The sequence below is a fragment of the Zalophus californianus genome, chromosome 15 (genome assembly GCF_009762305.2).
Source record: "Zalophus californianus isolate mZalCal1 chromosome 15, mZalCal1.pri.v2, whole genome shotgun sequence".
NCBI lineage: Eukaryota > Metazoa > Chordata > Mammalia > Carnivora > Otariidae > Zalophus > Zalophus californianus.
The window spans coordinates 25,590,132-25,878,489 of NC_045609.1; the positions used below are offsets into that span (position 1 = coordinate 25,590,132).

At 38.1% G+C, this 288,358-nt stretch overlaps 1 long non-coding RNA gene, 1 other non-coding gene and 4 pseudogenes across 4 annotated transcripts; 1 reads left to right on the top strand and 5 right to left on the bottom strand.

Annotated features, from left to right (window-relative positions):
- Positions 1-39,163: 39,163 nt before the first annotated feature.
- LOC113923950 lies at positions 39,164-39,270 on the bottom strand. Its single transcript, XR_003520461.1, has one exon. It is a non-coding gene; the product is annotated as a U6 spliceosomal RNA (small nuclear RNA).
- A 3,480-nt stretch (positions 39,271-42,750) lies between these two features.
- LOC113920573 lies at positions 42,751-44,278 on the bottom strand (annotated as a pseudogene).
- Positions 44,279-67,789: 23,511 nt separating this feature from the next.
- LOC113918870 lies at positions 67,790-232,051 on the top strand. 3 transcript variants are annotated; one of them, XR_003518710.1, is made up of 5 exons: positions 67,790-67,898; positions 86,767-86,882; positions 90,194-90,331; positions 95,919-95,986; positions 231,922-232,051. It is a non-coding gene; the product is annotated as an uncharacterized LOC113918870 (long non-coding RNA). The 3 variants fall into 3 exon arrangements; XR_003518709.1 differs by lacking the exon at positions 231,922-232,051 and adding an exon at positions 68,342-68,444 and having other exon boundaries at positions 67,801-67,898; positions 95,919-96,643; XR_003518707.1 differs by lacking the exon at positions 231,922-232,051 and having other exon boundaries at positions 95,919-96,643.
- Positions 73,668-74,347, bottom strand: LOC113923439 (annotated as a pseudogene).
- LOC113923437 lies at positions 141,743-142,240 on the bottom strand (annotated as a pseudogene).
- LOC113923436 lies at positions 197,022-197,603 on the bottom strand (annotated as a pseudogene).
- Positions 232,052-288,358: the final 56,307 nt, after the last annotated feature.

Genomic DNA, 288,358 nt, shown 5'->3' on the forward strand with positions numbered 1-288,358 from the left:
ATCTAGTGTGTGGCACTGATCTATGCACTAGCCTGATCATATTCGGTTTTTTTGTATTGTTCTGTTTTTGTTTTTAATTTTTTTCTTTTTTTTTTTCTTTATTTTCTCTTTCTTTTTTCTTTCTTTGCCTTTCTTTTCCCCTGGTTTCAGGTCTTTTCTGATTTGTATACAGTATATTTGCTGGGGACATTGTTAAACTGTTAGCATTTTGTTCTCTCATTCATCTATTCTCCTCTGGACAAAATGACAAGACGAAAAAAATCACCTCAGCAAAAAGAACAAGAGATAGTACCGTCAGCCAGGGACCTACTCAATACGGACATTAGTACGAAGTCGGACCTAGAGTTCAGAATCATGACTTTAAAGGTACTAGCTGGGCTTGAAAAAAGCATGGAAGTTATTAGAGAAACCCTTTCTGGAGAAATAAAAGAACGAAAGTCTAACCAAGTCGAAATCAAAAAGGCTATTAATGAGGTGCAATCAAAAATGGGGGCACTAACTGCTAGGGTAAATGAGGCAGAAGAGAGAATCAGCGATATAGAAGACCAAATGATGGAAAATAAAGAGGCTGAGAAAAAGAGAGAGAAACAACTACAGGATCACGAGGGCAGAATTCGAGAGATAAGTGATACGATAAGATGAAACAACATTAGAATAATTGGGATCAAAGAAGAAGAAGAAAGAGAGAGAGGGGCAGAAGGTATATTGGAGCAAATAATAGCAGAGAACTTCCCTAATGTGAGGAAGGAAACAGGCATCAAAATCCAGGAGGCACAGAGAACCGCTCTCAAAATCAATAAAAATAGGTCAACACCCGACATCTAATAGTAAAACTTACAAGTCTCAGAGACAAAGAGAAAATCCTGAAAGCAGTTCGGGAGAAGAGATATGTAACCTACAATGGTAGAAATATTAGATTGGCAACAGACCTATCCACAGAGACCTGGTAGGCATGAGATCCTCAGAGCATTAAATTAGAAAAATATGCAGCCACGAATACTATATCCAGCTAGGCTCTCATTGAAAATTGAAGGAGAGATAAAAAGCTTCCAGGACAAACAAAAACTAAAGGAATTGGCAAACACGAAACCAGCCCTCCAAGAAATATTGAAAGGGGTCCTCTAAGCAAAGAGAGAGACTAAAAGCAGCACAGATCAGAAAGGAACAGAGACAATATACAGTAACAGTCACCTTACAGGCAATACAATGGCACTAAATTCATACCTTTCAATAATTACCCTGAATGTAAATGGGCTAAATGCCCCAATCAAAAGACACAGGCTATCAGATTGGATTAAAAAACAAGACCCATCCATATGCTGTCTGCAAGAGACTCATTTTAGACCCAAAGACACCCCCAGATTGAAAGTGAGGGGGTGGAAAACCATTTACCATGCTAATGGACACCAAAAGAAAGCTGGGGTGGCGATCCTTATATCAGACAAATTAGATTTTAAACCAAAGAGTATAATAAGAGATGAGGAAGGACACTATATCCTACTTAAATGGTCTATCCAACAAGAAGATCTAACAATTGTAAATATCTATGCCCCAAACATGGGAGCAGCCAATTATATAAGCCAATTAATAACAAAAGTGAAGAAACACATTGACAGCAATACAATAATAGTGGGGGATTTTAACACCCCCCTGACTGAAATGGACAGATCATCTAAGCAAAAGGTCAACAAGGAAATAAAGACTTGAAATGACACACTGGACCAAATGGACTTCACAGATATATTCAGAACATTCCATCCCAAGGCAACAGAAAACACATTCTTCTCTAGTGCCCATGGAACATTCTCCAGAATTGATCACATCCTAGGTCACAAATCAGGTCTCAATCAGTACCAAAAGATTGGGATTATTCCCTGCATATTTTCAGACCACAATGCTTTGAAACTAGAATTCAGTCATAAGAGGAAAGTTGGAAAGAACTCAAATACATGGAGGCTAAAGAGCATCCTCCTAAGGAAGGAATGGGTCAACAAGGAAATTAAAGAAGAAATAAAAAAATTCATGGAAACCAATGAAAATGAAAACACAACTCTTGAAAATCTTTGGGATAAAGCAAAAGTAGGCCTTAGAGGAAAGTATATAGCAATACAAGCCTTTCTCAAGAAACAAGAAAGGTCTCAAATACACAACCTAACCCTACACCTAAAGGAGCTAGAGAGAAAACAGCAAATAAAGCCTAAACCCAGCAGGAGAAGAGAAAAAATAAAGATCAGAGCAGAAATCAATGAACTAGAAACCAAAATAACAGTAGAACAGATCAATGAAACTAGGAGCTGGTTCTTTGAAAGAATTAACAAGATTGATAAACCCCTGGCCAGACTTATCAAAAAGAAAAGAGAAATGACCCAAATCAACAAAATCATGAATGAAAGAGGAGCGATCACAACCAACACCAAAGAAATACAAACAATTTTATGAACATATTATGAGCAACTCTGCCAGCAAATTAGATAACCTGGAAGAAATGGGTGCATTCCTAGAGATATATCAACTATCAAAATTGAACCAGGAAGACATAGAAAACCTGAAGAGACCTATAACCACCAAGGAAATTGAAGCAGTCATCAAAAATCTCCCAAAAAACAAAAGCCCAGGGCCAGATGGCTTCCCATGGGAATTCTATGAGACCTTTAAAGAAGAATTAATACCTATTCTCCTGAAACTGTTCCAAAAAATAGAAATGGAAGGAAAACTTCCAAATTCATTTTATGAGGCCACCATTACCTTGATCCCAAAACCAGACAAAGACCCCATCAAAAAGGAGAATTACAGACCAATATCCTTGATGAACATGGATGCAAAAATTCTCACCAAAATACTAGGCAATAGGATCCAACAGTACATTAAAAGGATTATTCACCATGACCAAGTAGGATTTATCCCTGGGCTGCAAGGCTGGTTCAACATCCGCAAATGAATCACCGTGATACAATACATGAACAAAAGAAAGAACAAGAATCATATGATCCTCTCAATAGATGCAGAAAAAGCATTTGACAAAGTACAGCATCCTTTCTTGATCAAAACTCTTCAGAGTATAGGGATAGAGGGTACATACCTCAATATCATAAAAGCCATCTATGAAAAACCTACAGCCAGTATCATTCTCAATGGGGAAAAGCTGAGAACTTTTCCCCTAAGGTCAGGAACATGGCAGGGATGTCCACTATCACCATTGCTATTCAACATAGTATTAGAAGTCCTAGCCACAGCAATCAGACAACAAAAAGAAATCAAAGGCATCCAAATCGGCAAAGAGGAAGTCAAACTCTCACTCTTTGAAGATGATATGATATTGTATGTGAAAAACCCAAAAGACTCCACCCCAAAACTGCTAGAACTCATACAGGAATTCAGTAAAGTAGCAGGCTATAAAATCAATGCACAGAAATCAGTGGCATTCCTATACACCAACAACAAGACAGAAGAGAGAGAAATTAAGGAGTCGATCCCATTTACAATTGCACCCAAAGCCATAAGATACCTAGGAATAAATTTAACCAAAGGGGCAGAGGATCTGTACTCAGAAAACTATAAAATATTCATGAAAGAAATTGAGGAAGACACAAAGAAATGGAAAAATGTTCCATGCTCATGGATTGGAAGAACAAACATTGTGAAGATGTCAATGCTACCTAGAGCAATCTACACATTCAAGGCAATCCCCATCAAAATACCATCCACTTTTTTCAAAGAAATGGAACAAATAATCCTAAAATTTGTATGGAAACAGAAGAGACCCCGAATAGCCAGAGGAATATTGAAAAAGAAAAGCAAAGCTGGCGGCATCACAGTTCCGGACTTCCAGCTCTATTACAAAGCTGTCATCATCAAGACAGTATGGTACTGGCACAAAAACAGACACATTGATCAATGGAACAGAATAGAGAGCCCAGAAATGGACCCTCAACTCTATGGTCAACTCATCTTTGACAAAGCAGGAAAGAAGGTCCAATGGTAAAAAGACAGTCTCTTCAACAAATGGTGTTGGGAAAGTTGGACAGCCACATGCAGAAGAATGAAACTGGACCATTTCCTTACACCCCACACAAAAATAGACTCCAAATGTTTGAAATACCTAAACGTGGAGACAGGAGTCCATCAGAATCCTAAAGGAGAACACAGGTAGCAACCTCTTCAACCTCAGCTGCAGCAACTTCTTCTTAGAAACATCGCCAAAGGCAAGGGAAGCAAGGGCAAAAATGAACTATTGGGATTTCATCAAGATAAAAAGCTTTTGCACAGCAAAAGGAACAGTCCCCAAAACCAAAAGACAACTGACAGAATGGGAGAAAATATTTGCAAATGATATATCAGATAAAGGGCTAGTATCCAAAATCTATAAAGAACTTATCAAACTCAACACCCAGAGAACATATAATCCAATCAAGAAATGGGCAGAAGACATGAACAGACATTTTTCCAAAGAAGACATCCAAATGGCCAACAGACACATGAAAAAGTGCTCAACATCGCTTGGCATCAGGGAAATCCAAATAAAAAACTCCATGAGATACCACCTCACACCAGTCAGAATGGCTAAAATTAACCATTCAGGAAATGACAAATGCTGGCAGGGATGTGGAGAAAGGGGATGTGGAGAAAGGGATTCCTACACTGTTGGTGGGAATGCAAGCTGGTGTAGCCACTCTGGAAAACAGTATGGAGGTTCTTCAAACAGTTGAAAATAGAGCTACCATACGATCCAGCAATTGCACTATTGGTTATTTACCACAAAGATAGAAATGTAGGGATCCGAAGGGGTACGTGCACCCCAATGTTTATAGCAGCAATGTCCACAATATCTAAACTGTGGAATGAGCCAAGATGTCCATCAACAGATGAATGGATAAAGAAGAAGTGGTATATATACACAATGGAATATTATGCAGCCATCAAAAGGAATGAGATCTTGCCACTTGCAACGACGTGGATGGAACTGGAGGGTGTTATGCTGAGTGAAATAAGTCAATCAGAGAAAGACATGTATCATATGACCTCACTGATATGAGGAATTCTTAATCTCAGGAAACAAACTGATTTTTGCTGAGTGGTGGGGGGTGGGAGGGATGGGGTGGCTGGGTGATAGACATTGGGGAGGGTATGTCCTATGGTGAGCGCTGTGAATTGTGCATGACTGTTGAATCTCAGATCTGTACCTCTGAAACAAATAATGCAACATATGTTAAGAAAAAAGAAAAGGAAGAAGATAGCAGGAGGGTTAAGTATGAAGGGGAGTAAGTCGGAGGGGGAGATGAACCATGAGAGATGATGGACTCTGAAGAACAAACTGAGGGTTCTAGAGGGTAGGGGGGTGGGAGATGGGTTAGCCTGGTGATGGGTATTAAGGAGGGTACGTTTTGTGTGGAGCACTGGGTGTTATGCACAAACAATGAATCATGGAACAGTACATCAAGAACTAATGATGTAATGTATGGTGATTAACATAACAATAAAAAATAAATAAAATGAATTGGCAATCTGTGTTTAGGGAACTGCCAGAAGTATGACCTGTACCCAAGACCGAAGTAGTTTCAAGTCATGTATTACTCAATTCATGATTCTGATTCTTTCAAGATAGAATCTGATATACATATCTTGGTTTCATGTGACTAAACAGAGCAAGGGGTGGTGGTGAGGGTCCTTGATTTACAGTAACAAAATAACAAAAAGAAAGTAGATGTTGACAGTAAAATATAGGGGAAGAAGTCCTAAGCAGGCCAAAACAATAGATGTTCACTTCAGCCATGTCCTAACCATATAAACACAAACAAGTGAACTCCTCTGGGGCTACTTTATTTTTTTCATTTGTCAAACAGAGCAAAAAACATTTGTTCTGCCTTCTTCATGAGGATATTAATGAGATCTTTAAGTGAGCTATTTTATAATTGAGATCATGAGATACCTTTAGATGGTATCTAAATGGGAAAGCACATTGAAAATTGTACAGAGTTCAGATATAGGAATATTTTAATTTCATGGTGTTCTTTATAGGACATCACAAAATGAATAAAATAATAAAAATCTAGCATTCTCACCAATATTTTATTTTCTGGCTCAAAATGTTATACTATGGGTATGCAGATTTCTTCACTTTTAAATGCCTATAGCATTTTAAAGATATTGTATTTCTAAATTTGAAAAACTGTGTATTGCATGTGCATACATTTTGTCATCTTTTAGTTTCTGTTAACAGGCAAAGGGTAGTAGATAAATGAGATTTCTTGTATGTAAGTAAATTATATTTCATTAAAACATTAATAGAGATAAGTGCATAAACCATAGGTGTATAACTTATTGTATTTTCCCAGCTGAATGCACCCATATTAAGAACTACAACTTATTAACATTTAGAAAACCCCCTTTCTTTAGCTTCTACTAAGTTGCTACTCTACCTAAAATAAAAACAAACCTGATTTTTATCACAACAGATTAATTTTGCCTATTCTTGAAGTTCATGTAAATGGAAATATGTAATATTGCACTTTTTTTTTGGTAAGTAGATTGTGTCTCAACATTATGTTTTTGAGGTTCATCCATAATATTGCGTGGACCAAATTCTTGTTACTATACAGTGTTACTTTATGGTACTCTGTTGGTGGGTATGGAAGTCCAATTTCAGTTATATGCACCATAAGGCTGCAAAAACTCTGTTTTTCAGCTATTTCTTGTTAGCTTCCTCACCTCTTGCCCCATGCAGCTTAAGTATTAGCAAATATACTGAGGGAAAAGCCATTGTTTCTTGGGCTTATTTCTTTGCATCTTCATTCTTTAGGTAATCTTGGCCTCTCCAGTCCTGCCTAAATCAGCAGCCAATCCATACTTTTTATCTCCTCAGCCTGTGAAAGGCTTCTGAGTTCCCTGATGATTTCATAGGAGCCCATTTCTCAGCCTCTTCCCATAACTGAGAAAACATATACACCACTGGGAGAAAAGTTAGACACAAATATTTGATACTTCTCATTGAATTTCCTTCCCTCTTGCATTTTGACCTCTGAAGTTTTCATTTTCTCAAAAATAATCCAATTTTGTTAGACAATTAAAAAATACTTTAACTAAATTTTCACGTTGTTCTTAAAGGAGTGTAGGTCTGTTACATCCAGTATAGTTGGAAGCGCAAAATCAGTGGCACTTTTTGTCCTTAGTTTTTATTTGTTATTTTGATTGATTTATAATTTGCATGCAATAAAATATACAATCTCAAGTGTATAGGCTGGCAGATTGATAGATCAACTTTTTACAATGTAGCAGGGCACCATTATTTATTTTGCTTTATTTTATTTTATATTTTATTTTATTTTATTTTATTTTTCTATTCTATTCTATTCTATTCTATTATTTTATTATATTCTATTCTATTGGTGGAATGCCTCAGTTTAGCTCCTGCAAACTCAATTTTTATGGAGGTACATTTTTTGGCTCATTAGGTTTATATAAAGGTAAAATATTATTTTCCCCAGAAGAGCATGAACTTTGTTGGCCCTTGTCTTAAGGAATTTCCACCCTGGATGGGGAATTGAGGTATATGCACAACCGTGAGGTTTGGGGAACTTGCTGTACTTTACACATTATGCTGCCCAGGTCCTGACTTTCTTCTGTGGACAGGTGGATAATATAGGGGAAAAAGCAAAGGTTCAGAATGTTAAATAGGCCTTGGATTTTGTCTGATGCCTGGAATTTTTTTTTTAAGATTGTATTTATTTATCTGACAGAGAGAGACACAGCGAGAGAGGGAACACAAGCAGGGGGAGTGGGAGAGGGAGAAGCAGGCCTCCCGCTGAGTGGAGAACCTGATGTGGGACTCGATCCCAGGACCCTGGGATCATGACCTGAGCCAAAGGCAGACGCTTTATGACTGAGCCACCCAGGCACCTCTGATGCCTGGAATTTTAAAATGTTTGTAGGGAAAGCCAATTAAACCCCAGTGACCCCCAGTTTTTCCATCTTACACTTTGAATGATATCTCGATTGTGGGAGCATTTTAAGGATGAGATAATGTATATAACGGTCTATCACAGCGTCTGCCATATGCTAGTGATGTGTTCATATTAGTCACGACTCATTTCTTCTCTACGCTGCATTTTTCTCCTCAGCTGGTATCTATTTATTCCCTTGCTTCCTCCACCTTCTCCTTCCCTTTACATGATTCTATTTTCCCAGGTTGTTTGTACTCCCTCACTGTGTCACCCACACTCACAAGCAGAGAAGACACTAGCATATCATTGATTACCAATATTAGCCATCAATATCCTCCTCTCAATTACTGGGAACTTCTTGGACACAATTTGCATTACTCACATAGACATGTGGACTGTGGAGGAGTGTGCTGAGGGCAGATGGGTGCCCTTTGATTGAAAAAATGGACACTAGTCAGCAAGAACGGAAGGACGGCATCCTATTTACAGAATGTTAATTCCCCATTTTCCTCCATTCTGAGCCTCAGAGGTTTTAAAGTAGGGCCTCTGGCATCATTACCCTTTTCTTTCTAGTTGAGGTTCTGATCAAATTTTCTATGTATGAGTTCACTCCTGGAGGGCTTGGGGGTTGTTGTAAGGCATGCGTTTTTAATTTGGTAAAATTAAATCTCTTCGGTTAAATCTACTGTGAAATTAAAACCTTGACTCAAACCTGACATTCAATAGAATCCCTTTGAAAGTGTCCTGATTTTACGTGAACTCAAATGGCCACAGTAGGCCTTAGGTCCCTTTCAAATTTTTCAGGCTTAGCTGCCTGATGAAAGATGCAAGATTGTTGTAAAAAGACAGAAGTACTTTTCCAGGTGTGGAAAGAGCAGGCTGCGGTAGACAGTCAGACTAATGTGGGGATATCCTCTCCTGGTGCCTTTAATTTAGAGCACTTTTTAAAGTATTCATGTATTATTTAGTGACCAAGTTATTGAACTATGTGTACAAAGATTCTGTTACCATTGGACCCTTATCTCTTTAATGGTATTACTGTTCTTTTGATAGAATTAATAGTCGTGGCACTGAGCTCCTTTTATTTTATCTTTTTTCCCAACCCTTTGGCTGCAAGACCATCCATCTATGGAGTGTGAAATGCTAGTTAATTACTCTTGGTCTGATGTTCTTGACTTTCTCTAGGTACAGAAGTTTAGTATGCTTAAGGAGACACTTAATTAGTATTGCCTCATTAAGATTGCATTTTCCGGGTAATTTGTTTAAATAAACAGACAGTTGTTTGATTTCCTACCTTCCTAAAATAAAGCAAGGTTAAATTTTTAATTTTTGGTAACTTTAAGAAAATGTGAATGTATTTTTTTAAAGGTATGTTTCTCTTAATTTCTTAAGTGGTAGATTATTTTTATGTGGAATAAAAGAACATACCTCAGTGGATCAAAACTTGTACCAGTATTTTGTCTGTAAGGGTCCTTATTTCAAATTCTTATTGAAGGTGGATCTGGAAGTCTTGGGTCTATGCTTTTAGGATTTTCCTTGGGACAAGTATCCTATAAGAAAATATTTTCTAGACTGTCGACTTTTAAAAAAATACACATTTTATTTTAGAACACTTTTAGATTTAAAGAAAAACTGTGAGGATAGCACAGAGTTCCCAAATTCTCTGCATCCAGGTTTCCCCAGTATTAACATCTTACATTAATATGGTACATTTTCACAGTTAATGAACAGTATTGATGCATTATTATTAACTAAAGTCCATACTTTATTCAGAATTCCTTAGTTGTTTTTTTTTTCCCTAATGCCCTTTTTCTATTCTGAATCTCATCTGGGATGCCACATTACATTTACTAGTCATTCTCCTTTGATTCCTTTTGGCTGTGCCAATTTTAGACCATTGACTATTAGAGATATGGCTGTCTGCTCCCACTTGCAAGATATGACCCCAAATTGTCTGTGGCTCCCATTTTTTGGCACTTGGATTTCAGCTTTCAGTCCCCCCCCATTTCTCTGTTCCTCTTGGTTCTTCTGATCCATTCACTTGATATCTTCTTCCCTCTTGTGGTTTCCAGATTTTTTTGTTTTCTCCTCAGCTATGACTTGTTTTAGTGTTCCCCTGCATTGAACTTTTTCTAAGATAAAGCCAAAGCTAAGGAACATCCATTAATATGTGTATTTCTTGGAGGAGCAAGATGGTGGAGGTGTAGGAGACCTAAATTTCATCTGGTCCCAGGAATTCAGCTGGATAGGGATCAAACCATTCTGAACACCTACAGCCTCAACAGGAGATCGAAGAAAAGAATAGCAACAACTCTCTGAACAGAAAAGCGACCACTTTCTGGAAGGTAGGATGTGTGGAGAAGTGAATCCGAGGCGATATTCAGGAAGATAGATGGCGGGGGAGGGGGCCTCAGCTGCTACTGGCAAGTGATAGAGCAGCAGAGCACAAAATCAGAACTTTTAAAAGTCGGCTTCACTGAGGGACGTCACTTCAGTGGCTAAGTGGGGGGTGGAAGCCTCACTGGGACAGAGTGGTCTCAAGACCTTCGGGGTCACAGAAAGACGGGGGGTGCCTTAGTGCAGCAGAGCTCCCAGGTATCAGAGCAGGGAAGCCGGCTGTAGAGATGGAGCTGAGGGTGGGCTCTCAGCACGGGGTTGCCATAAACCATGATCCGAGGCACAGTCGGGCCACTGCTCCTCCAGCAGGGACCCAACAAGCGGCAGATCCGGAGAGACTCCCCTTCATCCCCTGGGAGGAGTGGCATGGGAGTGCACTGCAGGGATCTGCTGGGTTTGGAGACTCCACACGGGGTTGTGTGCCAGAGATAGAAATGCTCAGTCACAGGCCGTGTGAGCATGGAGTGCGGCCAGAGACCAGGGAAATGGGAGTGATTGAATGCTTTTCTCTGGGGGCTCACTGAGGACCAGGTCCCCGATTCTCAGCTCCTCCAAGAAAGAGATTGGGAGGCCACCATTTTCACTCTCGTCCTCCAAAGCTGTACGGAGAGCTTGCAGGGAACAAAAGCTACTGGGAGCAAACCTGAGCAGATTACTTAGCCCGGACCTGCAAGGGTGGGGCAATTCCGCCTCCAGCAAAGACATTTGAGAACCACGGCAACAGACCCCTCCCCCAGAAGATCAGCACGAACAGCCAGCCGAGACCAAGTTTACAGATCAATGAGAATGGCAGAACTCCAGCCCTAGGGGAATACAGCACATAGAACTCCCGGCCTTTTTATCCATGATTCTTTGGTCTTTCAAAGTTAATGTTTTTAATTTTATTTTTTTCTTTATTTTTTTGAATTTTTCTTTTTCCCTTTTTCAACCAACATCTTATCAATTCCTTTTTTAAAATCTTTTTAAATTTTCTTTTTTTGAGTCATATTCTATCCCTTCATTGTAGTTAACCTTATTTTTTTTGTGTGTGTATATATATATATATGTTTTTCTCTCTTTAAAATTTAGGGATACAGTTTCTTCTAACAGACCAAAATATACCCTAAATTTCTAGTGTATGGCTTTGTTCTAGTCTCATGCCTGATCACATTCTCTCCTTTTTTTTTGTTTTGTTTTGTTTTTAAATTTTTTCTTCTTTCTTTTTTCAACTATTTTCTTATCTTATCAATTTTTTTAATAAAATCTTTTCTAATTTTGATCTGTACAGTCATATTCCTTCCCTTCATCATGTTTACGCTTATTTTTATACATATATAAGTTTTTCTTTCTTTAAAATTTTGGGGGGCAGATTCTTCTACCAGACCAAAATATGCCCAAAATCTAGTGTGTGGCTCTGATCTATTCACCAGCCTGATCAAATTCTCTTTTTTCCTTTCCCTTTCTTTTCCCCTGGTTTCGAGTCTCTTCTGATTTGTTTAGTGTATATTTTTCTTGAATCGTTGTTACACTGTTAGCCTTTTGTTCTCTCATTCATCTATTCTCCTCTGGACAAAATGACAAGAAAGAAAAACTCACCTCAAAAAAATGAACAAGAAGCGGTACTGATTGCCAGGGACCGAATCGATATGGACGTTAGTAAGATGTCAGAACTAGAGTTCAGAATCATGATTTTAAAGATACTAGCTAGACTTGAAAAAAGCATGGAAGATACTAGAGAATCCCTTTCTGGAGAAATAAAAGAACTAAAATCTAACCAAGTCGAAATCAAAAAGTCTATTAATGAGGTCAATAAAAAAATGGAGGCTCTAATTGCTAGGATAAATGAGGCAGAAGAGAGAATTAGTGATATAGAAGACCAAATGATGGAGACTAAAGAAGCTGAGAAAAAAAGAGATAAACAGCTATTGGATCACGAGGGCAGAATTTGAGACATAAGTGATACCATAGGACAAAACAATATTAGAATAATTGGGATTCCAGAAGAAGAAGAAAGAGAGAGATGAGCCGAAGGTATATTGGAGCAAATTATAGCAGAGAACTTCCCTAATTTGGGGAAGGAAACAGGCATCAAAATCCAGGAGGCACAGAGAAGCCTCCTAAAAATCAATAAAAAAGGGTCAACACCCCAACATCTAATATTAAAACTTACAAGTCTCAGAGACAAAGAGAAAATCCTGAAAGCAGCTTGCAACAAGAGGTCTGTAACCTACGATGGTAGAAACATTAGAATAGCAGCAGACTTATCCACAGAGATCTGGCAGGCCAGAAAGGACTGGCATGATCTATTCAGAGCACTAAATGAAAAAAATATGCAGTGAAGAATACTATATCCAGCTAGACTGTCATTGAAAATAGAAGGCGAGTTAAAACCTTCCAGAACAAACAAAAACTAAAGGAATTTGCAAACATGAAACCAGCCGTACAAGAAATATTGAAAGGGGTCCTCTAGCAAAGAGAGAGACTAGAAATAACACAGACCAGAAAGGAATAGGGACAATACACAGTAACAGTCACCTTACAGATAATACAATGGCACTAAAGTCATATCTTTCTTTTTTTTATGTTTTATTTCTTTATTCATGAGAGTCAGAGAGAGAGAGAGAGATAGAGGCAGAGGGAGAAGCAGGCTCCCCGCCTAGTAGGGCACCTGATGTGGGACTCGATCCCAGGACCCTGGGATCATGACCTGAGCCGAACACAGATGCTTAACCATCTGAACCACCCAGGCGCCCCAATTCATATCTTTCAATAGTTACCCTGAATGTAAGTGGCTAAATGCCCCAATCAAAAGACACATGGTATCAGATTGGATAAAAAAATAAGGCCCATTGATATATGCCTGCAAGACACTAATTTTAGAGGCAAAGACACCTCCAGATTGAACATGAGGGGGTGGAAAAACATTTACCATGCTAATGGACACCAAAAGAAAGCTGGGGCAGGGATCCTTATATCAGACAATTAGATTTTAAACCAAAGAGTATAATAAGAGATGAGGAAGAACACTATATCCTACTTAAAGGGTCTATCCAACAAGAAGATCTAACAATTGTAAATATCTATGCCCCTAACATAGGAGCAGCCAATTATATCAGCCAATTAATAACAAAAACAAAGAAACACATTACAACAATACAATATAGTAGGGGACTTTAACAGCCCCCTGACTGAAATGGACAGATCATCTAAGCAAAAGATCAACAAAGAAATAAAGACTTTAAATGACACACTGGACCAAATGGACTTCACAGATCTATTCAGAACATCCCATCACAAAGCAACAGAATACACATTCTTCTCTAGTGCCCATGGAACATTCTCCAGAATAGATGACATCCTAGGTCACAAATCAGGTCTCAACTGGTACCAAAAGATTGGGATCATTCCCTGCATATTTTCGGACCACAATGCTTTGAAACTAGAACTCAATCACAAGAGGAAAGTTGGAAAGAACTCAAATACATGGAGGCTAAAGAGCATCCTCTTAAAGAATGAATGGGTCAACAAGGAAATTAAAAATTCATGGAAAACAATGAAAATGAAAACACAACCATTCAAAATCTTTGGGATGCAGCAAAGACAGTGCTAAGAGGAAAGTATATAGCAATACAAGCCTTTCTCAAGAAACAAGAAAGGTCTCAAATACACAACCTAACCCTACACCTAAAGGAGCTGGAGAAAGAACAGTAAATAAAGCTTAAACCCAGCAGGAGAAGAGAAATAGTAAAGATCAGAGCAGAAATCAATGAAGTAGAAGCCAAAAGAACAGTAGAACAGATCAACGAAACTAGAGCTGGTTCTTTGAAAGAATTAACATGATTGATAAATCCCTTGGCAGACTTATCAAAAAGAAAAGAGAAATGACCCAAATAAATAAAATCATGAATGAAAGAGGTGAGATTACAACAAACACCAAAGAAATGCAAACAATTATAAGAACATATTATGAGCAACTATATGCCAGCGAATTAGACAATGTGGAAGAAATGGATGCATTCCTAGAGACCTATAAATTACCAAAACTGAACCAGAAGGAAATAGAAAACCTGAACAGACCTATAACCACTAAGGAAATTGAAGCAATCATCAAAAATCTCCCAAAAAACAAAAGCCCAGGGCCAGATGGCTTCCCAGGGAAATTCTACCAAACATTTAAGAAAGAATTAATACCTATTCTTCTGAAACTGTTCCCAAAAAATAGAGATGGAAGGAAAACTTCCAAACTCATTTTATGAGGCCACCATTACCTTGATCCCAAAACCAGACAAAGACCCCATCAAAAAGGAGAACTACAGACCAATATCCTTGATGAACATGGATGCAAAAATTCTCACCAAAATACTAGCCAGTAGGATCCAACAGTACATTAAAAGGATTATTCACCACGACCAAATGCGATTTATCCCTGGGCTGCAAGGTTGGTTCCACAGCTGCAAATCAATCAATGTGATACACTACATTAATAAAAGAAAGAACAAGAATCATATGATCCTCTCAATAGATGCAGAAAAAGCATTTGACAAAGTATAGCATCCTTTCTTGATTAAAACTCTTCGGAGTATAGGGATAGAGTGTACATACCTCAGTATCTAAAAAGCCATCTGTGAAAAATGCACAGCAAATATCATTCTCAGTGGGCAAAAACTGAGAGCTTTCCCCCTAAGGTCAGGCACACGGCAGGGATGTCCACTATCACCGCTGCTATTCAACATAGTACTAGAAGTCCTAGCCACAGCAATCCGACAACAAAAAGAAATAAAAGGTATCCGAATCAGCAAAGAAGAAGTCAAACTCTCACTCTTTGCAGATGATACGATACTTTATGTGGAAAACCCAAAAGACTTCACCCCAAAACTGCTAGAACTCATATAGGAATTTGGCAAAGTGGCAGGATATAAAATCAATGCACAGAAATCAGTGGCATTTCTATGTACCAACAACAAGACAGAAGAAAGAGAAATTAAGGAGTCGATCCCATTTACAACTGCACCCAAAACCATAAGATACCTAGGAATAAATCTAACCAAAGAGGCAAAGAATCTGTACTCAGAAAATTATTAAACACTCATGAAAGAAGTTGAGAAGACACAAAGAAATGGAAAAACTTTCCATGCTCATGGATTGGAAGAACAAATATTGTGAAAATGTCTAGCCACCTAGAGCAATCTACACATTTAATGCAATCCCTATCAAAATAGCATCCACTTTTTTCAAAGAATTGGAACAAATAATCCTAAAATTTGTATGGAACCAGAAAAGACCCCGAATAGCCAGAGGAATGTTGAAAAAGAAAAGCAAAACTCGTGGCATCACAATTCCAGACTTTAAGCTCTATTACAAAGCTGTCATCATCAAGACAGTATGGTACTGGCACAGAAACAGACACATAGATTGATGGAACAGAATAGAGAGCCCAGAAATGGACCCTGAACTCTGTGGTCAACTAATCTTCGACAAAGCAGGAAACAATGTCCAATGGAAAAACAGTCTCTTCAACAAATGGTGTTGGGAAAATTGGACAGCCACATGCAGAAGAATGACACTGGACTATTTCCTTACACTACACACAAAAATAGACTCAAAATGGATGAAAGACCTAAATGTGAGAGGAATCCATTAAAATCCTAGAGGAGAACATAGGCAGCAACCCCTTCGACCTCAGCCGCAGCAACTTCTTCCTATAAACATCACCAAAAGCAAGGGAAGAAAGGGCAAATTGAACTATTGGGACTTCATCAAGATAAAAAGGTTTTGCACAGCAAAAGAAACAGTCCACAAAACCAAAAGACAACTGACAGAATGGGAGAAGATATTTGCAAATGACATATCAGATAAAAGGCTAGTATCCAAAATCTATAAAGAACTTACAAACTCAATACCCAAAGAATAAATAATCCAATCAAGAAATGGACAGAAGACATGAACAGACATTTCTGCAAAGAAGACATCCAAATGGCCAACAGACACATTAAAATGTGCTCAACATCACTCGGCATCAGGGAAGTACAAATCAATACCTCAATGAGATACCACCTCACACCAGTCAGAATGGCCAGAATTAAAAAGTCAGGAAACAACAGATGTTGGCGAGGATGTGGAGAAAGGGGACCCCTCCTACACTGTTGGTGGGAATGCAAGCTGGTGCAGCCACTCTGGAAAACAGTGTGGAGGTTTCTCAAAAAGTTGAAAATAGAGCTACCCTATGACCCAATAATTGCACTACTGGTATTTACCCCAAAGATACAAATGTAGTGATCTGAAGGGTTACGTGCACCCCAGTGCTTATAGCAGCAATGTCCACAATAGCCAAACTATGGAAAGAGCCAAGATGTCCATCAACAGATGAATGGATAAAGAAGAAGTGGTATATATATATAATGGAATATTATGCAGCCATAAAAATATAAATTCTTGCCATTTGCAACAATGTGGATGGAACTAGAGGGTATCATGCTTAGTGAAATAAGTCAAGCAGAGTACAACAAGTATCATATGATCACACTGATATGTAGAATTCGAGAAACAAGACAGAGGATCATAGTGGAAGGGAGGAGAAAATGAAACAAGATGAAACCAGAGAGGGAGACAAACCATAAGAGACTCAATCTCAGGAAACAAATGAGGGTTGCTGGAGTGGTGTGGGGTGGGAGGAATGGGGGGACTGGTGATGGCCATTGGGGAGGGTATGTGCTATGGTGAGTGCTGTGAATTGTGTAAGACTGATGAATCACCGACCTGTACCTCTGAAACAAATAATACATTACATGTTAAAAAAAAAAAAAGAAGATGATAGTAGGAAGGAAAAAATGAAGGGGGGAATCGGAGGGGGAGACAAACCATGAGAGACTATGGACTCTGAGAAACAAACTGAGGGTTTTTAGAGGGGAGGTGGTTGGGGAGATGGGTTAGCCTGGTGATGGGTATTAAGGAGGGCACATATTGCATGGATCACTGGGTGTTATACATAAAGAATGAATCATGGAACAGTACATCAAAAACTAATCATGTATGGTGACTAACATAACATAATAAAATAAAATTGATAAAAAATATGTATATTTCTTGAGTAGACAGCAATTTTATGCCTTTTCCTATTTTTACTTTAGGACCAAGAACAGACATATTTGATGTGTGACTTTGAATAATTAATTTTTCTGAATGGACATTTTCTCCTAATAAGTATCTCTTAGGATCCCTGTGAGGAGTTTAAAAGATTGTGCTTTAAAGCATATGGCATAGTGCTTATTGGGGTGTTCCTTCCCCTCTCTACCCTCCTCCATCTCTTTCTCCTACTCTGTAAGTTTGACTAATTGAACTAAAAGAAATAATCACATGCTTGGAGTTAAGCCTTGCTTTTGATCATTGATTTATAAGCTTTCCACTGATGATGTGGAGTTTTGTTAGAACACAGGAAGTAAAATGTTCCTTCACATGTGGCAAAAAGGAAGTGGACTAATTTAGGAAATTAGGAAAACCACAGAAAGAAAATATCAATAGCATAATTTCACAAGGATAAATACCAGATGAATGCTGCCTATTGTTTACCTGAAGATCCTTCTAAAATTATTGCCTTAAAATGAATTCGTGGGTTAGCCTGGATCAGGAATTCAGACTCAGAAGAAACCAGATGACAGGAAACTGGACTTTAATTAAAATAGAGAAACAAATCATAGGGTATTGCAATGGCAGAACCAGATGTAGGAAGATTTAACTTGTTCTGAGGCACTGCGGTCCATGCATACAGTAGGACAAGGTCTATTTAAATGAGTTATATTAAATGGAACCAACAATATAATTTTGGTCCTATCTGTCAAAACCACTTCCAACTGAGACAGATTTGTGCTCTAAAAAATTAACAACTCATCTCTCCACATTTCATTTTGCATCCTCTGTGTCCATCCAATTGTGTCAATTCTACTCAAACCCTCCACTGGGCTGCCTAATCTCCTACATTGGACCACCTTCTCCCTCCTGGGAACTGGTGAAGAGGTTCATAATTTTTTGCCAACTTGATAATATGTATCTCAAATCCATTGAGAGATACTTTCTGGCCCATCTGCTCTTTGAGGACCAATGTGTATTGTTGCCCTTTAGGTAGCTCACTTGCTCATCTTGCTATAGGCCAGTGACTGACACACATGCTCTGATTCAATATAGCTTATGGCTGACCACCTCTTTCAACAAGAGCCACTTAATAATTTAAGTGCATCAATGTGGTACCATTACGAAGATGAGATGGGGACATGCTGATACTGCATATAAAGTCTGTGAAGGGAAAAAGAGAAAAAAGGTGAGTTTATCTATTACCCTTCCCTCTTGGAGAGTTCTTCCATATTTTGCTATTAGTATGCCCTCAACAACATCCTGTCCACTACCTGTGATATAAGTCACAGTTTGATTCCTCCTCTTGAAGTATCTACTCTCATTCTCCTTTCTTGGAAGAAAGACATTAACCTTCTGACCATACTCACAAATTGTCTTGTTTTTCAAGTATCCCAGTATCTCTGTAAGGGTATGAGACTCCCCCCTTTGGACAGTTTATTCAGAACCTAACTGAGCCCATCAGCAATTTCCTTATTCCCTGTTGTAACTGGGCTGAATCCTATTTTAATCAGACATGGAGATAATGAAGGAATTTTTTAATATAGTTTTTTTAAACTTATACTCATGGTATTTAGAAGTTTATTTTGGGTTTAATTTACTTTTTGTTTTTCCTAAAAGTGGCTGATTCTGCTAATAGCTGTAATAATGATTACCTTCCACTGATTGGGAACTTATTATAGGTTGTATTTTGCAACATCTAATTTAATCCTCCCAAAAATCCTGTGAAGCGAGTACTACTATGATCTTGATATGAATGAGAAAACCGAGGACCATGTAGGTTAAATATGTTACTCAGGATCCTACAGCAGTAAGCTTGAGAATTTGAACTTAAATCTAACTCTTAGCTTCTTATCTTACATATTTCAATCATCTCTACATCATGATTGGGCTCTAGCATTTATGAGAGTTACCCACCCGTAGAAGTGCCTTTGCTGTTCAATCCAGTTGAGGGGATGGAATTCAGATACCTTCTCTATCAGTGCCTTGTTGTCTCAAGGAGAAAACCAGAGGAAACTAAAAGGCCAATATTAAAGAGAACAGCAGACATTGATAACTTTGGGAAACAGGAGAATTAGGCCAGAGGAAGTAAGAGGAGCTGATTGAGGCTCTGAGCAACCAGCAAGGAAGTACTGATGTGGCATTTAACACTTGTATTACATGACAGATGACTCAAATTCAGAAGACTGAGTATAGCCAGCCAAGAAAATATTTAGAAACTGAACTTTACCACAGTTTTAAGTGACTGTACTGTTTGTATTTGGAAGATATATTTTGTTACTCATTCCTTTATATTTGCATGGTTTATATATTTTAAAAGAGAACCTATGTCATCCTTGGTCCTTTCTTTGTCCTTATGAATTAATGGTAAGTAGAACACTGCCTGTTTGTTTTGTTTCTTTCTCATAAGTTTTTGACTCTAAGGAGATTCTAACCTCTGTGATAGCATAGTAAGTTCTCTGGACAAGTTTGGATGTCATCCACCCATTTTTCCCCTTAATGAAATCCTGGTCTCTCTTTTGATACCTCTATGGATGGGACATTATAGGCAATCTAGACTCAAATGGATCCGGGCCTTCAACTCAGTTCCCTTATATGTACAATCTATGACCTTGGGAAAGTTAATACCTCATATATGACATGTGGATAATAATAATATCTACTACACAAAGATGTATGTGTGTGTGTTGGGATAAATTATCCAAGGCAACTCTCAAAACACTGCTAGCCATTTTCTATGTCAGCTCTTTTACCTTTAAGTTGTTCATTTGTATGGTGAGCTATAATCTTTCTTTATCTTTTGCCTACTGGTAAGCATTCCATCTGAGTTCACTTAAAATAAGCTACCTGCAAAATAAAAAAAAGAAAAGAAAAGAAAACATGATTTTCTTACTAGCTGTGCTTCCCTATGTTTGCTTCTGCCCAGGGTTCTGGCTTGTAAACACCATGATACTGTCATACTCTTGTTGATTGGCTTTACTAACCCTGGATATTAGAGCAGTAGAGTTGATTAGTGAACATGGTATATCTGTTTTGTTTAACAGTTTTGTTAGAATTTGCAGCAATCCACTTGTAATTTTTTCCAAGAGGGGAGAGTCATGCACATTTAATTCCTAGCCTGAGTTCCCATTTCTCTGACTGATCAATTAGATCCTATTAAGCAAAATTTGGGCATCTCTTGTGTACTGCCACTGAGCTAATGTTATGGAAATTATAAAAATAGATATGTGTGATCTATCCTTTTGAGTTACAATGTGGTAGTCATACAAAATAAGAAAACTCAATTCAGCATAAAGTTTAATATGAAAAGTTCTACAAAAGGACAAAACACTCACTACAAAGATTTCAGAGGAAAGAAAGTATCTAGGATGAGGGAATAAAAAAAGGATTCATAAAGGAGGTGGTGTTTCAGATGGGGTCTTAGAGAATGGGCATGTAATGCTAAACCTCAGAGATACCAATTTTCAGATAATAACTTGACTGAAATGACAAAAAGTTAACATATTATTATTAGAAAAGTTGTGGAGAAATAAATACTTCCCTTCATATACTGTTGGCATAAGAGTGCGTTATTACTTTTGGAAAGTAATCTAGCTATCCTTTATTAGAATTTAAATTGTGCATGCCATTTGACCCAGGAATCCATTTCTGGGAATGGATTTGAAAAAAAAAAAAGTAATAAGTTATAAAGGTTTACATACAAAAATATTTATTTAAGCCTCGTGTGTAATAGTTTTTAAAAGGGAAAAATTGAATGCTCATCTATGGGAATGGAAGAATAAATTAAGGACAATTTATATTATAGAATACAAGTGGTTATTAATATGAATGAAGCAGATCTCTATATATTGAGGTGAAATGACTCTATGTAAATCATATGAGAAAAGCTAGATGCAGAATAATATATATATGCATTATATATAATATGATTTATTTATAAACCAAATTATTCATCAAGTGTATATCTTTGTGCATCTATTTTGTCATATAAAATAATGTTGATTTAATCATGAAAATAATTATAAAATTCATCGAAACAGCCAGTAGTTATTCATAATGACTGAGTACATTATAGAAATATGGAATATTATGGTGTGATATTATGTTATAATTAAAAATAATGCCTTCTAATTAAATAAGTAAGTCATGACTATACAATGACTATATTTATTAACATCGTATTAAGTATTTGAAATTTGCGAAGAGGGAAATCTTAATGTTCTCATCACAAGAAAAAAAAGATTCTGTGGCTCTGTGTGGTGACAGATGTTGACTTGAACTTTATGGTGATCATTTTGCAGGGTGTACAAATGTCATGTGATTATATTGCACACCTGAAGTTAATAAAATGTTTTGTGTCAATTATATCTCAATAAAAAAACTAATGCCTCCACTATTGAACTTAAACTTATTTTAGGTGATTAAAGCTCCATTTTGTCAAAAAAAAAATAAATAGAAGAATACAAAAAAGTAGAGCTCTGTATATTTTTTTATATTTATACAAATTTGAGTTAAATTCAAATAGATATTTGCCAAATCAATAACACTGGTTAGTTAAGGATGGTTTTAGAAAAAGCTCAGAGATAGCCTTTTTTTTCACACATTTACATTTTCAGTTTAACCTGTTCAAAAATGCATTGTCTAACAAAAACAGAATAGAAACTTTGATTTTCAACTTAAAATAAAATTAAAAAATAATAAATAAATAAATAAAGTGGTTGAGGCTACTTATGCAACCTTTAAAAATACTAGTAATTAAAAGGGGTGGACATAGAATTTGCCTATAAAATTTATTTCACCAGTGGAATTCAAAATAGGAATCTATGATCATGTTTCATTTCTATAGATGCAGATAATCTGAAAATAATTGATATGGGGTGATGAGAACCATCAAGATTACATATAAGCAAGTGCTTTCTATTCAAATTGGCTAAGTTCATGTATTTTCCTTCTTTCCATCTTTAGGCCCGTAATTATATATTCTTCATATTTAAAAACACTTTAGGTACCCAGAACAATGAGCGATTATGGAGTCTGAGAAGTTCCACCCTCTGCGTCTGCAAGCTGGAGACCCCAGAAAGCCAGTGGTGTGATTCCAGTCTGAGTCTGACAGCCTGAGAACCAGGGGAGCTGGTGGTGGTAATCCCAGTCCAAGGGCAGAAGACTGACATCCTAGCTCAATCAGGCAGGCAGGAAGGGTGCATCTATTTTTATATAAGGTAAAGAACAGCTATGGAAGAGGGCATAATAAATTATCCCCTTTGGGTGATAGAATAGGGGAAAGGAAGGGGAATTTGTTGCAAAACAAATATAATACCTTGGTGATTCAAATCACTGTCAATGAAAATACATATGTCACTCAGTGAAGAGGAAAGGAATGAGTAGGTTGCCCATAATCAGGATGGTTTGGGCAACAGAAAGGAGAGACTGCTTATAGACATGACTCCTGGGAAGAGACTCAGAATTCAGCAATCCAGCAATGTAGGCCTGAGTGGAACAAAGTCTGTAGAGGCCGAAGAGACAGACTGATGGCAGCATGAACAGCTTGTATTTCGTTGGTAGCTCAAGGGCAGCAAGTGAAGCCATTTGAGCTGGGAATTATGTGACTCTGGCTGTATCTGGAGGCATCTTCTAGCCCTCGGTTCAGGGTGAATTGCACAGGGCAGAACCTGAGAGTCGAGAGAGCCCTTAAGAAGCTATTTGTAATAGTTTAGGCAACAGATAATAACCTGTACTAGAGGGGTGGCAGTGATTTGGAGAGAGATATGTGGCAGGAAGATTGCACAGAGTTGTCAACTTATTGATGTAGATAGCAAGGGAGGGGAGGAGGAGGAGTAGTCAGTGGTGATTGAGAGAATCATGATATTCTTGGCAGAAAGACAGGGTTCTGAAAGTGGTTTGGAAATTAAAGGTGACAAGTGTGATTTATGGTGGAGTGAAGGACTAGTTGGCAACTAAAAATTGACACTCAGACTGAGGCTAGAGTTAGGGTTTTGTGAGACTTTTGCACAGAATGGAAAGGAGCTTGCAAGAAATAGATACAATTTACTGAAAAGAGACTGTGTAGAGAGAAAAGAAAGGGACAGAAGATAGGTCTGTGGTGTTTGCATTTTGAGTCTGAAGAATTAGATGTCATTGAGAAGGTGTACCCAGAGTAACTGGGGGAAAACTCACACAGCTTGAGAGATGGAGTCCAACTCATGTTTTGCGAAAGTCTGTGTGTTTTTATCCTCGTTTATCTGAGGTTTTAAGGGATTGAGGCAACCACCACTAGTGCATGTTAAAACCATTAAAAAGGTGAGGGGAGCTTCAGAATGGGAGGACCATGCTGACCCCACTTACATTCCCAGATTAATCCCAACACCACTAAAAGTGCTCTGACTTGTTATTTCTCATGATGTTATCTAACAGGCTACAGTGAAAACATGAAATAATCCAAAAGGAAAAAATAATTGGAATCAGAATCAACGGAGCCTCTAGAGCTACCATTTTACAGGAAACCCAGTGGGTATAGGAAGAAGGTAAATAATAGCACAAGGAAATAATCAGTCAAATGCAGAATGTGAGACACTCCATATACTAAATGAGTTAGTTTATCAACACAGAAATGGCAGAAAAAAAAGTGTGGGGGGGGTGGGTTAGCCTGGTTATGGGTATTAAAGAGGGCACATTCTGCGTGGAGCACTGGGTGTTATGCACAAACAATGAATCATGGAACACTACATCAAAAACTAATGATGTAATGTATGGTGATTAACATAACAATAAAAAAATTACAAAGAAAAAAGTGTGTGTGGGGGGAACTGTTATGGAACAAAAGAAACTTAAAAGTCATGAGACTATTCTGTCCCTAAAAAGGAAAAGATAGGAGTGAGTATAAGTTGGTTCAGATATATCAGTGATCAACCTTTCCCTCACCTGCCACATCAAATCCATTACTGTGCCACTAGGAGGTGATGATTTTGTTCCTTCAATGTCTCTCCATCTGTCCACAGTACTCCAGGGCCACCACAGCATCGTGGTCCAGGTGCCATCATCTCTTGCCTGGAATTTCTACAACCGTGTTACAACCCATTTCCTTCCCTCTGCTTTGTGTCCTTTTATGTTCACATAGTGTAGCCTGCGTGAGTTTTAAAAATGCATACCTGGTCATCATGTGACTTTTCTGCTAGAGGTCACTGCAGTAGAGAAAGACCCAAATCCATCGCATGACCTACTAGGCTTTCTGGGATCTAGCCCTTGCTTCCCCCTCACTGGCTCTCTACCTTCCTGCCTTGGCTAGCACTTCTGTTTTCTTCAGTGGGCTATAGATTTCCCCTTTTGGTGCTTTTTTATATGTTGTTCTTGGTCTACGGTGTCCTTTTGCACACACACACACACACACACACGTTAATTCTGCTTCAGGAAGTTCTCCCCTGAGAGTGCTTTCTAGGTCATGGCCTCCTTGTGCTAGGCTTCCTACATTTTTTTCTTCGTAGTATTTATCACAGCTTATAATGATGTATTTATGTGTAGGCCTCTTTATGTTGGTCAGCCTCAGGAAGCTAGAAGCCCCCTGAGAATAGGGTCTATGTCAGTGTGTCGAGCACTGTACCTCTCATGCTGAGCACAATGGCTGCCACCTGAAAGTCTATAACGAATATTTGCTGAGTGAATGGTCATTAGTGAGTCTTCTGGACACCTTGGACTGTTAGTAGAGGGTCACATGACTGTCCTCTATTTACCTGGTTTTGTGTTTCTTTTTCCATTACCTACACCCCTTCTTGTTAGTTTAATTTGTGCTCAATCTCTCCAAATTTCAATTCTTGGGGTACTTTTTATATGGCATTGAGATTATTTAATGCATATAGTCAGATTTTATTTCCAGTCTTTCTTCATGAGTTATTCAATTGTCTTTGTGCATCGTCCAGTGAAGGCATCCAATTCTTCTTTTGCATTTTCGTATTTTTAAATTGGTGTTCCTAATGTTTCTGGCTTATGTCAAATTCTGCTTTAGTCTGTCTTTAGACCCTTCCATCACAGATTCCAGGATAACATAGTCAGTATGACTCAGGTGTCCTGCAGTTTCCACAGGTCCAATTAGTTTCCTTTTTCCTTCCCTTCCCTTCTGTCCCCTCCCCTCTCCTCCCCTCCTCTCCACTCTACTCCCCTCCCCACCCTGCCCCTTCCCTCCCATTCTCCCCCTTTCTTCCTCCCTTTCTTCCTTCCTTCTTTCCCTTCTTCCTCCCTTCCCTTCTTCCTTCCTTCCCTTCTCTTCCCTTCCCTTCCCCCTTATCTTCATAGTATTTATCCTTCCTTCTTTCCTTCCTCATTCCCTCCCGCCCTCCTTTCATCCCTCCCTCCCCTTCCTTCCTTTTATCAGAGTTAAGTCTAGAAGAGCTCCTCAATTAGTGCTTCCTCTGACTAGGTTAAAATATCTGCGAGGCAGGCAAAGTGTGGGAAAGTGTACATTCTTTCAGGGTGTATTGATCTAGAGATTCATGCATATGGTTTGGGATAATTTACTCAATTTCTTTGATTTTTTGGTTTCCTTATCTATTACCTATCATGTATAATTTATTTTGAATATTTAACAAAATAACATGTAAAATACAGCAGAGACTCAATAATTTGTTCATATTAAAAAAACTGTTATTAGTCTTTACCATTTGACAATATTTAAGAACATCTGCTTAATTATAAGTAATTTAAATAAGGTAAGGTCCTTTTGAAGGATAACTGCTTATATTTTGCCCAGAAGGCACAGGTAGGTGATTAGTTTTTCATGTAAGGTGGCTCTCTAGACTTGAGATCCTCTTTCTTTTCCCTTCATGCTTGTGTTATGCAGTCTAATAGCATTTCCATTTTTCTTCCTGAGTATAAAGGGTTTAACTTACTGAGAATGTCCGTCCTTGAATTTCCAGCTCAAAGAATTGGCCAAATCTTTGATCAATGTACACGTGGGATAGGGATCACATGGGTGTGTCCTTTGTCAAGTTCAGTAGTTCTCAATTCCACCTGTCTATTAAATCCCTGGGGAGATTTTAAAAAACACTCATGACCATTTAGGACCCCCAGATATTAATTAATTTAATTGATCTGGGGTGGAGTCTAGGCATGGGGGGTATTTTTTTTAAAGTTCTCCAAATGATTCTATTGGGCAGCTAGAGGAGGAAACCACATCAGTGACTCCAATGAATAGCCCTTGAGGATCAATTACTGGGCTGGCCGGTGGGTGGAATATGAGAGGAGGCAAGCCAAGCTTTTTAATAGTGCAGCTCTAATTCCAAACTAATAGCAGCATGGAGCATGATGAGTAGTACTTAAAATGGCCTAGGTAGTTTCATTCCTTCAGTATTTTGGCTTTGTCTAGATACTTATAAATGCTGGCTAGGCTTCAAACTCACATATAATTTAAAAAACTTTGAGAGGGGATTAAATGTAATTTTCCTTTTTTGCCTCAAAGTAAATATCACATTGAAGTTTTGGGAGGGCACTTCCAACTTGTAGAGGGATAGCAAGTCACTTTTGTCTCTGATCCTTCAACAGAAATTGAACCCTGAGGTTATTATCTTCCCCCGGGGATACAACAAGGGTGATTCTGCCTCCCCTTCTTGCCCTTATGTATACTTACATACTAGAGGAATCTTGAGAAACTGCCCAAAAACTTAACAGCTTTTGAACCCTTGATTTTTCTGAAAAAGAAAAAGTGAAATTTGATTGTTTTAACAGCTTTCATGCAATGTATTTCTAAAGACATATCTTCACTGAATTTTTATAAATAATAAATACATTTACAAAACTAATGTCAAATAGAGGGAATGAAGAGAGATGAGTTGGAGTAGGATGTTTTCACTGCAAATGAGGGTAAAAAATAATGGAGTATCGGATGTCAAGTGAAGGACCTATTTGGGAGAGCTCTGATGGAGATGGTTCTTTGACGAGCATTATCTGAAAGATTATTCAGAGGGAGGAAAGGCAGGCAATGCGTACTGAAGAAGCAAAATAGGTTGAGAAAGAAACAAACACATTTGAAGCAGATGGTTTTGAGAGCACAGCAAATTTATGAAGTGTATTAAAATTAGGAAGTGCCATTTGAAGCTTCCGCCTGAAATGAGTGGATTAACGAATTCGATCCATTATCCCACCTGGAGACAGCCTATAAAATTCCTTAGCCAGGGAAAATATAGTTTTAATCAGTCTCACAAAACAACTTTCCTCATGTACCCAGTAATAAAAAGCTTTATCAAGGTGATAGATGGGAAGAGTACAGTATGTGTAACACTTTAGAATATTGGAAAACTTTTACGTGCCATTTCCTAACTTGACTTATTTTTTATGGGTTCCCCATAGAAATTGAAATGTTTATGCTAAATTTCTAGATGAGAAAGATGCTACTTTCTCCCAAAAGAGAGTTTTGGGATGTGATGGATGTAGCCTAGCCATAGAATTGTCTTAACTTTGTAGAGGTCTATCTAGGAAGTTTTTCATGCTAAGCAAATTCCAAAGGTCTTGAGGTTTCCATCACTTATGTTTGATGTCGCAGATGGACTGTGTGGTCTCCTGCTCCCTAAGATGGAAAGGGGCAACAGAGGAGGCAATTGAGAACAGAGGTTCTGCAAAAGAATATCAAGTGAAATCAGTCCCTTCTCCTAGTATTTTCTAGTCTCCTACCCACCCCCTCCTTCTATGATATACATAGGAAAGGTAAAAGCAAACTCATAGAATGTTTGCTTTATCTGAATTTTTTTTCTATTTTGAAACTACTTCCACTGGGAAATTCTGTGTGCACAGCTGCTTTGTGGTATTTAGAGGAAATAATTCTTGACAGATAAACATCAACTATTTTGAGAAAAACCTGAAATTTAGGTTATTTTTCTGAACCAATGCCAACCTCATTTCATTCTATAGCCAGATGAAGTTGGCTTTTAATAAAATACATGATACATTTAATAAAATACATTTAGGTGCCAACCCAAGCTGATAGCTATGTACATTCATTGATATGACCAGCAAGCCTATTTTCCAGTTTTCCTTTAATACCCACAGATAAGTCTTATGGTCTGGTCTTCATTTATGAGCTGAATGAGCTTATTTCTCCAGTATTTAAATTTTTTAAAATAATCTCTATCATCAGTCCAAAATTTCTCTTTACTAGGAACCTTTTGTAATATAGCAGAAAATAATGAGTTTGAGACTGGGAGTCAAGCACACCAAGGTCCGAGTCTACTTAATTGTTATACCACACACAGCTGGTCAAGTGGTCTTGTCCAGACTATTTAATTTTGTTGAGCCTAGGTTTTCTCCTCTATACAATGGAATTATGATAATATTGTCTACTTGTTAGGATTATCAAAAGAATTAAATTAGGTAATGCACAAAGATGCTAACCATCATGCCTAGCCTATAGTGACCACCATACACGTGTTAGTTATCCATCACCGTTATTATCATCATTGTTGTTATTTCTTGACTAGTCAAATGCACTTTCAATATCTTTGGTATTGCAGCATTTTTGTTTGTAGAGTGGACCATTTTGTCATGGAAGTAAAATAACCCATTTGGCTGTTCATGAACCTTTCTCCCTCTCAATCAAGTAAGACAATCCAGTAGGACAGTTTGAGGAATTGGATCCATTTAGATTTTATCATTCCTGGTAAGGATGAGTCAGTGTGCTTCATTGCTCATCAGGCCACCCAAGGAACTGGCACCATCAGTAGTCACAATGACAGGTGCTTATTATGCTGGAGGCACTGTACTGAGGGCAGAGGTGAGGGAAATACACAGTTCAGTTACTGAAGGAGTGGGCATTGGCATTAGAGACCCTAGGTTTGTGTTCTGATGCTGACACTTATAGATGGTGTAATCTCAGACAAGTCATTAAACCTCTTTGATTTCAGTTTTGACATGTTAAGAGTGGAGATAATAATAGAACTTATCCCATGAGATTTTTGTGATGCTTTCAAAAGATAGTGTATACTAGGTGCTTAGTGTTTGTGCTTGATGCATGGTGCCTCAACTGAAGCAATAATAGCACCAACAATGGTTATGGCTCAGAGAAGGGAGATGTGATGTCAAAGGAGCTGGGTTTGGATTAAGCCTATAGGAATAGGTAGGATTGGAAGACATGGAAGAATAGAGAGGATGTCGTAAGCATGGTGGAGATTGAAGCCAGAATTTATAAAGTGAAAGAAAGGCCGGAGTAGAAGTTTCCAATAGAAGGTAATATCTTTATATTTAGGAGGACTTTGTATGTCAGACTTAAGAGGTAAACTTTAATCTTTAAATTCAGTTTAAAGTTTAAAAGTTTAAATTCATAAGGATCATCATTTTTGAACCACATATCCTGGTTTTCTGAATCAATAAATCTGAGATTGGGTATAGGGATCTGCAGTTTAAAAAATTTTATTTATTTATTTATTTATTTATTTATTTATTTATTTATTTATTTATGAGAAAGAGAGAGAGAGAACTCAGGGGAGAGGGGCAGAGGGAAAAAAGAATCTCAAGCAGACTCCACGCTGAGCACAGAGCCTGATGCAGGGCTCTATCTCACAACCTTGAGATCATGATCTGAGCTGAAATCAAGAGTCAGACGCTTAACCAGCTGAGCCACCCAGGTGCCCCTAGGTATCTGCATTTTTAATGAGGCCTCTAGAAGGTTCTGTTACAGATGATCTGCCTCACAGATCTTAAAACAGTGTCCTTGGCATGGGGGGCATATTAGAGATTAGATATGGTACTTAATTACAAAATATCCAAATAAGAACTATCCTGAAAAAAATGTGTATTTTCAGCAATAAGTACTAGCAAATAAGGTTTGAATGTCAGTATTAAAATTTCTGCTCAAATGTTGTTATCAAAGTACAATGATGCTTAATATGTGACTTCTAATTGCTCAAGTGATTTGAAGTTTAGTGGATTGGTTAAGGACATAAAATGTAAGCAGTGATATCTAGATCTCAAGTTAAAAGTTTTGGGGTTGAATTCCAATTGAACTGTTCACTAGCTCTAAGCTCAGATAACATCCTAATTCTCCATTTGCCTTAGCTTCCTCAGGTATAAGGATCTCTGCTTCATGCAGGGGCCTCACAGAGAAGTTCTGAAGAGGTGATGCTATACTAGAATGTGATTGTACAGCTCTACATACACCTAAAATAATGAAATTCCTTCAAGTCCTAAAGAAGGGGAATAAATGGGGTGGAGGCTTAAAAGAAAGAAAAAAGCAAATCTGGGAGTAGGGGCCAGAAATATAAGAACAACTTTGTGAAGATGGCAGGATTCGAGTAAGCCTGGAAGGATGGATTCCATGTGATAGCAATTGATGGGATGGTTGGTATGTGTGACGTTTCAGGTGGTGGGGGGAGCAGTGTGTTTGAAGGTCAGAAATGTGGGGGCATTGAGGGTTATTGGGGTGAAGGTAGTTTAGGTTGAATGAAATATTAGGTAAAAGTAGTTAGAGATTCGGGGGAAAGAGAGAAGGTGCCAAGATTCTGATTTTTTTTAGTGTATATTAGTATTTTTTTCTTTATTTTATTTAAATTCAACTTAGTTAGCATATAGTGTAGTATTGGTTTCAGGAGTAGAATTTACTGACTCATCACTTGCATGTAACATCCAGTGCTCATCCCAACACATGCCCCCTTTAATCCCCATCACCCATTTAGCCCATTTGCCCACCAACCTCCCCTCCAGCCACCCTCAGTTTGTTCTCTTAACTATAGAGTCTCTTACAGTTTGCCTCTCTCTCTGTTTTTATCTTATTTTATTTTTCCTTCCCTTTCTCTATGTTCATCTGTTTTGTTTCTTAAATTCCACATATGAGTGAAAACATATGATATTTGTCTTTCTCTGACTGATTTATTTTGCTTGCATAATACACTCTAGTTCCATCCATGCTGTTGCAAATGACAAGCTTTCTTTCCTTTTGATGGCTGCATAATATTCCGTTGTATATATATATACCACGTCTTCTTTATCCATTCATCTGTCAATGGACATTTGAATTCTTTTCATAATTTGGCTGTTGTTGATAGTGCTTTATAAACGTTGGGGAGCATGTACCCCTTTGAATCAGCATTTTTGAATCCCTTGGACAAATACCTAGTAGTGCAATTGCTGGGTCATAGGGTAGTTCTATTTTTTTTTTTTTAATTTTTTATTGTTATGTTAATCACCATATATTACATCATTAGTTTTTGGTACAGTGTTCCATGATTCATTGTTTGTTCATAACACCCAGTGCTCCATGCAGAACGTGCCCTCCTCAATACCCATCACCAGGCTAACCCATCCCCCCACCCCCCTCCCCTCTAGAACCCTCAGTTTGTTTTTCAGAGTCCATCATCTCTCATGGTTCGTTTCCCCCTCTGACATATTCCCCTTTTCTTCTTCTCCTGTTATCTTCTTTTTCTTTTTTCTTAAAATATGTTGCGTTATTTGTTTCAGAAGTACAGATCTGTGATTCAACAGTCTTGCACAATTCACAGTGCTCACCGTAGCACATACCCTCCCCAATGTCTATCACCCAGCCACCCCATCCCTCCCACCCCCAACCACTCCAGTAACACTCAGTTTCTTTCCTGAGATTAAGAATTCCTCATATCAGTAAGGTCATGTGATACATGTCTTTCTCTGATTGACTTATTTCACTCAGCATAACACCCTCCAGTTCCATCCACGTCGTTGCAAATGGCAAGATCTCATTCCTTTTGATGGCTGCATAATATTCCATTGTGTATATATACCACTTCTTCTGTATCCATTCATCAGTCGATGGGCATCTTGGCTCTTTCCACAGTTTGGCTATGGTGGACATTGCTGCTATAAACATTGGGGTACACGTACCCCTTCGGGTCCCTACATTTGTATCTTTGTGATAAATACCCAGTAATGCAATTGCTGGATCGAACGGTAGCTCTAATTTCAACTGTTTGAGGAACCTCCATACTGTTTTCCAGAGGGGTTGCACCAGCTTGCATTCCCACCAACAGTGTAGGAGGGTTCCCCTTTCTCCACATCCCCGCCAACATCTGTCGTTCCTTGACTTGTTAATTTTAGCCATTCTGACGGGTGTGAGGTGGTATCTCATTGAGGTTTTGATTTGGATTTCCCTGATGCCAAGCGATGTTGAGCACTTTTTCATGTGCCTGTTGGCCATTTGGATGTCTTCTTTGGAGAAATGTCTGTTCATGTCTTCTGCCCATTTCTTGATTGGATTATTTGTTCTTTGGGTGTTGAGTTTGATAAGTTCTTTATAGATTTTGGATATTAGCCCTTTATCTGATATGTCATTTGCAAATATTTTCTCCCATTCTGTCGGTTGTCTTTTGGTTTTGTGGACTGTTTCTTTTGCTGTGCAGAAGCTTTTTATCTTGATGAAATCCCAATAGTTCATTTTTGCCCTGGCTTCCCGTGCCTTTGGCGATGTTTCTAGGAAGAAGTTGCTGCGGCTAAGGTCGAAAAGGTTGCTACCTGTGTTCTCCTTTAGGATTTGGATAGACTCCTGTCTCACGTTTAGGTCTTTCAACCATTTGGAGTCTATTTTTGTGTGTGGTGTAAGGAAATGGTCCAGTTTCATTCTTCTGCATGTGGCTGTCCAATTTTCCCAACACCATTTGTTGAAGAGACTGTCTTTTTGCCAGTGGACATTCTTTCCTGCTTTGTCAAAAATAAGTTGACCATAGAGTTGAGGGTCCATTTCTGGGCTCTCGATTCTGTTCCATTGATCTATGTGTCTGTTTTTGTGCCAGTACCATACTGTCTTGATGATGACAGCTTTGTAATAGAGCTGGAAGTCCGGAATTGTGATGCCGCCAGCTTTGCTTTTCTTTTTCAGTATTCCTCTGGCTATTCTGGGTCTCTTCTGGTTCCATACAAATTTTAGGACTATTTGTTCCATTTCTTTGAAAAAAGTGGATGGTATTTTGATGGGGATTGCATTGAATGTGTAGATTGCTCTAGGTAGCATTGACATCTTCACAATGTTGATTCTCCCAATCCATGAGCATGGAACGTTTTTCCATTTCTTTGTGTCTTCTTCAATTTCTTTCCTGAGTATTTTATAGTTTTCTGTGTACAGATCCTTTGCCTCTTTGGTTAGATTTATTCCTAGGTATCTAATGGTTTTGGGTGCAATTGTAAATGGGATCGACTCCTTGATTTGTCTCTCTTCTGTCTTGTTGTTGGTGTATAGGAATGCCACTGATTTCTGTGCATTGATTTTATATCCTGCTACTTTACTGAATTCCTGTATGAGTTCTAGCAGTTTTGGGGTGGAGTCTTTTGGGTTTTCCACATACAGTATCATATCATCTGCAAAGAGTGAGAGTTTGACTTCCTCTTTGCCGATTTGGATGCCTTTGATTTCTTTTTGTTGTCTGATTGCTGTGGCTAGGACTTCTAATACTATGTTGAATAGCAGTGGTGAGAGTGGACATCCCTGCCGCGTTCCTGACCTTAGGGGAAAAGCTCTCAGCCTTTCCCCATTGAGAATGATATTCGCTGTAAGTTTTTCATAGATGGCTTTTATGATATTGAGGTATATACCCTCTATTCCTATACTCTGAAGAGTTTTGATCAAGAAAGGATGTTGTACTTTGTCAAATGCTTTTTCTGCATCTATTGAGAGGATCATATGATTCTTGTTCTTTCTTTTGTTAATGTATTGTATCACGTTGATTGATTTGCGGATGTTGAACCAGCCTTGCAGCCCAGGAATAAATCCCACTTGGTCGTGGTGAATAATCCTTTTAATGTACTGTTGGATCCTATTGGCTAGTATTTTGGTGAGAATTTTTGCATCCATGTTCATCAAGGATATTGGTCTGTAATTCTCTTTTTTGATGGGGTCTTTGTCTGGTTTTGGGATCAAGGTAATGCTGGCCTCATAAAATGAGTTTGGAAGTTTCCCTTCCATTTCTATTTTTCGGAACAGTTTCAGGAGAATAGGTATTAATTCTTCTTGAAATGTCTGATAGAATTCCCCTGGGAAGCCATCTGGCCCTGGGCTTTTGTTTCTTGGGAGATTTTTGATGACTGTTTCAATTTCCTTAGTGGTTATAGGTCTGTTCAGGTTTTCTATTTCTTCCTGGTTCAATTTTGGTAGTTGATACATCTCTAGGAATGCACCCATTTCTTCCAGGTTATCTAATTTGCTGGCATAGAGTTGCTCATAATATGTTCTTATAATTGTTTGTATTTCTTTGGTGTTGCTTGTGATCTCTCCTCTTTCATTCATGATTTTGTTGATTTGGGTCATTTCTCTTTTCTTTTTGATCAGTCTGGCCAGGGGTTTATCAATCTTGTTAATTCTTTCAAAGAACCAGCTCCTAGTTTCGTTGATCTGTTCTACTGTTCTTTTGGTTTCTAGTTCATTGATTTCTGCTCTGATCTTTATGATTTCTCTTCTCCTGCTGGGTTTAGGCTTTCTTTGCTGTTCTTTCTCCAGCTCCTTTAGGTGTAGTGTTAGGTTGTGTATTTGAGACCTTTCTTGTTTCTTGAGAAAGGCTTGTATTGCTATATACTTTCCTCTCAGGACTGCCTTTGCTGTATCCCAAAGATTTTGAACAGTTGTGTTTTCATTTTCATTGGTTTCCATGAATTTTTTTAATTCTTCTTTAATTTCTTGGTTGACCCATTCATTCTTTAGTAGGATGCTCTTTAGCCTCCATGTATTTGAGTTCTTTCCGACTTTCCTCTTGTGGTTGAGTTCTAGTTTCAAAGCATTGTGGTCTGAAAATATGCAGGGAATGATCCCAATCTTTTGGTACCGATTGAGACCTGATTTGTGACCTAGGATGTGATCAATTCTGGAGAATGTTCCATGGGCACTAGAGAAGAATGTGTATTCCGTTGCTTTGGGATGGAATGTTCTGAATATATCTGTGAAGTCCATTTGGTCCAGTGTGTCATTTAAAGTCTTTATTTCCTTGTTGATCTTTTGCTTAGATGATCTGTCCATTTCAGTCAGGGGGGCGTTAAAGTCCCCCACTATTATTGTATTGTTGTCAATGTGTTTCTTTTCTTTTGTTATTAATTGCCTTATATAATTGGCTGCTCCCATGTTCGGGGCATAGATATTTACAATTGTTAGATCTTCTTGTTGGATAGACCCTTTAAGTAGGATATAGTGTCCTTCCTCATCTCTTATAACAGTCTTTGTTTTAAAATCTAGTTTGTCTGATATAAGGATTGCCACCCCAGCTTTCTTTTGGTGTCCATTAGCATGGTAAATGGTTTTCCACCCCCTCACTTTCAATCTGGGGGTGTCTTTGGGTCTAAAATGAGTCTCTTGCAGACAGCATATGGATGGGTCTTGTGTTTTAATCCAATCTGATAGCCTGTGTCTTTTGATTGGGGCATTTAGCCCATTTACATTCAGGGTAACTATTGAAAGGTATGAATTTAGTGCCATTGTATTACCTGTAAGGTGACTGTTAACTGTCTGTTGTCTGTGTTCGTTTCTGCTCTTTGCTGCTTTTAGGCTCTCTCTTTGCTTAGAGGACCCCTCTCAATATTTCTTGGAGGGCTGGTTTCGTGTTTGCAAATTCCTTTAGTTTTTGTTTGTTCTGGAAGCTTTTTATCTCTCCTTCTATTTTCAATGATAGCCTAGCTGGATATAGTATTCTTGGCTGCATATTTCTCTCGTTTAGTGCTCTGAAGATATCTTGCCAGTCCTTTCTGGCCTGCCAGGTCTCTGTGGATAGGTCTGTTGCCAATCTAATGTTTCTACCATTGTAGGTTACATATCTCTTCTCCCGAGCTGCTTTCAGGATTTTCTCTTTGTCTCTGAGACTCGTAAGTTTTACTATTAGATGTCAGGGTGTTGACCTATTTTTATTGATTTTGAGAGGGGTTCTCTGTGCCTCCTGGATTTTAATGCCTGTTTCCTTCCTCACATTAGGGAAGTTCTCTGCTATAATTTGCTCCAATATACCTTCTGCCCCTCTCTCTCTCTCTTCTTCTTCTGGGATCCCAATTATTCTAATGTTGTTTCGTCTTATCGTATCACTTATCTCTCGAATTCTGCCCTCGTGATCCTGTAGTTGTTTCTCTCTCTTTTTCTCAGCCTCTTTATTTTCCATCATTTGGTCTTCTATATCGCTGATTCTCTCTTCTGCCTCATTTATCCTAGCATTTAGTGCCCCCATTTTTGATTGCACCTCATCAATAGCCTTTTTGATTTCGATTTGGTTAGATTTTAGTTCTTTTATTTCTCCAGAAAGGGTTTCTCTAATAACTTCCACGCTTTTTTCAAGCCCAGCTAGTATCTTTAAAGTCATGATTCTGAACTCTAGGTCCGACATCGTACTAATGTCCGTATTGAGTAGGTCCCTGGCTGACGGTACTACCTCTTGTTCTTTTTGCTGAGGTGATTTCTTTCGTCTTGTCATTTTGTCCAGAGGAGAATAGATGAATGAGAGAACAAAAGGCTAACAGGTTTACAACGTCCCCAGCAAATATACTGTATACAAATCAGAAAAGACCTGAAACCAGGGGAAAAGAAAGGGAAAGAAAGAAAAAAGAAAGAGAAAAAGAAAAAAAAAAGAAAAAAAAGATAAAAACAAAAACAAAACAATTCAAAAAAAGGCAGAATATGATCAAATATGATCAGGCTAGTGCATAGATCAGTGCTACACACTAGATTTTGGGCGTATTTTGGTCTGTTAGAAAAAGTGCCTCCTAAAATTTTAAAGGAAGAAAGACATATATGTACAAAATAAGGGTTGATACAATGAAGGGATGGAAGATGACTGTAAAGATGAAAATTATAAAAGATTTTATAAAAGGACTTGGTAAGATAAGTTGTTTGAAAAAAGAAAGAAGATTTAAGGAAAAAAAAAGGAAAAAGGGAGAGAATGTGATCAGGCAGGAGACTAGAACAAAGCCATACACTAGTGGTTTAGGGTATATTTTGATCTGTTAGAAGAAACTGTACCTCAAAATTTTAAAGAGAGAACAACTTATATATATATGCCAAAAACAAGGATAACTACTATGAAGGGATAAAATATGACTCTAAAAATGAAAAAAAAAAATGTTTTTTTTTTTTTAAAAAAGGGATTTATAAGATGTTGGTTGAAAAAGGGAAAAAGAAAAATAAAAAAAGTCAACAAAAATTAACTTTGATGAAATAATGAATCATGGTAAAAAAAAAAAAAAAAAAAGAAGCCATGAATCTATGTGCAGTATTCCCCTAGCGCTGGAGTTCTCCTATTCTCCTTGATCGATCAACTTGGTCTTGGCTTGCTGGCTGTTTGTGCTGATCTTCTGGGGGAGGGGCCTGTTGCTGTGGTTTCCAAATGTCTTTGCCGGAGGCGGAATTGCCCCGCCCTTGTCGGTCCGGGCTAAGGAAGCTGCTCCAGTTTGCTCTCAGGAGCTTTTGTTCCCTGCAAGCTCTCGGTACAGCTTTGGAGGACCAGGGCGAAAATGGCGGCCTCCCAGTCTCCGCCCGGAGGAGCCGAGAACTCGGGGCCCCACTCCTCAGTGCGCCCCCAGAGAAAAGCAGTCACTCCCGTGTCCCCGGTCTCTGGCCGCACTACGTGCTCACCCGGCCTGTGATCGAGCGTTGCTATCTCTGGCACCCGACCCCGCTCGGAGTCTCCAAACCCAGCAGATCCCTGCAGTGTGTTCCCGCACCGCTCCTCCCCGGGAAGGAAGGGGAGTCTCCCCGGATCTGCTGCTTGTTGGGTCCCTGCTGGGGGAGCCGTGCCCCGACTGGGCCGCAGATCACAGTTTGTGGCAACCCCGAGCTGAGAGCCTGCGACTCTGCTCCGTCTCTGCAGCCGGCTTCCCTGCTCCGATACCCGGGAGCTCTGCCGCACTCAGGCACCCCCGGTCTCTCTGTGACCCCAAGGGTCCTGAGACCACACTGTCCCGGGAGGATTCCACCCCCCGCTTAGCCACTGTAGCGACGTCCCTCCGCCGAGCCAATTTTTAAAAGGTCCGATTTTGTGCTCCGCGGCTCTAGCACTTGCCAGAAGCGGCCGGCGGAGGCCCCTCCCCCGCCGTCTATCCTCCCGAATATCGCCTCGGATTCACTTCTCCGCACGCCCTACCTTCCAGTAAGTGGTCGCTTCTCTGTTCAGAGAGTTGTTGCTACTCTCCTGTTCGATCTCCTGTTGAGTTCGTAGGTGTTCAGAATGGTTTGATCCCTATTCAGCTGAATTCCTGAGACCAGACAAAATCTAGGTCTCCTACTCCTCCGCCATCTTGCTCCGCCCCCAGGGTAGTTCTATTTTTAACTTTTTGAGGAAACTCCATACTATTTTCCAGAGTGGCTGCACCAGTTTGCATCCCCCCCGCAACAACAGTGCAAAAGGGTTGCCCTTTGCATCCTCGTCAACACCTGTTGTTTCCTGAGTTGTTAATTTTTTTTATTTACATTCAATTAATTAACATATAGTGTATTCTTAGTTTCAGAGGTAGAGTTCAGTGATTCATCAGTTATATATAACACCCAGTGCTCATTACATCACGTGCCCTCCTTAGTGCCCATTACCCAGCTATCCCATCCCCTACCTCCTCCCTTGTAGCAAGTCTCAGTTTGTTTCCTATGATTGAAAGTGTCTTATGGTTTGTCTCCCTCTCTGGTTTTGTCTTGTTTCATTTTTCCCCTCCCTTCTCCTATGCTCCTGTTTTGTTTCTTAAATTCCACATATGTGTGAAATCATGTGATGATTGTCTTTCTCTGATTGACTTATTTCGCTTAGTATATTACTCTCTAGTTCCATCCACATCATTACAAAAAAAATACGGAATGCTTCATGAATTTTCATGTTATCTTTGTGCAGGGGCCATGCTAATCTTCTCGGTTTCATTCCAATTTTAGTATATGTGCTGCTGAAGTGAGCACCTGAATTGTTAATTTTAGCCCTTTTGACAGATCTGAGACGGTATCTCATTGTCGTTTTGATTTGTATTTCCCTGTTGAGTGATGTTGAGCATTTTTTCATGTTAGGCACATTTGTATGTCTTCTTTGCAGAAATGTCTGTTCATGTGTTCTGCCCATTTGTTAACTGGGTTATTTTTTGGGTGTTGATTTTGTTGAGTTCTGGATACTAGCCCTTTATCTGATATGTCATTTGCAAATATATTCTCCCATTCTGTCAGTTGCCTTTTAGTTTTGTTTAGTGTTTTCTTTGCTATGCAGAAGCTTTTTATCTTGACGTGCTCCCAGTAGTCTATTTTTGCTTTTGTTTCTGGAGATGTGTCTAGTAAGAAGTTGCTGTGGCAGGGATCAAAGAGGTTGCTGCCTGTTTTCTACTCTAGGATTTTGATGGTTTCCTGTGTCACATTAGGTCTTTCACCCATTTTGAGTTTATTTTTGTGTGTGGTGTAAGAAAGTGGTCCCATTTCATTCTTCTGCATGTCACTGTTCAAATTTCCCAACACCATTTGTTGAAGAGACTGTTTTTTTCCTGTTGGATATTCTTTCCTGTTTTGTCGAAGATTAGTTGACCACAGAGTTCAGGGTCCATTTCTGGGCTCTCTATTCTGTTCCACTGATCTATGTGTCTGTTTTTGAGCCAGTACCATACTGTCTTGATGATTATAGCTTTGTAATAGAGCTTGAAGTCCAGAATTGTGATGCCTTCCACTTTGCTTTTCTTTTTCAACTTTGGCTATTTGAGGTCTTTTCTGGTTCTATACAAGTTTTAGGATTGTTTGTTTTAGTTCTGTGAAAAAATGCTGGTGTTATTTTGATCGGGATTGCATTGAATGTGTAGGTTGCTTTGAGAAATATAGACATTTTAACAATATTTGTTCTTCCAATCCATGAGCATGGAAATTTTTCCATTTCTTTGTGTCTTCTTCAATTTCTTTCATAAGTATTCTATACTTTTCAGCATACAGATCCTTTATCTCTTTGGTTAGGTTTATTCCTAGGCATCTTATGGGTTTTGGTGCAATTGTAAATGGGATCTATTCCTTGATTTCTCTTTCTGCTGCCTCATTATTGGTGTATAGAAATGCAACAAATTTCTGTATGTTGATTTTACATCCTGGGACTTTGCTGAATTCATGTATCAGTTTTTGGTGGAGTCTTTCAGGTTTTCTATATAGAGTATCATGTTGTCTGCAAAGAGTGAAAGTTTGACTTCCTCCTTACCAATTTGGATGCCTTTTATTTCTCTTTGTTTTCTGATTGCAGAGGCTAGGACTTCCAGTACTATGTTGAACAACAGTGGTGAGAGTGGACATCCTGTTGTGTTCCTGATCTTAGGGGAAAATTCTCAGTTTTTCCCATTGAAGATGATACTAGCTGTGGGTCTTTCATATATGGCCTTTATGATGTTGAGATATGTTCCTTCTATCCCTACTTTCTTGAGAATATTTATCAAGAAAGGATGCTGTATTTTGTTAAATGTTTTTTCTGCATCTGTTGAGAGGATCATAGGGTTCTTATCTTTTTTTTTTTTTGCAAAACAATCGGAAAACATTTATTATACTGAAATGTACGCATCCTACTATTAAAAAAACAAAGTAACAAATTTGCTGGTGCCATAATTTAACCTGCTTCACTGGGACAGACTAATGTTCAATGCTGCTTGGTACAATTTCAAGTCTGATGACTTTTAAGTGTTTTTAACCCCACTTCTAAAACCTGATGAGGAATTCAAAATAGCACACAGCCTTAAATGACATTTATTGTTCCATATACCCTGAGACTCAAAAAGGAATGCTAAACAGACAAGCAAAACTCTGAAACAAGAGATATGCTCACTTTTTTCCCAAGTGATTGGTAACAGAAAACGTGTTCATATGAAAGCAAAGGGGGATGACAGAAAGGAAAAGTTCCTCTGCTTTTAGGGCCTATAGGAGTTACAGATATTTTCAAACTGAAGATGAAAATATTTAGAGACTGGGCTTCTCTGTATCCAATAACCCTTTAAGAATAAAACACAGAAGGTCAAAGCTTTTACCCACTGAACTAGTCTGTCTTCTGGGAGATTTCAATGCCCAAATTACTCATTCCTATTTCTGCCAGAACAAAGATAAGATTCAAATAACACATTCCGAACCAAGACAGCTGCGTAACTGGTCAGAGATGCTATAGTTAAAGGGGAACTGAAGTTTAAAGAACTGGTCTGCTACACCACAGGCCTCACAGATGCTTGCTGGTGCACGTGGGGAAGGCTCTGGGAAGAGGGAAGTGAAAAGACAGGAAAATTGCAAAAGCAGTGGACTCCCTTTGAGAAGTGTACTGGCAGACAAGCATTTGGTTTTGTGGAAGAGGCACACTTTTTATAGAAAAAGAAGCAATTATGTGGTGTATAAGAAAGCCTCTCAATCACCAAAATATTTACCCATGATTATACTAAAGCTCCTATATTTCAGAAGTGTGAGAATTTTTATAGTACAATTTAGTGTTTCATTTATGACATCTCATTTGCCATGAATAATTTCAACTTGCTGATAACAAAGACCCCTTAAGCACATCAGAAATGACCCTACATTTCCCCCTACCTAGGTCACCTGTTTCCATTGTCTGGGACAGGGCTTTAAAAATGTTTAAGAATAGGATGGTGCCGGGTGGGGAGGGACAGAGAAAGGGAGGAATACCACATGAGTTTAAAAGGCAAGGGGATTCAAAAATGAAAATCAGAAACAAAATGCTAAAAATGGAAGCAGAAGCAAAAGGTTTTTCAATAAATCTGGGACAAAGCAAAATCACAAAAGTCTTGGTACCTATTAGGATTTACACTGATCCTCTCACCAAGGTACTCTTGATAATGCAGTTTGCTTCAAGCCTGCCTTCCTGGCTTGGATCTTCCCTGATCTGGCACAAGCCCGTCACACACACCCTTAGACATGATTTCTTCCGAGAAGGGGCCAAGCCTCTTACCTGACCCGGGATCACGATCTCGGCACATCGCACCTGCAGATAGATTCCGTGCGGCTCCATGACAGTACTGTCCCCCACCCCCGCTCTGGGGCAGCATAAGGTTCAGGCCATAAAAGCCAAGTTGGCACAGAAAGGTAAATGCCCACAGTACGTTTTTACATTCATTTCCAAACCGCATACAGTGTAAAAAGACAGCAAAGCCTGCTTCTAGGAACTGTATCTACTGGCCTCTGCCAGAGAAGCAGGCAGCCCTGCCAGCAAGTGACCCCCAGAGCCGCACGCGCTGTCCCGACGTGCTCACGCTCACGAGGATGCTTGGCTATGGCAGTCATAGTGAGGAGATTCGCCTCTCATACAGCTCATTAGAAAGGTCATCTTGTGTTTTCAATATGAAACATTTCATACGCTAAAATCCAATCCCAGGACTTCTTGGATTCAGTCTTCACACACTTTTAAGCGTGACTTTATTTGGTACTGAATATAGTTCAGACTAAGTACGACATCACTTCAAAACTATGTGCACCGTTCTCAGCTTTTACTGTGAAGAATAAAAAACAACTCTCATCTTGAAAGTTCTGAACCATCTGATCGCTAACAAGAATGTGAATACCAGTGGGCCCCTGTCTGTAGACCTGGTTAATCTGGTGGAAAGGAATATTAAACACCAATGCAAGTTTTCCAGCAACTTCTGAAGCAACCATTTCTTCCAAGTAGATTGCATGATACACGTAGGGCGTCCCACTGTCACTGTTGTCTCCGCCGCCGGCCGGCTGCTGGCCCTGCAGGGGTGGGCCGCTCTGCTGCTCCTGGCAGACGTAGATGGTTAACTGGGGCCTAACTGACCTGGACTTCAGGGAATTATAGAGCCTAATTCCTTCGGGTGCACCACAAATTTGTACTAAATCCTCCTTTATCAGTTTTAGTAAGTTGGCACCTGAAAAATTGGAAAACAGTCTCGTGTAGGAAGAGAATCTGTTTTTGAGCAGCCATTGTTGTGTTTCCTGGATCGTGGCTGAAGGTTGAAGTTGTTCACTGGAGGCCTATGAAACTCCATCTCCCTGATGGTCTGGGGAAGAATTGCTGTCGGGGACGCTGCAGGTGCCCTGCTGTGGGGACGTGAAGGCAGGCGCTGTGGAAGGGCTGCTATTCGTAGGCTGTGGGGGTATCGGGCCATGGAGAACACTCGGTGAGGATGGTGGTGTCGTAGGATGGCTGGTACTTTTCTTGTGAGCCGTTCTCTTCTCCATCTTCTCTCGGTCCGTTTTTTGTTTCCTGTCTGCACCTTTAGGCTTAAACACTTTGATTTGGCAGCTAGCTGAGTGGAGATGATCCGCGTACTCTCTGTTCTCATTCTGCTTAAAGGTGTCAACCTGAATCCTAAAAGGCATCCCCTTTTCACCTCCGTGCTTCCGGGGAGTAAACTGTGCTGATGCAGTGCACCTGAATGAAAGCAGATGTGAGCTTTGCAGGGTCCCACAGAAATTCAACTGCATTTAACTGGCATGGATTTGTCCTTGTGCCAATTATTCCCACAGACATTGGAATATCTAAATCGAGAAGTCTGTCTTCTGGATGATTCCACTTCCAGCCTTCAAGTTGCTGATGCTCTGTATATTGTAGCCGTCTGTCATGGAATACAACTCTTAAGATGCTCTTTACCAATTTTCCAGTGATCTTAGGCATATCTCCCATTTTCCAGTTATCCAGCATCCGCATTTCATAAGACTGACCTTGGTTCAAGTGAGAGTCTCATCGTGCAGTTTTACTGCTGGCGAGGTGGCAGCGTACATCACATATTGAAAGGGTGAGTGTTTAGTCTCACCGTCCAATGGAAGGCTGGAATCTTCCTGCTTAAAAATGGGCAATGCCAAGACATCGCTCATGCTGTAGGCGCTGGAACCCAGCTCCTGCCCGATGCCCGAGAGGCTGGCGTCGAAGTCGTGCACCACCCCGGACTCGATCACCTCGTCCATCTTGAGCACCCAGGCCATCTTCTGGCCTCGCCGCCGCCCGGCGCGGCCTCCGCGAGCAGGTGACCGGGCCGAAGCTCTGCGGGCGCGCCCTGGGGGAGGGCGCGGGTGAAGCCTCCGGCGGCGCGGCAGATGGTCACCAGGTGGCCCGGGCGGCGGCCGGGACGAGAGCGTGTGGGGCCCCGCAAGCATGGCACCGCGAGCCCGACGAGCAGCTGCAGCAGGAGCGGCCCGGCAGCCTGCAGCGCCTCCCTCCCGCGGGCGCTGGCCCCGCGTCTCATGCTGCCGCCGCCGCCCACCCTCTGCGCCGCTAGTGCTGCAGCCGCCGCCGCCCGCCCGGCCCCGGAGTCCCCGGCCACATCCTCCCTGGCACTGCGCGGAGGCGGGAGCTCAGCCCGGCCGTCACCCCATCCCCGGTCTCGATGGTCCTCGGCCCACCTGCCCAGGTACTAAGGCCCTGCCACCCTGGCCAACCCCGCCACCGCCGCTCCGCGGGCCTGGACGCAGGGTCCTATACGACTGCGGCCTGAGCTCTCCCGCAGCTTCCGCCTCCTCTGACCCCACCCCGGCTCCACCAGCACCCCGGCTTTTGCCCCCGGCCTGCCTGCCCCGCTACGACCGGCGCTTTGGGGAACTCCTATCCTTTTTCTTTTTTTTAATTAATATAGTGTATCAGGTTGATTGATTTGCAGGTATTGAACCACCCCTGCAGCCCCGGAATAAATCCTGCTTGATCATGGTGAGTAATCCTTTTAATGAACTGTTGGAATCCATTAGCTGGAATCTTGTTGAGAATTTTTGCATCCATGTTCATCACGGATATTGGTCTATAATAATCCTTTGTAGTGGGGGTCTTTGGTTTTATAATCAAGGTAATGCTGGCCTTGTAAAATGAGTTTGGAAGTTTTCCTTCCATTTCTATTTTTTGGAACAACTTCAGAAGAATAGGTATTAATTCTTCTTTAAATGTTTGGTAGATTTCCCTGGGAAGCCATTAGCCGTCCACTCTTGTTTGTTGGGAGATTTTTGATTACTGATTCAATTTCTATGCTGGTTATGGCTCTGCTCAAATTTTCTATTTCTTCCTCTTTCAGTTTTAGTAGTTTAAATGTTTCTAGGAATTTATCCATTTCTTCCAGATTGCCCAGTTTGTTGTCATATAATTACTTTTAATATTCTCTTATAATCATTAGTATTTCTGCAGTGTTGGTTGTGATCTCTCCCCTTTAATTCATGATTTTATTTATTTGGGTTCTTCTTTCTTTTTGGTAAGTCTGGTTAGGGGTTTATCAATTTTGTTAATTCTTTCAAAGAACCAGTTTCTAGTTTCATTGATTTGTTCTACTTTTTTTTTTAATTTCTGTATCATTTATTTCTGCTCCAATCTTAATTATTTCCCTTCTCTGCTGGTTTTAGGCTTTATTTCCTCTTCTTTTTCCAGCTCCTTTAGGTGTAAGGTTAGAGTGTGTATTTGAAATTTTTGCTTCTTGAGGAAGGCCTGTATTGTTATATGCTTCCCTCCTATTACTGTCTTGCTGAGTCCCAAATGTTTTGGACTGTCATGTTTTCATTTTCATTTGTTTCCATGTATTTTTTGAAATTTCTTCTCTAATTTTCTGGTTTGCCCATTCATTTTTAGTAGGATGTTTTTAACGTCCATGTATTTGTGGTCTCTGCAATTTTTTCTTGTGGCTAACTTCAAGGTTCATAGTGTTGTGGTCTGAAAATATGCATGGTATTATCTCAATCTTTTCGTATGGGTTGAGGCAGGATTTGTGACTGATTTGTGACTGGTATGTGATCTATTCTGGAGAATGTTCCATGTGCACTCAAAAAGAATGTATCTTTTGCTGCCTTAGGATGAAATGCTCTGAATATATCTATTAAATACATCTGGTCCAGTGTGTGATTTAAAGTCATTGGTTTCGGGGCGAGGAGCAAGATGGCGGAGGAGTAGGAGACCTAAATTTCGTCTGGTCCCAGGAATTCAGCTAGATAGCTCTCAAACCATTCTGAACACCTACAACCTCAATAGGAGATCAAAGAAAAGAATAGCAGCAACTCCCTGAACAGAAAAGCGACCACTTTCTGGAAAGTAGGATGGGCAGAGAAGTGAATCCGAGGCAATATTCGGGAAGATAGATGGCAAGGGAGGGGGCCTCCGTCAGCCGCTACTGGCAAGTGATAGAGAGCAGAGCACAAAATAGGAACTTTTAGACATCTGCTGCGCTGAGGGATGTCACTCCAGAGGCTAAGCAGGGTGTGGAACCCTCAATGCGACAGTGTGGTCTCGGGACCCTTGGGGTCACAGGAAGACCAGGGGTGCCTGAGTGTGACAGAGCTCCCAGGTATTGGAACAGGGAAGCCGGCTGCAGAGACAGAGCAGAAGAGTGGGCTCTCAGGTCAGGGTTGCCACAAACCATGATCCAGGGCACATTCGGGCCACTGCTCTTCCAGCAGGGACCCAATAAGTGGCAGACCCAGGAGACTCCCCTTCCTCCCCCGGGAGGAGCGGCATGGGAGCACACCACAGGGATCTGCTGGGTTTGGAGATGCCAGACGGGGTCAGGTGCAAGAGATAGAAATGCTTGGTCACAGGCTGGGTGAGCACGGTGAGCAGCCAGAGGCCAGGGAGAGGGTAGTGATTGACTGCTTTTCTCTGGAAGTGCACTGAGGAGTGGGGCCCCAAGTTCTCAGCTCCTCTGGGGCAGAGATCAGGAGGCCGCCATTTTCACTCTCGTCCTCCAAGCTGTACAGAAAGCATGCATGCAGGGAAGAAAAGCTCCAGAGAGCAAACCCGAGCAGATTACTTAGCCCGGCCCCAGCAAAGGTGGGGCAATTCCAAAGACATTTGAGAGCCATGCAATAGGCGCCTCCCCCAGAAGAACAGCAAGAAGAGCCAGCCAAGACCAAGTTTACCAATCAATGAGAATGGCAAAACTCCAGTGCTAGGGGAATATAGCATATAGAATTCATGGATTTCCCCCCCCCCCCGATTCTTTAGTCTTTCAAAGTTAATTTTTTAAATTTTCTTTCCTTTTCTTTTTCTTTTTTTTTTGAATTTTTCTTTTTCCCTTTTTGAACCAACATCTTATAAATCCCTTTTTTAAAAATCTTTTTTATTTTTCAAGTTTAAAGTCATATTCTATCCCTACATAGTAGTTAACTTTATTTTTGTTATATATATAAGTTGTTCTCTCTTTAAAATTTTGGGATACAGTTTCTTCTAACAGACCAAAATATACCCTAAATCTCTAGTGTATGGCTTTGTTCTCGTCTCCTGCCTGATCACAGTCTCTCCCCCTTTTTTTTTAATTCCTCTTCTTTCTTTTTACAATCAACTTTTTATCTTATCAATTCCTTTTCTAAAATCCTTTATAATTTTCATCTTTACAATCATATTCCATCACTTCATTGTATTTACCCTTATTTTTCTACATATATAAGTTTTACTTTCTTCAAAATTTTGGGAGGCACTTTCTTCTAACAGACTAAAATACACCCAAAATCTAGTGTGTGGTGCTGATTTATGCACCACCCTGATCATATTTGAACATATTCTTTTTTTTTTATCTTTTTATTTTTTCTTTCTTTCCCTTTCTTTTCTCCCAGTTTCAGGTCTCTTCAGATTTGTTAGTGTATATTTTTCAGGGGTTGTAATTACGCTGTTAGCATTTTGTTCTCTCATTCATCTATTGTCCTGTGGACAAAATGACAAGACAGAAAAAATAACCTCAAAAAAAAAAAAACAAGAGTCAGTACCGACTGCCAGGGACCTAATCAATATGGACATTAGTAAGATGTCTGAACTAGAATTCAGAATGATGATTTTAAAGATACTAGCTGGGATTGAAAAAAGCATGGAAGGTATTAGAGAAACCCTCTCTGGAGAAATAAAAGAACTAAAATCTAACCAAGTTGAAATCAAAAAGGCTATTAATGAGGTGCAATTAAAAATGGAGGCTCTATATGCTAGGATAAATGAGGCAGAAGAGAGAATTAGTGATATAGAAGACCAAATGATGGAAAATAAAGAAGCTGAGAAAAAGAGATAAACAACTACTGGATCATTAGGGCAGAATTCTAGAGATAAGTGATACCATAAGATGAAACAATATTAGAATAATTGGGATCCCAGAAGAAGAAGAAAGAGAGACAGGGGCAGAAGATATATAGGAGCAAATTATAGCAGAGAACTTCCCTAATTGGGGAAGGAAACAGGCATCAAAATCCAGGAGGCACAGAGAACCCCCCCCTCAAAATCAATAAAAATAGGTCAACACCCTGATATCTAATAGTAAAACTTACGAGTCTCAGAGACAAAGAGAAAATCCTGAAAGCAGCTTAGGACAAGAGATCTGTAACTTACAATGGTAGAAATATTTGATTGGCAAAGGACCTATCCACAGAGACCTTGCAGGACAGAAAGGACTGGCATGATCTATTCAGAGCACTAAATGAGAAAAATATGCACCCAAGAATACTATATCCAGCTAAGCTGTCATTGAAAATAGAAGGAAAGAGAAAAAGCTTCCAGGACAAACAAAAATAAAGGAACTTGCAAGCACGAAACCAGACCTACAAGAAATATTGAAAGGGATCCTCTAAGCCAAGAGGGAGCCTAAAAGTAACATCAACCAGAAAGAAACACAGACAATATACAGTAACAGTCACCTTACAGGCAATATAATGGCACTACATTCAAAACTTTCAAGAGTAACCCTGAATGTAAATGGGTTAAATGCCCCAATGAAAAGACACAGGCTATCAGATTGGATTAAAAAACAAGACCCATCCATATGCTGTCTGCAAGAGACTCATTTAAGACTCAAAGACACCCCGAGATTGAGTGAGTGGTGGAAAACCATTTTCCATGCTAATGTACAACAAAAGAAAGCTGGGGTGGCAATCCTTATATCAGACAAATCAGATTTTAAACCAAAGACTGTAATAAGAGATGAGGAGGGACACTATAACCTACTTAAAGGGTCTATCCAACAAGAAGATCTAACAATTGTAAATATCTATGTCCCTGATATGGGAGCAGCCAATTATATAAGCCAATTAATAACAAAAGCAAAGAAACACATCGACAACAATACAATAATAGTAGGGGACTTTAACAACCCACTGACTGAAATGGACAGACCATCTAAGCAAAAGATCAACAAGGAAATAAAGACTTTAAATGACACATTGGACCAAATGGGCTTCATAGATATATTCAGAACATTCCATCCCAAAGCAACAGAATACATATTCTTCTCTAATGCCCATGGAATATTCTCCAGCATAGATCACATCCTAGGTCACAAATCAGCTCTCAACTGGTACCAAAAGATTGGGATCATTCCCTGCATATTTTCAGACCACAGTGCTTGGAAACTAGAACTCAATCACAAGAGGAAAGTCGGAAAGAACTCAAATACATGGAGGCTAAGGAGCATCCTACTAAAGAATGAATAGGTCAACCAGGAAGTTAAAGAAGAATTTTAAAAAATCATGAAAACAAATGAAAATGAAAACACAACTGTTCAAAATTTTAGGGTTGCAGCCAAGGCAGTCCTAAGAGGAAACTATATAGCAATACAAGCCTTTCTCAAGAAATAAGAAAGGTCTCAAAGACACAACCTAACCCTACACCTAAAGGAGCTGGAGAAAGAACAGCAAATAAAGCCTAAAGCCAGCAGGAGAAGAGAAATAATAAAGATCAGAGCAGAAATCAATGAAATAGAAACCAAAAGAACAGTAGAACAGATCCATGAAACTAGGAGCTGGTTCTTTGAAAGAATTAACAAGATTGATAAACCCCTGGCCAGACTGATCAAAAAGAAAAGAGAAAGGACCCAAATCAACAAAATCATGAATGAAAGAGGAGAGATCACAGCCAACATAAAAGAAATGCAGACAATTATAAGAACATATTATGAGCAACGGTATGCCAGCAAATTAGAATATCTGAAAGAAATGAATGCATTCCTAGAGATGTATAAACTACCGAAACTGAACCAGGAAGAAACAGAAAACCTGAACAGACCTATAACCACTAAGGAAATTGAAGCAGTCATCAAAAATCTCCCAACAAACAAAAGCCCAGGGCCAGACGACTTCCCAGCGTAATTCTCCCAAACACTTAAAGAAGAACTAATACCTATTCTTCTGAAACTTCCAAAAAAATAGAAATGGAAGGAAAACTTCCAAACTTGTTTTAAGAGGCCACCATTACCTTCATTCCCCAAACCAGACAAAGACCACATCAAAAAGGAGAATTACAGACCAATATCCTTAATGAACATGGTTGCAAAAATTCTCACCAAAATACTAGCTAGTAGGATCCAACAGTACATTAAGGATTATTCACCATGACCAAGTGCGATTTATCCCTGGGCTGCAAGTTTAGTTCAACAACCGCAAATTAATCAATGTGATACAATACATAAATAAAAGAAAGAACAAGAACCATATGATCCTCTCAATAGATGCAGAAAAAGCACTTGACAAAGTATAGCATCCTTTATGATCAAAACTCTTCTGAGTATAGGGATAGAGGGTACATACCTCAATATCAAAAAGCCGTCTATGAAAAACCCACACTGAATATCATTCTCAATGGGGAAAAACTGAGAGCTTTCCCCCTAAGGTCAAGAACACGTCAGGAATGTCCACTCTCAGCACTGTTTTCATCATAGTATTACAAGTCCTAGCCACAGCAATCCAACAAAAAAAGAAATAATAGGCATCCGAATTGGCAAAGAAGAAGTCAAACTCTCACTCTTTGCAGATATGATACCTTATGTGGAAAACCCAAAAGACTCCACCCCAAAACTGCTAGAACTCATACAGGAATTTGGCAAAGTGACAGGATATAAAATCAGTCCACAGAAATCAGTGGCATTCCTATACACCAACAACAAGACAGAAGAAAGAGAAATTAAGGAGTTGATCCCATTTACAATTGCACCCAAAACCCTAAGATACCTAGGAATAAATCTAACCAAAGAGGCAAAGGATCTCTATTCAGAAAACTATAAAATACTAATGAAAGAAATTGAGGAAGACATGAGGAAATGGAAAAATGTTCCATGCTCATGGATTGGAAGAACAAATATTGTGAAGATGTCAATGCTACCTAGAGCAATCTACACATTTAATGCAATCCCTATCAAAATAGCATCCACTTTTTTCGAAGAAATGGAACAAATAATCCTAAAATTTGTATGGAACCAAAAAGAACCCGTATAGCCAGAGAAATGTTGAAAAAGAAAAGCAAAGCTGGTGGCATCACAATTCTGGACTTCCAGCTCTATTACAAAGCTGTCATCATCAAGACAGTGTGGTAGTGGCACAAAAACAGACACATAGATCAATGGAACAGAATAGAGAGCCCAGAAATGGACCCTCAACTCTATGGTCAACTCATCTTTGACAAAGCAGGAAAGAATGTCCAATGGAAAAAAGACAGTCTCTTCAACAAATGGTGTTGGGAAAATTGGACAGCCATATGCAAAAGAATGAAACTGGACCATTTTCTTACAGCACAGACAAAAATAGACTGAAAATGGTTGAAAGACCTCAATGTGAGATAGGAGTCCATCAAAATCCTCAAGGAGAACACAAGGAGGAACCTCTTTGACCTCAACCACAGCAACTTCTCAGAAACATTGCCAAAGGCAAGGGAAGCAAGGGCAAAAATGAACTACTGGGACTTCATCAAGATAAAAAGCTTTTGCACAGCAAAAGAAACAGTCAAGAAAACCAAAAGACAACCGAGAGAATGGGAGAAGATATTTGCAAATGACCTATCAGATAAAGGGCTAGTATCCAAAATCTATAAAGAACTTATCAAACTCAACACCCAAAAAACAAATGATCCAATCAAGAAATGGGAGGAATCCATGAACAGACATTTCTGCAAAGAAGACCTCCAAATGGCCAATAGACACATGAAAAAGTGCCCCACCTCACTTGGAATCAGGGAAATCCAAATCAAAACCTCAAGGAGATATCACCTCACATCCGTCAGAATGACTAAAATTAACAAGTCAGGAAACGACGGATGTTGGCGGGGATGCGGAGAAAGGGGAACCCTCCTACACTGTTGGTGGGAATGCAAGCTGGTGCAGCCACTCTGGAAAACAGTATGGAGGTTCCGCAAAAATTTGAAAATAGATCTGCCCTATTACCCAGCAATTGCACTCCTGGGTATTTACCCCAAAGATCCAAATGTAGTGATCCGAAGGGGTATGTGCACCCCGAATTTTATAGCAGCAATGTCCACAGTAGCCAAACTATGGAAAGAGTCAAGATGTCCATCGACAGATGATTGGGTAAATAATTGTGTATATATATATATATATATATATACATATATATATATATATATATATATATATATATACAATGGAATATTATGCAGCCATAAAAACGAATGAAATCTTGCCATTTGCAATGACGTGGATGGAACTGGAGGGTATTATGCTGAGCGGAATAATTCAATCAGGAAAGACATGTACCATATGATCTCACTGATATGAGGAATTCTTAATCTCAGGAAACATACTGAGGTTTGTCAGAGTGGTGGGGGGTGGGAGGGATGGGGTGGCTGGGTGATAAACACTGGGGAGGGTATGTGCTATGGTGAGTGCTGTGAATTGTGGAAGACTGATGAATCACAGACCTGTACCTCTGAAACAAATAATACATCATATGTTAAAAAAAAGGGGGGGAGAAATGAAGAGGGGGAGATCGGAGGGGGAGACAAACCATGACAGACTATGGACTCCGAGAAACAAACTGAAGGTTCTGGGGGGGTGTGGCGGGATGGGTTAGCCTGTTGATGGGTATTAAAGAGGGCATGTACTGAATGGAGCACTGGGGTTATACCAAACAATGAATCAATGAACACTACATCAAAAACTAGTGATGTAATGTATGGTGATTAACATATAATAATAAAATAATAAAAAAATAAAGTAAAAAAAGCAAACAAATAACAAAGTCATTGGTTCCTTGTTGATCTGTTTAAATGGTCTTTCCATTGCTATGAGTGGGGTGTTAAAGTCCCCTACTATTATTGTATCATTATCAATGAGTTTCTTATAAGTTTCTTATTATTTGATTTATATATTTGGCAGCTCCTAAGTTGGGGGCATAAATATTTACAATTGTTAGATCTTCCTGTTAGATAGACCCTTTTATTATGATATACTGCCCTTCTTCATCTCTTATTACAGTCTTTGGTTTAAAATCTAGTTTGTCTGTTTTAAGTATGGCTACTCCACCTTTCTTTTGATGTCCATTAGCATGGTAGATGGTTCTCCACCCCCTCACTTTCAATCTGGAAGTATTTTTGGATCTAAAATTAGTCTCTTATAAACAGCCTATCAAGAGGCCATTTTTTTAAATCTATTCTGATACCCTACGTCTTTTGATTGGAGCATTTAGTCCATTTACATTCAGAGTACTTATTAATAGATATGAATTTAGTGCCATTGTATTACCTGTAAAGTCTCTGTTCCTGTAGGTTTTCTCTGTTCCTTTCTAGTCTTTGTTGCTTTTGGTCTCTCTTTCACACTCAAATGGTCCCCTTTAATATTTCTTGCATAGCTGGTTTAGTGTTCACAAATTCCTTTGGTTTTTGTTTGTCTTGGAAACTCTATCTCTCCCATTCCAAATAAAAGCCTTGCTGGATACAGTATTCTTGGTTGCAAATTATTCCCATTTAGGACTTTGAATATATCATGCCACTGTCATCTGGCCTGCTAAGTTTCTGTGGACAGACCTGCTGCTAACTTTATGTGATGACCCTTGTAGTTTAAGGACCTTTTGTCCTTAGCTGCTTCCAGAATTCTCTCTTTATCTTTGTATTTTGCAGGGTTCTATGATATGTGTTGGTGTTGACCTGTTTTTGTTGATTTTGAGGGAAATTCTCTGTGTCTCTTCGACTTGAATGCCTGTTTCCTTTCCCAGATTAGGGAAGTTCCCAGCTATAATTTGTTAAAATAGACCTTCTGCCCCTTTTCCTGCTCTTCTTTTTCTGGGACTCCTATGATATGGATATTATTGTACTTTGTGTAATTGCTGAGTTCTGTAAGTCTATATTCATGATCTGATAGTCTTCTTTCCTTCTTCTTTTCAGCTTCATTATTTTCCATAATTTTATCTTCTATGTTACCTATTCGATCCTCTGATACTTCCATCCTCATTGTGATTACATCCAGTTAGTTGGGTTTTTAAAAATTTTTTTATTGTTATGTTAATCACCATACATTACATCATTAGTTTTGGATGTAGTATTCCATGATTCATTGTTTGTGCATAATACCCAGTGCTCCACGCAGAACGTGCCTTCTTTAATACCCATCACCAGGCAAACTCATCCCCCCACCCCCTACCCTCTAGAACCCTCAGTTTGTTTTTCAGAGTCCATCGTCTCTCATGGTTCATCTCCCCCTCCGATTTCCCCCCCTTCATTCTTCCCCTCCTGCTATCTTCTTCTTCTTTTTTTTCTTAATATATATTGCATTATTTGTTTCAGAGGTACAGATCTGTGATTCAACAGTCTTGCACAATTCACAGCACTCGCCATAACACATACCCTCCCCAATGACTATCACCCAACCCCCCATCCCTCCCACACGCTCACCACTCCAGCAACATTCAATTTGTTTCCTGAGATTAAGAATTCCTAATATCAGTGAGTTCATAGGATACATGTCTTTCTCTGATTGACATTTCACTCAGCATAACACCCTCCAGTTCCATTCGCGTCGCTGCAAATGGCAAGATCTCATTCCTATTCATGGCTGCATAATATTCCATTGTGTATATATAGCAGTGTTCTTTATCCATTCGTCTGTCGATGGACATCTTGGCTCTTTCCACAGTTTGACTATTGTGGACATTGCTGCTATAAACATTGGGATGCACGTACCCCTTTGGATTCCTACATTTGTATCTTTGGGGTAAATACCCAGTAGTGCAATTGCTGGATCGTATGGTAGCTCTATTTTCAACTGTTTGAGGAACCTCCATACTGTTTTCCAGAGGGGTTGCACCAACTTGCATTCCCACAAACAATGTAGGGGTGTTCCCCTTTCTCTGCATCCCCTCCAACATCGGTCGTTTCCTGACTTCTTAATTTTAGCCATTCTGACTGGTGTGAGGTGGTATTTCATTGAGGTTTTGATTTGGATTTCCCTGATGCCGAGCAATGTTGAGCACTTTTTCATGTGTCTGTTGGCCATTGGATGTCTTCTTTGGAAAATGTCTGTTCATGTCTTCTGCCCATTTCTTGATTGGATTATTTGTTCTTTGGGTGTTGAGTTTGGTAAGTTCTTTATAGATTTTGAATACTAGCCCTTTATCTGATATGTCATTTGCAAATATTCTCTTCCATTCTGTCAGTTGTCTTTTGGTTTTGTGGACTGTTTCTTTTGCTGTGCAAAAGCTTTTTATCTTGATGAAATCCCAAGAGTTCATTTTTGTCCTTGCTTCCCTTGCCTTTGGCAATGTTTCTAGGAAGAAGTTGCTGTAGGTGAGGTCGAAGAGGTTGCTGCCTGTGTTCTCCTTTAGGATTTTGATGACTCCTGTCTCACGTTTAGGTCTTTCAACCATTTGGAGTCTACTTTTGTGTGGGGTGTAAAGAAATTGCCAGTTTCATTCTTCTGCATGTGGCTGTCCAATTTTCCCAACACCATTTGTTGAAGAGACTGTGTTTTTTCCATTGGACATTCTTTCCTGCTTTGTCAAAGATGAGTTGACCATAGAGTTGAGGGTCCATTTCTGGGCTCTCTATTCTGTTCCATCGATCTATGTGTCCGTTTTTGTGCCAGTACCACACTGTCTTGATGATGACAGCTTTGTAATAGAGCTGGACTTCCGGAATTGTGATGCCTCCAGCTCTGCTTTGCTTTTTCAACATTCCTCTGGCTATTTGGGGTCGTTTCTGGTTCCATACAAATTTTAGGATTATTTGTTCCATTTCTTCGAAAAAAGTGGATGCTATTTTGACAGGGATTGCCCTGGATGTGTAGATTGCTCTAGGTAGCATTGACATCTTCACAATGTTTGTTCTTCCAATCTATGAGCATGGAACGTTTTTCCATTTCTTTGTGTCTTCCTCAATTTCTTTCATGAGTATTTTTTAGTTTTCTGAATACAGATCCTTTTCCTCTTTGCTGAGATTTATTCCTAGATATCTTAGGGTTTTGGGTGCAATTGTAAGTGGGATTGACTCCTTAATTTCTCTTTCTTCTCTCTTGTTGTTGGTGTATAGGAATGCCACTGATTTCTGTGCATTGATTTGATATCCTGCCACTTTACTGAATTCCTGTATGAATTCTAGCAGTTTTGGGGTGGAGTCTTTTGGGTTTTCCACATAAAGTGTCATATCATCTGCAAAGAGTGAGAGTTTGACTTCCTCTTTGCTGATTTGGATGCCTTTCATTTCGTTTTGTTGTCTGATTGCTGTGGCTAGGATTTATAGTACTATGTTGAATAGCAGTGGTGATAGTAGACATCCCTGCCACGTTCCTGACCTTAGGGGGAAAGCTCTCAGCTTTTCCCCATTGAGAATGATATTCGCTGTAGATTTTTCATAGATGGCTTTTATGATATTGATGTAGGTACCCTCTATCCCTATACTCTGAGGAGTTTTGATCAAGAAAGGATGCTATACTTTTTCAAATGCTTTTTCTGCATCTGTTGAGAGGATCATATGATTCTTGTTCTTTCTTTTGTTAAAGTATGGTATCACGTTGATTGATTTGTGGATGTTGAACCAACCTTGCATCCCAGGGATAAATCCCACTTGGTCATGGTGAATAATCCTTTTAATGTACTGTTGGATCCTATTGGCTAGTATTTTGTTGAAAATTTTTGCATCCATGTTCATTAAGGATATTGGTCTGTAATTCTCCTTTTTGATGGGGTCTTTGTCTGGTTTTGGGATCAAGGCAATGAGGCCTTATAAAATGAGTTTGGAAGTTTTCCTTCCATTTCTATTTTTTGGAACAGTTTCAGGAGAATAGGTATTAATTCTTCTTTAAATGTCTGATAGAATTTCCCTGGGAAGCCATCTGGCCCTGGTCTTTTGTTTGTTGGGAGATTTTTGATGACTGCTTCAATTTCCTTAGTGGTTATAGGTCTGTTCAGGTTTTCTATGTCTTCCTGGTTCAATTTTGGTAGTTGATACATCTCTAGGAATGCACCCATTTCTTCCAGGTTATCTAATTTGCTGGCATAGAATTGTTCATAATATGTTCTTGTAATTGTTTTATTTCTTTGGTTTTGGTTGTGATCTCTCCTCTTTCATTCATGATTTTGTTGATTTGGGTCATTTCTCTTTTCTTTTTGATCAGTCTGGCCAGGGGTTTATCAATCTCGTTAATTCTTTCAAAGAACCAGCTCCTAGTTTCGTGGATCTGTTCCACTGTTCTTTTGTTTTCTATTTCATTGATTTCTGCTCTGATCTTTATTATTTCTCTTCTCCTGCTGGGTTTAGGCTTTATTTGCTGTTTTTTCTCTAGCTCCTTTAGGTGTAGGGTTAGGTTGTGTATTTGAGACCTTTTTGTTTCTTGAGAAAGGCTTGTATTGCTATATACTTTCCTCTCAGGACTGCCTTTATTGTTTCTCAAAGATTTTGAATAGTTGTGTTTTCATTTTTATTGGTTTCCATGAATTTTTTTATTTCTTCTTTAATTTCCCAGTTGACCCATTCATTCTTTCGTAGGATGCTCTTTAGCCTCCATGTATTTGAGTTCTTTCCGACTTTCCTCTTGTGATTGAGTTCTAGTTTCAAATCACTGTGGCCTGAAAATATGCAGGGAATGATCCCAATCTTTTGGTACCGGTTGAGACCTGATTTGTGACCTAGGATGTGATCTATTCTGGAGAATGTTCCATGGGCACTAGAGAAGAATGTGTTTTCCGTTGCTTTGGGATGGAATGTTCTGAATATGTCTCTGAAGTCTATTTGGTCCTGTGTGTCATTTAAAGTCTTTATTTCCTTGTTGGTCTTTTACGTAGATGATCTGTCCATTTCAGTCAGGGGGGTGTTAAAGTCCCCCACTATTATTGTATTGTTGTCAATGTTTTTCTTTGCTTTGTTATTAATTGCCCTATGTAATTGGCTGCTCCCATATGCCCATAGGGGCATAGATATTTACAATTGTTAGATCTTCTTGTTTGATAGACCCTTTTACTAGGATATAGTGTCCTTCCTCATCTCTTATTACAGTCTTTGTTTTAAAATCTAATTTGTCTGATATAAGGATCACCACCCCAGCTTTCTTTTGGTGTCCATTAGCATGGTAAATGATTTTCCACCCCCTCACTTTCAATCTGGGGGTGTCTTAGGGTCTAAAATGAGTCTCTTTCAGACTGCATATTGATGGGTATTGTTTTTTTAATCCAATCTGATAGCCTGTGCCTTTTGATTGGGGCATTTAGCCCATGTACATTCAGGGTAACTATTGATAGATATGAATTTAGTGCCATTGTATTGCCTGTAAGGTGACTGTTACTGTATATTGTCTGTATTCCTTTCTGGGCTATGCTGCTTTTAGGTTCTCTTTTTCTTAGAGGACCCCTTTCAATATTTCTTGGAGGGCTGGTTTTGTGTTTGCAAATTCCTTAATTTTTGTTTGTTCTGGAAGATTTTTACCTTTCCTTCTATTTTCAATGACAGCCTAGCTGGATATAGTATTCTTGGCTGCATATTTTTCTCGTTTAGAGCTCTGAAGATATCATGCCATTCCTTTCTGGCCTGGCAGGTCTCTGTGGATAAGTTTGTTGCCAATCTAATATTTCTACCATTATAGGTTACATATCTCTTCTCCCGAGCTGCTTTCAGGATTTTCTCTTTGTCTCTGAGACTCGTAAGTTTTACTGTTAGATGTTGGGTTGTTGACCTATTTTTATTGATTTTGAGATGGGTTCTCTGTGCCTCCTGGATTTTGATGCCCGTTTCCTTCCCCACATTAGGGATGTTCTCTGCTATAATTTGCTCCAATATATCTTCTGCCCCTCTCTCTTTCTTCTTCTTTTGGGATCCCAATTATTCTAATGTTGTTTCGTCTTATTGTATTGCTTTTGTCTCGAATTCTGCCCTCGTGATCCAGTAGTTGTTTCTCTCTCTTTTTCTCAGCTTCCTTATTTTCCATCATTTGGTCTTCTATATCACTGATTCTGTCTTTTGCCTCATTTATCCTAGCAGTTAGTGCCCCCATTTTTATTGCACTTCATTAATAGTCTTTTTGATTTCGATTTGGTAGATTTTAGTTCTTTTATTTCTCCAAGAATGTTTTCTCTAATAACTTCCATGCCGTTTTCAAGCCCAGCTATTATCTTTAAGATCATGATTCTGAACTCTAGGTCTGATATCATACTAATGTCCGTATTGAGTAGGTCCATGGCAGATGGTACTACCTCTTGTACTTTTTGCTGATATCATTTTTTTTGTCTTTTCATTTTGTCCAGAGGAGAATAGATGAATGAGAGAATAAAATGCTAACAGGTTAACAACGTCCCCAGCAAATATACTCTAAACAAATCAGAAAAAACCTGAAACCAGGGGAAAAGAAAGGGAAAGAAAGAAAAAGGAAAGAGAAAAAAAAGAAAAAGATAAAAAGAAACAAAAACAAAAAAATCAGAATATGATAAAATATGATCAGGCTAGTGCATAGGTCCGTTGCACACACTAGATTTTGGGTGTATTTTGGTCTATTAGAAGAAAGTACCTCCTAAAATTTTAAAGAATGAAAGACTTATATATGTACAAAATAAGGGTTGATACAATGAACGGATGTAAGATGACTGTGAAGATGAAAATTATAAAAGATTGTATAAAAGGAATTGATACAATAAGAAGTTGTTTGAAAAAAGAAAGAAGAAGATTTTAAAAAAAAAGAAAGAAAAGAAAAGGGGAGAGAATGTGATCAGTCAGGAGACTAGAACAAAGCCATACACTAGTGATTTAGGGTATAGTTTGATCTGTTAGAAGAAACTGTATCTTAAAATAAAGAGAGAACAACTTATATATATATATGCCAAAAATAAGGGTATCTACTATGAAGGGATAGAATATGACTCTAAAAATGAAAAAGAAAAAAATTTTTTTTCCAAAAAGGGATTGATAAGATGTTGGTTGAAAAGGGAAAAATAAAAATAAAAATAAAAACATTTAAAAAAAATTCACTTTGAAAAACTATTGAATCGTGGTAAAAAAGCCATGAATTCTATGTGCTGTATTCCCCGAGTGCTGGAGTTCTCCCGTTCTCCTTCATCGGTAAACTTGGTCTTGGATGGCTCTTCCTGCTGATCTTCTGGGGGAGGGGCCTGTTGCCCTGGTTCCCAAATGTCTTTGCGGAGGCGGAATTGCCCCGCTCTTGTTGGTCCGGGCTAAGGAATCTGCTCGAGTTTACTCTTGGGAGCTTTTGTTCCCTGCAAGCTTTCCATACAACTTTGGAGGATGAGAGTGAAAATGTGGCCTCCCAATCTCGTCTGGAGGTGCGGGGAAGTTGTGGCCCCGCTCCTCAGTGCACCCCCAGAGAAAAGCAGTCAGTCACTCCCCTGGCCCCAGTCTCCGGCCATACTCCGTACTCACCCGGCCTGTGACCGAGCGTTTCTATCTCTGGCACCGGACTCGGTGTGGAGTCTCCAAACCCAGCAGATCCCTGCGGTGCACTCCCACACCACTCCTCCTGGGGGAGGAAGGGGAGTCTCCCCGGATCTGCCGCTTGTTGGGTCCCTGCTGGAGGAGCAGTGGCCCGACTATGTCGCCAATCACAGTTTATGGCAACCTCAAGCTGAGAGCCCGCGCCTCGGCTCCGTCTCTGCAGCCGGCTTCCCCGCTCCGACACCTGGGAGCTCCGCCGCATTCAGGCACCCCTGGTCTTTCTGTGACCCCAAGGGTCCTGAGACCACACTGTCCCGCGAGGGTTCCACCCCCACTTAGCCACTGGAGCAACGTCCCTCAGCGGAGCCGACTTCTAAAAGTTCCGATTTTGTGCTCCGCGTCTCTATCACTTGCCAGAAGCGGCCAACGGAGGCCCCTCCCCCGCCATCTATCCTCCCGAATATCTCCTCAGATTCACTTCTCCTCACATCCTACCTTCCAGTAAGTGGTCGCTTTTCTGTTCAGAGAGTTGTTACTATTCTTCTCTTCGATCTCCTGTTGAGTTATAGGTGTTCAGAATGGTTTGACCCTATTCAGCTGAATTCCTGATACCAGATGAAATCCAGGTCTCCTACTCCTCCGCCATCTTGCTCCGCCCCCCCTACATCCAGTTAGGTTTTTTTTTTAATAATTTTTTTATTGTTATGTTAATCACCATACTACATCCAGTTAGTTTTGCATCTGTTATAGCACTTCTTATTTCAGCCTGGCTAGTTTTTATGTTTTTTATCTCTGCAGTCAGGGTTTCTCTGGTGTCTTCTATGCTTCTTTCAAGCCAAGCTAGTATTCCTATGACTGTTATTCTACATTCTTGTTCAGATATATTGCTTATATCTGTTTTGAGCCAATCCTGGCTGTGATTTCTTCTGATCTTTCTTTTGGGGAGAATTCCTCCATCTTTTCATTATGTATAGGTTTTTGTCTTTTTTTAAAAGATTTTATTTATTTATTTGAGAGAGAGAGAATGAGAGAGAGAGAGAAGCAGGGAGCCTGATGCGGGACTCGATCCTGGGACTCCAGGATCATGACCTGAGCTGAAGGCAGTCGTTTAACCAACTGAGCCACCCAGGTGCCCTAGGTTTCTGTCTTCTGTGTGTGAAGTTTGTTATGTTTCCTGCTCCTGAGAGTAGTACTTTCTTAAGAAGGGGTCCTACACTGTCCACGGCCTGGTGCTTCAGGAAGGGTTTCTGAGCTATGTTGTTTACACTCTGCTGTTGTGTTTTGGCTGCTCTTTCCCACAGAACTCTGCAGAGTTCTTCCTTGCCTGCAGTGGACAGTGTTTGGACCTTTAACTACGTGTGCTTTGATTTATTTGTTAAGATAAGCCTTATTTAAAAAAAAAAAAAAGCCTGATCCAAAAGAAAAAAGGAAAAGGAACAAAAACAAACAGACCAAAAAAACAAAAAACAAAAAACCCACAAAAAACCAAAAAACCTGAAGTACAAGCCTGATTAAAAAAAAAAAAAAAAAAAAGCCTGGTCCGATTTCTACTAGAACTGAAGCTGATGCTTTGGAGCACTCTATGGTCAGTAGACTTGGTACATTCTGGGGGGCCCATGTTGGTCTTCTGAGGGAGAGGCCCATTGCACTGGCTCACAGTCAGACCTGCCTTTGTTAAGATGCCCCTGCCCGGTGCATGGGAGCGGGATTTGGTGTAAGTGACTCCAGACTCCACTGGAGGTGCTATGTTTCTTTCTGAAGTTCAGGGTGCTAGTGGGCAGGGGGTGGGCAGGAGAAGATGGTGTTACCCTGCCCTCTAGGCCCCAAAGAGGGGAACTTGGGGCCACTGCTGTTCAGGAGGCCCTCACAAAAAAGTGAACAATCTCCCCTCCTGTGTCCCAGGCTTTCCTCAGATCCCTGCCCTCAACCTTGTCTGTGCCCCACCCTCGGCACACCTGGTGCTATAGTTCTGTTGTGTTTTATCTCTAGCTGGTGGCTAGGATTCAAAACGCCAAATCCTAAAGGACCTAGCAAGACACAGACACACTCCCCTCCCCAAGAGGAGAGCCTTTCAGTGCTGCGCCTGTCACCATCTTGTCCCAGAAAAACAATAGCACACCTGCGAGAGTGCCTGAAGTCAAGGTGAAGCACAGTGAAAAGCTGCAACCACGTTATCTGCCCTCTGCATGAGTCTCTGTCCCCTACTGTTGAACAGGGGAGCTCAATGGTTCCCCACAGGTCTTTTGTCCTTGGAGAGTAATATACTGTCTTCCAAATGTTGCCAAGTGTACTCCAGGAAGGGGAACATTCTCTCCCCATGCAACCCAGGGGATCCCCACCATGACGTCTTGTGTGAACCCTACATACTGCTCTCTCTCCCTCTGTCCCTGACTGCTCTCTGTGAAGAGGGCTCCCTCCCCTCCATGGCACCGTGGCTTTTCTCTTCCTCCATTCATGTCTCTGAATCTCACATCTGCCATGTTTTGTCCCTCCATTTGTGCCGATTGTTTTCTCAATCCTCAGATCGATTTCCTACTTGTTCAAAATGATTTGATGTTGATCTAGTTGTGTTTGAGGGACAAGGCAAGTCCAGGGTCCCCCTACTACTCTGCCATCTTAACTCATCCTGCTAAGATTCTGATTTTAAAGAATAATAAGGTAACATGCTGCTTTCATAGTTCATAATTTATATGCATTCCCTCTACTTTCACTATTTGTTTTGGCACATAAAATTCCTTCTTTCAATTGCATGCCTTTCAAGATAGGACCATTAACTTATTTGAGCATAGATGTTTCTTGGTACTATGAAAAATAAATATACCTTAGCAATGTACACTGTCACACCTTGGGTGACCAACTGTCTTAGTTTGGGTTTCCTGGGACGTGGGGCTTTCAGTGCTAAAACTGGGACAGTCACTTATCAGCAAACTGGGATGGTTGGTCACCCTTAAACTCACTTATAACATATACCCCAAAGCTCTGTATTGGGTCCAGTAGGGGACTTGCTGTTGGAAAGATAATTCTGATTGTGTAAGGTGGTTTAATTTTGGAAGGCTTTTAATTTCAAGTCAAGGAGATTTTATTTATTTCTGTGGGAACTGTGGTACCACCAAATGTTTTTGAACTTGAGAGTGATATGAAAATTACCACTATGCAGTAAGCATTGATTTGGCAGCAGTGTCTATGGTAGAATTGTAGTAAGAGAAAGAGACCTCTTAGTACTTGGTGTGAGTCTCCTGGAGAAGCCCAGATGTGATAATTACTGCACTATTGATAAGTTCTGAGACAAGTAGAGTCATCTTTTTGAAGATGTCAAGAAAATGACTTCAATATGCTATTGTCCAATTTTCAAAGTTGGGTATTCAGTGTGAAAAGAGTTACACAGTGGAGAAGTAGGACAACAAATCAAGGAAGAGTGTTTTGGGAAAGAAAATAGAAGACAAGATAAATTTGACTTTTATGCTGGTAATAGAAATCATTCTTGTCCCTTATTAACTGTCTCTGCTACAAAATGGCTGTTACTTTGCAAAAATTCTTGCCACAAGTTAAAATAATTTTCCAATATCTTAGGCTGATTTTCCCCAGAAGCAGACCCTGAGATGATGGGAATGAAAGCACTTTATTTGGCATACAATTTTTAGAAGAGGAAGAATCCCAGAAGTACAACATCAAACAGGTTCTTGGTGTGGGCATATGGAGACCTGAACCCTGAACATCATTATACCACATGGCTTAGGGTTATTCCACATGAATGGCAAGGAAGCTAATGTGTTTATTTTCTAGTTCTCATTGGCTATGGGCTGATAGATGTTCCCAGAAGCATTAACTCCACCTAGTGCCTGTGATGCCCCAGCATTTCAGTGCACATTGGCCTGAAATCGAGCTGCTACCACTTGCTTCTCTTTGGCTGAGGTCTTCCTCAGCACATGTGATTCATTTGAAATCCTAAGGACTTAGAGACTTTGCTTCTCCCAGAAATAGGCCAGTTCCCTGGCTACTCTAGGATAGCTACAAAGCATATGTTCTACCTCATTTTCCAGAACTCTCCAGCAGAATTAAGTTCAAGTTACCTGGAGTGCTAATTTGCTTGATAATGCACCTTCCTAGACTCCCTTGCATCCCCTGCCTCACTCCTCAGCTTTTCTACCTGTGCTTGGTAGGATCATCTTCAACAGTAACGACCTGCATTGTAATCTTTGCTCCAAGATCTACTCCTGGGGAATCAGATACATTTTGAAATCCAAATGAAATATTTGCTTCTGAACCTGGTTATAGGAATATGACATTGCATCCATTTTTAGACAATTTTAAGGAGAGAAGCAACAATAATTTGTTAAGGATTGTTTTGGGTATAGTCTGACTGGAGAAAGTTGGAATGTACTGGACAACTTTACATGGCATTCCTAAGCCCAGACTCTACTATTTCATAGTGATGGCTAGATCCCATCTGGGAAGAGTAAAAGAAGGAATCACATACATCCAAATATAAAAATAATTTCACAGTTTGTAGCAGGTAATTGATAGCAAGGCATCCTAATTTATTCTTATTTTATACAAAAAAAAGTGGATCTTAAAACTAAAGATGAGGAATTTGTGCTTTAAAGAGAAATATGAAGCTCTGGAGGTTATGTAAGTGCCTCATCACTCACTTGCTTAATGCCTATGGTTATGATTCCAAAAAGGAAATATATATCCAATTATTTTACTGAATGTTAAAGAACACAGTAGACTACACAAGAGCTTGTTTTTGGTGGAGAAATGTCAATGTGCAATGGAAAATAACAGATTCTTGTCACAAAGCCCTCACTCTATGTTTTTATATTAATATGTTGCCATGTTTTTAGGACACATTGTTTCAGAAAATTAGTCTCAAGTTTCCATATTTTATGAGAAGATGATTTCATTAGCCATGAAATGTCTATTTTTGTTCCTGCTAAGGGGAGCTCGAGAACTTCAAAATCATAATTAAAATAGTCCATTGATGTGGTTGCTTAGCAACAAAATTTATATAAGCAGGCTAATTATTTTGTTTAAAATCTTGTTACTTTAAACTTTTTAGCTTGTTTCCAGTAGATAACCTTTCTGTAAAATGTGTTTTTTCCTTCATAGCTTTAAATGCATATTTGAATCTGAGATATATGTTTCAGAGATCATGCCCAAAATTTGGTTTCTCTGTGGACCAGCTTGGCCTGGGATTATTGGAATTAGTGAAAATTTTGTGATTAGCAAGATTTTAAACTTCACCACTCAAATGATGCTAAGATTGTTATGAGTAGGAATTAACTCTGATGTCAATCCGAAGTGACAGGCCCTGTATCTTACAGGTGATTTCTCTCTCAACCTCCTCCTCATGTCTGATATTTACCACTCCCAATCACTGTTTCTAACAGGAAAGTAACTCTCAAGTACTAAGGTACTAGCAATTGTTTCCTTTGTTAAGATTATAATAGCAAAGTTTTTCATTCCTTTTCCTTATCAATGTTTATTTTCCATTGTATGTTCACAAGGAGCGTTGGGTTTAGTGGACAGTGCATGAGGTCTGGAGTCATATGGCCTTTGATTAATGTCCTTGCTGCACTGTTTACTTTTTGGGTGACTTATTAGTTTATGTCCCTGAGCCTTAGCATCCTCATTTAATTTTATTTTTTACAAGATTTTATTTATTTATTTGTCATAGAAAGAGAGGGAGAGCAAGAGAGAGAGAGCACAAGCAGGAGGAGTGATGGGCAGAGGGAGAAGCAGGCTCCCCGCTGAGCAGGGAACCTGATGCAGGATTCCTTCTCAGGAGCCTGTGATCATGACCTGAACCAAAGGCAGACGCCTAACCAACTGAGCCACCCAGGCATCCCAGCATCCTCATTTTAAATAAGGGCCAGAGAAATACATCTTATAGGGCTGTTGTAAGAATTAGAGATGTTATATAAAGAGTACCATCTCTAGATGTAAGTGCTCAAGAGAAGCAGAAGTGAAAACATGGGGAAAAGTATTTCAGACACCATTTAGCTCAAGTCCATGGTAGATTGTTGTGCTATGAAGCAAATATGACAGATAGATAAACCCACTGTTATTTTGTTTGCATTTATTGGCCAATCTCCAACAAACAAATCTTTAGTTGTTCCTCTCTGTTGGTGACCATGGTGTGTTTGGGAGGATGCAATTTATTGTAAGACAATGGTCCTTGCTTTAAAGTCAGTGTCTAGTTAGTTTTGGAGTGGAGAGCGAGATTAATGAATAGAATTAGCTACAAATATGGTGTTGCATATAATGTGAAAAAATGAGAGATGAACATTTCTAGAAATCACTTTTATCTAGACAGCATAATTTTTTTTTTAATTTATAGCCACTTAGATGCCTGTAGTTGTATCCTTTAGGAGGTTTTTATTTGCACCAGATTCACAAATTCTACTCATTTTATTCAATCCATATCATTCATTTCTTACACTGCTCCATTCAGTTTCATGGAAGTAAAATAGTATGACCCCTGAGTAATCCCACTGAAGACCCCTTGCAAATATGCCTATTGTCTGTGGTTATGGTAGGAAAATCTGACCTAAACAGATTTGGCTTAATTCACTTTCCATCACTTAATATCTATGTGGACTCAGGAAAGTTAGTAATAATTTCCTTGGGCCTGATTTCCATCTCGACCAAATGGGAATGCTGGTACCTACAATGTTGACTGAGGGGGAGAGTAAATGAGATAATGCAACAAAAGTGTTTAGCACAGGGCTAGGTACAGTGATCAGTTATGTCCTCCATCCTATATCCATCACATAACAGACTTATATGAGAACTTAAAATACGCCAGGCATCATTTACCTGCAGAAATGATAAGGAGAACATATGTGCTGTCCTTGACAAGACTATACTTTAATAACGGAAGAACAATATGTAGAAAGACAACTCATAACAAAAATAAGCACTGTTTTCTTTGCAGAATCCCATGGGGACAGTAGGAAGAGAGCCACATACTCTTTGGCACAGTTCAGAAAGCTCAAGAAGGGAAAGACATTGATGGTGGATGTTAGAAACAGGAATTTGCCAGGTAAATAAAAAGATTTGAATTCTTGAACTCCAGAAGAGAAATGCCGGTATTTCATACCCCATATTCCAATTTTTGAGTGGAAATTGTACTTTATATGTTTAGTAGATTGTCCTTGTGAAGGGACAAATGAGAGATTTAGTGTCAGCTGATTAGTTCTAAAATCACACTCTTTTAGGCTTGGAACTCTAGTCCAAGCATTGCTCGGAATGAGGCATTTGATGGTATCATGTCAGAAGCATCATATTTATTTTTTATTTTTATTTTTTATTGTTATGTTAATCACCATACATTACATCATTAGTTCTTGTTGTAGTGTTCCATGATTCATTGTTTGTGCATAACACCCAGTGCTCCACGCAGAATGTGCCCTCTTTAATACCCATCACCAGGCTAACCCATCCCCCCACCCTCCTCCCCTCTAGAACCCTCAGTTTGTTTTTCAGAGTCCATCGTCTCTCATGGTTCATCTAGAAGCATCACATTTGTTATCACCAGGAAATTATAATGTCAGAGCTATGGACTTATTGCCTCTAATGTCTCCAGAAGGTAAGAAGTAATCAGCAAATGCATGAGTTAGGCACTTGTTTTTTATCTTTCAGTATTAATTTGTTTCAAGTCAGATACTCTGCCTTGTTTAAAGGCATTAATGCCCGTGAGCAAATTAAACTAGATTTAATTTTCTCTAAACAGATATGAATTTCAGACATCTTTATCTTATAGAGAGGCTCAAACACCACTCATACTCTTATGTGCTGACACAAGGCTTAACAATTATATTTAAGTTAACAGAAGGTTATCATCTACAATTATGTGTGGCTCTACCCCTGACTCATTAATTCATAAGGCCCTGTTTTCTAATATTTGCAGCTGATTGCTGATTTTGGTCCTTGTCTGGTATATGGAAGTAGCTGATTTGGGTACACCATGACAGTTTGATCATGCTTTTGTGTTTTAGATATTAATTTATCTTCTTCGTTAATGGCATCCCAATTCTTATGTCTGAACTAAATGTATTCATTACTTTTAGCACCCATGTATCAAGATACTACCCACATGATGGTTTTCATTGGGAAGCTTTGATTTAAAGTACAAATTTATCTTGTCCTAATAGATTGTTATGTAATGCAAATATTTAATTAAGATGGTTTTAAGTCTTTAAAAAGGGTGCATGTGTGGTCTTTGTGTCAAAGATGTTGCCATTATGAGTTGGTTTGTTGCAGAGGGGGGATTGGAAAGGAATAATACATTTCACTTTGGGGGACTTCTGGGGATCGTATGAAAATGAGCTATGTGGGTCAGCCCATTGATTTTCTACTTACCAGCAGTACTAAGACAGTAATTTAGAAAGTGGCTTTTTGGATGGAAATCATCAACGCATATTACTCCATGCAGCTCTGTGGTGCATAACATTCCATGATGACCAACTTTCCTAGAGTCCCCGATTGGTACCCCACCAGATCACCTTGGCACTGTGCTCTGATATGTGTTTTACTTCTAGAAACCCTCTGATTCGAGATCTTTTCCCAGTTCTTGGCTAGTTGGTCCTTTGGTATAATTTTTAAGTGGTTCTCTTCCTATGTCATCTGGAGAACTTAAATTTCTGCATGAAATCATCCTTAGTGTTTGCAAAGGAAATCTTTTTTTTTTTTTTTTTAGGGTTCTATTGCTGTCTACTCTTTTTAATATCTTTGCCATTCCAAAAATAGTGGGGGAAATAATTTTCATTCCTTTCTAGCCACTCCTTTTTCTCAATCTCAAATCATGGTCTTTTTCGCCTACCCCTGCCTACATTTCTACCTTAAGTAAAATTATTGCTTTCTGTAGCTATTCTTGGAGGATATATCCTGATGTAAGACCTGGAACAAGATTTTCATAAAGATGATAACTAATGTCAGAATGGTAAATTATAAATAATTTCCTCCAAATTCTTTAGCATTATTATTACTTCTAATTAAAAGACCCCCCACCAAAAAAAAAAGAAAAGAGGAAAAAGCCCAACAAAACTTATATCTTTTGCAATATGGTAGAGTGGTTAAAGGCAGGGGATTTAAAGTCTGGTTCAAGATGGAATCCCAAATCTGTCCACTTCTTTGCCCTGTGAACTTGGGAATGTTACCTAACCTCTGTAGCCTCCAATTTTATCATTTTCAAGGGCAGATGGGAGTATTAAATAAGATTAATACACTGAGTGGCACAAACTAAATCTCCAAATAGTAGATATTTTTATCATTATACTCCATACTCTCTTATCTGCAATTTTAAAACTCCTGAAGCTCTGAATACCAAAATACTTTTCTTAAGTTTGGTGCTAAGGCTTATTTGGAAAAAAACCATTGACCTAAACAGATTTGAGGCTACTTATAATTTATTTAGTGTTAATATTCATCCATTTTATGTGGAAGTATTATGATTGTTGATTTTGCGGTGCTGCAATAATGTACATATTACCTTTTTAAAATCCATGATCTGAATTCTGAAATATATATGATCTCCAGGATGTACAATGGCCCTTGGCTCCTTGAGTTACTTAAAGTGTGCCATGAAAATCACAATTCCTTTCTTTCTCTGGTTGCTGTTTTTTTTTTTTTTTTCTTCCTCCATCACCACCTCCTCTGGGGCTTTTCCTTTCATATGTTTTGTTTTTGGTCTTGCCTATGGTCAAAAGGTCATTGTCTCCATATATGTACCCCTAATAAGAAGTTTATTAGTTAAGTATTGCTGCATAACAAGTTACTCTAAAGTTTCATGGCTTAAAACAACAAACATTACACTGGGTGTTTCTGACTCAGACTCTCTCATGAGGTTGCAGTCAGGATGTCAAGTGGGTCTGCGGTCTTCTGAAGGCTCAACTGAGGCTGGAGCATCACTTCTAGGCTCACTCAAATGATTCTCGGTCAGAGGTTTTAGGTCCTCTTCGTACGGGCCTCTCTTTAAGCTCTCATCTGGGCTTCCTCACAGCTTGGCAGCTGTGTTTAAAGAGCAGGCTTTCTGAGAGATAGCTCCACAATATCCATATCATCTTTTATGAGCTATCATCAAAACCATGCAATGTATTTTCACCACATTTTTTTGATCAAATCAGTTAAGGGGATGGAAAATAGACTCCACCTTTTACTGGGGAGTGGGAACATTCTGGAAGAGAATGTTGAAAAATGGAAATATTGCTGTAGCAGAATTTTTAGAAAATATTATCTGCCACACTGTGGGTGCAGTAAAGTGTTCAAACCAGTCAAGATATATGGAATTCCATTTAGACCAGAACTGAGGGGTAGGAAGCAGGGGTAGAGTGGAGGGAAGACCACTGATTAGCCTTTACAATGTAAAGGTAAATAGCTGGGCTTTTTCTAGTTCCATTTTAGCTACCATCTTTCCTATTTGATTACCTGCCTCTTCAAAGACAAGATAATGTAAAGTTAAGAAATGCATCCTCCTACTTGGTTTTATTAGTTATAAATTCCCTACCTTATTTTATAGGGAGATAATTAGAAGTTAGGTGTTGAGATCATCATTCTTTATTACTCAGCTGGAAGGGCCTGAAATTTACCTTAAAAAGTGATTTTCGCTGGGTTAAGTGCTGATTAGAAATGACTGATATGAGATCACATCATATTCTTTTTTCAAAACTCTGATTTCTAAATATAAGTGAAATAGAAGCCCATTACAGAAATAATGTTAATGCATAAGAAAATGCCAGGGGAATAATATAGGACCCACATCATAGAATTTCTTAGGGGGTGAGGTATGCTATGTATATCTATGTACATAAGGATAGGCTTTGACTTAGAGTATGACTTAAATCTACCATAAATGTAGTTCTTTAAAAAAATTAGCTGAGAGAAATAGTCCCTCTCTAACCTCACTCCTTTCCTCTCAAATTGGAGCAAGGCACGAAGTCCATTTTAGTCAATTCTGTTCTAAGATGAAAGGCTCTTCCTGGAGCTCATTCGGGTTCTGTGTCTTAAGACTGCCTAATTAAGTGGAAAATTCTGTTTGAAGAGGTCTTACTGCTTACATGGAGGACAAGGCAACTGAAGGACTGACTGGGAAGAATCCTTATTTCTGACATATCAATCAAACTGTCTAGTTAGAATGTCCATATTGCTGCTGATTAATCCTGTCCTTGATTGGCAAAGCTGCACTAATACCTTTTAATATGTCCTCTGCTACCCTGCTACCCATCAAACACTTCACTGAAGGCTCTCACTAATTTCTTCTGTGCATTATGTAATTTGTGTCTATATAAAGCATCTCTGAGCAAGGTATGCAGCCAACATAGTAACTACTTGAATTTTAAGCTGTACAGGGAATTGTGTAAAAATATATGGTAGACTAGGAAACAAAATCAAATGGAAGGATGAAAGGGAAAATGTCCTCATACAGGAATATTGGAACGTTTGTTATTTAGAAGCTTGACAATTGTTTACTAAGGAAGGGCTAAAACTACCCCCGACAGCTTCATTACTTTGGGAGTGAGAACAGTCAGACATCAGCCTCTGTGGCCTTTATGTAATTGCTAAGGCTGTATGTTGGAACATTTCTCTGCTGCAGCCTGCTGCACAAAGTCCGTCTTCCTAGTCCTGTCTTCATAAGCTCCTAAAGACATGGGCCCACCATCAACTCTGTGACACCTGATTTCCATACACTTCCTATTATGCCCAGGCCTTTAGTCCTTCCCAGGATGGTTTTCTTGCTGTTTCATAGGCTATGCTCTGGGCTTTGGCCCATGCTGCTCCCTCTTTGTTCTTAGGAGCAAAATGACATTTATGGAGTATATGCTATGTACGTGACTGACAGATGAAAGAAACTCACTGGTTGGGATAATAAACATTCACTTTTGAAGATGCAAGTATCTCAGTTTAGGTTATCTAAGAGTCAGTTTTTAAATACTAATATACACTGTTTTAATCAGATTGCTTATTGTATAATAATAGTAATAGTAATAATTATTATAACCACACCTTATAGTTCAATATCACTTTTAGAATTTTAAAATAAGATATTCCTATTATCTCATTTAATTCTGTGGCAGCTTTTACTTCTATATTTTATTTTATGTATTGTGGATTAATAAATTAAAACTCATATAACATACAATAAATTTGTAACCTAGGAACTATATCCTAGAGATGGGACTAAAACACATATGCCCTGAAGGTTACTGTGTTCTCTTTCCACTGAACTGTACCTTTTCACTTACTGTTTGACTAAGGTCAGTATACTAAAGCAAAGGGAATTGGTACTTGGTGAAGGAGAAAATAATTTTTGGATAATGGCACAACAGTTCTGGGTGGAGGTCTCTGTGTCATCAATAACAGTGTGAAGACAATGGTATCTGGTGGTCCAGGGGTAGTTACTAAAGTTAACTGTATCTATTAAAAATCTTGCTTAGGGTCAGGCCTGTGTTTCAAAGATAGGAATGGAAGCTTTCTCTTTTCTACCTCCATTTATTTTGAAATTTAGCTATAACATTTCCTGCTCCTCAATCTCCACACTCAAAGCCAATCGTTAATTGTAATTCTAATTTTCTTTTACAGATGGGTTAAGGGAAACTTTGTGCATCAATACAGGGACACAACCACCATGTATAATCTTGGTTCTATGTAACAATTCATTTTTAGTTTCCAGTGATCCTTTCTCAAGTGAAATGTTCTCCCTCCCTTTCCTTTGTAAACAAATTCTGTTCTTAAATCAGGGCCTACCTTACATCATTCTTGAATCATCCTTGGTGAGCTTTTTTATTTTTTATTTATTTATTATTTTTTAAAAGTAGATTGAAGCAGTGATTTTTAAAACAAAGAAAGCAGAACTAGAACATCTTAAATTTTTAATCCTTTCTTTACAGGTTACCTAGACCGCTTTTGATTAAGAAAACTGTAGAAAGTTAGTAACTGCCACAAGCAAACGCCAGGCAGCCGCACGTGTCAATTTTCCACAGAGTCCTGCTTTGCGGGGTCTCCGCTCACACTCGCTGGAATCGGTCGCGGCAGAGTTTAGTCCACAGGTCGCTTCTCCCCGTATTTCTTTGTAAACTCTTCAGCATTCTTACAGAATTTTTTACGGTCCTTAGAATATTCTTCAACTAGGTCAGCCCGAAGTGGGTGCTCGGGCTGGGGGTCGTTCACCGGTGCTATGAGGGACTGGATTACTTGGTCGGTTTTGGTTGCTGGCTTCCAGTTTTCAGCACTGCCAGACAGACCTGCCCCTTTTCATCGATGTTCGGGTGATAGATCTTTGTTTTAAATGTGATCTTCGGTGGTTTGAATGGGTACTCTGCTGGAAAGTTGCTTTCGATTCTGAAGGCCCCCTTATCATATGGAGGGTTGTCAGGAACAATAAGCCCTTGCCAAGTCAATAAATTAGCTTCATCAACCGGGATGTTATGGAAGTTTTTTCATTCCACATTTGCGGATTTCTTCAAGCTCCTTCATCAGCCTCCTGCTGGCCGCCATCTTGGATCTGGTGCTGAGCTTTTATATTTTTTAAAATCTCTTTAGTTTGCTGATTGACTTGTTAACTTCAATATATTGTTATTGTCTTTCTGTCCGGTAACATAAAGATTTAGGGAAAAGAAATGATTGTGGTGAAGTTGCTGCTTTCTACCAAATGTTTCTGCTTCTCCCTTGGACACAGGGGGACTGTACTTCTCCAGTCCTTTGAAGTTAGCCACGGTCATGTGACTTGGTCAATGAAATAAGAAGTAATTAGGTCTGAGAAGAAGCCTGGAGATCTGGCCTTTGATTTGCCACAGGGTTTTCCTCTGTCAGGGTGACTGACAAGGCTCTAGATTGGTGGTTGCTCCATCAACAGTCTGCAGTGGATATGCAACATGAAGGAGAAATAAATTTAGTGCACTATACCCCTGGGATGTGGGGGTTATTTGTTACTGCAACATAACTCAGCTTATCTGTCTTGTATAAACTCTAAATTATCTAAATTCTAAAGCCAACTAAAGAAACGATCGTAAAACCTGATAGAAAGCAAAACAAAGCAAAAATCCTCCCTACAAAACAAACAACAGCAACAGCAACAGGCAGGAAATTCATCTTGTTAATCAGAACCATAAAACCTGTCAGGGTTCACTTCCTGGGGTTGGAAGTACTTCAATGCTCTATGGTCAGTGAAAGATACACAGATTCTTGACATTGATATTGACATTGGCATTTGACATTTTGTTGTTTATCAGTCATTTTGGCACAGATGTAGATGTTCCTTTAAAATAATAGTGTGAACTTGCTTTATTATGTTTTTTATTTAAAGATATTGGGTCAATTCACCAAAGAAGCTGCCCTTTCCAGAGTCTTTTCTTTTCTATTTCAAATCAACTTCTTAAAGGGTTCTAATCTCTGTACTGTCTATTCAAGGAGAACTATACCCAGGGATTTCTACAACCCTCAACTGCCCTTTTTTTTTTTTTTTTGCTCCTATTTTTTGACCATGCAAATAAAAAGGCAGTGATTAGAGGAAGGAAATGTTGATTAATCACCACAGTTAAAGATTCATGACTTCTACCTGAATATTAGCCACATCAAATTTCAGTGATTTAAAAGGAGAAAACTCTGTCATTGTCAATCATCAAATGTCAAATGTCTAAAATTACTTGATGTTATGAGTTTTTGAGTTTAATGGGAATCCTTCACCTTCTCTTTAACCTCTATTTTGGGGAATAGTGACAGAAGAAATTTCAAAATGAGGCCTAAAATTTACATTGTGGCTTTCCCATTTTCTAGTTTTTTACTTTGGGAAACATTATTTAAACTCTCTGAACTTCAGTTTTCTCATCTGTGCAGATAATACCCACTTCAAAAGGGATAAAACAGTCAACATACCAAACCTAATATTTGCCGCATAGCAGACATGAAGAGGTCCGTTTTCTTTCTGTTTTCCTCAGCCCCAAATTTATTGAGGTATTGTTTAGGTTACATTTTAGAGTAAAAAAATTTTAAAAATATAATGGCTGGATGCCAGGGTGGCTGAATCAGTTGAATGTCCAATTCTTGGTTTGCGCTCAGGTCAAGATCCCATGGGTCGTGGGATCCAGCCCTGCCTCAGGCTATGTGCTCAGCAGGGAGTCTCCTTGGGATTCTCTCCCTCTGCCCCTCTTCCCACTGTCCCTCTCTCTAAAATAAATAAGGAGGCAGAGCAAGATGGCGGAGGAGTAGGAGACCTGGATTTCGTCTGGTCTCAGGAATTCAGCTGAATGGGGCTCAAACCATTCTGAATACCTATGAACTCAACAGGAGATCGAAGAAGAGAGTAGCAACAACTCTCTGAACAGAGAAGCGACCACTTACTGGAAGATAGGACGTGAGGAGAAGTGAATCCGAGGCGATATTCGGGAGGATAGACGGCGGGGGAGGGAGCCTCCGCTGCTTCTGGCAAGTGATAGAGCCGCGGAGCACAAAATCAGAAATTTTAGAAGTCAGCTCCACTGAGGGACGTCACTCCAGTGGCTAAGCGGGAGGTGGAAAGTTCGTGGGACAGTGTGGTCTCAGGACCCTCGGGGTCACAGAAAGACCGGGGGAGCCTGAGTGCGGCAGAGCTCCCAGGTATCAGAGCGGGGAAGCTGGCTGCAGAGACGGAGCCGAGGCGCAGGCTCTCAGCTCGGGGTGGCCATAAACTGTGATCCGCGGCCCAGTCGGGCCACTGCTCCTTCAGCAGGGACCCAACAAGCAGCAGAGCAGGGGAGACTCCCCTTCCTCCCTCGGGAGGAGCGGCATGGGAGCGCACCACAGGGATCTGCTGGATTTGGAGATTCCACATGGGGTCGGGTGCCAGAGATAGAAACGCTCGGTCACAGGCCAGGTGAGCACAGAGTGCTGCCAGAGACCAGGGAGACGGGAGTGATTGACTGCTTTTCTCTGGGGGCGCACTGAGGACGGGGGCCCCAAGTTCTCGGCTCCTCCGGGCAGAGATTGGGAGGCCACCACTTTCACTCTCATCCTCCAAAGCTGTACCGAGAGCTTGCAGGGAACAAAAGGTCCTGAGAGCAAACCCGAGCAGATTGCTTAGCCCGGACTCACAAGGGCGGGGCAATTCCGCCTCCGGCAAAGCATTTGGAAACCACAGCAACAGGCCCCTCCCCCAGAAGATCAGCATGAACAGCCAGACAAGACCAAGTTTACCGATCAAGGAGAACGGGAGAACTCCAGCGCTAGGGGAATACTGCACATAGAATTCATGGCTTTTTTTTTTACCATGATTCATTAGTTTTTCAAAGTTAATTTTTTTAACTTTTTTTTTGGATTTTTCTTTTTCCCTTTTTCAACCAACATCTTATCAATCCCCTTTTTTAAAAAAATTTTTTTTCATTTTTAGAGTCATATTCTATCCCTTCATAGTAGTTAACCTTATTTTTAAGGTTAATTAATATATATATATATATATATATATATATGTTGTTCACTCTTTAAAATTTTGAGATACAGTTTCTTCTAAAAGATCAAAATATACCCTAAATCTCTAGTGTATGGCTTTGTTCTGGTCTCCTGCCTGATCACATTCTCTCCCCTTTTTTTTTTAATCTTCTTTCTTTTTTCAAACAACTTATCAATTCCTTTTATAAAATCTTTTATAATTTTCATCTTTACAGTCATCTTCCATCCCTTCATTGTATCAACCCTTATTTTGTACATATATAAGTCTTTCTTTCTTTACAATTTTAGGAGGCACTATCCTCTAACAGACCAAAATACTCCCAAAATCTATTGTGTGGCACTGATCTATGTACTAGCCTGATCATATTTGATCATATTCTGTTTTTTTTTTTGTTTTGTTTTGGTTTGTTTTTATCTTTTTCTTTTTCTTTTTCTTTTTCTTTCTTTTTTCTTTCTTTCCCTTTCTTTTCCCCTGGTTTCAGGTCTTCTCTGATTTGTTTAGAGTATATTTTCTGGGGACATTTTTAACCTGTTAGCATTTTGTTGTCTCATTCATCTATTCTCCTATGGACAAATGACAAGATGAAAGAAATCATCTCAGCAAAAAGAACAAGCGGTAGTACCGTCTGCCAAGGACATACTCAATATGGACATTAGTACAATGTCGGACCTAGAGTTCAAAATCATGATCTTAAAGATACTAGCTGGGCTTGAAAAAAGCATGGAAGTTATTAGAGACACCCTTCCTGGAGAAATAAAAGAACTAAAATCTACCAAATCGAAATCAAAAAGGCTATTAATGAGGTGCAATAAAAAATGGGGCACTAACTGCTAGGATAAATGAGGCAGAAGAGAGAATCAGTGATATAGAAGACCAAATGATGGAAAATAAAGAAGCTGAGAAAAAGAGAGATAAACAACTACTGGATCATGAGTGCAGAATTCGAGACATAAGTGATACGATAAGACAAAACAACATTAGAATAATTGGGATCCCAGAAGAAGAAGAAAGAGAGAGAGGGGCAGAAGGTATATTGGAGCAAATTATAGTAGAGAACTGCCCTAATGTGGGGAAGGAAACAGGCATCAAAATCCAGGAGGCACAGAGAACCCCTCTCAAAATCAATAAAAATAGGTCAACACCCCGACATCTAATAGTAAAACTTACGAGTCTCAGAGATAAAGAGAAAATCTTCAAAGCAGCTCAGGAGAAGAGATATGTAACCTATGAAGGTAGAAATATTAGATTGCAAACAGACCTATCCACAGAGACCTGGCAAGCCAGAAAGGACTGGCATGATATCTTCAGAGCTCTAAATGAGAAAAATATGCAGCCAAGAATACTATATCCAGCTAAGCAGTCACTGAAAATAGAAGGAGAGATAAAAACCTTTGAGGAAAAACAAACCTAAGGAATTTGCAAACACGAAACCAGCCCTTCAAGAAATATTGAAAGGGGTCCTCTAAGCAAAGAGAGAGCCTAAAAGCAGCATAGACCAGAAAGGAACACAGACAATGTACAGTTACAGTCACCTTACAGGCAATACAATGGCATTAAATTCATACCTTTCAATGTAAACGGGCTAAATACCCCAATCAAAAGACACAGGCTATCAGGTTGGATTAAAAAACAAGACCCATCGATATGCTGTCTGCAAGAGACTCATTTTAGACCCAAAGTAACCCCCAGATAGAAAGTGAGGGGGTGGAAAAACATTTACCATGCAAATATATACCAAAAGAAAGCTGGGGTGGTGATCCTTATATCAGAAAAATTAGATTTTAAAACAAAGACTGTAATAAGAGATGAGGAAGGGCACTATATCCTACTTAAAGGGTCTATGCAACAAGAAGATCTAGCAACTATAAATATCCATGCCCCTAACATTGGAGCAACCAATTATATAAGGCAATTAATAACAAAATCAAAGAAACACATTGACAACAATACAATAATAGTGGGGGACCCTAATACCCCCCTAACTGAAATGGACAGATCATCTAAGCAAAAGACCAACAAGGAAATAAAGATTTTAAATGACACACAGGACCAAATGGACTTCACAGACATATTCAGAACATTCCATCCCAAAGCAAAGGAAAACACATTCTTCTCTACTGCCCATGGAATATTCTCCAGAATAGATCACATCGTAGGTCACAAATCAGGTCTCAACCGGTACCAAATGATTGGGATGATTTTCTGCATATTTTCAGACCACAATGCTTTGAAACTAGAACTCAATCACAAGAGGAAAGTCGGAAAGAACTCAAATACATGGAGGCTAGGGAGCATCCTACTAAAGAATGAATGGGTCAACTGGGAAATTAAAGAAGAAATAAAAAAATTCATGGAAACCAATGAAAATGAAAACACAACTGTTCAAAATCTTTGGGATATGGCAAAGGCAGGCCTGAGAGGAAAGTATATAGCAATACAAGCCTTTCTCAAGGAACAAGAAAGGTCTCAAATACACAATCTAACCCTACACCTAAAGGAGCTGGAGAAAGAACAGCAAATAAAGCCTAAACCCAGCAGGAGAAGAGAAATCATAAAGATCAGAGCAGAAATCAATGAACTAGAAACCAAAAGAACAGTAGAACAGATCCACGAAACTAGGAGCTGGTTCTTTGAAAGAATTAACAAGATTGATAAACCCCTAGTCAGACTTATCAAAAAGAAAAGAGAAATGACCCAAATCAACAAACTCATGAATGAAAGAGGAGAGATCACAACCAACACCAAAGAAATACAAACAATTATAAGAACATATTATGAGCAAATGTATGCCAACAAATTAGATAACTTGGAAGAAATTGATGCATTCCCAGAGATGAATCAAGTACCAAAATTGAACCAGAAAGACATAGAAAACCTGAACAGACCTATAACCACTAAGGAAATTGAAGCAGTCATCAAAAATCTCCCAACAAACAAAGGCCCAGGGCCAGATGGCTTCCGAGGGGAATTCTACCAAACATTTCAAGAAGAATTAATACCTACTCTCCTGAAACTGTTCCAAAAAATAGAAATGGAAGGAAAACTTCCAAACTCATTTTATTAGGCCACCATTACCTTGATCCCAAAACCAGACAAAGACCCCATCAAAAAGGAAAATTACAGACCAATATCCTTAATGAACATGGATGCAAAAATTGTCAACAAAATACTAGCCAATAGGATCCAGCAGTACATTAAAAGGATTATTCACCATGACCAAGTGGGATTTATCCCTGGGCTGCAAGGTTGATTCAACATCCGTATATCAATCAACGTGATACCATACTTTAACAAAAGAAAGAACAAGAATCATATGATCCTCTCAATAGATGCAGAAAAAGCATTTGACAAAGTATAGCATCCTTTCTTGATCAAATCTCTTTAGAGTATAGGGATAGAGGGTACATACCTCAATATCATAAAAGCCATCTATGAAAAACCTATAGTAAGTATCATTCTCAATGGGGAAAAGCTGAGAGCTTTCCCCCTAAGGTCAGGAATGCGGCAGGGATGTCCACTATCACCACTGCTATTCAACATAATATTAGAAGTCCTAGCCATAGCAATCAGACAACAAAAAGAAATCAAAGGCATCCAAATCAGCAAAGAAGTCAAACTCTCACTCTTTGCAGATGATATGATACTTTATGTGGAAAACCCAAAAGACTCCACCCCAAAACGGCTAGAACTCATACAGGAATTCAGTAAAGTGGCAGGATATAAAATCAATGCACAGAAATCAGTGGCATTCCTATATACCAACAACAAGACAGAAGAGAGAGAAATTAAGGAGTCGATCCCATTTACAATTGCACCCAAAGCCATAAGATACCTAGGAATAAATTTAACCAAAGAGGCAAAGGATCTGTACTCAGAAAACTATAAAAGACTCATGAAAGAAATTGAAGAAGACACAAAGAAATGGAAGAAAGTTCCATGCTCATGGATTGGAACAAATATTGTGAAGATGTCAATGTTACCTAGAGCAATCTACACATTCAATGCAATCCCCATCAAAATACCATCCACTTTTTTCAAAGAAATGGAACAAATAATCCTAAAATTTGTATGGAACCAGAAGAGACCCCAAATAGCCAGAGGAATATTGAAAAAGAAAAGCAAAGCTGGCGGCATCACAGTTCCGGACTTCCAGCTCTATTACAAATCTGTCATCATCAAGACAGTATGGTACTGGCACAAAAACAGACACATTGATCAATGGAACAGAATCGAGAGCCCAGAAATGGACCCTCAACTCTATGGTCAACTCATCTTTGACAAAGCAGGAAAGAAGGTCCAATGGTAAAAAGACAGTCTCTTCAACAAATGGTGTTGGGAAATTGGACAGCCACATGCAGAAGAATGAAACTGGACCATTTCCTTACACCCCACACAAAAATAGACTCCAAATGTTTGAAATACCTAAACGTGGAGACAGGAGTCCATCAGAATCCTGAAAGAGAACACAGGTAGCAACCTCTTCAACCTCAGCTGCAGCAACTTCTTCTTAGAAACATCGCCAAAGGCAAGGGAAGCAAGGGCAAAAATGAACTATTGGGATTTCATCAAGATAAAAAGCTTTTGCACAGCAAAAGAAACAGTCAACAAAACCAAGAGACAACCGACAGAATGGGAGTAAATATTTGCAAATGATATATCAGATAAAGGGCTAGTATCCAAAATGTATAAAGAACTTATGAAACTCAACACCCAGAGAACAAATAATCCAATCAAGAAATGGGTAGACGACATGAGCAGGCATTTTTCCAAAGAAGACATCCAAATGGCCAACAGACACATGAAAAAGTGCTCAACATTGCTCGGCATCAGGGAAATCCAAATCAAAACTTCAATGAAATACCACCTCACACCAGTCAGAATGGCTAAAATTAACAATCAGGAAATGACAGGTGTTGGCAGGGATGCGGAGAAAGGGGACTCTCCTACACTGTTGGTGGGAATGCAAGCTGGTGCAGCCAGTCTGGAAAACATATGGAGGTTCCTCAAAAAGTTGAAAATAGAGCTACCATATGATCCAGCAATTGCACTACTGGGTATTTACCCCAAAGATACAAATGTAGGGATCTGAAGGGGTATGTGCACCCCAATGTTTATAACAGCAATGTCCACAATAGCCAAATTGTGGAAAGAGCCAAGATGTCCATTGAAAGTTGAATGGATAAAGAAGTGGTATATATACACAATGGAATATTATGCAGCCATCAAAAGAATGAGATCTTGCCATTTGCAAGGACGTGGATGGAACTGGAGGGTGTTATGCTGAGTGAAATAATTCAATCAGAGAAAGACATGTATCATATGACCTCACTGATATGAGGAATTCTTAATCTCAGGAAACAAACTGAGGGTTGCTGGAGTCGTGGATGTGTGGGAGGGATGGGTTGGCTGGGTGATAGACATTGGGGAGGGTATGTGCTACGGTGAGCGCTGTGAATTGTGCAAGACTGTTGAATCACAAATCTGTACCTCTGAAACAAATAATGCAATATATGTTAAGAAAAAAAAAGAAGAAAAGAAGATAGCAGGCGGGGAAGAATGACGGGGAGTAAGTCAGTAGGGGAGACGAACCGTGAGAGATGATGGACTCTGAAAAACAAACTGAGGGTTCTAGAGGGGAGGGGTGTGGGGGGATATGTTAGCCAGGTGATGGGTATTAATGAGGGCACGTTCTGCGTGGAGCAGTGGGTTTTATGCACAAACAATGAGTCATGGAATACTACATCAAAAACTAATGATGTAATGTATAGTGATTAACATAACAATAAAAACAAATTAAAAAAATAATTAAATTTTGAAAAAATATACAATGGCCCTTCATTATATATTGTTAATATAATATATACTAATATATTTTTTCAATTTCTTTAGCATTTCCAAATTTTAGACTGTGCCTGTTCTGAGCAGAAAGAAAATAGGAAACTTAATACCATACCAAATTAAACACTAGTGGCTACTTTGTTTTCAGTGCAAAAAATAATCTAAAAATAAATGCAAAAGCTTTCTTCGTATAAGACCTCTTTGTCTTATAACAATTATTCATAAAGCCCTATGCAATACTGGTAGAGTAATGAGCCCATTTCTGTGGAAATAGACTCATTTCTATTCAGCTTGCTGGTTCCCAGGAGAATTATGAATTGCTCTCCCAGTTTGAACATGTAGTTCATGAATCTCAAGGAAAAAAATATGTGTCAGGAGCCAATAACTGTTTACCTTTAGATATCTAGACAACTGTTCAAACGGTTTGGAAAAGAAGTAAAGAAATAAAAGAGAAAGAAATGAAAATTGATATCCTTGTTATTTGTGGATGTAACTGAAATTCCTACAGTCTCTTAGTAACGCATCCTTCCTAGCATGACGAGAAAAGTGCAGCTAGGGAGATGGCAGTGGGAATCTGGACAACCGTGGTGAAGCTGTTGTTAATTTTCAGATGCATAGCTTTTGTCTTCTGGCCTCTTTCATGTTTTTATGGGAAGTGGATAGTTCGAGTGATTCACAAAGACCAAAAGAGGAACATCACCGATTCTGGAGGGCTATGTGCAGCCCCAGGTTTATAAGTGGCTGGGCCATAGACAGGCCACACTTTGTAAAATCTCGTATATGAATCTGGTAGAAGCACATTTTCTCTCCAGCTCCCCACATGCCCAATCACTCCCTGCTGTGCTCCACATTAGTGCTGCCCTCATTTACATTATTAGGCTCTAGTACAGGGTGTTTCAATTGAGATCCATCCTGTCTTCTCTTCTGTTACGGTGCAGCAGACGTCTGTCTTGCTACTGATGACCTGCCCCTGCCTTTGTCTTCCTGACCCCTTCTCCTCTCTGCCACTTATGTGCTTTGCTCCTACAGCTACTCCCTCTTTCTCCTTCATCAATTTCTCATCCTCTATTGGATTTTTTCCAGTCAGCATAAAAACATGTTCTGTGTCCTCCCACTGCCGTAGAAACAGTATGCCCAATTTTCCCTTGACCTCACATTCTGCTTCAGTCTCTATTTTATATGGGTGCTGGATGCTAGGCAGCCTCTGCCAGGAAATTACACAGATGTTGGCATGAATGACACATGGGCACTAATATGAGATGAAATAACATTTATTATTCACAAAATAAAAAAACAAAAGGATTTCCCAAAGATACGGGCTCAGGTTTGGTCTAAGTGAAGCAAGTGCAAAGCATGGTGGGTAACTGGCTTTTATTGATTTTGTTAGGTCATGAGTGCTGGTTGGGGTTTGGGTGGGTTGAGTTGCCCCATCAGCACCAAGGGAGGGAGCTTGGGGGCTTTCTTATCCAGTGGCCCAGACGTGGAACAATAGGAAGAGGGGGAGAGTTGGGGCAAGAAAGCTGTCAGTGGTCAAACATCAGAAGGAGTCTTTCTCTTTAGCATACCCTCTTTCACTCTTCCCCTTTGATATGAAGCTTTTATTTATATATTTATTTATTTATTTATTTATTTATTTATAAAGATTTTATTTATTTGACAGAGAGAGACACAGCAAGAGAGGGAACACAGGGCGCCTGGGTGGCTCAGTTGGTTAAGCGACTGCCTTCGGCTCAGGTCATGATCCTGGAGTCCTGGGATCGAGTCCGACATCAGTCTCCCTGCTCAGCGGGGAGTCTGCTTCTCCCTCTGACCCTCCCCCCTCTCGTACTTTCTATCTCTCATTCTCTCTCTCTCAAATAAATAAAATCTTAAAAAAAAAAAGAGAGGGAACACAACATGGGGAGTGGGAGAGGGAGAAGCAGGCTTCCTGCTGAGCAGGGAGCCTGATGCAGGGCTCGATCCCAAGACCCTGGGACCATGACCTGAGCCAAAGGCAGACACTTAATGACTGAGCCACCCAGGCGCCCCCAATATGAAGCTTTTAATTAATGAATTTATTTGACAGAGCACACAGAAGTGGGGGGCTGGCCGAGGGAGAGAGAGAGAAGCAGATGCCCTGCTGAGCAGGGAGCCAGATATGGGGCTCGATCCCAGGATCCCGGGATCATGACCTGAGCAGAAGGCAGATGCTTCACCAACTGAGCCACCCAGGTGCCCCCACAACTGCCTTTCAGTTTCCAATACTTGACCAAAAAGATTCCTGCCGAAGTCATGTAGGATCTTCATGTCACCAAATCCAATACCAATTCTTTGTGCTCATCTTTCTAGATCACCCAGGAGTCTTTGACCCATATGACCACTTAACTGTCCTTCATACATTTTCCTGTCTTTATTTCTATTTCTTTCTATCGGTTTCTTCCTATTTATTCCTAGTTACTCTTCTCAGTTACCTTCATGTGATGCTTCCTTTTTCTGACCTGAAAATATTGGGGCCATTTAGAAATCTATCCTCCTCTCTCTTTTATGTGAACCCCAATGCCATAGCACATATCAGTTCTTTTTGTAGTTTTAAATATCTGCATACCAATGCAAGTTTATGTCTCCATGTAGATATTTCATATAATTTTTGGGCTTAAAATCTAGGCTATTTGAAAGTTTTATTTGGTTTTCTCATAGACATCTGAAACATAGAACTCCCCAAGGAAAGTCCAATTTCCCTTCCAAAATGTGTTTCTCCTCTAATTTTCTCTATTTCAATAAATGACATCACCAAGCCTCCATGACTAAAGCCAGAAATCTAGAATTATTACTGATTAAACCTTCCATTCCCTCATCTCTCACATGTGCTCTGTCAGCCCCTCTCATTTCTCTACCCTGCAACGTAGCTCATCCTGCCTATTCTGTCTATCTTTAGTGTAGTAGAGGAAGCTATCTCTTGCTCTAAGTCATCATCAATTCTTCCCAGGGCTACTGTGGGAGCCTCCCACCTCATTTCCATATTTCCACTCCTTTTCCTCCAATCCAGCTTCTCAGAGCAGTCAGAGTGACCTTTAAGAAATAATTTATATCACATCACTTCTCTGCTTAAATCCCTCCAATGGCTTACTGATCCACACAGAGTGAATTCCGGACTCCCTATCATGACACACAGTGCCCTTTGTGTAGCTGACATGGTTATGTGATCATTCTGCATGATACGTTATTGCAAGTGCTTTTTGGGCATTCATTTATCTAATCTTCACACCAGCCTGTCATCTAAATATTATTATTATCTTCATTTTTTTTTTTAGCACAGGAAATGAACCATGGAATGTTAAGTAACCTGCCTAAGGAGAAACAAATAGAAAATGGTGGAGTTGGGATTCAAATCCAGGTCATCTGGCTCCAGGGTTCACCCTATAACCACCACATATTACCACTTCTCATGGGCAAAGGCATGGACAAAGAAATGAGAGAGATTTCTTAGTGAGGCATGAAATGAATGGTCATTCAACCATTCCGAAATTCATCCAGAGAAGCAAAGCTCCTGCATCATAGGTCAGGAGTAAGAAGCTTTGGCAACTCTCCGCAGCATACTCCTTATGCCAGCAGTGGGTCTGGGTTTAGCTGAACAATCTTTTCTCCCCCCCCCCCTTTTTTTTGTTTCCCAATCCAGGCATGTTACCAACATGGCAACCCGTGGATTCCAGCTTGATAGTTTTGTGCTGCTTGCAAATGGCACGACCAGGGCGGCAATGACAAAATGAGACTGAGTGTGTTGCGGTGTGCTATGTAAGTTGTCATGGGCTCTAGCAGAATTGAATTCGCCTTTCTTGTCAAGATACATGGTGTCACCATTGCCCCCAGCAGCAATTTCTTGGCACACCTGCCAATCCCACTGACAAGTCCTAAAATGGTAGATCATCAGAGTCAGTAAAACGTTGACTTTGAGTTCTGCTCTGTGCAGGACAAAATGCAGGTTATATACTGAATGAGGCTCAGTTCCTGCTTTTAAGGCAAGAGGAAGAGACAGGATATTTTTACCAAATATAATGAAAATCAGTTTGTGGGAATGTTACAAAAATATACAACATGCTGTCAGAGCACAAAAGAGGGAAGGATTAATTCTCCCAGAGGAAATAGGGAGGCTTCATGGAGTAGATGATGGGCACTAATGAATTCAACAAATATTTATTGAATTTTTACTGTATTTTGGACTCTGGACTGGGTACATTATCTATTTAATGGAATTAATTTAAGTTAGATAAGGAAAAGAAAAATACAATCTCTCAACTTTTCTCCATATTTATTTCCTGAGACTGGGCAAATTTTGTCCAGTTTGGTAATTATACTTGTTTACAGCATATACCTATCTTGGTGGGGATGGGCAAAACTAGAAAGGGGGAATCCAGGGGCGTCTGGCTGACTCAGTCAATGGAGTATGCAACTCTTGATCTTGGGTTGTGAATTTGAGCCCCAAATAGGGCATAGGGATTACTTAAAAAAAAAAAAAGAAAGAAAGAAAGGGGGAAGCCAGTTGCTTCTGCTTTTGATTTGGAGAGAGTGTCCAGGTATAAACCATTCTTCATCATCAGGGGCTGAGACTGTTAATATACATGTAATATTCTGGAAATTCCTGCTGGAACATGGTATTGTAATTGTTTTTTTTTTTAAGATTTTATTTATTTATTTGGCAGAGAGATACAGAGAGAACAGGTAGGCAGAGAGGCAGGCAGAGGGAGAGGGAGAAGCAGGCTCCCCGCTGAGCAGGGAGCCCGATGTGGGGCTCAATCCCAGGACCCTGGGATTATGACCTGAGCCCAAGTCAGCCGCTTAACTGACTGAGCCACCCAGGCGCCCCTGGCATTGTGATTGTTAACAGGAAAATAATCCTGCACACAGGCTTGAAAACATTTTGAAAATTGTCTCTTTTGATTATTTCTGTTTAATTTTTTTTCTTATGAAATGATTATCTTGCTTTTCCTCCAAAGTTCTTCCAGTACATGCTGTAATTACATAGTAACTTGTGTAGTTGAGATGAGAAATATCTGCTCTGACATGCTTTTGAACTAGACATAGTAGTTATTCTGGGAAGGAGTCAGGAGACAAAAAAGGAAATAACTGCAAAGACAATAGGATAAATGAAAAAAGCAAACCAAAGCTGGTTTTGTGACATACTTAGAACCCCATTCAAATCAAGTTCCTGACCTCCACTGGATCTGCCGGGTAGTGGTGTGGGGGAGAGGACATGAAGGAAGAAAGCTTGAGGAAAGAGTCTTCTAATGCTATTTTTGGAGGAAATCCTATGGCCAGCACTGTTGCTTCAGTCCATCATTTCCAGGCCCACTCGTTCAGATGTTAGAGCCCCAGATCAATGATATCAATTCAGCTGCCTTGACTAGTATGGAGTCCTCTTCCTCCTTCATTGGCCTGGAAACGAACGGTGTGCTGGGGCACCTGATTTGGTATGGTTCAGTAACTTTTCAGGAACCTATACTCCCCGGATTATGCACTTGCTTTTCTGTATGTAAATAAAATTTATCACTTGCCCCCAAATATCGCTGGGATGGTCAGGAATAGAAACACAACCACCCCAACAAGATATGGTTTTGAATGCAATGGACTGGTTCTGAACACTTTGGACTCAGAAAATTCTAACTTTTAATCCCTGCTAGTGCCCTCCCTAAATAGTGCTCACTTGGGAAAGCTATTTAATGTTTATTTATTTTATTTTTTTCTTTATTTTTTTATTATTATGTTATGTTAATCACCATACATTACATCATTAGTTTTTGATGTAGTGTTCCACAATTCATTGTTTGCGGATAACACCCAGTGCTCCATGCAGAATGTGCCCTCCCCAATACCCCGTCACCAGGCTAACCCATCCCCCCACCCCCCTCCCCTCTAGAACCCTCAGTTTGTTTTTCAGAGTCCATAGTTTCTCATGGTTCTTCTCCCCCTCCGATTTACTCCCCTTCATTTTTCTCCTCCTGCTATCTTCTTCTTCTTCTTTTTTTTAAACATAATGTATTATTTGTTTCAGAGGTACAGATCTGTGATTCAACAGTCTTACACAATTCACAGCGCTCACCATAGCACATACCCTCCCCAATGTCTATCACCTAGCCACCCCATCCCTCCCACACCCCACCACTCCAGCAACCCTCAGTTTGTTTCCTGAGATTAAGAAATAGAGCTCCTTAAAGTTTCTAAGACAAAGCTTCTTTGTGTGCACATTGAGACCCATCAGACTTTACAGTGTTGCGAAGATAAAACAAGATAATCTATGTAGAGGAGTGATTGGCATGCATTAGCACTTTGTTCGGCAAAGGGTGAAATATAATGACAGCGAGTCCTAGGGTCAGAATCAGTCCCAATCATTTCTACTGATTGTGTTAGTGGGGTAGTGACACCAGGTCATGCCACCCAGATCCCCTTTTAGGAACTAGGCATTTATTCCTAAGTGGTTGGCAGTGTTGGCTTCTGATGGCTCAGGACTACGTCACTTTCTGAGAATTGCCCTTTGATGAAGGAGGCTGCCTTGGGCAGGATTGTGCTCCCTCCGCAGGAGCAGCCCACATCCAGTGACTGATGACTGTGGGCAGCACAAAGGCTCAGACTCTTGCCGCAAAAAGAACATCTCTGGAGGACTTCCAAGCCCAAGAGCTTTTTCAATGATTGGCGCGGCTGCAGTTAGAACCATATCTCACTTTGTCTTCTCTGTTCAATACTGCTTCCTCTGCTCCCCAACAGTTGTTCCTGAGAACACATTCCAGTAAGCCTCCTGCATGCACATCTCGACATCTGAGAGTCTCTTTTCTCAGGAGCCCAAGAAAGACAGGAGGCATCTCCATTTTCCCACACCACGCAGAAGTACCTTCCTGAAGGAAGGTACATGGTTCTTGAGGTAGAGCTTCCCAGAGGGCTGGTGTTAACAGTAGTATGCTGTCTAAAGAACAGAGGACTATTTTGTGGGTGCCATCAGAATGGTTCTTTCTTCTTTTTCCTAAAAATTCTAGGCTTCCCCAAGCTTTTCTGTATTTTCTGTCCACACAGTTTGGTTCACCCCAGACTAATTCAGTGCTTTTCTCTTGACCCAGGTGAGCAGGGCTATAAGTTGAAGAGAAGACAGATGCTCCTGACCTCAATTCCACACATTCCTTCATCCCACTGTTCTTTAAGAAGTGACAGAGACTTTACTGAGACAACATAAAGAGGACTGAATGAGGAAATAGAATGTGAGTCCCCCAAAGTCTTCCTGTCTGTTGGGTTGTGATTTTGAAGTGGCTTGAGTATTACCTGGCAAGACTACAATAAAACACAAGCAGGCTCACATTTGTTAAAGCTATAAGTAGCTTGAGTCAATGCTAGGCTGCTAAAGATCGACTAACTTTAGGTGATACCCAGGGCCTCTAGCTTTGGAAGGTTTCCCTGTTAGGTGAACAGTTTTAAATAAATCATAGAAACAAATCCTTCTTCAGTGCCTGCTCACCACATGCAGGGCACTGTTTTTGTCATTCTGAGGTTTGCAAAGGATTCTTTGAAGAAGCCTTTGAAAAGTCTAGGGTTTTAGCTGGAGTCAAAGCAGATAGGGCAAAAAATATTTCAACCACTTGACTTCAAATGTTCTGAAGACAATTCTAAAATCATGATAGCTTCAAATTATATACCAGCCAGGCCACCATTACCATCTTCTATAACTGTTTTGGTATACAGCCTTTAAAATGTGAGCAGATTTCTTAGTATTTTAGCTGGCTTAACTGAATATTCTCACCCACAAAAGTAGATGGTTGTTTTTTTGTTATTGTTTTTATTTTGACATTCTTAAATATCCAAATCTGTTCCTGAGACAGTTAAGAACAAAGTGACTGAAATGCTATAGCAAGTGTCTAGTTTGGTGGAAAAAAAAAAATGTCCAGCCATGAAGAACTTCAAAAGTCAGGGAAAAAACTCTACTTTCAGATAGCAGTATTTTCCTTTGGTATTCTGCCTTACAAACTCTATCAGCGACTATTGGACTCTTAAATCTTTCCAAGTGTTCTGTATTAAGGCAAATAAGAAAGTTATTAAACTTGTGCCTATAGGGAAATATGAATCATAAAAATACAATCAACTAGAATTAAAATCTTCAATTTTATATAATTTATGTTGAAAGGAAAACACTAAAAACAAAATTTATTAAAAGAAAAAGCAGTAAATGAAGTCATCCTCAGGCATTAGAAACTCTCTTTAGCTTTCAGTGTAGATAGTCTGCATTTGGGAGCATTCATAACAACACAGGAGTGGGTTATAAGTCTTGGTATGGAATTGAGGCCATGTTGATGAACCAAACAGAAAAATTTTCAAAAGAAAAATATTGGGTATTACAATGCTTTTAAAATTTGTTGTGGTTTGTTTTAAACAGAATTTCTTCTTATCAAATGAAATTTTATCTAAATTACCCATTTGCATATCAGGTAAAATTCATTTTTTTAGTAAAATACAGTTTCTAAAATGCATTTAGTAAAATATATTTAAATGTCCTAGTTAAAGCTTTTTTGATGAACACAAAAATTTAATTCGGCATCCAAATTTTTATTTTATGTTAGCTACATAATATGGAGAAAATTGCCATTCACACAGATAAGTAGCTGAACATGACAGTTTCTTTCTTTCTTCTTCTTCTTTTTTTTTTTTTACTAACACCATGTGATCATAGTATACTTTTCAAATAGATATGAGGAAAGACATTATGTTGGAGGTTTGCCACTAAACAATTTAACCTGACAACAACCATTAACATATTGGTTTTCTCTAATGTACTATAATTTGGGATTTGTGTGTATATGTTGTATATAATAGTTTTAAAAATTGGTTTTAAAAAGCAGAAAAATAAAATTTGAATGAAATATTTACAGATATCTGAAACACCTTTTCCAAGAATATGCCCATCTCTATTATAATACATAATAAAAACATCAAAACAGTGATGCTTATCTACCCCAGGGGATTAAATGAATGAACAGATATAATGTGTGAGGGTTAGATGTAAATTGGGCCTTTCATCAATAATTGTTTTTTTCTTTTCCTTTTTAAAAAATCTTGACTCTACTGCTGACTTTCAGTGTCACCTAGAACTGTTTATTTGAAATTCATTTTCCTCATCTGTAAAGTGGAAATAGTACCTATCTAATAGGCTATCATGAGAATAAAGTAAGGTGACAAATAATATAGTCTCTCTTTCTTTTTTTTAATTGTGTGTTGTTATTACTATCATTGTTTACCTGATTATAAACCCAGTTGGCTGGCTGTGCCATCATCCCTTCTGCTCTATAGAGTGAGCAAGGGGAAAGTTTATTTGCAACTGAAGTCTTTATAGAACCATCATCTCTAAGGGAAATCAGGATATATACCAGTGTGTTTCCTGCATTTTAGTCTGAACATTTGTATCTAAATCATTGAAATTTAGTTAACCCAATGAAATTTGATTAAAATGAAGGCTGGATGGTCTTGAAAGGGGTAGTGGAGGTTTATAAAAGGGTGACATGAAACTCAAAGGGTGTGTTTACAGCTGCCTGTAGCTCTTTCCTGCCTGTATGCCACATAGCTGTCTCTGAAAACACACCCTTTGCCTGAGACTCCCCAAGAGTTTTTAGGTCATTATGGAAGCTAGAAGCCTGGCAGTTGGATTTGACTTCCTTTTCTTACTACCATTATCAATCAGTTGCCAAGTCCTGCTGATATCCCTGCTTAACGATCCCAACTCCTGCTACCTAGTTTTGGACTTTAAATATGTTCTTCCAGAATTAAATCAATAGTCTCCAAATTCATGTTTTCTACCCTCTGCAAATCTGAGCAAGTTACTCTTTTCCTAACAACAACATAGATGTCTCAGTTACAGCCTATGGAATGAAGTCTAAGCTTTTAGGATCTGGTCCCTGCATCTCCCTCAAGTTAATTTTTCACTACTCTCTGTATCAAATTTACTCTTGCTCAACAGTGTAGTTCTGAGTACACATGGCATGGTTTCATTTCTATGTCCTTGGGTTTCTTCTTTCATCTGGATAACCCAGTTCATGTACAGATAAATTCCAGGAAGTCTTTTCTGAGTGCTCCATCTCTCTGTTCTCGGCCTCCTTTTGAATTAGTTTAGGTCCCTTCTCTGAGGCCGTGTAGGTCCCTATTCATCCCCTTCCCTTGTACTTATGATAGGACTTTGTGGTTCTTTATTTAGGTGTCTGTATCCTTCTGTGAACTCCTGGAAGAAAAGACACTGTATCTCATTGATTCAGTGTCTGGGATTCTTTCTGACTCCTAGGTGTCAGAGAAAAAAATGTATTTGTCACACATGAAATGAGTTAATGTATGGGTTGCAGACAGTCTCACTATCTCGGTGAAGTCACAAGTTAGTCAATAATGGATTACCTCCATTTGCACTTTGGGTTTCTTGATTTTAACAACAAACTTTTAACCACAAACTCTACAGTATTTCCTTTACCCCGAGGGTTGTTGTTATAAGATCCCACATCCATCCTCTATAGTAGTGGGAAATTTCTGTTTATTGGAACTAAATAATTATGGACAGCTGCATGGGGTCTGTGCCACAGTGGGCTGCCCAGTTAATGGGTAAAGCATAATGTTTAATTGATGGGGTTAGGCCATTGTATAATTTGACTTTCTCAGCCTGAATTTTCTTGGAAAGTTCAGAAGAATATCCAAGGCTGACTGTATCTTTATATTCCTGAGCATTTACCAAGCTCTTTGAAAGGGCAAAGAAGTGTACTAGTATAATTGTTAGAGTTGAGGAGATAGTGGTAGTGAGTTTATATGAAAGAGAGATTTTTTTTTTTCCCTAGAGAGAGAGAGGCACGGGGGAGGAGCAGAAGGAGAGGGAGAGAGAGAATCCAAAGCAGGCTCCATGCTGACATGGGGCTCCTTCTAAGGACCTGAGCTAAAATCAAGAATCAGATGCTTAACCTACTGAGCCACCCAGGTACCATGAAAGAAAGATTTGAAAACACTCTCTTACTCTCCTACCAAGCTTTGGTGAATCTGGATAATGTAAGCCCCCAATTAAGCCATAGTAGGAATGTAAATGGGCAGAAAAGGTCAAGAAATGACAGCTCAGATCAGCCCAGAAATGGAAAGGTTTAGAACAAAATCATTACACTATTAAGTAAACAAACAAACAAAACCCATGACTAAGAAGTGCTGCATTCTCCGTGGTTCAAGGAGGTAGCTGGGAATAAACATGTTATATTTCCTCTTTAGTACCATCACTCTCTAACATACTCTGTAACCTACTTTTTATGTTATTTATATCTGTCTCCCTCACTACAATGTAAACTCCATGGGGTAGGGGTTTTGGTCTGCATTGTTTGCTCCTGTATCCCCAATGCCCAACACCCCAAAAAAGAATAATCTAATCTATAATGGGCAGAAGACATGAACAGACATTTCCGCAAAGAAGATATACGAATGGCCAACAGACACATGAAGAGGTGCTCATCATTGCTTATCATCAGGGAAATGAAAATCAAAACTACAATGAGATATGACCTCACACCAGTCAGAATTGCTAAAACCAATAACACAAGAAACAACAGGTGTTGGTGAGGATGTGGAGAAAAGGAACCCTGTTGCACTGTTGGTGGGGATGCAAACTGGCACAGCCACCGGGGAAAACAGTATGGAGGGTCCTCAAAAAGTTAAAAATAATCCCATGTTCTTTGAAATGCCTTTGGTGATATCTCTATCAAGTTAATTAATTCATTTTCCATCTGGAGCTTATGGTAGGTATTAAATTTAGAATTTGATCAAAAATTTATTGAGGAGAAATACTGAACCATGCACTATTTATCATTGGACTTTTAGATTCTTTATTTCAAGATCACCATCAACTTAGAATTGTTCCATCATATATTATCATATCTCCATAGAGATAAACATTCCCATTTTATATATTGTAGGCAAGATTTGCATTAAACCATGAACTGGAAATGTAATGGTGACTACTAAAACTGAAATAAAAAAATTTTCTCAAGTTTCAAATAAATAGCCATCAAACTCACATACAAAAACACAAGAACACTCAGAAAATCAGCTTAACCTGCAACATTACAATATTCTTGATGAAGTTGATGTTTAAATTTTTGCAAGATTTTATTAAAGAAGAAACTTTTTTAGTCTGGTATCAGTATAAACTAACATCTTTTGAATTATTGATTTCCTTAAAATATATTTACAGTAGAACTTACAGTATATAATTATTGAACAGACCTGAATGTATATTGACTATCATGCTTTTTTTAGGACTTAACAATACTAAATAGATGATCTTAGCCAAGTGTTTTGTTTTTTCCACAAATAGTATCAGTATGCTGTTATATCCAAGTCATCTATTATCTTTAAATAAGTTAGAATTTTTTCCTGATAGTTTATTTCCAGTGATGCTCCATCTGTTAACACAATCTTTTAAATAGAGCATCTCTGTTATAATCCGAGCTTTAACAGTAATTAGCTCTATACCTTTAGATCAATTGCTTTCTAGACCTCAGATTTCTTATCTGTTAAATGGTCTTTATAATTTCTTCTTTCACTAAGATCTTACAGAAAATTTTATAGTTATCTGTGCAATTTAGAAAATAAGCAAGAATTATATTCAATTTACCTCAAAATTCTTCAATGCACATTAAATACATTGTAATACTTATTTTTTCCTGATTATTAATACTGACTGTAAGGTTTCATTCATTTGTAAAATATGAATAAATAGTAGTTTGAGTTTTTCAAAAAGAAAAAAACGAATCATATACTTGATTGTTTTTCTCTCCAATTTTTATTTAGGGAGAAGTACTTTTGAAAGAAGAAAATGTATGATTGAATAATAACTTGGTCCTGGGGCGAATGGTTTAGTAAGTTGCATGTAACTTCATAATCAGAATATCTGAATTATCTTGCTGTGTAGAGTATAACACAAATTTTCCATTATAAATTATGTCTACTTTCTTCTGCTTATTTTTATTTTTAAATTCATATATTCCTGTTGTGATAGAAGTTAATAGTCAACAATATTTGCATATGGGACGATAATTTTCCTTTATTTTCAAAAACAAAGGTAAATATATTCAGTTTTCCTTCCATTAAAGTTATGGAGGTAAATAAATTTCCCTTTGTTTTTTCTAAAATTCTCCTGGACAAATACATACCATAGTCCATAAAGGAGTTATTATTGAGATATATAAAACAACAATACAAATAAGTTATAGTAAGTATGATGACGGTGAGTGATGGCAATTTTATGAATCTGTATTCATTTCTTATATTTCTTCAAAATTGCATAATATAAGTATGTTTAATACATTATTTTAAAAACTTGGAATAAAACAGTCCTAGGCACAGTAAAAGCTGAAAGCTCTCCCCTTGTGCTTGTCCTTCTACACCTTCTACACCTTCTACACCTTCCCTTCCTTGGAAGAAATGCGCTATGACCTTAGGTTATAAGTTTTTGAAAATGTATCTTCAGACCATTTTCTTCTATTTATTAATAATACATACCTATATATTTAAAAGTTTTAAAAATATCTGGGAATTTTCTCTTTGTGTTGTTTTTATTCTTGGTTTTTTACTTGATAATGATATCTTGTAAATCCTTTTATAAGTCACTATTTATACATTTCCATGGTTCTTCTACTGGATGTACAGTAAATAGTTCATTAAATTGAATATATTTCATTTCTAAACATATTTTTTGGATTTTTAATTTCTTCTTTCTTGATTTCATGAAACAAAAAACAAATCTTCATGAATTTTATTTCCTTCCAGTGAACTCACTTTATGATATCTGTGTAGTAAGATTATTGATCTTAAGGCAGACTTTATAGGAGATACTGTGCATGAAACTGTTAGTTTTCATGAGTTGTGATTTTAGAAAGGTCTTATCTCTCAGTGAAGAAGAGTAACACTTTTTGTAGAGTTCATATTATCAGTAGCTGCTGAGTAGAGCACTGGCTTATTTGATAGCCCATCAAACCAGGTTAAAAATCTTATTAAGTGATTACTAGATTTGAAAGCCTATCAAATAATCATTGTATTTTATGATTATAGTTAATAAATACTCTAAAAATTTTGGAAAATATAAAAAGCATACTGTAATCTCATCACCCAGCTATAACTTTTGTTATTCTTTTGGTGCATTTTTTTTTAAGATTTTTTTTTTTCTCTTGGTATATAAGTCTGACTTCTGAAACCAGACTTCCTGGGTTCAAATCCTAGTTCTGGTATTTGTAAGCTATGTATTTTTGAATAAGTTCCATTAACTGTTCTAAGCCTGTTTCTTCATCTGTAAGATGGGAGGGCAATAGAACCTTCCTCCTACAGTTGTGAGAACCTAATGAAGTAAATACATGCAAAGCCTTAAGCCTGGCATATATAGTGTGTACTCAATACATTAATTATTATTTAAACCATTTGGAATGTTGTACCATAATTAGTTACTTTATTTACTCATTTACTATATTCTTATCATCTCCAGGTCATTCTGTAGTTTCTTTAATTATTAATTAATTTTAACAAGGAAATGGTATTCCATCATGTGATAATACGATGTATATTTCATATAGCAATCTATTAGTATTGGGCAGTTAAACTAGTTAAAGAAATTTATGTTGTTAAAAATAACAAACGTGTAGATACTTTTTGTATTCTTTTCCAATTTGAAAAAATAAGATGGCTAAAGTCAATAATATGTACCCAGTTTTAAGGCTTTTGATATCTGTTGCCAAATTGAACAATGGGGTCTGATGGATTTTTAAAATCCCTATTGTAAAGATTCTTTTGGTGATTTTAAATAAAACAATCATATCTGCTCCTGATTTATTTCCTTTTGGTTGAAAATCTTGGTTTAACAGTCACTTTCACATTGAAACAATAATGGTCATAGACTGAATATGTGGTACAAATGATATAACACAACAATTTATGCATCCAATCAATGTTGTCTTTCAAAATAATTACCTTGAAAGATAAGATACAAACTTGTTATACTCATGATTACATTTGTCAAAATGTCACATTTGTCAGAAGAAGTTATTCTTCAGCAATTACATAAAGACATGAACATTTTTTCATATATTTTGGTAGGTTATTATTTTTTATAACAAAGTATAATTGAACTTTATTTTGATTTTTTTTATCAGAGTTGACTTAAATTGTTTGCAGCATTTTCCTACTCAATAGCCAACTCTTCCTTCTTAACCAGAATATTATCATTTTTATTATTTTAGCTAATGTGGTTGCAGTGTATTTGGCCCTGGCAATAGGTTATGGCTGGTCCAAGCCAATTCTCAGGATGTCTTACAACATGATTTGGTCTTAAGAACCTGTTCTGTCAATAAGACCTGATCAGAAATCTACTCAGTACTTGCAATGGCTTTTGTTTTCCCGATTAAAGGAGATGGTTGTAGCTGTCCATCCTTTCTTGATTTCTCTCTTCTTCCTGCCTCAAATGAAGCCAAGATGGTTGGAACTGCAAAACCATCTTGTGACCAGAAGATCACCTCAACCTCACTGAGCTTCTGAGTCAACATCAACAACTTCCCACCTTCAGACTTATTATTGTTTGGAAGGAAAAAGTTCTCCTATTCATTTAAACTACTGATGGCTTTTCTCTTGTTTTGAAAGCATTTTTTTTTATAACTTTTTACTTTTGAAACTTACTTCTTTAGAGTTCCCCACAATTGACTGTTCTAGGAGAGTATATGATTTCATGAAAAAGAATAGATTGGTTTTAAATGAGTATTTCGAAGAAATTACAGACTATAGTGTTGGAAGGGAACTTAGAGATCATTTAACCATAAGTTCTTAATGGTGGATGTTCATCAAAATTACTATTGGAACTTTAAAGAAATATACATATCTGGGCTCCATGTCCAGTACATCTTAGGTAGGGCCCAGACATCTGTATTTTTTTTTAATATAGGCTGATTCTTTTTTTAAAAATTTTTTTATTGTTATGTTAATCACCATACATTACATCATTAGTTTTTGATGTAGTGTTCCATGATTCATTGTTTGTGCATAACACCCAGTGCTCCATGCAGAATGTGCCCTCCTCAATACCCATCACCAGGCTAACCCAACCCCCACCCCCCTCCCCTCTAGAAGCCTCAGTTTGTTTTTCAGAGTCCATCATCTCTCATGGTTTGTCTCCCCCTCTGACTTACTCCCCTTCATTCTTCCCCTCCTGCTATCTTCTTCTTTTTTTTTTTCTTAACATATATGGCATTATTTGTTTCAGAAGTACAGATCTGTGATTCAACAGTCTTGCACAATTCACAGTGCTCACCATAGCACATACCCTCCCCAATGTCTATCACCCAGCCACCCCATCCCTCCCATACCCCCACCATTCCAGCAACACTCAGTTTGTTTCCTGAGATTAAGAATTCCTCATATCAGTGAGGTCATATGATACATGTCTTTCTCTGATTGACTTATTTCACTCAGCATAACACCCTCCAGTTCCATCCACGTCGTTGCAAATGGCAAGATCTCATTCCCTTTGATGGCTGCATAATATTCCATTGTGTATATATACCACTTCTTCTTTATCCATTCATCTGTCGATGGACATCTTAGCTCTTTCCACAGTTTGGCTATTGTGGACATTGCTGCTATAAACACTGGGGTGCAAGTACCCCTTTGGATCCTTACATTTGTATCTTTGTGGTAAATACCCAGTAGTGCAATTGCTGGATCATATGGTAGCTCTATTTTCAACTTTTTGAGGAACCTCCATACTGTTTTCCAGAGGGGTTGCACCCGCTTGCATTCCCACCAACAGTGTAGGAGAGCTCCCCTTTCTCTGCATCCCTGCCAACATCTGTCATTTCCTGACTTGTTAATTTTAGCCATTCTGACTGTTGTGAGGTGGTATCTCATTGAGGTTTTGATTTGGATTTCCCTGATGAAAATATAGGCTGATTCTAATGGAAAGCCAGAAATAAAAGTTACTATACCTACCCTTCTAAAACAGTGATCTATGGACTAACCTGTGATGTGTGGACCTAGCAGCAGCCCACATAGGGGAAGTAACTTTATGAAATTTTATTACTAGCCAAACCCAAGATCCAGATAAACAGGAGAAGAAAACAGTCATTTAAATCCAAGCTAACTGGAGCCAATTTTCTTTATAGAAAAAAAAAATTATAAAAAATGGAATTTGATATCGTTCTTTCAACTCTCTCATAATTCCATGAGAACTTCACCTTTAGTTCCACTGCTCATAATTGTTCAGATATCCAGAGTCTGCTGAGGTTTATTCCAATGGTTCGGATTACCTTGTTTGAAATATTGGATCAAGATAATAAATGGAGGCAGGTTGGATGGAGCTGTTGGCTGGGCATAGTGTTAGCTGTCACTTTACCCTTCCCCAACCCTAACTTCTCTACCAAGAGCAAGTGAATTTTCTCGTAAAGATGATCCGGGCACTGTTTTGTTGGTTCTTATTTCAATTATATGTATCATTACTTAGAAATTCTTCCAGACCTCATCTGACAAATCATTTAGGTTTCTACTTAATGTGAAGTCTCAAATAATTTAGATAATTTATTATTAATAAATAGCCATTCTCCAAAATGAGCTCTGGCACATTTTTAGATATAAGGTAAAGATTAAGAAATAATTATTACTTCCAGGCCTGAAATAATAAGGAAATGTAGTAAATCTCAAATTATGTTTTTTTTTAATATAGGTTTCATACATTTTGAGCTCATTCAACTTGAATTTAGAATTTAGCTATTTTCCATTACAAATCAGGTTAATCTTATGTTCAAACACCCAAATACATATATAATAAATATATATATGGTTTGTATACATATATACACACATCATACGTATAAATGTATGTGTGTATATAAAGTGGGTAGCATTGTATGTGTGGATATACTTAATACATACATATATAGTATATAACAATATATATGAATATATCTGCATATATACCTATGTATACGCACAAAGACAAATACACACATACTTATATACACACATGTATGTATTCTAAAGTACATTACATGGTCTCCTAGATATGATAGTAAATATTTTGTGAAGATATTTTCATATTCCCCTACTCCATCTCCAAAAGCAGGATCCTGCTACTAGATTTTAAGGTATGCTTTAAGTAGTGCTAATTATAGACAGTGCATGTTATGTGGTTGGAATTTAAGAGCTGTGGTTACTCAGAGCCTTGGCTATGTTGTCCTCTCTTCCTATGGGGAGCCATCAGCAGAGAAGACCGAGGCTCCGAGGGGCCAGATTTCTTGCAGGGTCAGGAGACTCTTACTAACGTGCCAAACCGGAAGCCTGCCTGTGGAACCGAAGCTCGGGAACCCGCAAAAGAAAAAAAAAAAAAAAAAAGGTTCACAGAGAGGCTGGGGGTGCATTTCAGTTGACTATTCGCTCTGCGCCACGTGGGCGTGGTAAGAACTGTCTCTCCAATTGTTACAGTCTGTGGAACCCAGGACGGCAAGTGCCCTTGGTCTCCGGAGTCCAGGCAGTCAAGGCGTGTCCGCTGCGCGGCAGCCGGGTTTGGGGAAACGGCGACAAGCCGCCCTCTGCAGCAGGGCAGCCGGCAGAGCACAAAGATGGCAGCCGCGGCTGCCTCGAGTGTGTGAGTGGCACCGGCTCGGGAAAACAAAACAAAACGCTAGCACTAAAAAAGAGAGAGAGAGAGAGAGAGAGAGACATGGGGCCCGTGGGCTAGAGTGCTAAGACAAGACTGTCAGCTGGAACGAAGCAAGGGAGAGTGTATAGATGGTGCTCGCAGGGAAAAAGAAAAAAAGGTGGTGTCCACTGCCTGGAGCGAAGCAGAGGGAGAGCAGGAAGATGGTGCCTGACGTCAAGCAGGCCTCTGGGTGTGTGCTAAATTAGCTGCCTGTGCCTCAGCCCTTGCCTTAAGATTAGCAACAGGAAGTCTGGGTGCCTCTGGACAGGCGCCTCTCTGCTGGGCCCTGGGCTGGTGAGTCTAAGGCCTTTAAGAGCCGGTTCTCTGTTCATTATGGACTTGTGGGTCTGTGGATGCAGCCCTATTGGTTTTCAAAGCTACATGTTCTGGGGGCTTGTCTCACAGGTGCAGGTCTTAAAAGATGGGGGTGCCTGGTGTGGGGTTCAAACCCTTCACTCCTCATGGAGAAGCTCTAGTTTTGAGTTCCCTCCCGACTGTGGTTTGCTGCACTGGGGATGAGGTCTATGGTGAGATTGTGACCCAGCCTCTCCTACCCGCTTCCATGTGGGACTTCTCTCGTTCTCCTCCGCCCCCTGCCTAGGAGGTGCTTAGACAGTTCTTAGGTTTTTTTCAGAGGCCGTTGTTCCATGTTTAGCTTCACATTTGGTGTGTCTATGGGAGAAGGTGAGCCTAGGATCTCCTACTTAGACCTCTTCACTGGCTAAAAATCACGCATATTTAAAAGCATTACTTTGGTTGATGTCTTGGAGCCTAGACTGGAGGTGGCCAAGAATTGATGCAGAAAAGGTAATTTTGGCTTGGGCTTGGAGGTAGAGAGAAATGAACCAATCTGAAAACATTCAAGACCTGTGCCTGACAGGCTTTCCTCACAAACTGGATGTGGGAGAGGGAGGAATGAAGAATCTCTTCTAGATTTTTGGCCTGAGCATCTGGGGGTATGGTGATGCCATTTATTGAGATTTGGAGTATTAGAGGAAGATAAGTAGTCTTTCCCGACTTGGTCTTATCTCCTTTTAAAATTTTTTATAGTTATTTTTGTTTTCCTTTTATATCATCTATTACAGACTATTTTTGTGTGTTAATATTTGATTACTAACACTCTCCTTCAGTAGATTGTAAGCTTTAGTGTATCTCCTTGGCTTCAGTGTGTCTCCTTGCCATGTTCTAAGCCAAGGCACATGGTAGGCTCTTAATAATCATTGAGTGAATACATGCGTGTGTTGCCTTTGGGACATGAAGTCAAAGGATTTCTAACTGGTTGTTGAACACAGATGTGTTTGGAGGTAGGAAGAGAGAGTGGGCTGCAGATATTCACCTGCAAGATGATGAAATCACCAGCAGAGTGTAGAGTGAGACGAGAACAAAGTCAAGTAAAGGAGGCGGGACTGGTAAACAAGACTAAGATAAACTGAGGAAGGAAGGCATCTGACTGGAAAACTACTGAGTTAGTCTGCGACCTCATATCTAAAATAAGCAGCTTTCCTTGCATAAACTCGACACAGTCAAAGGTGATCACAATCTCCTGCTTCAGTCATCCTGACCAAAACCAAAAGCTTCCTTTAAAATTTTAATTCACCCTTCTGCAAAATGTATAAAGCAGAAAGAAATGGATTGTTCAGTAAATGCATGGAGAACTTCAAACCTCAAAAAACTTTTTTTTATTAATTTTATTTTATTATGTTAGTCACCACACATTACATTATTAGTTTTTGATGTAGTGTTCCATGATTCATTGTTTGTGTGTAACATCCAGTGCTCCATGCAATACGTGCCCTCCTTAATACCCATTACTGGGCTAACTTATCCCCCACTCACCCCCCTAAAACCCTCAGTTTGTTTTTCGGAGTCCATAGTCTCTCATGGTTCATCTTTGCCTCTGATTCATCCCCCCTTTAATTTTTCCCTTCCTACTATCTTCTTTTTTTTTAACATATAATGTATTATTTGTTTCAGAGGTACAGGTCTGTGATTCATCAGTCTCACACAATTCACAGTGCTCACCATAGCACATACCCTCCCCAATGTCCATCACCCAGCCACCCCATCCCTCCCACCCCCCATCACTCCAGCAACCCTGTTCGTTTCCTGAGATTGAGTCTCTTATGGTTTGTCTCCCTCTCTGGTTTCATCTTGTTTCATTTTTTCCTCCCCTCCCCTATGATCCTCTGTCTTGTTTCTCAAATTTCTCATATCAGTGAGATCACATGATACTTGTCTTTCTCTGATTGATTTATTTTGCTTAGCATAATACCCTCTAGTTCCATCCACGTCATTGCAAATGGCAAGATTTTGTTTTTTTTTTTGATGGCTGCATAATATTCTATTTCTTTATCCATTCTTTATCCATTCATCTGTTGATGGACATCTTGGCTCTTTCCATTGTTTGGCTATTGTGGACATTGCTGCTATAAACATTGGGGTGCACGTACCCCTTTGGATCACTACATTTGTATCTTTGTGGTAAATACCCAGTAGTGCAATTGCTGGGTCATAGGGTAGCTCTATTTGCAACTTTTTGAGGAACCTCCATACTGTTTTCCAGAGTGGCTGCACCAGCTTGCATTCCCACCAACAGTGTAGGAGGGTTCCCCTTTCTCTGCAACCTCATCAACATTTGTCATTTCCCGACTTGTTAATTTTAGCCATTCTGACTGGTGTGAGGTGGTATCCCATTGAGGTTTTGATTTGTATTTCCCTGATGCCGAGTGATGTTGAACACTCAAAAAACATCTTTAATCTAAAATTTGTGGACAGAATTAAAGTACATTCTCTGCTGAGGCTGAAGGTAACAGGAATCCACAATGTATTAGCCATCTGTGGAAATCTCTCCAGAAAATTGCCCCTGAAGGAACACACTATACTATAGCTGACTGAGTCTGGGTTGCCCCCTCAAGCCCATTTAAAACTGCAGTGAATTCCAAAAGTGAGATAAACTTGATCTAATTAATTGTAACATGTTCTACATGAAGTAATGATGTAATGATAGTTTTCATGACACATAAATCTGATAAAGAAGAGGAGGATAATTACCTGACCGTTTATCTATGGAAGAAAAAAATATGTATGTATTTTCCAGTTACTTCACCAAATATTCTTGTAGTGAAGATGGGTACACTAGGCTTCACAGTTTGAGTCCACAGATCTTTTTTTGTTTGTTTGTTTGTTTGTTTTAAGATTTTATTTATTTATCTGACAGAGACACAGCGAGAGAGGAACACAAGCAGGGGAAGTGGGAGAGGGAGAAGCAGGCTCCCCGCCGAGCAGGGAGCCCGATGCGGGGCTTGATCCCAGGACCCTGGGACCATGACCTGAGCTGAAGGCAGACGCTTAACGACTGAGCCACCCAGGAGCCCCAGAGTCCATAGCTCCTTTATTTTGTTTCTGTACCTACTACTTTTACTGCTGCCACCAAGAATGACAACAACAACAAAATGATTCTGACAAAATTGGCTCATTTTCTTTTTTATAGTTTAAAGGACGCTGCTAATCCCTTGAAAGTCATTATCTCATTTAATACAACAAAAAATAAAAGTTGGCATGATTATTTTTTCTGTCGTTCTTATGAGGAAATAGAGGATTTCAGAAGTTAGGTGAATTGCCCAAGGTTGTGCAGCTGATGAATGGTACAGATGAAACTCCAGCCCAGATCTGTTTGACTATGAAGTCCATGCTGATAACTGTCATCAGCCTTGCTGGTGGTTATTTTGTTTTCTTTGTTGTTTGTGTAACAATCAATCTAAAACTAAATCTGTAGAAATGTTGTATAGAGAGATTCAGGATTCAGACCTACCCAAAGCACAGACAGTACTTGAGGCCCACTCCAAAATTACCAGCTGCCCTTCCCCTCCCAGTTGTAACCACAGTAGTCATCCATCTACTAGCTCTAGTTTGTGTAAGGTAAGCACCAGAGAGCTCCTTAATGCTGCTTATGTGAATCTTTAAAATCCCATTATTGGTTTCTGAAGGCTTTCATCCATCACCCTCTCATGATAAATCTCTAACAAGGCTTTTGGTCCTCCTTTCACTTTCAGATTCCCTCATACTCAATAAATTTCCTAGTGAAGTCACAATTAATCTTGAGTAGCACATTAACCTTGTTCATATCAAAGTAACCCTGCAAGTTTTGCAGTTTTACATGTGATTAGAGACAGGTACCTCACACGCTGTAAGTCTCCTTTCACCATGGGTAGAAGAGTAGGATGAGGTTTCTGATCTCTGCTCTCATTCATCTCTGTTCCCTGGCCAGGCTTGGGTATCTGCAAGGCTCTGCTTGCTTCTCGGCTTTTAGATAACTCTGCTGATCTGTCAGCATTTTTCTCTCTTATCCACTTATCATCTGATAAAAGTCCCCTTGCATCATTCCATTTTCTTAAGTGCCATTGCTTGATAAATTAGTTTGAATTAAAAATTTAAGCCCCTCAAACTATATGGAAAATTTAAACCTTTTATTTAATTGATTTAAAAAAATGCTCTAATGTCTCAGTGGCTGGATTCCCCTTCAGAGAGCGACGTCTTTTTGCATTCAGAAATCAGCTAATAACTCATAATCATTATGCCTCCAAAGGTAAGAAGGTTGATTAGTCTATCAAGATTCCACCGGAAGTAATCTGTTCAGACTCAACAGTTATCTGGTTGTAGTCTGCTACTGTAAGCAGGGGGCAGCCATGCTCAGGCTCAAAGCAAAAACGTTTTACATAGTGTAGTTGGAAAGTGACATAAGGCACCACATCATCCATACATATTTCCCTTTGCGCATCTGCCATGAAACCTGAAATTCCCACCATTTTATAACATTTCAGGTTATGGCATCAGAAATCCTCTTAAAATGTAGTTTAGTCACCAGAAAAAGGTAACCTTTTAAGTCATTAATGGCTATTAACATCAAATTGAGATTTAGTTTTGAGTTACTTAATGGCTCAAGAAGGACAAGAAGAGAATAATAAGGGAATGATATGATAGGCTTTGATGGGATGGAGTGTCAGGAAGGTTGTAATTGGGTGGTTCTACATCTGGAGGGCACATTTGAAAGGGGGACCATGGTGGAATATTCAGGAGAGTCAGAATGAAGGATGAGATTTTTCACCATCAATGAGTTGGCGGTGGAGGACGTGGGCTAGAGTAGAGAATCTGGGAAGATACTGAGATAGAGATGTCTATTTCACAGTTTGTCAGAGGCTCAAGCTTATTTTAAAATGGATAATTTTAATTCAGTACTTGTTTCCTCTCATGATTAGGAAATCAGAGCAAAGATCAAGGTGAAAATGTTGCTAAATCTGATGAAACTGGACTGGCAGTGTATGTTGTGCATAGGATTTTCTGACTGAAGTCCAGATTTGATGGAACCAGAATGATGCTCATGTGTCAGATGGGAGTTTTCCATGTTTCCCTATAGAGAGTGGCATTGAGTGGATCCTCCTTCAGATGCAGTTAATTAGCATGTTTTGCTAGTCTCATAAAATATAGGTTAGATGAAGGGAAAACAGTATCATGTGTGGAATTCACAGTGTTGAGAAGTACTTTTTAAATACAACATTGGACATTTGAAGATGAAATTATCAAATAGAGGGTAATTATAAAGGAAAAAGGAAAAAACAGCTGATCTGCCTGTATTAACAATGGCAGATTAATCACCTCAAACTGCTTATTAGTCCATGAAAGGACAACCACTAAAAAGGTCAAATGGCCAAACATGGGAGCATAAAGCCACTACTGCAGAAAGGTCAGTTTTGAAAATTAGACAAAAAGGTGAAAGCTGTTATTATGGAAAAGATAAATCAGTAGAGCAGAGCAAAGATCACTAAGGATGACATACCTGGGAAAACCAACAGCACGGACAACTGCATTTTCTTCTGAGTGACAGACTCAAAGGGCTCCAGACCGAAGAAAGGGACAGGGAATCTGGTGGCCAATAAAAGCTAAGCAACTCAGGATAATTTAGGGGAAATCTCCATCAACAGAGAATCTTGAAAGTGTTGGGGGTCTAGAATTTTTTTTTTGAGGAAATCCTCAGAACCCCCACTATGAAATGAATGTTTGAAAAAGAACAAATCTCTGTCAGAACAAATATAGTGACAGTGCTAATTTTCACAAGGTGTTAGGATCACAGTCTTTGTGAACCTCTTGAACTGTCCCAGGCATTTCCTCAAGTTCTGGTGTCACAGGGGGTATATCCAAAGTGGTAGCCATGGGGAGCAGGGGTAGCCTTTTTTTTTTTTTTTTGAATCATCTTTAAGTGCTGTTTACTGGCTTCTGGTTACATATAACCTGGTCATATTTTTGAAAAGCAGAGCAGAATATTGACAGAGATAGAGATCTCCAGCTCAAATTGTAGTGTAGGCATCTTCCCATGTGATTAATATATATTTGGGGTTGGAATGGTAGGACTAGTATGGGGTTGGTAAAGTAGCAAACTAGGGGGATGACATAGATAGGACTCATGGATCTGAGTATGTTGATATTAGAATGGATGTTAGAGTTCATTTCCAATTTCCCTGGCCTTTTGCTCTCCCCAACTTTTAACATGAGAACATATAATTCTGGAGTGGTTGGCCATGAAATACCAAGTAGAATTAATATGGAATCAAGTCTCGGGTCTAGACTCAACATGCAGCACTCTGGCTATGGCAGTACATTATATATACTGTTGTTTAGATATTTCTGGCTCATTCAGTTCCCCAGGTTAATAGGACTGGTTTTTAACTGCTGTTTCTCATCTTGCAAATATTAGCGGGTCAATACTTGTCTCTTATGTAGTGAGTCAGTTTGAATACATTGAAGTAGTTAGGTTTGCCACATTTCCTAAATTCAAAGACTGGATTTCAGATAACACCCATACACAACCGCACATATACCCATAATGCAAAGGCAAGGTGTGGCATCACAGTAGATATGAAAGATGCTTTAGTGTTACAATTTGATTTTCTATACCAGATACCAAATAGAAATGTTTGGACAGGATCTAAAAGTTTATTTTCACACAGTAGCACTTATATGAGGTACACTTTGCCCCACCTGAACCATACTGCTTATCTAAAAGGTGCGATTAGTGGTGGTTGCTCCATAGTCTGCTGACCAAAGAGTTTGTGTGTCTCCCTTGCAGGTTTACTTAATGGTAAATGCCACAATGATGTCCCCCAGGAAAATGGCTATTTAGAGTGGATGTGAAACAAAGGGACAAAGAAAGAGTGTGGATGATAGAAATTTTTGTGATTCCACATGCCCCATTCTTACTCTATTCCATCATACCTTCATTTTGGACCAACCAACAATATTAATGCCAAACAGTCAGTTTCAGGGTAGGTAAGAACATTCTGACATTCTCCGAGGGGGCTTAATTTATACAGTACTTGAAGCTACTTTTGTTTGAACAGTTCTTGAACAATTTGATAATCATAAACTATTTTAAATGTAAACAAAAAAACAAAATCTCATTCAAAATACAATAACAGTTGGGTGACAACAACACACTTTGCAATGATTCTGCTCCCAAGTCTGCTAGAAATAAATGGAAGGTTATATCTTCTGACTTGAGAAAGTCTGCTATTTATAGAACATTTATTTATGTCTGAAGCACATTTAAATATAAATTGCAATACTTAATGCCTAGTTTTATAACATGTCATTCACAATCCATTAAGTATTTTATTGCATGAATAGTATAAGAAACAGATTTATAGCCCTCAATTACGGCATTAATAAGGGATGATGGAATCTCACTGAAGATGTATTTCCCTGCAGTTTTTACGGAACTTTATTGTTGTAGTATGATGTGAACTAGATTCTTAATGTTTTAGTATAAGAGGACTAGAAACAAGTACTCTGATAGGCAGAGAGTATAAGAAAAACATTGATATTCTCACTAAACATTATTGCTTTAAGATCAATGCAGAAAAATTACTGAAAGCATATACTGGGTTTTGTATAGGACATTTTAAATCAAGTTGGAAAATAAAGTTAGTTTTGGTCTTATGACATATAGTTGCAACCTGTTTCTAAAATGTTTCTCTTTCTACATAAGAGCTCCAAGTACTTGAATGTAATAGCTCACTTTTATTGTGTTGATTTGTTACAGGCTAAAGACATGCATCTCACATTTTGATTATATGAATTTTAAAGGAATTTCAAGATAATTTAGCATCTTCATCTTTTATTTGCAGAGGGTGTGGAGAACAGGTCACTGAGTAGAAAAGGGGCTGAACATGTGACTAATGAGGACATTGCATTCTAACCCCCTCCCCCGCCAAGTTAGTCAGAGATTTAATAATCAGAAATGAAGTAATGCAAAAAACAGAGGGATGAATGTTAAGAGAGTGTATGAGAGTGACCAAAAGTCAGTATAAAAAATTGAAACACAGTTGATCCTTGAACAGCACGGGTCCACTTATATGTGGACTTATATGTGAGGTTTCAGAAAAAATTCAGAGCTGAATAAAGTGGCACCTCACACAGAAGAACATATAAAGCATGTACCTGGGAGGGCAGCATAAGACCCAGGGAGTGGAACACAGGATTGGGTTAACATTCTAGAAGTCAGGGAATTAATCAGCTTGCTCAGGATGTGTGGTAGAAGAGGAGGCCCAGATGACCCTACTGACAAATGAAGTAGAAATGTGGAAATAGCCAAGGCTTTCTAAGTTAAAAAAGAATGTTTTTCTGGTAACAGTTATTAGTAATGTTAAATGTAGTGCTGCGTTCAGCACTGAGAAATTTTGTAATACATTTCCTGTTAATGTTTTTGCGAATCTTACCTGGCAGAATGGGAGATGCTAACTTGTCAGGGATATGATCTAGTTGGCATCCATATTTCCAAGGCAGAACTCATAAGTAGCTTTTAAAGCTTTTGAGGAGTCAATGAAGATTAGGTGTGACCAGGTACAAGCTCTTTCCCAGGAAACATGCAGGACAATGAAGTGGCTCTACAGTCGCTATTTCTACAGCAAGCACTGCACAGGGCTCTCAAAACCTTCTGGCTCTGTTCCTTGTATAGGAGCTGTGTGTGGGAGAGCTCAGAGGACCAATTTCACAGCTGACATGTAAGGATTTCAAGCCATTTAAAATGATTGAGTATAATTCCTAAACCGTGATTTGCAACTAGTGGTTAAGGAGTTGTCTCCATTCCCTATATTTGTAGATGGTGTGCATTAATTACAATCTTCTTTCTTTGTTTCAGAGAATCAGTCAGACTGACTTATGGTGATAAAATCACTTATATTTGCTTTGTACCACTTATTAAGAGAACAATGAATGTGTCTTTTACTGTTTTAAATGTCTCATTTTCTTTTGCTATGGACATTATCAGTTTTATTAGTCATTATTTTTCTGTTTCTAACACATTTCCAAGACATTGATGATAGTATTTCATTATCAATTAAGAAGTTTGCAATATTTACCTCTCTACTTGCAATGCACAGTACAACTTATCTGTATAATGAATGGAAATAGAGAGTCATGAATTTAGACTTGGAAGAAACTTTAGAAATCATCTATTTGAAATTGAAATCTCTATTTTAAATACTTGTACAGGGAAGCCCAAAGAAGTAAAATAACTTTGCCAATGTCATACAGTGCATTAACAGGAGTTTCTAGGACTAAAACCTAATGTCAGATATATTCGGCATATGTGATAGACATCATACTAAGGCTTTAAGTATATTAACTATTTATTTATTTATTTATTTATTTATTTATGATTTTATTTATTCATTTGAGAGAGAGAGAGCAGAGGGAGAGGGAGAAGCAGACTCCCTGCTGAGCTGGGAGCCTGATGTGGGGCTCAATTCCAGGACCTGGAGATCATGACCCTAGCCAAAGGCAGACAACCATCTGAGCCACCCAGGTGCCCCTGTATTCACTAGTTTAAGCCCCACAACTATTATATGAAGTAGGGCTACTATTATCCCTGTTTCACAAAAAAAAAAATAGAGTAATTTTCCCCAAATCACCCAGCTAATAAGCAATAGAGCAAAGATGAGGATCCAAATGGCCTGTCTCCAGGGTTTGCCAAACTCTAATTTCAAATATACTGACCTCAAGTCCAGGGTCTTTCCTACCACATTTCATGTATTTTCAAGCTCATTATTTAAAGTATATTTATGGTTCTTTTAATTTACAAAAACATGGAAAATATTCTTGTAACAATCTAAGGAAGTAGGGATTAAGTAATATTCCATTTTAGAGGTGAACAAATTAGAGACAGAAGTAAACATGTCTAGTTCAGCCAGTGAATCAACGGCAAGCAGGAACAAAACTCTTTCACCTACCACTTAAGTGTTACAAGAAATAACTGGCCTCTCAGGGTAATGCCAACCCCCATCTCATTTTCTGTGTTCTCTGCCTTCTTCGTTTCCCCCAGACCAGTATTCAACTTCCTGCACAGATACCCCAGCTCCCTCTACACTGCCCATAAGACAGTGGGGTGTAGTATTAAATCAAAGCAATGTTATACAGGAAGTGATTAAGTTTTGATTTTGTACTCGTTAAAAAGTGGTAAATATACTACATGAAATTACTATTTACAGATTAGTGACAAGGGCTGATGATAGGATCCAGCTGGGCCCTGATTTCTAGATGCCCTCAAACATATAGTGCTTCTAAACTCAAGTTCAGCCATATGCTATTTTGCTAACATGTCAGAGTAATCTGTATTTTTGTAGGTGATTTCTGCTTTTATAGACTTGTTTTACAATAAAACACGTTTTTATAAAAATGAAAAAAAAATCACTCCATTGAGTCACTCTTCTACTTACCAGGATCCTAATTTACAAATGAGCATTTTTGTTGCTCGTTGGACCCAGGGCAAAGCCAGTGTTTCTACTGTACTTCCACAATTTCCAGGATCTATATTTCATTCCCCTATGTTGGCCATGGGATATTCAAAATTTTGAACCCAAGTAATCACTTCTATCAGAACCATATAAATGGCCACCTGTCAGGGCTCCAATTCTGAAAGCTTCTTTGTAATCCACATAGAGTCTTAGTCCCTTTGCAAGCAAGGCAGTCCCTGTGTTGTTCCCTTTTCCTCTAACATTCTGCAATAAGAGGAGCATCAAATCATGTGTGCTATGTAAAGACTGTAGTACTGTAATTATAAGCTAATAATGTGATCACCATGGTTTTTTAGGTAGTGAAAACCACTCTAGAGGAGCAGAGCTGGCCCTAGACAGTCCTCTACGTCTTGCCTTCTAACTACAGAGGTACCTCACACACGTTCCATTATTTTTGTAGAAAAATTCCTTTCAGCGGCGCCTGGGTGGCTCAGTCGTTAAGCGTCTACCTTCGGCTCAGGTCATGATCCCAGAGTCCTGGGAAGAGCCTCACATGGGTCTCCCTGCTCGGCAGGAAGCCTGCTTCTCCCTCTCCCACTCCCCTTGCTTGTGTTCCCTATCTCTCTCTGTCAAATAAATAAAATCTTGAAAAAAAAATTCCTTTCAGATTTAAAATACTATAAAACTACTGTATACTAAGGTGAAGATGACTGATAAACAATTGTCCTAGTATATTCCTATATGTTAATGCAGGGCAATATTTTAATCAAAAGAAATTATCTTGGGGGGAGGGTAATAATATTGGAAGTTTGTATTTGAATGTGGAAGAAATTGTGTGGAAGTGAGATATTCCAAGATTCCATAATGCTACATTTAAATAGAAGTGACCATGTACTGATAAATAATTGTACTCCTGAGCAGTAGTAACCTCTGCATTTTTTTTCTCTCTTCCTTCCTATTCCTTTTGGTAAAGGCAAAGGGTATGACTTGAGAAAGAAGAATCATTCCTCTTCCTGTTTTACTCTCTGATCTAAATATATTATCTAGAAAAATTTTGACCTACACATCCAGGGTTGTGTGAGCCAATAGTAAACTTCACTAGTTTGTTCCACCTCATGACTGGGGGAAATAAAAGTGAAAGAGATGCCAACATTTTCACAGAAGTGGCAGCACCACAAAGAAGTATGAAATGTGGCTGGGGGAAGACATGAGCAAGCCACCAAAGTTATTGTAAATTTGCATTTTCCCTATCATCCCAATAGGAGCATCAGAGACCAGGGATGGAAAAGGGAGGTATGAGAAAATACTGGAGCAGTGTTAGACATAAAAGATGTTGAATATCATTTGAAAACTTGGGTAGGGCTACATGATGTTAATTGCCATTCCTTCATTGGGGTGGATTTCTAAGCATTATACATCCATTGTCTCCTTGGGTCTTGTCCACAGTCTTGGTAAGCATACAAGGATTATGCTATTAGTTGTTTTTGGCCACCAGATCTCCACCACTTACTAGCTTGAATAAATTTCTTATACTCCCCAAACCTCAAGTTTCCATATAAATAAAATGGGGATAATAATAGGATTACTCAAAGGGTAATTGTAAGGGATGGCATGAGATAACACATGTGAAATGCTTAGCACATGTATCATAGATGGTTTTTATTTTGTTATAATTTTGCTTATTAATGGAGATGCCAGAGGTTAAATAGTTTCCCTCTGGATACCCCTACTTAATAGTGGAATCAGAACTATAATCTTATCTTTTTTGCCTCCACAAGTCCTCTTTCTCCTCCTGGGAGTTGTGTTTCCAGAATGAAGAATTCTTTTTTTTTTCTTTTTTTACCAAAGCAGCAGACTACTCTCCTGTTTTAACTCAGGAGTCCTCCATTATCACCCTGTCAAGTGAAGAACTGCTGTTTCTATACTAATCAGTGGAACAGTTGCCTGTTGAGGTCGGTGGTATTGATAGCATCTGCTTCTACAGGGAATCAGTGGGCCATCCATCAGTATTAGTGCCTCTGACTCCCACTGGACCCTCATGGTGTTACAAGGTGGTGTCACAGGTTAAACAGATTCAGTGTTTCTGGACAAGCAGGGAGTGGTGCAGAGTGTATGAAGGTCAGAAGGGAGTGGAACTGAGCTGTGGGTTTTTTTTTTTAATTTTTTATTGTTATGTTAATCACCATATATTACATCATTTGTTTTGGTGTAGTGTTCCATGATTCATTGTTTGTTCATAACACCCAGTGCTCCATGCAGAATGTGCCCTCTTTAATACCCATCACCAGGCTAACCCATCCCCCTACCCTCCTCCCCTCTAGAACCCTCAGGTTGTTTTTCAGAGTCCATCATCTCTCCTGGTTTGTCTCCCCCTCTGACTTACTCCCCTTCATTCTTCCTCTCCTGCTATCTTCCTTTATGGTTGCCTACCATCTTTTTAATTAAAACTTTTTGGTATTTTTTTTAGAGCAGTTTTGGGTTTACAATAAAATTGAGAGGAAGGTACAAAGAATTCCCATTTGTCCTGTGCCCCCACACATGCATAGCCTCCCCCATAATCAACATCACTCACTAGAATGATATATATATATATAAAATTCTACATATGTGTGTGTGTGTATGTGTATATATATATTTTTTTCTTTTTACCAAGGTTGAACCTACAATGACACATCATGATCACCCAAAGTCCATTGCTTACCTCAGGGATCACTCTTGGTGTTGTATATTCTATGGGTTTGGACAAATGTATAGTGACATATTTCCATCATTGAAATATCATACAGAGTATTTTCACTACCCTAAAAATCCTTTGTGCTCTGCCTATTCATCTCTCTCTACCACCCCCATTCCCAGCCCTGTCACCCCTGCCAATCACTGATCTTTTTATTTTTTCCATAGGTTTACCTTTTCCAGAAAGTCATATAGTTAGAATCATACAGTATGTAGCCCTTTCAGTTTGGCTTCTTTCACTTAGTAATATACATTAAGTAATATCAATATACATTGATAGCTCATTTCTTTTTAGTGGTGAATTATATTTTGTTGTCTGGGTGTAGCACAGTTTATCCATTCACTTTACTGAAGGACATCTTGGTTGCTTCCAAGTTTTGGCAATTATAAATAAAGATGTTATAAAAGTTAATGTGAAGGTTTTTGTATGAACATAATTTTCAACTCATTTGAGTAAATATAAGGACCGTGATTGTTGAATCACATAGTAAGAGTATCTTTAGTTTTGTAAGAGACCACCAAACTATCTTCCAGAGTGGCTGTAACATTCTGTATTCCCACCAACACTGTATGAGTGTTCTTATTGCTCCACATTCTTGCCAGCATTGGTATTGTCAGTATTCTGGGTTTTGGCCATTCTGGTAGGTGCAGTGTGGTATCTCATTGTTTTAATTTGTATTTCCCCAATGGCATAAGATGGCTAGCATCTTTCCATGCAGTATTTTGTCATCTGTATATCTTCTTCGGTGAGGTATCTATTTGGCTGATTTTTTTTTATTTTTTACTTTTTTTTACTTTTTTATTTTTTTATTGTTATGTTAATCACCATATATTACATAATTTGTTTTGGTGTACTGTTCCATGATTCATTGTTTGTTCATAACACCCAGTGCTCCATGCAGAATGTGCCCTCCTCAATACCCATCACCAGGCTAACCCATCCCCCCACCCTCCTCCCCTCCAGAAACCTCAGTTTGCTTTTCAGAGTCCATCATCTCTCCTGGTTCGTCTCCCCCTCTGACTAACTCCCCTTCATTCTTCCTCTCCTGCTATCTTCTTCTTTTTCTTTTCTCTTAAAATATGTTGCGTTATTTGTTTCAGAAGTACAGATCTGTGATTCAACAGCCTTACACAATTCACAGCGCTCACCGTAGCACATATCTTCCCCAAGGTCCATCACCCAGCCACCCCATCCCTCCCACCCCCGACCACTCCAGCAACCCTGTTTGTTCCTGAGATTAAGAATTCCTCATATCAGTGAGGTCATATGATACATGTCTTACTCTGATTGACTTATTTCACTCAGCATAACACCCTCCAGTTCCATCCACGTCGTTGCAAATGGCAAGATCTCATTCCTTTTGATGGCTGCATAATATTCCATTGTGTGTGTATATATACCACTTCTTCTGTATCCATTCATCTGTCGATGGACATCTTGACTCTTTCCACAGTTTGGCTATTGTGGACATTGCTGCTATAAACATTGGGGTGCACGTACCCCTTCAGGTCCCTACATTTGTATCTTTGGGGTAAATACCCAGAAGTGCAATTGCTGGATCAAATGGTACCTCTAATTTCAACTGTTTGAGGAACCTCCATACTGTTTTCCAGAGGGGTTGCACCAGCTTGCATTCCCACCAACAGTGTAGGAGGGTTCCCCTTTCTCCACATCCCCGCCAACATCTGTGGTTCCCTGACTTGTTAATTTTAGCCATTCTGACGGGTGTGAGGTGGTATCTCATTGAGGTTTTGATTTGGATTTCCCTGATGCCGAGTGATGTTGAGCACTTTTTCATGTGCCTGTTGGCCATTTGGATGTCTTCTTTGGAAAAATGTCTGTTAATGTCTTCTGCCCATTTCTTGATTGGATTATTTGTTCTTTGGGTGTTGAGTTTGATAAGTTCTTTATAGATTTTGGATACTAGCCCTTTATCTGATATGTCATTTGCAAATATTTTCTCCCATTCTGTCGGTTGTCTTTTGGTTTTGTGGACTGTTTCTTTTGCTGTGCAAAAGCTTTTTATCTTGATGAAATCCCAATAGTTCATTTTTGCCCTGGCTTCCTGTGCCTTTGGTGATGTTTCTAGGAAGAAGTTGCTGCGGCTGAGGTCGAAGAGGTTGCTACCTGTGTTCTCCTTTAGGATTTGGATGGACTCCTGTCTCACGTTTAGGTCTTTCAACAATTTGGAGTCTATTTTTGTGTGTGGTGTAAGGAAATGGTCCAGTTTCATTCTTCCGGATGTGGCTGTCCAATTTTCCCAACACCATTTGTTGAAGAGACTGTCTTTTTTCCACTAGACATTCTTTCCTGCTTTGTCAAAGATAAGTTGACCATAGAGTTGAGGGTCCATTTCTGGGCTCTCGATTCTGTTCCATTGATCTATGTGTCTGTTTTTGTGCCAGTACCATACTTTCTTGATGATGACAGCTTTGTAATAGAGCTGGAAGTCCGGAATTGTGATACCGCCAGCTTTGCTTTTCTTTTTCAATATTCCTCTGGGTATTCGGGGTCTCTTCTGGTTCCATACAAATTTTAGGATTATTTGTTCCATTTCTTTGAAAAAAGTGGATGGTATTTTGATGGGGATTGCATTGAATGTGTAGATTGCTCTAGGTAGCATTGACATATTGACAATGTTGGTTCTTCCAATCCATGAGCATGGAACGTTTTTCCATTTCTTTGTGTCTTCTTCAATTTCTTTCATGAGTCTTTTATAGTTTTCTGAGTACAGATCCTTTGCCTCTTTGGTTAAATTTATTCCTAGGTATCTTATGGTTTTGGATGCAATTGTGAATGGGATCGACTCCTTGATTTGTCTCTCTTCTGTCTTGTTGTTGGTGTATAGGAATGCCACTGATTTCTGTGCATTGATTTTATCGCCTGCTACTTGACTGAATTCCTGTATGAGTTCTAGCAGTTTTGGGGTGGAGTCCTTTGGGTTTTCCACATAAAGTATCATATCATCTGCAAAGAGTGAGAGTTTGACTTCCTCTTTGCCGATTTGGATGCCTTTGATTTCTTTTTGTTGTCTGATTGCTGTGGCTAGGACTTCTAATACTATGTTGAATAGCAGTGGTGAGAGTGGACATCCCTGCCGCGTTCCTGACCTTAGGGGAAAAGCTCTCAGCTTTTCCCCATTGAGAATGATATTCGCTGTAGGTTTTTCGTAGATGGCTTTTATGATATTGAGGTATGTACCCTCTATCCCTACACTCTGAAGAGTTTTGATCAAGAAAGGATGCTGTACTTTGTCAAATGCTTTTTCTGCATCTATTGAGAGGATCATATGATTCTTGTTCTTTCTTTTGTTCATGTATTGTATCACGTTGATTGATTTGCGCATGTTGAACCAGCCTTGCAGCCCAGGGATAAATCCCACTTGGTCGTGGTGAATAACTCTTTTAATGTACTGTTGGATCCTATTGGCTAGTATTTTGGTGAGAATTTTTGCATCCATGTTCATCAAGGATATTGGTCTGTAATTCTCCTTTTTGATGGGAACTTTGTCTGGTTTTGGGATCAAGGTAATGGTGGCCTCATAAAATGAATTTGGAAGTTTTCCTTCCATTTCTATTTTTTGGAACAGTTTCAGGAGAATAGGTATTAATTCTTCTTTAAATGTCTGATAGAATTCCCCTGGGAAGCCATCTGGCCCTGGGCTTTTGTTTGTTGGGAGATTTTTGATGACTGCTTCAATTTCCTTAGTGGTTATAGGTCTGTTCAGGTTTTCTATTTCTTCCTGGTTCAGTTTTGGTAGTTGATACATCTCTAGGAAAGCGGCCATTTCTTCCAGGTTATCTAATTTGCTGGCGTAGAGTTGCTCATAATATGTTCTTATAATTGTTTGTATTTCTTTGGTGTTGCTTGTGATCTCTCCTCTTTCATTCATGATTTTGTTGATTTGGGTCATTTCTCTTTTCTTTTTGATCAGTCTGGCCAGGGGTTTATCAATCTCGTTAATTCTTTCAAAGAACCAACTCCTAGTTTCGTTGATCTGTTCTACTGTTCTTTTGGTTTCTATTCCATTGATTTCTGCTCTGATCTTTATGATTTCTCTTCTCCTGCTGGGTTTAGGCTTTATTTGCTGTTCTTTCTCCAGCTCCTTTAGGTGTAGGGTTAGATTGTGTCTTTGAGACCTTTCTTGTTTCTTGAGAAAGGCTTGTATTGCTATATACTTTCCTCTCAGGACTGCCTTTGTTGTATCCCAAAGATTTTGGACAGTTGTGTTTTCATTTTCATTGGTTTCCATGAATTTTTTTAATTCTTCTTTAATTTCTTGGTTGACCCATTCATTCTTTAGTAGGATGCTCTTTAGCCTCCATGTATTTGAGTTCTTTCCGACTTTCCTCTTGTAATTGAGTTCTAGTTTCAAAGCATTGTGGTCTGAAAATATGCAGGGAATGATCCCAATCTTTTGGTACCGGTTGAGACCTGATTTGTGACCTAGGATATGATCAATTCTGGAGAATGTTCCATGGGCACTAGAGAAGAATGTGTATTCCGTTGTTTTGGGATGGAATGTTCTGAATATGTCTGTGAAGTCCATTTGGTCCAGTGTGTCATTTAAAGTCTTTATTTCCTTGTTGATCTTTTGCTTAGATGATCTGTCCATTTCAGTCAGGGGGGTGTTAAAGGCCCCCACTATTATTGTATTGTTGTCAATGTGTTTCTTTGCTTTTGTTATTAATTGCCTTATATAATTGGCTGCTCCTATGTTCGGGGGATAGATATTTACAATTGTTAGATCTTCTTGTTGGATAGAACCTTTAAGTAGGATATAGTGTCCTTTCTCATCTCTTATTACAGTCTTTGTTTTAAAATCTAGTTTGTCTGATATAAGGATTGCCACCTCAATTTTCTTTTGGTGTCCATTAGCATGGTAAATCGTTTTCCACCCCCTCACTTTCAATCTGGGGGTGTCTTTGGGTCGAAAATGAGTCTCTTGCAGACAGCATATGGATGGGTCTTGTTTTTTAATCCAATCTGATAGCCTGTGTCTTTTGATTGGGCCATTGAGCCCATTTACATTCAGGGTAACTATTGAAAGGTATGCATTTAGTGCCATTGTATTGCCTGTAAGGTGACTGTTACTGTATGTTGTCTGTGTTCCTTTCTGCTCTTTGCTGCTTTTAGGCTCTCTCTTTGCTTAGAGGACCCCTTTCAATATTTCTTGGAGGGCTGGTTTCGTGTTTGCAAATTCCTTTAGTTTTTGTTTGTTCTGGAAGCTTTTTATCTCTCCTTCTATTTTCAATGACAGCCTAGCTGGATATAGTATTCTTGGCTGCAGATTTTTCTCATTTACTGCTCTGAAGATATCTTGCCAGTCCTTTCTGGCCTGCCAGGTCTCTGTGGATAGGTCCTTTGCCAATCTAATGTTTTTACCATTGTAGGTTACATATCTCTTCTCCCGAGCTGTTTTCAGGATTTTCTCTTTGTCTCTGAGACTCGTAAGTTTTACTATTAGATGTCAGGGTGTTGACCTATTTTTATTGATTTTGAGAGGGGTTCTCTGTGCTTCCTGGATTTTGATGCCTGTTTCCTTCCTCACATTAGGGAAGTTCTCTGCTATTATTTGCTCCAATATACCTTCTGCCCCTCTCTCTCTTTTTTCTTCTTCTGGGATCCCAATTATTCTAATGTTGTTTCGTCTTATCGAATCACTTATCTCTCGAATTCTGCCCTCGTGATCCTGTAGTTGTTTCTCCCTCTTTTTCTCAGCCTCTTTACTTTCCATCATTTGGTCTTCTATATCACTGATTCTCTCTTCTGCCTCATTTATCCTAGCTGTTAGTGCCCCCATTTTTGATTGCACCTCATCAATAGCCTTTTTGATTTCGACTTGGTTAGATTTTAGTTCTTTTATTTCTCCAGAAAGTTTCTCTAATAACTTCCACGGTTTTTTCAAGCCCAGCTAGTATCTTTAAAGTCATGATTCTGAACTCTAGGTCTGACATCGTACTAATGTCCGTATTGAGTAGGTCCCTGGCAGACGGTACTACCTCTTGTTCTTTTTGCTGAGGTGATTTTTTTTGTCTTGTCATTTTGTCCAGAGGAGAATAGATGAATGAGAGAACAAAATGCTAACAGGTTTACAACGTCCCCATCAAATATACTGTACACAAATCCGAAAAGACCTGAAACCAGGGGAAAAGAAAGGGAAAGAAAGAAAAAAGAAAGAGAAAAAAAAGATAAAAACAAAAACAGAACAATACAAAAAAAGCAGAATGTGATCAAATATGATCAGGCTAGTGCATAGATCAGTGCCACACACTAGATTTTGGACGTATTTTGGTCTGTTAGAAAAAAGTGCCTCCTAAAATTTTAAAGGAAGAAAGACATATATGTACAAAATAAGGGTTGATACAATTAAGGGATAGAAGATGACTGTAAAGATGAAAATTATAAAAAATTTTATAAAAGGACTTGATAAGTTGTTTGAAAAAAGAAAGATTTAAAAAAAAAAAAGAAAAAAGGGAGAGAATGTGATCAGGCAGGAGACTAGAACAGAGCCATACACTAGTGATTTAGGATATATTTTTATCTGTTAGAAGAAACTGTATCTCAAAATTTTAAAGAGAGAACAACTTATATATATATGCCAAAAATAAGGGTAACTAATATGAAGGGATAAAATATGACTCTAAAAATGAAGAATAAAAAATGTTTTGTTTTTTTTTAAAAAGAGATTGATAAGATGTTGGTTGAAAAGGGAAAAAGGAAAAGAAAAAAAAAACAGTTAACAAAAATTAACTTTGATGAACTAATGAATCATGGTAAAAAAAAGCCATGAATTCTATGTGCAGTATTCCCCTAGCGCTGGAGTTCTCCCGTTCTCCTTAATCGGTAAACTTGGTCTTGGCTTGCTGGCTGTTCGTTGCTGATCTTCTGGGGGAGGGGCCTGTTGCTGTGGTTTCCAAATGTCTTTGCCGGAGGCTGAATTGCCCCGCCCTTGTCGGTCCGGGCTAAGCAAGCTGCTCGGGTTTGATCTCAGGAGTTTTTGTTCCCTGCAAGCTCTCCGTACAGCCTTGGAGGACCAGGGCAAAAATGGTGGCCTCCCAATCTCCACCCGGAGGAGCTGAGAACCCGGGGCCCCACTCCTCAGTGCGCCCCCAGAGAAAAGCAGTCACTCCTTTGTCCCTGGTCTCCGGCCGCACTCCGTGCTCACCCGGCCTGTGACTGAGCGTTTGTATCTGTGGCACCTGACCCCGTGTGGAGTCTCCAAACCCAGCAGATCCCTGCGGTGCGTTCCCGCGCCGCTCCTCCCCGGGAAGGAAGGGGAGTCTCCTCGGATCTGCCGCCTGTTGGGTCCCTGCTGCAGGAGCAGTGGCCCGACTGGGCCGCGGATCACAGTTTATGGCAACCCCAAGCTGAGAGCCCGCGCCTCAGCTCCATCTTTGCAGCTGGTTTCCCCGCTCCGATACCTGGGAGCTCTGCTGCACTCAGGCACCCCCGGACTTTCTGTGACCCCAAGGGTCCTGAGACCCCACTGTCCCGCGAGGGTTCCACCCCCGCTTAGCCACTGGAGCGACGTCCCTCAGCGGAGCCGACTTCTAAAAGGTCCGATTTTGTGCTCTGCAGCTCTAGCACTTGCCAGAAGCAGCCGACGGAGGCCCCCTCCCCCGCCGTCTATCCTCCCGAATATCGCCTCGGATTCACTTCTCCGCACGTCCTACCTTCCAGAAAGTGGTCGCTTCTCTGTTCAGAGAGTTGTTGCTACCCTCCTCTTTGATCTCCTGTTGAGTTCATAGGTGTTCAGAATGGTTTGATCCCTATTCAGCTGAATTCCTGAGACCAGACGAAATCTAGGTCTCCTACTCCTCCGCCATCTTGCTCCCGGGCTATTTGGCTGATTTTTAAATTGGGTTGTTTTCTTATTGTTTAGTTTGAAGAATTCTTTCTATATTTTATTTTATTTTATTTTTATTTTTTTTCCTTGTTCTAAGTTTTTATTTTAATACCGACTTGTTAACATACAGTATAATACTAGTTTCGGGTGTACAATATAGTGATTCAACACTTCTATACATCACCTGGTGCTCATCAAAACAAGTGCACTCCTTAATCCCCATCACCTGTTTCCCTCTCCCCCATCCCCCTCCTCTCTGGTCACCATCAGTTTGTTCTCTGTAGTTAAGTGTCTGTTTCTTGGTTTGCCCTTCTCTCTCTTTTTTCCCTTTGTTTGTTTGTGTTGTTTCTTTTTTTTCCCCTTCTTTAAATTTTTTTATTGTTATTTTAATCACCATACATTACATCATTAGTTTTTGATATAGTGTTCCATGATTCATTGTTTGGGCATAATACCCAGTGCTCCACACAGAACGTGCCCTCTTTAATACCCATCACCAGGCTAACCCATCCCCCCACCCCCCTCCCCTCTAGAACCCTCAGTTTGTTTTTCAGAGTCCATCGTCTCTCATGGTTCGTCTCCCCCTCCGATTTACTCCCCTTCATTCTTCCCCTCCTGCTATTTTCTTCTTTTTTTTTTCTTAACATATATTGCATTATTAGTTTAAGAGGTACAGAACTGTGATGCAACAGTCTTGCACAAATCACAGCACTCACCATAGCACATACCCTCCCCACTGTCTATCACTCAGCCACTCCATCCCTCCCACCCCCCCGACCACTCCAGCAACCCTCAGTTTGTTTCCTGAGATTAAGAATTCCGTATATCAGTGAGGTGATATGATACATGTCTTTCTCTGATTGACTTATTTTACTCAGCATGACACCCTCCAGTCCCATCCACGTCATTGCAAATGGCAAGATCTGATTCCTTTTGATGGCTGCATAATATTCCATTGTGTATATATACCACCTCTTCTTTATCCATTCATCTGTCATCGCTTCTTGGCCTTTTGGCTAAGATCAAGTGTATCCATGCATCTGTCGTTGAACATCTTGGCTCTCTCCACAGATTGGCTATTGTGGACATTGCTGCTATAAACATTGGGGTGCAAGTGCCCCCTCGGATCCCTACATTTGTATCTTTGTGGTAAATACCCAGTAGTGCAATTGCTGGATCGTATGGTAGCTTTATTTTCAACTTTTTGAGGAACCTCCATACTGTTTTCCAGAGTGGCTGCACCAGCTTGCATTCCCAGCAACAGTGTAGGAGGGTTCCCCTTTCTCCACATCCCCGCCAACATCTGTTGTTTCCTGACGTGTTAATTTTAGCCATTCTGACTGGTGTGAGGTGGTATCTCATTGAGGTTTTGATTTGGATTTCCCTGATGCCGAGCAATGTGGAGCACTTTTTCATGTGTCTGTTGGCCATTTGGATGTCTTCTGCCCATTTCTTGATGGGATTATTTGTTCTCTGGGTGTTGAGTTTGATAAGTTCTTTATAGATTTTGGATACTAGCCCTTTATCTGATATGTCATTTGCAAATATTTTCTCCCATTCTGTCAGTTGTCTTTTGGTTTTGTTGACTGTTTCTTTGGCTGTGCAAAGGCTTTTTATCTTGATGAATTCCCAATAGTTCATTTTTGCCCTTGCTTCCCTTGCCATTGGCGATGTTTCTAGAAAGAAGTTGTTGTGGCTGAGGTCAAAGAGGTTGCTGCCTGTGTTCTTCTTTAGGATTTTGATGGACTCCTGTCTCACGTTTAGGTCTTTCAACCATTTGGAGTCTATTTTTGTGGTGGTGTAAGGAAATGGTCCAGTTTCATTCTTCTGCATGTGGCTGTCCAATGTTCCCAACACCATTTGTTGAAGAGACTGTCTTTTTTCCGTTGGATATTCTTTCCTGCTTTGTTGAAGATGAGTTGACCATAGAGTTGAGGGTCCATTTCTGGGCTCTCTATTCTGTTCCATTGATCTATGTGTCCGTTTTTGTGCCAGTACCATACTGTCTTGATGATGACAGCTTTGTAATAGAGCTGGAAGTCCGGAATTGTGATGCCGCCAGCTTTGCTTTTCTTTTTCAACACTCCTCTGGCTATTCGGGGTCTTTTCTGGTTCCATACAAATTTTAGGATTATTTGTTCCATTTCTTTGAAAAAAGTGGATGGTATTTTGATAGGTATTGCATTGAATGTGTAGATTCCTCTAGGTAGCATTGACATCTTCACAATGTTTGTTCTTCCAATCCATGAGCATGGAACGTTTTTCCATTTCGTTGTGTCTTCCTCAATTTCTTTCATGAGTATTTTATAGTTTTCTGAGTACAGATCCTTTGCCTATTAGGTTAGGCTTGTTCCTAGATATCTTAGGGATTTGGGTGCAATTGTAAATGTGATCAACTCCTTAATTTCTCTTTCTTCTGTCTTGTTGTTGGTGTATAGGAATGCCACTGATTTCTGTTCATTGATTTTATATCCTGCCACTTTACTGAATTCCTGTATGAGTTCTAGCAGTTTTGGGGTGGAGTCTTTTGGGTTTTCCACATAATCATATCATCTGCAAAGAGTGAGATTTTGACTTCCTCTTTGCCGATTTGGATGCCTTTGATTTCTTTTTGTTGTCTGATTGCTGTGGCTAGGACTTCTAATACTATGTTGAATAGCAGTGGTGAGAGTGGACATCCCTGCCGTGTTCCTGATCTTAGGGGCAAAGCTCTTCGCTTTTTCCCATTGAGATTGATATTCGCTGTAGGTTTTTCATAGAGGGCTTTTTTGATATTGAGTTATGTATCCTCTGTCCCTATACTCTGAAGAGTTTGATCAAGAAAGGATGCTATACTTTGTTAAATGCTTTTTCTGCATCTGTTGAGAAGATCATATGATTCTTGTTCTTTCTTTTGTTAACATATTGTATCACGTTGTTGATTGATTTGCGGATGTTGAACCAACCTTGCAGCCCAGGGATAAATCCCACTTGGTCACGGTGAATAATCCTTTTAATGTACTGTTGGATCCTATTGGCTAGTATTTTGGTGAGAATTTTTGCATCCATGTTCATCAAGGATATTGGTCTGTAATTCTCCTTTTTGATGGGGTCTTTGTCTGGTTTTGGGATCAAGGTAATGGTGGCTTCATAAAATGAGTTTGGAAGTTTTCCTTCCATTTCTATTTTTTGGAACAGTTTCAGGAGAATAGGTATTAATTCTTCTTGAAATATTTGGTAGAATTCCCCTGGGAAGCCATCTGGCCCTGGGCTTTTGTTTGTTGAGAGATTTTTGATGACTGCTTCAATTTCCTTAGTGGTTATAGGTCTGTTCAGGTTTTCTATGTCTTCCTGGTTCAATTTTGGTAGTTGATACATCTCTAGGAATGCATCCATTTCTTCCAGGTTATCTAATTTGCTGGCATAGAGTTGCTCATAATATGTTCTCATAATTGTTTCTTCTCATAATTTATTTCTTTGGTGTTGGTTGTGATCTCTCCTCTTTCATTCATGAGTTTGTTGATTTGGGTCATTTCTCTTTTGTTTTTGATATGTCTGGCCAGAGGTTTATCAATCTTGTTAATTCTTTCAAAGAACCAGCTCCAGATTTCGTTGATCTCTTCTACTGTTCTTTTGGTTTCTAGTTCATTGATTTCTGCTCTGATCTTTATTATTTCTCTTCTCCTGCTGGGTTTAGGCTCTATTTGCTGTTTTTTCTCTAGCTCCTTTAGGTGTAGGGTTAGGATGTGTATTTGAGATCTTTCTTGTTTCTTGAGAAAGGCTTGTATTGCTATATACTTTCCTTTAGGACTGCCTTTGCTGTATCCCAAAGATTTTGAACAGTTGTGTTTTCATTATCATTGGTTTCCATGAATTTTTTAAGTTCATCTTATATTCTTGGTTGACCCATTCATTTTTTAATAGGATGCTCTTTAGCCTCTATGTATCTGAGTTCTTTCCGACTTTCCTCTTGTGATTGAGTTCTAGTTTCAAAGTATTGTGGTCTGAAAATATGCAGGGAATGATCCCAATCTTTTGGTACTGGTTGAGACCTGATTTGTGACCTAGGATGTGATCTATTCTGGAGAATGTTCCATGGGCACTAGAGAAGAATGTGTATTCCGTTGCTCTGGGATGGAATGTTCTGAATTTGTCTGTGAAATCCATTAGGTCCAGTGTCTCATTTAAAGTCTTTATTTCCTTGTTGATCTTTTGCTTAGATGATCTGTCCATTTCAGTCAGGGGGGTGTTAAAGTCCCCCACTATTATTATATTGTTGTCAATGTGTTTCTTTGCTTTTGTTATTAATTGCCTATATAATTGGCTGCTCCCATGTTAGGGGCATAAATATTTACAATTGGTAGATCTTCTTGTTTGATAGACCCTTTAAGTAGGATATAGTGTCCTTCCTCTTCTCATTACAGTCTTTGGTTTAAAATTGAATTTGTCTGATATAAGGATTGCCACTCCAGCTTTCTTTTGGTGTCCATTAGCATGGTAAATGGTTTTCCACCCCCTCACTTTCAATCTCTGGGTGTCTTTGGGTCTAAAATGAGTCTCTTGCGGACAGCATATGGTTGGGTCTTGTTTTTTAATCCAATCTGATAGCCTGTGTCTTTTGATTGGGGCATTTAGCCCATTTACATTAAGGGTAACTTTTGAAAGGTATGAATTTAGTGCCATTGTATTGCCTGTAAGGTGACTGTTACTGCATATTATCTGTGTTCCTTTCTTGTCTATGCTGCTTTTAGGCTCTTTCTTTGCTTAGAGGACCGCTTTCAATATTTCTTGGAGGGCTGGTTTCGTGTTTGCAAATTCCTTTAGTTTTTGTTTGTCCTGGAAGCTTTTGATCTCTCCTTCTATTTTCAGTGACAGCCTAGCTGGATATGGTATTCTTGGCTGCATATTCTTCTCATTTAGTGCTCTGAAGATATCATGCCAGTCCTTTCTGGCCTGTGAGGTCTCTTTGGATAGATCTGTTGCCAATCTAATGTTTCTACCAGTATAGGTTACATATTTCTTCTCCCGAGCTGCTTTCAGGATTTTCTCTATGTCTCTGAGACTCATAAGTTTTACTATTAGAAGTCGGGATGTTGACCTATTTTTATTGATTTTGAGAGGGGTTTTCTGTGCCTCCTGGGTTTTGATGCCTGTTTCCTTCCCCAAATCAGGGAAGTTCTCTGCTATAATTTGCTCCAATATACCTTCTGCCCCTCTCTCTCTTTCTTCTTCTTCTGAATCCCAATTATTCTAATGTTGTTTCGTCTTATGGTATCGCTTATCTCTCAAATTCTGCCCTCATGATCCAGTAGTGTTTATCTCTCTTTTTCTCAGCTTCTTTATTTTCCATCATCTGGTCTTCTATATCACTAATTCTCTCTTTTGCCTCATTTATTCTAGCGGTTAGTGCCCCCATTTTTGATTGCATCTCATTAATAGCCTTTTTGATTTGGATTTGGTTAGATTTTAGTTCTTTTATTTCTCTAGGAAGGGTTTCTCTAATAACTTCCATGCTTTTTTCAAGCCCAGCTAGTATCTTTAAAATCATCATTTTGAAACCTAGGTCAGACATCATACTAAGTCTGTATTGAGGAGGTCCCTGGCAGACGGTACTACCTCTTGTTCTTTTTGTTGAGGTGATTTTTTTCGCCTTTTATTTTGTCCAGAGGAGACTTGATGAATGAGAGAACAAAGTGCTAATGGGTTAACAACGTCCCCAGAAAATATACTCTATACAAATCAGAAAAGACCTGAAACCAGGGGAAAAGAAAGGGAAAGAAAGAAAAAAGAAAGAGGAAAAAAGAAAAAAGCAAAAGATAAACAAAAACACAACACAACAAAACAATAAAAAACAGAATATGACCGAATATGATCAGGCTAGTGCATAGATCATTGGCACACACTAGATTTTGGGTGTATTTTGGTGTGTTAGAAGAAAGTGCTTCCTAAAATTTTAAAGAAAGAAAGACTTATATATGTACAAAATAAGGGTTGAAACAATGAAGGGATGGAATATGACTGTAAAAATGAAAATTATAAAAAAGTTTAAAAGGAATTGATAAGGTGCTTGAAAAAGAAAGAAGAGGATTTAAAAAAAGAAAGAAAGAAAAAAAAAGGGGAGATAATGTGATCAGGCAGGACACTAGAACAAAGCCATACACTAGAGATTTAGGGTATATTTTAATATGTTAGAAGAAACTGTATTTCAAAATTTTAAAGAGAGAACAACTTATATATATATGCCAAAAATAAGGGTATCTACTATGAAGGGATAGAATATGATTCTATAAATGAGAAATAAAAAAAATTTTTTTAAAGGGATTGATAAGATGTTGGTTGAAAAAGGGAAAAAGAAAAGTTCCAAAAAAAAAAAAAACAGTTAAAAAAATTAACTTTGAAAGACTAATGAATCATGGTAAAAAAGCCATGAATTCTATGTGCAATATTCCCCTAGCGCTGGAGTTCTGCCATTCTCATTGATCGGTAAACTTGGTCTTGGCTGGCTGTTCTAGCAGATCTTCAGGGGGAGCAGCCTGTTGCCGTGGTTTCCAAATGTCTTTGCTGGAGGCGGATTTGCCCCGCCCTTGCTGGTCTGGGCTAAGCAATCTGCTCGGGTTTGGTCTTGGTAGCTTTAGTTCCCTGCAAGCTTTCCGTATAGCTTTGGAGGACGGGAATGAATATGGCGGCCCCCAATCTCTGCCCCGGAGGAGCTGAGAACTTGAGGCTCCACTCCTCAGTGCGCCCCCAGAGAAAAGCAGTCAGTCATTCACATCTCCCTGGTCTCCGGCTGTACTCCGTGCTTACCCGGCCCATGACAGAGCGTTTCTGTCTCTGGCCCCTGACCCCGTGTGGAGTCTCCAAACCCAGCAGATCCCTGTGGTGCGCTCCCATGCCGCTCCTCCCTGGGGAGGAAGGGGAGTCTCCCCGGCTCTGCCGCTTGTTGGGTCCCTGCTGGAGGAGCAGTGGCCCGACTGTGTCGCGGATCATGGTTTATGGCCACCCTGAGCTGAGAGCCTGCGCCTCGGCTCCGTCTCTGCAGCCGGCTTCCCCGCTCCGATACCTGGGAGCTCTGCCGCACTCAGGCACCCCCGGTCTTTCTGTGACCCCGAGGGTCCTGAGACCACACTGTCCTGCGAGGGTTCCACCCCCACCATAGCCGCTGGAGCGATGTCCCTCAGCGGAGCCAACTTCTAAAAGTTCCAATTTTGTGCTCCGCGGCTCTATCACTTGCCAGAAGCGGCCGATGGAGGCCCCCTCCCCCGCCATCTGTCCTCCCGAATATCGCCTCGGATTCACTTCTCCGCACGTCCTACCTTCCAGAAAGTGGTCACTTTTCTGTTCAGAGAGTTGTTGCTATTCTTTTCTTCTATCGCCTGTTGAGTTTGTAGGTGTTCAGAATGGTTTGATCCCTATCCAGCTGAATTCCTGATACCAGATGAAATCCAGGTCTCCTACTCCTCCGCCATCTTGCTCCACCCTGTCAATTCTTTTTATATTTTAGATAAGAGTTCTTAATCAGATGTCTTTGCAAATGTTTTCTCCCAGTCTGTGGCTTGACCTATAATTTTCTTGACATTATCATATGCAGAGTGAAAATTGATAACTTTAATCAAATAAAGCTTATCAATTATTTCTTTCATGGATATTGTCTTTAGTGTTGCATCTGAAAAGGCATTACCGTTATCCAAAGTCATTTAGTTTTCTTCTTTGTTAACTTCTAGAAGTTTTATAATTTTGTCTTTTACCTTTAGGTTTATGATCTGTTTTGAGTTAATTTTTGTGAAGATTATTATAGATTCTTTTTTTCTTTTTTCCTTTTCTCTTTTTTCTTTTCTTTTCTTCTCTTTTCTTTTCTTTTCTTTCTTTCGTATGTGGGTGTCCATTTGTTTCAGCATCATCTGTTGAAAAGACTGTCTTTGCTCCAAGCATTGTACTGCTTTTGCTCCTTTGTCAAAGATCAGTTGAGTGTATTTGGGGGGTCTATTTCTGGGCTCTCTGTTCTGTTCCATTGATCTATTTGTCTATTCTTTCACCAGTGCCACACTGTCCTGATTACTGTAGCTTTATAAGAAGTCTTGAAATCAGGTAGCCTTAGTTCTCCAACTTTGTTCTCCTTCAGTACTGGTGTGTCTATCCTGAGTCTTTTGCCTTTTATATTAGCTTTAGAATAAGTTTGTTGATATTCATAAAATATGCTGGGATTTTTATTGGGATTGCACTGAATCTAACAGATCAAGTTGGGAAGAACTGATATCTAGACTATATTGAGTCTTCCTATCCATAGACATGGACTACTTTATATTTATTTAGTTCTCCTTTTATTTCATTCATTAGAGTTTTGTAGTTGTCCTCATATAGACCTTGTATATATTTTGCTAGATTTATAACTCATTTTTTGGGTTATAAATGGTATTATGTTTTTAATTTCAATGTTATTTATGTTTTTAATTTCGAATTCCCCTTGTTCATTGTTGACATAGGAAAGCAATTGACTTTTGTATATAACCCTTTTATCCTGCCTTCTCAGTGTAATTGCTTATTAGTTCTATGAATAATGCCTCCCTTCTCATATAACCTTCAAATGTCTGATTTTTGATTAGTCAAACCAGATATACAGAAATCCCGTCAAATAACTGAACTAAGTACCTAGAGAAAAATTACTTTTAAGCCTTTGTTGAATGCCTCTCTTAGTGACTGTTGAATGCATCTCTTAGTGACACTGTAGATTTGGGTGGAGGAGATCCTGTGGGCCACATGCCCTATATCACAATGACCTTGTAACCAATAATGTGATGTAATATTCCAAACATCCCATGGAAGAAAAACAATAATGATGGCAATATATACATATCAAGTTTCTGGTCAAAATGGAATATCACCATTTCAAGGAGTGAATAACCACTACTCATTTAGATTATGCTTTCATGGGGTTTTAAAAATTTAACTAAAAATGAGTCAAGTCTCTGGCTCCTATATATTCAGGACTGTTCCTGATACTTTGAAGGAAATAGACAAACTATAGGACATGAATCCTGAACTTAAAAGCTTGCAATTTTCTAAGGTTAATTATTTTGAAATAATAAAGAACCCCTAAAATATGTAATACTGACCATGAGGGTGTTTAAGAAATAAAAATAAATGATATGACTTCATGGTTGAACACTATTTGAAAAGGTCAAATATACATTTGTAATAATACCCAAATAAGCTCTTGTTATTGTAATTGTGAAGCATTGGAATATACTTAGAATATGTCTAGACTAAGGTAAACTTTGGGGAATGGTCTGTTTCCCAAAGGTGACTATGTAATGTTAATTTTTATAATTCGAAATGAGTTGAATTAACCAAAACCTTCATTTTCTGTGTATTTTAGGAGAGAAGTACACATTCTGAGATATAATAGCAGAGGTGACTGTGTATAGTAAATCTTATGAGTTTATCCTTCACTTCATGCACTAAAGGAGATGGCTTGACTGGCAACATTAGGATACATTCATAAAATTAAATCATGTGCCATTGGTCTATCCTTATCATTTGTCTTTTCGAACTTGAACCTCCTTTCTTAAACCTAACAGGCCCTAAATCCTTGACCTCTATTATATTTCTTTGATCATTATGTTAAGCAAACTTGTCTTACATTTCATACTGATTTTTCTCATAGCCAGGTTAAAAGTAAAAGTACTCTGTCAGTAGTACACACATTTCCAACTACCTGGGGATTTCATATTAGGAATGCAGAATAACTAAGGGCTTACAGCATTTTACAGTTTTCACTTTTTTTGTAATTTATTTTTTATTAGTTGCAGAGGTAGAATTTAGTGGTTCATCAGTTGCATATAACACCCAGTGCTCATTACATCAAGTGCCCTCCTTAATGTCTGTCATTCAACTACCCCTTCCCCCCACCCACTGCCCCTCCAGCAACCCCCAGTTTGTTCCTAGTGTTCAGTGTCTTTTATGGTTTTAAAGACACAACCCTGTTACATTCCCCAACTCTTCAAATAATTGCAATGATATAAAGATTTGTTTTACTTCATTGTATTTAAATTACTTTCTTGCTGTATCTCTTTTATCATGAAAAATATTCTGAAACAAATCAGGTGAGCAGTGTGAGTCCAACACTAATTAATTAAACAATTACACCAGAATTGTTGTCAACTAAAATCATGAGCATTAATATTACGAGATGCACCAGGCAATTCATCAGAATAGAAATTTGGAAGAGTGTCTGTGTCCTTTTAACTGCTAGAAGCCAGAGAGATCCAAGACTGGGGTTGCAAAAGGTGAATAGAAATGATTTGTTAGTGTAGATATAAACAGATGGTCCCCTAGACAGCCATGAGTTTCAGCCTTCTGCCTCCAAATTGAAGAGCCCTTTAATCATTTCAGGCAGGTGATTATATCCTTAAAAATTCCCATGGACTAAGATATCCCAGTTTCCCTTTATAGACTTAATGTTGCTATGAGAGAAAGTCTCTCAGGAATTAGGAGTTTTGCAAACTGGAAGTGGGGCTTTCTCTTCCTTGGTCATTGGGTTTAATTTAATTCTAATAAGTGCCAGGCACTGTTTTGGGTTTTTGGGATAAAGTAGAACAAAAAGAATAAGATACTTGCATTGTAAACTTCTACTCTAATGGGGTAAGATAGAAACTAAAAACAAACAAATAAAAGAATTTCAAATTGTGGTGATTGGTATGAAGTAAAAATATGTCAGTGGGGACAGATATGCTTTAGAGAAGCTGGTTAGGCATGACTCTGTGAAGAAGGGACATTGGACTTTACCTGAATGAAGAGAAAAATTAAAGGGACTTGATGACATGGTGTGTTGGAAAGAGTGCCAGAGGTGTGACCTTGGATAAGCTTGTTAACCTCCACAGACACCATTTCCTGGTTCTGTTGGCCAGCATATATTTTTGTTAAGTTCTAATCAAAATTTATTCTCATTGGGCAAAATTATCCTTATTTCCCAAGAGTTCCCAAACTCCCAGGTGTTTCTATACTGGACTGTTGTTTGACATCTCTAGAGGGATGTTGGAATCATGGTGAGTCCTCATTGGTAAAGATCTCAGAAAACAGCTTGGGAGAGCCGGTAGGCCTGGCTTCTCATCCATGCTCATTGTTTCCACCTACAGTAGTTAACACTCTCAAAATAAGGTAGCCTAATGCTTAAGGGGCATTTTTCAACCCAACCAGGTTGTGGTTGACAGTCTGATAGGTTACTTCCCTGTGCACCCATATAGAGATGGACTATCATACCCAGAGCCAGATGGGGACAGATGGCAAACCCATCTCTTCACTGAGGTTGGTGAAAGGGTGAAGATGACAGGTATTCACTAGGGGTATGAAACAGGCTTAATTCCTGGAACACGGGGCATCAGAGCCCTAAGATCAGGTTTCTGCATCTAGGGTGGTTGAGAAGCTGGTCATTAGGTAGAATCAGCTTGTGGAATAAAGCTTCAAGCAGCACATGTCTATAACACAGGTACATTTCACTCACTGAAGTGCACTATGCCTACCCTATAGTCTCTTTCTTATTGCTGTCTTTTAAAGATATTCTTCCTAAGTATGATTCATGGGAATTAAGTTTGAAAGATAAAAATAGTGTTCTGGGTAAAACAAAGGGAGGAGGGGCTTAACTGATGCTAAATGATGCCTCTTTTTGGAGGAGAGGCTAAATACTCAAGAGAAATCCTGTAATTAAATCTATTTAAGTTTGTTTTACCAGCCAGCCTCAAGCTTAGTCGACTATGTAAACTTATTTTTTTCCTCACAGAACATCTATTAGTATCTTGTTGAAAGCAGCCCGATTTAGAGACATTGCTGCAGAGAGAATATTTAAAAGGTTGCATGGCGAAAAGCCGACTGGTTGGCTGGGGATGATTGCCTGCGATGAGGCTTTTGTTTAGAAAAAGGCAGAGCAAGCACACTGATGTTGAAATGATTTTATCAAATGCTACCGTAAGATATTTTCTAAGACAGGAGTAGGACTGAGATTCTGAAGGAAACCTTATATGCAGCTCCCTGGTAAGGCCTTTTCAAAATGTTTGCTCAGTCTCAGAATGACCACGTAATCTTTAAGAACAAGGTGTGCAATTAGAAGCTTATAATTACTCTTTCTTAAGTTTCTTAATCTTTAGTGCCAGAATTTGATGACAGGAGGAGTTCTCAAAGCAGTAGGAAGTGGTTCTAGTTTGCTGCTGTTGTATTGGAAAATCAATTCATCCTTAATGGCTTGCAAGTGATTTTGACTTCTAAAATGCTTCAAATTTAGACTTCTAATTTGGAAATTCTGAAATCTTTATACCAGGTCATAATGCAGGAAATTGCTTTTCTTTAATTGCTAGGCTAACCCATTCCTTTTTTTTTTTTTCTTTTATTTTTTGGTTTGGTTTCCTAAATGAAAAAATGTGCTTCTGGGAAATAGATACTCAAATTACATAATTCAGATTCCTGCACACCCTAGTCTCTGTTGTTTTGTTTTTATCATTGCTTTCTTTATGCACTTTGAAACTTGGCTCTGAGATTGGTCTCCATCATTGCTCTTATCTCTGTGTTCTGGACAGTTACTCGTGATTGTTGCTTAGACACCATTGATCAAAGGACATCTGGCCTTCAACATGACTAAGATTGATATTAGCTCTAATGGAGAGTAGATCTTAGGGCCATGGGTAAGACCATTTCCTTTTCAGCCTTTTAGTTTTAAATATGATTCATGAATATATATTTTTTTTTTTTGCCAATAGGAAAAATCAGTTAATGGCTGAAGAAATTGGTAAAGCTAGAGTGACAGCAGAGGGACGAGGAAGTTAAAATGAATTGCTCTGCATTCATTCAGATTACAAAACTTCAAGTAGCAGTGTAAAATTATTTAGGTCCCCATTTTCCCAATTTTATCCTTGGCTCAGGTTTCTGCATTAACACCTAGGATTAGAGAAGAAGGAAGAGGTACGCAATGTCTGCACATCTTTATAAAGATCTGGTAATACCTTGGAGAGCTGATATGAGAAAGCAAATTGTAGTAGTCTGTTCACATACTGTCCCAACTCTGTTATTTTGATATTTACTAATATGAATTTTCTCACCTAGTATTGATGGTCTGTCATTATCTAGTTTTAAAGATTTTTGTAAACAGTAATCAAATTTCTATCCCCCTTTTCTGCTGTTGGCCTTCTCTTGCTTCTTTCTCCAACGTTCAAAATTGCCTTCAGCTTCAGAAAATGTTAGTTCTGTTTCCTTGGTCTTCCTTTCCTGTTAACTTAAAATCTCTCCTTCTATACTCTCTGGTTTAAGGATAATAGATAATTTGGTTTTTGTTAAATGATTCTGAGGCCCAACCTGGGAATTTTCCTTCAAAATGAGCAATCCTCTGTCCTGAGTTACAGACTGTAGGTTGTAAATGCCTCGTGAGGCTTTTATCCTCTGTCCCATCCCCAACCTGCTGCCAGACCCAAGTTTTATTTATTTATTTATTTATTTATTTATTTATTTATTTATTTATTTATTTATTTATTTTAGCATCTTAGGATAATTAGAAACATAGACAAAGATAGCTGGGCCCAAAGAAGTTGAATTTAGGCATTAGTTTACCATCAAACTATCAGGGTTTGTTTGTTTTCTTGTGTGTGTGTGTTTTGTTTTTGAGTTTTTGTTAACATTTCCTCTTACTGTTTCAAAAACCACTTGGTATCAGAGGTCTGCTTTTGAAAGGTCATAGAGAACTCTCTGAAGACCAGAAGGAAGTAGGGCAATGCAGCATCACATTGTGTTTAGACCGAGAATTTCTGAACACGTGAGGATTGTTGCTTTATTTTGCCACTCAGCACCCTCTGTAAACTATTTTTGCAAACTAAAGTGTACTTTTTCTAGTTGTCACACATTAGCTGAGGGACAAGGTAAGAGAGTTTTGTGAATCTCACATTTTATTTTGTGTAAGGGTGCTGTTTGGGATTTGAGTTGCATAGCCAACTCTACAAGGAATCTCTGGAGATAGTCCTGCTTGACATTATCAGCCAGAATCATCATGGGGCTCCTGAAAAATTGTACAGTTTCTATCAGATACTGGGAATTGTGGGACTGACCACAAAGTTTCCCTTTTAGAGTTGATTACTGAAAAGCTCAGTCAACCTTACCACTTCCTTTGGCAATTGTGTTGGTTTTATAGTATCTATTTTACAATTAAGCTTATTTCTAACTCAGATTTACACACTTATCCTTGTTTTACATTCCTTTTAATTTACTTTTTTCCCTTACATTATCTTTCCCAGTTCATGTGAGGAGTCTTAAATTCTTTATGGAATAATATAGAGAGTAAATAAGGAAATAACTAAGAGCTACTCCACATTTCAACTCTCCTCTAGTTTAGGATTCATTGTAGTAAAGAATGAATTTTGTCTGCCCAGTTACGTTTTTCTCCTTTTATCTTCCACTCCTTTAGCTGGCTTTCTTAGTGCCCAGCCTTTAATCTTTCTCTGCACTGTTTATCATTTTTGATGTTACAGCATTATTGTTGTTGTTGTTATTATTATTTTGAGAGTCCAGTACTGACAAGGACACATCATCTATTTCCACTTCAAAAACAGTTCCTGTTCAAAAAGACCACAGATAAATATAACTCTCAAGTAAGCTAATAGAAGAGTCTTGTAACTTTTAGAAAGAGCGAAAACCGCTGTGCATCCCATGCTTTCTCAGGCATATGGTGACAAATAAGAAGATAAGACAGACTGCATTTTGAAACTGAGCAGTGATGCTCCTGGTACTGATTAAGTATCAGTAATCCCGTTGGCTTTATTAACCCTATCTGAAAGTACACTTTGAAGTGCTGAAGCTAGGTTTATACAATTGCACTCTGAGTACCACTATGCCAAGCAGTTTATCACAGTGTGTCATGGTGTGCATCTTTACCTGAAGTTAAAAAAAAAAAAAAAAAAAAACTCTCAACTTCAAATTGGGATTGATTTTTTATGCCAACAATATTATTCTCTGGCTCTCAGCTGGCATTGGCCAGCTTGCATTGGCAGCAAGATGATAGATAGGGCTGATGTTGGAAGAATGCATTTGGAAACTGGGATCAGGGTATTTCTGACCCTAAGCAGGCCTGTGGGTAAAAATATTTTTAAGTATCATTCTCTCTACTTGACAGTCATTAGAGGTATTTCACCCCTTCAAAGAAGATATGTAGTTCAAAGAATATATGAACCATAGAAGATTCAGTAGCAAATGAACTCCAAGATGTAATGAGAGTTTAGTGGAGAGAAATAGCTTATTTCGTGATTACTTTACTCAACTAATTTTCCAAACTAGAAATCTTTGATTATCCTTAATTCTTCCCCCTCACTCCCAATCTACAACCATTGTTTAACACTGTTCATTTTGCCTCCTTATGTCTTTGAATCTATCCAGCTTCTTTGACTCAACTACCATTCTCTTCATCAGGAAATAGGTTTGTGCTTTGCTTACCCCCCTGACTCTAATCCAGCTTCTTCTCTTGAACAAAGCAGCTACTGGGGCTAGCAGTAATTGAGTCTTGGCCCCTAGAAGGGAATCCAGACAAGGATAGCTGGAATTGTTTTTCTCCTTTATGGGCCCAAAGCATTGAATTCCAGGAAGATCTGAATGTAGCAGATCTTGACTCTTGACCAATGTTAATATCAGCCCTATATGAACTTGCCTGATTTCTTTAGTCCTCAATAAATCTAGGAGGAGATGAATGGGTGAGCCAGGTTTTCCCATTCTTGAGGTGGGACTATGCAAGGAAACTGGGGAACAAGTTGACTCCCTCATGTTATCTACTGAGTGACTGGCAGCCATCTGCTACGCTACTGTTGGCCCAAGGCATATGGAAGATTTTACCTTTTGCTACTTACAGGCTTGTTTATAGTTAGGGTGCTCCAACTACCATACCTGCATACCAGCGAGCTGACAAAGAAGAAGATAACAAATTTAGGGGCTGAGCAGCCAGAGAGAGGAATATCAAATAGATCTGCTAAAAGAGACTATTAACAATTTAACAAGAAAAATCATAAACACACTTAAGGAGATTGGGGTATAGCAAAACCCCCCAATTCTTTACATTTAAAACACTGCTTTATTTTAGAATCAATTTTTAATTGTATCTCAAATTAATATCTTGGAAGATGAGGTAAAAGAAATATTTCAAAACCATGATGAAAGCAAAGGCCTAGATGATGCGTCTAGAACAAATGTGAATAACCACTGTTTCAGAAAAAGAAAAAGGATCATACGAAGGAGAGGCAGTTATTTAAACAAATATTAGTGGGGAAAGTCCTCATACTGGATAAATACTTGAATTGCAGATTGAGAGAATGTACCAATTTGGGCAGATTTGATAAGAACAGATATTTTTGGACAGAGGTTTGCAGAATTCTGAATTCTAAGAATACATAGAAACCTCTTAAGCATGCAACAAAGAATAAATACCTATGGGATGTAGAGAAAACATTTTTTATGTTTATGCACAGTTAGAGCTGTCTGAATAAACTTTTTTGAAATGTGGGACCTGCCCTAAAAAAACAAACCTAAATGTACTGCATGGAGCACTGGGTGTTATACGAAAACAATGAATCATGGATCACTACATCAAAAACTAATGGTGTAATGTATGGTGATTAGCATAACAATAAAAAATTTAAAAAACCTAATGATGTATGGTGACTAACATAACATAATAAAATAAAATTTAATTAAAAAAGAAAATTAAAAAAAGGTTAATTTATAACTAGTTAGATAGTAAGAACTCCAGAATATTTACCTCTGCAGAGGTAGGAGGCATGTACTTATATTTCAAGGGGAAATGACAGCAGGAGTCGGAAGAAACCCATAGGTTGCAAAGCTAGAGACTCTGGTCTTATCTTTTCCTTGGAGAAATTTATTTACATTCCAAAGGGTTAGAGTAAGAACTCGGAATCTTTCATTACTTTTCCAAGGAGACAATCTCAGAAGGAGAAAGTAGACATTTGCCTCTTTCTCCTGTGTAATGTAGAAATCCATATTTTCAATAGTCTTCACTACAATGGAGACACTGTATATATAGGTGACATTTAACTTTTATAGTATTGCCCCAGAAGAGGGAAATTGGAGCACATAGGAGCTGGCACATTATTTACTTTAAATAAATTAATAATCTATTCTACCCCCAGAAACCTCTTGTCTGCATTCAGGATAATATATATATGCATTAAAAAAATTAACAGTACCAACAAAAGAAGATAATTTAACTAGCTTCAGGTTTTCCATCTGAAATATTGGAAGCTACAAGATAATAGATTAACCATCTTCTAGTATCTTAAGAACCTGCAATGATACTTTCAGTTAACATACACATATATACATTTATAGTTAATAGTTATATCTAATTTGATAAAACCTAGACTTTTTGTGAATGGGTGATACAATGTTAAACAAGGATTCTTTAAACAGGAGAGACATACTTCAAGGGTAATTCTAGAAAAATAAGTGTATGTGTTGCATGGGGAAAGGTAAGAAACCTGTAAAAGGAATGTAATAGTAAAACAGAACTCCCCATTTACAGAGGACAAGCTAGAATAAATAGCTCTGGGATGAATAAAAACTTGGTCAACCAAAAGCAAACATAAAGAACAAGAAAGTAAAATAATATATTAACAGAAAGATGAAGAAAATGGAATTGAGTGTATTAGCCATTATACTAAATCTTAATGGGTTAAATTCTACCATTAAAAGACATTCTGTCAAATTAATTTTAAAAATAAAACTGGAATATGTAGCAATAAAAGTGAAAATCAGGTTGATCAAATCAAAAATAAAACAGACAAAACAAGCAAAATGTCTTAATGTAAAGATGGAAAGATCGGAATTTACTGCATCTGCCATTATACTAATATGATTGTATTAAATTCAGTGGTAAAACAACATTCTGTCAGATTGACTTGAAAAGTAAAACCAGAATAAAAATTAACGGGAGTGAATAGCAACTTGATCAAACCAAATTAAAAAGAGAAAATAACAAATGAAAATAAATAATAGACATAAAAATGGATAGAAAAGAATCAAATATATCAACATCAACAACTACACTAAATATGATGAACTGAATTTTGCCATTAAAAGATACAGTCTGACTTATTAAAAAAACCCAGCAATATGCTATTTACCAAAAATATTAAAGCAAAATAATAAAGGTATGAAATTAAAGAATAAACAGATAAATATAACTAAAAATGAAAAGAAGTAGCAATATAACTGCAAGATAGGGCTGAAATGTGTAAACGTGGTAAGGAGAAACATTATAATGATAAAAGGTACAGGTTATGAAAAGGTAGACTCAAGGTAAATCTGTTTGCACCAAGCAATATAAAAGCTAAATATGGAGGAAAAACCTTTAGAAACACAAGGATAGCTTGTTAAACATATCACAACAGAAGAACATATCAATATATCATTTTCAGAATTTAGAGGTTCTGTAGAAGGTTCCATAGAAATAAAAACGTAATGCCTTTAAGGACTTGCAAAAACAGTCAATAAACTGAATTTACTTTTCTCTCTCTCTCTCTCTCTCTTTTTTTTTTTTACAGTCTCAGGTCTTTTATTTTCTTTACATTATCATGCCATGAATTCACAGGGAATAGGTTCCAGCGGTTTGGGCTCCTTTCCATTGGTTCTCACAAAGTGTGCTTCTCTGTGGGGCAGGCTGGCACTTCAGTTGAACCCAAGTACTTTTCTCTGTGGCTTCCTTCTTTTTCTGATCGTTTTCCTTCACACGCTTCAAGAAGCTGTCTCGGTTCTTTGAGTGTTTAATATGCTCAATGTGTACATTAATTCTCTTGGCAAGACTCTTGCCCTTAACTTGATTGTTTACAGCAATGCCAGCAGCATGCTGAGTAACATTGTAGACTCTTCCAGTTCAGCCATAGTAACATTTGTGGGGCATTCCTTTTTGAACAGTGCCTATTCCCTTGATGTCCACAATATCACCTTTCTTATAGATTCTCATGTATGTGGCCAAAGGAACAACTCCATGTTTTCTAAAAGGCCTAGAGAACATATAGCGGGTACCTCTCCTCTTTTCCTTTGTGTTGGTCATTTTGGCGAATTACTGGAAGATGGTGGTTCTGTCTGAAAGAAAGGCCTGAATTTACTTATTATTAATTAATAATAACTGTATTATTTATTATTTATAGACATTGTATAGAATATTATTGTCTCTTAAAAGGAATCGGCTCAACAGACTTTAAAAGTAGAAATTTTATAGGCTATATTTTTTTAACACAATCCAATAAAATTGGAAATAAGTAATATAAAGGTGAATATAAATACCTTAACAACTTGGAAATTAAGAAGTACATTTCAATATGACTCTTGGTTCAAGGAGGAAATTAAAACTGAACTTACAAAATACCTAGAAAGAAAAAGAAGTCAAATCCTTCATAGTAAAATCTTTCAGATACAAAAGTTATTCTCTGAATAACACTTACAGTTTTAAATATCCCATTTTTAAAGAAGAAAGAAATAATAAAGGAACTTAGTTTTAAAGAAATTATAATAAAACCATTAGCAAGCTAAAAGAATAAGGGAGAAAGGAATTTTTAAACAAAAGTTAGCCTAAAGTTACCAAAATATGAAATAATTCTCTCAGAAGTGTTGAAAGGATGATCCTGGTGCTTTTTTTGGGGGGGGGGGGGGCTTGTTTTTGGAAAACCAATTAAAAAAAAATGCCCTTTGGGTATAGCTAAGAAAAAGGAGAGGGAGCAAAAATATATATAAGAATAGAAATAAAAAAGAGATGTAATTATCATTACTGCGAGAGATTAAAAGAATAACAAGCAAATATTATTACAACTCTCTGGCAGCAAATTTGAGAACCTAGAGGAAATATTTCTAGGGAAATTGGTTATTGGATTTGGTGAAAAATAGACCTTTACCACCCAAACAAAATCAGTCAACATCATACACACACCTCAAATTTATTTTATTTTATTTATTTTATTTTTTTAAAGATTTTATTTATTTATTTGAGAGAGAGAGAATGAGAGATAGCACGAGAGGGAAGAGGGCAGAGGGAGAAGCAGACTCCCCGCTGAGCAGGGAGCCCGATGCGGGACTCGATCCCAGGACTCCAGGATCATGACCTGAGCCGAAGGCAGTTGCTTAACAAACTGAGCCACCCAGGCACCCAACACACCTCAAATTTAAAATATTTAGAAGAAAATAATGAAAGAGTATTTTTACCACTTTGGGGGTAGCAAAAGATTTCTTAAACATGACAGAAAGAGCAAACTTTAAAGAAAATGACTATAAACTGAGTTATAATAAAATTTATAATTTTGGTTTCTCAAAGGATATGAAAAAGCATGCATATACAGGCCACAGACTGGGAGAGAGATTTGTGTTAATCATAAAGGATTAAGATCCACAATAAAGAGAGCCTAAAAATCAGTAAGCATTACATAAATGACACAGTAGAGAATCTAGAAGCAAATTGTGTGATCAAATTACAGAAGAAGTAACCTCTAGTGGCTAACATATGAAAAATGCTTGACCTCCTTAGAACTTAGGGAAACGTTAATGAAAACTGCTATTAAGTACCATTTCACACTCATCAAATTTTCCATAATATAAAAATTTAACCATAACAAGTGTTTGTGAAAATGTGAAGCAAGAGAAACTCTTAGATGGGAGTGCATATTGATAAACTATGTCATTTAGTAATTAAGCAATTTGTACAAACCCTAAAGTCTATTAGTTCTATGGCTAGGTATATAATTTTGAAAATTTCTTAAACATACTCAGAAGGAAATGAACACAAGAATGATCATTGCAACATTGCTTATAATTACAGAAATTTGGAAATGAGTATTTCTTAAAAAGAAAAGGGTCAGAGTATGCTAAATTATACTATATTGCAGATAAAATTAATAAATTAGAACTACGTAGTTAAAAATTGATGAATTGTCAAAAGCATAGCCGAGTGCAAAAAACTGAAGTTCAAGAAAAAGATATATGTAGTATTAATACATTTATACAAAATTTTAAAGTATGAAAAACAACACTATACATAGCCTAAAAATAGATGTAATGATGAAAATATAAGGAAATGCATAGAAATGATACATACCAAATATAGAATAATGGTTAATTCTGGGAGTGAGGAAGGAAGATGTGATTGGAGAGAAGTACACCTCAGGCTTTAACTATATTGTTTGTATTTTATTTTTTAAGGTAGATGGTATGAATTTTTACTTTATTTTTGTACATATATATGTGTTTGAAATATTTCATAATACAATTTTAAAAGAAAATTTTACCATATACATTTTTAATTGCTTTATATATAAGGCAAAGATAACATAAACAAAGTCAATAAACTAGCAATAGATTTATAAAAATATTTGCAACACAGATGACAAGGGATTAACACATATTATATAGAAAGAGCCCTTACAAATTGACAATGAAAAGAAAAATGACCCAACAGAAAGTTTGACAACAATAAATGAATAATCAATTAATAAAAAGCAATTCATCTAACTAACAAACATAAGGAAAGGTGATCATATTCAAAAGAAGTCAGGGAAATGTGCATTAAATAATAAATGTTGCTTTATTGTTATCAGATTGGAAAAAATTAAACAGAATAATGTTATTTGCTGGCAGGCATGCAGCAAAAAGAGTAGTTGTGTGTAATACTGGTGGAACTATTAATTATTATAGTCTTTTTAGAAAGCAATTTGACAATTTTGGAAGGGTCAAGCCAAGAAAAATGTTATAAAAGAAAAAAATTACATGTATGTGTTACACAAAAATTTATATATAATGCATCTATGTATCTATTTGTATATATGTCTATTATATATACAAATGTATACACAGATATATATATATATACACACACACATCATAAAACAAGCATGATATAATTACAACAAACCAATGGTAGCACAACCATACAACAATGAAACAAAACAAATTCCAGCTTCAGTACATATTTCCTCATTGACTTTGGATAGCCTCTCTGAGCCTCATTGTCCCTAGCTGAAAATTAGGATGGCAGTTGCTTTTCCACAGGATTATTGGGTAAGGCAGTTTAAGCTAATTTATGCCCTGGCTAAATAAACAAAACAAACCCTAAAATCTTAGTGGCTTAACAACACAGGTTTTTACCTTGTTCACAATTCATACCCTGCATTGGTTGGCAGAAAGCTCTGCATATCACAGTTACTTTGGGTCCAGGATGACTGAGGATCCTCTTACAAGGGGTGTTTCAACTGTCCATTATGTCTGGGAAAGAGTGCTTGGAAGGGGATTATTGACTGGTCATCTCATGCCGGCATTTAAATGCTTTGACTCAGAAGTGACATATTTTCTCCTATAACCCATTGGCCAGAACTAGTCATGCATAAAAAGACACAGAAGTGTAAGTACTCTCTTGGGGTTTAACCAAAAGGACAATTAGATGAGGATGAGCCTTGGAAGTCTCTACCAAAGTTTTCATGAGAATTAAATGCTCAGTAATTTTTAGTTCCTTATTACCCTTTGTTTTACAGGTTTTAATTATTGTATTGTCTGTATAATTGCATCTTCCTTTTATCCTCTCATGAATCCAATCCTGTCTTTTGCCAGAAATGATTTTTTACAAGATGGCTTTGATGATGTCATACCATTGCACTAAGCATATTAGTGAGTCCCAATCCTAACTGAGAAAGTTTCTACTACTTTGTGTGATATTCTAGACATTTCATAGTCTAATACTTAGGTAAATGTAGGGAATGCTATTTGTGACTACCTCAAATCTCTTGGTATCCACTGCACTCGTTAATAATTCATAGTGTGAATTCTGCCCTCCTAAAATGCAATCCCTAACAGCCTATACCTCCCAGTGTCCCTTCCAACCAGTATAAAGGCACACCCAACTGGGTTTCTGATTCTGATCACATATACTATGGATTCTGTGGATAGCAACTCAGAATCTTGATGAATGAGGTGCATTTTTGGCATTATCTCTTCACATTTTTCTTTGCATGTCTTGTGTTGAGAGGGGGTGATTACCAGTTTTATTCAAAAGAAAGTCATACGAAAAACAAGCTCGCTTATTTGTCCTCCTTTGGGAGACTGAAGGAGAGATCATAAGATTAAGGATTTCATTTTACATGATTGAGAATTCAGCAGGTCTTTCAGATTCCAGTTTTAAGATTATTTATGCAGTAATTTTTTGAATAAACATTACTGGAGCAATTGGGTGTGTAAAAGTGTAATGACTGGAAAAACACCATTGCGACAGATGTTCTGAATGCTGAGGAAGATAGATCAACCTGACTGTGGTTTGGGGTCCAGGGTCTGGATTGCATGTCCAGGGGATTTAGGCACATGATTGAGCTCAGACTGTGGATGATGGAAGAACATGAAGGGACAAGTCACCTGATGGAGAAAAACTGTGTCAATCTTGAGCAAAATCCCTACACTTGTTAATATGATTCAGTTCTTGTGGCAAATGTCCATAAAACTGAAGTTGGTGTGCAAATTAGGATGAACACTGGATAGAGACCACATGCACAGAGGTGAACCAGAAATTGAGGAACCATTGGTGGAAACAGAGCAGAAATTTACTGAAAAAGACAGCATGGTATCAGACAGCATAGGTTGTGAAATGAGATATTTTATTCAAGTTTGACTCAAGCTGGAAGGCTCTAACTACATCTGTGTTACAGTGTTGGCTTTGAGGACATCACAGTAGATTATGGAAACAGATGGTAAGCAGTTTACAGCACGGTATAAGTGCTGTAGTTGAGGGACGGGCAAAGTGCTTTCAAAGTAGAAAGGAGGGAGTGGAAGCCAGGGGAGATCTCTCTTAAGTGGTGACATGAGTTCATTCTGAAGGGACTGGGGATATGGAAAAGGGAAGATGAGTTTTGCAAGAGAAATTGAGTCATGTGCTTATTCTTGGGGAAATTTAATTGTCCATCATATTTGGAGAGTGAGTGATCAAAGGTACATAATAAATATTTATGGAAAATTAAAAACTATTTTGAGCAGGTAAGGAGCTATCTTTTCTTTATGGAACTTATAACCTGGATAATGGAAAAAATGAGGAATGATATAAAATGTGTATAACTACCTACAAATAAAATTTAAAGTACACTGCAGGGGAAAAAGGAGGGTTGAAAAATAGAATTACTATTTTTATATTACCAAGAGTACAGTTTCTAATTTCTGGGCTTCTCTTACAGTATCTTTTGAGCACTGGGTCTTTTCTGACTTCTTGACTTTTCCTCTGTGGATAAAACATTTTCCTTATGTCTTTTTTTTTTTAAGATTTTATTTATTTATTTGACAGAGAGACACAGAGAGAGCAGGAACACAAGCAGGGGGAGTGAGAGAGGGAGAAGCAGGCTTCCTGCTGAGCAGGGAGCCCGATGTGGGACTCGATCCCAGGACCCTGGGATCATGACCTGAGCCGAAGGCAGACGCTTAACGACTGAGCCACCCAGGTGCCCTCCTTCTGTCTTTCTTATCTGTGAGAATATTTGAAGCTCGAAGGCCTGGAAGGGAATGATTAATGCTTTTGTTGTTCTTTTTGGCTAGACTAGTTTGAATTTGCCTTTTGGAGCTGTGGAATACAGTCTCTGACCTTTTCTAAATTTTAGTATCTTCCTATGAAAAGAAATTCTTTCAGATATCTGTGTGTGTCTCAAGAATCATCTTTTCCACACTCAATTTTAAATTTCAGCTTTCAAAATATTCTAAAATGTAGTCTAACACATAAACCCAAGGTCTCCATCATATACTATAGGTTCAAGGTCAGTACTTTTCAAATTTTAATGGGCACATGGATTGCCTGATAAAACAGATTGAGTTTCAGTAGATCTGAAGTGAGGCTTCAGATTCTGTATTTCTTAAGTTTTCTGGTAACGTGGATGCTGCTGGTCTGTGAGCCACACCTACTGCAAGGCATTAGGTAACTCTATGGGTGAAATAGGCCAGACTCAGAGGCTGGGTCATGCCTTGAGATTTTAGGGCAGAATTCTTGTTCTTCAATTTTCCCTCTATTTAGCTTGATAAACTCTGAAATCAAACAATTTTTCAAAATTCTCTTTCACTAAAGGCAGAGAGGAAGTTCTTCATTTTAGAATCTCTGTTTTTAGTATTCAGTTACCTGATCACTGAAGTTTGGTCACTCCAAGCAAGACTTATATAAGAGAGAACTATTCCTTCATTCACTGCACAGATTCCAACCCTAATACATTATATGAGAATGTGGTATATTGTTAGAGATGGTAGACATTTTTATGAGAGAGAAAGGAAATCAACTTGTCCCCATGACTGCCATTAAGTGGAAAAATTTTTCTTGGAGTATCTTTTTCCATGTACTTGTTGGTACTCACCAAATTTTTATGCTCATTTTGTATAGGGGGTATTCCTCTATGTTAAGCATCAAATGGAAAAATGCCCACAGTTATATGGATTCTCAATGCCACTCATCCAGTAGGCCATCTAAGTATTTATTGGATCCCAATTATATTCCAGGCAACATGATAAGCAACTGATACAATGGTGAACAAAACAGATTCTACTCACTGGGTACTTAACAGTCCAGTTAGCGAGACAAAACTTTAAAAATCAGCATAAACATTTAACTACAATTGTAGTCAGTGCTTTATTTTCTCTCCTCTTATATTTATTACAATAAGCCATTAAGTCGGTTCCTTGTTGATAGTAAGAAGAAAAAGAAGTCTCTTTAGAAAGCTAACACAACTACTAGTAACTCAATCTGACTCACTAAATCTTTTTGGAAAATGAGCTCTTTGATCATTGAGCTTTGGGTTTTCCTTTCATGAAACATTGCCTCAGACAGAGTAGATGGGGCTTTGCAGATGATCTGACCAAGACAACATCAATAACTCTAAGGTGCATTCCCCATCTTTTATTTACAGCCCAAGTCCATTCTTTTGTCAGTTTGTGCTTTGTGCATTTGACAAACCCTTTCCAGATGCCCCTTCAGAGCTTCCCCCTAAGTAGAGGCGGCTGGTCCATCTGTTACTCTGCCCTTAGTTACTACTGGCTTCATTTATATGTTGCATCTTTTTTTTTTTTAAGATTTTATTTACTTATTTGAGAGAGAGAGAGAATGAGAGATAGAGAGCACGAGAGGGAAGAGTGTTAGAGGGAGAAGCAGACTCCCTGCCGAGCAGGGAGCCCGATGCGGGACTCCATCCCAGGACTCCAGGATCACGACCTGAGCCGAAGGCAGTCACTTAACCAACTGAGCCACCCAGGTGTCCCTATATGTTGCATCTTCTTAATCAATACTGCAGAGGGGGCCCTGGACAGAGATGGTGCCCTCACATTTAAGTCTTGGCTGAACTGTGCTCCATAGGCTATTTATCCTTGACCAAATTCTCGTTTAAGGTTTCAAAAATGTAAGAGAGTTCTTTTTAGCTTGTCTGTTTTTCTCGATGTCCACCCTATCTTCACTAAACTCATTCTTTTTTGTATTTACTAAGCCTAATACATTTAAATTTCCTAATCAGAATTTCCCATAACATCTTCCTATGAATCCTCTTCCCCCACTTACCAAAAGTTCAATGTGCTTTGAGAGTAACATTTCAATGGAGACTTGATAAATAACATAAGGTGGCCAAGGCAATGGTAGGAAAAGGAAGGTGATCACTTTCCTGAGACATTTCTTCTGAGACGAGAGGGTGAATGTTCCACTGAAGAACTCAAAAAAGGTGAGTGTGGCTGGAACACAGAGAATGAGGGCATTTGGGTTGAGATGAGCTGGAGGGGTCAGTAAGTTCATGAGATGTCATTAAGAATTTTAAATTTTGTACCATAAACAAAGGGAAGATATTGAAGGGCTTTAAGCAGTGATATAAGGGCATTGCGTGGGATATTTTTATGTGTATGCATTGTTGTGCAGTGTAGTGACATTGGATTTGCATTTCAAAACTGGAAAAAGCTGAAGTTTTCTGAGACAAAGGAAGAGCAAATTAAGGCCTATGGCTGTTTTGTCACCACTGTGATCGTTTTAACATTGTCTAATCACAGACAGGATTTTCTGTAGCCTAATCTTAGAGAGGCCCTCCAAATACTCATCTGATCTTATTGAAGCCATTCTGAAGAGGAATTGCACTAAGACTCAAGACCCTTACATCACATATTCTTTACTAAGGGGTAGTTTTGATCAGACAAGATGAGAAGTCAATTAAAGTGATAGCAGGAACCAAGTCAGAGAAAAGAAGGGGGCTCCATCCACTTCACAAATATTAATGAGAACTGGCTAATCTACCCCCTTATTTGAAAAATTACATGAAAGTAAAATCGTAATTTCCCAGAAGCACTCATTAAGCATCCACCATGTGCAAAGCACACACATTATATGGCTTGGCATCACAGAGCATTTACATTTAGTTCACTGCAGTTTGGTGGATGGGACACATAAAAAGAAACCCATTACTTACTGAGAATTTGCTCTATGGTGATGGTGGAGAGAGTGTCCATTTGTTGTTCCATCTCATGATTTATGGCTATTGGGTCTTGGCTATGTCCCAGAATCGAGACTAAGTGGTTGGCCCTTGATGATGTCCTTCATTTTTCATTCAAGTCACCTTATCCATTGGATTGCAAACCATAAATCTACTTCCTACTATAGGCATATATATATCAGCTATATATTATATTCATAGATTTGTTTCTTTTCTAAAATCAACCCTATACCTTTTGTATTTTGTAAGGCAAAAAAGGAGATTTTATTTTAGCCTGACATGCTTTATGTGCTTGTATCCTGAGGAATCAATTACTTTCTTACTAATATTCATTTATTAGATAAGCTGGTATAGGTCATAAGGTTTCTTGAAGAGCTCTCCCTCATTACCAGTGCTCTGATTGGGTCAGCAAGAAAGAACCCTATAGTTGTGGCTTATGCCCTTCAGATGCCCAAGGGATATACAATTAAGAAAAAGGTTCTAAATATCAAAGATAATCTTGAATGCCTTTTAAACTACTTTCTGATTACATAATGCTAAGCAGCTAGTAAAATTGCCACATTAAAAACAAAAAGGAGAGAAAAAATTGCTATCTTTCTGAGACCACTATGCGAATAGCCTTATTGATCTCTGATTTCAAGGAGGATAAGGCCTGGTTTATTTCTAAGGATGAAGACTATGCACTTTCAGTTAAGGCTGTCAGAGGCAGCCTCTCTAAGACTGCAGCTGAGGATTGAAGAATCTACTACCATAGTACTTTTGTTCCATGAGTTCAGCATTACCAAGGGGGTTTGTGAAGTCAGGCAGGTGAAGCCTGGGAATGATAAAATCAACAAGACACACTCATGCACATGTATGTGCACTCATGGCATTTGTCATACAGACTTCAATATAGGGCAGCAAGTCTGCTTTTCATCCCAGTACCAGCGTGTCTTATAACTAGGAAAAATGCTTCCATTTCTTAGGCTACAGAGAAATTGGACAGATGTCTTAGAGAAAGAGAGACAGTGTATTATTCCCTTGAAATCTTTTGGTTTTGATGATACTGCTGTCATCTTTGTCTGTGACTTCTGTCTTACTACCACTTGTGATAGTCATCACATTGCACTGGTTGTGGAGTATCAGAACTTCCCTGTTTCCTAAGGACTGACTGCACCACCCTTCTTTCCTTACCAGTGGTATAATAGTTACGTTACTTGAGCAATGAATAATAAATAGAAATGAAAGTACACCCCCCAAAAAAGAAAAACTCATTGAAATTATTGTTGTCAGGGACTGGAGACTCATTGCTTCTGATTTCCCATTTTTTTTTTATTTTACTTTAAAATTTTTATTTTTATGTTTATCACCATACATTACATCATTAGTTTTTCATGTAGTGTTCCATGATTCATTGTTCGTGCATAACACCCAGTGCTCCACGAAAATGTGCCCTCTTTAATATCCATCACCAGGCTAACCCATCCACCAATCCCTCTCCCCTCTAGAACCCTCAGTTTGTTTTTCAGAGTCCATCATCTCTCATGGTTGGTCTCCCCCTCTGATTTACTCCCCTTCATTCTTCCCCTCCTGCTATCTTCTTCTTCTTCTTCTTCTTTTTCTTAACACATACTGCTTTATTTGTTTCAGAGGTACAGATCTGTGATTCAACAGTCTTGCACAATTCACAGCGCTCACCATAGCACATACCCTCCCCAGTGTCTATCACCCAGCCACCCCATCCCTCCCACCCCACCACCACTCCAGCAACTCTCAGTTTGTTTCCTGAGATTAAGAATTCCTCGTATCAGTGAGGTCATATGATACATGTCTTTCTCTGATTGACTTATTTCACTCAGCATAACACCCTCCAGTTACATCCATGTCATTGCAAATGGCCAGATTTCATTCATTTGGATGGCTGCATAATATTCCATTGTGTATATATACCACTTCTACTTTATCCATTCATCTGTTGATGGACATCTTGGCTCGTTCCACATAGATTGGCTATTGTGGACATTGCTGCTATAAACATTGGGGTACACGTACCCCTTCGGATCCCTACATTTCTATCTTTGTGGTAAATACCCAGTAGTGCAATTGCTGGATTCTATGGTATCTCTGTTTTCAACTTTTTGAGGAACCTCCATGCTGTTTTCCAGAGTGGTTGCACCAGCTTGCATTCCCACCAACAGTGTAGGCGTTTTCCCCATTCTCCACATCCCCACCAACATCTGCCGTTTCCTGACTTGTTAATTTTAACCATTCTGACTGGTGTGAGGTGGAATCTCATTGAGGTTTTGATTTGGATTTCCCTGATGCCGAGCGATGTGGAGCACTTTTTCATGTGTCTGTTGGCCATTTGGATGTCTTCTTTGGAAAAATGTCTGTTCATGTCTTCTGCCCATTTCTTGATTGGATTATTTGTTCTCTGGGTGTTGAGTTTGATAAGTTCTTTATAGATTTTGGATACTAGCCCTTTATCTGATATGTCATTTGCAAATATTTTCTCCCATTCTGTCAGTTGTCTTTTGGTTTTGTGGACTGTTTCTTTTGCTGTGCAAAAGCTTTTTATCTTGATGAAATCCCAATAGTTCATTTTTGTCCTTGCTTCCCTTGCCTTTGGCAATGTTTCTAGGAAGAAGTTGTTGCAGCTGAGGTTGAAGAGGTTGCTGCCTGTGTTCTCCTTTAGGATTTTGATGGACTCCTGTCTCACATTGAGGTCTTTCAACCATTTGGAGTCTATTTTTGTGGTGGTGTAAGGAAATGGTCCAGTTTCATTCTTCTGCATGTGGCTGTCCAATGTTCCCAACACCATTTGTTGAAGAGACTGTCTTTTTTCCATTGGACATTCTTTCCTGCTTTATCGAAGATGAGTTGACCATAGAGTTGAGGGTCCATTTCTGGGCTCTCGATTCTGTTCCATTGATCTATGTGTCCGTTTTTGTGCCAGTACCATACTGTCTTGATGATGACAGCTTTGTAATAGAGCTGGAAGTCTGGAATTGTGATGCCGCCAGCTTTGCTTTTCTTTTTCAACATTCCTCTGGCTATTCGGGGTCTCTTCTGGTTCCACGCAAATTTTAGGATTATTTGTTCCATTTCTTTGAAAAAAGTGGATGGTATTTTGACAGGGATTGCATTGAATGTATAGATTGCTCTAGGTAGCATTGACATCTTCACAATGTTTATTCTTCCAATCCATGAGCATGGAACGCTTTTCCAATTTTTTGTGTCTTCGTCAATATTTTCATGAGTATTTTATAGTTTTCTGAGCACAGATCCTTTGCCTCTTTGGTTAAATTTATTCCTAGGTATCTTATGGTTTTGGGTGCAATTGTAAATGGGATCGACTCCTTAATTTGCCTCTCTTCTGTCTTGTTGTTAATGTATAGGAATGCCACTGATTTCTGTGCATTGATTTTATATCCTGCCACTTTACTGAATTCCTGTATGAGTTCTAGCCATTTTGGGGTGGAGTCCTTTGGGTTTTCCACATAAAGTATCCTATCATCTGCAAAGAGTGAGAGTTTGATTTCCACCTTGCCAATTTGGATGCCTTTGATATCTTTTTGTTGTATGATTGCTATGGCTAGGACTTCTAATACTATGTTGAATAGCAGTGGTGATAGTGGACATCCCTGTCGCGTTCCTCACCTTAGGGGGAAAGCTCTCAGCTTTTCCCCATTGAGAATGATATTCGCTGTAGGTTTTTCATAGATGGCTTTTATGATATTGAGGTAGGTACCCTCTATCCCTACACTCTGAAGAGTTTTGATCAAGAAAGGATGCTATACTTTGTCAAATGCTTTTTCTGCATCTATTGAGAGGATCATATGATTCTTGTTCTTTCTTTTGTTAATGTATGGTATCACGTTGATTGATTTGCGGAAGTTGAAACAACCTTGCAGCCCAGGGATAAATCCCACTTGGTCGTGGTGAATAATCCTTTTAATGTACTGTTGGATCCTATTGGCTAGTATTTTGGTGAGAATTTTTGCATCCATGTTCATCAAGGATATCGGTCTCTAATTCTCCTTTTTGATGGGATCTTTGTCTGGTTTTGGGATCAAGGTAATGGTGCCCTCTTAAAATGAGTTTGGAAGTTTTCCTTCCATTTCTATTTTTTGAAACAGTTTCAGGAGAATAGGTATTAATTCTTCTTGAAATGTTTGGTAGAATTCCCCTGGGAAGCCATCTGGCCCTGGGCTTTTGTTTGTTGGGAGATTTTGGATGACTGCTTCAATTTCCTTAGTGGTTATAGGTCTGTTCAGGTTTTCTATTTCTTCCTGGTTCAAATTTGGTAGTTGATACATATCTAGGAATGCATCCATTTCTTCCAGGTTATCTGAATTGCTGGCATAGAGTTGTTCATAATATGTTCTTCTAATTGTTTGTATGTCTTTGGTGTTGGTTGTGATCTCTCCTTCATTCCTGAGTTTGTTGATTTGGGTCATTTCTCTTTTCTTTTTGATAAGGCTGGCCAGGGGTTTAATAATCTTGTTAATTCTTTCAAAGAACCAGCTCCTAGTTTCGTGGATCTGTTTCACTGTTCTTTTGTTTTCTATTTCATTGATTTCTGCTCTGATCTTTATTATTTCTCTTCTCCTGCTGGGTTTAGGCTCTATTTGCTGTTTTTTCTCTAGCTCCTTTAGGTGTAGGGTTAGGATGTGTATTTGAGACCTTTCTTGTTTCTTGAGAAAGGCTTGTATTGCTATATACTTTCCTTTAGGACTGCCTTTGCTGTATCCCAAAGATTTTGAACAGTTGTGTTTTCATTTTCATTGGTTTCCATGAATATTTTAAGTTCATCTTCTATTCTTGGTTGACCCATTCATTTTTTAATAGGATGCTCTTTAGCCTCCATGTATTTGAGTTCTTTCCGACTTTCCTCTTGTGATTGAGTTCTAGTTTCAAAGTATTTTGGTCTGAGAATATGCAGGGAATAATCCCAATCTTTTGGTACTGGTTGAGACCTGATTTGTGACCTAGGATGTGATCTATTCTGGAGAATGTTCCATGGGCACTATAGAAGAATGTGTATTCCGTTGCTCTGGGATGGAATGTTCTGAATTTGTCTGTGAAGTCCATTAGGTCCAGTGTCTCATTTAAAGTCTTTATTTCCTTGTTGATCTTTTGCTTAGATGATCTGTCCATTTCAGTCAGGGGGGTCTTAAATCCCCCACTATTATTGTATTGTTGTCAATGTGTTTCTTTGCTTTTGTTATTAATTGCCTATATAATTGGCTGCTCTCATGTTAGGGGCATAAATATTTACAATTGATAGATCTTCTTGTTGGATAGACCCTTTAAGTAGGATATAGTGTCCTTCCTCTTCTCATTACAGTCTTTGGTTTAAAATTGAATTTGTCTGATATAAGGATTGCCACTCCAGCTTTCTTTTGGTGTCCATTAGCATGGTAAATAGTTTTCCACCCCCTCACTTTCAATCTCAGGGTGACTTTGGGTCTAAAATGAGTCTCTTGCAGACAGCATATCGATGGGTCTTGTTTTTAATCCAATCTGATAGCCCGTGTCTTTTGATTGGGGCATTTAGCCCATTTCATTCAGGGTAACTATTGAAAGATATGAATTTAGTGTCATTGTATTGCCTGTAAGGTGACTGTTCCTGTATATTGTCTGTGTTCCTTTCTGGTCTGTGCTGCTTTTAGGCTCTCTCTTTGCTTAGAGGACCCCTTTCAATATTTCTTGGAGGGCTGGTTTCGTGTTGCAAATTCCTTTAGAGTTTGTTTGTCCTGGAAGCTTTTTATCTCTCCTATTTTCAGTGACAGCCTAGCTGGATATAGTATTCTTGGCTGCATATTTTTCTCGTTTAGTGCTCTTAAGATACCATGCCAATCCTTTCTGGCCTGCCAGGTCTCTGTGGATAGGTCCTATGCCAATCTAATGTTTCTACCATTTAGGTTACATATCTCTTCTCCCGAGCTGCTTTCAAGATTTTCTCTTTGTCTCTGAGACTCGTAAGTTTTACTATTAGATGTCGGGGTATTGACCTATTTTTATTGATTTTGAGAGGGGTTCTCTGTGCCTCCTGGATTGATGCCTGTTTCCTTCCCCACATTAGGGAAGGTCTCTGCTATTATTTGCTTCAGTATACTTCTGCCCCCCTCTCTCTTTCTTCTTCTTCTGGGATCCCAATTATTTTAATGTTGTTTCATCTTATGTTATTGCTTATCTCTCGAATTCTGCCCTCGTGATCCAGTAGTTATCTCTCTTTTTCTCAGCTTCTTTATTTTCCATCGTTTGGTCTTCTACATCGCTGATTCTCTCTTCTGCCTCATTTATCCTAGCAGTTAGTGCCCCATTTTTGATTGCACCTCATTAATAGCCTTTTTGATTTTACTTTGGTTTGATTTTAGTTCTTTTATTTCTCCAGGAAGGGTGTCTCTAATAACTTCCATGCTTTTTTCAAGCCCAGCTAGTATCTTTAAAATCATGATTCTTTTTTTTAAAATTTTTATTGTTATGTTAATCACCATACATTACATCATTAGTTTTTGATGTATAAAATCATGATTCTGAACTATAGGTCCAACATCGTACTAATGTCCATATTGAGTAGGTCCCTGGCAGACGGTACTACCTCTTGTTCCTTTTGTTGAGGTGATTTTTGTCTTCTTGTCATTTTGTGCAGAGGAGAATAGATGAATGAGAGAACACAATGCTAACAGGTTAACAACGTCCCCAGCAAATATACTCTAAACAAATCAGAAAAGAACTGAAGCCAGGGGAAAAGAAAGGGAAAGAAAGAAAAAAGAAAGAGAAAAAGAAAAAAAGAAAAAGAAAAAGATAAAAACAAACAAAAACAGAACAAAACAAAAAAAACAGAATATGATCAAATATAATCAGGCTAGTGCATCGATCAGTGCCATACACAAGATTTTGGGTGTCTTTTGGTCTGAAGAAAGTGCCCCCTAAAATTTTAAAGAAACAAAGACTTATATATGTACAAAATAAGGGTTGATACAATGAAGGGATGGAAGATGACTGTAAAGATGAAATGTATAAAAGATTTTATAAAAGTAATTGATAAGTTGTTTGAAAAATGAAAGAGGAAGATTAAAAAAAAAGGGAGAGAATGTGATCAGGTAGGAGACTAGAACAAAGCCATACAGTGGTGATTTAGGGTATATTTTGATCTGTTAGAAGAAACTGTATCTCAAAATTTTAAAGAGAGAACAACTTATATGTATATATGCCAAAAATAAGAGTAACTACTATGAAGGGATAGAATATGACTCTAAAAATGAAAAATAAAAATGTTTTTTTAAAAAAGGGATTGATGAGTTGTTGGTTGAAAAAGGGAAAAAAATTCAAAGAAAAAAACAGTTAAAAAAATTAACTTTGTAAAACTAATGAATCATGGTAAAAAAGCCATGAATTCTATGTGCAGTATTCCCCTAACGCTGGAGGTCTTCCGTTCTCCTTCATCGGTAAACTTGGTCTTGTCTGGCTGTTCATGCTGATCTTCTTGGGGAGGGGCCTATTGCCATGGTTCCCAAATGTCTTTGCCGGAGGTGGAATTGCCTCGCCTTTGTTGGTCCGGGCTAAGCAATCTGCTGGGGTTTGCCCTCGGGAAATTTTGTTCCCTGCAAGCTCTCGGTACAACTTTGGAGAAAGAGTGAAATGATGGCCTCCCAATCTCCGCCCTGGAGGAGCCGAGAACTCGGGGCCCCACTCCTCAGTGCGCCCCCAGTGAAAAGCAGTCACTCCCATGTCTCCGGTCTCCGGCCGTACTCCATGCTCATCCGGCCTGTGACGGAGCGTTTGTATCTCTGGCACCCGACCTGGTGTCGAGTCTCCAAACCCAGCAGATCCCTGTGGTGCGCTCCCATGCCACTCCTCCTGGCGGATGAAGGGGAGTCTCCCTGGATCTGCCGCTTGTTGGGTCCCTGCTGGTGCAGCAGTGGCCCGACTGTGCCGTGGATCATAGTTTATGGCAACCCTGAGCTGAGAGCCCACACTTCGGCTCCGTCTCTGTACCCGGCTTCCCTGCTCCGATACCTCAGAGCTCTCCTGCACTCAGGCACCTGCAGTCTTTCTGTGACCCCAAGGGTCCTGAGACCACACTGTCCCGCGAAGGTTCCACCCCCAGCTTAGCCACTGGTGCGACGTCCTTCAGCAGAGCCGACCTCCAAAAATTCTGATTTTGTGCTCCGGCTCTATCACTTGCCAGAAGCGGCCGATGGAGGCCCCTCCCCTGCTGTCTATCCTCCTGAATATCGCCTCAAATTCGCTTCTCCGCACGTTCTACCTTCCAGTAAGTGGTCGCTTCTCTGTTCAGAGAGTTGTTACTACTCTCTTCTTCGATCTCCTGTTGAGTTCGTAAGTGTTCAGAATGGTTTGATCCCTATTCAGCTGAATTCCTGAGACCAGACGAAATCCAGGTCTCCTACTCCTCCGCCATCTTGCTCCGCCCCCCTGAATTCCCATTTTTAGCTGCGCTCTATGTAGATGGATTCTGAATCATTGACAAATGTATAGCATTGACAAGAAGGTGAGAGCTCAGTAAGACCTTGATAATCTGCAAAGCCTATGTAAACTGGGTCCCTTCTTTGCTAAGTATTTTAGTCCTTTTGTAATCAGCACCTTTTTAGTTGCATGCAGTAACCCTGTAATTAAGTGACATATGGTTGGAAAGAATTCCTTTGTGAAAAATCAATAAAGAGGAAAATTTAACTTCTGGTGGGAAGTATAGATAATGGAGGAAAGACAAAGCCCAGGACACCAATAGAAAGAATGCCTGGGTCCCATTTAATATTTATAAATCATAATACATACAGAGACTGCTTACAGTTCTCTTTGATTCCTAGCGTTTTTCACACCCATTTATGTATGTCATGTTTAATACATTGGTTTTCTGGTGGATGCTCATTTGAATGGCAGTGAACCTTAACTATAAAAAAAGCAACAACTAAAAATGCATAATTGGATCTAAAAAATTATATGAAAGGAAGATTATTACTAACAACTTCATTAACTTTGTTTTCTTTTTTAAACCTAAAGATGAAAATAAAAGCAATATGGAAATCATACAACATCTCTCAGGAGTACTTTTTGTTCCCTAGAAAATTAATTTGCAACTGATTGAATTAAAATGTAGAGGGCCCATGCAAATAGGCTCTTGTGGCAAAATAAGTCACGAAAAGCTTACAGGGAGAAAATAAATATCTACTAATGCCTTTTTATTCTTGATTTCTAAAGCACAGTGTGTCAGTTAATAACAAGCCCAAAATTGCTCCTATATTTTAAAAGAAAATCATTTAATTCTTGAGGTTATATTTTAGCTACTGCCAAATACTTATTGTTAGACAGTATCTATTTATGTTTTTATTCATCTATCAAATCAGTGTATTTCCATAAATTTCCTTGAGCATCTCCCCAAGGCTTTTTCTGTGGTTTATGCTCTTGTACTATACTGTACATGAAGCTATTTTGCATCATACTTTTCTCCCCCTCCGATTTGCCAGCTAAAAGGGAAGATAGAAAAATATAGTATCAAAGTATATAAATGAACGAATGAAGTAGCCTGACTAAAAGAGAAGAAAAATTGATGATATTGAATTAACTAGTTTCAAGTTTTGGAACTAGGGTATTTTTATGAGTGAACCCTTTTAATTTCTATCCATGATGATGGCATTTGCAATGACATGGATGGAGATAGGATTATGCTAAGCAAAATAAGTCAGTCAGAGAAAGACAAATACCATATGATTTCATTCATATGTGGAATTTAAGAAACAACACAAAGGAGCAAAAGAAAAAAAAGAGAGGCAAACCAAGAAACAGACTCTTACGTATAGAGAACAAACTGATGATTACCAGGGGGGAGAGGGATGGCGGGATGGGTGAAATAAGTGATGGGGATGAGGGAGTCTACTTGTGATGAGCACTAGGTGTTGCATGGAAGTGTTGAACCACTATATTGTACACCTGAAACTAATATTACACTATGTCAACTAACTGGAATCTAATAAAAACTTTAAAAAAGTTCTATCCTTGATGGTGAAATACTATACTCCCTTAAGAAAATGAGCAGAGAGTGAATTGGCAGTTTGCAACAGAGGTTATATTATTGATTGAAGAAACATAAATTAATGTTAAAATTCACTGATAATCTATAGAAAGAAAATTTTGAAAGAGCTAATGTGTTAACTAGTGTCAGATGATCACTTTTAGATTAAAATATCCAAAGCTGGAAAACCTGGAACATGGGCAGCTCTTGTATACCAGTGGCTTGAGTGCAAACTGGAACATCTATTTGAGGGCAATTATCATGTGTTTCAAGAACCTTAAAATGGTTAAAATATTTTAACCCAGCAATTCTGGTTTTGAGAATATAAATTTAGGAAATAATCCTAAATGCATGTTTAAAAATATGTACGGAGTGTTTTTAATAAAGGAAATTGGTAAGAATATAAAAATACAAAAATGAAAAGTTATATTAAATAGAATGTTGTGGTGGACATGGTGATCCACTGTCCAAATATCCCTGCGCGGAAGGACTTGTTGCCCTAGCTCCTGGGAGAGTTGTCAAGTGACAGTGCTTTCATCGGATGGACTCCAGGTGGCTGCAGAAGCCACCTTGCTGAAGGTCACACACCCTTGTCAAGACAGCCCACATACCATGACATAAAATTTGGGGTATAAAGGCCAAACATGGGGCAAATGTTAGCGCCAGAACTCATGGTGGGGTTGCCCAAGCTTGCTGTGGGGCTGGCACCATAGCCTGACTTTTCTCTGCTCAGTCCTGCCTTCTTCCTCTCCCTCCCTGCAGTGTTTACTCCAAGGGCACTCATTCCTAAATCTTTGCACCCTACGCTGAGTTGAGTGTGCTTCCCAGGGAAGTCAACCTACCACAGATATGTATAACCTGTGACAAATCTGTAATTAATGGACTCTAATGTAGAAATTAAAATGGTTTTATGGGAAAGTTTATAGTAAAATAGGAAATTATCTAGGTATAGGGGAAAAACCATGCAGATGTATAATCTATCTATCCATACATTTAAATCCTGTAAATGAATGTAAAAAATTATATAAACAGTAGCATGAACAACACAAACATTGTACTGGGAAATATTTTGTCTCTCTCCCTTCCTCCTTCCCTAACCGCCTTTCTACCTTCCTCCTTCTTTCCTTTACTCTTTTCTTTTTTCTCACTGATTATTAATAAGGATATATTACCTTAGTCATGGGCAAAGCAAAATTTCATTCAAAAATAATCATATTCAAGTTTAAAAAAAAGTGTTTTTAAAAAGCACTGTGTCTGACAGAGCAAAGAGTCTTTGTGCTTACTGTTAATATATTTATTTAAATATAGTTCTAATGACATTTCACATATTATCCTAGATGTTTTGTGATGTATAATAATTTTACAAGTAAGTAGTGTAAAGTATAATATATTAAAAAAAAAACCCTAACAATCTTAGGATGGAGATAAAACCACGTGGTATAGCATATAGCACATTTAAGCAAAGCCAATGATATGTAAAACCTATATGTAAATAAGTAAATTATTCCCAATGGCCCTTGAGATCTTGGATAGTGTTCCAGCCTTTGAAACCTGAGATCTCTAGTGGCAAAATTGTCTTCTCTACCCTAGCTTAACTCACTGGAAATATGTGCACATTGGCCTCTAAAGACAACTGTGAACATCCAGTATCTGGTAGTGTTCATGAGAATCACTGGAGAATCCTGTACCCCTTTTCCATTCCCTATCAGCTCTTGAGCTTGTCTCTAAGGATTCTGTGATTTACAGCTTACCCCCTGCCTCCTAGTTTTTGTATCAGGCTCGGTCTGTTTTTCAGTTCTGTGTTTTACCAAGCCTACTACCTGGCCCTGCTAGCTCTCTCTAAAGTATTAATTCCGCATTCCCTTACTGGTCCCAGAAAAACCTAACCCTGGCCATGTGGTGCCAGTGAAAACTCTCTGTAGTTTTTACTCGTCCCCCTAATCTGAGCTGGCCAAAGGCCTGTCACTTCACAGTCTTTACTAGCCTGAAGACAAATGGCCAGAAATTACTCTACAAAATTAAAAAGTAAACTGACAATTTGTAAATGCCCAAGTATCACAAATGAAATATTTTGGCAAATGTTCTTGAAAAGATAAAGCTGACAACATTCTTTTTCAGGTGAAAGAATGCCCAGAATGACATAATTTCTTGAGAAACACTGAATATGAATGAAGTTCCAATATTTTTTAAATGCTTGATTAAAAAAATTAAAATAGATAATAGATTCACATTTTAAAATTCAATAGGTAGGAAAAGGTGTCCATGAAGTTTCCCTCCTGTCCCTGTCTCTCCATCCACCTTGTGCCCTTCCTAAGCAACAGTGTTATGAATTTTAAGTATACCCTTCTAGACATAGTCTATGTATATAAAATCTGCTTTCTATTAATAATAAGATCTTACTTCAGGAGGGCAAGGCCATGGTCTATTTTATTTAGTTTCCTCCTTAATATCTAGCACAGTCCCAGGTATAGTAGGTGCTCAATAAATATTTGTAGAATGCAATAGTAATCAATACAGATATTATTCTTGTCTCTGTCATTTCTCTTTTCCTTGCCTTCAATCTATCCAGCAATTTTAGTTGATTCACCAGAGGAAAATTTTTCACCTCATCCCTTCACAATTTCTGCAATCACAGTCCAACCTCAGGGTCTCCAATCTATGTATTAGAGTTAAATCCTCCTAAAAGTTATTCTTGCCTTTTTACATAAGATAACTAGCTAGGCACAGAGAGAGAGGCAATGTGGTAGTATGGCTAAGAGCACCAGATTGGTCATTGGGCTTGGGTTCATACTTTAGCTCTGCTATTTACAATCTACTTGGTGGTCCTAATTTATTTGAAGCAGAGGAATATTTCTTTTGATGCATTGGCTGTAGGAAGAAGGGAAAATCACATTTATCCAAATGCGAACTGATTCTAAATTTTTAAGATTGATCTCTATAACTAATGTTATAATCAAAGTCTAAATTCGAGCCAAGGATGAGATAAAGCAAGATGACATTAATATTGAACAGCTGGTTGATGTTAAATCTTTCAAAGAGCCAATCCAGCATTGGTTTATTAGCAGGGCTTGGGGATATGTGTCTTTTCCTCTAAGTACTAACAACACCTGGCTTTTCAAAGTACTAATTAGAATGGCTTAACAGGTTTCTGTTAGTTTCTTCAAGATATATGAATTCTCATTGATGCATGAGTTGATGAAAGTATTTTGATGTTTTTGGAGTTTGGACCTTAGCCATGGCTACATATCCCTAAATGTGGGAACTCAGATAAGACTTGAAGATATTTGCATGACTTATGAAATTAAAACTTGAACAACTGTCCATCGAAGTGTGAGCTATTCTTCCTGTGAATCCTGGTTATGTGAACCAAGATGAAATTTCGATTTGAACTCCATAGTGTAAGTTTCTTACTGGTGCAACCAAGGTATTAGATGAGTAATAAATAGGTTTGTTCATTTTGCAAGTGAATTATTATTATTATTATTATTTTATTATTATTTTAATCCATGAATTGAACACAAGTTGACCAGGTAATGACTTAAGGAAACCATTTCCTAACAAGCATGGAATGCTCATGATCTCTCAGCAAGGCTGGCAAGCTTATGAGCAAGATTCTGCTGCTTTTACACTGACAAAAAATGTGGACAAAGAGCCATTGAAGGTTACTTTTAACATAATCAATATTGATTGCCAGTTGTACCGGGCTCTTCCTGAATTGGACTATTTTCCTTCTAAAGATGCTGTTTCTTGACCATCTCATGTTCAGATAGGAAATTATTTCAACCCTCCGTGGAATCATGTATGTTCTAAATAGTTGTTGCTGCCCTAAAATCCTTGAATCAAAATTTAACTGTAGGTAGAATTTGTTAATGAAGTTAAAGTTTTAATTTAGGGGTGGGCAAGCTATAATCCACAAGCCAAATCTGGCCTGCTTTGTATAGCCTGAAAACTAAGAATGCCTTAACATTTTTCAGTGGTTGAAAAAAACAAAGGAGAATAGTATTTTGTGACATGTGAAAATTATTTGAAATTCAAATTTTAGTGTCCATAAATAAAGTTTTATTGGAACACAGACATACTCATTTACATATTGTCCATGGATAGTTTTATACTGCAATGGCAAAATTAAGTAGATCTGACAGAGACCATATGGCTTGCAAAACTTAAAATATTTATTATCTGGTTCTCAACAGAAAAAGTACACTCATTCTATTCTAATTTATTTATTTATATTTTACTGTGAAGAGAGGAAAAATACATCTTTTTAAGGTAAAGAGGAATCAAACTAACATATACAGAGTTTACTAAGATTATGGTATTGTGTGGATGAAGGACTTGGTTGATTTAGTGAAATTGAAAATAAAAACTGTGGATAGGTAAAAATAAATATGAGTTATCACTATGCCTAATGAAGCAATCAATTCAATGATTATTCCTCTTATTGTTCTTAAAAAAGTAGTGACATCAGAGGCAAATAGGAATGGCTCAGTTATAAAGGAGGAGAGGTAGAACCTCCCCTGCTCTCAAGTGTGAGCTCTGCAAGCACCTGCCTTTTTCTTCTCTGTGACTTCAGTGCTTAGGGAGCTCAGTGTACACTGCCTGCTGACTGAATGTTCCACATGGACGTTTTGGTGAATAACACCTGGTTGGCTGATGAAAGGAAGGTATCTCTGAACAGAGGTTACAAAAGAAACTGAAAATAGAGACATTTTTCTCAGAAAAGAAAAGAAGCAGAAAAATTCTCTTTTCTTCCCTATCTATTCAGCAGCCTGGCCTTCACCTCGATAATGTGTTTGTAATCAATCTGTTTCTACAGACTCATGGATTTAAATCGCTCACTGTGACTCTTCTTTATATCAGAGTCATTACCCTTGTTTATAATTTAGGGACTTTAATTTTTGCTTCCTAGATAAATGGTATGGTCTTTCTGGGCTTTTATGTGTTCCATAAATGCTTTTTGGAATCACTCAATAACATTATCTACAAGGAGTAGGGTAATTACCTAACAGTGGTAGCAGGAAGTTCTCTGAATGAAAATTCCATGTTTTCTCAGCCTGGTGGTGCAGTGAAAAGAACATCATACTCTTATTTGGGACAGTTGGGTTCCAGCTCTGTCTCTTCCAGGGATGTGATATGTGTTCTGAGCATACTGTTTTACTTCTCTAAGCCTAAATTTCTTTGTCTGTAAAACGAAGAAGTAAGGCTAACTCGGTACTTTTGTATATTTTAAAGCAACTCCTAAAATATTAAAAAATAAAAGTGTTATTATGCTAGTATGGATTTACACTTTAAGTCCAAATTTATAACATTTACTCTCACCATCAAAAATAAAAACATAAATACTTTAGTGGTCTCTAAAGTGCTCAGATATGATTCTAGTTCACAGTTGAGTGTGTATTTTCAAGTACAGCTTTAAAAATACTTAAAATATTTTTGACAAATTCTACTGGAATCAAGTCTTTGTAGAAGCCCAAGGCATCGCTGTTGAAATTTAAAAGCCTCTGTAGTATGTCCTCTGAGCATTCCCTCTGAAGGACACAGCATACTATCAGGTACTTCTGTAAGAAGTGATTTCAGAGGACCAGAATATTATATTGTGTAGGACTTGTTTACTATTCGATGCAATAATACACTAGAAAAGGACCTCGAATGCCACTTCATCCACTCTCCTGACTTTTTAATGATCTCTGTGGCTATAATGTTTCTGCATGTTTGGCACTATGCTAGGGACTAGGAATAAAATGGTGAACAAGACATTCTCTGGTTTTAGGGGCCTAGTGAACTTCCTCTTCCAAAACTGTTACTCCTCTTGTGTTTGAGATTTCACTTAATTCCAACACCTAGTCATACTAGCTGGAAAATTTGGGATCATTTTACACTTTTCTCTCTCCCTTACCCCTACACAGAACCAAGTCCTATTTTTAAAAATAAGTCTCCCTATTTCTACTGCTGCTGTTCTGTTTCAGAGCTTGCTATAACATTAACCATAACAGAACCTTATTTACTTCTTTTGGATTCAGTTTTCATCACTCTCATCTCTTTATACTCAAGTAAAAGTGAGTTTTATGGTTACCAGACATGTTATTTTACTCATTCATCCAGCAAGTTTTCACTGAATCTCTGTCATGTGCCAGAAAGCAAGCAAAAGGCTGGGGATAAAATGACAGTGAAGTCACAGTTGCTCTCCTCTAGAAGCTCACATGCTTATGGATGCTATCCCGATTCTTTTCCATTCCCACATCAGGATTAAAGCACTCAAGTACCCATGTCCTAGCTCCTGGGAATCTTGGTGACTGTCAGCTCTTAGATGAGTCCCTCTCTGGGAATTGCTCTTAGCTAAAGAGTCATAACCCACTTACACTGACAGGTTAATGCTGGGATTTAATGGCCTATCCCAGTTTCCTCAGGGAGGAAAACTGTGAACAGCCATTCCAGCTGCAGAATATCTGTGGGATTGGTTGAGGCCTGTGCTCCAACTGCATCACAGCCAAACTTCTCCCTTTGCTTAAATCTTTCCACACCCCTGGTAGACATTGTTCTCAAAGAGCACTCTCTCATAAATCTTACCATGCAGATCTCCCTCTCCCAGTGAGGCTGTTTCTGAGATCTGATCTGTGGCAAAAATCTAGAGAGAAAGAGGTAAGCTGAACCATTTCCCAGGAAAATAGGATATGGTTTTAAAGTTGATTTCAAATTACACAAGTGTAATATAAATAGAGTCTCATTTTTAGAAAGACATATGATGGGGAGGCTAAAAGCCCCCTTGATTACACTCTAATCTCTTTTTTTCAAACTTTAAAAAAATGCACAAGCATCCATATGTGGTTGTAGATATTCGCTATTATTTTCTTGGGTTTTTCCTTTTCAGCATAAAGTAAATCTTATATGTAATGTTTAGCAATCTTATTTTACTCAATTTTAAGTGTGTGAGCTCTATTCACATACACATATTTGCCAGATTCTTTTTAGCTGTTGTGTCAAGACACCAGGAAGAATGATATTTTAAATGAATGACCAGAAGCTCATATGTACGTAGACTTTATTACGTTAACAAGTATTTATTGAATATCTTTTACTTACAAGGCATTATTCTTGGTACTGTGGATGCAGCAGTGAACCAGATGGACACTGATCTGCTTCATTCTTGCCAAACATATATATAAGCATATGTGTTGGCAATATTTAACATAGAATTTTCTTTTTCTTTTTTTAAAGATTTTATTTATTTGACACAGAGAGAGAGAGACAGCAAGAGAGGCAACACAAGCAGGGGGGAGTGGGAGAGGGAGAAGAAGGCTTCCCGCTGAGCAAGGAGCCTGAAGGAGGGCTCGATCCCAGGACCCTGGGATCATGTCCTGAACCGGAAGCAGACGCTTAACGACTGAGCCACTCAGGCACCCCAACATAGAATTTTCTGAGGCATTCTATATGAATGTAATGGTATCAAATCAGCATTTCCTTCTTTTTCTCCTTGAAAACTGATAAAAGATCAAAAATGAAAAATAAAAATCACAACTATTTTTAGTTAAAGTAAAACTCTGGAAACCAAAATATGTGGGTTGAAAATGCAGTGGAGATAAAGGAGATAGGCAGACAGGCAGGAGGAAGCAAGAAAGACATGGCAGAGTGATGATTCAGCAGCCTTCAGAAAGAGCCAGAAGAAATCACGGTTTTCATAGAGTGTGGCACAACAAGATGTTCGTAACTTAAATTCCATGTTTACTGTTGAGAGGGAGAATGGTGTACCAGCTGGTGGCAGAAACTGTCCTTTACACAGCATGATTCCAAGAAGTGTAGCCTTCAGATGATGGTGGAGCTCTCTCCAAAATAAAGCAAAGAAAGCTATCCTTGCTTACTAGGGGGGAATTCCCTGGAGAGATAACGGACGGACTATTCACATCCTGAATGCATGGAGTTTTTGTATGTGATTGAAAATAAGTTGTTATCAGTTTAAAATAGACTGCTTTTAACTATAAGGTCTTTTACATAGGTCTCATGGTAACCACAAAGGAAAAATATCTAGTAGATACATGAAAGATAGAAATTCAAGCATACCACTATAAAAAGTAAATGACAAAGGAAGCCAGAAACAGAGGAAGACAGAACAGACAATACAAAACAGAAAACAATGAACAAAATGGCAATAGCAAGGTTGAAAGTGAAAGGATGGGAAAAGATAGTCCATAAAAATGATAATTGCATGAGATCAGGGATGGCTGCACTTATAGCAGATAAAATAGACTTTCTGTCAGAAAGGGTCGCAAGACACAAAGAAAGTCACTATATAGTGATAAATAGGTCAATTTATTAAGAGGATATAACAATTCTAACCATATACACATTCAACATTGGAATGCCTAAATAATTACAGCAAACGTCATCTCTGCAGGGAAAAACAGAAAGCAGTGCACCAATGGTGGGACTTCAATACCCTACTTTCAACTTTGGATAGATCTTTAAGACAGAAAATCAATAAAGAAACAGTGGACTTGAATAACATCATAGACCAAATGGACATGACAGGCATATACAGAATATTCTAACCAATAGCCCCTTACTCAAATGCACATAGAACATTCTCTATGATAGATATGTTGCATTACCAAGCAAGTCTGAAATTTAAAAAGATTGAAGTTATATCAAGCATTTTTTCCCAATCAAAATGGTATGAAACTAGAAATCAATAATAGGAAAATTAGAGAATTCACAAATATGCAGAAATTAAACAACATACTCCTGAACAAGGAATGCGTCAAAGACAAAATCAAAAGATGAATCAAAAAAGCATCTTGAGACCAATAAAAATGAAAACACACATACCAAATTTATGGGATGCAGCAGAGCCAGGTCTAAGAGAAAAGTTTATAGCAGGTATGTATGTATATATACACGTACATATATACATATATGTCTATATAGAGAGGGGGAGAGAAAGAGAGAATGGAGAATGCCAGTATGTATATGAAAAGGTAGTCAGCATCAGGAAATCAAAGTGAAAACTGCAATGAGATATAACCTCATATCTGTTAGGATAGCTGTTATCAAAAAGAGAAGAAATAATAAGTGTTGACAAGGATGTAGAGAAAAGGGAACTCTGTACATTATTGATAGGAATGTAAATTTTACAGCAATTATGAAAAACAGTATGGGGTTTCCTCAAAAACTTGAAAATAGGACTACCTATGATCCACAGTGCCACTTCTTAGTATACATCTGAAGGAAATTAAATCAGTGTCTTGATGAAATATCTTCACTCCTATGTTTGTTGTAGCATTTTTCACCACAGCCAAGATATGGACATACATAAGTGTTTGTAGACAGATGTGGTATATGTGGTATATATTTACAATGGGATATTATTCATCCATAAAAAGAAAGAAATCCTGCCATTTGCCACAACAAGGATTAATCTGAAGGATATTATACTAAGTGAAATAAGCTAGATAGAGAAGGACAAATACTGTATGATGACATATTTATGTGAAATTGAAAAAAGACGAACTCATAGACCAAAGAGTAAAATGGTGATACCAGTGGCAGCGGTGTGTGGAAAATGGGAATGTTTGTTGGACAAAGGGTACAAACTGTCAGTTATAAGATGAAAAAAATTCTGGGGTTCAAATGCACAACATGGTGACTATAGTTAATAATACGGTATTATATCCTTGAAATTTGATAAGAGAGTAGATCTTAAGTGTGCAAGACATACACACACACACACAGAATGGCAACTGTGTGACATGCTGAAAATGTTAACTAACTTGGTTATAGTAATCATTTCACAGTGTATACGTATATCAAACCATCATATTGTACATGTTAAATCTATACAATTCTTTTCTTTTTTTTTTCTTTAACATTTTATTTGACAGGAGAGACACAGTGAGAGAGGGAACACAAGCAGGGGGAGTGGGAGAGGGAGAAGCAGGCTTCCCGCTGAGCAGGAAGCCCGATGCAGGGCTCGATCCCAGGACCCTGGGATCATGACCGGGACAGAAGGCAGATGCTCAACGACTGAGCCAACCAGGCGCCCCTATACAATTATTTTCAATTAAACCTCAACAAAGCTGGAAAAAAGGAGATACACTAATTTCATTGATCCCATATAAAATTAATGAATATGATCTAGAGAAAAAGAGGATTAATACTATATCAAGTGATAACAATGATCACTAGACCAAAAATACCTTTTTAAAAAATTTTTATTGTTATGTTAATCACCATACATTACATCATTAGTATCTGAGTAGTGTTCCAGGCTAACCCAACCTCCCACCAGCCCCACAGAACCCTCAGTTTGTTTTTCAGAGTCCGTCATCTCTCATGGTTCCTCTCCCCCTCTGATTTCCAACCTTCATTCTTCCCCTCCTGCTATCTTCTTCTTTTTTTTTTTTTTTTCTTAACATATATTGCATTATTTGTTTCAGGGGTACAGATCTGTGATTCAACATTCTTGCACAATTCACAGCACTCACCATAGCACATACCCTCTCCAATGTCTATCACCCAGACACCCCATCCCTCTCACACCCCCCACTCCGGGAACCCTAAGTTTGTTTCCTGAGATTAAGAATTCCTCATATCAGAAAGATACATATCTTTCTCTCATTGACTTATTTCGCTGAGCATAATACTCTCCATTTCCATCCATATCATTGCATATGGCAAGATCTCATTCCTTTTGATGGCTGCGTAATATTCCCCTGTATATATATATTCCACTTCTTTATCCATTCATCTGTCGATAGACATCTTGGCTCTTTCCACAGTTTGGCTATTGTGGACATTGCTGCTATAAACATCGGGGTGCACGTACCCCTTCAGATCCTTACATTTGTATCTTTGGGGTAAATACCCAGTAGTGCAATTGCTGGATTCTATGGTAGCTCTATTTTCAACTTTTTGAGGAACCTCCATACTGTTTCCCAGAGTGGCTGCACCAGCTTGCGTTCCAAACCATGGTGTAGGAGGGTTCCCCTTTTCTCTGCATCCCCGCCAACATCTGTCGTTTCCTGACTTGTTAATTTTAGCCATTCTGACTGGTGTGAGGTGGTATCTCACTGAGGTTTTGATTTGGATTTCCCTGATGCCGAGCGATGTGGAGCACTTTTTCATGTGTCTGTTGGCCATTTGGATGTCTTCTTTGGAAAAATGTCTGTTCGGGTCTTCTGCCCATTTCTTGATTGGATTATTTGTTCTCTGGGTGTTGAGTTTGATAAGTTCTTTATAGATTTTGGATACTAGCCCTTTATCTGATATGTCATTGGCAAATATTTTCTCCCATTCTGTCGGTTGTCTTTTGCTTTTGTGGACTGTTTCTTTTGCTGTGCAAAAGCTTTTTATCTTGATGAAATCCCAATAGTTCATTTTTGTCCTTGCTTCCCTTGCCTTTGGCAATGTTTCTAGGAAGAAGTTGTTGCAGCTGAGGTTGAAGAGGTTGCTGCCTGTGTTCTCCTTTAGGATTTTGATGGACTCCTTTCTCACATTGAGGTCTTTCAACCATTTGGAGTCTATTTTTGTGTGTGGTGTAAGGAAATGGTCCAGTTTCATTCTTCTGCATGTGGCCGTCCAATTTTCCCAACACCATTTGTGGAGACTGTGTTTTTTCCATTGGACATTCTTTCCTGCTTTGTCAAAGATGAGTTGACCATAGAGTTGAGAGTCCATTTCTGGGCTCTCTATTCTGTTCCATTGATCTATGTGTCCGTTTTTATGCCATCAAGACAGTATGGTACTGTCTTGATGATGACAGCTTTGTAATAGAGCTGGAAGTCCGGAATTATGATGCCGCCAGCTTTGCTTTTCTTTTATTTTTTTCTTTTTTAAAAAAATTTTTTATTGTTATGTTAATCACCATATATTACATCATTTGTTTTTGATGTAGTGTTCCATGATTCATTGTATGTTCATTACACCCAGTGCTCCATGCAGAATGTGCCCTCTTTAACACCCATCACCAGGCTAACCCATCCCCCTACCCTCCTCCCCTCTAGAACCCTCAGTTTGTTTTTCAGAGTCCATCATCTCTCCTGGTTCGTCTCCCCCTCTGACTTTCTTCCCTTCATTCTTCCTCTCCTGCTATCTTCTTCTTTTTCTTTTTTCTTAAAATATGTTGCGTTATTTGTTTCAGAAGTACAGATCTGTGATTCAACAGTCTTGCACAATTCACAGCGCTCACCATAGCACATACCCTCCCCAATGTCTATCACCCAGCCACCCCATCCCTCCCACCCCAACCACTCCAGTAACACTCAGTTTGTTCCTGAGATTAAGAATTCCTCATATCCGTGAGGTCATATGATACATGTCTTTCTCTGATTGACTTATTTCACTAAGCATAACACCCTCCAGTTCCATCCACGTCGTTGCAAATGGCAAGATCTCATTCCTTTTGGTGGCTGCATAATATTCCATTGTGTATATATACCACCTCTTCTTTATCCATTCATCTGTCGATGGACATCTTGGCTCTTTCCACAGTTTGGCTATTGTGGACATTGCTGCTATAAACATTGGGGTGCACGTACCCTTTCGGGTCCCTACATTTGTATCTTTGTGGTAAATACCCAGTAGTGCAATTGCTGGATCGAATGGTAGCTCTAATTTCAACTGTTTGAGGAACCTCCATATTGTTTTCCAGAGTGCTTGCACCAGCTTGCATTCCCACCAACAGTGTAGGAGGGTTCCACTTTCTCCACATCCCCGCCAACATCTGTGGTTCCCTGACTTGTTAATTTTAGCCATTCTGACTGGTGTGAGGTGGTATCTCATTGAGGTTTTGATTTGGATTTCCCTGATGCCGAGCGATGTTGAGCACTTTTTCATGTGCCTGTTGGCCATTTGGATGTCTTCTTTGGAAAAATGTCTGTTCATGTCTTCTGCCCATTTCTTGATTGGATTATTTGTTCTTTGGGTGTTGAGTTTGATAAGTTCTTTATACATTTTGGATACTAGCCCTTTATCTGATATGTCATTGGCAAATATTTTCTCCCATTCTGTCGGTTGTCTTTTGGTTTTGTAGACTGTTTCTTTTGCTGTGCAAAAGCTTTTTATCTTGATGAAATCCAAATAGTTAATTTTTGCCCTGGCTTCCCGTGCCTTTGGTGATGTTTCTAGGAAGAAGTTGATGCGGCTGAGGTCGAAGAAATGCCTGCCTGTGTTCTCCTTTAGGATTTTGATGGACTCCTGTCTCACGTTTAGGTCTTTCAACCATTTAGACTCTATTTTTGGGTGTGGTGTAAGGAAATGGTCCAGTTTCATTCTTCTCCATGTGGCTGTCCAATTTTCCCAACACCATTTGTTGAAGAGACTGTCTTTTTTCCATTGGACCTTCTTTCCTGCTTTGTCAAAGATAAGTTGACCATAGAGTTGAGGGTCCATTTCTGGGCTCTCGATTCTGTTCCATTGATCTATGTGTCTGTTTTTGTGCCATTACCATACTGTCTTGATGATGACAGCTTCGTAATAGAGCTGGAAGTCCGGAATTGTGATGCCGCCAGCTTTGCTTTTCTTTTTCAGTATTCCTCTGGCTCTTCGGGGTCTCTTCTGGTTCCATACAAATTTTAGGATTATTTGTTCCATTTCTTTGAAAAAAGTGGATGGTATTTTGATGGGGATTGCATTGAATGTGTAGATTGCTCTCGGTAGCATTGACATCTTCACAATGTTGGTTCTCCCAATCCATGAGCATGGAACGTCTTTCCATTTCTTTGTGTCTTCTTCAATTTCTTTCCTGAATATTTTATAGTTTTCTGAATACAGATCCTTTGCCTCTTTGGTTAAATTCATTCCTAGGTATCTTATGGTTTTGGGTGCAATTGTGAATGGGATCGACTCCTTGATTTGTCTCTCTTCTGTCTTGTTGTTGGTGTATAGGAATGCCACTGATTTCTGTGCATTGATTTTATCGCCTGCTACTTGACTGAATTCCTGTATGAGTTCTAGCAGTTTTGGGGTGGAGCCTTTTGGGTTTTCCACATAAAGTATCGTATCATCTGCAAAGAGTGAGAGTTTGACTTCCTCTTTGCCGATTTGGATGCCTTTGATTTCTTTTTGTTGTCTGATTGCTGTGGCTAGGACTTCTAATACTATGTTGAATAGCAGTGGTGAGAGTGGACACCCCTGCCACGTACCTGACCTTAGGGGAAAAGCTCTCAGCTTTTCCCCATTGAGAATGATATTCGCTGTGGGTTTTTCGTAGATGGCTTTTATGATATTGAGGTATGTACCCTCTATCCCTATACTCTGAAGATTTTTGATCAAGAAAGGATGCTGTACTTTGTCAAATGCTTTTTCTGCATCTATTGAGAGGATCATATGATTCTTTTGTTCTTTCTTTTGTTAATGTATTGTATCACGATGATTGATTTGCGGATGTTGAACCAGCCTTGCAGCCCAGGGATAAATCCCACTTGGTCGTGGTGAATAATCCTTTTAATGTACTGTTGGATCCTATTGGCTAGTATTTTGGTGAGAATTTTTGCATCCATGTTCATCAAGGATATCGGTCTGTAATTCTCCCTTTTGATGGGGTCTTTGTCTGGTTTTGGGATCAAGGTAATGGTGGTCTCATAAAATGAATTTGGAAGTTTTCCTGCCATTTCTATTTTTTGGAACAGTTTCAGGAGAATAGGTATTAATTCTTCTTGAAATGTCTGATAGAATTCCCCTGGGAGGCCATCTGGCCCTGGGCTTTTGTTTCTTGGGAGATTTTTGATGACTGCTTCAATTTCCTTAGTGGTTATAGGTCTGTTCAGGTTTTCTATTTCTTCCTGGTTCAAATTTGGTAGTTGATACATCTCTAGGAATGCACCCATTTCTTCCAGGTTATCTAATTTGCTGGCATAGAGTTGCTCATTATATGTTCATATAATTGTTTGTATTTCTTTGGTGTTGGTTGTGATCTCTCCTCTTTCATTCATGATTTTGCTGATTTGGGTCATTTCTCTTTTCTTTTTGATCAGTTTGGCCAGGGGTTTATCAATCTTGTTAATTCTTTCAAAGAACCAGCTCCTCGTTTCGTGGATCTGTTCTATTGTTCTTTTGATTTCTAGTTCATTGATTTCTGCTCTGATCTTTATTATTTCTCTTCTCCTGCTGGGTTTAGGCTTTATTTGCTGTTCTTTCTCCAGCGCCTTTAAGTGTAAGGTTAGGTTGTGTATTTGAGACCTTCTTGTTTCTTGAGAAAGGCTTGTATTGCTATATACTTTCCTTTAGGACTGCCTTTGCTGTATCCCAAAGATTTTGAACAGTTGTGTTTTCATTTTCATTGGTTTCCATGAATTTTTTTAATTCTTCTTTAATTTCCTGGTTGACCCATTCATTCTTTAGTAGGATGCTCTTTAGCCTCCATGTATTTGAGTTCTTTCCGACTTTCCTCTTGTGATTGAGTTCTAGTTTCAAAGCATTGTGGTCTGAAAATATGCAGGGAATGATCCCAATCTTTTGGTACCGGTTGAGACCTGATTTGTGACCTAGGATGTGATCAATTCTGGAGAATGTTCCATGGGCACTAGAGAAGAATGTGTATTCCTTTGCTTTGGGATAGAATGTTCTGAATATGTCTGTGACGTCCATTTGGTCCAGTGTGTCATTTGAAGTCTTTATTTCCTTGTTGATCTTTTGCTTAGTTGATCTGTCCATTTCAGTCAGGGGGGTGTTAAAGTCCCCCACTATTATTGAATTGTTGTCAGTGTGTTTCTTTGCTTTTGTTATTAATTGGCTTATATAATTGGCTGCTCCCATGTTCGGGGCATAGATATTTATAATTGTTAGATCTTCTTGTTGGATAGACCCTTTAAGTAGGATATAGTGTCCTTCCTCATCCCTTATTACAGTCTTTGTTTTAAAATCTAGTTTGTCTGATATAATGATTGCCACCTCAACTTTCTTTTGGTGTCCATTAGCATGGTAAATGGTTTTCCATCCCTCACTTTCAATCTGGGGGTGTCTTTGGGTCTAAAATGAGTCTCTTGCAGACAGCATATGGTTGGGTCTTGTTTTTTAATCCAATCTGATAGCCTGTGTCTTTTGATTGGGGCATTTAGGCCATTTACATTCAGGGTAACTATTGAAAGGTATGCATTTAGTGCCATTGTATTGCCTGTAAGGTGACTGTTACTGTATGTTGTCTGTGTTCCTTTATGATCTTTGCTGCTTTTAGGCTCTCTCTTTGCTTAGAGAACCCCTTTCAATATTTCTTGGAGGGCTGGTTTCGTGTTTGCCAATTCCTTTAGTTTTTGTTTGTTTTGGAAGCTTTTGCTCTCTCCTCCTATTTTCAATGACAGCCTAGCTGGATATAGTATTCTTGGCTGCATAATTTTCTCATTTAGTGCTCTGAAGATATCTTGCCCGTCCTTTCTGGCCTGCCAGGTCTCTGTGGATAGGTCCTTTGCCAATCTAATGTTTTACCATTGTAGGTTACATATCTCTTCTCCCGAGCTGCTTTCAGGATTTTCTCTTTGTCTCTGAGACTCGTAAGTTTTACTATCAGATATCGGGGTGTTGACCTATTTTTATTGATTTTGAGAGGGGTTCTCTGTGCCTCCTGGATTTTGATGCCTGTTTCCTTCCTCACATTAGGGAAGTTCTCTGCTATAATTTGCTCCAATATACCTTCTGCCCCTCTCTCTCTTTCTTCTTCTTCTGGGATCCCAATTATTCTAATATTGTTTCGTCTTATCGAATCACTTATCTCTCGAATTCTGCCCTCGTGATCCTGTAGTTGTTTCTCCCTCTTTTTCTCAGCCTGTTTACTTTCCATCATTTGGTCTTCTATATCACTGATTCTCTCTTCTGCCTCATTTATCCTAGCTGTTAGTGCCCCCATTTTTTATTGCACCTCATCAATAGCCTTTTTGATTTCGACTTGGTTTAGTTCTTTTATTTTTAGTTCTTTTATTTCTTTTATTAGTTCTTTTATTTCTCCAGAAAGGGTTTCTCTAATAACTTCCACGCTTTTTCAAACCCAGCTAGTGTCTTTAAAGTCATGATTCTGAACTCTAGGTCCGACATCGTACTAATGTCCGTATTGAGTAGGTGTCTGGCTGACGGTACTACCTCTTGTTCTTTTTGCTGAGGTGATTTTTTTCGTCTTGTCATTTTGTCCAGAGGAGAATAGATGAATGAGAGAACAAAATGCTAACAGGTTTACAACGTCCCCAGCAAATATACTGTACACAAATCCGAAAAGACCTGAAACCAGGGGAAAAGAGAGGGAAAGAAAGAAAAAAGAAAGAGAAAAGAAAAAAAAAGAAAAAAGCTAAAAACAAAAACAGAACAATACAAAAAAAGCAGAATGTGATCAAATATGATCAGGCTAGTGCATAGATCAGTGCCACACATTAGATTTTGGGCGTATTTTGGTCTGTTAGAAAAAAGTGCCTCCTAAAATTTTAAAGGAAGAAAGACATATATGTACAAAATAAGGGTTGATACAATGATGCGATAGAAGATTACTGTAAAGATGAAAATTATAAAAGATTTTATAAAAAGACTTGATAAGATAAGAAGTTGTTTGAAAAAAGAAAGAAGATTTAAAAAAAAAACGAAAAGGAGAGAATGTGATCAGGCAGGAGACTAGAACAGAGCCATATACTAGTGATTTAGGGTATATTTTTATCTGTTAGAAAAAACTGTATCTCAAAATTTTAAAGAGAGAACAACTTATATATATATGCCAAAAATAAGGGTAACTACTATGAATGGATAAAATATGACTCTAAAAATGAAAAAAAAATAATTTTTTTTTTTTAAAAAGAGATTGATAGGATGTTGTTTGAAAAAGGGAAAAAGAAAAAGAAAAAAAAAACAGTTAACTAAAATTAACTTTGATGAACTAATGAATCATGGTAAAAAAAAGCCATGAATTCTATGTGCAGTATTCCCCTAGCGCTGGAGTTCTCCCGTTCTCCTTGATCGGTAAACTTGGTCTTGGCTTGCTGGCTGTTCGTGCTGATCTCCTGGGGGAGGGGCCTGTTGCTGTGGTTTTCAAATGTCTTTGCCGGAGGCTGAATTGCCCCGCCCTTGTCGGTCCAGGCTAAGCAAGCTGCTCGGGTTTGATCTCAGGAGCTTTTGTTCCCTGCAAGCTCTCCGTACAGCCTTAGAGTACCAGGGCAAAAATGGTGGCCTCCCAATCTCCACCCGGAGGAGCTGAGAACTCGGGGCCCCGCTCCTCAGTGCGCCCCCAGAGAAAAGCAGTCACTCCCTTGTCCCTGGTCTCTGGCCGCACTCCGTGCTCACCCGGCCTGTGACCGAGCATTTGTATCTGTGGCACCTCACCCCGTTTGGAGTCTCCAAACCCAGCAGATACCTGCGGTGCATTCCCCGCCGCTCCTCCCCGGGAAGGAAGGGGAGTCTCCCCGGATCTGCTGCTTGTTGGGTCCCTGCTGGGGGAGCAGTGGCCTCACTGGGCCGCGGATCACAGTTTATGGCAACCCCAAGCTGAGAGCCCGCGCCTCAGCTCCGTCTCTGCAGCTGGATTCCCCTCTCCGATACCTGGGAGCTCTGGCGCACTCAGGCTCCCCCGGTCTTTCTGTGACCCCAAGGATCCTGAGACCACACTGTCCCGTGAGGGTTCCACCCCCGCTTAGCCACTGGAGCGACGTCCCTCAGCGGAGCCGACTTCTAACAGTTCCGATTTTGTGCTCCGCGGCTCTATCACTTGCCAGAAGCGGCAAGCGGAGGCCCCTCCCCCGCCATCTATCCTCCCGAATATCGCCTCGGATTCACTTCTCCGCACGTCCTACCTTCCAGAAAGTGGTCGCTTCTCTGTTCAGATAGTTGTTGCTACTCTCCTCTTTGATCTCCTGTTGAGTTCGTAGGTGTTCAGAATGGTTTGATCCCTATTCAGCTGAATTCCTGAGACCAGACGAAATCTAGGTCTCCTACTCCTCCGCCATCTTCACTATGTACTTTCCTCTTAGCACTGGCTTTGCTGCATCTCAAAGATTTTGAACAGTTGTGTTTTCATTTTCTTTTGTTTCTATGAATTTTTAAAATTCTTCTTTAATTTCCTGGTTGACCCATTCATTCTTTAGTAGGATGCTCTTTAGCCTCCATGTATTTGAGTTCTTTCTGACTTTCGTCTTGTGATTGAGTTCTAGTTTCAAAGCATTGTGGTCTGAAAATATGCAGGGAATGAAACCAGTCTTTTGGTAGTGGTTGAGACCTGATTTGTGACCTAGGATGTGATCTATTCTGGAGAATGTTCCATGGGCACTAGAGTAGAATGTGTATTCTCTTGCTTTAGGATGGAATGTTCTGAATATGTCTGTGAAGTCCATCTGTAGACCAAAAATATGTCTTAAATATGAAAAGAAAATGCAAAAACAGACCACAGAGTAAAATTGTTTTTTAAAGCTACAGATGAAAATAAAGATGGTACATTTGAACCTTCTCTTGTGTGAAGTCCCTTGGCTGCCCTATATTTTGTGCTTTAGAATTGTTGAGATATTAGGTAATATGGTGCATATAACATATATTTTTAACATCTGTGGTGAAATCTGGAGCAATACTCTCTTATTAAGCACATTGATACTTTTGGTGGCAAACACCTCATTTTCAAGAAAGTGGGCTAAAAATATTATAAGAAACCTCATTCATTATTCCTAAAGAATAATGCCTTAACATGAATTTAGAAGTATAAATTTTTAGAGACTTTTGGACTTCAATTTGTGAATTAGGAAATTTGGACTTCTGCAATAGCATTAAGACCAGTTATGTCTGTTATATCCAAAATATAGTTTACTAAAATGATTTTCAGATTAGACCACAAAAAACCCAATTCTATGCTTTATAACAAGATATAAAATAACTAAGTAACTGAAAGAAATTGACAAAAGGATGGGCAAAGGCTTACTAAATATAAGCAAAAATAAAGCAGGGATTATGATCTTAATGACCAATAAAGTTGATTTATGCCCCAAACATTGAAATTAAAGAAAATGACACTGTATAATAACCAAAGGGTATAATTCATGATAAATTTATAACTTTTCTGAACATCAGTGCACCATTTTACTTATGAAGCAAAATGAGAAATACAAAACCCTGTTAGCACGGTACTTTCATTCATTCATCTCAGTTTATTAACAATGAAGATGATTAAAAAGTAAGGCTAGGGGGCAACTGGGTGGCTCTGTTTGGTTAAGTGTCTGACTTCTGGTTTTGGTTAAGGGCAGGATCTCTAGGATTGAGCCCCTGCATTGTTGGTCTCTATGCTCAGTGGGGAGCCCACTAGAGGATTGTCACTCTCCCTCTCCCCCTCCCCCTGCTTGCACACTCTCTCTCTCTCAAATAAATAAATAGATCTTTTTTTTTTAAAAAAAGAAGGGCTACAGAAGATCTAAATATTATTAAAGGAATATCTAATATGTAATTTATATATATAATTGACATGAGTTTATATAGCATATTTATGTCAAATTCTGTACCCTGAAAGTACATCTTATTTTCAAGTACCTTAGGAATAGTCACAAAACATTCTTCATATATTAGACCAGAAAGAAAACCTTAGTGAACTCAAATATTAGGAGTATTAAAATACATTTTCTGATCATAACGCAATCAAGTAGGAAATAAATAGTAAGCAGCAAACCAAAAATACTTCATTAGCTGGGAATTAAAAACAGAACTAAGCAAATCTCCTTATGAATAACTCTTGAGTCAGAGGGGAAATCTGAGCACAAAGCACAGAATATCTAGGAAAGGGGCACCTGGGTGGCTCAGTTGGTTAAGCGACTGCCTTCGGCTCAGGTCATGATCCTGGAGTCCTGGGATCAAGTCCCACATCGGGTTCCCTGCTCAGCAGGGAGTCTACTTCTCCCTCTGACCCTCTTCCCTCCCATGTGCTCTCTATCTCTCATTCTCTCTCTCTAAAATAAATAAATAAAATCTTTAAAAAAAAAAGAATACCTAGGAAATAGTGATGGTGAAAATGTTATCTATCAGAGGTTTGCCACTTATCTCAGTCATTGCTCAGAGAAAACAAACATCCCTCCATACTTATATTAAAAAAAAAAGATGATATTTAATGGCTTAAACATTCAACATAAAAAGTTAGAAAAAGAACAACAAAATAAAACCAAGAAAAGTGTAGAGAATAAGTAAAAAGCATAATCTATAAATTAGAAAATAGAAAAATATGGAACAAATAAACCCAGAGCAACTTATTTGAAACTATATCATACAATAAGCTATTATTATCATCAAGAGAATGGAAAAAGACAAGAATAATAAACGCAACAAGGAACTAAAAATTATAAAAGATATAACTACATAATTCAGAGGAAATTAAAAGATTTACTGTGCTGCTAAACTCTATGCAAGCTCTAAGTATGAAACCTGAATAAAATGGATAATCTTTTAAGTAAATATAGTCTATTGGAATTTGTCAATGAAAAAAATTTTTTATTGAATCCCTGAGTGATGTATTCAGCTTCTTGGATACTTGTATTGATTGGGAGTTCATTGATACCATTATTTATTTAAAAATAACCATGTAACTGTAAACACTATTTAAAAAAATCTCATTTATTCACTTTCTCAGTGAAATTCATCAAAGTATTTATTGAACATTTATTACACAAAACACCCAGAATTGTTCAGCTTTTTATGTTGTTTTCACATGAACACTTGATTTTTAACACCTCAGGTAGTACTCCAGCAGATAGCTTTCACATTCCTAGCCTGGCCTGCACTAGCTGAGTATGTTGGAAGGATTCTAATGACAGGACTCGAAACCTGGAAGACTTTGAATATCCTTGGTCTAACCCTGTCATTTCTCAGATGAAGAAATGAAGGTCCTGATAGCTAGTACTTTGTCCAACTTCACATGACTGTCTGTCAGGAAATAAAATACTCTACACCTCCCCACAAAGGAAATAAGACCAAAGATACTCTTCTTTTGTGAAGATGAAATGTTACAATGTAAGTGAAGTTCCTGCCATATTGTGTGAGCTCATCAGAAGATATTAGTTCTTTTTTGACTTTTGTTTTTTCACATATGGCTAGGTTGGAGAGATGCCTGGGGTTTCCATAATTCTACCAACAGAGAATGTCTCCTTACACAAATTTGGCAGCTAACTGCTGTGAGGAGGCTCAAAATTTTTCTGCTTTCTGTAATTGTAACTGCACCTTTATTTTTTTTCTTTATTTGGTGGCAAGAAGTAGTTGAGTGTCATGTGAATTGCGCGGACTTTGGAATCAACCAACCTGAGTGCTAGTCTGATTCCACCCATGAAATTGGGCATTTTATTTAATCTCTCAGAGTCTTGGTTTCCTGCTTGTAAAGTGTCAGCTATAGTATTGATCTTATAGGATTTTTCTGAATATTAAATAATATATTTTAAGTAAAGTGCTTAAGAGAGTGTCTGTAATAATGTAAGCTATGATGCTTTTTAAATTAATGAGCAAAGTGAAACAAATTTTATGTGTGCTTAGTTAGTCTATACATAGGGAGTAAAACAAGTCTTATGGTTTGCATTCCTATAATTTACATATAGGTGAAGAACGTGGGTTCTGCTGCTAGATGTCCTTAGCTTTAAATCTCAGCCTGGCCATTTACTAGCTATGTGACTGTGGACAAGACTCTTAGATGGACATATTCTGTTTCCTTATCTATAAAATGGGAAAAGTAATATAAAATTCCTAACATCACTATGAGGATTGCATGAGATCGTGTTTGCAATTTACACTGTTAGTCACTAGTAGGACAAGGGGCTCAATAGAAGGTACTGATCAACCTGATAAGTAGTGCCAAAAGAATTACGTAACATATCTTCAGGCTCGCCCCAGAGAACTCAGATCCATGGAAATCCAGACATTTGGGCATGGTTCTTTTAAAATAAAACAATTGTTATGTTTAGAGTCAATTTTATAAAATCACACTTTTGACAGTTTTCAAGAGTTCAGTATGTGCATGCACTGCTTGCCTTAGCTCACTGTCTTGTCACTGTAATTGATTTTGCTGATTAACATTGATGCCAAGTTTTTCTTGTAAAGATTTTTGTCATATCTTCACTTGTCATCTTTTTAAGGCTTTATTTCAAGTGTCCTTGAAAAACATATTTTAAGCTAAGTGCCAAACTGTCACCTTAAATATTAATGATTATATTTTGTACTCTATTATTCTGTAAGTGGTACAACTTACATTAAAAACTCACCAAAAGAAATTTGTCCATTAAAAATATCCCTAAGGTGATAAATCCTCCAGTCTTTTTTGGAAAGTGAAGAAATCAGGCCTTTCCTTAATGAGATCTATTCAGGAAACAATAATGAACTGGGTTGGAACTGGTTTTGATGTCCTATTTCTAAGTAGTAGTCTTCCCTGTAAGGGAGTGAGAGAGGAAGAAGACAGGACAGGGAAGTTGTAATAGTCTTGGGAAATGGGGTAGCATCTTACTCATCTTTGTGCTCCTAATACTTACTGTAGGAGCTGACATATATTCAGTAACCAAATATTGTTTAAATCAATGAATGAGGCTTTGGATCAGATACTTTATTCTGCCTTATTTAGTTCTTGCAAATGTTTACAGTTTTGGTTTGAGTAAGAGCTTAATAGCAAATGGTGGGTGGTATGAATATTAAAATATCCCACATAACAAATGGGTTGTTTCTCTTCTAAAATGTGCTTGTTTCTCCTTGTGTAGTCATAGAATAGGATTGAGAACATTTTCCTTTTCTTTATTTGTTTTCTTTTGGGAGACATTTTGGTATTTACTTAGGAACCAAAGAGTTTGAATGAGTAGAATCATGTAACTTTTTTTTTTAAAGGTCAAGGAAACTTCACAATTTTAAGGGCTATGATTTTTCTGCATTTGTTTGATGGTTGTATTGATTGAGAATTGTAAAGAGGGTATGCTGTTCTTAGATTCATAGAGGAACAAAAAGGAACTGCATTTTTAAAGTCTTTTGGTTCTCAGAGGATCTCCCATCTCCACCAATTTTTTAACATCATTGAGAACTGGAAGGGTGTAATGTGTCTTTAGGAAAATTAGTTGTAATGAGGCAAAGGTGAATTTCTTTACCTTTCTTGTGACTTGATATTGATTTAAGACATTGAAATAGGACACCTAAAATTAATGTAATTTGGCTCAAAGGATAGACATTGTCTCATCAACTTCAGAGACTAAATGGGTTGTTGGGAACCCAGGCTCAAAAGTGATGCTTCTCTTTTGCTCTGATAGTAAGGTCACAGTAAGTGACCAAAAAGCTCCCTCATGAAAATTGTATGATAATAAAATTGTATTGGTGTCTTTTCCCCTTCAATATAAGGAAATTATAAAACATTTCTGAAAAGGTTAATTTCTTCTTTTAAAATAAAAATATGAGGGGCGCCTGAGTGGCTCAGTTGGTTAAGCATCTGCCTTTGGCTCAGGTCATGATCCCAGGGTCCTGGGATTGAGTCCCACATTAGTCTCCCTGCTCAGTGAGGAGCCTGCTTCTCCCTCTCCCTCTGCTGCCCCCCATGGCATGTGCTCTCTCTTTTTCTCTGTCAAATAAATAGTAAACAAATAAAATCTTTAAAAAAAGAATTAAAATAAAAATATGTAATGTTTAGCTTAAAGAAGTTCCTCATCTCCCACAGGACCATTTAAATTATTTGAATCTCTTTATTATAGTAGAAAACAGATGCTATGCATTAGCTAGGTATAAAGACAAGCTAGTTGAAGACAATTAAAACAGAAGAGCGCATTAACAGAGGTCCAGTTGTGTAAAACAATATAGTGCATCTGAAGAGTAAGAAGTATTTTAATATAATTGGAGTGTAACACCTACCATTTACTGGCCAAAGGAAGAATCAATGCAAAAATGACAGTGTATTGTTTCTTCTTTACAAAGGAAAAGATCCAGATTGAGATGAAATCATCTGCAAAATATGTGAGAGATACCTTATCTGGAAGATTTCTAAAAGGGGAAGTATTATCTATATAAATCACTATGTATTACAAATCTAACTAGATCTCTGGTAACATAGTATGACAAGATGTAATGAGGTGAGGTATTTTTATGAGTTCAAACTTGTTATATGTGGGTCCTGACGTCAGAATTTTCAACCCAATCTCTTTTTAATCAGCTTAGTTATTTATACCATTCTTTCATGCTTTTGCTTTTGGTATTATCCAAAGTAGACTAACAATTTTTTTTTTATGACACCATAGCAACATAGTATGAACAATGCTGAGACATAAGGAAAGGAAGATGATTGGAACAACTTTAGAAAGAAGGTTGATTAAAGTAAGAGAATGGAAGAGTAGACCATCAAAAATAGTGTCCTTTAAGTGAAATATAACCAAAGAAAGTCAGGGAAAGTGAGCAGGGAGGATTTGGGGGAATGATAAGCAAAACATCTACATTGGGCTATATTTCAAGAAGTATAACTGGACAACTTTTCATTCTGAGAAGAGACTGCTGCTACTAGAGGGAAGGGTCAACTATGAAGATATTTATACTTTGAGACAGATTTTTGTACTTTGAGCTATCACGTCTGCTCACTGCTTTTTTGAAGTTACTCCTTATTCACTCCATTGAACATTCCATACTGTAACCTGGTTTATTTACTCAACAAGTTCCTTACCTTCTCTTTCATGGAGACAGTTAAAGCTCTGAAGAGTGTTGCTTCACAAATTCTCACTTTCTCACTGGATTGTCAATGGCCTGAAGTTGTCCTCTCATCATTCTTCTTCACCATGAACATGGCCTTGGCAATCTTCCTTTAGGCCTTCCATTTAGTTCCACGTGCTTCTCATAGCTTACAGTGCTTCTCATATGTCCCAGTCCTGTGCAGGGCACAGAGTGTGGCAGATACCACTAACTGCTACTCCAATATCTATTCTCTCTTCTGTCTTCATTAGAGACATTATGTTTTGTTTGGGACAGCAGTATATCTGGGTAAAAGCCTTGCCTTATCAGAGTTTCCTTATAAATAGGAGTGGCCACTTGACACTATTCTGACTTTTGCAATGTGATCAAAAGCTGCTCAAAATTTCTGAGAAATTTTTCTTTCCTCATATAAGTGCTACCCTTTTCTCTGCCTCCTTTCTTCTTGCTGGAAATGGAACAGCCATCGTGACAATGGAGTGACAGCATGAGGACAGAAGTCCATGCTAATGATGGCAGAGTAGAAAACAGAGGAATGTCTGGAACACTGATCCTATTGAGAATCCAGAGCCCTAAACCTGGACTATTTACCTGTAGCCTTCTTGTTACATAAGCAAAAATATTTTGAGGGTAAAAATATACTTGGAAGGAAAATATACAAAATACATTTTTCTTGTTTAGATAACAAAAAATATATTTAGTTGAGATTTTGTTTTATGTAGTCCCCAAATAACTTTGATACATAGAGGATTTGATTCTTGGGTTTAGGGTTTTGAAAATAAAAAAAATAAAGGTAATGAAATGAGTGGATGAGCAGAGTGGAGAAAAACAGAGCTACAGTCTGTTGGAGAAGTCTGTTGTTGCAAAGTGGACAGAGCTGGTGATCCTTGTTAAATATTTGATCAAACTACTGGCTGTTGTTTGTTAGGAAAATGACCACGTGTTCTAGTTTTAGGAGAAAGGATAGGAAAAATTATGTTGTTTCTGGATGCTGTTTCTTCTTGACACTCTTAGGAAAGACCAACAAAAAGGATAAACTTGAGTTAGAGTTAACCACTTGTCCAAGGAGGTGGGAAGATCATAGCTTGTAGACCATGGCTTATAAAGATATTTGTGGCTGTTGATGGTTTCTCACTGTTCAACCTGGGAAAGCAATCCTCAAATACCCAAGCACACACCCAGAGAAAGTGTACTGTTAAACCTCTGGAACTTCCAGAAAGTAGTTCCTCTAAAATGCCCATATAAGATGTGGCCATGAAGGATGATGGAAGGAAGACCTTCCAGGATTGCAGATCTTGGGGCTGTGGAAGGCAATAGACAAAGGAGATCCACCCAGAGAGAGACTAGAAGCTTATAGACAGTGAAGGAATGTTCTCCATGGCCACAGCAGGGAGTTCATGCTCTTGTTTCCTGTTGATGTGCTTCCCAGTTATGTCCCTATTCTGCATGGAAGTTTTTATTCATTTGTTCATACCTTTCTAACTGGTTGTGTTGAAGGCAGATTACTTTTTTTTTTTTAATGAATGCAAGTTAAAGTAAGAAGAGAAACTGGGATATGAAGTAGATATACCCCTGTGTATGATTTTGGGATTATCTCAGTTGGGGAAAATTAGAAAATGTATGTATCTATGTTGGATAGACAAAACTTTGAAATATGTCAGATATCATTAATTGATCTATATACATACTCATTTCCTTTTTTAAAGAACCTCACTTTTGGATAGGGGATAAATAATGAGAACAGCCATAACATTTTTTCTTCCCAGACTTCCTGGAGATGCTCATGGTACATAGTTATGGCAATGAAATTTAAGCAGAAATCTGCCAGGAATTTTGCTTCCTTGATGAAGCTATTTCTCCTTCCTCTTCTCTTTTCTTTAGTGGAATGACAGAAGGTACTGGGGCATTGCTGAAATTGTGTGGTTACCACACCACAGCCCTAGACTGTCATACTTACATTTTTTTCTTATGTGAGGGGAAAGAAATCACTATTTGGTTTAGCCACTAGAGTAGGATTTCTGTTACATACAATAGAACAACAGTCCTAACGCATACACAGAGATTGTAGGCTCTCCATACCTTCTGGGATCTAAGGATTCAGTGCAAGTACACTTCCTCAAGGACTTGTTCCCATAAAAATTTCCATTCTCTTCAGCATTTCAATATTTACCTTTTCTTCATATGCTCTTTCCATTCTGTGACTTGCATTCTGTGACTCTATTTCTATTCTGCTCTCAAATATTATATACTTTCCTATCTTTAAAAACTGAAACCCAAAGTCATTCGATATGACCAACTCCCTTAACTATGTATTTAATTTTTCTGTTTTTAAACACATAAACAATATACAAGTATATTCTCATTTATAATATTCACACAATATAAAAGAGCCACTAACTTTATCTCTTCATTCTTTTCATTGACTAAATCTGGGAAGTAAATATGTTCAACTCACATTTTTTCTCCATTTTCTTAATTCTTTGAAATCTGGTGTCTTTCCTACCATGACACTGAAAGAAGCAGTTGCCCGAGGATTTAGATATTTCTGGATGATGTCTTTCAGAGATAATGGTGAATGGGTCATGAGTGTGCAGCTTTTAGAAGCCAGGTCAGAGTGCTGTGGGACTTAAGCCAGGCCCAGTGGTGTTCAAGATAGATCCTCGGGTAAACATGTATTTCCCTTCACACAAATCATGGCTGGGAGAGTAAATCATAAACATATCCACCAGCTATGTTTTAGTAGAAATGCCCTCATTTTGGAGAATAATTATCAAAAGCTAATACTAATAATTCCTATTTTTGAAACCCTTAAGAAAATACAACAAATGTACTGTATAAATAAATATTCCTCTTACATAAAAATAGGTAAGTAACTGTAAAAGACTTCTCATAACTACCAGGTTAAATTAATTTAAAAATCAAATTTGTTGAGGAAAATATTTAATGCAGAGCCTTTTATTTTGCTGAGACCTCTAGACCTTGGCATTTTATCAGTGGTATTGTTCAGCTCTTTTCTAACTTACTGCAAGATCTATCAAACTAGCTAGAGACATGATTTAGAAATTACTAAGGCATATTTGAGAAGAACTGATTCTGGTATTTTTAAAAAGGACAATAATCAATGGTGATTATATATCAAAAGTAAGCAGAACTTTCCACAAAAACTCAGTTTTTCATTTTGTATGCCTGGTTTAGTATTACTTTTTACAAATGCACTCCCTACTCCCTTTCATTTGGCATTCAATAAATGTTAAGAAAACAACAGTATCTGACAACACAGGTCTTCTTTTGTCAGATGATTCTGATCTAGAATGGGTATCAATTTTGATTTACTGCTTTCAGAACAGCCAGAACAGAATGGATTAGATTAGCAGGCATAAATAAATCTTAATTTTTTTGAGATTTATACCTGTCACATGATAAACAGATAAATGCCTTTTTATCCTACAAGTTGCATTGATTTGGATCTTACAGAAGTTAAATGTTAGCCTGAAATTAAATTTATGGTAACATAGTAAATATAACCTGAAATGGTGACAGTATGGGTCAGCACATGGCTAGTGGAGACAGGGAGAGAATTCTACTGGCCAATAGATTGTTTGCTGTAGCATTTTACCATTCAGAATGTACATACATTCATGGAGTTGGAAAAACAGGGACTGTTTTTAGACTCAGAAAAAAATTGTAGCCTTAAGAATTAAAACATTAGCTAGCATCTTCAATTCATCATGCGACACTGGCCCTTGGAATCAGGACGATGATTTATCATTCATCATAAAATTGGAACTAAATTTTAAAACTGTGTTTTTAAGACATTATGGTTGCATCTGTGGAAGGAAACCACGAGAATAGGAAGCAGGGTTGGGGGAGAGACTTTTTTCCCTATGGTATACCTTTGTGTATGTCAAGTTTCATATTATGTGAATATAACACCCATTCAAATAATTGAATAATAGAAAAGAAAAATAAATAAAATAAGCCAGTCCTTTTGATTTAGAAGGAAGCTCCAACAATTTCAGTGCTTATAAAGAATTTACATGAGGGTACCTCTTGACTTATAAGACTGCCTCTTGTACTCCGTGTGTATTCCTTATTCTCATTGCACACTGTATTATTTGTGGTCCTCTCTGTCTCTGTGCACTCAAAGTTAATTTGAGTGCATAGACAGTTACCTTCATTTTTCTTTTATTTCTCCAGGTTATTTCACAATGCATTGCTTATAGAGGACATTCATTAAAAAGTTGAAAAATAACTGAGAAACAAAATAAACCGCTCAATTTCTCCTCACTAGCATCTTAGTATAGAGACAGAGTCGATAGCAATGTAGTGGGGCTGGTAGATGAGTGTCTGACAAAAATCAACAGGTATGTCATGGACATTGAATACTGGACAGTTAAAGACTCCACATAGGGCATCAAGGAAGACAGGCTTTATGTTGATTAAGAAAAGTTAGAAAATCTGCAAGCCAGATGACCATCAAGGGAGAAAAGGTAAAATAGGTGCTGAAAATTTGGACCAGTCAAGAGATTGAGAGGGTTGTACGTGGGAGGGACAGCATTACAGAACAGAGAAAATGAATTTGGGTCTCAGGGGAGAGGCTCTCCTGACATTTATCTGCATCTTAATTATTACACTTAGCTCTTCATTGGTAGGGGAATGCATTAGGTCTGGTTGAAGAAATGGTGAAATGAAAGAGTCATAGAATTATAAAATTAAAGAATATCAGAGCAGTAAGTGTCCTTAAAGTCTAAATTTTCTCATTTTGTAGATGAGGAAAACAGGCCAAGGGAATTTTAATGACCCAGGAATTTAGGTGCTAAGTGAAGACTGGATTTTCAAATTCCAAGTATATTTTTCAGTATCCTATTATTATACAGTGTCCTATAGATAATTTATAGCATGTACTATTACCATAGTAATCCATTTTCTGAGAATTAGACTCATATTTCCACTTGATGAGGGAGACTTTTCAACAGAATCTCTGAGGGGTACAAGTAGCAATATCAGGAGTCTGATGATAAGTGTGTTGGGGTACCTCTTCTGGAATGAGTATCCTGAAATGCTTAAAGGTGTCTCTGGTTTTCACACAGGTGAAAGTGAGTTGACGTCAAAGAAAAACTAAGAAATTATAATGCCAAAAAAATTACTCCTCAGCACTCACCATAGCACATACCTGTCACAGACCTGTAACTCTGAAACAAATAATACACTATATGTTAATAATAATAAAAAAGAAGATAGCAGGAAGGGAAAAATGAAGTGGGGGAAATTGGAGGGGGAAACGAACCATGAGAGACTATGGACTCTGAGAAACAAACTGAGGGTTCTAGAGGGGAGGGGAGTGGGGGCATGGGTTAATCTGGTGATGGGTATTAAAGAGGGCAGGTACTGAATTGAGCACTGGGTGTTATGCACAAACAATGAATCATGGAACACTACATCAAAAACTAATGATGTAATGTATGGTGATTAACATAACATAATAATAAAAAGAAAATTACTCCTCAGGCTTCCCGGAGCAATATCTGAAATGAGAGTGTCTCACAAAGTCCTTTGGTATCTATCTATTAGTGATTGTGCTGTAGAATGTTAATGCAGAAGATAAAACAGCTAAGAAAATTTCTTCATAGAATTGGATATTGGATATGCATGATTAAGAATAACTGGTTATAGCCTTAGTTATTGATTTCATTTTTCTGCTTTTAATTCTTCCTCACTCAACTGATTAGTTATTTGAATTTGAAGAGTTGAAAGATCATATTGTTTATTATTTTGGGCAATAACTTTCCACAAAAGTGTTCTGTAGAGTATTTATGAAGACATGACTCCATAGTCTTAGTATAGTTTTGTGTGAATTCATATTTAACCCCTCAGAGAAATCTGTAATTGCTTAGCATAAAATGTGACTTGAAATACATTCTCCCTAATAGGTCCCACTCTAGCCTTTTTTTTTTAAAAGATTTTATTTATTTATTTGAGAGAGAGAGAGTGAGAGAGAGCATGAGAGGGGAGAGGGTCAAAGGGAGAAGCAGACTCCCCACTGAGTGTGGAGCCCGATGTGGGACTTGATCCTGGGACTCCAGGATCATGACCTGAGCTGAAGGCAGTCGCTTAACCAACTGAGCCACCCAGGCACCCTGGTCCACTCTAGCCTTAAACTGTACCTCAGCAAGTTCAGTCAGTCTGACTGCCAGAGGCCAGATAAGCTGTCTACAACTACCTTTAGGAAATGACTGTCAACAATGAAGCTGAAGCAACTAGGCGTTTCTTTTTTTTTTTAATTTTTAAAAATTTTTAAATTTTTTTATTTTTTTAAAAGATTTTATTTATTTGACAGAGAGAGACACAGCGAGAGAGGGAACACAAGCAGGGGGAGTGGGAGAGGGAGAAGCAGGCCTCCCACAAGCAGGGAGCCCGATGCGGGGCTCGATCCCAGGATCCTGGGGTCATGACCCGAGCCGAAGGCAGACGCCTAACGACTGAGCCACCCAGGCGCCCCTCAACTAGGCGTTTCTGAAAGGTTGGATAATAAAAGTGAAGCATTGGATATTTTCAAGATAAGTATGGAGAGGGTGTAAGCAAGCAAGAAAGATCAAGAACTCTTGTTGCTGCTGTTGCCTTCCTCCAGTTTGCTGGAAGGAGGTTTGGACAGAGTGGAAACTAAAAATCTATCAAGAACCCAGTTGAAGGCTAATGTATAGAATTGCTGATCTTTAACTTTAGGCCACCCATAGTAATAGAAAAACCAGACAAAATTATACAAGACAACAATGCAATCGCATAGCTGACCTCTCAGGACTTTCAGCCTGGGGTTGACACCATTGAAATATTTGAAAGGGGCTGTGAGGGAAAATTAATCTATCCAGTCTCTTATGCCTATATTGCTACTATTGCAAGATGTTAAACCTCTGATGTGTCTTTTTTTTTTTTTAGTTGATTTACACACATAGTATTGAGGATAAATAATAATTGTAGAAAGTTATTTCATTGGCTCCGCTGCAGTGAAACAGCCTAAGGTAGGACCATACACTGGCCTTTCAGGTGTAGATGAGTAACTCCTGCATTGGGTAGAGGAAAGCCATCACTTCTTTCTCCATTGCTTGGAAGTTGGGAAGACTTGGCATTTTAAGAAACTTTCTGTGTTTGTTGAACTCCCTTTATCCCAAAAGAAAACCCAAAAAGCATATTTTAACCACTTCAGAAGCTGTTTTCATTTAATTTAAGCCAGGTTCAATGAGAAGCAAGTGTTTTCCATTTATAGGGTATTACTTGGCCCCTCAGCATTTTCTTTCTCTCTCCCATAGTGTTTACCATATTATCATTCCAGTAGCTTGGCAACTGCTTTGAGTTTAATAAAATAATGAGTGTTATTTTGGGGTATTCCCAGCTGAAAAATTATTGTGACCTAGAATAGACTTCAATTATTAAAAATTCTATTTTAAGATTCCCCTTCCTTCTATTTGTAGTCGTCCCTATCAAATATAGGTTTCAGTTTATATGCTGGGATAGTGGCATTATATGTGGGGGAGAATTTGTCCATTAGTAGAACACTGGAATCTCAGGAAACAGCCATTCTGACTCTGAGATAATAAGAATAGGAGTAAGCCTCTGTTATGTCCCAACAGCAGGCTGGAGAATTTAATTATATGATTTCTATTTCATAAAATGACTTTGGTAGGTTTTGAAAATGCCTTTTTATAGATGAGCGGAACAAGGCTTGGTAGCACAGCTTATAAGTGACTGAGTTGGAATTGAAACTCAAGAATGTCTAACTTCAAAGCCATTCTTATTATGTTACATTGTGCTTTTTATGCCAAAATTAAATTTACAGACATGTTAAACGTTTAGAAATCTTATGAAAAATTTCATCCATTTCTTCTTCCCTCCCTTCTCCTCTACTCCTACCTGACTTAAAGAAAATGGAAAAAAAAAGATTTTATTGTTGACATAGAATGCAGTAGATGTTCAGTACATATTTGTTATTGTTTTTGCTGCTTTGAATGCCTTATAAAAAGACTGGATAAATAAATGTGACCTCAACTACCAAATCACTAACAACATTAAGTATGATTAGTACAGATAGAAATATGTAATTTTAGAGATACGTCTGGCTGGAAAAAATATAAGGTTCAGAATGGTTGTCTAAATTTTTCAATACTATGTTTCATAGCCACAGCTGACTAGCTGTGAAATGCTGCCATTTCCACTTAATTTTGTTCACTAGTTAATTCAGTCCTCCACTTTATTTGATCAGATCTGGAGCCAAATGATTTGTATTCACTTTGCCTTGTGTTTTTGTAGTGTCTCTTGATCACTTTCACATGCTAATACTGGCTAATTGAAGCAGCCCTTGAAAATGAACCACCTAATTTCTCATGCATAACATAAAAATAGACCTATTTCTCTTCACTTGTCTCTTTGAAGAATATATATTAACATAAAGTAAGAGGTTGTCTTTTTGGTGCAAAGCAGAATGCTCATGATATTAGAGGACACATCTTGGAGAATGAATTTTGGTGTGAGGTGATGGACCCTTTTTTCCTACAGGAGGAACTCTAGATGGAATAAATTGTTCAGGAAGCCAAGAGAGATGATCATTTGGCTGATATTTATATACTAATATTTTTAAATGTATTATTTTGGTCATATTGGTAATTATGATGAGAACAGAAATTATTAGTGACTTTACAAAGATTAAAGCATGTTGTTTTTGGCTTGATTGATAAGTAACTCCTTTGGATAAAAAAATCAATCAAGTCAATCAATTTCAATCCATTGGATATCATTTTTCAACTAACTGTACTGGGACTAGTTGTCCTGAAAAGAACTAAAAAATATGTTTCTCCTCCCCATTACTCTGCTTGTACATGGAATTTTGGTTAATTGGAAACATGTTATGTCTCTCTTCAGGGAACACAGGCAGTAGTCTCCCATCAGAACCAGTCAATTCTCTTCAACCCCATCTACACACTCCATTCAGATAGCTTCTGATGAGGGCTTGGTTACATTCTTCCTGCCTCCTAGGAAAAGTCACAGAGTCTCCAAAATTCAATTTCACCTACTCAGATAATTGAGAAGCAGCATCTTTGTTTGTACTCTGAATTTGTCACCTCCTCACTGTATGACTTTATATAAATTACCTAAGCTCCTGGATGCCACTGTGTTGTTACCTGTAAGATGGGCTCATAATGGCTATTTCATAAATTTGCTATTCAGATGAATGTGATAGTTGTGAAGTGCTTATTAGGACACTTCTTGGCATATCATAAATATTTAATAAATATTAGATGTAGTAGATATAACTATTATTACTACTACTACTATTATTATTTAGATGGCCACTTTAAAGACTCCTTTTTCCAAATTTTTATTAACTCTTCATTTCTCTCTGGAAAATACAGTATTTTTCTATTTCTTTTTAGAAATGGAATAAAAAAAACTTAGAAATGTGCATTCCTGCTTGAAATAAACTAAGAAACATCTAAAATCCAAATTCACAAAATAAATAGATGAGTTGTCAAAAGCAAAGCAAAGAGCAATTGAAGAAATGGAAAGGGGAGTCAGACTTCAGAGAGATCAATAGCATAATCTTTTTCAAGATTGGTTACAGTCACACTCTTAAAGTACTAAAGCAGGACATCAGTTTGCAACTGTGGAATTTGGTTGCAAGGACTGGTAGAGTCAGTTTGTGTTCCAATAGAGAGGCAAAGGGGCTAAATTAATATATACAAAGAAGGCTAACAGGAGTTATTTATCAATAAAGAAAGTTATAGGAAGAGTGACTGCATTGGGAGATGTCTTGAAGCTTTTTCTTTATTGTATATGGGAAATAAAAGGTTAAAAGGGCTCATATGCAAAACTCTGGGCCATAAAGAAAATTTCTGCTCTCCTGAAACATGGTTCTGGTTTTTCTATCACATACATGTATAGTAAATATAGTCTAAGAAAAATACACCCCTTTCAATGATGAGAAATCTAAAGAAGGAATAAACAGAATATAAATAATGATATAGAAGAGACAGAGAAAGAGAAAGAGAGAGGAAGGATAGACCAAGGACAGATGGACAGGGAAAAATAAATGGCAGAATAATTACACCGACAGGAAACACCATTCCATAGAGCAGATGTTTGTGACTAAATATTTTCCCTGAATTATAAAAAAAAAATCATAATGTAATCACCATTTTATAACAAGAATACAGAAAAGAGATACAGGAACTTTGAGTAAGAGCAAGACAAGAAAAAGGTGAAATGTCTGTAACAGTTTCCTCCTGGGAAGTTAATTTGTTATCGGTTGTTTCCTGCTTATATTATTCATATCAAGCACCCACAGGGGGGAAGAAAACAATATAACAAACAAGAAGTAGATTCTTATCTCAGTAGGTTTTTAAAAAAATCTTTGTACACTGTATTGAAAACAGTAAAATTTTCCTATTTCATGCAAAAAGGCAAAATAGAGAATATTCTTTTTTTTTGTGGGGATAAAACTTAGTTATTCGGAGTGTAATACTGTCTACTTCCTTTTTGTAAGACTTGAAAAAGATCAAAATGAGATCAGTGTACAGTTTATACTAAAGATGTCTGAAATACTTAGGCAGAACTTCCCTCAACTCTTTTACAAGTGTAAAAAAATAAAGTGTTAAAATTGATGAGCGGCATAAATCCAAAAGGAAAAAAAAAATCTACTTAAGAGGACATCCAGCTCGCACAAATGGTGGTTTGGACGACGACAAGAGGTTCCTGATCTTCCTCTAGACCCAGGCGGATCGTTAACTTCTCCAAATTACAACTGAGTTGCTCTTTCCAGACTTTTCAAAGCATCTTTAAGTTTCCCCACTAAGTAATTGTTCCATGTTGCAACTAAAACTAATCTTTGGGTGGGATTGGGAATCAGTGTTCTCTACATTTAAGGTCACCAAATATGTCGGTCTTACATCTTATGAAGTTGATTGGTCTTTATCTGATATTCCAAATGCCAAGAAACATCAGTTATATGAGGGAGAGATCTGCCTATACTTCCCAGGGACCTTTCTAGGGAATTCTTATTATTCTGATATTCCATGCAAAACAGTTCTATTCACTCTCTATCAAATTTATAGTCTTCTAGATAAGTGATTAGAGTTGATTTGTCAGCTGTTTGCTTTCCTGCCTCCCGTATGTAAGTTGCAGCTGCTGTGTGACAATGTTTTAAAACCACAGGATCGATATGTTTCAAGTCTGGGTGATCTAACACGGCCTTGCCCGCCTGGGCATCCAGCGGGCTCTGGAAAGCCGCCCGGAGGAGAAGCGTGAAGGCATTGGAGTCAAAGGAATCAGGATCGGCCAGCATCTGGAAGCCTTTCTGCACATACTCTGAGCACTCCATTGTGAGGGCCAAATAAAGAATATTCTTGAAAAGGAGAGATAAAATGTAAGCTGGCAGAACTTAGGAAATTAGTAAAAAAAATAATCAGAAATGAAGGCAAAATGTAAAGTATAAAAGAATGAATGGGCAATACTCAAAACATATAGGGTATAAAGAGGATAAAATAAAAAAAAGAATTAATAGCTAAGTGGATCAGAAAAAAAGATAAAATTTGCAGAGGATATCCAATATATCAAAAATTAAAGATTCATAAGCAGAAAAATGGTATAAAGGAAAAAATGTATTTACAGAAAACTTTCTGGAAATTAAAGAAGATTATACAGATTTAAATGGTATACCCTGTCCCAGGAAGAACTAAAAAGGATTGTTAAAAGTGGGGCAATATCTACAAAGGTGTCAAAGAAGGAAGTCTAATCCAAGAACTTTAAACCCAGATGAATTGTCGTACAAAGATAAAGGCACATAGATATGTTTAACATGCAAAATCCAGGGTATAATGTTTCTATGAGCAATTCATGAAGAAACCATAGAGGATAAACTGTATTTGGCAACCTATTAATGGAAAAAGTATAGCAAAATTTTTTAAAAAGAGAATGTTTTGAATGAATCTGAAACCTAAATGGTCGTAATGGATTATAAACCCTGACATGTGTAATCACATAACTAATAGAAACTTGAGGAGGAAAGGGAAGGGGACATAGCAAGCAGTCAAAGTACACTGATTTCCATATCCTTTATGCACTCTCTATATGTTTATCAAAGTAGAACATTTAAAACTGATTATGTTAAATAATGGTGGTATAAGATTATTTAAGGTACTGTTAATGAAAATAGTATGCAGATGATCCCTGATTTATGGTTAGATTTATGATTTTTAGACTTTATGGTGGTGCAGAATTGATATGTATTCAGTAGAAAGCTTACTTCAGTTTTGAATTTTGATCTTTTCCCTGGCTAGTGGTATGTGGTACAGTATTCTCTTGTGATGTTGGGGATGCTGGGCAGAGGCAGTGAGCTGCAGCTCCTAGTCAGCCACATGATCATGAGGGTAAACAACCAGGATACCTACAGCCATCTGTACCCGTGTGGCCATTTTGTTTCTCACTTTCAGCCCAGTATTCAGGAATTACATGAGATAGTCAACACTTTATAATATAAAATAGGTCCTGTGTTAGATAATTTTGCCCAACCATAGGCTAATTAAGTGTTCTGAGCATGTGCAAGGTAGGCTAGGCTAAGCTATGATGTTTGGTAGGTTAATTGTATTAAATGCATTTTTGACTTATGGTATTTTCAACATTCAGTGGGTTTATGGGGACTTAACCCCACCACAAATCAAGGAATATCTGTATATATAAACTCAGACTCAATCTATATATTATATAAACTCAACGTTTGGAAAGAAAAGAGAAGAAATACAGTCAGGACTCAAAAGAAATAATTTACAAATAACTCAATAATCTAGATAGGAGAATAGGTAAACACCGAAAAATAATAAAATAAATAAAGCTGGTTGATGAGAAGGGATGAGGGTCTAAGGGCACACTAATTTCATTACTGCTTATGATAGGGAATTAATAGGTATAAAATAGAGAATTCAGAACATTATATAAATTTATACTTTTAAAGACTATAATGAAAAAAATGCAGCCTTTCAATTTAGCAGAAAAAAATACAAAACAAAGGAGAGAAAATAATCCAACATAAAACTATGAAAATAGCATGATAGCTTTAAGAGCAATTAATGTCTGTCTTATCAAATCATTTCATCAGTGAAAAGAAACATTCATTTTTATCAAAACACAAAAGCTAAGCAATAGCTGTATACAAGAGATACACGTTAAAAAAGTTGACACAGAAAAGTTAGAAAGAAAAGGGTGATCAAAATAAACAAGACAAATGCAAACAACTAAAACAGGGGTAACTATCTTAATATCAGACAAGATAGATGCTGGTACAAACATATAAAATGAGATGAATATTTATATTTATTGAAATTATAATGAATGGAGCACCTGGGTGGCTCAGTTGCTTAAGCATCTGCCTTCAGCCCGGGTCATGATCCCAGGGTCCTGGGATTGAGCCTTACATTGGGCTTCCTGCTCAGCAGGGAGTCTGCTTCTCCCTTTGCCTCTCTCCCTCCTTGTGCTGTCTCTCTCTGTCAAATAAATATAAATAAAATCTTAAAAAAAAGAAATTATAATGAGTGTTGGATTTATAATGAATAAAAGGTGTGATTCACAAGGTGGATTTGGGCATTTCAAACAGCTATGCATCAAATTCTGTGGTAGAGTGGTCTTCAAATTGTGCAACACGTTAGAATCACCAAGGGATCCTTGGAAAATACTGATGCTTGGTTTCTGCTCCCACATATTCTGATTTAATTGGTATGGAGTATGATCTGGGCATCACATTTTTGAAAGCTCTCCAGGTTATTCCAATGAGTAGCAAAGTTAGAAAACCAATGATTTAGCATAAAAAACAATAAAAAAAACCACTACAGGAGATAAGTGAAGAAATAGGTAAACAAAACAAAACAAAACAAAACCAAAAACAACACAAAAAAACTTTTTAAAAGAAATGTATTTCATGGTCCTTGGTCCATGATAGGTTACAGAAAACAAGCAAGTCTAAACAAGTAAGATGACCCAAATAACATACTTAGTAAGGTAAATTGTACACTTTTTTACATGAGTGCAGTTGGTATATAAATGAAGGTTTTACCTTGACAACAAGAAATACCTCTTCCATTTTTTTATGTATACAAAGTAACTTTCACAAAATTTTATTAAAGTGTATTACATATACCTCAATAAATTCCAAAACATAAGAATAGTAAAAATGCTTTAAGATTATAATTCAGTAAACTTTGAAATTAGAACCAAGCATACTAAAAAACAACACTTTTTTTACTACCTACAAAAAAATAAAATTTTAAAATGGTTTATTTTGTCATGGATCAAAGAGGAAGTCATTTTTCTCTCCACTTCTTAGCTTCTCCCCTCTCCCCACCCCGGCCATCCTATCAATTACATCCTTTATTTGCTCTAGACTGTTTTCATCCAAATCTTGGGAACGTTTCCTAGGGACAAAGTGCAGTCCATTTCCCTTCCCATTTTCTATGGTTCATTGTCTGCAGAAAGGTTTCTATGTAAAAAACAGAAATGAGGGGTTCTCAGGTCTCTGTAGTTAGAAGGAGGTTGAAGACAGGGCTAATAGGAGGGAGTGGGGAGTGGGGAAGGCACTTTTCTTCTCCATGGCACACAATAGCACCCGAAAGTTACATCTGAGCAGAAAGTCATCCCATTATGTAGGGGGTGTGGTTCCACAAAATCCAAGAAGGGTTGAGGCCATTGCCGAACAGTCCGAAACTTCTGGAGCCTCTGCAAGTCATGGTGGCTACTGCCCCGACTAGCTCTAATCATAGACATTGACTCTTGGCTTCCTCTGTGGATCTGACTTTATTTAATCTTCAGTCTTTTTTTTTTTTAAATCCTGGCTTTGTTCTTTCATGAACCAGCCTAGCCTAGCCAAGCCCAGCCTATTCCTATATTCTATTCTCAGAGTTCCCAGCCACCAGCATAGAGGCCCAACTACTTAGTAGGGACCAGGTTGGATGGGGCAGGGGTTGGTTTTCCACTCTCCTCGTTTTCTATTGCTTTCTTATCAACCTGTGCTATCTTGCCCTCTCCTATTATATTGAAATACCACTTATTTGTGATACTTTCAGAAATAAATATTTAATACTTAAATCCACCAGTTATGTATTTATTTAAGGCTGGTTAAATGCAAAGTCAGAATAAAAGGAAATTTCCCTTTGTTTCATATGTCATTCTTTTCAGCCATCTTTCCTTGTCCCTGTTCCTCACTACTTCTCACCCCAAGTAGATATTTAATCTTCTAACACTAAATTTGAATACTTAAAATACAAGGAAGAGACATGGCAAATACTTGATGAGGGAATACACTGGTTTCTTTCTTTCCGTCTTGGACTTACCTGAAGGCAATCAAAATGTGTTGCAAGCTTGAGTCAAACTTGAGAGGTGGTTGACAGATTTGCACATGTATCGTGGCTAAACGGAAGCTGTATTCACTCTGTTCATGTTCCTGCTCCCACTCTTTTAATTTTAATTTTTTTTTTTTAGTTTGGAATCTTGCCTAAAATAAGTGAAATGGAATCTCTGGCTCTGTAGTTGGGTAAACAAGAGGGAAATTAGGCAGTAAGTGGCCTAATATTTGTCAGTTCTGTGACACTTCTGTTCTCTACCTCGCAGTTCTTGCTTGTTGGAAGATGCTACTCATCTGCTTTGTTCTACTTCAGTGTCCAAGTCAAGGCTCTCCATTTCTGTAATTATTAGATAGTAAATTTTATTTCTGAAAGTCCCTTGGAATTGCTGATAGTACAGTAAATTACAAATTACTGAAGTTTTCCTTTAATTTGATAATTTTTTTTTTTAGTCAGTGGTTGTTTAGATGGCTGGAAACAGATTGATCCATTAGAGATGGATTGGTGGTTTGATCCCTGCAATCTAACTCTTAATGAAAGATCTGACAAACAAATTGATTTCAAATAATACCAGTGTTGGAGGAAGAAAAACTGACAAGTGTCTCTCTCTTTTGATTGAACAGTGTTCACACTATTAAGTAGTTGACATTGTGGGCAAGCAGGTGAAAACTTGAATGCTGTTACCCCTTCTGACCTCTCTCAGGTGACATGTTCTCAGCCAGACCGCAATGCTCCCAAAATCAGCAGTGAAGGGAAGTTTCAGCTGGTCTTGTCTGAACTTAAAATTGATTTCCTTGTTTAATGGTTGCTGTTTTACTTATTGGATATCTAAAATCGTCGGTTTGCTCTGTCAGGGCAATTGCTGACTTAGGCAATAGATTGAAATGTAAATTCCTTTCTGTGTTAATGAATTCATTAGCAGAAAAGCTAGTTCAAAAGACATATGGAAAAAAAGAGTATTAAACATTTAAATGTTAAAGCAGTATTTTCTATACTGAGTTTGAGGAACACCAAAGTTAGTACCTGTTCTATTGAAGAATGGTTTCAGTGGTCACATCTTTAGGGAAACAAAGTTAAAGTTAGGTTTCTTTCCTTTAGGGGGCTTCTCTGAGATCATGATATGATAATGTGCACTATGTATTCCCAAGAAGAAAGTTATTATACTGCAGTTCCTCTGTTTAACTGCAGAACTTTTGTGTTTTAAAGAACACCTTCCAACTCATCTGGGAACTGGTATTCTCATAGACCTCTGGACTGGGAAATGTCATGTGAAGGCCAGCTTTGCCTCTGAAAATGTAAATGCCCCTTAACCTCTGTGAGGGATTTGAAGCATTATGTCCAGGGCTTAATATCTGTACTTCCCTTTTGCTGGAGTTAAAGGGGCCTCTGCTCTGTAATCTGAATCTTAGAGGGTCCTACTATCACAGACACAAACAAAATGAATTTATTTAAAGACCAAGGAGTGCCTCTGACACTCAGGATCAGTCAACATGTAACCTTAAACATTTATTCTCCCAAGTCTTATGAAATGCCCCAAGGAAATGCACTACATTCCTCGCCTTGTGTTTGCAAAACACAGCACTTCTGTATTGAAATTCTGTGATGGTTTCTGGGTTGTGCCTATGCTGAAGTCAGTGACCGACAGTATTTTGGAACACAAGGATTCTAACAGTAGAAGTATAAGATAAAAGAAAAGTTAATTTGTCGGTTTCTCAGAAGGGGAGGCTGTAATCCATTCTTGTAAAGATTTAGTATCATTTCCATAGTGCTGAATCTCTTGCTATTTATGTTGCAGTTGTGTTTGCAACAGTTGCTCATTTTGGCTGATGGCAACGTTTTGCAAGATTATGCAAGTCCTATTATTTTTTAATTTTATTATTATTATGTTAAACACCATACATTACATCATTAGTTTTTGATGTAGTGTTCCATGATTCATTGTTTGTGTATAACACCCAGTGCTCCATGCAGAACGTGCCCTCTTTAATACCCATCACCAGGCTAACCCATCCCCCACCCCCCTCCCCTCTAGAACCCTCAGTTTGTTTCTCAGAGTCCATAGTCTCTCACGGTTCGTCTCCCCCTCTGATTTCCCCCACTTCATTTTTCCCTTCCTGCTATCTTTATTTTTTTTACATATAATGTATTATTTGTTCCAGAGGTACAGGTCTGTGATTCAACAAAATGCCAGATTTGAGAATAGTTTTGTTTTTAACAATAGTGCTTATTATGATTTAATTAAATTTTCAAAAAGCAAAATGCAAAATTTTGGGTTTTATTTAAATAATTTTGAGTTAAAATTTTAATATGCATTAATTATAACTTGTATTTCGCTTTTTAATGTTAATGTATAATTTTAGATCTTTTAGGAAAAACATTTTCGGAAGCATAAAATAATTTTATTCTATTTACTTTATAGTTTTTATAAAATACATTCAAATTTTGTACACTTTGGATATACTTACATTTTATAATTCTTTAGATACTTATTATCAATAATACCTAAATTATGTGAAAGTTTCAATTATACATGATTGGTGGTTTTGTTAATATGAAAGAAAATATAATTTTATGAATATATAATAACATTATCAGCCCATCAATAAAACACTCAGACATGCACAATAATAATTAAATTCAGTTGTCTTTGATAGATTGTTTTTCATTAATATAACAGGCATTATTTAATGTGTAAACTTAAGTTATATATTATAATTAATACATAAATATAAAATATGCATATAATTTACATATATCTATTTTTATATAATATATACTTATATATTATGATTAATATATATTAACTGAAATGTAATTTTATAATATTATATGTATATAAATTTCTATACTTCAGTTCTATCATTATGAATGTGTATTCATCCAAGTAGAAAGATAAAAGACATTTTATTCAACAGTTTTAAAGCTTGATTTATTACATTTAAATATGTAGGCATTTAGTACATGGGCCTCCATTTGTACTCTTGCCCTGGACTGCAAGTCAGAAGTGGTCCTGGCCACTGTGACTCCTGGATATTTGCTGACACTAGAAGGGACATCTTATAATGAAATGGTAGCTTTGTCTGCCAAGCAGGAAGCACCCTTTCCCACAAAGGACTTTTCACTCCTTTTGTCTAACTGTTTCCCACCATCCATGTACAGAGTGGAAAGATAACTGGTTCATATAACCACTCATATAACCACTGTTATAAAGGTTTGTTGCTCTGAGTTCATTTCTAAGAGCTGCAGGCTCATGCAGTCATTTCCAGAGATAATAAGAAAAGTAGCCAAAGGCATTCAGTAGTCAGGACCTTGGAGCATAAAACAGAAGTTCAGTCTAGATCAGAATAGAACAAGCAATATGCACACACAGATGATTCAGACAGGGGCAGAACTTGTCCCTCAGTTTCCTTTGCAAGTTAAAATGGGAGACTTGTCTCTGAATTTACTGTTTAATATTTGTAGTTCTCTGAAAGTAAGGATGTGTTCTGCATCTTATGACACAATATAGAAGGAGTGTTCAGTATTTGATTATTATAATTATATCTGATCGTTATAATTACGTTTCTGGTGCCTAGGATGAGGACGCTAAAGTAAGGCATCCCTGTAATGAAATGTTGTCTTAACATGAATTTTATTTTCATTTTTTTCCTTTGTGAATTGTAAAGTTTTGATTCAGTGGTCTTTTCTCAATTTATTTGTTCTGCTTTAAATGAAGGAATAAAGATTCTATACTCTTTTTAAGGTAAAATTTACGTGCATGAAATTTACAGATTTTTAAATGATGGGTTTGAATGAATGTATCCACTCATTTAGCTGTAACCAAGATATATAACATGTACATCATTCCAAAAATTTATTTGTCCCCACCACCCACTGGCAATCACTGTTTGGATATCTATAATTGTATACAGTTTTAGTAGTTCTTGAACTTTGTGTAAGTAGAATCATGCAATGTTTTGTATCTTGCTTTTTCTTTCTTTTTTTTTTTTTGGTTCAATACAGTGTTTTTGAGATTTGTCATGTTGTGTGTATCAGTAGTAGTCCTTTTTTATTGTTAAGTTGAATTTCATTATATGAATATATCACAACTCATCTTTTCCTCTGTTCAATTGGGTATATAGAATTTCTGTTGGGTAAATACTAAGGAGTGGAATCCCTAGATCACATGTAATATAATTATATAAGAAAAAGTGTTTTCCCAAGTGATTTTACAATTTTTACAATCACAATAGGAATGTATGAGAATTCCAGTTGTTTCATATCCTTGATGATATTTATTATTGCCATTCTAATTTTAGCCTCTGTGAATTCTAATTTGATAAACATTTCAATTTTCTTGATTCATATGAGCTTAATATTTCCATGAGACATAAGTTCTTGGGTAAAGATATGTTCTGTGATAGTAATGATTTTTCTGAAATTAGAATCATATCGTTTATTTTTCTCCCTTATTAAAATCCTTCAGTTCTTTCCATTTGTTTTCAGTATAAGGTCAAACATCCCATGACACGTGTTTCCTTCTTATTTTGTCCCTGAGTCCATCTACCCCCTTCCCTGCCACCCAGCTCCTACCCCAGTAGGTTTTAAGGACAGGGCAGTGTCTATCTTGTTAATTATTAAATTTCAGTGCTTAGCACTCTAAGTATTTGTTGAATGGCTGACTGACAGGGAGATGAGGTAGGTTGTCCAAGTTCACACAGAAAATGTATGAACTTAGATGTATAAATCAGGTGTCTCTGATTCCAAAGCCTGGCTAGTTAATTTTTGACTGAATGGATGCTCATTTAAGGTCTATTTCATTGACTTTGAACTTAAATCATTACCAAGATTGTTAGAAAATTCTCAGATACTGCCATCTACTTACAGCTTTATTATTCAGTATAGTTAAAATCTCCTTTATATCATGATCTTCTGAAAAGGATCCAAAGAATTATTTTATTCACATCTAAAGCTTAAATAACGGGGCTGTAATTTTGTAGTGTTTATAGGTTGGTAAGACAAAAATAAATATGCTAAACTACTTTCTCTTCTTTTGTAAAGATTGTAACCCTGTCTGAGCTTCCTTATGTGTCCCTCTAGGGCATTTTTAAAAACTACATGATGTACACTATGTTTATAAGATTATTTAGCCTGGGACTTGAGCAGGAGGAAAGGAGCAAGATAGCGGAGGAGTCAGAGACCTAAATTTCGTCTGGCCTCAGGAATTCAGCTAGATAGGGATCAAACCATTCTGAACACCTACAAACAACAGGAGATCGAAGAAAAGAATAGCAGCAACTCTCTGAACAGAAAAGTGACCACTTTCTGGAAGGTAGGACGTGTGGAGAAGTGAATCCAAGGGATATTCGGGAAGATAGACCGCAGGGGTAGGGAGCCTCCTCAGCCGGCTACTGGCAAGTGATAGAGCAGCAGAGCACAAAATCGCAACTTTTAGAAGTCGGCTCTGCTGAGGGACATCACTCCAGTGGCTAAGCTGGGGGTGGAACCCTCGCTGGAACAGTGTGGTCTCAGGACCCTCGGGGTCACAGAAAGACCGGGGGTGCCTGAGTGCAGCAGAGCTCCCAGGGATCAGAGCAGGGAGACTGGCTGCAGAGATGGAACCTAGGAGTGGGCTCTCAGCTTGGGGTTGCCATAAACTGTGATCCGGGGCAGAGTTGAGCCACTGCTCTTCCAGCAGGGACCCAACAAGCGGCAGAGCTGGGGAGACTCCCCTTCCTCCCCTGGAAGAAGTGGTGCAGGAGCGCACTGCAGGGATCTGCTGGGTTTGAAGACTCCACATGGGATCGTAAGCCAGAGACAGAAACGCTTGGTGAGCACAGAGTGAAGCCAGAGACCGGGGAGATGGGAGTGATTGACTGCTTTTCTGTGGGGGCTCATTGAAAGAGTGGGGCCCCGAGTTCTCAGCTCCTCTGGGCAGAGATTGGGAGGCCACCATTTTCACTCTCGTCCTCCAAAGCTGTATGGAAAGCTTGCAGGGAACAAAAGCTCCCGAGAGCAAACCTGAGCAGATTACTTAGCCTGGCCCATTGCAATGGTGGGGCAATTCCACCTCCAGCAGAGACATTTGAGAACCACTTCAACAGGCCCCTCCCCAAGAAGATCAGCAAGAACAGCCAGCCAAGACCAAGTTTACCAATCAAGAACGGCAGAACTCCAGCACTAGGGGAATACTGCACATAGAATTCATGGCTTTTTTACCCATGCTTCTTTAGTCTTTCAAAGTTAATTTTTTAAATTTTCCTTTTTTACTTTTTCTATTTTCTTTTTTTTGGAATTATTCTTATTCCCTTTTCAGCCAACATCTTATCAATCCCTTTTTTAAAAATCTTTTTTATTTTTCATATTTAGAGTCATATTCTATCCCTTCATAGTAGTTAGCCTTATTTTTGGTAAATATATAAGTTGTTCTCTCTTTTAAAATTTTGGGATACAGTTTCTTCTAAGAGATCAAAGTATACCCTAATTCTCTAGTGTATGGCTTTGTTCTAGTCTCCTGCCTAATCACATTCTCGCCCTCCCTTTTCTTTTATAATTTCTTTTCTTTCTTTTTTCAAACAACTTCTTTTCTGAAAAATTTTTTATTGTTATGTTAATCACCATACATTACATCATTAGTTTTTGATGTAGTGTTCCATGATTCACTGTTTGTGCATAACACCCAGTGCTCCACGCAGAAGGTGCCCTCTTTAATACCCATCACCAGGCTAACCCATCCTCCCACCCCCCTCCCCTCTAGAACCCTCAGTTTGTTTTTCAGAGTCCATCGTCTCTCCTGGTTCGTCTCCCCCTCCGACTTACTCCCCTTCATTCTTCCCCTCCTGCTATCTTCTTTTTCTTTTTTCTTAACATATGTTGCATTATTTGTTTCAGAAGTACAGATCTGTGATTCAACAGTCTTGCACAATTCACAGCGCTCACCATAGCACATACCCTACCCAGTGTCTATCACCCAGCCACCCCATCCCTCCCACCCCCCAACCACTCCAGCAACCCTCAGTTCGTTTCCTGAGATTAAGAATTCCTCATATCAGTGAGGTCATATGATACATGTCTTTCTCTGATTGAATTATTTCACTCAGCATAAAGCCCTCCAGTTCCATCCATGTCATTGCAAATGGCAAGATCTCATTCCTTTGGATGGCTGCATAATATTCCATTGTGTATATATAGCACTTCTTCTTTATCCTTTCATCTGTTGATGGACATCTTGGCTATTTCCACAGTTTGGCTATTGTGGATATTGCTGCTATAAACTTTGGGGTGCATGTACCCCTTTGATCCCTCCATTTGTATCTTTGTGGTAAATACCCAGTAGTGCAATTGCTGGATCGTATGGTAGCTCTATTTTCAACTGTTTGAGGAACCTCCATACTGTTTTCCAGAGGGGTTGCACCAGCCTGCATTCCCACCAAGAGTGTAGGAGGGTTCCCCTTTCTCTGCTTCCCCGCCAACATCTGTCATTTCCTGACTTGTTAATTTTAGCCATTCTGACTTGTGTGAGATGGTATCTCATGGAGGTTTTGATTTGGATTTCCCTGATGCCGAGCGATGTGGAGCACTTTTTCATGTGCCTGTTGGCCATTTGGATGTCTTCTTTGGAAAAATATCTGTTCATGTCTTCTGCCCATTTCTTGATTGGATTATTTGTTCTTTGGGTGTTGAGTTTGATAAATTCTTTATAGATTTTGGATACTAGCCCTTTATCTGATATGTCATTTGCAAATATTTTCTCCCATTCTGTCAGTTGTCTTTTGGTTTTGTGGACTGTTTCTTTTGCCGTGGAAAAGCTTTTTATTGTGATGAAATCCCCAATTGCACTTGTTGGTCTGGGCTAAGCAAGCTGCTTGGGTTTGCTCTCAGGAGCTTTTGTTCCCTGCAAGCTCTCAGTAGAGCTTTGGACCAGGGTGAAAATGGTGACCTCCTAATCTCCACCCGGAGGAGCTGAGAACTCGGGGCCCCGCTCCTCAGTGCGCCCCCAGAGAAAAGCAGTCAGTCCCGTCTCTCTGGTCTCCAGCCGCACTCCGAGCTCACCCGGCCTGTGACCAAGCATTTCTATCTCTGGCACCCGACCCCGTGTGGAGTCTACAAACCCATCAGATCCCTGCGGTGCACTCCCGTGGTGCTCCTCCCCAGCGAGAAAGGGGAGTTTCCCCAGCTCTGCTGCTTGTTGGGTTCCTGCTGGAGAAGCAGTGGCCCGACTGGGCTGCAGATCACAGTTTATGGCAACTCCGAGCTGAGAGCCCACGCCTCCGCTCCGTCTCTGCAGTTGGCTTCCCCACTCCAATACCTGGGAGCTCTGTCGCACTCAGGCACCCCCGGTCTTTCTGTGACTCCAAGGGTCCTGAGACCACACTGTCTCGCAAGGGCTCCACACCCCGCTTAGCCAATGGAGCGACGTCCCTCAGCGGAGCCGACTTCTAAAAGTTCCGATTTTGTGCTCCGCGGCTCTATCACTTGCCAGAAGCGGCAGACGGAGGCCCCCTCCCCCGCCGTCTATCCTCCTGAATATCACCTCGGAGTCACTTCTCCACACGTCCTACCTTCCAGTAAGTGGTCACTTCTCTGTTCAGAGAGTTGTTGCTACTCTCTTCTTTGATCTTCGGTTGAGTTTGTAGGTGTTCAGGATGGTTTGATCCCTATTCAGCTGAATTCCTGAGACCAGACGAAGTCCAGGTCTCCTACTCCTCCATTATCTTGCTCCGCCCCCCCTTCAACCAACTTCTTATCAGTTCCTTTTATAAAACCTTTTATAATTTTCATCTTTACAGTCATATCCTGTACCTTCATCGTATTTACCCTTATTTTTGTACACATATAAGTTTTTCATTCTTTAAAATATTGGGGGCAGTCTCTTCTAAAAGACCAAAATACACCCCAAATCTAGTGTGTGGCACTGATCTATTCCCCAGCCTGATCATATTTGATCATATTTTTTTTCCTTTTTCTTTTTTCTTTCTTTCCCTTTCTTTTCCCCCAGTTTCAGGTCTCTTCTGATTAGTGTATATTCTTCTGGGGTCGTTGTTACGCTGTTAGCATTTTGTTCTCTCATTCATCTGTTCTCCTCTGGACAAAATGACAAGACGAAAAAACTCACCTCAACAAAAAGAACAAGAGGCAGTACCGACTGCCAGGGATCTAATCAAACGGACCTTAGTAGAATGTCGGAACTAGAGTTCAGAATGATGATTATAAAGATAGTAGCTGGGCTTGAAAAAAACATGGAAGATACTAGAGAAACCCTTTCTGGAGAAATAAAAGAACTAAAATCTAACCAAGTCAAAATCAAAAAGGCTATTATTAAGGTGCAATAAAAAATGGAGGCTCTGACTGCTAGGATAAATGGGGCAGAAGAGAGAATTAGTGTTATAGAAGACCAAATGATGGAGAATAAAGAAGCTTAGAAAAAGATAAACAACTACTGGATCACGAGGACAGAATTTAAGAGGTAATTGATACCATAAGATGAAACAATATTAGAATAATTTGGATCACAGAAGAAGAAGAGAGGGGCAGAAGATATATTGGAGCAAAGTATAGCAGAGAACTTCCCTAATGTGGGGAAGGAAACAGGCATCAAAACCCAGGAGGCACAGAGAACCCCTTTCAAAATAAATGAATATAGGTCAACAACCCTGAAATCTACTAGTAAACTTATGAATCTCAGAGACAAAGAGGAAATCCTGAAAGCAGCTCAGGAAAAGAGGTCTGTAACCTACAATGGTAGAAACATTAGATTGGCAACAGACTTATCCACAGAGACCTGGCAGGCCAGAAAGGACTGGCATGATATCTTCAGAGCACTAAATGAGAAAAATATGCAGCCAAGAATACTATATCCAGCTAGGCTGTCATTGAAAAATAGAAGGAGAGATCAAAAGCTTCCAAGACAAACAAAAACTAAAGGAATTTGCAAACATAGAACCAGCCCTACAAGAAATATTGAAAGGGGTCCTCTAAGCAAAGAGAGAGCCTAAAAGTTACATAGACTAGAAAGGAACACAGACAATATACAGGAACAGTCACCTTACAGGCAATACAATGGCACTAAATACGTATCTTTCAATAGTTACCCTGAATGTAAATGGGATAAATGCCCCAATTAGAAGACACAGGTTATAAGATTGGATAAAAAAGACCCATCAATATGCTGTCTGCAAGAGACTCATTTTAGACCCAAAGACACCCCCAGATTGAAAGCGAGGAGGAGGAAAATCATTTACCATGCTACTGGATACCAAAAGAAAGCTGGGGTGGCAATCCTCATTTCAGACAAATTTGATTTTAAACCAAAGACTATCATAAGAGATTACGAAGGGCACTTTATCATAACTTAAACGGTCCATCCAACAAGATCTAACAATTGTAAATATCTATGCCCCTAACATGGGTGCAGCCAATTATATAAGCCAATTAATAACAAGAGCGAAGAAACACATTGACAACAATACAATAATAGTAGGGTACTTTATCATCCCCCTGACTGAAATGGACAGATCATCTAAGCAAAAGATCAAGAAGGAAATAAACACTTTAAATGACACACTGGACCAAATGGACTTCACAGATATATTCAGAACATTCCATCCCAAAACAACAGAATACACATTCTTCTCTAGTGCCCATGGAACATTCTCCAGCATAGATCACATCCTAGGTCACAAATCAGGTCTCAACCGGTACCAAAAGATTGGGATCATTCTCTGCATATTTTCACACCACAATGCTTTGATATTAGAACTCAATCACAGGAGGAAAGTCAGAAAGGACTCAAATACATGGAGACTAAAGAGCATCCTACTAAAGAATGAATGGGTCAACCAGGAAATTAAAGAAGAGTTAAAAAAATTCATGGAAACCAATGAAAATGAAAACACAACTGTTCAGAATCTTTGGGATGCAGCAAAGGTTGTCCTAAGAGGAAAGTATATAGCAATACAAACCTTTCTCAAGAAACAATAAAGGTCTCAAATACACAATCTAAGCCTCCACCTAAAGGAGCTGGAGAAAGAACAGCAAATAAAGCCTAAACCCAGCAGGAGAAGAGAAATAGTGAAGATAGAGCAGAAATCAATGAAATAGAAATGAAAACAACAGTAGAACAGATCAATGAAACTAGGAGTTGGTTCTTTGACAGAATTAATAAGATTGATAAACCCATGGTCAGACTTATCAAAAAGAAAAGAGAAAGAATCCAAAGAAATAAATCATAATGAAAGAGGAGAGATCACAGCCAAATTCAAAGAAATACAAACAATTATAAGAACTTACTATGAGCAACTATATGCCAGCAAATTAGCTCACCTGGAAGAAATGGATGTATAAACTACCAAATCTGAACCAGGAAGAAATTGAAAACCTGAACAGATCCATAACCATTAAGGAAATTGAAGCAGTCATCAAACATCTCCCAACAAACAAGAGCCCAGGGCCAGATGGCTTCCCGGGGGAATTCTGCCAAACATTTCAAGAAGAATTAATACCTATTCTTCTGAAACTGTTACAAGAAATAGAGTTGGAAGGAAAATACCCAAGCACATTTTATGAGGCCACCATTACCTGGATCTGAAAACCGAAGACCCCATCAAAAAGGAGAACTACAGTTCAATATCCCTGATGAACATGGATGCAAAAATTCTCCAAAATACTAGCCAATAGGATCCAACAGTACATTAAAAGGATTATTCACCACGACCAACTGGGCTGCAAGGTTGGTTCAATATCCACAACATCAATCAATGTGATCATTTTTATTAATGTAATACATTAATAAAAGAAAGAACAAGAATCATATGATCCTCTCAATGCAGAAAAAGCATTTGACAAAGTACAGCATCCTTTCTTGATCAAAACTCTTCAGAGTGTAGGGACAGAGGGTACATACCTCAATATCATAAAAGCCATCTGTGAAAAACCCACAGCAAATATCATTCTCAATGGGGAAACCTGAGAGCTTTTCCCCTAAGGTCAGGAACATGGCAGGGATGTCCACTCTCACCACTGCTATTCAACATAGTACTAGAAGTCCTAGCCAGCAATCAGACAACAAAAAGAAATAAAAGGCATCCAAATCGGTAAAGAAGAAGTCAAACTTTCACTCCTTGCAGATGATATGGTACTTTATGTGGAAAACCCAAAAGACTCCACCCCAAAACTGCTAGAACCCATACAGGAATTCAGTAAAGTGGCAGGCTATAAAATCAATGCACAGAAATCAGTTGCATTCCTATACACCAACAACAAGACAGAAGAAAGAGAAATTAAAGAGTCTATCCCATTTACAATTGCACCGAAATCCATAAGATACCTGGGAATAAATCTCACCAAAGACTCAAAGATTCTTTGACTTTGAAAACTATAAAATACTCATAAAAAAATTGAGGAAGACACAAAGAAATGGAAAAACTTTCCATGCTCATGGATTGGAAGAACAAATATTGTGAAGATGTCAATGCTACCTAGAGCAATCTACACATTTAATGCAATCCCTATCTAAATACCATCAACTTTTTTCAAAGAAATGGAACAAATAATTCTAAAATTTCTTTGGAACTAGAAAGACCCCGAATAGTCAGAGGAATGTTGAAAAAGAAAAGCAAATCTGGTGGCATCACAATTCCGGACTTCCAGCTCTATTACAAAGCTGTCATCATGAAGACAGTATAGTACTGGCATAAAAACGGACACATAGATCAATGGAACAGAATAGAGAACCCAGAAATGGACCCTCAACTCTATGGTCAACTAATTTTCGACAAAGCAGGAAAAAAAGAGAGTCTCTTCAACAAATGGTGTTGGGAAAATTGGACAGCCACATGCAAAAGAATGAAACTGGACCATTTCCTTACACCACATACAAAAATAGACTCAAAATGCATGAAAGACCTAAATGTGAGACAGGAGTCCATCAACATCCTAGAGGAGAACACAGGCAGCAACCTCTTTGACCTCAGCCATAAAAACTTCTTCCTAGAAACATCGCCAAAGACAAGGGAAGCAAGGGAATAAGTGGCCTCTTGGGATTTCATCAAGATAAAAAGCTTTTGCACAGCAAAAGAAACAGTCAACAAAACCAAAAGAAAATGGACACAATGGGAGAAGATATTTGCCAATGACATATCAGATAAAGGGCTAGTATCCAAAATCTGTAAAGAAGTTATCAAACTCAACACCCGAATAAGAAACAATCCAATCAAGAAATCAGCAGAAGACATCAACAGACATTTCTGCAAAGAAGACGTCCAAATGGCAGCAGACACATGAAAAAGTGCTCCACATTACTTGACATCAGGGAAATCCAAATCAAAACCTCAATGACATATCAGCTCACACCAGTCAGAATGGCTAAAATTAACAAATCTGGAAACGACAGTTGTTGGCAGGGATGCCTAGAGAGGGAAACCCTCCTACACTGTTGGTGGGAATGCAAGCTGGTGCAGCCACTCTGGAAAACAGTATGGAGGTTCCTCAAAAGGTGAAAATAGAGCTGTCCTACAACCCAGCAATTGCACTACTGGGTATTTACTCCAATGATACAAATATAGTGATCCGAAGGGATACGTGCACCCCGATGTTTATAGGAGCAATGTCCAGAATAGCCAGAGTATGGAAAGAGCCAAGATGTCTATCAACACATGAATGGATAAAGAAAGAAGATATATATATATATATATATATATATATATATATATATATATATACACACACACACACAACATATATATGCACATATGCAATATTATGCCGCTATCAAAAAACTAAATCTTGCCATTTGCAACACATGGATGGAATTAGAGGGTATTATGCTAAGTGAAATAAGCCAATCAGAGAAAGACATGTATGTACCATCTAATCTCACTGATATGAGGAATTCTTAATCTCAGGAAACAAACTGAGGGTTGCTAGAGTGGTGGGGGTGGGAGGGATGGGTGATAGACATTGGGGATGGTATGTGCTATGGTGAGCGCTGTGAATTGTGTAAGACTGTTGAATCTCAGACCTGTACCTCTGAAACAAATGATACATTATATGTTAAAAAAAAAGAAGATAGTAGGAAGGGAAAAATGAAGGGGGGAAATCGGAGGGGGAGTCGAACCCTGAGAGACTATGGACTCTGAGAAACAAACTTATGGTTCTAGAGGATAGGGGGTTGGGGGGATGGATTAGCCTGGTGATGGGTATTAAAGAGGGCACGTATTGATGGGTATTAAAGAGGGCACGTACTGAATGGAGCACTGGGTATTATACGCAAATAATGAATCATGGAACACTACACCAAAAACTAATGATGTAATGTATGGTTATTAACATAACATAATAAAAAATAAATGGGAGATAAAAAATAAATGTTAATGCCCATAATGGTAGAGGACATGATATTGTAATACTGTATTTAGTACTATTCCATAATACTATACTTTGTTAAGTATTATGCCATTCTATATTTATAAAAACAGTGTGTTGTGCCCAATAAATACACAGAATCTTCAAAAAAAAGAAGAGGGCACGTACTGAATGGAGCACTGGGTGTTATACACAAACAATGAATCATGGAACACTACATCAAAAACTAATGATGTAATGTGTGGTGATTAACATAACATAATAAAATAAAATGAAAAAGAAAAAAAAGATTATCCTTTACAGGAAATAAAGAAATAAAGCTATTTTCAGAGGGAATTCAACAAACACACTAAATTCTACTGAGACCAATTATTCCAGTTCCATAGGGTAATACTATAATTTAATAAGACATAGTTATTCACATTTGTTTGCAATAGTTCCAGAAATATCTATTGAATAGCTGTTTGCTTTTTTATTCTCTTTTCCTATCCATTTAAGCTATCTCTGCTCACAATGCAAAATAGAGAATAATCAGTTGGGGGAGGAAGACGGAGTGAGGATAATGACTGGAGGTAAATTATTTTTCTACCCGTACAATTACTTTCCCTTTCCAAGATCTAGTTTACTTGTTCATCTAGGGAAAATAGTCAGTTGGTATTTGGATTTTTATTTCCAACTAAAACAACAGCAACCAAACTAAAACAAGACCTCAGTGTTAGAAGAAACATCAAGGTCACCTGGTCCATTGGGCTCTACCTGGGATGCTGATTAGAAATACTGGGGAGGCTCAAGATTTACAGAATTACAATCACCAGGATCTGGGTTATATGATTTGAAAGAAAAGCTCTCCCGGTCATTCTGATTTGGATCCTTGGTTACAAACCATTAATAATAATCCCATCTGACATTTAAATCATCCAATTGATTTTCCAGTCATGGGGAGATCTTTACCCTCCAGAGCATGTCCTTTTTGTTTTTGCACAGGAGTGATTGTTGGAAAGTAATTCCTTAGACGCAGCTGAAATCTGCCTTGCTTTAGCTTATGCCCTTCATCCTTGCTCTGCCAAGGATGCCACAGAAAAGAAAGATTCTTTTTAAGTTTTATAGTTGATCTCCAGATCTGTATTTCATGATCCCAGTTATGAACTGAGTACTTAGCAGAACTATTATTTCCCTCATTCTCAAAATGATATTTTATTGTTTTAGATTAAATATGAACAAAGGCAAATAAGAATCTTTTTTTTTTTTTTTTTTTTTTTTTATAATTTTTTTATTGTTATGTTAATCACCATATATTACATCATTAGTTTTTGGTGCAGTGTTCCATGATTCATTGTTTGTTCATAACACCCAGTGCTCCATGCAGAACGTGCCCTCCTCAATGCCCATCACCAGGCTAACCCATCCCCCTACCCCCCTCCCCTCTAGAACCCTCAGTTTGTTTTTCAGAGTCCATCATCTCTCATGGTTCGTCTCCCCCTCTGACATACTCCCCTTTTCTTCCTCTCCTGTTATCTTCTTCTTTTTCTTTTTTCTTAAAATATGTTGCATTATTTGTTTCAGAAGTACAGATCTGTGATTCAACAGTCTTGCACAATTCACAGCACTCACCGTAGCACATACCCTCCCCAATATCTATCACCCAACCACCCCATCCCTCCCACCCCCAACTACTCCAGTAACACTCAGTTTCTTTCCTGAGATTAAGAATTCCTCATATCAGTGAGGTCATGTGATACATGTCTTTCTCTGATTGACTTATTTCACTCAGCATAACACCCTCCAGTTCCATCCACGTCGTTGCAAATGGCAAGATCTCATTCCTTTTGATGGCTGCATAATATTCCATTGTGTATATATACCACATCTTCTTTATCCATTCATCTGTCGATGGGCATCTTGGCTCTTTCCACAGTTTGGCTATGGTGGACATTGCTGCTATAAACATTGGGGTACACGTACCCCTTCGGGTCCCTACATTTGTATCTTTGTGGTAAATACCCAGTAGTGCAATTGCTGGATCGAACGGTAGCTCTAATTTCAACTGTTTGAGGAACCTCCATACTGTTTTCCAGAGGGGTTGCACCAGCTTGCATTCCCACCAACAGTGTAGGAGGGTTCCCCTTTCTCCACATCCCCGCCAACATCTGTCGTTCCCTGACTTGTTAATTTTAGCCATTCTGACGGGTGTGAGGTGGTATCTCATTGAGGTTTTGATTTGGATTTCCCTGATACCAAGCGATGTTGAGCACTTTTTCATGTGCCTGTTGGCCATTTGGATGTCTTCTTTGGAGAAATGTCTGTTCATGTCTTCTGCCCATTTCTTGATTGGATTATTTGTTCTTTGGGTGTTGAGTTTGATAAGTTCTTTATAGATTTTGGATACTAGCCCTTTATCGGATATGTCATTTGCAAATATTTTCTCCCATTCTGTCGGTTGTCTTTTGGTTTTGTGGACTGTTTCTTTTGCTGTGCAGAAGCTTTTTATCTTGATGAAATCCCAATAGTTCATTTTTGCCCTGGCTTCCCGTGCCTTTGGCGATGTTTCTAGGAAGAAGTTGCTGCGGCTAAGGTCGAAAAGGTTGCTACCTGTGTTCTCCTTTAGGATTTGGATGGACTCCTGTCTCACGTTTAGGTCTTTCAACCATTTGGAGTCTATTTTTGTGTGTGGTGTAAGGAAATGGTCCAGTTTCATTCTTCTGCATGTGGCTGTCCAATTTTCCCAACACCATTTGTTGAAGAGACTGTCTTTTTGCCATTGGACATTCTTTCCTGCTTTGTCAAAAATAAGTTGACCATAGAGTTGAGGGTCCATTTCTGGGCTCTCAATTCTGTTCCATTGATCTATGTGTCTGTTTTTGTGCCAGTACCATACTGTCTTGATGATGACAGCTTTGTAATAGAGCTGGAAGTCCGGAATTGTGATGCCGCCAGCTTTGCTTTTCTTTTTCAGTATTCCTCTGGCTATTCGGGGTCTCTTCTGGTTCCATACAAATTTTAGGATTATTTGTTCCATTTCTTTGAAAAAAGTGGATGGTATTTTGATGGGGATTGCATTGAATGTGTAGATTGCTCTAGGTAGCATTGACATCTTCACAATGTTGATTCTCCCAATCCATGAGCATGGAACGTTTTTCCATTTCTTTGTGTCTTCTTCAATTTCTTTCCTGAGTATTTTATAGTTTTCTGAGTACAGATCCTTTGCCTCTTTGGTTAGATTTATTCCTAGGTATCTAATGGTTTTGGGTGCAATTGTAAATGGGATAGACTCCTTGATTTGTCTCTCTTCTGTCTTGTTGTTGGTGTATAGGAATGCCACTGATTTCTGTGCATTGATTTTATATCCTGCTACTTTACTGAATTCCTGTATGAGTTCTAGCAGTTTTGGGGTGGAGTCTTTTGGGTTTTCCACATACAGGATCATATCATCTGCAAAGAGTGAGAGTTTGACTTCCTCTTTGCCGATTTGGATGCCTTTGATTTCTTTTTGTTGTCTGATTGCTGTGGCTAGGACTTCTAATACTATGTTGAATAGCAGTGGTGAGAGTGGACATCCCTGCCGCGTTCCTGACCTTAGGGGAAAAGCTCTCAGCCTTTCCCCATTGAGAATGATATTCGCTGTAGGTTTTTCGTAGATGGCTTTTATGATATTGAGGTATGTACCCTCTATCCCTATACTCTGAAGAGTTTTGATCAAGAAAGGATGTTGTACTTTGTCAAATGCTTTTTCTGCATCTATTGAGAGGATCATATGATTCTTGCTCTTTCTTTTGTTAATGTATTGTATCACGTTGATTGATTTGCGGATGTTGAACCAGCCTTGCAGCCCAGGGATAAATCCCACTTGGTCGTGGTGAATAATCCTTTTAATGTACTGTTGGATCCTATTGGCTAGTATTTTGGTGAGAATTTTTGCATCCATGTTCATCAAGGATATTGGTCTGTAATTCTCTTTTTTGATGGGGTCTTTGTCTGGTTTTGGGATCAAGGTAATGCTGGCCTCATAAAATGAGTTTGGAAGTTTCCCTTCCATTTCTATTTTTTGGAAGAGTTTGAGGAGAATAGGTATTAATTCTTCTTGAAATGTCTGATAGAATTCCCCTGGGAAGCCATCTGGCCCTGGGCTTTTGTTTCTTGGGAGATTTTTGATGACTGTTTCAATTTCCTTAGTGGTTATAGGTCTGTTCAGGTTTTCTATTTCTTCCTGGTTCAATTTTGGTAGTTGATACATCTCTAGGAATGCACCCATTTCTTCCAGGTTATCTAATTTGCTGGCATAGAGTTGCTCATAATATGTTCTTATAATTGTTTGTATTTCTTTGGTGTTGCTTGTGATCTCTCCTCTTTCATTCATGATTTTGTTGATTTGGGTCATTTCTCTTTTCTTTTTGATCAGTCTGGCCAGGGGTTTATCAATCTTGTTAATTCTTTCAAAGAACCAGCTCCTAGTTTCATTGATCTGTTCTACTGTTCTTTTGGTTTCTAGTTCATTGATTTCTGCTCTGATCTTTATGATTTCTCTTCTCCTGCTGGGTTTAGGCTTTCTTTGCTGTTCTTTCTCCAGCTCCTTTAGGTGTAGGGTTAGGTTGTGTATTTGAGACCTTTCTTGTTTCTTGAGAAAGGCTTGTATTGCTATATACTTTCCTCTCAGGACTGCCTTTGCTGTATCCCAAAGATTTTGAACAGTTGTGTTTTCATTTTCATTGGTTTCCATGAATTTTTTTAATTCTTCTTTAATTTCTTGGTTGACCCATTCATTCTTTAGTAGGATGCTCTTTAGCCTCCATGTATTTGAGTTCTTTCCAACTTTCCTCTTGTGGTTGAGTTCTAGTTTCAAAGCATTGTGGTCTGAAAATATGCAGGGAATGATCCCAATCTTTTGGTACCGATTGAGACCTGATTTGTGACCTAGGATGTGATCAATTCTGGAGAATGTTCCATGGGCACTAGAGAAGAATGTGTATTCCGTTGCTTTGGGATGGAATGTTCTGAATATGTCTGTGAAGTCCATTTGGTCCAGTGTGTCATTTAAAGTCTTTATTTCCTTGTTGATCTTTTGCTTAGATGATCTGTCCATTTCAGTCAGGGGGGTGTTAAAGTCTCCCACTATTATTGTATTGTTGTCAATGTGTTTCTTTGCTTTTGTTATTAATTGCCTTATATAATTGGCTGCTCCCATGTTCGGGGCATAGATATTTACAATTGTTAGATCTTCTTGTTGGATAGACCCTTTAAGTAGGATATAGTGTCCTTCCTCATCTCTTATTACAGTCTTTGTTTTAAAATCTAGTTTGTCTGATATAAGGATTGCCACCCCAGCTTTCTTTTGGTGTTCATTAGCATGGTAAATGGTTTTCCACCCCCTCACTTTCAATCTGGGGGTGTCTTTGGGTGTAAAATGAGTCTCTTGCAGACAGCATATTGATGGGTCTTGTTTTTTAATCCAATCTGATAGCCTGTGTCTTTTGATTGGGGCATTTAGCCCATTTACATTCAGGGTAACTATTGAAAGGTATGAATTTAGTGCCATTGTATTACCTGTAAGGTGACTGTTAACTGTCTGTTGTCTGTGTTCGTTTCTGCTCTTTGCTGCTTTTAGGTTCTCTCTTTGCTTAGAGGACCCCTCTCAATATTTCTTGGAGGGCTGGTTTCGTGTTTGCAAATTCCTTTAGTTTTTGTTTGTTCTGGAAGCTTTTGATCTCTCCTTCTATTTTCAATGATAGCCTAGCTGGATATAGTATTCTTGGCTGCATATTTTTCTCGTTTAGTGCTCTGAAGATATCTTGCCAGTCCTTTCTGTCCTGCCAGGTCTCTGTGGATAAGTCTGTTGCCAATCTAATGTTTCTACCATTGTAGGTTACATATCTCTTCTCCCGAGCTGCTTTCAGGATTTTCTCTTTGTCTCTGAGACTCATAAGTTTTACTATTAGATGTCGGGGTGTTGACCTATTTTTATTGATTTTGAGAGGGGTTCTCTGTGCCTCCTGGATTTTAATGCCTGTTTCCTTCCTCACATTAGGGAAATTCTCTGCTATAATTTGCTCCAATATACCTTCTGCCCCTCTCTCTCTCTCTTCTTCTTCTGGGATCCCAATTATTCTAATGTTGTTTCGTCTTATCGTATCACTTATCTCTCGAATTCTGCCCTCGTGATCCTGTAGTTGTTTCTCTCTCTTTTTCTCAGCCTCTTTATTTTCTATCATTTGGTCTTCTATATCGCTGATTCTCTCTTCTGCCTCATTTATCCTAGCATTTAGTGCCCCCATTTTTGATTGCACCTCATCAATAGCCTTTTTGATTTCGATTTGGTTAGATTTTAGTTCTTTTATTTCTCCAGAAAGGGTTTCTCTAATAACTTCCACGCTTTTTTCAAGCCCAGCTAGTATCTTTAAAGTCATGATTCTGAACTCTAGGTCCGACATCGTACTAATGTCCGTATTGAGTAGGTCCCTGGCTGACGGTACTACCTCTTGTTCTTTTTGCTGAGGTGATTTCTTTCGTCTTGTCATTTTGTCCAGAGGAGAATAGATGAATGAGAGAACAAAAGGCTAACAGGTTTACAACGTCCCCAGCAAATATACTGTATACAAATCAGAAAAGACCTGAAACCAGGGGAAAAGAAAGGGAAAGAAAGAAAAAAGAAAGAGAAAAAGAAAAAAAAAAAGATAAAAAAGATAAAAACAAAAACAAAACAATTCAAAAAAGGCAGAATATGATCAAATATGATCAGGTTAGTGCATAGATCAGTGCCACACACTAGATTTTGGGCATATTTTGGTCTGTTAGAAAAAAGGGCCTCCTAAAATTTTAAAGGAAGAAAGACATATATGTACAAAATAAGGGTTGATACAATGAAGGGATGGAAGATGACTATAAAGATGAAAATTATAAAAGATTTTATAAAAGGACTTGGTAAGATAAGTTGTTTGAAAAAAGAAAGGAGATTTAAGGAAAAAAAAAAAAAAAAAGGAAAAAGGGAGAGAATGTGATCAGGCAGGAGACTAGAACAAAGCCATACACTAGTGGTTTAGGGTATATTTTGATCTGTTAGAAGAAACTGTACCTCAAAATTTTAAAGAGAGAACAACTTATATATATATGCCAAAAACAAGGATAACTACTATGAAGGGATAAAATATGACTCTAAAAATGAAAAAAAAATAAAAAATGTTTTTTTTTTTTTAAAAAAGGGATTTAGAAGATGTTGGTTGAAAAAGGGAAAAAGAAAAATAAAAAAAAGTCAACAAAAATTAACTTTGATGAAATAATGAATCATGGTAAAAAAAAAAAAAAAAAAAAAAAAAGAAGCCATGAATCTATGTGCAGTATTCTCCTAGCGCTGGAGTTCTCCTATTCTCCTTGATCGATCAACTTGGTCTTGGCTTGCTGGCTGTTTGTGTTGATCTTCTGGGGGAGGGGCCTGTTGCTGTGGTTTCCAAATGTCTTTGCTGGAGGCGGAATTGCCCCGCCCTTGTCGGTCCGGGCTAAGGAAGCTGCTCCAGTTTGCTCTCAGGAGCTTTTGTTCCCTGCAAGCTCTCGGTACAGCTTTGGAGGACCAGGGCGAAAATGGCGGCCTCCCAGTCTCCGCCCAGAGGAGCCGAGAACTCGGGGCCCCACTCCTCAGTGCGCCCCCAGAGAAAAGCAGTCACTCCCGTGTCCCCGGTCTCTGGCCGCACTCCGTGCTCACCCGGCCTGTGACCGAGCGTTTGTATCTCTGGCACCCGACCCCGCTCGGAGTCTCCAAACCCAGCAGATCCCTGCAGTGCGCTCCCGCACCGCTCCTCCCCGGGAAGGAAGGGGAGTCTCCCCGGATCTGCTGCTTGTTGGGTCCTTGCTGGGGGAGCCGTGCCCCGACTGGGCCGCAGATCACAGTTTATGGCCACCCCGAGCTGAGAGCCCGCGACTCTGCTCCGTATCTGCAGCCGGCTTCCCCGCCCCGACACCTGGGAGCTCTGCCGCACTCAGGCACCCCCGGTCTCTCTGTGACCCCAAGGGTCCTGAGACCACACTGTCCCGGGAGGATTCCACCCCCCGCTTAGCCACTGCAGCGACGTCCCTCCGCCGAGCCAACTTTTAAAAGGTCCGATTTTGTGCTCCGCGGCTCTAGCACTTGCCAGAAGCGGCCGACGGAGGCCCCTCCCCCGCTGTCTATCCTCCCGAATATCGCCTCGGATTCACTTCTCCGCACGTCCTACCTTCCATTAAGTGGTCGCTTCTCTGTTCAGAGAGTTGTTGCTACTCTCCTGTTCGATCTTCTGTTGAGTTCGTAGGTGTTCAGAATGGTTTGATCCCTATTCAGCTGAATTCCTGAGACCAGACAAAATCTAGGTCTCCTACTCCTCCGCCATCTTGCTCCGCCCCTGGCAAATAAGAATCTTAACAGAAGGAGATGCTATAGTGAGAAGGTCTTTAAACCCAGAAGGACCTATGGTATTGAGGTCTCTGTGGTGAGAAAAGATGTGTGAGGTTTATGACAAGCTCCTTTCAATAGGAGAATCACAGTGTAAACCCCTTAGGTTCTAGAGCAAGGTCTTGCCATTGGAAAATCACTCCACTTTTCAATAATGGTTCCCAGTGTGGTACTAGCCACTGGTAGAGTTGGAGTGCTTGACTATGGGACACCAGGGAAATGTGGTCAGAAATATCCATCATGAAGTGGATTTTGTCAGACTTGCTATTTGAAAAGGTCTAGTGGACCCAGGATCAATTTATAGTAATATGGATTTGGTACATACAGTATTGCGCAAAAGAAGGCTTGAAGGCATAAGTAGGCTATACAAGCAGGTGGCCAGACCTTTGTTGCAACTGATGCCTTTCTTTCTTCTCATACCTATACCTGAATTAATTATTGCTCTGATGATTATACAATGGTGATTTTTATTTTCACTGATTTTATTATTTTTCCAGTGTTGTTGAGATATAATTGACATATAACATTGTATTAGTTTAAAGTATACAATATAATGACTTGATATATGTATATATGGCAGAATGAATACAACAGTAAATTTAGTTAACATCCATCACTTAGATACAAATTTTAAGATCTGCTCTTTTAGCAGCTTTCAAATATACAATACACTATTGCTAACTATAGTGACCATGCTGTACCTTGCATCTCCAGGACTTATAACTGGAAATTTGTACCTTTTGTTCACTCTTACCCATTTCTTTCACCCTCCACCCCAGCTTCTGGCAACCACCTATTATCAACTATTTTTAAAACATTTATTAATTATCATTCCATCATTCTATTGTAATGAAGAGCTTTCCTTTCTCTCCCATTTACTTTTCTATTTACGTATTTATATTAGTATGAAATATGGATTCCTGTTTTATTCAATGTGGTTAGTTACTGTCATCAGTTTGATGTTCAAATTTCCCCAGATTAGGCCACAGGAGGACCTTCAGGTCACTCCTATATCTTTTGATATGTTCTCATTGTTCTTTATGTAAAAAAATAATGATCTGGCAGCATAAGATGCCTGGGGCTCATTTTGTGCTGTCTTTGCTCCTGCCTTGGAATCAGGCATTTCTCCAACAATTCCTGGTTTCCTTAGTGGAGGATTACAATTAGAAACCAAGATGTGGGTATTTGGCAGTTATATATGAACATATATATTCAAAAACTACAAATTCACACTAAAATCTTCAATTGCAATACAAAACTTCACAGTTCTTGCTGGCCTTCCCCTTTCCATGTTTGTAAATACATTATCCAATAGTAAAAGAAACCTAGATCTCTTTTTTCTCAATACTTGTTAATTTGTTCAATGTACTGATTTGTCCAGTGTTACAAGTCTCTCAACCTAGGCAGCCATCTCATCCCTCCCAACACCTTGAATACCAGTGGACTTGCCATTGACATGTCTCCAGAGGGTTCCACATCCCTTTCTCCTTTGTACCATCAGGCAGGCTGCTGGTGACCCCTTTGTCCCTACTCCAGCTCCACGCCAGGAGGGGAAGGAAAAGGTCATCTCTGTCTTTCTATTCTGCTTTCTGGGAATTTCATCAATTTTGTCTTCTGAACTGTCCACTGAAGTTTTCATATATATATATATATATATATATTTCAAATATATATTTCAAATATATGTACATATATATTAAAAGGAATGAAAGAAAAAATGTAAAAGTTATGTATATGAGTATAAATATACACTCATATATTTGAAGAAAAGAGTAGTTAAAAATATGTATACATAATTTTCACATTCTTTCATTTCTTTAAAAAATTTTTTTCTTTTTTAAAGATTTTATTTATTTATTTGACAGAGAGAGAGATGGCAAGAGCAGGAACACAAGCAGGGGGAGTGGGAGAGGGAGAAGCAGGCTTCCCGCTGAGCAGGGAGCCCGATGCGGGGCTCGATCCCAGCGGATCATGACCTGAGCCCAAGGCAGATGCTTAACGACGAAGCCACCCGGGCACCCCCCAAAATTTAATTGTTTAATAAAAAACTAAGTAATTTTAGAACAGTTACAGAGTTAGTACAGTGAGTTCCTGTCTATCTTTCCCATCTTCCTCAAAGTTAAAATCTTATATAACCGTGGTAAAATTATCAAAACTAAGAAATTAACCTCTCATTCTTTTAAAAGTAGTATTTTATTCTAGTTTTATAGATTCAGCCTCATGTCTTTGATCTCAGGATAATAATTCTAGTTATGTTGGAGTTTTTTTTTCTGTCCCCTGGTTTTTTTTTTCTATTTTGATCTATTTCCTTTTTTTTTTAATGTTTCAAGTTTTATTTAAATTCTATGTAGTTAACATATAGTGTAATATTGGTTTCAGGAGTAGAATTTAGTGACTCATCACTTACATATAACACCCAGTGCTCATCACAACAAATGCCCTCCTTAATACCCATAACCTGTCTAGCCCATCCCCCACCCACCTCCCTCCATCACCCTCAGTTTGTTCTTTGTAGTTAAGAATCTCTTATGCTTTTCCTTCCTCTTTCTCTCTTTTTTTCCCTTCCCATATGTTCATCTGTTTTGTTTCTTAAATTCTACATAAGAATGAAATCATATGGTGTTTGTCTTCCTCTGACTGCCATATTTCTCTTAGCATTAATACATTCCAGCTCCATCCATGTTGTTGCAAATGATAAGATTTCATTCTTTTTTGATGGCTGAGTAATATTCCATTGTGTGTATATGTATATATCTACACACACACACACACACACACACACACACACACACATACACACCACCTCTTCTTTATCCATTCATCAGTCAATGAACATTTGGGCTCTTTCCATAATTTGGCTATTGTTGATAATGCTGCTATAAACATTGGCGTAATCTATTTTATTTCCTTTCCTTCCCTCCCTCTCTATCTCTCTTCCTCCCTTCCTCCTTCCCATCCTCCTCTCTCCTTCCTTCCCTCCCTCCCTTCTCTCCCTCTTCCTTCTATTTAATTAATAAAGATATACATAACATTTATTATATTCCAGGCACTGTCCTAAACACTTTACAAATATTAGCTCATTTATTTCTCTTAATATCTCATGTGGTACACATTGTTCTCTCCCTTTAATGGTGAAGGAATTGAGACATGAAGAGGTTAACTAAGTTGCCCAAGATCACATTGATCATTAGTAAAAGAGCCAGGATTTGAGTCTATGTGCTGTTACCAGAGTCTGTGCTCTTTACCACAGCATCATGCTGATTGTCAGGTTGATTGGAAACTTCAGCTGAGGGCCCAAGCACCTTGTGATGCCTATAGATTGATGGTCAAGGTTTTGGCCTATTTGTTAGACTATACCCCCTGAAGTACTATAGATCTTTTTTGCAGGACTACCTTATATTTTCTGGAGATGAAGTATCCGGTCCCCTACCTGGGCACAGCTGTTAAAGTACTTTTTGCCAAGATTCTTTGAGGTGTTTAGGTCAATGATATTGGAAGGATCATAGATTAAGAGTGTACTCTGGTACTTTTTTTTTTTTAAACATTTTTATTTATTTATTTGAGAGAAAGAGAGAGAACTTGAATCAGGGGGAGAGGCAGAGGGAGAGGGACAAGGAGAAGCAGACTCCCTGCTGAGCTGGGAGCCTGACATGGGGCTTGATCCCGGAACTCCAGGATCATGATCCTAGCCAAAGGCAGCTGCTTAACCAACTGAGCCACCCAGGCACCCCTGTATGTCACTATTTTAATTCCTGTGCACATATGTGTGTGTGTGTGTGTGTCTGTGTAAGTGAGATTGGTCTAGCAGGGGTTAACAAACTATGGCCTCAAACAAAAATCCAGCATACAGCATATTTTGTATGGCCCACAAGCTAAGAATCAGTTTTACATATTTAGAGGGTTGTAAAAATAAAAGTATGCAACAAATTGCATGTGACCTACAAAGCCAAAATGAAAGGTGCTAAATAAATACAGGTCATTTAACCATAATCATTTCAATTTAACACATCGACTGTGTAGCTATTTTGAAAAGATACTGTAAATATGTCAGTCCCTTTCTGGAAGGAATTTATAGTCCAAACCATACCACATCTCTACCTACTGCCTCCCCCAAATGCATCTTCCCAGTCCTATCAACTGGCAAGTAGTCTCAGGTGAGTGTTAGCTCATCTCCAAATTATGAGGTAATTTCTACCTTCTAGTAGGAGAGTATACTTGTAACTAACCTGCCTTTATGTTTTGGCTCATGTTTCTTCTATCTGCTATGTTTCCCCTTACATCTTTTCGATGCAATTAATAACTAGCTAGGTCCTGTTTCCTCTATTATGCTCTTGGTAATGATCTTGGTAATGCTCCTAGCTTAACTAGCTAGGTCCCGTTTCTTCTATTATGCTCTTGGTAATGCTCCAGCTTTCCTCTATTATGCTCTTGGTAATGCTCCAGCTTAGATCACTTTCTAAACCACTTCTCTGAATCCTGTAACATCACTGCTAACTTCCTGTCCTGGTTCTTCTACACATCTGTTCCCTGGTAGGATATACATTCCTTGAATGTAAGATCTAATTAATTTGTAAATTGTTATACAGTGCCTAAAATAGATTCATGCATATGGTATTATCTGCCTGACTCTTATCTCTCCCCATATGGTTTAGTTTGGGCCTCTGAAAGTAAATTAGTATGCCTACTCCATAGGAAATGTACTTTAGTTATATTTATTTATCTTCAGAATTTTACTTCCTTTCTAGAATTTGTATCTTTGAAACCCACTAACATCCTGGGATTGTTCTCCTTTCTTTAGTATTTTACTATTGCTTAAGCATTTTGTATGACGGGAAGATTTCTTAGTGGTAGTAAATTTCTGTATAGAAACCTTGGCAATATATAATTTGAATACGACCCCAATTGGAACTTTTTTATGAGCTGTAAACATTCGCAGGGTAAAGACTAATAAACCAGTGAGTTTTGTATGGGGTAATAATAGTTTATTTGTATTCTTCTCTTTTATATATTCTTTTCCCTTTTTTTTCTATAAGGAGTTTCTTTTCTAGAACACTGAAGTTGTTATTGTGATATATTTTAATCCTATACTCTTGCCTACTCTTTCCATTAAGTCTTTTTAAATCCAGATCTGTGGAGGGAGGAGAACCATTTGCTTCTACATTTGAACATTTTCCTGGGGTAATAATTTTATTTTGAAGTTTAGAGAGTCTATGAGTTATTCACCTTAAAAATCTAGCTTATTTTATGAGGCTCTTGTATTGTTTCCCTTTAGCTGACTAACAACAGCTATCAATAGAACTCTTCAGAGTAATAAATAATTGTATTATTCCAGATTGACTTTTTTTTTCTGATTTATGTTTTTGTTAGCATCTACTAACACTAGGAGGAAAGAGACTTGGCAAATGTTAGGAAATTATAGAAAGGTCTAAATGTTACAAAACATTTAGTGATAACAGTTCTGAAAAAAATCAAGTGAAAACATATTTTATTGCTTTCTGCTTCCTTGTATACTTTCCAACATCTCTCGCCACTTACATGTCTAACACTTTATGGAAAGTTGGCTACAAAAGAAATGTAGCATGTTGAGAATGTTTAATTCATGCTGTAACATAAATACCTCAATGTCTAGAGGTCTCATTTTAAATGTTGTCTTGTGGAAGTGCTGACCCTCATCACAAAGTTCTTTCCTCTGACTTTTAGGGAAAAAGAACTAAATGTCCAACTTGTTTTAAATTTAGTTTCATGGGAAAATTTAGTTTTTTCAGCTTTATTGATATATAATGAATATATAACATTATGTAAGTATAAATAGTACACAGTGGCGACTTACATACATATATATTGCAAAATTATTACCATAATCAGGTTAGTTAAAATCTCTCTTGGCTCACATAGTTGCCTTTTGCATGTGTGTAGTGACAACTTTTAAGATGTACTCTTAGCAACTTTCAAGTATATAATACAGTATTGTTTAACTACAACTGTGTGATCCTCAGAACTTATTTATCTTATAACTTTGTACCCTTTAACCACATTAATCACATCCACCTATTTCCCCCCAAACCCACATATAAGTGAGATCTTACAGTATTTGTCTTCATTTGTCCAACTTAGTTCACTTAACATAATGCCCTCAAAGTTCATCCATGTTGTGAAAAGGCAGGATTTCCTTCTATTTATGGATGAATAATCCATTGCATATATATACAGCACATTTTCTTTCATCTGTTGGTGGACAGTTAGGTTGTTTCCATGTCTTAGCTATTGGAAATAATGTTGCAGTGAACGTGAGAGTGCAGATATCTTTTCCATATAGTGATTTAATTTCTTTTGGATAAATACCTCGAAGTGGGAATACTGGGTCATATGGTAGTTGTATTTTTAAATTTTTTAGGAAGCCCCATACTGTTTTCCATAGTGGCTGTGTCAGTCTACATTCTCACCAGTAGTGTACAAGTATTCCCTTTTCTTCATACCCTCGCCAACACTATATCTTGTCTTTTTAATAACTGATAGCTCACTGTGGTTTTGATTTTCATTTCCCATATGATTAGTGGTGTTGAGCATTTTTCACATACATGTTGGTCATTTGTATATCTTCTTTGGAAAATTGTCTATTCAAGTGTTTTGTCCATTTTGAATTAGTTTGTTTTTTATTTGTGTGTGTGTGTTTGCTGTTGAAGTGTCTGAGTACCTTATATGTTTTGGTTATTAATCCCATGTCAGATATATGATTTGCACATATTTTCTCCCATTCCATGGGTTGCTTTTTCATTTTTAAATAATTTCTTTTGCTGTGTAGACGCTTTTCAGGTTAATCTCATCCCGCCTATTTATTTTTGCTTTTGTTGTTTGTGCTTTAGGTGTCATATCCAAAAAATTGTCACCCAGACTAGTATCAGGGAGCTTCTCTCCCTGCCCCCCCCCATGTTTTCTTCTAGGAGTTTTACAGTTTCAGGTTTTACATTAATCCATTTCAGGAAATTTGATGTCTCCAGCTTTATTTTCCTTAAATTTTCTTTGGCTATTTAGAGTCTTTTGTGATTCATATGAAGTTTAGGATTGTTTTTTTCTATATCTGTAAAAAAAATGCCATTGGAATTTTATAGGGATTGCATTGAATCTTCAAATTGCTTTGGGTAGTGTAGACATTTTAATAAAATTAATTCTTCCAACCACTAACATGGGATATCTTTTCATTTATTTTTGTCTTCTGGCTTATTTTTGTTTTGGGCTGACCTGGAGGAGGGGCAGTGTGGTCAAAGTGAACCATCCCTCTCATTCTAGTGTGGTCCTTCTTGGTCTCTGTTGTCCATGGAAATGCAACAGCCTCAATCTTGGGTTCTGGTATTTTCATAGTGGTAATTATCTATAGATAGTTGCTAGTTGGTCTTCTTATGAGGGGTACTGAAATTGGAATGACCTATTGAACAATATTGATGATATCACTGCCCTTTTATTGGAAAGTTTAAATAGCCCCTTCAAGTAATGCTCAGGTTTTCAAGGAAAAAAAATCAAATCACAGTGTTCCAGATCTCTCAATCTTTTACCTTTCTTCCTAGATATTCCATAAGAAAATGTGTGCATGGCAATGTCCACAATAGCCAAACTGTGGAAAGAGCCAAGATGTCCATCGACAGATGAATGGATAAAAAAGATGTGGTGTGGTATGTGCTACGGTGAGCGCTGTGAATTGTGCAAGACTGTTGAATCACAGATCTGTACTTCTGAAACAAATAACGCAACATATTTTAAGAAAAAAGAAAAAGAAGAAGATAACAGGAGAGGAAGAAAAGGGGAGTATGTCGGAGGGAGAGACGAACCATGAGAGATGATGGACTCTGAAAAACAAACTGAGGGTTCTAGAGGGGAGGGGGGTAGGGGGATGGGTTAGCCTGGTGACGGGTATTGAGGAGGGCACGTTCTGCATGGAGCACTGGGTGTTATGAACAAACAATGAATCATGGAACACTGCACCAAAAACTAATGATGTAATATATGGTGATTAACATAACAATAAAAAAAAAGATGTGGTGTGTGTATATATATATATGTATACACACACACACACACACACACACATATATATATATATATATATATACACAATGGAATATTATGTAGCCATCAAAAGGAATAAAATCTTGCCATTTGCAACGACGTGGATGGAACTGGAGAGTGTTATGCTGAGCGAAATAATTAAATCAGAGAAAGACATGTATCATATGACCTCACTGATATGAGGAATTCTTAATCTCAGGAAACAAACTGAGGGTTGCTGGAATGGTGGGGGGTGGGAGGGATGGGCAGCTCGGTGATAGACATTGGGGAGGGTATGTGCTATGGTGAGTGCTGTGAATTGTGCAAGACTGTTGAATCACAGATCTGTACCTCTGAAACAAATAATACATTATATGTTAAAAAAAAAAGACGATGAAGAAGATAGCAGGAGGGGAAGAATGAAGGGGGGGAAATTGGAGGGGGAGATGAACCATGAGAGATGATGGACTCTGAAAAACAAACTGAGGGTCCTAGAGGGGAGGGGGTGGGAGGATGGGTTAGCCTGGTGATGGGTATTAAAGAAGGCATGTTCTGCATGGAGCACTGGGTGTTATATGCAAATAATGAATCATGGAACATTACATCAAAAATAATGATGTAATGTATGGTGATTAACATAACATAATAAAAAAAGGTGTGTGCATATATGTATGGGAGTGTGGGGGTAGTGAGGTAAAGATTTATGTAAACTCATGATAAAAATGGAAGGTCAGGTCTTCAGCCTTTGCTTTTCTGACTGACTTAGGGACAGTACCTTCTGTCCATTTGGTTACTACTTGCTTTGTTGGCCTATCAGTTTTAGTGATCTGGATTCTGTCTACTTGGCCAGGGCCTGGTGGTAGTCCCTGTGTGACTTGGCTGTTTCTAATCCCCCAAAGCACTATTGACCTCTCTGAGGTCTGGTGTAACATTCAACCTCATCTAAGAGATTTGTCTGATCTCCGAGATTTGCTATGTTCCCTTCATTAGAGAGTCGTCTCTATGGAAACTCCCAAGCATTGGCTCTGAGCTAATCCCAGGGCTGACCACAAGTACAATTAAGGTTACTTTGGGGTGGCAGTAGCCCAAATATGTACTGGGAAGCCAGCAAGTCAGCTGCTTTCCAGAGACACAAAGATCTCCCTCTACCTCTGTTTGGCATATCTCACATACCTCCTCTCTCTCTGGGTGGAGGCTCCAAGAGGGAAAATAGGAGAATTAATTATTCACTCTCTTCTTCCTATCTTTCTTCTATTGCACTTTGCTGTACTGTAGTTCTAGGAAAAATGGTGGGCTTTTTATTTACTTACTTATTTTTGCTTACCCCACCCACACACCATATCCTTCTTCAAACATGGATCACTAGAAAAGGAATATTCTCTATATGGTAAGAGCACTTTGTGATTTGAGTCATCCATGTTTACTTGCTGTTATGAGATATTGGGATGGTTGGGGAAAGATAAAGAAATTTAGAAAATTCTTTTTTAAAACAGCAATTTTACATGCCAAGGACTGAATATTATCTTATCCTTTTACTGTGCATTTCTTCTCTGATAAGATCCAGTCTTCCCTCAAGCAGATGGAGGTCTCCAGTGGTCTAGAAAAGGCAAAGGAGAAAAATCAATTTAAAACTTTCTATAATGGTACTCCTTTAATGGAAGAAATGGGTATGATCATTGTGTTCAGGGAGCTTAACGTCTACTCCTACATCTGTTTGATTGACTGAATTTTTCACCTTAAACCAGGTGGAATAATTTGGGTAAGCAATATAGAAATTCTGAATATTTTTTTCCTCAAGGAAAATGTTTTAATTCTTAAATTACTATATTTAATAGGGGAAAAATAAAAAATCCATTATAGTTTTACAGTTGTACTCAAGATTGTTTTCTTGTCTTGTTTATTTATTATAAAGTAGAGCTGACTATATAAGTGTGTTTACATAAAATGTATGGTAATTACTGATTTTTCCTTGACTTGCTTAGCTTCAAATAAGTGGTTTGACTATGATTTTCACTTTATAAACTCTCTAGAATGTGATCCCTTCTATTCTGCACGGTCTTCTTGCTAAGCAACTCCATACCACAATGTGACTTATGGCATGGGAATGCTTATAGTAGTGGGAAGAGCCTTTGAAAGTCATTGTAAAACTGATTCTCTAGGAGATGGATAATCTTTATGTGCTACAATAAGTCTCAATACCTAGAACTAATCTGTATTAAGAATGAATAATAAAAGTACCATTTGATCCTTATAATTCATGTAGAAGAATAATTTCGCTTATATTTTACATCTAGGATAGTGATTGACACATAATAGATTTTCGATAAATGCCTGCTGTTGCCATTTTCACTGATTTTCCACTTGATAATTTATCATTTCACATTGGAAGAAAATTAAATGCTGACTAGTTGCTGGAGGACTGAAATACCTAGTGAATTTTCCATGTTGTACTCTATATTGTTTTTTAAAACTGGTAGGAAAAAGCCTCAGTAACAATCTTTTTTTAAAAGTGTTTTGATAGAGCCAATAAGGATTTCCTGAGTGATTTGATCTGACATCAAGATTATTCTTCAGAACTTTAGATTTTTATTTCTTTTATCTTTACAATATAATAAAGAAAGGGTATGGTTACTTCCTCTTTCATTCCCTACTCACAACCTTTTATTGTTTCACTTCACAGTTATTAATCATCACTCTACACAAATACCTTTGTTAAAAGTTATCAAGACCTCTTTATTAACAAATTCAATTGTCTTTTCCAAAGTCTCCATCCTTCTCTCTGCCCAGGCTCTTCTTCAGCCTGTGACAATATGGACCATACTTCTTTCTGACTCTAGTCTTTTCATTTTTCAATACTATATAGTTTTTCTTTTTATGACTCTCTTTAATGGCTTTTTGCAGAGTGGGCTTTATGTGCTTCTCCACTGGATTATTGCTATACCCTTTAACAGTGTAGGCACTTTCATAGCTTTTATCTGTAATATAGTTTTTTTTTTTGAGGTAATACCTCATTGTGTTTTTTTTAACTATTTATTTAAATTCCAATTAATGAACATGCACTGTAATATTAGTTTCAGGTGTACAATATAGTGATTCAACACTTCCATACATCACCTGGTGCTCATCACAAGTGCACTCCTTAATCCTCATCACCCATTTAACCACCACCCCCCACCCACTTTCAGTTTGTTCTCTATAGTTAAGAGTCTGTTTCTTGGTTTACCTCTCTCTCTTTTCCCCCTTGCTCATTTGTTTTGTTTCTTAAATTCCACACATGAGTGAAATCATATGGTATTTGTCTTTCTTTGACTGACTTATCTTGCTTAGCACAATGCTCTCTAGCTCCACCCATGTTGTTGTGAATGTAAGATTTCATTCTTTTTTATGGATGAGTAATATTTCATTATGTGTGTGTGTGTGTATCTCCAACTCTTCTTTATCCATTCATCAGTCAAGGGACACTTGGGCTTCTGTAATTTGGCAATTGTAGATAATGCTGCTATAAATATAGGGGTGCATATATCCCTTTGAATTAGTGTTGGTATTCTTTGGGTAAATATTGAGTAGTATGATTGCTGGATCATAAGGTTTTAACTTTTTGAGAAACCTTCATACTGTTTTTCAGAGTGGTTGCACCAGTTTGCATTCCCACCAACAGTGCAAGAGGGTTCCCCTTTCTCCACGTCCTTGCCAACACCTGTTGTTTCTTGTGTTGTTGATTTTAGCCATTCTGACAGGTGTGAGGTGATACCTCATTATAGTTTTGATTTGTATTTCTCTGATGATCAGTGATGTTGAGCATTTTTTCATATATCTGTTGGCCAACTGTATGTCTTCTTTGGAAAAATGTCTATTCATGTCTTCTGTCCATTTTTTAATTGGATTATTCATTTTTTGAGTGTTGAGTTTTATAAGTTCTTTATATATTTTGGACACTAACCCTTTATCAGATATATCCTTTGCAAATATCTTCTCCCATTCTGTAGGTTGCCTTTTAGTTGTGTTGATTGTTTCCTTCACTGTGTGATATAGTTTTTAAATTCCTTTTTTATTTTGTAGTAGCCGGTTTCCAAAGATATACTCCTGCTCCAAGGAACCACACCTCCTGGTACTCATGCACACCTCTTGAATCTGTGCTGGAGCTTGACTTGCTGTTAACCAATATAATGTAGCAGAAGAGACACTGGGTTCATTCTGTGGCTAGGTCAGATATAGTTTCACAGCTTCTGTCTTGGGCTATTTGAATACTGTTTCTTAAAGCCTTGAGCTACCATCTAAGGTACCCGCTACCATGAAGTGTCTTTGGTTGAGAGGCTACTTACAGGTGCTCTGGATGACAGTCCTAGTTGAGCCCAGCCTTCCAGACATCCCCATCAATGTGGCTGAGTGAAGCCACAGGGTTATACACTAAGTTCATCTGCCAGCTGAATATTCTATGAATGCCATGTTGTGCAAGCAGAAGCATGGCCCAGCTAAGCCTTGCCTGACTGGTTGACCCATAACATCATGAAATATAATAAATTGTTGTTACCTTAAGTTAGTAAACTTTAGCATATTTGGTTATGCAGTAGTTTCAAACAATTTGATTACTTCGTGGTCACCTCTATAAGTTTAGAACTCAGAACCGGATGTGTCCTTTGTCCTGACCTCTACTGTAGTTTGACTTTAAATTCTCTTCCATGGGTGTATTTCTCTATTTATGTACCAATGCCACATGATTTTCATTATAAAAGCTTTATAATATGTTTTATTTTAAGCATTTGGTAGGCTAAACTCTCATTTTTTTCTTCAGTTTTCTAGGTATTATTGAAAATTCACATGAAAAGTTAATATAGGGATATCATATCAAATCAATGGAGAAGTTACTTTAAAAAACTAGGTAGTCATTTGGGAAAGATATATCATAAAGTAAAATCCTGATGATTTAGAAATATAAAAAATGAAACTATCCAAGTACTAGAAGAAACATGGATGAATTTCTAGGTATAGGGGAAATTTTCCTATCCATGACTTAAAATCGAGATATAATTAGACAAAAGATTATTAGGTTGACTAAAAAATGGCAAAAATCTCCAAACCCACAATCCCATGGTAAATAATACAAAATGACAAATGACAAATTTAGAGAAAGTATTTAAAATGTATATTATGGATGAGGGGTAATCTCTTTAATTATATGTAGGACTCTTAAAAATCAGTTAAAAAACCCCAAAATCTTGATAGAAAAATAGAAGACATCAAAATACATTTCACGTAAAAAGATGTAAGATGGCACCTTAGATATACAGAAGATGTTCAGCTTTACTCATAAGATAAATTAAAATGAGGGCCGCCTGGGTGGCTTAGTTAGTTAAGCATCTGCCTTTGGCTCAGGTCATGATCCCAGGGTCCTCAGATCGAGCCCTGAGTCAGGCTCCCTGTTCAGCGGGGAATCTGCTTCTCCCTCTCCCTCTGCGTGCTGCTCCCCGCCCCCCCCGCTTGTATGCTCTCTCTCTGTGTCAAATAAATAAAAGCTTAAAAAAAAGAAATTTATAAGAAAATTAAAAAAGATAAATTAAAATGAAAGAATATACTGCAATACCATTTCTCATGAATAAGATTCACAAACATTCAAAAGGTTACCTCTTGTTGGCAGAGCTTTGAGGAAAAAGGCATATTTATGTATGTATGTTTGGTTTTTTTGTTCATTTTTGTTCACTTACTAACATTTTGCATGGGGGTGGGAATCTCAGATATTTTTCCTCTTGTACTTTGCTTCAGCTTCAGGTATAGTAGTTTTTTCCTGTGTCTGGCATTTCTGTATTCTTTAGGCTTTTCTTTACTCCTTAGTAGCTAATTACCTATCACTCTAATTACCTACTGCTAGTAAATAATTCTTTTATTAAACTTCCTTTCTTTTCACATTACTATGTGGTTTCTTTTTCCTGACTGTACTGTGACTGACACAACCTTTAATAGGGATAGTTGAGGAATATCTAGCAAAACTACATATTTATTTACCATTTGACTTTGCAACTCTGCTTCTATGAATGCACCCAACAACATATTCATGAAGCTGGTGTAGCTGTTTTTTTAATAGGTGAAATTAAAAAACAACAACAACAACAACATTGCCCATGCTTGCCTACAGGATACTGATAAAATAAGAAGATACTGAAGACTTTGACAGGGCTTCCACTGATCAAATTTGGGACATTATGAACACCCCCCACCAAAATAATTGTATTAGTGCATTATAGCCCATTGACACACAAAATAATCCAGGAGTCCATAGTTAAAATAATAAAATATAAATGGTAAGAACATTCTTTATAAAGAATGCCAGTTAAAAACTAGAAATCACTATAGAATTTTAAAAGTCACCATTTTTAAACAACTAATGAGTATAAACATTGAGGCAAAGGACAATTAATGGTAGCTAAAACCATTTTGTAAAAGGTTGTTGGGGACAGGATATTCACATATTTTCAAAGTATCACCCCACAGATTACTTATTAAGCACAAAGGGAAAGAAATGCCACTATAATGCAGAAATGAGACAAACATTTCCTAAACCAAGGGACCAAACTTTACATTATTAGAAATTGAACAGACTGATCTGATGTGACTTATTATGTGATATCATGTAATACCAAGGGAGATATACAATCTCACTAATGCAGTATTCTTGCCAAAAACACTGACCCTGAAGAAACAATCAGACATATCCAGATTGCAGACTGTCCTACATGGCAACTGGCATGGACTCTTCAAAAAATATCTATGACCTGTAAGAAAAAAAGAAGGGGGTGGTATATGGTGGGGAAGGGGGTGGGAAGAGAACTCTTCAAAATGGAAGACCACCGAAAGACATAATAAGTAAATGTATGTGAGTACTTTTATAGCTTATGTTTTGTGGCATAACAACCAAGTACAAAATCTCAGTGGCATGCAATGATAAACATAAAAATTTTGCTCATGGGTTTATGGGTCAGCTGGGTAGCACGGCTCTGTGTGTGGTTACTTCAGAGCACTTGCTAAAGGTACAGTTCCCATAGTGGGAAGCTTTTCCATGGCAATGATGGAAACACACAGACAAGTACAATTCAAGGCCCTGTTTACTTCAGGTCTTCTAAAAGTTCACTCGTTGCAGAAAGTTGCACAGCTAGGGCTAAATGCAAGTAGAGGGAAGTGAATAGTTTTGAATACTTATCTAAAAATACCAAAATTGGATCCTTGATCCAAATTAAAAATAGTTAAATGGGCTTTATGGGGTAATTAGTGAATTTAAATGAGGACCACACGTAAGATAGTATCTAGTGTAAAAGTTATATTTTCTGGGTGTGATGCAGATATCATGGTTATTTTGAATAATGTCCTAATTCTCAGGAGATAACATGTTAAAATTTTGAGGAGTGAAGTGTTAATGGCTAAAACTTACTTTCAAATAGTCCAGTAACAGCAACAAAATAAGTATCCATCTGTCCGTCTATTTCCCAACATCTTCAATTTATGGATCTCAGTTTCACCAACTACTTGCTACTAATTCAGTAGATAATTTTAGCCCAACTACTTCACTATTTTTTCCATCACTTTAGCAGTTTAACGTATAGAGTAAGAAAAAAATGTATCACAACTAACTTGAGGATGCTCAGTAATTTGAGGAGGGAGCACAAAGAGGACAGTCAGAAATGTTGGCTCGTACTGACGGAAAACTCATCAAATATATATAAGATCTCTCTATATCTCTCTATAAAATGAAAACATGGAAGTATTAACAGTCGGCAAATCTAAGTGAAGGGTGTATGAGTGCATGTTGTTCCACTCTTTCACACATTTTCGTATGATTGAAGTTTTTGAAAATAAAAAAAAAGTCAACATCAAATCAATAAAATAAATATCTGGATAGAAACCATGGTATACCAGAACTTATGGGAAATTAGGTAAAAAGTGAATGATTGGCCAGATAATTGGCTTCTCTTTTCTTCTTAACTCCTTGCTGACATGATTCAACAACTATAATAATCCAACCGTGGGTTTGAAGAATAGGGAGAATAGACTATACAACAAGTTATGCTGAGGCAATTGGTTATCTATCTAGAAAAAATAGAGTTTAAAGAGGTTCTTTACTGCACAGCACATGGAAAAATAAGTTTCAAGTGTATTAAAGCCATAAATATAAAAAGCAAAATTTAAAACTGTTAGAAGAAAATACAGAAACGCATCTTTATGGCCTTAAATTAGGGAGAGATTTCTTAAATAATACTTAAAACTTACAAGTGAAAAGTGTTAAGATTAATAAATTCAATTACAGTTAAATTTTTTTTGCCTGAAGTGAAGCCATTAAAAAGAGATAAGCCACAGTCAGGGAGGAGATATTTTCAAGGTTTAACCTAAAAATAAGTAGTATCCAGAGCATTGAAAGAACCCTACATTTCAATGTGAGAAAGAGAAATAAGAAAAAAATAAGCAAAACTTATAATGATGCTATTAATGGATAATAAGGTAAATGTGAAGGGATAGGATAAATAAAGGTAAATAAACTGATAAAGATAAAGGAAAACGCAAATTAATAGCACCTTGAGATATTATTTTACATTCTCTATTTTTGTAACAATTTAAAAAGTCTGATTTTATCACTAAATATTATCTAAGATATAAAGTAATTAGAGCTCTTAATATGGAGAGGGTGTGCAGTCTCTGTAGGCTCTGAAGGTGTAGAGGAGCTGGGGAGCCAAAATCTTCAGGAATATCCATCCACTTGTGCCCATCACATATATTGAGGTCCCAAATTTCTTGGATTGGGACTTGGCAAAACAGACCTGCTTCAATTTAGCATTAATTATTTTTTGAAAATCTGTGACTTTAAATACTAAATCCTCAGTTTGATCTTTAGCTTCTGCTGCTCTTCTATGAAAGATGAGGGCCTTTTAGTAAGGTACACATTACACAGTCCACCTTTATAGTGTTCATGATAGCCTTCATAGCTTGTATTGTCTTTCTGTCGGGTAACAACGCAACTTAGTTAATAACCAGCCGATTCCACAGTCCTTGTGGCATTGATCCCTCTTACTTCTCAGATGCCAGGGCACCAGCCAGCGTGGTGTGCCACAATAGAATACTTCCCCAGGTCACCACGGATATGCCATTCTCTGTCCCATCCAAATTATTATATCCGTTGGACAGTAGGCAATCCAGTCTCAAAACCTAATTTTACTACCTGCTTTCTTGGATTATGCTTGGTACCAGCTGTGTCAGTTGAGTCCTTTGGACAGCAGATCAAGCTAGGATTCCAAGAGGTTTATGAGAGAGTAAGATCTGTGAATGGTAAAAGGGGAAGGATCAGGATTGGTCAGGAAAAGGCTCCATACTGTGAAGCCTACCTGACAGTCTGGACCAATTCAGTGAGGAACTCCAGAGTAAAGATTACTCATGAGAGGAATCCAGAGGCCCCAGGAACTCTGCCCTGCTTAGTCAGTCTTTGGAGACTGCCCGGGAGGAATGTGACCTCAGCTCAAAAGCTGAGATGGAGCGTGAAGTGTCACTAGCTGGCTGCTCTCAGTTAAGTGTACTCCTTATGCTGAATGGCAGGTTCATTCTTAAATGGAGATCTGAATGGTAAAGCTTCACGTTTGCTACAATAATGAAGGTATACGAGTGCTTTTATGTCCATCACAAGATATATATTATCTTAAATTTCAGATATTCAACCATTTTTGACCTTAAAACTCCAATTTTTATGGTTCATCGATCTAATACTAGAATATCATGCAGCCTTATACCTAAAAGCTCCAAACTGGAACCAATCTAAATGTCCATCAGTAGTGCAATGGCTATGCAATCTATAATATATTATTATAATTCATACTACACTGCACTGATGAGATATGTTGTATGTAGCTACTACTACATAAACATAGATGAATCTCATATGGCAACACAGTGATGAGGAAAAAGCCAGATACAAAAGAGTATACACTATGTGACTCTATTTGTATGAAGTTTAAAGGTATACAAAACTAACCAAACGTGTCGTTATCTTTGGGAGACTGTATTGAGAGGGTACCTACTGAGGTGCTAGAAATTTTCCATATCTTGTTCTAGTGTTGCCTACATGGGTGTATATATAAGTAAAAATGTATTGCACTTAACACTTAAGATTTGTGTACTCTCTAGTATGTATACTCCATGCAAAAGAAACAAAGTATCACTGGGGCATATCTATAGAAAAAATAGAAACAATATGGTATATTCCTATGACACAATATTATATAGGAGATAAATATATGAACTAGAACTAGCTTATGGATGTTAAACATAATGAGCTTAAGAACTACATTGTGAAGTAATATGTTTGGCATATACCATTTAGATAAAATTTCAAAATAACCCCAAGTCATATAGGTTATTTGTGAATAGTAAAAGCATAACATATGTGGCCTGAAAAATAGACATCAAAATCATAGTTTCTAGGGAAGAAGGAAAGAAAGTGTGATTGGGAAGGGTAATAAAGGGTACTTCAACTGTATTTATAATTCTTTCTTTCTTTTATAAAATCTGAGGCATATTTGACAAATAGCTTATGATAATTCTGGCTGTTCAGTTACAGTTCAAAAGAAAAGCAGAACCACCATTCCTTACCTGAAATGAGGACTTTGTTATGGGGATGACACTGAAGGCAGTGGTGGGAGCTGGTTAAAAAAAAAAAAAAAAAAGTCTATGGAGACAGACTACGCTTTGGTGACTTGAAGTCACTATAGGTCTTCTGGGGTGACCATTGGAGGCCGTTGGAAGAGCAGCTGGACACGAAGGGAGAGGGTGTTCAAGCAGGGACCGATTGGACCCCTGTCTGACCTTTACTGGCTTAGAAGTTGAGAGTGACCCATGGAAGAAGCTGGCATCCTCACTGCAGAGCCACACACTCATTGGCTCAGGACTTGGGGAAGCAGGAGGAGATCTAGTAAGAGCCCGAGGCACTGAGAACCCAGCTGCTGTGAAAGGCGAGCCAGCTCGCTGGTGTGGACATGAAGGAGGGCACCCATCCTGCACTCCTGCTCTCCCCTTCAGAATGGAACTGCCGCCTCACTCCTGCTTTCTGCTTCCACGCATATTGTCTTGTGCCCGGCTGCCACCTGGAATCAGACCGGGAAAGCAATGCGGGGAACTGTGTTTCTGGCTTAGCTAAGTTGACAGAAGCCAGGTGCCTGTATTTCCTTCTTTTTACTTATTTCGTTTTCTGATTACAAAGCACATGCATACATTTCTTTGTAGATCAGAAGCTCCTTAGGAATAGTATTTAAAAAAAAAACCTTATTGTATCTTTAGTATCTTTAAACATAGATTCTTAGTATGTATTTGTTAAATGGAATAATCAAAAAAGAAAATAACTTATCAAATATCCATTGCTTGCTTAGTTCTTGCTCCCAAGAAGCAGCCCTGCCTATTTTCAGAGAACCTCCTAGTAGTTCATACAAAATGAACATTAGTATTAACTATTCAATATAACTATTGAATTGAAAGAATTCAATTAATACAGTTCCACTGTATTTCTGTTTTGGGTTAAGCCAAATATAACTACAAATCTATTGTTCTCAAACTTTCCAATATCTGTCTGATTAATCTTTGCAAAATTCTCATGTGGACATACCCAATAACACTATCAAATTGGTTTCTTTTTCATAGCTTTCACGAGCAGCATCTTGTCGTTTAGTTTGTTTTAACAACATTAACGAATTCCCTGAGCCTGGAGAGGCTACTGTAGACCAAAGACAGACATTGGTTCAGAAGATGAGTACTACGACGTGCTCTGAGCTATGCCTCCTCCAAATAGTTCAGTCACTTAGCACATGGGAGAACGTACTACATACACCATGAGCAGGTGGAGTCAAGTTCTGTGATTGTTAGGGAACTGCCTGAGCAAAATGGTCCCTTGCAGTCATGTTCCTTAGCATCTCTCACCTCCATTGATGTACATTTTGCAATACATTTTGTTAGGTGGCAAATTAGAGGAGCTCTGGATATATTAGGTTTTTCTACATAGAGATGAACATGTATGGATTTTCATTAGCTTGCAGGTTTTTCATCATATTAGTCTTCAGACCAGGAGATCTCTTTATCTTATTGATTTGATTCTTTAGTCCTCACGATGGGTCTGCAGTTGATTTTTTTAGGCCCTCTAATGGTTCTGTAGTGTCCTTGCTTCCACTAAGGTGAGCTGTTTTTTTTAAACTTCAAACATGGGAAACCCACTAAGTTTGTACTCTGTGAGAATAAAAAGAAGATATTTGAGACTTTAGCCATAAATAAAGGGTCACTGTGCAAGTGCTGTAAGAAGGAAGGAAGAAGCCCAAATAGTCAAATTATTTACTTTAAGAGTAGAAACTGATATTCATTTGAGAGAATTTTAGAGATTTAGACTTTTCCATCAATCATATGTGCAGTGGATAATATCTTCAGATGTGATAGATATTTTTCCTACCAAGATGCTTCATTTATAACTACTTTAAACACCTTTCCCATTGTCTAGGCACCACAGAAATAGAGAACAAATATTTCAGAGTTCTTTTTTGAGGTTTAAAAGGCACAATTGCAAGGTAAATCAGAAAAATATTTCAAACAAGTTACAGTTAGGCAGAACAGTTTTTAAACTGTCCCTTTTGACATATAAGATAAGAGACCCTCAGTGCTGGAGCAGAGAGCAAGGTTTGGAAGGAAATGTTAGAAGGTGAGGGAGCTCTGTGCGCTGCCTCCTCACTCCAGCCTGAGCCAGATTTTGATAGTAGACATGTGAGGATTTGGAGACCTCTGAGATAGGTAAGGCCTAGGAAAACAGTGAACCTCACAGAGTTTTCCAAGCCATCATGGTGAAACAGAGCACAGAAATACCAATGTGGTATGTCCAGGCATGTGGATGCTGGAGACTGCCTATAACATTCCCAGAGGGTGGAAGCATCAAAAAGTGTCTGTGGCTCTTTGAGTTCATATGGACTTTGGCAGGGAAAGACAGCGCTCTTGAGCTTGCAAAGGGATAATGGTCAGGACACGATAATAAAGACGGCTTGATCAATCCCACCAGGGATGAGATGATGACCTCTCTGTACCCCAGCAGACTGACAGCATGATGTGGGACATACTTAAGTGTCAGATGAAAACAAAAATCATCTGAATGAAGAGACCAGCTAGAATCAAGACAAAGATGGATGAGCGTATGACTCTTCCTGATTGGGGAAATGTAATTTAAAAAAGGATCTTCTGGGGGCGCCTGGGTGGCTCAGTCGTTAAGCATCTGCCTTCGGCTCAGGTCATGATCCCAGGGTCCTGGGATCGAGCCCCACATCGGCCTCCCTGCTCAGTGGGAAGCCTGCATCTCCCTCTCCCACTCCCCCTGCTTGTGTTCCCTCTCTTGCTGTCTCTCTCTCACTGTCTCTCTCTCTCTGTCAAAATAAATAAAATATTTAAAAAAATAAAAAAGAAAGGATCTTCTCTCAGGCCAGAAAACTTCTACACAAAAGTAGTAGAGAAATAAAACAATTTTTGAGTAAGCATCAAATTAGAAGCTGCTAGCTTCTTAGGCAATCTAAGAGATTGTAAAAATAGAAATCTTACTCTTTTAGGTAGACAAGCAGGTACAACCCGTTACATATATGTTCTCAAGATAAATGATTACTAGTCACACAGTTCATCCTAAATTTACCTGGTAATTGGAATTGTCATCTGTGTTAGTTTTTAGCTTTATACAAAGGAAGATTTATACTTTACATGTTGTTTAGGATTTTATTTATTTATTTTATCGAGAGAGAGTGGACGGAGGGAGGGACCAAAGAGGAGGGGGATGGAGAGGGAGAGGGAAAGAATCTCAAGCAGACCATGTGCTGAGCACAGAGACTGACACCAGGCTCAATCTCACAACCCTCAGATCATGACCGGAGCAGAAACCAAGAGTCCATTGCTTAACCGGCTGAGCCATCCAGGCGCCCCTACACTTGTCATATTTTTATGACAGAAGATACTTCTGTAACTTGAAGCTAGGTGCCTGTGGAAGCTAGGCCCTTCACCTCCCACAGGGACTGGAGATACGGGCACTATTCCTCTTGATATTTTACATTTTACAGGGATGGTTCCCAGGTCCTCAAGAAAGACATGCTTGGCCTGAAGTTTTTTTTTGTTTTTGTTTTATTTATTTATTTTTTTAAAGATTTACATGCATTTATAAGTTTACAAAAGAAAGTACTCTAGGAAAAGGGTCTTTATTTTTAGCAGGGAGAATTAAGCTTCTTGTTTTTAATTTTTATTTCTCCTCACATACCCACAGATGTCCCAGCAGCATTTAAGCCCCCTGAGCATCAACCTCAGGGTGAAGGAGGGGGAGAGAAAAATCATAAATAAGATCATGCTTTATTCCTAACCGAGGTATCGCTGAATTTGACTAGGTTTACCTGGAAGCTAAGACAGATGGGACCTTGACATAGATGTTAGTCTCAATCTAAAGTTGTGTCCTGTGAAGTTGCACCTGCCTTATGCAGTTACACAGGTACACCTCATTCCTTTGACCTAGGAGCAGCTCGGCAAGGGTGGCCAGCATCAGCAGCCTCCTCTGCCTCTTGACATTCCTGTACCCTACGTATGTTATGATGTGCAAAAGCTTGGGAACTATTGGCTTATTACTTTTGGCTCTTGGTTCTGCAATGTCACTTGGAGAGCTTAGAAATGACAGACATCAGTGTAGTGCTGAGTAGCAGGTGCTCAGTTACTCTCTGCACCATGTGTGAACACAAGGGTGAGCAACTATTGTGTATATATATATATATATAGGATGGGGAGGGTGCATATTTGGGGGTAACAGCTAGATGTATATGCAGCAGCAGACTGGAGTTGTCAAAAAGTTTGAGGGAATTAATCTGTATCCTGCCCTGGATGACCATATAGAGAATCCAGTTTGCAGAGAGACAGATTGGCTGGAATGTGTCAGATGTCACATCATATGAGCAAACAGACATGGTCCCTTGCTTATTTCTCACAATAGTAACATAAAGTAATGGCTGGAGGTTTGAGTGTACTATGGCTACTTTATGTATCTGGATCTGATATTCATTGTTAGTCTCTTAATCCCCAAAGCTGTCCTGTTTCATGTATCATGGTCAATTGACTGTGACAGAGTAAAGGAATTTTATGGAGCTATAATCAGTGCGAGGGACATAAACTGAAATGGTCAAGGCTAGGTTTTGATTTTAGAACACATGACTAAAGGTAAGACCTGTTTTTTTTTTAATTAGAAACAATAACCAAAATGAAAGCTCCTATTATTGGCATTTTAATGCTTTCCTAGTCCTTATTTATTCCTGTATTCTGCACCTTCTCTGCTGTCTCTTATGTAGCGGGCACTATGACAGACATTAGGAATAGGACATGTGGTCCTGACCTTCAATGAGCTCACAGCTTTGTAGGGGAAAATGACCTATAGATGTACATTGTAATACCACAGGCAAATAAATGTAGGAATATCAACTAGGAAGGCAGTAAATTTTGCTGAAAGTTTCAGAAGCATGACGATCTTCAGTGTTCCCCCTTTCCCAATGCTGCACTACTCTACTGTGTTTTGCCTGGTTAGTAAAAGATCCCGGTAGAAAAAAGGGGTTAAGATCTTTGAAATAGGAAGAATTCAGAACTGTTTTTATTTTCTGATTCCCTTCATTAGCCATATAGTCTTCAACAATTCATTCAATTAGTCCTTTCGAATGAAGACATGTCAGTTATTTGCATGAACAGACAATCCCTCTAAGCAATATATAAAATGCCACGCTCAGATTTTATAATCTCTGTGTTGTCTTGAGCAGTATTCTAATTAAATCTAATTAAGTAGATTTATGGCTTGGAACACTAATGGTCATGAATAAATACATGTCCCTTGAAGCTATTTGCTCAATTTGCACTTTATGTTTTTAAACTTGCTTCAATTATACATATTCAGTTTATTGCTCCATTTATTTGTTCGTTTGGGGGAGGGGGAAGGAAAGGACATTACACTTGGAATTATAGGCTCCTCCTGTAAAGGATTTCATTTCCTTACAATTGCCCTGTGATGCCCTTATCTGCCACTTGTTCTGAATAAGAACTTACTGTAGGTAGCTTATTACAAAAGAAAATAACCGTATGTTTTCTAGGGCAGAAAAATTTTTGCAAAGTTGAAAGTGGGAAATATCTGTATAGAGAAAAACAAATAATTAGAGTTAGATTTATACTTAGAAAGGCAGTGAAGCAGGCAAAAGAGATATAAATGACCAATAAACATAAAAAAGCAGTTTAACTTTGCTAGTAATCAAAGAAATGCAGAGCCAAACAATAATCAGTTGATATGTTTGACTATTAACAAGAAAAAAATTTAGATTTCTACTGCTTGGCAATGATGAAGTGAAACAGTACATTGTTGGTAGCAATTAGATTGGTACAACTCTTCTAGAAAACAATTGGGTGGTATTTGTGTGGATTCTTATGGCATTCATCCTCTTTTACCTAATAATTTCCTTTTGGGCACCTAGTTTAACTTATATGTCAGAAATTCAGAAAGCTTGTATATAACGACGGTCATCCTAGTGTTACTTTTTAATACCTTTGAACTGTCCAGCAATAGGACAATCATTTGAACTAATGATGGTGCACAAATATCTTGAGAATATTATGGCACCATACGACATCTGTTTATTCCATCAGTAGTTTTTGAATGTTCATGTGCCATCTAAGACCATAGAATCATATTTTCAAAGACTCATTAGGGAGAGGACATGTTTAGGAGTACAGATTATGGACCTTACCTGGGTACTGATCCGGTTCAGAAAAAAAGAAAGAGATGTTCATCAATTTAAAGAAAAAAAAAAACAACCCATATTTCTGATCTCTTTGAGAAACTACTATAATTTAGTAACTTAGGCCCATAGTCCTCCACTGGCCCAGAGCTGAGAAAGGACTGCGACTTTCCAGGAGAATTTCTACTGTCTTCACCAATTCTTGTTTCTTCTCTCTGAGCTGCTTTACTAGCCCAGAGGATCTCTGAAGGCATTTTAGGTTGGAATCTCTGATTTTAATGGGAGAGTTAACACGTATTAGGCACTATTGTTTCCTTTACAGCTTAAGAATTGTCGCTAAGAAAATATCTTCTTATGGCACAACCAAAAGATAAGAACTGAATGAACTTGGATTTTTCAAAATCTCTTCTCCAGGATGGTACTAAGCATTTAGTGAGAAACTGAAGCATTCTGTAAAATGTTCAGATGGCTCCAAAGAGTCACATAGTAAAAATTAACTCATGCAAACACTGTGAGTATGGTACTGTTTTCTACATCAACTCAGATTCATAGCCCAGAGGTAGTTCTGATGGCTATTTTATGAATAGGCTCAGAGAAGTTAAGGCTACAGTTATAATTCGGTCAGGTGGTAGGGCTTGTTCTTAAGCCTAGCTTGGTCTAGCTGCAAAGACTGGATGCTGGTGTCACGTTTATATAGGCAAACACCGATGTTATTGAAAGATTTATTTCTGTCCATGACCTAGAGGTCAAATATACAATAGAGAAGGATGTGAACACCGTGGATTTGAATGCAAATTGTGTGTGTGTGTCTGAATCAGTATGTGCATTTTTCTGAGAAGAGCTATAGTTTTCATTAGAGTCTCAAAAAGGAGCAGTGATCCAGAGAAAGGCTAAGAAATATGAATAATTGCATAATGTAGACACTTCTTAGAATTAGAAAGATTTACTAAATTGGCTACAGGCACAAAAGATCTTTGTCTGATGTAATCTACTTGCCTTACATAGACAAATCCTTCAGTCTTTTTACCCCTCCCAGTGAATATGAAGTTTGATCTTTCCCAGTATTTAGCTACCTCATTTTTTAAAAAGGAAAAATAAACATGACTTTTTCTTTTTTTTCCTAAAGATTTTATTTATTTATTTATTTTTCAGAGAGAGAGAGAGAGAGAGAGAGAGCGAGCACACAAGCAGGGGGAGTGGCAGGCAGAGGGAGAAGCAGACTCCCAGCTGAGCAAGGAGCCCAATGTGGGACTTGATCCCAGGACTCTGGGATCATGACCTGAGCCAAAGGCAGAAGCTTAACCCTCTGAGCCACCCAGGTGCCCCTAAACATGACTTTTTCTTGATTAATGACATTAAGAACATTCCCACTATGTAAGGGAAGCTCCATTTATAACTGATAAAACATCAAAGTAAGAATTCTATAAATTTGTTCTTATTAAAACACAGTTATTCCTCTTCTTTTTCTTCTCTTTTCCTTTCTCTTTCTTTTCCCTTTCAGTAGTTCAGCCTACAAGTAACTAGAAGTGGTCAAGAAAGATGAGTCTTCATAACTGGAGGGGGTCCATGTAAGGAGAGTGTCTACGCTGGGAAGTGGTGGCCCAGCATAGCCTGTTAAAAAATGTGCAGAGAAGCACTGTGTTGGAGGGCAGCCCAGGATGATGTCAGTCTCATGGAGGATGTCAGGCTGTGAGTGTGAGTGGGGTGAGTAAGATATCCGTGTGAGAGACAGTCTGGCCAGGATGTTGGCGTTCAAGCTGGGTAAGGAGTTCTTGTTTGTGGAAGGTGGCCTGGCCCAGAGTGTTGGCACCTTAATTGGGTGAGTAAGGAATCTTTATGTGGGGTCAAAGCCCAATTAGGGCAATGAGGGCATCTATAGGAATGGTGACTGGCATGCTGTATTAAAACTTGAAAAGGCTGAAAAGGATCTCCATGGTGTGGAGAATCCTGGAACAGGCTGTCAGCTCTGAGCAGGCTGAGGAGGGTGTCCATGTGGAAAGGCATCCTTGTCTGAGGTGTTGGAGATTAAGTTGGGTAATAACCCAAGTTGGGTGATGAGGGCATCCATGTGAGGAAGGGATGGCAGCAACCATGGGAAGTAAATTACATAAATGGGGTTGATAAAACCAGTAAATATATAAAGATGATGGAAGCAAGTTTCTTATTGTTGAAAAAACTAGAATAAATTCTGTGGTGTTGGATTGGAATTTGAGGTATCAGTGTGAACATGTGGTTTTCAACGTATATACATAGATATCTACACGTAAATGTTTGTGGCTGTGTGTTCTACATATATTCACCTAGGGTCTGTCCACTGAGAGTCTAGTAAAAGCACCCCAATAGCAATGAGTACACTTAGCCCCTAGATATTGTCTTCTAAAGACCATTCACCACCAGTCTCTTTGAGGAATGGCTAATTCCAGGCTGGGGCAAGAAAGTACAAGATGAGCCTGGAACATGTTGTCAAAGAAAATAAGGAAATGCTTAAAGTATGCTGGGGTCATAAGAGCCAAGTTTAAGGACTTCTCATTGGTTAAAACTAGGACAATTTGAGAATTAAATAAATAATAATAATAATAATAATAATAATGACTAATACCCCTTGAATAAATTAGGGATCCATGAATCCATATGGTCACCAGAAATTCAATAAAATAATAAAATTTGATGAAGGACATAATATTTGCATAGTCTCAAAGTACCTTATTGCCAAATACTTATTAATTACAGAGGAGTAATTTCCAGTGGAGAAACCTGGCAAAAACTGCCCTAATCAAGTTAACGTCATCAGTAATGGGGCAAATCAAAACCATGTGCCACCTGATATGGTGTGAGAACACAGCATCACTTCTGTGATATTGCTGCCAAAATTCATAACCTGAGTCTAACTGTGAGGAAAAGTTAGATAAATCCAAACTGAAGACATTTTACGGAATAACTGGCCTGTAAGTTACAAAATTTTCAAGATCATGAATATCAAGGAATATAAAAAAATAAGGAAAAAATCTCCCTTTTCTCTTCTTACCTCCCAATGGCAGCTCAGGAAGCAAAGAGAAAAAGCATGATTCAAAAAGACCCATTTAATATTTTATCTAAAATAATTTATACATGAGCAGTATTACTTAACCCCTTTGGCACAATATTTTATTGTTGAAACTTAGAAAGCACATAGCTCCTTTAAAAGTATATAATTTTATATAAGACATTTCCAAAGGACATAAATAGATAAACCACAAAGGAAAAAATACAATAAACTAAAAAAAGCAAAAACAAAAGCAAAACCCATTCAAATTTACTAGTGATTAAAAGAGCACAAATTAGAACAATAAGATTGTTGCCAATCAAGTTGGCAAACTACAAACAAAAATAACTCTTATCAGTGATGGCAAAAGTAGAAAGCACTATTATATTCTTTTAATGGGTATTTACACTGATAGAACTTTTCTGAAGAAAAGTTAGGCACTGTAGCTCTAAAAATTCTTATAAATGCATGTATCTTTTGATTAAACAAGTCTAGGAATTTATGTCAATTAAGTAATGAGATTTTATGCAAAGGTGTTTTCATAATAACATTTGTTGAAGTATACTTTCTAATTGCAAAATCCTGTATTGTGTTGTTTAAATAGCTAATGCAAATATTAAATATGATGGCATAGAAATATATTTACTGATAGTGGAAGATATTTATGACTAATTATTAGATGGAAAAGTAGGTCATGAAATAATTTGCATAATATGAACCCATTTTTATTAAAAATGTCTTTATATAAATAAACAAATATATAGAAAAAAGTCTGGAAAAGCATACTCCAAAACATTAATAGTGGTTATCTCTGGGTATTGAGATTATAGTGATTTTTAAGTTTTCACATTCTTTTTGTTTGTTTACCTGTATTTGTTTTAAATTATGCAGTAAGAATTTAGTACTTATGCAATTAAAATTTATTAAGGCTCCATTAACTTTATGTATCACACACTTAATATAGTTACTCCATAGATTTTAAAAGAATTATTGTCATTTCTAGGTTTACATTTTCCCTTAGAGTAAATAAAATCCAGTCTTATATTAGGTTTCCTGTTTACATTTTCTTGCTCAATTTGTGAAGCTTGAAACTTTTTTTAAGAAAAGTGTATAACTTGTCTTAAGGCATTTCCGTAAGTTGATTTAATCATGCCAACCTGTCAGAAACATTTAAGGAGTTGCATTTGTTTATTGGAGCTATATTGTGTTCAAGAAAAGTATAGCCAAAATAGAATGAAAAATCTAAATGCCCAAGATAGACAAGCATGGCAATATGCCAACATAGAACAGGGCCTGTGGTGGCATGGGGGTGCAAGGAAATTAAAGGAATTCACAATGGAGTGAAGAGTGAAGCAGAGATTCATGTTAGAATGATTCTGAAAAAAAATAAGATTTCATATAGTCATAGTCAAAGATGAATCCTTAGTAAAAACAATTTTTTAAACTATTCTTTGTCCTTCAAATTGTAGCCTCAATGTCCCTCATTTTCTGAGGTTTTCCTACTCACCCAGGTTTGCATTTATTTGTATTTCTAGACACACAGAAGTCCAAATTACGTTATGATCTTGGGTCTCTCTCACCTGACTGTGAGGTGTGGACAGGGGTTGGGCCCATGACTATGCCATTCTGTTTGCAGCCCCAGAATGATGGTGCTGCTGGTTCAGAATAAGCACTTAGCAAAAAAACCTTGTTTGAATGAAAGCCCTAACTGCATAAAAAAACAACCTTAGAACATTTTAGATGATGAATTAGCAGAACATCTATCCTCAACACTTCTACTAAATAAATGGATATGCTAAATGACTTGGGCTTAAAATAAAATAAAAAAAAATCCGAGAAGGCAACAGGGCTTTAATTTCAATGTATGCACACACGCACATACACACACGTGCACATATACACACATTGTTTTTTGGACAAGCTGCTTTGGGGAAGATGAAACTGAACTTTACATAGTTTTATAACACCAAACACCTAAGTGACCATGTTTGTTGAAATCTTTCAGACCATATTAAAATATTTCATGAACCAAATCTGTACTCCATTGCCATTTAGTTTAAGAGTCTGAGCAGGAACAGAAAAAGCTGCCTTTTAAAAAATAACATGAGGGGCACCTGGGTGGCTCAATCTGTTAAATGTCTGCCTTTTGCTCGGGTAATGATCCTGGGGTCCTGGGATTGAGCCCATGTGCACTGTGTTGGGCTCCCTGCTCAGCAGGGAGCCTGCTTCTCCCTCTCCCTCTGCCCCTCCCCCATGCTCATGCGTGCTGTGCTCACTCGCTCTGTCTCTCTTAAATATTGAATTACTTTTTTTTTGTATTTTTTTAATTATGTTAATCACCATACATTACATCATTAGTTTTTGATGTAGTGTTCCATGATTCACTGTTTGCGTATAACACCCAGGGCTCCATGCAGTATGTGCCCTCCTTAATACCCATCACCAGGCTAACCCATCCCCCCACTTCCCCCAGAACCCTCAGTTTGTTTCTCGGAGTCCATAGTCTGTCATGGTTCGTCTCCCCCTCCGATTTCCCCCCTTCATTTTTCCCTTCCTACTATTTTCTTTTAACATATAATGTATTATTTGTTTCAGAGGTACAGGTCTGTGATTCAACAGTTTTACACAATTCACAGTGCTCACCATAGCACATACCCTCCCCAGTGTCTATCACCCAGCCACCCCATCCCTCCCACCCCCCACCACTCCAGCAACCCTCAGTTTGTTTCCTGAGATTAAGAATTCCTCATATCAGTGAGGTCATATGATACATGTCTTTCTCTGATTGACTTATTTTGCTCAGCATAACACCCTCCAGTTCCATCCACGTCGTTGCAAATGGCAAGATTTCATTCCTTTTGATGGCTGCATAATATTCCGTTGTGTATATATACCACTTCTTTATCCATTCATCTGTCGAAATAAATAAATAAAATCTTTAAGAAACATATATAAAAAATGACATGATTGTTTGAAATTCATGTTATCTTCCTTTGTGATCTTCATAGTGTTTCCAGATGCCATCTGGCTTCTGGGTCTCCATTATAGATTTCTGAGACTTCAGGGCATAGTGGAAGGTTATCATCCTGCAGGGCAGAAACAGTAAAGAGAAACACAGGGTAGCCAGCAGCTTCCCAAAGGCAATATGTGTGAATTGATGATTGCAATTTTCCATTTTTGTCCCTTCCCTTCCTTCCTTCATTCCTCCCTTCTTCCCTCACTTCTTTCTTTCTTCCTCTCTCCCTTCTTTCTCTCTCTTTCTTTCTCTCCAACACCAACTGGCAAACTCCTCTATCAACATTCCTGAATCTTCTAATCACTTTGGTTTCTGCAGTGATGCATGCTCAGAGCCTTTATGTGTACCTTCACCACTACTCTATTTTGCCCAAGGAATTACTCAAATTCTATTAAGATGATTTGGTATTGAGGGGCACCTCGGTGGCTCAGTTGTTAAGCGTCTGCCTTCGGCTCAGGTCAGTCTCGGGGTCCTGGGATTGAGCCCCACACTGGGCTCCCTGCTCAGCCGGAAGCCTGCTTCTTCCTCTCCCACTCCTCCTGCTTGTGTTCCCTCTCTCACTGTCTCTCTCTCTCTCAAATAAATAAAATAAAAAAAAATCTTAAAAAAAAGATGATTTGATATTGAAAATGTACCTGTTTATACTTACTAGATTATAGACTCTTAGAAGGCAAGAGCCCTTCCTGGCATGGGCTGGGCACCCAGAAAATGAAGGCTGGCTGAATGAATGAGTGAATGAAAAGATTATTCTCTTCAGTTAAGTATTATCTTTTGCAAATTGCTTCTACAAAACAAACTACTCCCACAAAAGGTAAAAGGAATGTTTCTCCATATAATCCTCCATGGAACATTGATCTCATTGGATATTAGTATTTAAGTTAGAATAAACCATGAATATTGAAAACAACTTTAAACAAGTCAAACAATTTTCTTAAACAAAGGACACATCAGAGCATCTAATATGGTACTACCCTAACTAATCATGAATTTCTAAGATAACTTATAGTATATAGTATTTCCAAAATTTGTTTGACCATGGAACCTCTTTTGCTGGAACATTTGACAAGATAGTGTTTTGGGAACTCAATTTGGGAATTCTACCCTAAAGCATATGTGCAACAATAACCCACATTTACTCAGCATTTGGAATGTGCCAAGCAATGTGGTAAGTGCTGATGTTACAGAGATAAATAAAAGAGTGTTTGCCCTTGAGGAAGCATAGGTGTACATAGAACAGATAAATTGTGGTGTCAGATTGCAAGTGATTTAATAGAGGTGTGACCTGAGTGCCCAGGGAAAAATATTCAGGAAGTAGCTGACCCAAGAACAAGTTAGGATTCATTTTAAAGAGAAAGTAAGTTAATTTATTAGCTGCTTTTCTTATTGCAAGTGGTATCCAGGCATTCTGAGGGTGCCTGGGATGAAGAGGGTCTTTTCTTAAGAGCAACAAATGGAATAAGTAAAGGTGAGACGTTTGATTACTTCTTTCATTTGCCTGCTGCCATTTATGCCTTCTTGAATATGCCATTCCCATCCTCATTTAAGGATGGAGGATGGCCTAATGGACAATCTCTGGATAGAGAGTCAGGTCATCAAAGGCAGTGCACCTTTTTTATTGTTGCTTTTCTAACATCCATTGCTACTTCTGATAATGAAGCCTCAATTTTCATTAGGAGCACCAGCCTTCCTTTACAGTCCATCCATGTGGTTCAAATGGGCTTATGCTACCTTTTTCCCAAAGGGTAGTATGTAACCTAAGCCTAGCTAATTAACATATTCCATTTTCCCTGCACACAGTGATTGATTCAGTGTTATGATTCAAGTCAGTGAGGCTCAATGTTGACTCAAACGTGATGAAACTCATGTGAAAGAGAAGCACTCTTTCCACTAGACTTAAGGCTGATGGAATATATGTCTGAAGTTTCCAGGGCAACTTTGTGGACAGAGCCTGCATGGGAATAAAGCCAACAGGAAGAGTAGTGCTGAGAGATGGAGAGGAAGGACATCTGGACATCAGTTTTGGGCACCTGGATCCAGCTTTATTTTAAACTACTCTTGAGTTTCTCATTTGCATGATCAACTACATTCCTTTTCTTTTAAACCCATTTGACTTGAGTTTTTGCCTTTTGCCACAGGAAGAATATAACAGTTGTATTAATCAGCTGTGTATCTGTGGGCCTGTTGGCATGTCCCAGTCTCTGAACAGGTAAAGGCCTCAGTTTCCCCATCTATAATATAAAATGATCGGTCTAAATAAGTAGAGTTCATACTTTTGTTTTGAGCATACCTCTTTTTCAAAAGGAATATTAAATGTCATATCAATGTATAAAAACATAAAGTAAAATGCTGTTATTAAATCAAAAGTATGGGTTTCCAGAACTGGGCTCACATCTCAGTAGATAACAACTTAAAATCACTGGACAGTATGTCTTCTAAGGTCTTTTCTAGCTTTAATATTCTATGATTTGATCCTATGAGGCTTTGCTATTAGCCACATGAATGTTTCAGATTGAAAGTCGTAAAGTTTGAGGGCCTGATTTAGCTAATAAGGGGATGGTGAGAGAGCCACTAGTACAGGAAATTCTGGAATTGGGGAAGTGTTCCAGAGTAAACTCAACTAGTGTACTGGTAACTGCATCAGAGTACACACTCCTGGTTTTGGTTAACTGTGTTCATTTATAAAAAGTATGATTGGCTGAGCAGGGAAATATCTGACATGTTCATTATTTTTTGTGTGGTTGATTGGTTCTACCAGGAGTTCTGATTGAAATGGTTGGGGAGCAGTTCTTTTACCTTGTATGTGAGCAAGACCATTTCTAAAATGGATTAAACCAATATGCTGAGTGATCCATTTATTCTTTTCATGTTGCTTTTGGATTTCATTACCGCAGAAGTCAAAAGGCCATTTTCATTTTGGACTCTGGAAAGATCATTTGTTTCTCGTGTTTTTATTTCCCAGTTCTTAGTTTTGATGATGAGGAAGAAAAAAGAGAATGCTAGTAGTTTTTGATTAGTCTTACCATGAATTCATTATTTTCTGACTATGCCTGCCGGGCTTTAGACTCTAATTGTATCTGTCAACATAGTGAAAACACTTCGGATTTAGTAAGACCACTGTAGACTGATGTAGCCATTTCAGAAGGGGAAGCTTCAAATCTTCAGAAGGCTTTCTAAGCTTAACGCATTGGAAGTCCCATGACAGACTATCGGCACAACACAATAAGTAAAAAAACTTCTCACTACAAAAAAGTAAAAAAGAAAAATTTCCATGACTTGTTATTTGTATGGATTAACCTTGGCCGTGACTCTAAGAGATGATAGTAATGAAAATAGTGATAGTTATAATAATGATCTTAATAACTCAGAAGTTTCATCTACCTAAGGCTATCATATTGACAAATTTGATTTCAAGTAATGGAGTCTACATTTTATTCCAAGAAAATAAACTAAATTAATCTTTCTGGTACCTGGTAAATAGCTTTTATTTGTTTAAATCATATTTTCATAATACCATACATAGGGCCACTGTAAAAAGTACTTGACAAAAGCTTCTGTTAACATTCAGAGTAGTTTTTGCCCAAAAGACTTGCATTAAAGTCCTTAAGAATTCAAAAAACTTTTAGGGGAAAAATATAATCAAAGTGTCTCCCAGCTGAGTGAAACTGATGGCCTCTAAAAATGCCTATTGGCAAACAAAAGACATAATAGGTACAGTATATGTATCTTCTCCAAGTTTATTCTTGGAAGCAGAAGGATAAAACTAACTTAAAGGAGACAACAAAGTAAACTTGCTATTTTACGTACTGATTTTTTTATTTCTTTTTTTAAATTTTTATTTATTTATTTGAGAGAAAACAAGCAGGGGGATTAGCAAGCAGAGGCAGAGGGAGAAGCAGGCTCCCTACTGAGCAAGGAGCCTGATGTGGGACTCGATCTCAGGACCTTGAGATCATGACCTGAGCTGAAGGCAGATGCTTGACCGGCTGAGCCACCCAGGCACACTTTACATATTGATTTTTTTTTTAAACCATGAAGACCTGAAAACTAGTTGTAGAAACTAACAATCTGCTATTAACGTATCCATTTTCATGTATCTTTTAACCAAGTTGAAAAAATGTCATTACTTCTGAAAAAATATTTCTCTTCTTTCCACCTCTCTCTGTATAAAAGTGCAAAAGACATGGTGTTTTTTTGCCTTTGAAAGTGACCTTTTATTTTCGCAACTTCCAGTAATAGTCTAAGTCAATACTTACAGGAAACATAAAAATTAAAAAAATTTTCTATTTAGAAAATGGGTGGCATTTTGCATGTTTACTATCATAAAACAGCGTATATATATTTTTCTGTTTTAAAACTTGATCTTTACCTATTTTTATTTTTTAATTTTAGTTCCAGTATAGTTAACATACAGTGTTATATTAGTTAAGGTGTACAATATAGTGATTCAACAATTCTATATGTTACTCAGTGCTCATCAAGATAAGTGTACTCTTAATCCCCTTCACCTATTTCACCCATCCCCCATCAACTTCCCTTCTGATAAAACAACATTTTTTTCCAGAGTAATCTCAATCACTTTAATGTATCATGTCATTTACATGCATTATCTCATTCAACCATCTACCAATGCAGAAGCAAATGCTCTTCTTATCATCCCCATTTTATAGATGCAGACACTGAGACCCAGAGAGGTGATCTAGTGGGCAGGAAGACTGAGATTGGAGGCCTTGTCACTATGCTGTACTACTTCTTTCTTTTTTTAAAAAAAAATTATTTATTTATTTGAGCAAGAGAGAGCACAAGCCTGGGAAAGGGAGAAGCAGGCTCCCCACCAAGCAGGGAGCCCAACCCACGGGCCTCAATCCCGGGACCCTGGGACCATGACCCGAGCTGAAGGCAGACGCCTAACCAACTGAGCCACCGAGGCTCCCCGGTTTCTTTCTACTTTTGAAGACAGCAGGAACCCACAGATATTAGGATGCGCTGACTGACCCACCATGAAAAATGAGTTAGGTCCCTGATCTTGGCTAAAGAGAAGCTTTCTCCTTCCTTCTTTCAGGGAGAGGTTAAAACAACATATTTTTAAGCATCCTGAGGAATATCTGTGAAAGCCAGTTTGCTCATGTTTATACCTTTTATACTTTAAGAGACTTTACATTTTAGCCATTACATTTAACTCATGATACAACAGTTGTTGGCTGAAAACACATTAGAAGATAGGTTCTTTTTCACTGTCTTATAGTGAAATGAAAAAATGGACTTATTGGTAAAATATGCTTGATATTTTATATTTTATATATAAAATATTTTATATTTTATATTTTATATATGACATTCATACAGTCAACAAATATTTCATGTGTACATTAAATACCAGACACTTGTCTAGGCTCTTGGAATAAAGCATTCCTGCCCCCAAAAGATCATACAGAGTAGAGGAGAATATTAAGAAGCAAACAAATAAAATATGTAGTATATCAAAAGATAAGAGCTCAGGAGAAGGAAAAGAAGAAAAAGGATAAAAATGATAAGGGCCCGGTGAAACTGAAGCAGTCATCAAAAATCTCCCAAAAAACAAAAGTCCAGGACCAGATGGCTTCACAGGTGAATTCTACCAAACATTTAAAGAAGAGTTAATGCCTATTCTTTTTAAACAGATCTCCAACAAACATATGAAAAGATGCTCAACATCACTCATCATCGGGGAAATGCACATCAAAACTACAATGAGATATCACTTCACACTGGTCAGAATGGCTAACATCAACAACACGAAACAACAGGTGTTGGTGAGGATGTGGAGGAAAAAACCCACTTATGCTGTAGATGGGAATGCAAACTGGTACAGCCACTGTGGAAAACAGTATGGAGGTTCCTTAAAATATTAAAAATAAGACTACTCTATGACCCAGTAATTGCACTACTGGGTATTTACCCTCCAAAATACGAAAACACTAAAAGGGATACATGCACTTCTATGTTTATTGCAGTATTATTTACAATAGTCAAACTATAGAAGCAGCCATTTCCATTAATAGACAAATATATGATTTGATATAACAAAAATTAATGAGATTTTTCCAGGATAGAATTTTCTAAATTGTGTTATATAGAGCACTCAGTGCAGTGAGATAGTGTGATATCCCATTAAAGCAAGTTTTATGTAAGAAAAAAGTTTAGGACATTATTTAGTGCAAGTTATTTCATAGATTTCAACAAACTAATTCTAAAGTTTATGTGGAGAGGCAACACAATGGGATAGCCAACACAACATGAAAGAAAAGTTGGAGGATGGATGTTACTTGACTTCAAGACTTACTATAAAGCTATGGTAATCAAGACAATATGGTATTGGTGAAAGAATAAACAAACAGATCAACGGAACAGCATAGAGAACCCAGAAACAGGTCCACCTGAGTATAGTCAAACTGATCTTTGACAAAGGAGAAAGGCAACATGGTCAAGCAAAGATAGTCTTTTTCGATAAATGATGCTGGAAGAACTGAACATTCACATGTAAAAATATGAATCTAAATGAAAAATTAATCTATATACTCTTCAGAGCTTAACAAGAACAACATGTAAAATTTTCTAAACCATGTTATATAGAACACAGTGCAATGAAATAGTGTGATAGTCCGTTAAAACAAGTTTTCTATAATTAGAAATGTTTAGGAAATGCTAGTGTTATTGGTGCCAAAGCGCATGCTCAGTGGTGGCAGTCTTGTGTCTATCTTTCACATAATTGGATCCCCAAAACCTAGGATGGTGTCTGGCACATACATAGCAAACTCTTGATAAATATCTCTTGAATGACTAATGGAAGAAGGTAATGGATGCATTGTAAATCTCAAAGAGGAGAGTGGCATGTGCAGAATTTGTATATTAGATGTCTTTCCATTGTAAGGGAAAGAAACCAAATATGCTAGCTTAAGCAAGAGAAGAATTTTTTTACCTAGCTGTGAAAAGCTCAGTACCAATTTTAGATTTAGGTGTGGTTGAATACAGTGTCTTGTAATGTCATCCAGACCCATTCTCTCCCACTCTCTTTGTCAGTCTCTTTCTTAAGGTTTGTTGTTTACAGATGTTTTCCACTTGATGGCCATTGATAAATTTTGGCTTGTTTCATTTACAATTATTCCAGCAGGAAAGAAATTCTCCCTCTCTAGCTTGTTAAGGAAAAAAATCCTGAAATTAGTCTTGTTTATCTTGGCTATGTGTGTGCTTATCCTTAAATCATTCACCATGGCTAGGAGAATGTGTTGATTTGTTTGATTGGTCAGGTCCAGGTCCCAAGCTACCCCTGGAAATTGGGGTGAATTAGTTCTTCAGACAAAAATAAGGGTGGCTCTAATTAGAAAAGGGGAAGTCAATGCTGACAACAAAATATGATCATGCTTTAAATTAAAATATGATTATATCACTATTGTGCTTTCTAAATTAAAATTTTATCATATCACTGTTGCATTTACTTTTTAAAAAAATACTCATTTTTTGAAACAGCGTTTCTCAGACCAGGCACCCACAGAAAACTAGGATTCCACAATATGGAGTCAAATCTGATGTTTGTTCATGGAATATATATTCCACAGTGAACACCCTTGAAGAGAACCAGCAGAACTCCCAGCAATGCTAAAGGCAATGGAGTATCTGGGTGTGTTACAGTCTCTACTATAATGGAATGTCTAGTATATATATATATGTGTGTTTGGGTATATGAACCTGTGTATGTGTCTGTATGTGTGTGTGAGTGGGAGTCTTGTTCTGCTCTATTATCATTCAGTTTCTAGATGAGGACCTCAGGCCAGATGGACAAGAATGAAGAATCAGTCATTTTCTTTCTTTCTCCTTCCTTCCTTCCTTCCTTCCTTCCTTCCTTCCTCCTCTCCTTCCTTTCCTTCTTTTCTTTCTCTCTCTCTCTCTCTCTCTCCACCTCCCTCTCTCCCTCCTTCCCTTCCCTTCTCTTCCTTTCTCTCTTCTCTTGGAGATTGTAAGAATTATATGAACTAATTACATGTCAAGGCCTTAGAATAGTACCTCCCACATAATAAGTACTTAGTACATGTCAATTATGATAGTGATGATTATTCATCAAATGCATTTAATTCTTCTGCATTTTTAATTCAGTGGCTGCTAAGGCTTTTTTTTTTATTTAAAAATATCAGTTCCTAGTGTACTTCCAGTGCTCTTGAAATACCTGTTTCATTGGTCTCCAACTGGTAGGGAAACTTTCTGAAAGACCATACTGAAATCAGTGCAGCAGAAGATAATGAACCCAACGAAGTGTGCAAGCAGCATATGCTGCCAGTCCACTCTTTCTCCTTATATATTTTCTTCTCTCTGTCTAGAATTACCTTCTCTCCACATGTTTCCCCCTCCCCTGTGGCTCCTTGAAGGTTAATTCAAATACTAGCTTATTACAGAGTTAAACTTCTCTTTATTTTTGGCCTCTGTAGTATCTCTAACATGACTAGACTATAGCTTTAACACTTTTGTAATCATTTGTTTATTTTGCCTGTGTTGCTTCTCCCATTATATATGCACACACATACTCATTATATGCAACATATGTATCCTCAAAAAATGTGATTTCGTATATACTTTAATATCATGATAAAGTAGTATATTTAATCAAATCTGATGTATGTTCATGGAATATAAATTAAATAAAAGATAATTAGAAGGGTAGAAATCTATCAGTAAAATCATATCAAGCTTTCCAAAATTGTAAAGGCTGAACCCCCTATTCTCTTGCAATATCTGTGCCACTGCTCTTCTCTTCATGAAAATAATCTGGAGCAACTTTAATTATCCAGGAATGGATTCCTTTATTCCACGTAGATATATAAAGTATGTTTACAAAAAGTCCTACTCCATAATATATAAATATATATATATATATATATATATATATATATATATATATATATATGGCATCTACTTTCTAGAATGTTATTATTTTAAAGGGCACTGATTGGAGTAGTCATAAAAAATAAAAGTACATCATAAAAGCAGATGATAAAGCAAACATTTAAAATATATATGATTATATTTAATTGCGATAAATGATGTAATTACAAAGATCAAGATTTTAGAAAGAACTGATAACACTCTTGCTATAAAAAAATTTCTGTTGACACTTTCCATTCTCTCTACTCCCACTAATGCTGCTGACTCAATGCTTTTTTTCTCTTCTTATACACACAACCACAGCTTTTTCTACCACCACTGGCTTCTGTGTGCTCCAGTTCATTCTTCACACTCCCCCAAATGACAGTTCAAAATAGAAATGAGGTACAGCTATGATGGAATAACTGGGACTTGTTTCTCATTGTAAACCACTAGAAAATTGGGCAAAATATATGAAAAAAACATGTTTTCAGACACTGGACATTAGGTAGCATAGGACTGCAATCCTTAATAGAAGGAACACACGGTGAGCATTAAACGAAGCCTGTATTTCAACCCTAGAGGCACTCTCCAAACAATGATGAAATGAGAGGAATCAAAAATAAAGCATAAAGTTTTTAATTTCTTATTGGATTAAAGAGATGGAAGCTAAAGTTTGAGGAGGTTAAGGAAGCTGTAAAATGTCGGGAAGAATAACAGAGAGGGGGAAGCTACAAATAGAAATGTTCCAGAAATCTGCATTTTTTTTTTATTCTATTACTGTATTTAAAGCTGCATATGCAAAGGGTAAGACTTTATGAAGTTGGGCCAAGAACAACCAGGAGAATGAAAGTCTAAAAATTACCAGAGCCCACACAGGCCTCGAGGGTTTTCAAGTTCAAACCAGCAGAATTGGGAGTCATTTTTATTTTATTTTATTTATTTTTTGAAATAGGATTCATGCCCAGTGTGGAGCCCAACATGGGGCCAGAACTCACAATCCTGAGATCAAGACCTGAGCCAAGATCGAGAGTCAGACACTTAACCAACTGAGCCACCCAGGGACCTCAAGAATGGAGAATCATTTTTGAACATTTGGTGCATTCAGTAGAGCCCAAATGAGGATCATACATAAGTAGTAGGGCTAAACCTGAGTAAAGGCTGCCTTAAACATGCCTTAATGAAGATAAATAAACAAGACTTTAAAAGGATTAAGTTTACCCTCAAGTAAGTTAAACTCCCTATCATAAAAAGTCATCTAACACTGTTTTTGAGTTCTGTTGTCTTATTTTAAACTCAATAGGGTAAAATTCAAAATATCCAGCATCCAGTTAAATAGACATGAAAAAGAGGAACACACGAGCCCAAAACAAGAAAAATAAATCAATGAAAACAGTCCCAGAAAAGATAGATAAATAGAATTAGCATGTAAAGAATGTAATGTGCCTGTTATACATATCATAAATATGCTTAAGGATTTAAAGGACAAGATGAATATAATGCAAAGAAAAATTAAAGAGGTAAAAATAATCCAATGGAACTTCTAGAGATTAAAAACTCATTATCTCAAATGAAAAATTCACATGATCAAATCTTAAAAGAAAGTTAGGCACTCCATAAAACAAAATCAGTGAATTTAAATCTATAAAGCAATAAACCATCAAAACAAACAAAACCCAAACATGTCCTGACTATATTTTTTTCAGTATTTTTTATTTCTAATGTGCTTCTCATACTTATAAGTCATACATTTTACCTGCTAATTTTGTCTAATCTTCTCTTTTATCACTGGATGTCTTGAGTTGTTTACAATGATGTGAATTTTGAGTACAGAAAATTTGTTCAAATTCTCTACTCTTTTCCCCATTTCCTTTTGTGATGCATATTTTCAATGTGTATTTTTCTTAGTTTTTTCAAATTATTGAATGTGGGAAAGAATTTTTTTTCCTGAATAATTCTATATGAAAGGGTATAGGTAAGTGCTGTCTAAATATCAGAACCAGGTATGTGGTCGTGGATCACTAAGTCTGATTTGACACCTTCTCAGTAAGTCTTTTTGGGGATTAAGCTCAGTCTTTGACTTTCAGCAGTTCGATAAGGCTATTAGTGAAGGACTTGGAGTTATAGGGTCTGTATTGTGGTCTGAGAATCACAGTATTTTCTCTGTTCTCCTCAGAGACTTTTAGTGGGCCTTACAGATGTCTGATACTAGATAATAAACTAGAAATATCCGATATGCAATTGTCATTCACAATTTGAAACACATGAAAATTGAGAAATATAGTTGAATATTCAAATGTTTCTGAATATTTCAGAAATTGGAAACATGAAGACAGGTATCTTCATGCCTGATAAAGTTTTCATTATATTATATTTGCCAGAGCGTGTGGTTTCAATATTCTGTTATTATTATTTTCTTTTTTCAGGTGGGGAGCAGGGGGAGAGGGAGAGAGAGAGAATCTTAAGGAGGCTCCACACCCAGTGATCATGATGAGCCAAGTCAAGAGTCAGATGCTTAACTGAACCACCCAGGTACCCCAATACAGTGTATTTTTTTAAAGGATATATTAAAACTCTATCTTTGTAAATATATTCTTTATGTTAGGACTAAAGGTCAGTGTCCTTAAATAGAAGGACTTTGATTAGTATTCTTGTTAGTATAGTTGAAAAAATGTATTTATGAAAATAATTATAAAACTTAAAAAATATAGGGGTGCCTGGGTGGCTCAGTCAGTTAAGCATCTGCCTTTGACTCAGGTCATGATCTCAGAGTCCTGGGATCAAGTCCCATGTCAGGCTCCCTGCTCAGTGGGGAGTCTGCTTCTCCCTCTCCCTCTGCCTCTCCCCACCCCGCCCCGGCTTGAGCTCTCTCTATCTCAAATAAATAAATAAAATCTATAAAAAAACATAAAAATATATATCTTATTTAGTTTGAATCAGTTACACTCCAGCTTATATATCTTTGGGGTAAGATTATTTTCTCTGCATGGAAGTATAGTCATTCCTGAGGACTAGACCTGACAGGCGGTTCCCACAACATCTGATAGATTTGTCCAGCTACTGGTTTCTTAAAAATACAACATCAAGAAATATATCAAACAAACTGTAATACTGTGTTGGAAACCACTCAGTTTTCTGTTCAGTTTGTCTTTCTTGAGCACTGCCTACACTTTTCACAGATGTAGGGTCCAGGTAGCCTTGTTTTCTCTGACTTTAGTTGTGAAGAGTAACTACCTGAGCAAACTTAGGCCAGTCAAATGTTCATTCTTAGGATTCTGAATTGAATACAGAAGATGTAAAAACTCAGGAGCAGTGATGAAGCTATTTACCTGCACAAAGAAGGAAGATCTACAGAGAGACCAGAGATGAGAGGTGGAGAAAAATATCACCAGAATTCTTATAGTGTTTATTTCTTGGTTCTTTTCCTTTCTTTTTTTTTTTATTGTTATGTTATGTTAATCATCATACATTACATCATTAGTTTTTGATGTAGTGTTCCATGATTCATTATTTGAGTATAACACCCAGTTCTCCATGCAGAACGTGCCCTCTTTAATACCCATCACCAGGCTAACCCATCCCCCCACCCCCCTCCCCTCTAGAACCCTCAGTTTGTTTTTCAGAGTCCATCATCTCTCATGGTTCATCTCCCCCCTCCAATTTCCCCCCCTTCATTCTTCCCCTTCTGCTATCTTCTTCTATTTTTTTTAACATATAATGTATTATTTGTTTCAGAGGTACATATCTGTGATTCAACAGTCTTGCAAAATTCACAGTGCTCACCATAGCACATACCCTTCCCACTATCACCCAGCCACCCCATCCCTCCCACCCCCTACCACTCTAGCAACCCTCAGTTTGTTTCCTGAGATTAAGAATTCCTCATATCAGTGAAGTCATATGATATATGTCTTTCTTTGATTGACTTATTTCACTCAGCATAACACCCTCCAGTTCCATCCATGTCATTGCAAATGGCAAGATCTCATTCCTTTCTATGGCTGCATAATATTCCATTGTATATATATATACCACTTCTTCTTTATCCATTCATCTGTCGATGGACATCTTGGCTCTTTCCAGAGTTTGACTATTGTGAACATTGCTGCTATAAACATTGGAGTGCATGCACCCTTTCGGATCCCTACATTTGTATCTTTGGGATAAATACCCAGTAGGGCAATTGCTGGGTCATAGGGTAGCTCTATTTTCACCTTTTTGAGGAACCTTCATACTGTTTTCCAGAGGGGTTGCACCAGCTTGCATTCCCACCAACAGTGTAGGAGGGTTCCCCTTCCTCCACATCCCTGCCAACATCTGTCGTTTCCTGACTTGTTAATTTTAGCCATTCTGACTGGTGTGAGGTGGTATCTCATTGAGGGTTTTTTTTTAATTTTTTAAATTTTTAATTTTTTTAAAGATTTTATTTATTTATTCGACAGAGAGAGACACAGCGAGAGAGAGGACACAAGCAGGGGCAGAGGGAGAGGGAGAACCAGACTCCCCACTGAGCAAGGAGCCTGATGTGGGACTCGATCCCAGGACCCTGGGATCATGACCTGAGCCAAAGGCCGACACTTAAAGACTGAGCCACCCAGGCACCCTCACTGAGGTTTTGATTGGATTTCCCTGATGCCGAGCGATGTTGAGCACTTTTTCATGTGTCTGTGGCCATGTGGATGTCTTCTTTGGAAAAATGTCTGTTCATGTCTTCTGCCCATTTCTTGATTGGATTATTCGTTCTTTAGGTGTTGAGTTTGATAAGTTCATTATAGATTTTGGACACTAGCCCTTTATCTGATGTGTCATTTGCAAATATCTTCTCCCATTCTGTCGGTTGCCTTTTGGTTTTGTTGACTGTTTCTTTTGCTGTGAAGTGGGGCGGAAATTGGAGGGGGAGATGAACCATGAGAGACTATGGACTCTGAGAAACAAACTGAGGGTTCTAGAGGGGAGGGGGGTGGGGGATGGGTTAGCCTGGTGATGGGTATTAAAGAGGGCACGTATTGAATGGAGCCCCAGGTGTTATATGCAAACAGTGAATCATGGAACACTACATCAAAAACCAATGATGCAATGTATGGTGACTAGTATAACATAATAAAATTAATAAAAACATCATAAAAAAGGAATTCCTTCTGAGAGAGATTAGGCACAAGATTTTTGTAGTTTTTCGCTGATTAAGCCTTCATAGTTCTTTGATAAGCCCCAGTATTGATCCCAGTTACACCTTTTTGAATGGCTGATGAGATGGTCTCCCATGTGTTCTCATTTTTCAGTCTTGTCTTATTTTTATTTCACTGACTTCCTGGAAAGAGTTTGTAGTTTTGTGGTGAGCTTTTACTACATGTTCCAGTCACTTCCTACCTGTTCATTGTACATAAGGTAAATAAAGAAATGGTCTCTTGATTTTATTTACACAAATCTTTGATGGCATCTCATTAATCACAAAACAACCCCCACTTGAAATACAATCACAGTAGTCTGACTTCCCTTTCAACTTTTAATTAGTAATATCAAGCCCATATATTATATTTCCCATCAATTACCCAAAACTTCATTCATTCTTTTGATCCAACAGGCTCATAATCAGCCAGTTACCTTCACCTATCTTGTAATTTCACATGTGGGTTCCCTCCAATAAACTGGAATGTATATCTAAAATATACGTTAATTATGCCACATCAGGTTTATTCCCTTTGCTACCTGAATAGCGTTATCTTGAGATAAGTGTTGAATTTTTATCTCATTCCATTTTTCACAAAGGAATTTCCATCTTGTGCTTACTAGTTAAAGTTTTTCCTTCTAGGCCACCTCTGTTTCCATTACTTAACTTATCTCAAATAATATGGCTGCTGATCCTTTTCCTATTTTAGTCAATCTTATTCTGTAACAAGTCTCAGTATTCTACTATTTTATTGAGATACATATTTATTGCCTGTTAGTGTTAGATATATTTGACAACAGCAACAATCACAGCAACAATAAAACACAAAACCTCTTCCACTTTTTAGGCCACATTAATTTTCCATTGTGTGTGGTGGATATTTAATTAGCTAGGTATTTATGAGATTAAGTGCTTTATTTTAATATTTGAATGAGACCCTCTAGTATTCTAAGATTTCAGTATAGAGAGGCAGAATGCTGCCTGAAAAAGAGGTTTATTTCTGATTGTGCATATTACAGATAAAACTAGTACACATGTAAAGGTTCAGTTAATTCTTGTTAAATGCATATTTTAAAAACCTCTTGTAATTAGTATTTAAAGTAATTTATTAATTAGTTCCTTATAGAATAGAATACAGAATATATAGAAGGTAGAATATATAGAATATATAGAATATAAACTGGTCTATAAAAGCAAATGATAATTATGTTGTATGTATAACTATTTTCAAAATCTGTATTTTCAGTTTTGAACATTTGGTTTCTTATTCAGATATGTCTGAAATTAGCTGAATTCATTTTTCAGTTTTTCCTCTTAGTTTCTGGATGAGCTGACCTTATTGATGTTGTGGCAGTTTTCTTTGCATACTTTTGTTTTGCTGGAGGATATTATCAGATTGCAGGCCTACTATATCTGGGGTTGGGTAGGTTGTGTTTTGCAACTCCATGGGCACCATGTACCTATAATCTATGTGAGTACCCCCCCTTGGAAGTGTGCAGTACACACCAGTGTAGTTATATGGAATAATCCTGGCCAGAGACTTGATAATCAATGAATCATTTTAAGCTATGAAAATAGAGTGCTAGTCACTGATATCACTTAATGACTATTGGATGTTTTAACTTAGTGAAAATTTGCTCAGTTTGGATTTTTCTCTTTCCAGTTTTAACTAGCTTTGCTTTTATGCTCATGAGATCAAATGGTTTTGATAGAGACAGACTGACGCATAGAAAATTCATGCACCTTGGTTCCCTGGGAAACCAGGCTAAGAATAGTTTTCTTTGCACATCCTGGTTTCCTCTAATGAGGGCCAGTATAAGAATGTGAATGCCACAATGTAATCTATGAATCCCAATAAATCATTATTTTATGACACTTTTAATGCACATCTGCAAATACTCAAATTGGAAAGCATTTCAGATATTTGCATGAGTCTAATTATTTCTGGGGTTCTTTGTGTGTATGTATTTGATTATTTTCACTTATTGGTTTAAAAAAAGAGCAAGTGTGAAGAATGATGTATAAGTTTTGGGTGGCTACCAGTGGAAAAAAGTTTCCCAGAATATGAAGACTCAAGGTTTTCTAATTAAAACCAGCTTTCGGGGCACCTGGGTGGCTCAGTCAGTTGAATGTCTGACTCTTGATTTTGGCTCAGGTCATGATCTTGGAGTTGCTGGGGTTGAGCCCTGTGTCGGGCTCTGTGCTCAGCACGGAGTTTTCTTGTCCCTCTCCCTCTGTTCCTTCCCCCACCCCCTCGGCTTGTGCTCTCTCTCTCTCTCTCCCAAATAAATACATACATAAATAAATAAAATCTTAAATAAAACCAGCTTTCAAAATGCATACCACTAAATTAATTGTTTCCATAATCCCGGTAATCAACTACTTGATTATTTATTATTCTTAGTATTCACATTTATTGCAATAGTAAATTCCATTCTTGAAAGCCCTTTTTGGCATGCATTTATTTTATGAATTTATTTATTTATTTATTTATTTTACAGAAAACTTGATAAGCACTGCTTAGGTATTGAACATTTGTTCATTATTCAGTGAAGAAAATTTTGGAAGCAAACTTTCCAAATGTAGTACATGACATATTACACAGTTTTCTTCATAAACTTTGGAGAATGCATTATATTTACTAAAACTTTTGTATATGTTATGAATCTCATTTTAGTACTTATTTTAATACATTGCCTTACTTTAAGAGGTAATATATTTGCAAAATATGTATCAACCACTGATATTTGTTGAGAGCTCTGTATACATGGGCAGTGGGAAAAGGGGGTTTGTTAGCCAGAAATGCACCTCTCAGGATTTTGGATGTTCTGTAGAGTAAGCTTACTTAAATCACAGATATAATATATGCTTATGGTTAGAAACTAGGCATTCTCTTTCAATAGAACAAACATTATGGGAAACCTAAGGCATATTATAATCAGCTGTGTATAATGCAAACTACTTTCAGCATAGTAATGGAAGCATTTATGTCTGGCTAGAACTAGACACTGAACAATTTGGTGTCATCTGTGTAAGTTCTTATGACATGTCCAATTGAACATATTGCTCTCATTTTTTTGCCCCAGGTTTTAATGATCACTATCTTGAGATGGATTAAAATAACATGGATAGGCACATTCCAAAAGCCCCATGATGTTCAACTGTGGGAAAGTAAGACAAAGTGTAAATTGTTCCTAGGCCATTTGTCTTACAATGTAAAAGAATTGGGGAAAGTTCTGAGGCTCCTGGAGCAAGGTGAGTAGCATAATGGATGACATAAAATATTACAAGAGAGGACTTGTGTTATTTAAAGACAATGGTAGCTGCCTGTGTCCACATCTCCTAATATTTCCTCCCAAAACAATAAAAAACAACAAGAATGGAAAAATAAAATTACACAAAACCAAGTGCTCAGCATAACTTAAATACAGAGAAAGCCCATGTTTCAATATGATTGTAAGTAAAAGAGAAAAGAAAAAAAAGTTACAGTTGGATAAAGTGAAAAGTATGAACCCAGGATTTTATATCCCAGTCAAAGTTCCTACAAGGATCGGGGCTATAGAAAAACAATTTTAATATAAAAAACTTTGTACCCATGAGCCCTTCTTGAGGAATTTCTTAGAGATAGATATTAGAGATGAGACATATCCAGCCAAGAAGGGGTTTCAAAAACAGGAATAGGTCCATCAACGAACATTTAAAAATATACATAAAAAGATCTGAGACTAAAGAAAATACGGGGATGAGGGTGGAAGACGAATACACAAATGTTTTACGTCTTAAAATATTTATGACAAAAATTAATCATATATTAGGTCACAGAGATATTATCAGGAAATTCCATAAGGTAGAAACATTATAAACACTACTCTTAGATAACAATGTGATAAAATCAGAAATTATTAACAAAACAAAATACAAAAAGCTATTCTACTTGAAAATTTCAATTAAAGAATCATTAGTTGAAAGAAAAATACAAGCTGAAATTATAGAATTTCTAACGAAAAAAAATGATACAACTAGGTGATGGTGTCTACCTTCTACTCTACCCTCCAGCAACTACTTTTCTTGCAAAATCTGCCCTAAGATAGAACTTGGCCACTTGAGTTTGGATTTTGCTATTTTTATTTTTTAATAAAGATTTTGTTTATGTATGTATTTATAATAAATATTTATAATATTTAATTATAAACATATAAATAATATGTTTATATTATATAATAATATTTATAAATAAATATTTATTATAAATAAATAGTGGGGCAGAGGGAGAGGGAGAGACAATCTTAAGCAGATTTCACAAGGAGCACAGAGCTCAATGCAGGGCTTGATCCCACAACCCTGAGATCATGACCTGAGCTGAAATCAAGAGTCAATGCTCAACTGACTGAGCCACCCAGGCACCCCAAGATTTTGCTATTTTCATTTGCACAAAGGGATAGATAGATAAACTCAGCATCACTTGGACCGTGAGCCAGCAAACTTTTTTTGTAAAGGACTAAAGAGCGTACTTTAGGTGTAGGGGTTCATATGATCTTCGAATCACTTAGATTTGCAGATGTAGCCAGAAGTAGCCATAAGCAATATGTAAATGAATGAATGTGCCTATGTTTCAATAAAACTTCATTTACAAAAACAGGCAGTGAGCCACATTTAATCTGTGGTCTGTAGTTTGCTGACCCATGATTTGCCCTGTTTCTCTTCACCTGCACATAAGAAATTCTTGCAAGATGAAGGTGGGAAATGGAGGTGTATCAAATCCTCCCATCTTACAAACATTTCTCCAAAGAAGACATACAGATGGCTAACAGACACATGGAAGATGCTCATCATCACTTATCATCAGAGAAATGGAAATCAAAACTATAAAGAGATATCACTTCACACCTGTCAGAATGGCTAAATGAGGAAGTGGAGGAAAAGGACTACCTGTGTACTCTTGGTGGGAATGCAAACTGGTGCAGCCACTGTGGAAAACAGTATGAAGTTTCTCAAAAAGTTAAAAATAGAATTACCTTATGATCCAGCAATCTCACTACTGGGTATTTACCCCCCAAAATATGAAAACATTAAAAGGGATACATGCATGGCTTATATATAATGGAATATTATTTAGCCATAAAAAGGAATGAGGTCTTGCCATTTGCAATGACACGGATAGAGCTGGAGAGTATAATGACAAGCAAATAAGCCAGTCAGAGAAAGACAGATACCATATGATTTCACTTATATATGGAATTTAAGAAACAAAACAAGCAAAGGGAAAAAAGTAAGAGAAAGAGTCAAATCAAGAAATAGACTCTTAATTATAGATAACAAACTGATGGTTACCAGAGGGGATGGTGGTGGGAGATGGGTTAAGTAGGTGATGGGGACTAAAAAGGAGTGCACTTGTGATGAGCGCAGAGTGATATGTAGAAGTGTTGAATCACTATGCTGTACACCTGAAACTAGTATCATATTTTATGTTGACTAACTGAAATTAAAATAGAAACTTAAAAAATATCCTCCCATCTCTATAAACTCATACAGAAGACTTTGTTCTGTTTGTACCTATCTCATTTGTGAGTTGGAAATTATAAGACTAATGACTATAATAGCAACAGTCATCATGTAGTCATTATAATTTATAGGACATTAGAGAATGGCTTCCTTATCTGCTGAAACCCTGCCCTAGTCCACCAGGCCATTTGGATTATTTATTTACCTATTCAGATGCAGAATCTGCTCCTTTAAAATGAATCAGCATTTATTAGAAATTTGCTAATTTGAAATCCTGAAGGTGCAATCTTCTGATTTTTAAAAACATAAAAGGCTCTCAATGCCCAACTAAAAGACAGAAGGAAAGAATATAATTAGAAACTCTATAAGGTCTTAATTTTTCCTCCTTGAATTGAGCATTTTCAATACTTCTGTACTTCTTTGCTTTTTGTCTATTACCCATTTCCACATTCTGTGTCATTTGCTTTGAAATGTGACAAAGTGATCTGAGCTCAAGTTCCTGCTGCAGAGGGAGGCATTATTGATTTCCTCGAGAGTAGCAAGAAGACTTGTAATGTTGCTGTTAAACTTAGCTGACAGATCACAACAGCTTGTGACATCTAATTTACTATAATGAAATCATGGGGTTCTCTGGCTCTCTGGCCTTAAGGGGAGGTGAAAGGTCAAGAAAGTGAGGCTCCTAAGCAGCCAGGCATGAAGGGTGGTTCATTCACATAGTCCAGTCTTATTCTGAAAAGATATTAGCTGAATTCACCCGCTCCAAGTTAACCAGATGGTCTTCTCAGCAAATGGAAAATTATAAATGTCTGATCATCACTTTGCTGGTTACAATTTAATTGCTCCATCAGGAAACCTTATTTCTGGTTTCATTTTGAAGCACTACAGATTGTTGTAATTTCACAGCTAAGATTATATTAAACAGAATTTTTTTTTCCTTATGTTTGAGAATGCTTTTAGCCATCTTTTCAATTGGCGGGTAAGTCTTTTCTTTCAATAATCTTTGTTAAACTGTCCAGCACTTTGAAATGTTCTGAAATCTGTGAAGCCCAGTTCCTGCTTAACTGATATTCTTTTTGTAACTGTTTCATTTTCATATTGTTCATGACTTTTATGAGAAACAGAAGGAAAGCAAACAAGCTGATAATGGGATTTTCTTTAGACTCAGTGACTTTCAATGTTTTTTTACAGCTTCTAGGACACATTCAGCTTAATATCTAAGTTTGTCCACATTCTTCCTGAATGGCCTATGGCCTATTTCTGCAGATATAGAAGGAGTGAGATGAATTCTGAAAAACAACTAGAAATCTTTTAGCATACCATTATGGTTTCATATTTATATTCTTTTACATGAGTAGTTGGTATTCCATTTGGGTCTTTGAGGCACAAAGTGATTGCTGAATCACATAGGATGAGTTGAATAAAATTCAGTATATATTTCCTACTAAAGGCTGTTGTTCTCAGATGCAAAAAAAGTTGTATGGTCCTTTGGAAGAGTGCTGGAATAGTCAGTCATCTAAACTGCATTTTATTTTCAGTGCTGTCATTTCCTTTTCATGTGGTAACAATGACCCATTTAACTCTCTGAATCTCAGTTTCCTTATTTTTGAAATGGGGTTGGTAATACAGCAACCATTCTTAAGTGCCTCCTTGCCCATAGGGGTCAGCACTTTTACATGTGCTATTTAATTACTCCTGACAAATCTGTGAGGAAAGTATTATCCTCAGTCTGCACATAAAAACCTGAGGCAGAGAGTGGATGATTTTTTGCAAAGTTCAATGGCTGACAAATGTCATAGTTGGGACTTAAATCCAGAACTTCTAACTTTGAGCAAGGTTTTCTTTGCACTGAGTCTCAGCTGCTTCCCTCAGGGTTTGTGCGAAGAGCAAATTAGACTGTGCAAAAAGTAGAGCTTTGTAAGGTTATTAGTTAATTATTTTGGAAACCAATAATTCTTATATGGGTACAACTTTTAAATATGCATATTGTAATTCACATTATAATCACAATAATAGCTTTTCTTTAGACCAAAGTGCCAAGAATTACAGAAAGTGCTTTAATGAATCACCACACTTAATGCTCCCTACACACCTACAAGGTAGATATGAATAATCCTTATTTTACATTTGAAGAAGCTAAACAGTGTGGCTTTGAATTTCAAAGTCTAATTTACTGTTCTTTTTTTTTTTTTAACTTTCCTCTTTTCTAAACCATTAGGTTTGCCTGAAAACTGAAAATAAAGCCAGAGTCTCCAGGGCTTCTTAATTGAATTTTTATTGTTTTTCCAATGTTCCATAACTATTACCTCACCTAACAATGAAAAGGAGATTGAACAGGCAGAGGAAATGACTGGCTCCCGCCTTCCTTACGTTGCCACAGGAAGAGACACTTTACTGCAAATTGCACAGATCTCAGTTGCTCAGTAGTCACTCAGGTGAATAGGAAGACAAGAGAAACTCTTTATGGGATTCTGAGGTGGACAGTGCTGTAAGCTATTTTCTCTTGGGTGTTCTGCGTGACGATTTTATCTCAATTTGGAATGGTTATGATGGACCCTCTGCAAGGAGTAGCAGTCATGCTCTTACAGTCAGCTCCTTATGCATAATGTTTTAGACCCATGATTTTACCTGCCATTATTTTAGTTGGTTCATGGGGGGGGGGGGATTTCTTTTCTTTTCTTTTCTTTTCTTTTCCTTTTCCTTTTCTTTTTTCTTTTCTTTATTATGTTAAGACTCCACCCCAAAACTTCTAGAACTCATACAGGAATTCAGTAAAGTGGCAGGATATAAAATCAATGCACAGAAATCAGTGGCATTCCTATACACCAACAGCAAGACAGAAGAAAGAGAAATTAAGAAGTCCATCCCATTTACAATTGCACCCAAAACCATAAGATACTTAGGAATAAATCTCACCAAAGAGCCAAAGAATCTGTACTCAGAAAACTATAAAATGTTCATGAAAGAAATTGAGGAAGACACAAGAAATGGAAAAACGTTCCATGCTCATGGATTGGAAGAACAAATATTGTGAAGATGTCAATGCTACCTAGAGCAATCCACACATTTAATGCAATCCCTGTCAAAATACCATCCACTTTTTTCAAAGAAATGGAACAAATACTCCTAAAATTTGTATGGAACCAGAAGAGACCCCAAATAGTCAGAGGAATGTTGAAAAAGAAAAGCAAAGCTGGCGGCATCACAATTCCGGACTTCCAGCTCTATTACAAAGCTGTCATCATCAAGACAGTATGGTACTGACACAAAAACAGACACATAGATCAATGGAACAGAATCGAGAGCCCAGAAATGGACCCTCAACTCTATGGTCAACAATGACAAAGCAGGAAAGAATGTCCAATGGAAAAAAGACAGTCTCTTCAACAAATGGTGTGGAGAAAATTGGACAGCCACATGCAGAAGAATGAAACTGGACCATTTCCTTACACCACACACAAAAGTAGACTGAAAATGGTTGAAAGACCAAAATGTGAGACAGGAGTCCATCAAAATCCTAAAGGAGAACACAGGCAGCAACCTCTTTGACCTCAGCCACAGCAACTTCTTCCTAGAAACATTGCCAAAGGCAAGGGAAGCAGGGGCAGAAATGAACTATTGGGACTTCATCAAGTGTGTGTGTGTGTTTCTATTAGAATACATATGATTTTTTCTCATTAATATAAATAAATATAAATAACTTCCTATTTTATATGTTTTACACATAAAAAAACTATACTCACAAAAAATAGTCTCACCTCAGATTGGAGACTGAGTCATCACACTTTGCACGGACGACTCTCATTTCCATATGGAGGCTTAGAGGGGATGAGCAATTGGCCTAAACATCACAAAGAATAAAGGGTCAGCAAACTTTTGTTTTCCCATTATGGTAAACTAAGTAATTTATACCAATTCTTCACTGAGCACAGATACAACCTCCAGAAAAACTATGAAAACATCTGCCTGAAGGCGCTAGATTGTGAATGACATAGTAAAGAATGATCAGGCCAGGATGTGCAGGTAAGTGAAGCCTGGGCAGTTTAACCCCCACTTCAGGACCACTTTTCCTTAAGGAGGAAGGCTGTTTGTTGATCCTTAAGTGAGCAACAGAGAGGCTGAGATGCAGAAGAATGCTCTGGCAATCCTTTCCATGGTGATAAAGATGGAGTTGAGTCCTAGACCTTGCAATGGGGTGCTGTGCCCCAGAGCTAAGTATTGATATTCAACACAACCCTGTAAGAGACAGTAGACCCTTCAGCCTAATATCATCCCAACTCCTGATACTGATCCCTCTGTGATCCTGCCCCCAGTTCCCTGGCAGAAGCAAATGAAATCTTGTTGGAGATAATATACTGACCTATTTGTTTTTTATAGTTTTCCAAAAATATTCTTAATAACATAGCAAAAAGTAAACAATAATGAGTCAAATGAGGAGGCCAGTGTGAACAAAGAAGAGCTGAAAAATGGAAAAAATAGTAGAAGAAGGGGCTCTCTATGTTGGAGTTATCCGATATAACATAAGAAATGTCTTTATATTGTACTCAAGAAGGTAAAATGAGATTGAGAGATTTGGCAAATAATTTTATTTTATTTTTTATTAAGATTTTATTTATTTGAGAGAGAGAGAACATTAGAGAGAGAGAGAGCAAGCACTAGTGTGGGTCAGAGGGAGAGGGAGAAGCAGGTTCCCTGCTGAGCAGGGAGCCCAATGTGGGGCTCCATCCCAGGACCCTGACATGACCTGAGATGAAGGCAGATGCTTAACGAACTGAGCCACTCAGGTGCCCCCGGCAAATAATTTTAAAATATGAAAACAATGCAAACAGAAATTTAAGAATTAAAAAATATAATACAAATTAAGAATGTTGAGTTGAAAAGCAGACAGATATAGCTGAGGAGAACCTAGTGAAGTAGAAGGTAGATCAGAATAAAATACACAGAATTAAAAAGAGAGAAGGATGGAAAAGATTCAGTATAAATGTAATAATCATAAAGGATATACCAAGAAGGCTAATATGTCACTTGGAGCCCCAGAATAAAAGGAAAGATGAAATGGGACACAAGATATATTTGAAGACATAATACCTGAATATTTCTCAGAGTTTCAAGAAGTTTTAACAAATCATAAGGATAATAAACAAAAAGAATTCTGAGCCAAATCACATCAAACGTTAGTCAATAAAGCTTAGAAAAATAAAGAGAAAAATGTTAAAAGCAGCCAGAGAAAAATCAACATGTTGACTTTAAAAGAGCAATAATTAGATTGACATCTGAATTGTTAACAGAAACAATGACAAAATAAAATTATGGGTCATTTTCACTCAGCTTAGATGTACAAATACTAAAAGAAATATCCCCAAACTAGTCCAACAGTCTGTTGAAAGTGTTCTGTATGGGGCGCCTGGGTTGCTCAGTCGTTAAACGTCTGCCTTAGGCTCAGTTCATGATCACAGGGTCCTGGGATCAAGCCTCGCATCAGGCTCCCCGCTCGGCAGAAAGCCTGCTTCTCCCTCTCCCACTCCGCCTGCTTGTGTTCCCTCTCTCACTATGTCTTTCCCTGTCAAATAAATAAATAATATCTTTTTTAAAAAAAGGAAAAGTGTTCTGTAATATACCCATGTTGGAATTATTCCAGGAATGGAAGGTTATTTAAGATTCATAAATCAATCAATGTAATTTACTTTATTTTTAGATTAAAGGGAAAAAGTAACTGGATTATTTTAACAGTTGTAGGAAAAGTGTTTTAAAATTTAAAATATATTTAAATATATTTATATATGTTTATATATGAAATTTTAGATTTCTAGAAAAAGAAGAGAATTTCCTAATTTCTTCCCTCCAGCAAAAAAAGTCTTTAAAAGAAAGCTATAGCAAACATCTTACTTTTTGGCAAGATAATGAAAGCTTTCTTTTTAAGATTGGTGTTAAGATAAAGAAGGTAGCTACAACCATTTCTTTTTTTTTCTAGTTGTATTTTTTTAATTTTTAAATTTTTTATTGTTATGTTAATCACCATACATCATTAGTTTTTGATGTACTGTTCCATGATTCATTGTTTGTGCATAACACCCAGTGCTCCACGCAGAATGTGCCCTCTTTAATACCCATCACCAGGCTAACCCATCCACCCCCAGCCCTCCCCTCTAGAACCTTCAGTTTGTTTTTCAGAGTCCATCGTCTCTCCTGGTTCGTCTCCCCCTCCGACTTCCTCCCCTTCATTCTTCCCCTCCTGCTATCTTCTTCTTTTTTTTTTCCTTAACATATATTGCATTATTTGTTTCAGAAGTACAGATCTGTGATTCAACAGTCTTGCACAATTCACAGCGCTCACCATAGCACATACCCTCCCCAATGTCTATCACCCAGCCACCCCATCCCTCCCACCCCAACCACTCCAGTAACCCTCAGTTTGTTTCCTGAGATTAAGAATTCCTCATATCAGTGAGGTCATGTGATACATGTCTTTCTCTGATTGACTTATTTCACTCAGCATAACACCCTCCAGTTCCATCCACGTCCTTGCAAATGGCAAGATCTCATTCCTTTTGATGGCTGCATAACATTCCATTGTGTATATATACCACTTCTTCTTTATCCATTCATCTGTCGATGGACATCTTGGCTCTTTCCACAGTTTGGCTATTGTGGACATTGCTGCTATAAACATTGGGGTGCATGTACCCCTTCGGATCCCTACATTTGTATCTTTGTGGTAAATACCCAGTAGTGCAATTGCTGGATCCTATGGTAGCTCTATTTTCAACTGTTTGAGGAACCTTCATACTGTTTTCCAGAGTGGTTGTACTAGCTTGCATTCCCACCAACAGTGTAGGAGGGGTCCCCTTTCTCCACATCCCCACCAACATCTGTCGTTCCCTGACTTGTTAATTTTAGCCATTCTGACTGGTGTGAGGTGGTATCTCATTGAGGTTTTGATTTGGATTTCCTTGATGCCGAGTGATGTGGAGCACTTTTTCATGTGTCTGTTGGCCATTTGGATGTCTTCTTTGGAAAAATGTCTGTTCATGTCTTCTGCCCATTTCTTGATTGGATTATTTGTTCTTTGGGTGTTGAGTTTGATAAGTTCTTTATAGATTTTGGGTACTAGCCCTTTATCTGATATGTCATTTGCAAATATTTTCTCCCATTCTGTCGGTTGTCTTTCGTTTTGTGGACTGTTTCTTTTGCTGTGCAAAAGCTTTTTATCTTGATGAAATCCCAATAGTTCATTTTTGCCCTGGCTTCTCTTGTCTTTGGTGATGTTTCAAGGAAGAAGTTGCTGTGGCTGAGGTCGAAGAGGTTCCTGCCTGTGTTCTCCTTTAGGATTTTGATGGACTCCTATCTCACATTGAGGTCTTTCAACCATTTGGAGTCTATTTTTGTGTGTGGTGTAAGGAAATGGTCTAGTTTCATTCTTCTGCATGTGGCTGTCCAATTTTCTCCACACCATTTGTTGAAGAGACTTTTTTCCATTGGACCTTCTTTCCTGCTTTGTCAAAGATTAGTTGACCATAGAGTTGAGGGTCCATTTCTGGGCTCTCTTTTCTGTTCCATTGATCTATGTGTCTGCTTTTCTTCTTTTTTTTTTTTTGGCTGAAAATGTCTTTATTCTAGCATCACATTGGATTAATCATTTCTTGGACATAGAATCCTGGAATAAAAGTAACTACCCTCTGAATTTAAAGTTGCTCCTTTGTCTCCAAGCCTCCAGTGCAACTACTGAGGAGTTTGACGCCATTCTGATTCCTGACGCTCTGTAAGTTTGCTGCTTTCTCTCTTTGGAGGATTTAAGATCCTCTTCTTTTTTTTTTTTTTATCTTTTTAATTTTTATTGTTATGTTAATCACCATATATTACATCATTTCTTTTGGTGTAGTGTTCCATGATTCATTGTTTGTGCATAACACCCAGTGCTCCATGCAGAATGTGCCCTCTTTAATACCCATCACCAGGCTAACCCATCCCCCTACCCTCCTCCCCTCTAGGAACCTCAGTTTGTTTTTCAGAGTCCATCATCTCTCCTGGTTCATCTCCCCCTCTGACTTACTCCCCTTCATTCTTCCTCTCCTGCTATCTTCTTCTTTTTCTTTTTTCTTAAAATATGTTGCGTTATTTATTTCAGAAGTACAGATCTGTGATTCAACAGTCTTACACAATTCACAGCGCTCACCGTAGCACATACCCTCCCCAAAGTCTATCACCCAGCCACCCCATTCTCACCCCTGACCACTCCAGCAACCCTCAGTTTGTTCCTGAGATTAAGAATTCCTCATATCCGTGAGGTCATATGATACATGTCTTTCTCTGATTGACTTATTTCACTAAGCATAACACCCTCCAGTTCCATCCACGTCGTTGCAAATGGCAAGATCTCATTCCTTTTGATGGCTGCATAATATTCCATTGTGTATATATACCACTCTTCTTTATCCATTCATCTGTCGATGGACATCTTGGCTCTTTCCACAGTTTGGCTATTGTGGAAATTGCTGCTATAAACATTGGGGTGCACGTACCCCTTCGGATCCCTACATTTGTGTCTTTGGGGTAAATACCCAGTAGTGCAATTGCTGGATCGAATGGTAGCTCTAATTTCAACTGTTTGAGGAACCTCCATACTGTTTTCCAGAGGGGTTGCACCAGCTTGCATTCCCACCAATAGTGTAGGAGGGTTCCCCTTTCTCCACATCCCCGCCAACATCTGTCGTTCCCTGACTTGTTAATTTTAGCCATTCTGACGGGTGTGAGGTGGTATCTCATTGAGGTTTTGATTTGGATTTCCTTGATGCTGAGCGATGTTGACCACTTTTTCATGTGCCTGTTGGCCATTTGGATGTCTTCTTTGGAAAAATGTCTGTTCATGTCTTCTGCCCATTTCTTGATGGGATTATTTGTTCTTTGGGTGTTGAGTTTGATAAGTTCTTTATAGATTTTGGATACTAGCCCTTTATCTGATATGTCATTGGCAAATATTTTCTCCCATTCTGTCGGTTGTCTTTTGGTTTTGTGGACTGTTTCTTTTGCTGTGCAAAAGCTTTTTATCTTGATGAAAGCCCAATACTTCACTTTTGCCCTGGCTTCCCATGCCTTTGGTGATGTTTCTAGGAAGAAGTTGCTGCGACTGAGGTCGAAGAGGTTGCTACCTGTGTTCTCCTTTAGGCTTTGGATGGACTCCTGTCTCACGTTTAGGTCTTTCAACCATTTGGAGTCTATTTTTGTGTGTGGTGTAAGGAAATGGTCCAGTTTCATTCTTCTGCATGTGGCTGTCCAATGTTCCCAACACCATTTGTTGAAGAGACTGTCTTTTTTCCATTGGACATTCTCTCCTGCTTTGTCAAAGATAAGTTGACCATAGAGTTGAAGGTCCATTTCTGGGCTCTCTATTCTGTTCCATTGATCTATGTGTCTGTTTTTGTGCCAGTACCATAGTGTCTTGATGATGACAGCTTTGTAATAGAGCTGGATGTCCGGAAATGTGATACCGCCAGCTTTGCTTTTCTTTTTCAATATTCCTCTGGCTATTCGGGGTCTCTTCTGGTTCCATTCAAATTTTAGGATTATTTGTTCCATTTCTTTGATAAAAGTGGATGGTATTTTGATGGGGATTGCATTGAATGTGTAGATTGCTCTAGGTAGCATTGACATCTTCACAATGTTGGTTCTCCCAATCCATGAGCATGGAACGTTTTTCCATTTCTTTATGTCTTCTTCAATTTCTTTCATGAGTATTTTATAGTTTTCTGAGTACAGATCCTTTGCCTCTTTGTTTAAATTTATTCCTAGGTATCTTATGGTTTTGGGTGCAATTGTGAATGGGATCGACTCCTTGATTTGTCTCTCTTCTGTCTTGTTGGTGTATAGGAATGCCACTGATTTCTGTGCACTGATTTTATAGCCTGCTACTTGACTGAATTCCTGTATGAGTTCTAGCAGTTTTGGGGTGGAGTCTTTTGGGTTTTCCACATAAAGTATCATATCATCTGCAAAGAGGGAGAGTTTGACTTCCTCTCTGCCGATTTGGATGCCTTTGATTTCTTTTTGTTGTCTGATTGCTGTGGCTAGGACTTCTAATACTATGTTGAATAGCAGTGGTGAGAGTGGACATCCCTGCCGCAATCCTGACCTTAGGGGAAAAGCTCTGAGCTTTTCCCCATTGAGAATGATATTCGCTGTAGGTTTTTCGTAGATGGCTTTTATGATATTGAGGTATGTACCCTCTATCCCTATACTCTGAAGAGTTTTGATCAAGAAAGGATGCTGTACTTTGTCAAATGCTTTTTCTGCATCTATTGAGAGGATCATATGATTCTTGTTCTTTCCTTTGTTAATGTATTGTATCACGTTGATTGATTTGCAGATGTTGAACCAGCCTTGCAGCCCAGGGATAAATCCCACTTGGTCGTGGTGAAAATCCTTTTAATGTACTGTTGGATCCTATTGGCTAGTATTTTGGTGAGAATTTTTGCATCCATTTTCATCAAGGATATTGGTCTGTAATTCTCCTTTTTGATGGGATCTTTGTCTGGTTTTGGGATCAAGGTAATGGTGACCTCATAAAATGAATTTGGAAGTTTTCCTTCCATTTCTATTTTTTGGAACAGTTTCAGGAGAATAGGTATTAATTCTTCTTTAAATGTCTGATAGAATTCCCCTGGGAAGCCATCTGGCCCTGGGCTTTTGTTTCTTGGGAGATTTTTGATGACTGCTTCAATTTCCTTAGTGGTTATAGGTCTGTTCAGGTTTTCTATTTCTTCCTGGTTCAGTTTTGGTAGTTGATACATCTCTAGGAATGCACCCATTTCTTCCAGGTTATCTAATTTGCTGGCATAGAGTTGCTCATAATATGTTCTTATAATTGTATTTCTTTGGTGTTGGTTGTGATCTCTCCTCTTTCATTCATGATTTTGTTGATTTGGGTCATTTGTCTTTTCTTTTTGATAGGTCTGGCCAGGGGTTTATCAATCTTGTTAATTCTTTCAAAGAACCAGCTCCTAGTTTCATTGATCTGTTCTACTGTTCTTTTGGTTTCTAGTTCATTGATTTCTGCTCTGATCTTTATTATTTCTCTTCTCCTGCTGGGTTTAGGCTTTATTTGCTGTTCTTTCTCCAGCGCCTTTAGGTGTAGGGTTAGGTTGTGTATTTGAGACCTTTCATGTTTCTTGAGAAAGGCTTGTATTGCTATATACTTTCCTCTCAGGACTGCCTTTGCTGTATCCCAAAGATTTTGAACAGTTGTGTTTTCATTTTCATTGGTTTCCATGAATTCTTTTAATTCTTCTTTAATTTCCTAGTTGACCCATTCATTCTTTAGTAGGATGCTCTTTAGCCTCCATGTATTTGAGTTCTTTCCGACTTTCCTCTTGTGATTGAGTTCTAGTTTCAAAGCATTGTGGTCTGAAAATATGCAGGGAATGATCCCAATCTTTTGGTACCAGTTGAAACCTGATTTGTGACCTAGGATGTGATAAATTCTGGAGAATGTTCCATGGGCACTAGAGAAGAATGTGTATTCCGTTGCTTTGGGATGGAACGTTCTGAATATGTCTGTGAAGTCCATTTGGTCCAGTGTGTCATTTAAAGTCTTTATTTCCTTGTTGATCTTTTGCTTAGATGATCTGTCCATTTCATTCAGGGGGGTGTTAAAGTCCCCCACTATTATTGTATTGTTGTCAATGTGTTTCTTTGCTTTTGTTATTAATTTCCTTATATAATTGGCTGCTCCCACATTAGGGGCATAGATATTTACAATTGTTAGATCTTCTTGTTGGATAGACCCTTTAAGTAGGATATAGTGTCCTTCCTCATGTCTTATTACAGTCTTTGTTTTAAAATCTAGTTTGTCTGATATAAGGATAGCCACCCCAGCTTTCCTTTGGTGTCCATTAGCATGGTAAAAGGTTTTCCACCCCCTCACTTTCAATCTGGGGGTGTCTTTGGGTCTAAACTGAGTCTCTTGCAGAGAGCATATCGATGGGTCTTGTTTTTTCATCCAATCTGATAGCCTGTGTCTTTTGATTGGGGCATTTAGCCCATTTACATTCAGGGTAACTATTGAAAGGTATGAATTTAGTGCCATTGTATTGCCTGTAAGGTGACTGTTACTGTATTTTGTCTGTTTTCCTTTCTGATCTTTGCTGCTTTTAGGCTCTCTCTTTGCTTAGAAGACCCCTTTCAATATTTCTTGGAGGGCTGGTTTCGTGTTTGCAAATTCCTTTAGTTTTTGTTTGTTCTGGAAGCTTTTTATCTCTCCTTCTATTTTCAATGACAGCCTAGCTGGATATAGTATTCTTGGCTGCATATTTTTCTCGTTTAGTGCTCTGAAGATATCTTGCCAGTCCTTTCTGGCCTGCCAGGTCTCTGTGGATAGGTCTGTTGCCAATCTAATATTTTTACCATTGTAGGTTACATATCTCTTCTCCCGAGCTGCTTTCAGGATTTTCTCTTTTTTTGTGAGACTCGTAAGTTTTACTATTAGATGTCGGTGTCTTGACCTATTATTATTGATTTTGAGAGGGGTTCTCTGTGCCTCCTGGATTTTGATGCCTGTTTCCTTCCTCACATTAGGGAAGTTCTCTGCTATTATTTGCTCCAATATACCTTCTGCCCCTCTCTCTCTTTCTTCTTCTTCTGGGATCCCAATTATTCTAATGTTGCTTCGTCTTATCGTATCACTTATCTCTCGAATTCTGCCCTCGTGATCCTGTAGTTGTTTCTCCCTCTTTTTCTCAGCCTCTTTATTTTCCATCATTTGGTCTTCTATATCACTGATTCTCTCTTCTGCCGCATTTATCCTAGCAGTTAGTGCCCCCATTTTGGATTGCACCTCATCAATAGCCTTTTTGATTTTGGCTTGGTTAGATTTTAGTTCTTTTATTTCTCCAGAAAGGGTTTCTCTAATAACTTCCACGCTTTTTTCAAGCCCAGCTAGTATCTTTAAAGTCATGATTCTGAACTCTAGGTCCAACATCGTACTATGTCCGTATTGAGTAGGTCCCTGGCTGACGGTTCTACCGCTTGTTCTTTTTGCTGAGGTGAATTTTTTCGTCTTGTCATTTTGTCCAGAGGAGAATAGATGAATGAGAGAACAAAATGCTAACAGGTTTACAACGTCCCCAGCAAATATACTGTATACAAATCAGAAAAGACCTGATACCAGGGGAAAAGAAAGGGAAAGAAAGAAAAAAGAAAGAGAAAAAAAAAAAAGATAAAAACAAAAACAGAACAATACAAAAAAAGCAGAATGTGATCAAATATGATCAGGCTAGTGCATAGATCAGTGCCACACACTAGATTTTGGGCGTATTTTGGTCTTTTAGTAAAAAGTGCCTCCTAAAATTTTAAAGGAAGAAAGACATATATGTACAAAATAAGGGTTGATACAATGAAGGGATAGAAGATGACTGTAAAGATGAAAATTATAAAAGATTTTATAAAAGGACTTGATAAGATAAGAAGTTGTTTGAAAAAAGAAAGAAGATTTAAAAACAAAAGAAAAGAAAAAAGGGAGAGAATGTGATAAGGCAGGAGACTAGAACAGAGCGATACACTATTGATTTAGGGTATATTTTTATCTGTTAGAAGAAAC